The 288358-nt window shown below is 35.3% G+C and overlaps 21 protein-coding genes, 1 long non-coding RNA gene, 1 other non-coding gene and 3 pseudogenes across 31 annotated transcripts; 14 read left to right on the top strand and 12 right to left on the bottom strand.

Annotated features, from left to right (window-relative positions):
- The first annotated feature begins 23048 nt into the window (after positions 1-23048).
- LOC145575927 (uncharacterized) lies at positions 23049-28682 on the top strand. Of its 2 annotated transcripts, none has more exons than XM_081633718.1 (8): positions 23049-23368; positions 24671-24778; positions 24885-25520; positions 25996-26075; positions 26835-27257; positions 27363-27446; positions 27538-27635; positions 28173-28682. In XM_081633718.1, exons 1-8 carry the CDS (start codon positions 23362-23364, stop codon positions 28237-28239), a joined length of 1503 nt encoding a protein of 500 aa, XP_081489844.1. In that variant the 5' UTR covers positions 23049-23361; the 3' UTR covers positions 28240-28682. The 2 variants fall into 2 exon arrangements, with proteins under 2 accessions (XP_081489844.1, XP_081489843.1); XM_081633717.1 differs by having other exon boundaries at positions 27354-27446.
- A 2812-nt stretch (positions 28683-31494) lies between these two features.
- Positions 31495-38577, top strand: LOC145574214 (PH, RCC1 and FYVE domains-containing protein 1-like). Its single transcript, XM_081631955.1, has 9 exons — positions 31495-32139; positions 33341-33427; positions 33553-33642; positions 34209-34289; positions 34399-34593; positions 34696-36810; positions 37159-37305; positions 37543-37919; positions 38092-38577. The coding sequence occupies exons 1-9, from the start codon at positions 32080-32082 to the stop codon at positions 38234-38236; spliced, it is 3297 nt and encodes a 1098-aa protein (XP_081488081.1). The 5' UTR covers positions 31495-32079; the 3' UTR covers positions 38237-38577.
- Positions 38578-40862: 2285 nt separating this feature from the next.
- On the bottom strand, positions 40863-47373 carry LOC145577062 (origin of replication complex subunit 1B-like; annotated as a pseudogene).
- A 324-nt stretch (positions 47374-47697) lies between these two features.
- On the top strand, positions 47698-49973 carry LOC145574216 (uncharacterized). Of its 2 annotated transcripts, XM_081631960.1 has the most exons (5): positions 47698-48491; positions 48620-48748; positions 48845-49055; positions 49339-49407; positions 49558-49973. In XM_081631960.1, exons 1-5 carry the CDS (start codon positions 48105-48107, stop codon positions 49629-49631), a joined length of 870 nt encoding a protein of 289 aa, XP_081488086.1. In that variant the 5' UTR covers positions 47698-48104; the 3' UTR covers positions 49632-49973. The 2 variants fall into 2 exon arrangements, with proteins under 2 accessions (XP_081488086.1, XP_081488085.1); XM_081631959.1 differs by having other exon boundaries at positions 49339-49973.
- Positions 49974-83360: 33387 nt separating this feature from the next.
- LOC145577289 (small nucleolar RNA snoR28) lies at positions 83361-83438 on the bottom strand. Its single transcript, XR_014098738.1, has one exon. It is a non-coding gene; the product is annotated as a small nucleolar RNA snoR28 (small nucleolar RNA).
- Positions 83439-91412: 7974 nt separating this feature from the next.
- Positions 91413-96467, top strand: LOC145574215 (uncharacterized). 3 transcript variants are annotated; one of them, XM_081631958.1, is made up of 4 exons: positions 91413-94694; positions 94779-94911; positions 95469-95874; positions 96055-96467. In XM_081631958.1, the coding sequence occupies exon 1, from the start codon at positions 91693-91695 to the stop codon at positions 94675-94677; it is 2985 nt and encodes a 994-aa protein (XP_081488084.1). In that variant the 5' UTR covers positions 91413-91692; the 3' UTR covers positions 94678-94694; positions 94779-94911; positions 95469-95874; positions 96055-96467. The 3 variants fall into 3 exon arrangements, with proteins under 3 accessions (XP_081488084.1, XP_081488083.1, XP_081488082.1); XM_081631957.1 differs by having other exon boundaries at positions 95473-95844; positions 96055-96466; XM_081631956.1 differs by having other exon boundaries at positions 95473-95874; positions 96055-96466.
- Positions 96468-96861: 394 nt separating this feature from the next.
- Positions 96862-106637, top strand: LOC145574213 (citrate synthase, mitochondrial-like). The gene is made up of 20 exons (XM_081631954.1): positions 96862-96955; positions 97143-97200; positions 97376-97438; positions 99000-99041; positions 99341-99406; positions 99764-99829; positions 99930-100043; positions 100661-100724; positions 101082-101164; positions 101450-101499; positions 101585-101662; positions 102068-102196; positions 102283-102325; positions 102486-102572; positions 103202-103303; positions 103979-104086; positions 104194-104244; positions 105992-106065; positions 106145-106196; positions 106301-106637. Exons 2-20 carry the CDS (start codon positions 97150-97152, stop codon positions 106391-106393), a joined length of 1416 nt encoding a protein of 471 aa, XP_081488080.1. The 5' UTR covers positions 96862-96955; positions 97143-97149; the 3' UTR covers positions 106394-106637.
- A 790-nt stretch (positions 106638-107427) lies between these two features.
- Positions 107428-109458, top strand: LOC145575926 (annexin D8-like). Its single transcript, XM_081633716.1, has 6 exons — positions 107428-107500; positions 107995-108140; positions 108408-108626; positions 108725-108937; positions 109055-109144; positions 109252-109458. Exons 1-6 carry the CDS (start codon positions 107428-107430, stop codon positions 109456-109458), a joined length of 948 nt encoding a protein of 315 aa, XP_081489842.1.
- Positions 109459-109806: 348 nt separating this feature from the next.
- LOC145575925 (putative magnesium transporter NIPA6) lies at positions 109807-114002 on the bottom strand. Its single transcript, XM_081633715.1, has 9 exons — positions 113802-114002; positions 113622-113678; positions 113103-113193; positions 112819-112979; positions 112594-112721; positions 112043-112180; positions 111380-111472; positions 110565-110688; positions 109807-110337 (listed from the first exon to the last, which is right to left on the bottom strand). The coding sequence occupies exons 1-9, from the start codon at positions 113926-113928 to the stop codon at positions 110198-110200; spliced, it is 1059 nt and encodes a 352-aa protein (XP_081489841.1). The 5' UTR covers positions 113929-114002; the 3' UTR covers positions 109807-110197.
- Positions 114003-114880: 878 nt separating this feature from the next.
- Positions 114881-127237, top strand: LOC145575924 (uncharacterized). The gene is made up of 9 exons (XM_081633714.1): positions 114881-115059; positions 115395-115481; positions 123522-123642; positions 124055-124183; positions 124331-124378; positions 124732-124778; positions 124978-125094; positions 126762-126816; positions 126923-127237. Exons 2-9 carry the CDS (start codon positions 115395-115397, stop codon positions 126937-126939), a joined length of 621 nt encoding a protein of 206 aa, XP_081489840.1. The 5' UTR covers positions 114881-115059; the 3' UTR covers positions 126940-127237.
- Positions 127238-127969: 732 nt separating this feature from the next.
- Positions 127970-129367, bottom strand: LOC145574212 (F-box protein At1g30200-like). Its single transcript, XM_081631953.1, has one exon. It carries the CDS (start codon positions 129277-129279, stop codon positions 128092-128094), a length of 1188 nt encoding a protein of 395 aa, XP_081488079.1. The 5' UTR covers positions 129280-129367; the 3' UTR covers positions 127970-128091.
- A 17435-nt stretch (positions 129368-146802) lies between these two features.
- Positions 146803-150537, top strand: LOC145574210 (DNA ligase 4 pseudogene; annotated as a pseudogene).
- Positions 150538-150656: 119 nt separating this feature from the next.
- Positions 150657-154308, bottom strand: LOC145574211 (serine--glyoxylate aminotransferase-like). 3 transcript variants are annotated; one of them, XM_081631952.1, is made up of 6 exons: positions 154127-154308; positions 153244-153502; positions 152656-152940; positions 151727-152093; positions 151071-151281; positions 150657-150977 (listed from the first exon to the last, which is right to left on the bottom strand). In XM_081631952.1, the coding sequence occupies exons 2-6, from the start codon at positions 153446-153448 to the stop codon at positions 150840-150842; spliced, it is 1206 nt and encodes a 401-aa protein (XP_081488078.1). In that variant the 5' UTR covers positions 153449-153502; positions 154127-154308; the 3' UTR covers positions 150657-150839. The 3 variants fall into 3 exon arrangements, with proteins under 3 accessions (XP_081488078.1, XP_081488077.1, XP_081488076.1); XM_081631951.1 differs by having other exon boundaries at positions 153244-153477; XM_081631950.1 differs by having other exon boundaries at positions 153244-153464; positions 154127-154307.
- Positions 154309-156801: 2493 nt separating this feature from the next.
- LOC145574208 (protein CHROMATIN REMODELING 5-like) lies at positions 156802-176809 on the bottom strand. Its single transcript, XM_081631948.1, has 31 exons — positions 176379-176809; positions 174881-175644; positions 174628-174692; positions 174112-174513; positions 173379-173603; positions 173135-173218; positions 171140-171199; positions 170902-171005; positions 170513-170564; positions 168797-168860; positions 168220-168313; positions 167397-167484; positions 167179-167313; positions 165753-165944; positions 165610-165677; positions 163496-163589; positions 163279-163403; positions 163095-163158; positions 162740-162946; positions 161273-161515; positions 160867-160977; positions 160659-160745; positions 160304-160486; positions 160135-160215; positions 159812-160045; positions 159436-159591; positions 159157-159334; positions 158852-159033; positions 158251-158595; positions 158065-158158; positions 156802-157840 (listed from the first exon to the last, which is right to left on the bottom strand). The coding sequence occupies exons 2-31, from the start codon at positions 175560-175562 to the stop codon at positions 157377-157379; spliced, it is 5163 nt and encodes a 1720-aa protein (XP_081488074.1). The 5' UTR covers positions 175563-175644; positions 176379-176809; the 3' UTR covers positions 156802-157376.
- Positions 176810-178488: 1679 nt separating this feature from the next.
- Positions 178489-182711, bottom strand: LOC145575923 (uncharacterized protein At5g02240-like). Its single transcript, XM_081633713.1, has 9 exons — positions 182382-182711; positions 181045-181157; positions 180860-180913; positions 180668-180752; positions 180169-180274; positions 179973-180059; positions 179648-179745; positions 179457-179566; positions 178489-179209 (listed from the first exon to the last, which is right to left on the bottom strand). The coding sequence occupies exons 1-9, from the start codon at positions 182671-182673 to the stop codon at positions 179144-179146; spliced, it is 1011 nt and encodes a 336-aa protein (XP_081489839.1). The 5' UTR covers positions 182674-182711; the 3' UTR covers positions 178489-179143.
- A 7142-nt stretch (positions 182712-189853) lies between these two features.
- LOC145575922 (pseudouridine-5'-phosphate glycosidase-like) lies at positions 189854-196399 on the top strand. Of its 3 annotated transcripts, XM_081633711.1 has the most exons (14): positions 189854-190074; positions 190199-190289; positions 190899-191009; positions 191264-191346; positions 192742-192801; positions 192898-192958; positions 193774-193880; positions 193973-194050; positions 194602-194647; positions 194738-194858; positions 194957-195042; positions 195238-195385; positions 195856-196068; positions 196161-196396. In XM_081633711.1, the coding sequence occupies exons 1-12, from the start codon at positions 189982-189984 to the stop codon at positions 195330-195332; spliced, it is 1032 nt and encodes a 343-aa protein (XP_081489837.1). In that variant the 5' UTR covers positions 189854-189981; the 3' UTR covers positions 195333-195385; positions 195856-196068; positions 196161-196396. The 3 variants fall into 3 exon arrangements, with proteins under 3 accessions (XP_081489837.1, XP_081489838.1, XP_081489836.1); XM_081633712.1 differs by having other exon boundaries at positions 195860-196399; XM_081633710.1 differs by having other exon boundaries at positions 195856-196396.
- Positions 196400-208136: 11737 nt separating this feature from the next.
- On the top strand, positions 208137-210230 carry LOC145574207 (scarecrow-like protein 3 pseudogene; annotated as a pseudogene).
- A 1351-nt stretch (positions 210231-211581) lies between these two features.
- LOC145575921 (protein GAST1-like) lies at positions 211582-213342 on the bottom strand. Its single transcript, XM_081633709.1, has 4 exons — positions 213188-213342; positions 212874-212921; positions 212389-212422; positions 211582-212120 (listed from the first exon to the last, which is right to left on the bottom strand). Exons 1-4 carry the CDS (start codon positions 213257-213259, stop codon positions 211939-211941), a joined length of 336 nt encoding a protein of 111 aa, XP_081489835.1. The 5' UTR covers positions 213260-213342; the 3' UTR covers positions 211582-211938.
- Positions 213343-217028: 3686 nt separating this feature from the next.
- LOC145575919 (DET1- and DDB1-associated protein 1-like) lies at positions 217029-223060 on the bottom strand. Its single transcript, XM_081633708.1, has 4 exons — positions 222809-223060; positions 219632-219692; positions 217716-217777; positions 217029-217619 (listed from the first exon to the last, which is right to left on the bottom strand). The coding sequence occupies exons 1-4, from the start codon at positions 222890-222892 to the stop codon at positions 217530-217532; spliced, it is 297 nt and encodes a 98-aa protein (XP_081489834.1). The 5' UTR covers positions 222893-223060; the 3' UTR covers positions 217029-217529.
- LOC145575920 (uncharacterized) lies at positions 217538-219612 on the top strand. Its single transcript, XR_014098293.1, has 3 exons — positions 217538-217660; positions 217774-217850; positions 218417-219612. It is a non-coding gene; the product is annotated as an uncharacterized LOC145575920 (long non-coding RNA).
- A 3031-nt stretch (positions 223061-226091) lies between the features above and the next one.
- LOC145574206 (DDT domain-containing protein PTM-like) lies at positions 226092-239278 on the top strand. Its single transcript, XM_081631947.1, has 9 exons — positions 226092-227597; positions 227690-228298; positions 230322-231294; positions 232315-232597; positions 232692-232816; positions 233846-234306; positions 235632-235660; positions 236372-237079; positions 237295-239278. The coding sequence occupies exons 1-9, from the start codon at positions 226321-226323 to the stop codon at positions 238911-238913; spliced, it is 6084 nt and encodes a 2027-aa protein (XP_081488073.1). The 5' UTR covers positions 226092-226320; the 3' UTR covers positions 238914-239278.
- A 9090-nt stretch (positions 239279-248368) lies between these two features.
- Positions 248369-255764, top strand: LOC145574204 (magnesium-chelatase subunit ChlD, chloroplastic-like). The gene is made up of 15 exons (XM_081631946.1): positions 248369-248693; positions 249978-250156; positions 250410-250494; positions 250581-250897; positions 251070-251193; positions 252021-252113; positions 252199-252294; positions 252572-252712; positions 252804-253010; positions 253311-253466; positions 253692-253799; positions 254734-254868; positions 254989-255150; positions 255293-255413; positions 255494-255764. The coding sequence occupies exons 1-15, from the start codon at positions 248433-248435 to the stop codon at positions 255577-255579; spliced, it is 2271 nt and encodes a 756-aa protein (XP_081488072.1). The 5' UTR covers positions 248369-248432; the 3' UTR covers positions 255580-255764.
- Positions 255765-256428: 664 nt separating this feature from the next.
- Positions 256429-261146, bottom strand: LOC145575918 (uncharacterized). The gene is made up of 9 exons (XM_081633707.1): positions 261026-261146; positions 260820-260867; positions 260568-260637; positions 260263-260353; positions 260114-260175; positions 257853-258148; positions 257745-257778; positions 257526-257636; positions 256429-256880 (listed from the first exon to the last, which is right to left on the bottom strand). The coding sequence occupies exons 2-9, from the start codon at positions 260865-260867 to the stop codon at positions 256696-256698; spliced, it is 897 nt and encodes a 298-aa protein (XP_081489833.1). The 5' UTR covers positions 261026-261146; the 3' UTR covers positions 256429-256695.
- A 754-nt stretch (positions 261147-261900) lies between these two features.
- LOC145575917 (uncharacterized) lies at positions 261901-266199 on the top strand. The gene is made up of 7 exons (XM_081633706.1): positions 261901-262025; positions 262149-262268; positions 264147-264578; positions 264740-264879; positions 264978-265098; positions 265465-265605; positions 265744-266199. The coding sequence occupies exons 1-7, from the start codon at positions 261948-261950 to the stop codon at positions 265816-265818; spliced, it is 1107 nt and encodes a 368-aa protein (XP_081489832.1). The 5' UTR covers positions 261901-261947; the 3' UTR covers positions 265819-266199.
- A 546-nt stretch (positions 266200-266745) lies between these two features.
- On the bottom strand, positions 266746-268483 carry LOC145575916 (ubiquitin-conjugating enzyme E2 20-like). The gene is made up of 6 exons (XM_081633705.1): positions 268176-268483; positions 267781-267808; positions 267456-267683; positions 267304-267367; positions 267145-267204; positions 266746-266953 (listed from the first exon to the last, which is right to left on the bottom strand). Exons 1-6 carry the CDS (start codon positions 268292-268294, stop codon positions 266907-266909), a joined length of 546 nt encoding a protein of 181 aa, XP_081489831.1. The 5' UTR covers positions 268295-268483; the 3' UTR covers positions 266746-266906.
- A 2470-nt stretch (positions 268484-270953) lies between these two features.
- Positions 270954-275644, bottom strand: LOC145575915 (hexokinase-3-like). Its single transcript, XM_081633704.1, has 9 exons — positions 275117-275644; positions 273600-273750; positions 273325-273510; positions 272897-272971; positions 272417-272572; positions 272227-272325; positions 271987-272114; positions 271525-271606; positions 270954-271426 (listed from the first exon to the last, which is right to left on the bottom strand). Exons 1-9 carry the CDS (start codon positions 275386-275388, stop codon positions 271046-271048), a joined length of 1530 nt encoding a protein of 509 aa, XP_081489830.1. The 5' UTR covers positions 275389-275644; the 3' UTR covers positions 270954-271045.
- Between the last annotated feature and the right edge of the window lie 12714 nt (positions 275645-288358).

The following is a 288358-nucleotide window of genomic DNA, read 5'->3' as shown; positions in this document are numbered from 1 at the left end:
AAAAATCAAGTACTCCCTTCATTATATATTACTCGCAACAAAGGGGTATTATTTGTGAGATATAAAATATTCCTTTGTTGCAAGTAATATGTAACGGAGGGAGTATATAAAATCTTTGTACCAAACCAATTTGCAAAACTGCTAGAATCCGTGTAATTTTACACATTTTTGAGTTTTGACTTTTGAGTTTTCAGTGCTGAAATAATGCTCTATACAAAAAATTCTAGTATAGCTATAGTTTCTCTCAAAATTGACAACAATATCTCAATAAACTATTACACAACTTTGACAGTAAGTTTCATAGAGTTTAATTCCTCAAAATCTCAAAAGATGAGATGATAGATCCAGTGGAAGGTCTAAGGGATGGATCAATATGAGTCAACCAGCATATAAATCTCATCTTCTCCTCCTTGTCACCATGGCAGGGAGAAAGCAGCTCACAATGATCCTTGAAATGCTTAATGCTTAATTTCTTGAGCCTTTTCCATGTCAGTTTTAAAGCCTTTAAACATCTCTAACAGTATGATTCCCAAGCTATATATATCAGATGCAAGACTATAATTGCCTTCCTTATCTCGGGTGCACAGTAGGTACTCATAGCCCTTGGGCTATTTTGTCTAAAAATGCCTGACTCAACCAAAGAAGCTGTAAAATTCAAAAATAAACATATTAAGACCAAAGCATCTATGTTAATTATGATCTAACTCTTCTAAAATGATAAAACTCTCACCTAGACCAAAATCTCCAATTTTATGCTATTTGGACTTATCATTTCACCTTTAAGTACCCATTTTGAATATTCGACACAAGACATATTTGGACTCCTCAACGGCAAATTAAGCATTTTTTTTTTTGTAAAAATGGATTCAAAGCTAATCAAGCCCGGTTCTCCGGGCACTACGGTATGACGTGGATCGATCATACGAGAATGGACTTTTCGTTAATGCAAATAATATAAACAAATTATAAAGAAATTATTTATAAACTAACAAATTACATGAAACTATATATATTGCAAATATTCAAGTACTAACGGAGGAATTACTAATGGAGATTAGTTGTGTATGAACTAATACATAACAATAATAAGAAAAAGTTATAGGTACTTAACCAAAAAAAAAAAAAAAGTGTTGCATTTATTATAAAATGAATATAAAAAAAAGATTGGGATTATTAGGAAATAGAGGGAGTGAAATTTTACGTAAGCTTGTGCTTGTGTATTCTTGGCTAGTTTGGATTTTATGCTCGTGTTGCTTTGCGTTTCTTGACCAATACTCAAGATTCCAAACCTTTCAACCTGAAGGTTATATCCATCTAAATCTATATCAAGGTGGTGTGGCTGCTATTTGACTAAGGGCGAATTTGACAAATCTTGTCAAAAAATTTAGTTTCGAAGGCTCCTTTGTTTCTATAGCTTTTAAGGCGATTCTTTTTTCTAATTTGGTAAATTTATTGTCTTATTTTCACCTGTAAAATATGAGAATTATCACATATTTATAATAAAACATACTTCCTCCGATTTTTTTATACTTGCAACACTATGGAAATATTACAATAGTTGCAACACACTATAATAGAAAGGTTTTTATGGTGGAAATTGTACTTTTATCTTTATTTAAAGCACATGCCCACTTGATTATACTCATAATAACCACTAAACCCCATTTAAAGTATATTATATCATGTGAGGTTCAATTTTCTTAAATACCGTGATAAAATGTGTGTTGCAGCTATTAAGAAACGGATAAGGTAAAATATTAAAAAAGGTAAAAATCGAATCGGATCAGATATCTAATTTTTCAAGACTCATGATCCGAATCCGATTATATTGTAATCCCCCATAATTATGTGAAATATAAAAATTTATTTTAAAATATTTATGTGAATATTTAACTATGATTATTTATTTATATGATTTATTTTACTATGGTATAAACAAATAAAATTTAATGTTTATAAAGTTAATAAAACTATTTCATAAAAAGTATTTCACCACCTATATTTTAATTATTATACAAGTCCAACCCGTTATTCATTAAGCCTACTCTTTTTCTAAAACCCACTTACTTTAAGCCCAAGTAACAATCCTCGTTTTATTAGAACTAGGAAGCTAAGCCACTATACTAATAAAACCCTCAAGCTTTCCCCTACTCAAGATTTATTCTATTCTACTACCCTCCTCCCTCAATTCTCACGACAAAAAAAAAAAAAAAAAAGAAAAACTTGAAGCTGCTGCCAGCACCACCGACGCCCAGCCGCAGCACCACCGCCCCCTGCCGCCTGCAATCACCGCCGACCACCAGCCGACCCCCCTTGCTGCTGCCCGTTCGCCCCTCTTCTTCCTCTCTTCCCTTATTTCTTTTTATTGCTTTATTATCTTAATTAAATTGTTTAAAGTTTCAACCTTTAATTAAAATTTTGTTCTAAATTATATTATTATGGTTTGATAATATGTTTGGATTATAAAAGATTATAAATTTATGAGTTTTGACATGTTTAATTTATTATACAAAATTTCAGATTATATATGTTGTATAATTTAGGGTTTAAACATTGATTTTTCATGTTTTAGGGTTTGAAAATGTGTTAAGCAAGTTAATTATCAATACTATGATTTCATAATGATAAAACCCACAATTTTATACTTAAAATTAATTTTCAGATTATATATTTTGTGAGATTGGGGTTTTATGATGTTTATTTGAAGGGTTTTAAAGGGTTAATGTGTAATACACTATTCTAACTATTGAATTATGAATGGAGATCTTCAAAAGTTTGAAATTTATAATTTAAATTATTTTTCAGATTTTATATAATCTGATTTTTATTAGTTTGGAGCCAAAATAAAAGTTTTAGAATGCTTTTATATGTTTTAAACAACTAATTATGCAATATGATAAGTATAGATTATTTGAATTGCAAAAACTAATAATAAAACAAATTTTCAGCATATGTTAGTAAGTTAAACTTGCTGTAATTTTATATTATACGCTATATTTTCATGATTTTAACATATAAACTAATAGTTGGGATGTTATATTATTATTATTGACTAAGGGGAACAATTTAAAAGCTTTATTTTAATGATTTAAGAGGTTTTAAAGTAGTCTAGTATTGCTGTAAATTTATGTGCTTGAGTATTGATTTATTTCTCATTGTTTAGTTTAGGAGAGGACTTTGTAGAAGACGACTTCTAGTTTTAAAGTGGCCAATCGAATTGTTTACACAAGGTACGTACAAGTTACGAAACCTTGCTTTTAGGTGCATGTTTAAGGACGGATCGAGAGCTTAGTATCATGTATAGGGATGACTGGGTTAAATTGTTTGGTTATACATTGTGATTTCCATATGTTGTGCACTATTCTATATTTCAAGTGTTGTTTATGCTCTAATTATGCAAGGTGCACTTAGAGACAAAGGTATGTGTTTGGTGAAATGATTCATTTATTACTCGTTTTGATCATGGAGATAAAATGAGTGAAGGAGGAAATTTAAGTCTTATATGACGAGGTTAAGTTTGTGGGGTGCCTTATGCACTCAAGGTGTTTATACATCGAGGTAGTTAAAGGATTAAATAATAAATGTTGTTTGTCACTAATAAATCAAGAATTGAAATTGGAAACTTGCCTTGCTTGATTGAATTGATATTGGAATGTTTGTATTATTATGCATATGAGTCATCACCAAGTCTAAACTTATAAATCACGTAAAGTGCAAGATGGATGAGCAATAAAACTCTGGATTTGTGCACATCCGGAGTAATGACAATCAGGGGTTGGGGTACACGGGGTATTAGCCGTGCACTTTTCTTGAGGCCGTCTGATCTACGAGTCTCTTATTTCAAATAATTTTCAAAAAAACTAAGAGTTAGGTGAGATCTCATACTAACTACGGTCACGGAGTCGCGCCCGTGGTCGTTGGATGTTTATTGATGTTTCCGAAAGGAGGCATGGGGTTTTTATTTTATTGATGTTTCGGGGTTTTTTGTGAACTCCTCGGATACTGGTCGCGTTCTTCTGACAATGAGACTTGGACACTTGCAAAACAACGAATATTCCGTTTATCGGAATATTCGCCTCCGACGATCAAGTTAGAGATCGAAAATCGGAAAAGCTAGAGAGAGAAAGTAGAGAGAAGTTGGAGCTTTTTAATGCTCTATATTTATGTTATGTCGTAATCCACCCCTCCCGTCATAAATGATTGGGGTATTTATAGGGGTGGGAACATGTGCCCCTCTAGGGTTTATACCCTAGAATTTCGTGACGTGATTGGCTGCGCAATCAGGGATCGCCACGTGTCATGGGGGACGCCGTTTTACGGCATTCAAGGTTTTTCTCGAGATTTGGGCCTGATGTAATCAAGGCCTTTTTCTCTTTCTGATGTTGTATTGTGTATTTAAAGGTAGCTGACATGTGTCACCCTGTCAGGAGGACACGTGTCACCCTCTCATAATGCCACGTGTCGCCTTCTTATTGGGCCACGTGTCACTATGAGATTGGGCCACGTACTTGGGGTATTTTTACCCTAAACATTTGCCCCTCAGAGGGGGTGGCTCGTACACGTACTGGCCGCCTCCTCTGATCTTCCATTCTGGACGTCCATGTACTCTGGGTTGGGTTTACCTCCCATCTGCCCTTGACGTCCATATACTTTGGACTCAAAGCTCTTTTTGCTACCTGGACGTCCGTATATTTTGTTCTGGACGTCCTCGTAGTCTGGAGTGAGCTTGTCTTCTTGCTCATTTGGGCGTCCATATTGTCTACTGGACGTTCTCGTACTCTGAGAGAGGCTTAACCCCTGGTTCATTTGGACGTCCACATACTTTGGACTGGACGTCTTCATGTTCTGGGAGGAGCTTATCTCCTAGCTCATCGGGACGTCCGCATATTTTGGACTGGACGTCCTCATACTCTGGGAGGAGCTTATCTCCTAACTACCCAGAGCGGCCTCAGCAGTGGGACTAGACGTCCTCCTATTTTGGTCTGGACGTTCTGATACTCTGGGAAGAGCTTATCTCCTAACTACCCAGAGCGTCCACATATTTTTGAAATGGATTGGGCTTCCTTGATTTCAGGCGTACTCTATGGTTCTTTCATCATGCTGCGTACGTCTGAACTTTCCCCTTTGGACTAAACGTCTGGGAACTGGGCGGACGCATTTTCCTCTTAGATATTTTTAAGTTCTGGAGACTAAGTGTTGAAGGTGTAAATCTCTTGAATTTGGGACTTAACTCACTTCAACTCACTTTGACGTGCCGTCAATTGTCCGTCTGATTTTTTCACAAGTTAACAGAACCCTAACGTCATTCTGTCCCTTTCTTCAAGTAATTTCTCAAAAAATTACCGTTTGAATGTTTAGGCGGGAAAGGTGGTTTTACCATTTTCCCCCCATGAGTTCATTCTATAAATATGGGAAGTGAATTCTCATTTTCTCACTTTACCCAATTGTGAATTCTAGAGAGAAGTCAGAGCAGTCTAGTGAGAGAAAGTGATTTTCCTTTTAATCTTCAAGAGCGCCGCCGTGAGTTTGAGTTGTCCGGGCATTTTTGAGTTTTCCGGTCAATCTTCAACAACACCAAGAACACTTTCGAAGTTTTCAGAACGTACAAAGGTAGGCCGTCTACACTTCTTTATTTTCTTTACTTGTATTTTTTCTTTTATTTCAATTCTGGATCCATACTCGGCTTCGTCCGACTCTCCTCATGAGGCCGACCGTTCGCCTGGGACTGAGGAGTCTAGAGTGGACGGAGAAGAGTTGTCTCCTCCTTGGATTGAGTCTATGTCTGGTGCGTACATACTCACCCCCACTTATTCTTCTCTGTCCCCACAGGCAATGGCAAGAATAATACGTACGCGCGAGCTTCATGCGGCCAGGAACCTAGACGGTAGTCTGGTTCACCCTAGGGTCCCTTATGACCTTAATAACCCAAGTACCATGGAGGTGGAGACTACCTCCACCACCCAAACAACGACCGCCTCCACTGGCTCTCATCATTTGGCCGTAGAGGTCACTTCTTCTTTCGAGGAACGCCAACAAGCTCAAGGCGCCTCGTCCACCCCTGCTCCGGAAGTTAGGTTCCCTCAATTTGCCAGCTCAGTCATGGATGAGGCCGAGCTGGTAGCCTGCAAAGACCATCCTACCAATTTTGAGGCGGACGCTGCTGGTTCGTCTGTCCCCTCTTCCTCTCAACCTCTGCTCCAACTGGGCGGGGCGGACAGACCTATGACGGGAATCTCAATCAGGGAACCGTCCGATCTGCCTATTCGCAACGCCCCTTCTTCGGGGAACGAGGCGGACGTTGCCAAAGACAAAGGCAAGGGTCCATTAGTTGAGGAGGGCGTTCCTTCTTCCACGGGCGTACTCAGCTCAAGAGGCCGAAGCTCGGCCGAGGCAGCAGACCTGGATAGGGTGCTGTCTTCAGAATTCGGGAGTGCCCCCTCTCACCAAATGGAAGAAGAAGAAGTTGAGAAAGAGGCCGTGGGTGAGACGGCCGAAGGTGAGGCGGCGGCCGAAGAAAACGTCGCCAACATTGATAACTTTAGGGACCCGTACGCCTGTACAGCTGGAGAGACAACCCTGAAGTTCTTGAAGAAAGAATTTGAGGAGTACAAGGAGTCCCTCCATTTGGGGGAGGGATTTGAGATACAAGTCCCTAGGAAAGCCATTGCTGTGGCTACCTGGGATGATGAGAAGCCGCGCAAAAGGGCTTTTTGCCTTTATAGGGCCGCCTTGGATGTAGGCCTTCGCTTCCCTCTTCATCCATTCGTCCGGACACAGTATGACATTGGCCTTTTCCAACTGACGCCAAACAGTTGGTTAAACATATTTGGGTACTTGGTGACGTGCATCTGCAAGGGTTTCACGCCAGACTTTGCGGTCTTCTATGAGATGCACTCACTTACACGGCTGGAAAAAGATACGGATGGTTGGCTCGTCTTGAGTGCAACCAGGGATTACATGGTTGTGGTCGATCGTGTCAGCAAATGGAGGGACTGGAAGCACCGTTTCTACCGAATCAAAACCAAAGATGCGGAGTTCAACCTCCGCATGAATAAGTGCCGTCCAGATCCCATTCAGCTCGGACGTGGGGATCACAAACCTGACAAGCCGCCCATCCATCCAAGCCAAGAGCACCAACTTGAATATTTCAAGGTCAACCGGGTCAAGCGGGGTAACAAAACTGAACGTGTCCCTCGCCATTGGGTTCCTCTAACCAATTGGCTTAGAGACACTACCTTTATGTCTGCGTACGGCCTGTACCAGAACATGCCCCAAGGTGGACACTTAGATATATAAACCTTTTGTACGCACGTAGAGTTTTTTAGAAAAATATTCTAACACTTTGTTTTTTTCTCTTTGCAGCGGAGGCGTACGCTATGCTTGACCCAGCACAAAAGGGAGAAGTGGCTATGTCCGAGGTGGACATTGCCCGCTACAAGGCTCGTTTCAAGATGTACGAGCAAATCAAGGAGGTAAACACTTAGTTTATTTTTGAGTCTTTCTTTTTTATTGTACGTTCTGCTGTATTGGGAGGAACCTGCTTCCTAAGTTTGCACGGACGCATTTCGTCCGTTCATACATGTTGGAAGGGAGCTCCTTCCCCAATTCACACGGACACTGACATGCTTTCTGCCTTGTGTAATTTTTCTAACTTGCTTGTATGTTTACAGTCTTCCTCTACCCCAAAGGCAAGAAGAAAGCAGCCGGCTTCTTCCACTCCTGATGCGAACGCATCCAAAAGGAGGAAGACGGTCGCCACGAAGACGCCCTCCAAATCCGCGGCCAAGACTAAGTCGCAGACTGCTCAAACGCAGTCTAAAGGAGATCAACCTCTGCTGGTACAAAGCGAGGCCTCCAAGTCCGTGGATCCTGTTGCTGATCAGGTCCACGACGCGTTCGTCCCTATGGACGACGGGGGTAAGTCAACCCCGGAAAAAATGACCGGCCTCACCTCGACTCCGCATGTCGAGGTAGTTAAAAAATCTGATTGGCTAAATGCCAGTCAGTCGGCCAGTGACACTGTTGGCCGTTTAGACAACGAGGGGGACGCCTCTTTGCCGCCCCCTCCCATCAATCTCTCTCCTCCAAGCTTCTCCACTGGTTAGCCTTTCTTCCTTATTCTTGTACCATTTGATTTACTTGTACTTGTAAATTTTAGCTAACTCTTCTCGTCCGGTCGTCCGCAGACATCTCAGAGGAGTTGCAAATGAGGCTGCCCGACCAGTCACTGACTGGCGCGGACAGGAAGGCCATGCGCGAGGCCATGGTTCGCGCGGTTCCCCAAGCGCAGCGTGATAAGCTGCGGGGAATCAATGAGGGCTTCCTCGGCCCTATGCTCAACTGTAGTGCTGAGGTACGTCTCCTTTTCTCTATACCTTTTCTTTCCAACACTTAGCAAATTTTTCTATATTTGACTAAGTTTCCTTCTTCTGTCCGCAACTCTTCCTCCGCCTGAACGCCTTCCTTGAATGGAAGGATAAAGAGAACGGGCGGTTCAAGCAAGCTTGGCTTGAGATTAGAAAGGCCGAGGACGCTGTGACTGGGACGACCGCCGTCCAAAGGGTGCATTTTGAGACCCAGATAACCGCGCTGTCCGACAAGGCGGCGCGGAAAACAGAGGACCTGGTCAAACTGGGCAAGGCACTCGAACAAGAGTCCTTGGCCAGGGAGGCCTTGAGGGTTGAAAGGGACGAGGCCGTCATAGAGAAGGAAAAGTGGAGGCTGGGCTTCGAGGCATCTGAGGCCTTGAGGAGTGAGCTGAAGTTGGCCCAAGCCAACCTTAAGTCTGCTTTGGACGAAGCGGTCGCGCTGAAGGCCGAGGTTGAGGCCTTGAAGAAGTCCGTTTCGGACTATGCTGAGCAGCTAAAAGCTCCTCGGCCGCCCAGCGCGGAGGAAATCGTCCGCATTGAGCAGAATGCCGAAGACAGGCTTAGGGCATACTTCTTCGATGCCTTCGAGCTGATGGTGGATGACGGAGAGGCCGCGTACTATGAAGAACGCTTCAAGAAGCGGCTGAACTATGTCTGCCTCAGAGAAGAGGCGAAGAAGGCCGGCCAGCCTCCTCCAGAGCTGGTAGTTACCTCTCATGAGTCCGGAGAGGACGAGGAAGAGGGAGATGAGGAGGAGGAGGCGGACGGTGATGCCGCTCCAGCCGAAGACGCCAAGGTTGCGGAGGAGCCTGCCAAGGATGATACGGCTAAGTAGAGCTCAGGTCCTCCAGCACCCGTCTGCTCAGCTACACAGCTTTTTCTTCTTTTTTCAGCTTTACTTTACTTAGCTTATTCTGTACTCTTTTTTGTTCTTATTTTGAGGCCGCCTATTTGAGCGGATTTGTAAACATTTCGGCCGCCTTTTGCGCGGTCAGTTTAATGAAGATTTCGTCCGCCCGTTGAGCGGTTCTTTAATTCTGTTTCATACTTAGTACTTTTTTGCAATGTTGTGCTTTTTGAATGTTTTTCGTACGTCTCAATATTATGCTTTTTCGTACGCTCCTAGGGGTATGCCCCTTTATTCGATGTTCGCGTAGTCCATACTCTAAGATGTTTGATTAACTTGGTAGTCTTTATGCCTTAAAGGGTATGATGACTAGCAAGTTAATCAAATCATAGTAATGATTGCCCTTGGAATAGGTGAAGCATCGAATCAATTTAATTGGCCGTTCAGCTATCTTTGTACGAGTACTCCGTTGAAATTATCGCTCGGGCGTACTCTTGAAATCCCAAGTATTATCTCAACATTGAGATTCCTGGCTCGGTCGGGCTAAACGCCTAGGTATGCCCTTGCCCTATTTGTAAAGGACACTTGCTTTTTTAAACAAGTTCAGAATACCTTGCCTCAACCGTCCGCCTTGAATTGGTGCGGACGCATTGTTCTCTGAATTGAATCAGTTTTTTTTTTTTTTCTTTTTTCTTTCGTGGCCGAATTTCTTCCTTGTTGCTTCGGCCACTCAGTAAGACTGATAAGCCGTGTTGCTATATTGGAAGCAACTTAGTAAGTCATTTCACTCGGCCTTTAATTACAAATCATAATATGCAAATAAAGATAAGTAAAATAGCAAAATAGTTCAACAATGCTTGACTTTTCATTAATTTTGTCAAAAGTACATTGTTGTGGCCGTATGGCTTTGATTACATGGCTCGGTCAATAGACCTAGTTGTATACACAGCTTTTTGGCTAAGTACTTAGAGAAACTTAAACATGATATTTCTTCAGATTGTCAGTGTTCCATGTCCGTGGGATCTGACGGCCATCAATTGCTTCAAGGCGATATGTGCCGTCTCGGACTTCTTCCTTGATTCGGTACGGCCCCTCCCAGTTTGGGTCAAATTTCCGTCCTCATTGGCACGGCCAACAGCTTCCATTTTCCTCAACACTAGATCCCCCATTTTGAGTGGCCGCTTAGACACTCGGCGGTTATATGCCCTTGTCATCCTTAAGCGATAAATTTCATGTCTAAGCGCCGCATTGCCCCTAGCTTCTGGAAGAAAGTCTAGAGCGGTCTTCATGGCCTCCTAATTGGCCGATTCATCATAGAGCATTACCCGCAAAGTGGGCTCGTACATTTCAATTGGGAGTACAGCCTCAGCTTCATAGACCAAAAAGAATGGAGTCTCCCCTGTTGAGCTCTTTGCTGTTGTCCGTATGAACTATAGCACATTAACCAACTCATCTGCCCATAGGCCGCCCGCCTTTTCAAGCTCGTGCTTGATCCCATTTGAAATCAGCTTGTTATAGGCCTCAACTTGGCCATTGGCTTGTGGTCGGCCAACTGAGGCAAAACAATGAGTTATGCCCTGGTCCCCCAACCATTCCTTGAGTTGGCGCGTCTCAAACTGAGGTCCATTGTCGAACACCATTGACTGAGGTACCCCATACCGAGTGATTATGCTCTTCCAAATGAAGGCTGACACATCCGTCCATTTGATGCCCCGGACGGCCTCAGCTTCAACCCATTTAGTAAAGTAGTCTACTGCCACTAGTACATATCGTCTCTGGTCGGATGCAGGAGTATACGGCCCCAAAATGTCCATGCCCCATTTAGCAAATGGAAGCGGACTACTGATGGCTGATAGACTATTTGCTGGACGATGAACAAGGGTTGAAAACCTCTGGCACTTGTCACATTTTTTCACCATTTGCATGGCGTCCGTATTCAAGCTCGGCCAGTAATATCCCAAATGTGTCGCTTTTTCAGCTAAGGCTCGTCCTCCAATATGTGAGCCGCAATGCCCCTGATGGAGGTCATCCAACACATCATGCCCTCTTTCAGGAGTTATACATTTAAGATAAGGCTTCACAAAAGCTTTTTTGAATAGCTCCCCATCCTTCATCTCGAACCAGGCCGCCCTCCTCTTCATTAGCCAACTCTCTTTTGGGTCGTCCGGAAGCATTCCATCCCTTAGATAGGAAATAATTCTGTCCATCCAGGTTGAACTTCTATCTATTATCTGAACGAGCTCGGCATCAATACTCCTTTTCTCCTTTACTTCCCAAAACACTGATCTTGGAGTATCACATGATGCCGAGGAAGCCAATTTGGAGAGCGCGTCCGCTTGATGATTTTCTGATCGAGGAACTTGTCTGAGAGAGAAATGTTCTAGGCACTCGGCCTCATCCTTCACTAGCTGCATGTACTTCATCATGGCCGGCTCCCTAGCTTCGAAGCCACCATTGACTTGGTGGACTATTAGCCGGGAGTCCGAGCACACTTCAACTTTGGTTGCCCCGGCCGCTTTACACATCCTTAGGCCGGCCAACAATGCTTCGTACTCAGCTTCATTGTTTGACGCTTGGAACTGAAATCTCAACGCATACTCATATTTGTCTCCTTCAGGAGATTCACATATAACACCAGCACCACACCTGGTCGCTGTTGCACTACCATCCACAAACACTTTCCAGACTTGGTCCCCGGCCGGCTGAAGATCAGGCCGTGCCATTTCAGCCAAGAAATTCGCAAAAGCTTGCCCCTTGATTGCCATTCTTGGTTCAAACACAAGGTCAAAGCCCCTGAGTTCCAAAGCCCACTTAAGCATGCGGCCACTTGCTTCTAACGTTGAGAACGACTTCTTCAAAGGTTGGTCTGTGTAGACCACAATTGAATGTGCCAAAAAGTACGGCCGCAGCTTCTTTGATGCCATGTACAAGGCCAGGCCAAATTTTTCAATTTGGGGGGTACTTAAGCTCAGCATTGTGGAGTACATGGCTGATAAAATACACTGGGACCTGGTGGCCGTCCCTCTCAGCAAGGAGGACGGCACTTAGAGAATGTTCAGAGATGGCAAGATAGATAAATAACTTCTCATTCCTGAGCGGACTGACGAGGCGAGGCAATGTATGCAAGTGACTTTTCAACTGTACGAATGCTTCCTCGGCCTCCTCTGTCCACTCGAACATGGCTTTCTTCTTAATGGTTTGAAAAAAGTAACGGCACTTATCCCCTGACCTTGACAAAAATCTTCCAAGGGCTGCTAAACAGCCGGTCAGTCTTTGCACCTCCTTAATTGTTCTTGGGGACTTCATGTCAAGGACGGCTTGAATTTTTTCAGGGTTGGCCTCAATTCCACGTTGATCAACCAAAATCCGAGAAACTTGCCGGACTCAACACCAAATACACACTTCTTTGGATTTAACATCATCTTATGCCGCCTGAGTTCGGCGAACGTTTCTCGTAGATCCTTGAGATGGTCGGCCGGCTCTTTTGACTTGACAATCATGTCATCAATGTACGCCTCCATGTTCCGGCCGATCTGGTCTCTAAAGACTGTGTTAACAAGCCTCTGAAAGGTAGCAGGGGCGTTCTTGAGCCCGAATGGCATAACTTTATAACATTACAACCCCTCCTCGGTCACAAACGCTGTCTTTTCTTGATCTTCTTCCCACAAGGGAATTTGATGGAATCCGGAGTATGCGTCCATGAAACTCATTAGGGCGTGTCCAGCCGTAGAATCAACCAAACGGTCAATCTTAGGCAAAGGGAAGCTATCCTTAGGACACGCCTTGTTCAAGTCCGTGTAGTCCACGCACATTCTCCAAGTCCCATTCGGCTTTTTTACAAGAACTACATTGGCCACCCAATCTGGGTAGAAGCATTGCCGAATAAAACCGGCGTCCAGCAGCTTTTTCACCTCTGCTGCGGCCGCCTGATTCCTCTCTTCTCCGTGATTCCTCTTTTTCTGGCGGACAGGCTTTATCAAAGGATTCACGGCCAACTTGTGCACGGCCAGATCAGGACTTATCCCTGGCATTTCACCAACTTCAAATGCAAACACATCTTTGAATTCTCTTAACAGCTGAACTAACTCATCCCCAAGCAATCCCAAAGCTATAGTGCCAACACTAACTGTCCGTTCTGGGTGGTTGGAGTCAAGCACTATATCCTGGTGGCTGCCGGCCGGCTGGGGCCTCAACTCATCTGGCCGACCGACAGTCATTAATTGCTAGGCTTCTTCTGCCCTGGCCGCCTTACGCTTCTGGCCGACCTGGTATGCTGGGAGTGAGGTTCCTTCTTCCTTTGGCTCGGACAGTTTTGGGCCGCGCGCTGTTGGCTTCACGGCCAGCTGATTACATTCCTTAGCCATTTTCTGACTTCCTTGAATTGTTCCAATTTTTCCGTCCGACCTTTCAAACTTCAACAACATTAAGTGAGGCACTATGACCGCCTTGGCTGCATTCAGAGTGGGGCGGCCAAGGATGACGTTGTACCCAGTCAGCTCTTTAACAACAAGGAAACGAACGACCATGTCTCTCCCTTCTCCCTTCTGCCCAAAACGGATTGGAAGATCGATCCGTCCGACGGGATGAATGACATTCCCCCCAAATCCTACCAAGGGGTGAGTGATGTCCTGGAAAGCATCTTCTGGGAAGCTTAAATTTCTTAGGGCGGACAGGCTGATAATGTCGGCCGAACTGCCCGTATCAATCAATATTCGTCCCACCTTCAAATTTGCTATCTTCATGACAAAGACCATGGGATCATTGTGCAAAGCCTTGATCTCTCCACGGTCAGCCTCACTTATGATCACTTCAGGAAATGGCTCGGCCTTAACGGCGTCCGTTTGCATCACATTTGACAAATTTCGAGCATCCTACTTGATTCCTTTCATGGTAGGGCCGCCTGAAGCAAAGCCTCCTGATATCACGGCCACAAAACTTGAATCAGTGTTATTCCCATCATCTTCCTTGTCATTTTTCTTATCACTTTGCTGCTTTTTCTCGGACGCGTTGTCTGTCCGTTTGTAGGTGAATTTGGACTTGGTCACATAGGGTTTCAGCAGACCCTTATCGGCCAACTTATCCAACAGCCTCTTCAGATTGATACAATCGTTCGTGTCATGACCTACATCCTTGTGGTAATGACAATACTTGTTCTTGTTTCTGTACTGGGCCGAGCCTCTCAAAGGCTGAGGCTTCTCAAACTCAAACTTGTCTTTTATCTCCATCAAAATGGAGTAGCCATCCTTGTTGAACTCATACTGAGGCTCGTACGTCTTGCTTTTCTTTGACTTGGGTTGCTTGTCATCAACTACCCAAATTTCTTTTCTTTTGCTTCCTTCTTTCTTTCGGCCGGCCGAGTCTTGCTGAGAAGATTGCTTCTTTTCAGCCCCCTTGGCCGGCTGTTCTGATTTGGTGAGCGAACAAAAGTCCGCGGCCTCAATATAGGCTTCGGCTTCCCGCAATACACCTGCGTATGACCGAATCTTTTTCCTTACCAAATCAAACTTAAAACCATTATGCCTTAATCCCCGGAGAAATTCTGAGTATTCCATTTCGTCCGGAAGATTATGAATTTGGGCTTTTTCCTGGTTAAATCTTTGGACGTATGAGCGTAGTCCTTCATTCTTCCCTTGAACAGTTGTTGCCAAGTTGAGACTTGTCTTTCTTGGTGGGATGTTGTATGAGAAATTTCCCACAAATAACAAACTGAGGGTAGTAAAGCAATTTATGCATCCGGCCGGAAGGCTGTTAAACCAATCCTGGGCCACCCCCTTAAGAGTGGCCGGGAAGCATCTGCACCATGTAGCATCATCTACACTTTGCAAGTACATCAAATTCCTGTACGAGGTAATATGTTCCTCTGGGTTGCCCGTACCATCATAGGCACCCACTAATACACTCTTCACTTTTGCTGGTTGAGGGGACGTTAGTATGTCTTGCGAAAACGGAGGCGGCTTATCTCCCAAATTCAACAAACGCATCTTCCAATCGATGGGCTGAGGCTGTGCTGATGTACCAGCCAGGTAGGGAGCCTGACCGAACACCTGGCCATACAGCCCATATTGCCCAAAGACTTGGGGAGTTGGCTGTATCAACCCATTGAGTACTTGAGGGGGCTGATATTGTGATGGCTGAACTGGTCTGGGAGTAATGGTATGAGCGGCTTGACTTTCGCTGGAGACGGCCGTGTTGGTGTATTGAGAGAAAGATTGGTTGGAGGCTTCATCCGGCATGGTTGGGGTAGAGGCCGTGTCAGAATATGCGGCCCTCTCCCTTTGCTTGTGCCGAATGTAATCCCTTGCGTCTTTGAAACGCTGTGACGGCTCAGTCTCAACTCTTTTCGATTGTCTGCCCCTCCCCCAAGCCGACTGTGTTTTCGCCAGCAGACTAGAGAGATTGGTCCGTGGGACTCGGGGAGACCTTCCATGCGGACGACGGAATGGGGTATTACCAGCATCAGTTGCATTGGTCTTGTTGTGTGTTTTCTTGGAAGCACCTCCTCCCCCTTTTTGTTAGTTGGAGGCCAACTCTTGGCGAAGCTTAGTCAGCTTGGCCATTAGGGTAGCTGGGGTAACAGGAGGTTGTTCGGCCTCTTGAAATGAGGCAGTCAAAGGATTGCTAGAATGTATGGTTGTATGTAGGTCTTCTACATATCCGTCCTCGCCTGGACGAGGACCAGTATTAGGTGTCTGACCATCTATTGCCATAATGGACGAGTATCCCCACAGACGGCGCCAAATGTTTCGGGGTTTTTTGAGAACTCCTCAGATACTGGTCGCGTTCTTCTGACAATGAGACTTGGACACCTGCAAAACAACGAATATTCCGTTTATCGGAATATTCGCCTCCGACGATCAAGTTAGAGATCGGAAATCGGAAAAGCTAGAGAGAGAAAGTAGAGAGAAGTTGGAGCTTTTTAATGCTCTATATTTATGTTATGTCGTAATCCACCCCTCCCATCATAAATGATTGGGGTATTTATAGGGGTGGGAACATGTGCCCCTCTAGGGTTTATACCCTAGAATTTCGTGACGTGATTGGCTGCGCAATCAGGGATCGCCACGTGTCATGGGGGACGCCGTTTTACGGCATTCAAGGTTTTTCTCGGGATTTGGGCCTGATGTAATCAAGGCCTTTTTCTCTTTCTGATGTTGTATTGTGTATTTAAAGGTAGCTGACATGTGTCACCCTGTCAGGAGGACACGTGTCACCCTCTCATAATGCCACGTGTCGCCTTCTTATTGGGCCACGTGTCACTATGAGATTGGGCCACGTACTTGGGGTATTTTTACCCTAAACAATTGATGTTCCAAATGGAGCATGGGTTGGACAACCTTGTCTATTGCTTAATCCAACGAATAAAAATAATGATTTACCTATTATTAATTAATGGAGTTTTAGTAATATAAATAGTTGAGTCATGTGTCGAGTCTATAAACTAATGATGCGTGACGATTGATTATTAGTAGCATGTTAGGGATTCCTTTTATGTTTTGCAGCTTGTATGTACTCAGCTTTGCTGATTGCGTGCTTTGTGTGTCTTTCTCTAGTCATGGCCTTCGCCTTTCAATGACCCTGTGACAATCCAATTTTTACACTTATAATATTGGGGAGCAGATTAACCACAGGTTCTTACACATGCAGCATCTGTATCTAGGTGGTGGGATCTTGAGTGGAGTGTTGGTTGCTTTTCTTACTTTTATTGTTATTTACTTTTAAAGTCATTTAAACTCAACTTTACTTTTGTATTATTTCTATTGGTTTGAGTTTTGAATAAGGGCCTTATTGGTTCCAAATTGTAAGATTTAGTTTGGTTTTGATTATTGGTTTTGAAACTTATATATAATTGATTTAGTTTTCCGCTGCTATTTTCTGAAAAAGCCTTAACGTTTGAGCACGTGACGGTAGCACGCCAGTAATTCTCTTGAATATTGTTCAGGGTCCTCAGAGGTTTAAAGAGAGAATTATTGGGGTGTTACATAAATTTTCGAATGTCCAATCTGAAATTTGAAAAATCGGATTAGGTATCCTACTTTTTGGGTTGAATTAGTCGGGTCGCGGATCGGATTTTTGGCACACCCCTTGTGGGGTCAAGTCAAATCGACTCGGGGCAAGAGTAGGACTCAAGTCTGCAATGTTTTATTTTTTGGTGCAACTCCAAGTCTCCAATGTGTAAAAAAAAATGAAAATGAATAACAAGAGTAGGACTCCAAGTCTCCAATGCTTTCGAGGAAATTGTGTATCTCACAAAATAAAGGCGAGCTGTAGGGCATCAAACTAGCAAGGGAGCTCCTTCTATTAATCACTTGTTTTTTTGCCGGTGATGTCTTGTTGTGTTTTAAGGCCACACTAAACTCATGCAAACTTGTTAAGAGCTTAATAAATGAGTTCTACCTAATCTCGAGTGAAGTGATAAATAACAACAAGTCTTTAATCCTGTTTAGTCCTAACACACCACCAAGGTTTGTTAGGATTCTACGGAAGCCTACTGGGGTGAAAAATAGCAAGGAACTTTGTACCTATCTTGGTTGCCCGATGGATGTGGATGGAAGATCAAGCTCGAAGTTTGCATCCATATTAGAAAAAAAATTATCTACAACATCTCTTCTTGGAAGTTTTCTAATCTTCCTCATTCGGGAAAGCAAGTTCTTATCAATAGAGTTTTGGTGGTTGTAATACCCCGTATTTTCATACGTATTTTCTAATTAATTAATTAGAAATTATTTTATAAAAGGGTATTTTAATAAATTTATTATTTAGAGCCAAAATGATATTTGAAATGTAATTATTATTTTGGATAAGATTTATTATCCATTTATCTTATTTTAAAAACCGGATTATTTATATATTTCGGATATTTTAATTAAAGAAAAATTATATTTTATTAATTATATTAAATAGCCGAAAATTCCCATTTATTTAGCTAGGAAATTCGGATTTTCTATGTATAGAAAATATGATTTTCTTAGTTATTTATTGGTGAATAATTGGTATTTAATTAATTAATTATTTAATTAATTATTCTATATTATTTACACAATTATTTTTATTCCTTAAAATCGAGCAAAATCTTCCTAAATACTACTAGAGAAATCCGAAAATTTGAGCTATGGAAAGCTCATGATTTTTGGCCCTCTTGTATTATTTTAGGGGAAATTATTTTGGTAAATTGTATTTTTAATTATCTCCTAAAAATCTATTATTTTCCTTAATTCTATTTTTTCATCTTCTTAGTATTTGATCATCATATTTTCTTACCTTTATTCCTCTTGATTATTCCCCAAGTAATCTTCCTTGCCATATTATTTTTCATGACAAACATACCTTCCATATTTAATTATACACAATCATCTTAATATCAAAACTTTCCATATTTCTTTCATTCACTTCTCCAAGTAATTCCATAAACCCTACTTGTCAGAATTCTTCCCACATTCTCTTGCCATAATTCTTGCATGAGCTAGCCTATAAATACCCCTCCATACCTCTCACATTCTTCACACCAATTCTCTTCTTTTCTTCTCCTCTTCATCCCGTTTATCTTTGAAGCCAATTTTCGGGCACTTGTGGTCAGTTTTTTGGGGTATTAACGTTTCACAAAAGATTGTTTCTCTCGAAAAAATCCTTGAGGTTAGGCTCAAGAATCACGCAATTCGGAGTTATATCGAAGGAGTTACAGCCTCTGCAAGTTCTGCCTATTCTTTCCAACACAAATCCAATTCTTTTGTTTTCCTTGGTTTCTTATCTTTTCTTCTTCTCTTCTCTTATTCAATTATTATTATTATTATTATTATTATTATTATGGGAGATTTATAAAAATTATTATGAGTAGTTTTAATTATATAAAATCAGATTTTTAATGATGTTTATGAAAATTAATTTAAAAGGTTCATGTACATATAGTTGGGGGTTTTTAATTTAATTATTGTGATTATTTGTTAACCTTATATTGATTAAGGTTATATTTATTTGTAGGGTGTGTTCGATCAAGATTCTTGAGGTTCCTTTTGTGTGTTTTTGCTAAGCAAGAATCAAGGTACGTTAGGTGGCTAGATACCTTGAAAGTGATCGGTATGAATAAGCATGTTTGAATGCTTTTTGATGATTGAATTAAATTGAATTATGATTTATGAAATAAAAGCATGTTTAAATAAATTGGTTTTGATAAATAAATTGGAGTATTGATTTTATATCATGTTTTGAATAATTAAAATTATTGTTCGTGTTTAAAAGGTTTGATTTTGAAAGCATGTGGAATTAAATAAAAAAGAGTTTAGATTATTATTATTATTAAAAGTTGGAATTATTGGATTTAAAGAGGATTTATTGAATTATTATTATTAATGCTTTACAAGCATGTTGGTAATCCCACTATGCGAATTTGGTTTATTGATAAGGCCTTGGACTTTGTATGACCAGGTCTTTCCTCAAGAATAGCCTTGTAATATAAGGGTACTAGCTTGGGGGGTGTGCACTCTTGGGTGAGGAATTGGATTAAAAGGAATTGGTTTTAAAAGGAATTGGTTTTAAAGGAATTGGATTTTAAAGAGGAATTGGTTTATTGAATTGACTATTGATATTGATTATTGAAATTGGTTTTGAAATTTTTGAGTTGGAATTATTGGTTAAATTATTGGAAAGGATGGAATTGATTTCAAAAGCATGTTTGCTAATAAATTGAGTTTAATTATCTTACACTTATCGTACTTAGCATATTTTGTTAATCCGTATTTGTTGTTTTGTTTTGGTTCGCCCTGTTTACCTTAATGGTAAGCAGTGTTGACTAATTTCAGGTGGAGTCAATAATTGAGCATATGGAGTCCCGGAAATGGTTTCACCTAGATTAGGAAATGTTGGTTTTTATGTTTATTTTTGAGTACTCATGACAATGGTTACTATTCATAGTCTATTATTTATAAAAGAAGAGTATTGAAGTTTTCCGCTGCAAAGTATTGGTTTTGTTTAGTAAGTTTGAGTAGCCTTGCGTAATTACGCGGCGGTGATACGCCTAAGTCTATCTCTACAGTATAATCATACTAGTATTTCCGTAGAGGGAGATTTGGGGGTGTTACAGTGGCCCTAGCTCATCACATTCTCTCCCTATATTGGTGCCCCCAACTAACCTCATCTAAGATCAACTCCACAATAGACAAATTCTAGTAGGGTGCTGGGGAAAACTATAATAAACCATGTTACAAAAAAAAAAAAGAATTTTTCTATCTTCCCAAAGATGAAGGAGAATTGGAAATCAAGGAGATACGAGCAGTTAACAACAGCCTGCTAATGAAGCAATGCTGGAGAATGTATAAAAACTCTAATCTCCTAGCAAGCAAAATTTTTGAGGCAAGATATGGTTCTGACCCAGTCTCCTTAGACATGTCAGGGGGAAAATCCATAGAGGATCTTGGGCAGCTAAAAGTATGATAAGAGCAATATCAGTGCATAAAGAAGGTATAGGGAAGAGAATTGGGAATGACACGTCAACATCCATAGAGCAAGACATTTGGGCTAATAAAAGAAGAATTCAAGTTAAAGGTTTGCAGACAACCAACATATTTCCAAGGTAGCTGATTTCATGATAAACTCAAGACAATGGAAAGCAAGCATAATATGGAAGAGTTTCGATACAGAGGTAGCTAATTAAGGATATTCTGGCTATCCATCTTCCACAGCAAGATCAATAGGATGAATACACATGTCTTATGGATAAAAAAAGGAGAATACTCGTTCAAAACAAGATATTTGTTTCAAATAAGTAAGGACAAAGCTACAACACGGTAACTGAAGGATTCTAACTTCTGGATCTATTTTGGAAGCTAGATCTCATGCCGAAGTGGAAGATGTTTATGTGGAGGATAGCTTAGAACATTATCCCCACTGGTGATAATCTTATTAAAAGAGGCATTGGAGTTAATGGCATCTTCCCCTTTTGCAACTCAGAGAACAAGAACATGAATCACATTTTCAGACGTTGAGCTATCACTAGGAGGATTTGGCTGCTTCCCCTCTTGGTATTATATCTACTAACCCTTGTTTTTTGTCTTGCAGAGAGTGTAACAAACTTCATTAGCTACTTCATGCAAAAGGAGAATAATGATAGCCAACCCCTTACTCACATGGTTTATTACAACTTTGTGGTTAATTTCGCTTCATAGAAATGAAATCATTTCCAGAGGCGTGAATGTTAATCCAAGTGGAATATTGGACATGGCATAGTCACACGTCCAAGAGTGGCAGATTGCAAAATTGATTAAGGACCCCCCTCACAAAGATTAAGTGCAACATCATCAATCCATAAAGGATGCCTGTAATATGGAAGATATGGCAAGCTTCGAGGAAGCCTATCCTATCAGTATGTGTTGATGCAACCTACAAGATGGATAGTAAGGGTAATAGCAATTATTGGAAAGCATCAACGTCATGGACAACAGAGGAACATGGCAATCACCTTCTAAGGGGAACTTCGAGGGTGTATGCTTCTACCCCAAGCCAGGCAAAGGGTCTAGCAATCCTCAGTGCTCTTAGGGAAGTTCCAAAAATCTACACCAATCTTGTGATTAAATTAGATGCTGCAACAGTGATTAGAGCTCTTAATCGTTTATCAACGTCAGAGGAAGAACTCAAGAATGTTATTAACGATATTGCTGCAGCAGCACATAAAAGAGACTTTGTAGTTTGTATTAAGGTAGATAGAAGCAGAATGAATGTGGCCCATAATCTTGCTACTAATTAAATGTAGGAAATATGGGTCCCCCTTATGATTTATGTATAGAAAATTTTGAGTTTTTCTACCACCAAAACATCCTATTTTGACTTTTGCTACCGATTGAAAATTTTATTTTATTTTGCTACCTTCAAGAGTTGTAAAATATAGCTTTTGCTACCACTTAACAGAATCCATTAAGGTTCTATTAAGTAGGTCCCAATATTTAACTAAATAATAATTTAATTTATTAAAAAAAAACTTAAAAAAAAATAAAAAAATCTCCAGCCACTGCCTCACTGTCAGCCACCCTCCCCTTTCCCTGTGATGGTTGTCGGTGCCCGAACGATTTCCCGACGCCAGCGACCCCTTCCCCCACCCACATCGCTCATGGCCTCGACGAAATTCTAGTCTATTTTAATGAAGAATTCTTCCTTCGCCTTGATTCCGTCATTACTCCACTGCCGATTTTCTCTCCCACTTTTGCTCCAATTACTAGAAACAATGGCGTCAAATCAGTGTTTGTTCCTATATAAGATCTGAATTTGGAAAGTAAAAGTAATTGGGAGGAGGATGCATTATTTTTGGTGGATAAATTAAGTGATGATTATAAAATTTATGTAATGGGTGTTGAAAATAGAAACTAGGTAGTGCTGTAGTTGTGGTAGAGGTGGTGCAAAGGTAGGAAGATGAAGAAATACAGGTAATTTAGTTGGAGTTGGAATTTTGGAAAGAAAGGAGGGTTTGATAATGATAAAAAGAGTCAATAACGGGTAACATGAAAGTGGGAAAGGGTGAGTAATTGGGAGAAGGGTACAATTGACGCTTTCTTGCCGGCGGATTTAAGGTATTCCTGCGTTCTCCCTGAGCAAGTTCTAGCGCCGAGAGTAGGAAAAAGGAGGGAGGTTGGTAGCGTGGGATGAGGGAAAGGAGAGAGAGTGGGGTTGCCGGCGCCAAGGGATTTTTTAGACCCACTTATTTTTAGATGATACTGAAATATTATAAAAATTTAAATGGGTAACAAAAGTCAAAATGGTGTAACTTAGTAATTGCAAAAGTCAAATTTTCCTTATATATAACCACTGTTTAAAAAAAAAAAAAAGAAAAAAAAAAAAAAGAATAACACAAACACGAATAGTGAAAGGTCGCACCATAATTTGGATTAAAACAACAAAATCCGAGAACAGAAATCAAAATTCTGGAAAATAAAAAATACTACTAATTGCATAAATTGATGGGAAACTCAGAAGATGCTATTTTATCTCTGCCTTGTTCTCAAAGACCCCTCTTCTCTCTTTCTCTCTCCTTTTTTTTTTCTCTTGATTTAGGATTCCAGATTCGAAGACCCCATTAAAACCACAAAAAACTTTTGAACAAAAAGAAGATTGGAAATTTTTATTGACCCAGAAAGTTTGATTGGATTTTGGAGTTGTATACACAACATGGGAGGTAATGGGAATTTTATATATCCACCCTAGATCGTTAAATTTTGGATTTTTTGATTTTTATTACAGCATTTTATCCTGTTTAGTCAATTTGGGGGAAATTTTTAATGAATTTTCATACAATTTTATGAGTTTAATTTGTGTAAAATCATTGTTTTTGATCTGGGTTTGCATGTTTTTCATGTAATATTGATGTATTTTTGTTGAATTTTGTTGGGAATTGGGGGTTTCTTATGTTTATTGAAGCCAGTTTATATTGCTTATTTTTATGCTGATAATTTGTATGAACTGCTAAATTTTTGTTGTTCAAACTGCTAAATTAATCGTATTATTATGTGTATGTTGATGGCATGTTTACTGATTATTTTGTTTGTCAATTGGAAATCTATGAAATTTCAATTGGTATCACCTTTTTGGTGTTGGATGAAAAAAAAACCATTTTTTGTGTAATAAATTGCTTGTTGTTCAAGGATTGATACCTTTAACGGAAGGGCAAATTATGTGAAAGGTTGTGGATGATTATCGTCGTGTTTGTCGGATTTCGATCTACACATTGGAGTGAACCTACATTGTGTTTTATTTGTTCTTTTTATACATTAGTTTGATTGTCATTGAAATGTGAAAGTAGGACCTCATTGAAAGTCAGATAATCTGTGAGGCACCTTCTGGGTTTGTTGTTGAAACTAGTGTTTATAAGATAAGAGAGAACAAGTGTTGGAGATCAATGTGATGTGCTGTATCTCAACTGGATGATTCTTGAGATATTATCGCATGATAAAGGCGCTTTTATGAGTATATACTGCTGTTCTCGTCTCTACTGTCGTCTCACAGATAGGATCTGAAACTGCGGAGTTTGCTGATAAAATGTGCCATAATCAGTTTAATAGTTAGCGTTTGGATGATGTTGTTACACCCACCTTGTTACTGAATTTCCAATTAAGGATTTAGTCATATTACTGCGATGTCTTGGTTGTTGTCTTTTGGATGTATAGTATAGACTAAAGAATCAACGCTTTTGCAAGTTATGATTGTCTTAATGAGCAATATCATCTTTAATACTTGTGTCAATGTAAAACCGAAACCTGGCTATGCCACCGAAATCATCATTAGGTACTCTCCTTGAAATCTTGCTTATTTGTCTTAATGCTTTTAGTTGGGTGTCATTTTGGTTAAAGATGTATTAAGCACTATTTAGATCCGAATGGGAGTGCTGTTGGTCTATACTGAAAACACACTTTCCCATGGTTTCCATCTCGTGAAAAAGGATTATTGTCTAGCTTGTTAATAATTATGTTCAATGTTTCAGATTCTAGCGAAGTACAATGTGAAGAAAGTAAAGCACTTCCTGAGAAGAACAAGAGAAGGCGGTTCAAGACACCATACCAACTACAAGCTTTGGAGGATTTTTATAATGGTTTAAAATCTTCTTGTCTTTTGACCTTCCCAAAATTAAAACACTCTATCATTGTGGTCAAATGATTGATGTCTTTTTCTTTTGCCTTTTGTGATTCTTTATCCAGAACATAAGTACCCAACTGAGTCCATGAAGGCAGAGCTTGCAGAGAATATAGGTCTGACCGAGAAGCAGATTTCTGGATGGTTTTGCCACCGCAGATTGAAGGATAAGAGAATCATAAATGGTGAGCTAAACCCACCTGGCAGACAGGAACTTTCAAGTGGTGTTATACAAGATCGTGGTAGTGGGCTAAAACAGGATTCATGCAGTAGTACCAAACAAGGTGATTATAGGCTTGCTGATTTGAGGGAGGTCGAGAGTCGGAGGTTTGGTAACAGTGATTTTCCCGCTGCCGAGATAAACTATGAGCAAAGGGTGCTTGATGATGGAGTTGAGATGGATGATACATCTTCAGAAAGTAATTCAGCTTTGCAGGGAAGCTTTTACCCCCATAAAAGGAGTTCTTTGGAGGTCGAAACAACAGAATATCAGGCACCAAATGGATTTATAGCTCAAAACAAGAGGCGTGTGGGACCCTCAGGATACTTGAAAATCAAGGGTCAGACGGAAAATGCTGCTGTAACTGCAGTCAAGAGACAACTAGGAAGGCAATATCAAGAGGATGGTCCTCCCCTTGGGATTGAATTTGATCCACTTCCTCCAGGTGCATTTGAATCACCAAGCAAGAATACTAATTCTGGTAAGTTTGTTCTCCTCATCATATGGTCTTTTATCATGTCTTTGGTGAACTTAAATGTTACAATGCAAATGAATTTGGAATTTTGATCTTGTTTTTTTACTTAAAACTTAAGAGAGTGAAGTCCTGACTTTGACTTCCTGTCAAGTGTCAAACTTGAGGTGATTTTATCCTTGATGATTGTATGAGTAATTCATGGCATGTGGTATAAAAAAAAGTTGTTCCGCTTTATTATGTAGTGCTTTGATGGGATTTTTCTGTTGAGGGTCCAAACCCTTATGTTCATTGTAGTTGCAGTACCCTGGGACACTTTTTCCGGACAAATTTTCTTGAGTGTTGTATTTTGCTTTGTTTAACTTGGCCAAGATTTGTTTCTGGTCTTATGTGATTTTTCATCATTACATGTATCCCGATGAATGATCACATTGCATTTCATCACCAACTCTTAAGTTCTTGGCTCTTTTGCTTCGTTCTACAGATGCTTATGGAGTTTCAGTACCTGTTGGCTCTAGCTCTCTTGACATTGGTGCCTTTCACAAGCGACCCAGCCTTAGCACAGTAAGTGGAATTTTGATATTATTTTTATTTTTATAATCATGTTTAGGTTCAGGTTTTTACTTTATTCTGCTTAGAGGATCTGGCATAGCAACAGATTTAAGAATTATACTAGGAAAGGCTGTTAATGGACACAAGAAAACAATCACCTGTAATGAACTGGGTATTTGAGATATGGTAAAAGCAGGAAGAAGAAGTTGATTGATCACCAGGCAAACTGCTGTACTATGTTTTAGTTAAGTCTGATATAAAGAAATGCTAGAGTATATAATTGATATGTTCTTTCACATCTCTCATGCAAAGTTTTTGCTGTTATTTACATTCTAGTTAAGTTGAAATTCAAAGCATCTATCGAGGGGAAGGAAGAAAAGCTCAGTGCTTTTGTTCCCCTTCTGTCCCTGCCCCCCTTATTCTCCCTTTGTTGGTGCTCAAGGAAGTACTTTAATTACATTATAGCCCCCTTATTTTAATTAATTATTATTCTGCCCCTAGAAAATAATTCCAGTGATATTGAATATCTCATCTAACTGAATATCCATGATGTGGTAGTGTGGTACTCGTAACGAATGCCTAGAAATTAATACTAGTGATATTTAATGTCCCATCATATATGTATTATGAATGCTTAACCTCTCCTTTGCTTCATATATGCCTGTGGGTGGGTACTGCCTTACTGGGAAGTTTTTGTGTGTATTGAAATATAGTTACTTCTTTGCTCTTATACTATCTGCAAAGTGCAAACTGACTTGTCTATTGTTGCAGATACGAAATCAGGACAAGTTTGTTGCTCCTGCTGATTACAGATCCTTGCATAAGACAGACTCAGAAAGTTTCTCTTACCGCCAACCTAAACAGAAGTCAACTTATCCTAATCAAGGACGTGTACTTCCAGCACATAAATCATCTTGTGTGGCTTCCTACTCTGCTAGAGAAAGCTCAGATTATGATGGCAGTATGAACAACAGTATCCTGCGTAAGCGTGGACCATCGGGTATGGGATCTGATTCCTATGGTGGAAAATTTACTAGTGAACCAGAGGAGCCCTGGCGGAATGATTATGACAACGTGAATTCTGTGGCTGTCCGTACAAGGGAACGATTAGATTCCAGGTCTGCTGCTGCACCAGTTAGGAATAAGGACCCCATAGGTAAAGAAGACAGAGTACCACCTAGCAGGATAATGAAGGTGTGTTTAGATCCGCATCTTTTCATTTTATTATTTTTTAGCCTTTTAAATCTGTGAGTGGGATGAGCTATATATTGAATTTTAGAATAATTTAAGGGATGGCAGGATGAAGAATTTTATGCGGAGAGAAGACCAATAGTCGATCATCATGATTCAATCAGATTGAAAATGAGTCCAAATGAGCTTAGAGTGAGATTCTGCCTTCAACAAAATTTTATGTTAATTTCTTACAAAGTATTATCTTGCATATGGTTGTGATGTTTTTTGTATGCATTTTAAGGCTGTCAAAAGAGGGAGAGAAGAGTTGCTGCAGGAAGGTTATGTTGCTATCAGACCATCATCTCAAGAGCCACCGCAGTGGTCAAGACAGATCAGAGGGTGAGTTAAAATAATTGTGTATTTGTCTAAATATAGCCTTTGTTTTTTTGATCTTTTGTTTTGTTATAGTACCAATGTCAAGTTAAAATTTTGTACCTTGAGATGTATGATAATATATACGTAAGGTCTACATGAAATTTATGATTTATGATTGGATTTTTCAATATTAACCTGCTTAGAACAAGTAATGGAGTCGTGGAGGGTGTGGGGACAATATCGAATCATGTCTTGTTCTTGATATGTTTGAACAGAGGGGGTATGTAATGATTGTTTTATTATTATGTCTCTTAAGTCATTTGTAAAGAGCTGATATGGTATCTACTAGACCCTATTCTCAACTGAACTTTTCACTCATCACACTGCTGCTTGCCTGCTTTCTATGTTAGCAAATTTACTGTTTATGTAAGATTTGTAAAGGGTTACTTACTACTTAGTTGACCTTATAAACTAGCAGACAGTATGGAAGCAACTAACGTAGATATAACGTTTTTCTTTTCTTCCTTTGCTTTACCAAAACTGGAATTTTGTTCCTTGCAGACCAATAGAAATGCCATCGAGTTTCAGTGAAGATGAAACTGCAGAGACTAGCTCCTCTATGGACTGAGAATATGCATTGTCAACATGGTAAAATTTCAGATCAGGCCTGGCCGAAAAGAATTTAAATGCAAGTGAGCTCCAGTTAGGGTTTGATGAAAGTGTTTGCACCCTCAGAAAGTACATTGGTGGGTTGTACAGCTTGTTAGATGGAACAGCATTGCTCTATGCCCCCATCAAAGTCCAAACCATGTCACTCTCCCCCCCGCCCCCCCTCCTGCTCCGTTAGCGATGTCCCTTTTTGGCAAGATTGCTTGATCAACTTTTGTCGTTGAGATTGATCACTCAATCAATCCTGGCCCTGTCATATATTGTGTAAATCATCTGATTTGTTCTTGTTTAGAAACTAATTTTGTTATGCACCTGCAAGTTACGTTGCACGTGCTGTTTTGCCTATGTCTCGGCTTAGGTTTCTTTTGTTAGTGTTGATCAATCTATCTGTTTTCCAGTGTATCTCATGTGTGCTTTTAATTTGTTCATCTAACTGATAGTCTGATACCAGTCATACCACCTTACATACCGCGAAACATTTACCTACACTATGTTTTTGAGTAGCTATACTACATAATATGTACCCCATCTTACCCATGTAACAAACTAGATTTTATCACTCAGGAAAAATGATAGCTGTAAAAATAATTGACTTTGAATGTAAAAACAGATTATGACTTTGAATGTATTCTAACACAATACATAAAAAGACTAAAGATAATCAATTAAATTTCTCTACCCATGTTTTTTCGAGGACTTGCTTTCACTTTAGCTCAAAAGTTAGTGTATGGTATGAATGTATCTGTGTCTGCATGTTATCTGTATTAAACAGAGTTGCGAATAGTAGCTAACAAAGTGTTACATTGATACTTCATCCGTTATTTATCTACAGCAACAATTGAATTTTCACGTGTTCAATGTACTCCGTATTATTTTAACTATTAACATCGTTATTATATGTACTCGTATTTCCTAAAGTATTATACTAATGGTATACCTTGAGATGAAGTAAATAATTAAAGAGAATAGAAAAAAGAGAGTAGTTAAATAATTAAAGAACAAAGAAGGGATCTCCCTAGTGTATTTCTTAAAACAGACAAAATCTAATAACTAGGTGGTCTAAGACCTTAACCAAAGCTTCACTTTGATACTTATATTTGGTGCTTCTTATAAATACCCCCTTCTATGATTATCTTTATATATCTCATTTTGTGAGATATGTCGATAACAATGTAGATGAAGTTTGATCTTAGATAACACCATAGTCTTTGATCAACTAAGTTATCGGCATCCACACATTGCGTTGAGCTTACAATGTCGTTTATTTGCAGTGAAACCATGACTCATGATTGTACTTAGTAGAAGTACTTCGAGACTGAGCTAGGAACCGATTGTATGAAGAAGAAAATCTAACATTCTTGTACTGTAAAGCAAACAAACCAACAGTACTATCCAACTAAATGATTATGATCTTTAGGACACTATTTTCTTCATTCTAGACCTGACCCAATAAACTATATTATGTGGGGATTTTGCTACTAGGATCTAGCTACTTAACAAGTTGCCACCCCACGTTTGCTAAGTTTCTAAATGTAGATTGGATGCATGAAAAAGTTGGGTCCAACTATTTCATAAATTATTGGATAGTACCATTATGCAAACCTATGGGGTTTTTAATCAAAAAAAGGTTTCTCCACTTTTTATTACTACAAATCTAACTAGTATAGTCAATTTTAGTTAGAGTAGGGTTGGTCTAGATAGGACCACTTTTTTGCACATACAATACATCCTTTTGGGATTGAATATTGCTTATCGTATTTAAAATGGGTTATTGTTAACGTTAGCTGTATATTTAAAAGAGAACTGTATTAGTTTTTGTGTTGTTTTCTAATAACAAAAAATCACTTTTAAATTGAAAATAATGTGGTGGATTATGTACGCAAACTCTAATGATTTCTTTTCAATTCCTCCTTGTATAGGTGCTTTAGCTTCATCTTTAAAGAATGTGTACAGTTGTTCATAAAATAAAATTAAACCAGGTCTTTAATATCTTAGACAGTGCCTTTTTGTTGAGTCTATGAACAAACTCACATGTGAGTGAAAGTGTTGTCCCACATTGAAAGAGTATAAAAGTGAATGGAAGAATTGAGATATGCATCCCACATCAAAGAAAAAATAAAGTGATGTCCACTCTATAAGGCTAAGAAGCTATTCCCCTCATTACAATATGATTTTGAGGTGAAACCTTTTTAGACTTATACAGTTGACACCCATAACGAATGCGGTAAAATTCGATTTTTTAGTGTTTTCCTTACGCAATTATAAAATTAAAGTTCAGAAGCTATACACCCAAACTACCCAATTCAATTATGACATAATTCATGCAAAACGCAACATAAAGGGTAGGACCATTTGATCAGTTTGATGTTACAAAAAGTTTGTAGAAATTTTGAGACTTGTCCCCATATTTCTTGATAAAATTTACTATCTAAAGTTTGTATGGCATTAAAGTGGACCTTAACAAGGGCATTTTGTAAGACCTTAAAGTCCATCTATTCTTTGCACATGGACATTATTCTTGTTGATAGGGACTAGGGAGCCTTGAGATTACATCCATGATATTGAATATTTACTTGCTCAATAATGTCATGAAAAACTATAGCACATGACATAGATTGTAGTAAGCAAATGTTGGATGCCATAATTTTTCTAACCTAACTTCATAAATTAATTATAAGTGATAGTGTGATACCTAATTTGGTCGAGCAACTAAACTTATGTTGTTAGATTGATTTTAAGTTACCTTTCGATTTAGTGTAAGTGATTTTGATGTAAATTATTCAATAATTTTATAGATGATACAAATTTCATAAAATGAGTAGATGATTGATGTACAATATAATTTTTTTTTTTAAAAATGATTTTTCTAGTACAGTGTTTCAAAATTAAAATTAGTAATTCATAACTTATTATTCATGCACTAATCACGTATCCACGTATTTTTGTTTTAATTTGCTCGTTTAAAATCCTCCAAATGTGCCTAAACACCCTTTAAGACCTTCTAAATATACCCGGTAATAAGATAGATATATGTAATTACATATCAGGTTTATAATTACTTATGCATTTAGATGAATAGATATAGATGAAGCAATTTTCAACTTTAATTTTTTTTTTCCCTTTTCCCTTTTTCTTTGTCACTTTATAATTATTGTTTTCATTTATAATACGAAGTAATAATTATACCAAATTCTAAATTTTAAGAAGAGTAATTAGTAAATGATTCAAGTTTCTCTCTCCTAAAAAAAACTCATCTCTCCCTCTTTCTATCACTTTCTCTCTCTTTCCTCTGAACTCTGCAACTAGTTTTCAGATCATTTACTCTCCCAGATTCTCTCTCCTACCTTTTCGCTGATTCATTTCTGACCATTTTCCTCTTTCTCTCTCCTCTTTTTTCCGGCGCTAGTCAATCCACCTTTGACTTTCTTTACACCCTCAAAAAAAAAAAAAAAAAAAAAAAAAAACTCTACTATTTTCTCGCAATTTGTGATTTCGAATTTGTTCGTATTTGAGTGTAATTTTTGTTAGTTCTTAGTGTAATTCAGCTGAAATTAAGCTGATTGATAATGCCGGTTTTCCGAAGTTTCTGGAATACTTGATGATGAAGTGAAATTTGATTTGAGGAAATTGTTGTAATTGAAGTTTTTAATTGAGAATTTGATGTATGGAAGGGTTTCATTACTTTGAGAATGGATGAGTTGAAGTTGAAGTTGAGTTTGAGTTTGAGTTGAATTTCTTTGGATTTTATGTGTTTGATTTTTGGGGGAAAAATCTGGTTTGAGCTTCAATTTTTGAGGAGATGGATAAAATGACTACAGATCTTACTCGCAATGGTCCTGTTGAAAGAGATATTGAGCAGGTAAATTCTTAATTTCTTACTATTTTTTTTTTCGAATTTTTATGCTTAATTATTTTGCAATTTTGATTGTTAGCGTTGTAATTGCTATTTTTAGGCGAAATTGAAATGATTTGAACTTATTATGAGCATTTGGTGTAATTGAATGTATGAATAATTTTATCATTCATGAATAATATGATTGCTTGGAGTTGAGATGTATGGAAATAGCTGAAGCCGAATTCGGTTTAATTTGTTAGGTGTTTAGGCTAATTAGAGATTTTCGAATGTTCTTTTGTGGTCAAGTGTAACATTAGATGACATTGTTTTTGCGAAGAGGACTATGAGTAACTAGGAGTTAGTTAGTAGTGAATCCGAGGAAAAATTAGCTATGAATTTGGTAACTGATGGGAATTGTTTGAGACCAATTCAAATTAGGCTAATTTGTTATGTGTATCATCCAATTAGGAGTCTGGTCTGTAATCTGTATGTAGTTTCGTTATCACGTGGTTTAATTAGACAACATTGCTCTGGTGATGGAGAATACGAGTAACATTGATGTTCATAGACGATATAACCATGCGTTTGGTATCTTATTCAGTCGGCCTATATGAAGGGTTTGCGATCTAAACTCAACTTCACTTTGATACATACTTAGAAATTATGCTACTTCATGGTTTTGTTTCTGATAGTAATGGACTTTAAGAGTACACTGAGCGCAAATGCAAGATCCACTGTTGTAATAATGCCTAATATTAGCTTTAAAAAATTGAGAACTGCTAATGTTTATTAGAAAAAGAGGGAAGTTTAGGTGTCATTAGAAAGGCTACATTGCGGAAAGGGAGTTAGATATAGTTACATTACCGACAATTTTGAGACACCAGTTGGTTTGGAATCATATCTTTCAAATGACTGATCTTCAATTTCAACTATGTTGGGCTTAGTCTCATACCATAGTTCCCTAGATGCGGTTCTGTCTTAGTGTTTGATTACTCCTGTCAGTAACTCTGTATGTAGTTCTTGTCTGCTGCCCCTCTATAACAAAACAGAGGCCACTTGGATATCATAGTTATGAGAATAGATGGTTAACATGTATAGTTTGTCCTCTCACCTGGAAAAGACTTTTTGCAAGGAGTCAAACACAAAGTGTCAGTATAATAATATCCTTTGAGCATTTCAACGATCATTTTGATCATTTATAGGCTATTCGCTGGATTCATTTCAGGCGATTACTGCCCTTAAAAAAGGTGCATATCTGCTTAAGTATGGAAGAAGAGGAAAACCAAAGTTCTGTCCGTTCCGGCTATCCAATGTAAGTTTCTCTTTTTTTATGAACTTGTTTGTTTATGTTGTTCTTTCCTGCTTCAGATATTTGACTGGGTAATAGTACCCTGAATGCTTTCATTAGTATCTTTATGACTGAAATATTGATTACAGGATGAATCTGTTTTGATATGGTTCTCGGGGAAAGAGGAGAAGCACCTGAAGCTGAGCCATGTTTCCAGAATTATTTCTGGCCAGCGCACAGTAAGTCACACAATTTGTTTAAGATCTTTTTGAGTAACATGATATTTTCTGTCACTTAAAAGGAAAAGTAAAACCAAAAATCTAGGGTTCGTTTGGCATTGTTGTGGTTTTCAGTTTTTTGGTTTTTTGTATTTTAAAAGTGTATAATATATGTAATATAATGAATCCAAAATTAGTCAAATTTATTAAAATCATGCTAATTTTGAAAACTGACAATTAAAAGTGAAAACACCTTTTTCTTGTTTCCTGTTTTTGGTTTTTTGTTTTCAAAAAAACTGAAAACAAAAAACAATGCCAAACAAGCCCCTAGTTATTTTTGAATGTGTAAATTTTTTGTTTTTGTGAATTACCAAATATCCTGTGTGTTTTGTGTGATTCACGTGGTATATTGTTTGCCTTTTTTGTTTTTAATAAAGTTTAGTTGGGGATGGTGGTAGGAAAAGAATGAGGGATTGTAAGCTGCTGTTTGATGGTAATTTGGAATTTTCCTAATGGTGTTAAAAGATTTTGACTGAACTCATTTGGATGTATGTGGATCCATACTAATCAATTCCTTCTCCATACAGCCAATTTTTCAAAGATATCCTCGGCCGGAGAAGGAATACCAGTCATTTTCTCTCATATATAATGATAGATCATTGGACTTGGTATGAATTTTCTATACTCTGTACCTTATTATATGGAATTCTCCTTCTTCGGGCCCTTTTGTTTCTTTATTTTTCTTCAAGCAATTTTCAAGTTACTTTTTATCATCAGATTTGCAAGGATAAGGATGAAGCTGAAGTATGGTTTAGTGGTCTCAAAGCTTTGATTTCAAGGACTCAGCAACGGAAGTGGAGAACAGAATCAAGGAGTGATAGCATTCCATCTGAAGCAAATAGTCCTAGGACCTATACACGAAGAAGCTCTCCTTTACACTCTCCCTTTGCTAGTGGAGATAGCTTGCAGAAGGTACTACATAATAAAAAAGGAACAGAAGTAATAAAAAAGTATCATTTCCTTGTTGAAATTTTATCTTCCATGCTTGATTGAGTTTTATTTAAATGAAATCAGGATAGCAGTGAACACCTTCGTCTTCATAGTCCATACGACAGCCCCCCTAAAAATGCTTTGGACAAAGCAGTCTCAGATGTGATGCTCACTGCGCCCCCTAAGGGTTTTTTCCCTTCAGATTCTGCTGCTATGTCTGTCCATTCCATTTCTTCAGGCTCAGATAGTGTATATAGTCAAATGAAAGGAATGGGTGCAGATACTTTTAGGGTCAGTCTATCAAGTGCTGTTAGCTCATCAAGTCAAGGTTCTGGTCTTGATGAGGGGGATGCCCTGGGTGATGTTTTTATCTGGGGAGAAGGTACAGGAGATGGTGTGTTGGGTGGTGGAGTGCGTAGAACAGGTAGTTGTTTTGGCAACAAGATGGATTCTTTGTTGCCTAAGGCATTAGAGTCGGCTGTAGTGTTGGATGTCCAGAACATAGCTTGTGGCGGACGGCATGCAGCTCTAGTTACCAAGCAAGGGGAGATTTTTTCTTGGGGTGAGGAAACAGGTGGCAGACTGGGGCATGGGGTGGATGCTGATGTATCACATCCAAAGCTCATTGATGCCCTCAGCACCACCAACATTGAGCTTGTAGCATGTGGGGAGCATCATACTTGTGCTGTCACCCTTTCTGGTGAATTGTACACCTGGGGTGATGGTGCTTTCAATTTTGGCCTTCTTGGGCATGGGAATGATGTAAGCCACTGGGTCCCGAAAAGAGTGAATGGTCCGCTAGAGGGCATACATGTCTCATACATCTCCTGTGGACCCTGGCACACAGCTGTTGTGACTTCTGCTGGCCAATTATTTACTTTTGGAGATGGCACTTTTGGTGTTTTGGGCCATGGAGACCGTAAAAGTGTTTCCATACCCAGAGAAGTGGAGTCCCTAAAGGGTCTTCGCACAGTTCGAGCTGCTTGTGGTGTTTGGCATACTGCTGCAGTTGTAGAAGTTATGGTGGGCAGCTCAGGGTCTAGCAACTGCTCTTCAGGTAAGCTATTTACTTGGGGTGATGGAGATAAAGGCCGACTTGGGCATGGTGATAAGGAGGCAAAACTTGTGCCCACATGTGTTGCTGATCTTGTAGAGCCTAATTTCTGTCAGGTTACCTGTGGACATAGCATAACAGTTGCACTTACAACGTCTGGTCATGTTTATACGATGGGTAGCCCTGTTTATGGCCAACTAGGTAATCCTCATAGTGATGGGAAGCTCCCGACACGTGTGGAAGGAAAGCTTTCAAAGTGTTTTGTGGAGGAGATAGCTTGTGGTGCTTATCATGTTGCTGCCTTGACCTCAAGAACTGAAGTTTACACTTGGGGGAAGGGTGCCAATGGACGATTAGGTCATGGGGATACAGAAGATCGAAATGGCCCTACATTAGTAGAAGCTCTAAAAGATAAACAAGTGAGAAGTATTGCTTGTGGTACAAACTTCACTGCCGCTGTATGTCTACATAAGTGGGTTTCAGGTGTTGATCAGTCAATGTGTTCTGGCTGTCGCTTGCCATTTAACTTCAAAAGAAAACGGCATAACTGTTACAATTGCGGGCTTTTATTTTGTCATTCATGTAGTAGTAAGAAGTCTTTCAAGGCTTCCATGGCACCTAATCCAAACAAACCTTATCGGGTCTGTGATAATTGCCTTACTAAACTTAGGAAAGCAGTTGAAACTGGGGCTTCAACCCGTTCCTCTGCTAGTAGAAGAGGAATCGTGAATCAAGGGACTGAGCTTAATGAGAGAGAGGAAAAGCTTGATTCTGGATCCCGTGGTCAGCTTGCAAGATACTCTTCAATGGACTCCTCAGAAGGTCGATCTAAGAAAAACAAGAAGTTTGAATATGATAGCAGTCGTGTATCACCTATACCAAATGGAGGGTCACAATGGGGAGCTAATATATCCAAATCTTTCAATCCTATGTTTGGGTCATCAAAGAAATTTTTCTCCGCTTCAGTTCCTGGATCCAGAATAGTTTCTCGAGCAACTTCACCAATCTCTAGACGGCCAAGTCCACCTCGTTCAACAACACCTACCCCAACCCTCTCAGGACTTATGTCCCCAAAAGTGACTGTTGATGGTGCCAAGGGGACCAATGATAGCCTTAGCCAGGAGGTTATCCGATTAAGAGCACAGGTATGGAACTTATTTTCTACTTGTAATGTTACATCTGTGACTATTGATTTATCCCTTTACATTGAACAATTTAGCATTTCTATAAAGTATCATAAACATTAGTGGCTTTGCTAGAATGATAAGACACCTTTTTGAAAGTTTACTGTGTATTTGTAACCATTACATTTCATAGCGGAGATCTGTTAATTAAGTTTGTTATGGAAATGAGGATGATTATCTGTGAGTTCAAATTTATGGTCACTTGGTATTTCTAGATTCAATTGTGAGTGAACCGTTATTTTTAGTCTAATTACTTTTGAAGTATGCTGTTGCCAACATGGTCATAATTATCCTGTTCTTTTCTTGTAGGTTGAAAGTCTCACTCGCAAAGCTCAGGTTCAAGAGGTTGAATTGGAAAGAGCAAACAAGCAATTAAAGGAAGCGATATCAATAGCAGGTGAAGAGACTGCAAAATGCAAAGCGGCCAAGGAAGTGATCAAATCACTAACTGCCCAGGTATCTTTTAGATTTTCTTCACTTTCTCTATATTTCTATATTTTTCTCGACTCTTGTAACTTATCACGTTATTTTGAATTCATTACAAAGTATAAAGTCTTCTCTTATAATTTGGTGCACCTGTTATGAGTTTGATTTTGATTCACCGGAATTAATGATAGTTATCTTGTTGCAACTGTCTACTGATCATTGATGTGATTTTGCGTTGATGAGTAATATATATCTTTCTTCATACAGCTCAAAGAGATGGCTGAAAGGCTACCTGTTGGAGCTACGCGAAATAGCAAGTCTCCTGTATTTCCATCGTTGTCCTCCACTCCTACTTTTGCTGACATCTCAAATCCCTCAATCGACCAATGTAATGACCAGATACCTAGCCTTGACTCATATGGTTTCAATGGTCTTGTGTTTTCAAATGGGTCAGCCACCCCTAGTAGCCGTAGTTCTGTTCAAAGTAGAGTAGCTAGTACAGAGGCGACAAGAAATGGTAATAGAACTCGAGAAGGTGAGCCTCGTCCAGAGAATGAATGGGTTGAGCAGGATGAGCCGGGTGTATATATTACATTTGTCTCCTTACCTGGAGGTATCAAGGATCTAAAGAGAGTTCGTTTTAGGTGAGTTCTTTCTTCTGTAGTCCTATTTTAGATTGTGTTTTAAGTTGTAGATTTGTTAATTTCATACTCTTAAGTAGTCTATAGGCCACTTTTCTTTGCTCGTCAGATACAGCCATACAGGGGCATTTGGACTGTCAAAGTTTATATAATTGTTTTTCCCTGTTTATTGCAGCCGGAAAAGGTTTAGTGAAAAGCAAGCAGAACAGTGGTGGGCAGCAAACCGAGAAAGAGTATACGAGCGCTACAATGTTCGTACATCTGATAAGTCGAGTGTTGGTGTTGAAAGTGACCTAGGCTCATTCATCACCGATAAATGAAATTTGTAGACTTGGAGATTTATTTTTCAAGTTTCGCTCCTACAGCTTATGCATTATGTTGTTCCACACGATTTTGTGCTAATCTTTATGAAGCTGTGAATCTTGGACTAATATTAACAGTCCAGATGCAGAGGTTCGATTGTTTTCTTTGATTCTTTCTCTAGTCCCTAAAATTTGATTGTAGCTTCCCTTTTTTTTTTTTCCTTATCTTTTTTAATCGTAAGATGTGTGAGGATTGAGGGTGAGAAATGTATATACATTGTACGTTGCTGGCTATTGTTAAAAGCAGCTGCCTTGTAAATTCTGATTAAATGAAAGCAATTTTCAGGTTTTCTAACCTCCTTTGGTAGGGCTTTCCAGTCTCCATGTATAACTTGGCTGAACATTGACCATACCGCGATGATTGTTCAGTATTTTTGATAATTTTCATCTTAATAATATAAATTGATTGTAGCTTTCTTGTTTAAGCTGAATTTGTTCATATATACAGATCAAAGGGACAAATACATTCGTGACTCTGTCAATAGTTTATGTAAAGGTCAATGTATAGTCATTTCCGAGGCAAACAACTAAACACAAATTGAATTTGTTTAATAATGCTGTAAAGATTGTTTTGTACTTAGTATGATTCATTTACATAACTACATCATAAAAACTCATTAGTGTATTACAAGTAGTATATATTTCATCTTGATGTACTAAAAAAATTATGATATTCAAGTAAATCAATAGGCAGAATCAATAATTCAGTATGCAAATGGGAAGGAGAGCAATAAACTGGATACCTAGGTACATCGATATGACCAATTCTTTACTAGAATTCTTGCTACTAGTTGGGGATAACTATATATAATAGCAATTTGGTCTGTTTTAAGTTGGTGCATTTCACCATTTAATTTCGTTGAATGTGGACAATTGGCTTGGTCTGTTTGTCCCGACGTTTGAAGAATGTTTTCAACAGAAAGTAGTTACTATGTTGGCTTGGGCTGTAGTCATCTCTTCTGGTTCGTCTATATCATCCATTTTAGCGACTTTGTCAGGTTTGCTTTCCTCCATTGGAGCTTTTCTTTTGGCGATCATCTTCCTCTTCTCCGCCATTTTAGCAGCATTTTCGGGAGAAAGTGTCTTCTCCTCTGCTTTTTCAGAGTTTACCTCTGTTTTCTGATCATCAGTATTTTCGTCAGCAATCATCTTCATCTCCTCCATTTCATAGATTTCTTGAGAGGATTTCTTCTGATTCTTCTCTGTTTCTTGAGAAATTGCCACATTCTCCTCTGTTTCTTGAGAAATTGTCGTCTTCTCCTCCGTTTCAGCGAATTTAGCTGGTATTTTCTCCATTGTTGATCAGCTGAATTTAGAAAGAGAGGTTGAGTGTATTTGAATTGCTGATTTTAGGGATACAAATTGAGTGGATTTTAGAGAGAGAAGTAGAAGTTGAGTGGATTTTAGAGAGAGAAAATGAGTTGGCAAATTGTAACAACCTCTGTTGTTAGTTATTATACCAAGTTTTAATTCGTTTTTGAATAAAAATAAGAGAGAGTTAACGCGCGTCTTTTGAATTGTGGCATGGGTTCTTACTTCTTAGATAGATAATTATGGAGTATTCTACTACTAAGGCCTAAGGGGCTTAGGGAGTGCTTAGTTGCTTATGATGCTCGACTTCGTGTTAGGGTAGCCCGACTTGACACATTATCATTTTTAGTCTATTTTTCTACCGTGTTCAATTGAGCTAATCTCGAGTAGTTGTACTTTGTTTCGCATTACACCTTTATTTTCTTTTTTTTTTTTTTTTTTTGGAAACACATTACACTTCTTTTTTTATTTATAATTTCTTTGTCCTATGAGATGCTCGTATACTTAATTCATATTATAAAAAATAAAAAAAAAAACTCATACACGTAGGAAAAAATCTGTTAGTATTGCTTTATAAATTTCTTTTCCTCCTCAAATTCGCTCTCTAGAAACTTTCTCTCTTAAAAAACTCTAAATTTCTCTCTAAATTTAATTAAAATTAGTAAATTGTAAACATGGAGATATTTAATTTTGAAAAGCTATGAAAGTATGAAATGAATTGAGATGAATTGTCCGACTTTTTTTTATAAAGATACCTCTCTGTTTTCACATCGGATGCATAATGACTAATGAGCATAGAGCACCCTAGTGTCCCATGTAAATTTCATATTACTAATACTACTCGTACTAATTATAATAATATTGCGCTGAAAATCTTCATTTGCATCAATAGCTTAGAAATTTATGGGATGTTATCATGAAGGGATTTGAAATAAACAAATGAGCGTTTTACTATATTTTGATAACAATCCTTTATTTAAGCATATATCTACAAAGGCAAGGAGCAAATTTTATACTTCACTATAACACCTCAAATGATACATTTGTGTTCCCTGAAACTCGTAAGTTTTCCCTATTTAACTTAGAAAGCTAACAAAATTTTGTATTTCTTGTTTACTGATCAATGCATAAACTAGATACAAGTACATGCTGAAGTTCAGAAGAGCTCAACACTCCATCGATTAAATAAGATGAATACTAGAAGCAACACAGCTGAATACCAACGAGGAAAATGGATTTCGAACATTTTTTTTGTTGATACATCACCATTCTTCTATCGTAAGTATTTTGCTAGCCATGGAATCTCCTGACAGTCCTCTAGAGCAAATGTCACATCATCGCTGATAAATAGAAGCAGAAAAAAAACGAGTTAAAAAGCTTACAGGCTATGTATAGTAACTTGCACTTGGCTTAAAACTACAGTGGTATAAAAAACATTTGATGACTTGTGTTGAGTTGCTTCTAGTATTCAGCTTATAAATCGAAAGCAGAGAGAGTATTATGGAGCTAAGAAAACCAATGTAACAGTCTGAGTTTGAATTGCAATTCAAACGCGGATACTATAGTTCTTAAGAAAATCAGAAAGTACCTAATACAAAGCCTTGCAAACAAGTATTGATATTATTGGACAATGTGTACTGAAACTTACCTAGGGAAATTCAACTGCAACTTCTGCAACCGATGCCTGGAACCTGGCTCACAAAGGATGATTCTGCATTCACCGAGTTTACAGCTGTGTGAAACCAGATAGAGTTAGTCGAGGTATTAGAAGCCTCAGTATACTAAAAGAAGGAACGAGTAGAAGTTTCGCTGCAGTCCCTCTTCAAGTAAGATACTCCCTCCATCCCTAACTAACAGGTTACAATTGATGGATTGTTCAGTCTCTACAAAAATTGAGTTAATATCCTATAATTATCCTTCACTATTTTACATTTTTTGGATTACAAAGCAGGAAAAATTCTTCAATATTCACAACTATGTTTCCACTTTACTAATAGTCTTTCTTTGGAATCCTTGGTGAAAGGTATCTTTAAGGATAATTCAGTAATGTCTAAATTTTAGTTTACTAAATCGGGTGCCAATTATTTTGGGAAAGGCCAAAAATATATGTTTGGTAACCTTGTAATGGATAGTTTGGCTAGTTCTTTCCCAAGGTAGTTCAAGATTGTTTAAGAATTCATCATTCAGCAGTGATTGACTGACTGCATAAGTTCAAGGACAACTAACAAAAGGCAAAGAATATCATGGACTAAAATCCTCAGAACACCAAAGCACCTAATTGGAAAAAGGGGATATAATAAAATGAGCAACAGATATTAGTACTTACCCAACTCTTAAGAGAACATCACATCTAGGAAATTGCTCACCATTTCTTGTACAAAAGCAAGACACCGTGAAAGCCAGCTGCATAAATAATGAAGAAAAACTAATCATTTCAGAAAGGTTATATTGTGTCTTGCCTACAGTTTTATCATTTCTCGCAAATAGTCATTATAAAGTCATGGAGAAGAAAAAAATGATTGAGAATTTGTGGGTGATCCAGAGTTTGTTTGTACGGAGGCTTTTCATCGGCTCAATTTCAAAGATATTATGATAGAACAACAGTTACTATAATGAGCAGATGTACAACACATTTTTTTAGAGCTAATAAAACAATGTTTAGGAAATGATGATAAGCAGCATAACAAAAGATGTCAAAGGTCTGAAGAATCCAACCTTTTCAAAGGTGGTCTCGGCCATTCCTGTCTTGTAAAGCTCTTGCACCATAGCCGCCAAAAATATCTTTCCCAATCTGCAGGAGCTCCTGATCACCTACTAAACCAAAACAAAATTATTGTTAAGAAATGTCATCAGAAGAATATTCACATGCTTTAGGGTGCAGCAAGAGGGTTCCTCTGACAACTCAGCGAGCAGAAGGGGATAGGGGGTCATCAAATCCAGGAAGTGCAATCAGAGAAAGATGAAAATGACCCATATATGATGTGTTTAAGCTGGTACGGTAATAACAATAAGTTGCAATGAAATAACTAGTCCAACAATTGTGCATTAAATTTCACTCACTTGAATGTGAGGTGCCTGAAACATTTCCTGTATGGCTGCTTCAACTTCTGCCATCCCAACACTTGCTTCCTCTGAGGATTGATCAACATAATGAAGTCAATCAAAAGTGGTACAATGAGGATCATATGAAAAGAAATGGAACTGGTAAACAAAAATCACATATTCTGCACATAGCTTTCTATCAAAAGTGGTTCAATGAGGATCAGGACATGATTCAAGGGTAGGGCATCAAGTTAAACAAAAATCACAGAGAACATAGCTTTCTATATTTCATAATCTGAATTTTGAACACATATTCTTGACTTTAGAATATTATGTACCAGCAGAAGCCGTATCAGCTGGAGTGACCTGATTCTTGATAAGGTAATCTGTAATTTCTGCTGCACGGCGGCATATTTCCAGAGCCCTACGTGCATCTCCAGAAATAGCAGCTACCTGATTACAAAGATTGACTTGAATATCATCACAGTATACGGTAAAGAAGATACAATGATGGAGAAAAAAGTACATCTAGATGCGATAACTTTCAACAAGGCAATTATAATGACCTTTCTAGAAGCGAATTCCACAGTTTGCTTATCAAAAGCCACATTCCTTTAAGCCGGCTCATAATTATTTCTTGAAGTTGCTGGAAGGTATAGGGGGCCAAAACAGAGTCTGTTTATTCCCATACGACTTGAGATACGAGGAAGCAATTTCTCAGGAAGGTCCATCGTATTAGCTATTCCTGCAAGTAGGGTATGGATTATGGAGTGAGTATTGATTGTCACTACTCTCCTTCGAGACATTATACTACAGCAGGAAAGGAATGAATTTTCGGACACCTAAGCCCTGAGGAGTGAGAATTACAAGCAAAATTCTACCTATCACAATGAGCTTGGAATTTGGTCTAGTTGGCCAATCAAGAATGTTATAAAGAACCTGACACAAATGGGAGGTCCACAAAAAGTAGTTTCCTAATGACAAAGTAGAGCTACTAAAATATAAAGGAGTTACCGATTGGTTTCTGGTTACAAGAAGATCAACCCAAATCATCAAACTTTATCTTTATCCCCCATATAATTATTGATCAAATTCAGAAACCAAATCATTAAACTACTACCTTTATCCCACATATACTTATTGATCAAATTCAAGAAATAAAAAACATTAAACAAACAATGCTATAACAAAATCAAAAGAAAATATACCTCTCAATCCTAGCAGCCCACAAATCACTTGTAAGAAGCTTTTCTTTCAAAGTCCAAACTCTCTTCTTTCCCTTTGGTGGCTTAGGAAGCTCAACCTCCTTCCCCAATTTCTTAGCCTCACAAAACACACACATCCAATCACCTTCAGGAACCTCTTTCAATGGAGGCTTTAAGCACTTCAAATGAAACCCACCAAGGCAATCGTGACACTCGACCATCACCGCCTTTCCGCCTCGAAAACACATCTTACATTCCTCCACCTCAGGGTGCTCCTCATCGGAGCTCGCATTCTCTCTCCTCTTCACATAAATATCATCCCCCACTGCAAATTCACTCTCGTTATACTTTATTTTCTTATAATAGACCCTTTTCTTAGGCACATTTTGAGCTCGAGCTTGAGCTTTTGCAACATTTTCCATTTTTCCGATTCAACCCCTCCATTTCTCTTCCTTTTTTCAGACAAGGCAGGAGACTTTGATTGAATTGGTTCAAGGGTCGATACCTTCTCAATCTGGGTACTACTATTTGGATTTTTTAACAGATTTGGGGGTTTTGGGAGATTTTTCTAGGGTTTTGGGGGGGAATTGATTAATGGGTTTTTTTGGGGTCGGGAAAAAATCATCGGAATTAAGCGATAATCGACGAGAAGATCGACGAGGTTGAGTTGATTCAATTGGTGATGAAACGAGGCGAGATGGAGCTTGAGTATTAGGGGTTTGAAGAGAGAGAAAAGAAGGTGAAATTGGGGGTTTTAATTTTCTTTTTAGATCTGAGGATTTATTGATTTTGATCAGAGTTTACGCCATTGAAGCTCTGCAGGTGAAGGTATTGAAAAAGTGTCAATTTAGGAGAGACAAAATGGAGGAAGAAGGTGAGATAGAGCTGAGGAGAAAGATACTGAGTGACTGAAATTTGGCGGGAAAATTGCCTTCCTTTTATAGGGGTTACCTTTGGAACATTGAACCGTTGGGCTTTGACTAAAGTCCAAATATAGTGGAATTTTTATTTTATTTTTATACATGTTTTTATAACTCAAGCAAAACTATCCGAAATCCAAAAATTCAATTCGTATCCATTTCGAAAATTAGGGTATCTGGTTCAATAATCATAATAGTTTAGGTATCTGTTTCAATAATTTTTTATCGGGTATGGTTATTGGGTATTATTTTAAAATTAACGGTTACCCAATCCGATCGGATAAGAAACTTTTTTTTTTCCTATCGAGCGCCTGTTCTCTTCAAATTATTTTCAGTTCAGTTTAGTTCAGCTCTAATGAGTTCAATTCAGTTCTTTCTCTCATAAAATATTCAGTTCAGTTTAGTTCAGCTCCAATAAGTTCAGTTTAGTTCAGTCAATCAGAACAGGCCCTTAATTCTGTTTTTCTAAAATCTAAACTCTTAATTTACTTCATATTTACTTTATAATACCAATTATTAATAATTCAGCCAAAATAATGTGATATTGTTGTTAATTAGTGTTAAATGATATCATAATAACTACATTATTAAATTTAATTATCATTATTGGATATCATATTGGATACCCGATAACCGATTCAATATTCGGGTACCCAAAGTCTGGATACCCAAACTTATCAATTCGGTTTATGAATATCACGTTTAGTGATATTGGTTATCGGTTACCCGAACCGATAATACTAACAGTACGGATACCCATCCCATGCTCACCCCTACCCTTTCTACTCTTTTGTCTTCGTTTTACTAAAATGGTTATATCAGATTGGTATTATTATGATTTTCACTACACATGGTTGACCTGTAAATTAGGAGTATACTAAAATTATGGTATTCTCAAAATACGGATTGAAATGAATTAAGCAATAACTTCCATAATATTTCGTACTCTATAATATTTTGATGTTTTTGTGAAAGGCATAAGAAGTATATGATATATTCGATCGGACATTTGATCAATATTTATCCTTGATAGGTATAATGTAACCATTTAATTATTTAAATGAAATAAGTAAAATTTAGTATATGTTGCACCTTGATCTGATAATGGTGCTTGTCAATCAATCATCAACCAAACACTAACTATATACTAAAATAGAGATCAGGAGTGACACATGTCATCTCCTGGTTAAATTTTTTCTCTCTCAAATTTTATTTTATTTATTTATTTATTTTTGTTAAATCTTCTTTAAAACTATTGTATAGTATAAAATATCTTTTCCATATTTAGCTAACGTATTTCCTTCATATGATTTTATACCTTTATATTAGGTATCTATAAATCATGATGAACTTAAATAAGGTAATAATAATATTATTAACTAAGATTTTTGGTCAATTTTAATTTTATTTTAATTTATATATAGTCAAATTTTTTTGCTAACAAATATGTGGTTTTATGGCCCTTTTGGTTTTATGGCCTTCGACAATCTTGGCAATGGAGGTTCCTGATACGACTCGGGATGATTTTCATTATTGGGCGAGTACCCCTTATGGAAAGTACTTGGTTAAAACTGGTTATGCATGTTGGAGTTTATAGGTACTACGCAGCGGATAAAACATGAATCACATTCATAAAAATACCTAATCCCAAGAACACATGCATATTACACTAGACACATAATCATACCTTTGAAGCGTGAATTCCACGTAGCAAATGATTGACAAATCGGGGAGAGAATAGAGCCCCAAGCGTTGCTCCTCTACTTAGTCCACGAGCTTCGAACGAGCCGTCCACCAATACTAGATTGGTCGAGTGATTGAGGAAAACCGCGATCACCACCTTAATTGGACTAACCCACCACCACGATCTACCACCACCACGAACCACCAGACTGGCGCCAAGGGAGGAGGAGAGAGCCGTGAGATAGAGAGGAGTACGAGAGGGGTTGGTCTCGTGTTTGCTAATTAGGGTTTGATCACACTGATCAGATAATTGCATCCATGATAGCAAACCCTAGGCACCTAGTCTATTTATAATCCCATTATAATTAGACTAGGGTTAGGAAGCCCAAAACCCTTCAATCCACTCCATGTGGTCGGCCATACTAGAGGATGAGGCCCATCATGGGCCTTATCCTCTTGTGCCCGATCCAGACCCTTTGTGTGACCTTATACGATCCGTCCAATTGGGCTTTGGGCTATTTTACTAGCCCAAAGATCGTTAGTACCTCTAGCTATGATAAAACGACGACCCAAATGTCCGAACTTAATTATCTCCATAATTTGATCAATTTATACATCTAGTAATTGCACACGACGAATACATAAAATCCTTCAATGCAGTGCTTCAGCAACAACTTTCTCCTGCTTCCACACATTCCGCTGATGACTCCTTCTGGAAGGTTCTTTGGTCTCTCCAGTTTCAGCCTAAATGGAAGTTATTTTTACGGAAACTGCTACACCGCGCTCTTGTAGTCAAGGTGGAACTCAATCATACAGGAGTTCCGATTCAAGACGTGTTATGTGACCTCTGTCGTTCGGAACCAGAGGATTTACAGCACCTCTTCATAATGTGCTTTAGTGCACGATCAGTTTGGAGGGGTTGATGCCTCGACATTCGCTCAGAATTTAATGGAGACCTTTCTCTCTCAGATTGGATTCAAGATTATATCCGATTTTTTATTAGTCAGGAAAGTCCTTCGAGTACTCGCTTAGGTACCTTCGTGGGTACGCTTTTGGAGTTTGTGGTTATGCCGTAATTCCATAATCTTTAGGGATTTTTCTGCGTCCCGGCCTTTTGATTCACTGTTTGCGGAGGTTATGGATAATCATTCAATTAGGAGGAATAAAAATTTAAGGGGACTAAGACTAGATAAAGTTAACCCAAAAAAAGTAATGAACTAAAAAAAATGAAGGGAGAAAAAATATGCCCAAAGTGGGAGTCAAACTTGAGACCTCTATTATCATGTAAAGCTCATCTTACCACCTGAGCTACATTGACAAAATAGTAATTAAGGTATTTTTTTTTAATTATTATTATTATTATTATTTTGAGGGAAAAGGGTTGAGAAATTGAGATTTTTTTTTGAAGATCTAGTATTCCACCTGAGTCTTACTCCGTAATTTTGTAAAAAAAAAATAAAAAAAATAAAATCATATTTTCATCTAGAGCTGTAATCCTTGTAGAATTGTATATCCTTATAACCGACCTATTTTCATCTACTATAATAATAGGAAAGTGAATAAAATTTGGTTTAGACGTTTTCAAAAACACAACAAATTAGGTTTAGACTCGATACAATTTTCATTCGAGAAAAACAATTAGGGTTTCGTGGAAATTCTGAATCAATGGAGGTTGAGCGTACAACATACGATGCTGATCTTCAAGAATTTGAAAGATCTCAAGGTAAAGAAGACGGATTCGATGAATTTCTGAGGAAATACGCGTGTGATAATGATGAATACTCTGATACGAGAGAGATTTTTGATGACAATGAGTTGAAGATCTTGAAGAATTTGTTCCAGAATTTGAATGTTTCTACCAAGAATCGTGAATGGCATGCCATGAATTACGTTGAAATTGTGAACAAGTTTAAAGATGTTGTAATTGATGTTTCTGACGCCTGCTCTATTGAAGTTGATGGCCTTGAATTGATTTCACAATCGAAACATCACTTGACTTACTCTGAGGTGATCGATTTCTTAGTTGTTTGTCATTTTAAACACAACCTTCAGGTAATTAATCACTTTTCTTTTTCCTTCAAAATTGCTATTAATTTAAATTTGTTGCAATTCCTGTTATACACTACATTAAATTATTAATGATATACAATAAAGTATTTATTTAATTGATGAATTTTCAGTATTTCGATGATCAAGAGTACGATGATGATGAAGATGATGATGTTGATGGCTGTATAGGGCCACTTGATGATGCGGAATTTGAAGCTGAATTAGCCCTTAAAGTAATTGATCAGTTTAACAAGCACAAGGTTTGGTTAATCTTTTTGAATCGTATCATATCATATTATATCGACTTATTGGACCCTTTTATATCATTATTGATTCGATCATTTGTTAATTTGTAGGGAGCAAAACTCAAATTAGTACGGATGATAAGGGCCAATTTTATTTTTGACTATCTTTTTCTTTATTACATTACATTTGCTGCCGTTGATGAAGATACTGGGTGTATTGGTACATACCAAGCTGCACTGGCAGAGCGAGGGTCACTCTGCATTATCGGGTTGTTTAGAGATGTTGATGCTGATAAAACCCTGTCTATTCTTTCAATCAAAGGTATAAATTCTTGTTTCGTATTAACTCTTGGTGATGGTATTGCCGTGTTAGAAACAATTAATTGATTCTACAAGGGTTCCACCTAACTACACCAAATCATGTAATTGTAATCACAAGGGTTCCCCTCAAAAAAATTGTAATCACAAGCAAGGGCTGGGTCATTGGCTTATGTTGTTTCTGTCTGCTAATGTGCATGTTGTTATTGAATGGCCACCTTTTTATTTCTGTATGTTTAGTTTGCTGCGTAACGACTACTCACGTAATTAAGCTGATGTAAATGCAGGGGCAGAAGAAGAAGTGAATTATAAGTTGAATTTTCGGGCATCCCTCCTAGCTGAACATCAAGTGAAAGGTGAATCAAGCAGCTTTAACAGTGTTGGCTCTGATGATATACATGCAGGGGCAGTAGAAGCAATGAATAATAACTTGTTTAGTGAAAGATGTCTAGTGAAAGATGAATCAAGCAGATGTAACAGTGTCAGCTTTGATGATATACATGCAGGGCCAGTAGAAGAAATGAAGTATAACTTGATTGATGGGGCACCCTCCTTGCCCAATAATCTAATACGTGTCTAGTGAAAGATGAATCAAGCAGCTGTAGCAGTTTTAGGTCTGATAGTGGTGCATCAGAGATGTCATGGGTGGCTAATGAACCGCGTGGGTATAAGTTGAAGCCTGAATAAAGACTCTAAACTGAGTAGCAGAGGATTTTATCGACCGTGAATTGCTGAGAATGGGGCTAGTTGAAAGAGCTTGCTGCAATCAACCTCTACTTCTTTACCTTAATTGCTCATTATCATTATGTTGTGCCAAATGCCTCTTGCTACAACTATCTCAAACTCTTATTTGCTATTATGTTCAACAAGGGATTCTGTTACTTTGCCTTATAATACTTTGTTGCAGCACACAATTGTGATATTTTTTATGCCTGAGAATTTTTTTGGGTTTTTATGATAATTTTTATCTATTTTCTTCTTTGGTGTAATTGAAAGAGTTAGCATGTTGGTCCCTGATTATATTGGTATAAATGATAGGAAAATAAGTGTAGAATTCATATTGAGACAAAGATAAACCAAAAGTGTGACAATTATAATGAGCTGGGGTAGTACTAGTACATTATATACTTCGTTTTTAGCAATATAGCCATATAGGTGTTTTATAACGAGATGAATTGAGAGTATCACAAAATAAAAGGATTAACCGAAGTTCAGTTGGCCATATTATTGTGGCTGTTGGTCAGGATAAAAAGCCCAAATGTTGCTTAGTTTCATCCCCTTGAATCTGATTTTCATCAAACATTCATCGCAGACTTGTTTGCAGTCAAGTATGCTTTGATTGCTTGCCCAAGCTTTAATGGTATCCCCTTATTCACATTTTTGATCAATTTCCTACAATACATCCTTATCAGCTGTAACAGTCTCTTTGCCACCTGATGGGCTGATGGCCACCCGGTTTCAGTCTCTTAGCGGCTCTTTCTAAGAGAAGGTTCGGCATCTACTCCAAACGAGAGAATAAAAGATAGAAAAAACAAGGGGTCACTCACTTACCTACTCTTAACGGTCAAAGCGAGCAGTGATTAAACTTAAAGCCACATATATACTCCTATGCATACACGATTCATGCACGTATACATAGGATACATACCTCATGAAGTTAACTTATGCAAACACCTATATACATAGTTACCTTCATGTGTTCCTTAGCCACCATCAAGCTTATCAGTCATAACTTATCATTGTTTCTTGTTCCTTCTATTGCTTACCATATATTGCTCAAGTTCCTTATATATATACTTGTCATTGTTTGGGTTCCTTGTATCCAATGACAGATCTAGGATTTCAAAACAAGGGTAGCACCAGATCCCCAAAAAAAAAAAAAAGGAACAACCAGTCGAACAAATTAGGTTAATTTTTATATAATGCGTTTTGCTGTCACAAGTATATTCCTTAAATTTAATGGTATGATGCGTTTTGAATTCTATATTTCATTGGGTATGATTGACACATATGCCAACATAAAATTTAATGGCATGACCGTATGATTGGCACACATACATCAATCATACGAGTAGGAGTAATTATTAACCATTAAATTTTAAATAATTATTTTAATGGAATTTAATTTCTTACAAATAAAGAGTAATTTTTATTCTATACATCAAAATATTACAATCAAATTTTGTGTTGTACATAAGAAAAAAGGTTATTAATTATGTGCCAAACAATAACTCTTCTACTGTACTTTGTTGGAGCTATTTTAACAACAACGGTTTTTTTGCAGGGTTAGCACATGCCACCCCTTGTGCCTCTGTAGATGTAACACCCCCAAATCGATCTCCCTCTACGGAAATACTAGTATAATACGTATAATTATACCGTAGAGATAGACTTAGGCGTATTACCGCCGCGTGATTACGCAAGGCTACTCAAACTCACTAAATAAACCAATACTTTGCTGCGGAAACTTCAAAACTCTTCTTTATTAATAATAACTACAAATAGAAACCAATGTCATGAGTACTCAAAAATAGATACAAAGACCAAGATTCCTAACTTAGTGAAACCAATCCCGGGACTCCAATGCATCAATTATTGACTTTAACCTGAAATAACACTGCTTACCATTACGGTAAACAGGGCGAACCAAAACAAATAGGAAATACGGGTTAGCAAAATATGCTAAGTACGGTAAGTGTAAGATAATTAAACTCAATTTATTTGCAAACATGCTTTTGAAATCAATTCCAATAGTTAATCCAAGAATTCCAAACTCATGATTCAAAACCGATTCTCAATACTCCAATATCAATAATCAATAAAACCAATACCAATTATTTTAAAACCAATTCCTCATATTAAAACCAATTCCTCCATAATAAACCAATGAAACCAATTAAACCAATTCCTCTCCCAAGCGTGCATACCCCCCAAGCTAGTCTCCTTATGTAACAAGGCTATTCTTTAGGAAAGACCCGGTCATACAAAGTCCAAGGCCTTATCAATATACCAAATCCGCATAGTGGGATTACTAACATGCTTATAAAGCATAAATAATAAATTTAATTCAATGATTAAATAAATCCTCTTTAAATCCAATAATTCCAACCTTTAATAATAATAATTCAAATCCTTTTTTTTTATAAATCCAACATGCTTTCAAAACCAATCCTTTTTAAACATGAATAATAAATTAATTAATCAAAACATGTTATAAAAATCAATACTCCAATTTAATTATTAAAACCAATCTTTTAAACATACTTTTATTTCATAAACCATAATTCAAGTCAATTTAATTCAAGCACCATAAAATCATTCAAACATGCTCATTCAAATCAATCTTTTTTTTTCAAGGTATTTAACCACCTAACGCACCTTAATCCTTGCTTAGCAAACACACACAAAAGGAACCTCAAGAATCTTGATCGAACACACCCTACAAATAAATATAACCTTAATCAATATAAGGTTAACAAATAATCACAAATATTTAAATTAAAACCTCCCAACTATATGTACATGAACCTTTTAAATTAATTTTTCATAAACATCATTAAAAATATAATTTTATATAAACTACTCATAATAATTTTTATAAATCACCCATAATAATAATAATAATAATAATAATAATAATAATAATAATAATAATAATAATAATAATAATAATAATAATAATAATAATTGAATAAGAGAAGAGAAGAAGAAAAGATAAGAAACCAAGAAAAAGAGAAGAATTGGATTTTCGTTGGAAAGAATAGGCAGAACTTGCAGAGGCTATAACTCCTTCGATATAACTCTTTGAGAGGAACAATTTTCTTTGAAACAGCAATACCCCAAAAACTGACCAGAAGTGCCTGAAAATTGGCTTCAAAGATAAACAAAATGATTTGTATAAAAAGAGGAGAAGAAAAGAAGAGAATTGGTGTGAAGAATGTGAGAGGTATGGAGGGGTATTTATAGGCTAGCATGTGTATGAATTATGGTAGGAAAATGTAGGAAGAATTATGGTAAGTAGGGTTTAAGGGATTACTTGGAGAAGTGAGTAAAGATTTAAGGAAAGTTTTGATATTAAAGAGATTGTGTATAATTGAATATGGAAGGTATGTATGTCATGAAAAATATTAAGGAAATTGGAATTACTTGGGGAATAATTAAGAAGAATGAATGGCAAGAAAATATGATGATTGGATATTAAAAAGATGGAGAATTAGAATTAAGGGAAATAGGAGATTTTGGGAGATAATTAAAAATATAATTTTACCAATTAAATTCCCCCAAAATATTTCATGAGGGCCAAAAATATGGAGCTTACCATAGCTCTAATTTTCGGATTCCTCTAGATATATTTAGGAAGATTTTGCTCGGTTTTTAAGGAATAAAATAATTGTATAAATAATATAGAATAATAATTAAATAATTAATTAATTAAATACCAATTATTTACCAATAAATAACCAAGAAAAATCAGATTTTCCATACATGGAAAATTCGAAAATCCTAGCTAGTTATTAGGTAATTTCGGCCATAATAATTAATTAATTAAAAAAATTATTTTGCTTTAAGTAAAATATCTGAAATATGTAAATAATCTGATTTTTAAAATAGGATAAATGGATAATAAATCTTATCCAAAATAATAATTTGTTTTTAAAACACTTTTGGCGCCAAAATTCAAATATCATTTTGGCTCCAAGATTTAAATAGTAAGTTGAATTACTAAAATATCCCTTTTTAGAAAATAATAATTAATTAATTAATTAGGAAAATACGTATAAAAATACGGGGTATTACAGTAGATTGCCAGTGCTTGTATCTTAATCTGAGCATAACTTGTTCTTTGTATGCACAACTTAACAAACACGTTAGATAAATAATCATCAAAACCTACTTACTCAACAACTACATTTGTAAAGCTACCTCTTTAAAATTTTGGGAAATTCTACATGGTGGCCTTAAGGATTCAATCATTCTATTTGGAAGACAACTTTTTATGAGTTTTGTGTAGTGGCACTCTAGATTCGTGAAACTTCCTAAAGTGGCCTAATTGTCATTAAATTGACTAACTAACACATAAATTGTTCATCAATTTATATCTAACCTAATGTAGTTTAAAGACTAACCTACCCTCAAATAAAATAATAAAAAAAATCACCACCACCCCCACCGCATGGGACTAGCCATCTCCTCCCTTCCCTTTGTCCACAGCCCCAACTCTTTTCGGATATTCGATCCAATCCGAAAATTCGGATATTTGAAATTTTCAGATCGGAGAAATAGCGATTCGAAATTTTCGAATATTCGAATTTTCGGATCGGATAGTTGGGTTTTTGGATCGAGTAGTTAAAATTTTCGGACAAAATTCAATCCGTATCCAATCCGAAAATTCGAATTTTTTTCGGATATCTGATACGAAATATCCGAAACCTTAAAAACTGGATCGGATATCTGAAATTTCGGATCGGATCATCGGATTTTCGGATCGAATATTTTTTAACACCCCTACTGCCAGCCCCGACCCAGCTTTACCCTACTGCCAAAATCCAGCCACCATTCAAATCCCTAGTCACTTGCGTTCGAAACCTAAAACCCTGGCCACCACCCTCAAAACCCTAAGCCAGTCACCGTATGAAACTCGAAACCATAACCACTACCCTCAAAACCCATCTTCACACTTTAAAACCCATCTACCACCCTTGAAACCCATATTCACCGTTCAAAACCCATCCACCACCCTTAATACCTAACCTAGACACTATACGGAACCTTAGATCAAAACCCAAAGCTAGGTTGTTTCTTGGTGGGATGTCGGACTAGGAGTATCATGGGTGGGGGTAGGGTCGTCGACGTGGGGTAGGGAGGCTAGGCATTGGTCGCTGGCCGCAGAGAGCGAGGTAGTGGCTATGAAGGGGTGGTGGTTGGATGGTGGAACTGAGGTGGTGGTTTAGTTATAGTGGAGGGGTTAGTTTGTATAACTAAATTAAGGTTAACCATAAATCAATAAAAGTTAGCCATAAAAAAAAAAAAGGACACTATCCTTAATAATCTAAAAGTAGGGTGCCACTTACAAGAATGAAAAAAAACATTGTCTTCCATGTAGAATTGTTAATTCTTGGAGGGCACCATGTAGAATTTCTTTAATTTTTTTTTCTAGTTTTATTTCAATGTATGTCAATGTATTGTAAAACTTGAAGGAGTTATGTCTTCGATAAGTGCAATTACTAGATATATCATAGGATCACAGTTATGGAGATAATAAGTTTATACTATAAGGTTTCCAATGTCTGTTGCTAGATTTGACAATTGGACTTTGGGCTTGTCAAATGGTCCAAAGCCTTATAGGATGGATCCTACAAGGTCACACACTAGAGTATTGGGTTAAACAAGTTGAAGGCCCATTATTGGGCCTCATGAGTATATGACACATCTTATGTTTTGGGCTTGGAATGTAAGAAGAGTTCAATTAGGATTTGGACATGGTTTTATTTCTAGATATGATCTATAAATATAAACCATACCTAGGGTTGCATAACATAACAATTTTGACACACTGTGAAATTGTCAGACAAGCAACCAAGAGATCCAAACCCTAATTCCCTCTCTCACTTTCGGCCCTCCTCTTCTCCTCCCTAGATCCGTGCGTCTCCCCTCCATTGGTGGTGCGCGTGGTGGTGCGTGGGTGGTGTTGCGGTGTGCTCGTGACTCTAATCTCCGTTGAAGGTTGATTGAAGCGTTCGGTCACAACTAACTAGCATTAGTGGAGGTTTAATCCGTGCTCGTGGACTAAGTAGAGGAATCACACGTGGGGTTCTTTATCTCCCTATTGTTCTTGCTCGATCATCGTGGAATCACGCTTCAAAGGTATAATTCTTACTTCTTTATGTGTTATGCATGAGATCTTTGGTTTGGTGCTATATGAATATGATTCATGTTAATTCCGCATTTAGTACCTATAATCTCCTACAGTGGTATCAGTTAGCCTCTTGCATCTACATATATTGAGTAATAATTCTTTGATAATCCACAATTTTAATTCAATTAGGAGGGAGAATAATTTAATTATGAGTCAATTGTTATATTAAATGTGATTTAACAATATAGAATCATTAAAGGTGTTTAATTTGCTCCATATTAGCCATAATTTGATCCGATTTTGCCCCAAATTAATCAAAAATTCGAACCCCTAAACCCTAATTTTCGAAAATTTCGAAATATTGAACCCTAATTTGTGAAATTTGTGTTTAATTTTGATTTATTTCGATGGTAATATGTTTAAGGAATTTAATCTATTTGATTACATGTTAAAATTATGAATTTTTTCATGATCAAATTATTTAATTTAAATGTTAAATTAAATTGGGGATTAATTTCATCAAGAACCCTAATTTCAAAATTGAATATGATTTAATTTTGGGATTAAATGGACCACATTAAGTTTTAATTAATTTTTACAAGAGTTGTTTTGATTAATTAAAATATTTTTTTAAAAAAAAAAAAATCAAAAAAAAAAAAAAAAAAGGGGAAACAGCAGCAGCACCGCGGCTGGGTGGCGCTGCCACGGTGGTGCCGCTGCTGGTGGTCCAGGAGGGAGGGGGCGGGGCTGGGTCAGGCAGCAAGGAGCAGCACAGCAGTGCCGCAGCCTTGCGTGTGCTGCTGCTGCTGCTGTTCCTGCGTTACTGCAGGGGCAGCAGCCACCGTGGCCGGCTCCGGCTGGCCACACCACGGTGGCTGACGGTTTTTCAAAAAAAAAAAAAAAAAATTTTTTAATTTTATTTTAGATAAAATCAGATTTCAAAAATTTTAAAAGATAAGTTTAAATTTTGAAAAGATAATTAACAAAATTAAAGTTGTTATTTTTGTTAAGTTTGGATAATTATGGAGCAAAAGATTCTATAAGGATAATAATTGATTAAATAATGTGATTATCTCATAATTATTTATGGATAATAATTGATTTAAAATATGTGATTGGCAAGTAATTAGGATAGAATTCCTAAATTAGTTAGGATAATCATGGAAAATAAATATGATTTATATTCCATAATTTCAAATAAGATTTGATTCTATCTCATACCTAAATTAAAATATATGATATTTTATAATTGGTTATGATTAATATATAATATTATCTAATTACAGTAATTAATTAAAATATGAGATATTTATAGCCATGTTTCCTTTAATATAGACATTCGATGTTGTAGTTTAGGAAAGCATGATGAGTGATTTATTATATGGCACTTTATAATACATGATATTGTTTATTGCTATATATAGACTAGTATGGCCCATAGATTCTAAAATACGATCTGCGCATCGTGAAGTATTTTTGTAATCTAAATACGGTCTGCGTACCGTTGAGTATTTTTGTAATTTATTTTATTTTATTTAAGTAGTAGATAGAATAGAATAAATTTACAGGTTGCAGTTGATCCAAAAGCCAATGAAGTGAAGGCCCAATGGAGCAAGATGGATGAGATCCATGAAGATCCAAGTGGGAGCATTCTACTTTATTAGTTTTCTAAGGATTAAGGGGCCATACTATGTCATCTTTTATTGCATTAGTAGATCATGCATGTTTAGGTTTATTTATGTTGCTTGATGATGCGTTAGAGTTCACTATAAAATCACAACATAATAAATCTAGATCCCAGAAATATTGATGCAGCTTTTCCAATTAAAAACCCGATGAAAACCTTGATCGTTTGTGGTGGGTCAGCACTCAGCAGAGCATCATAATATATCTTGGGGAAGTGGGGGTAGAACTGCATAACTACACTTTTAATTGGTTGTATTCAACAAGGTTACCTAAATCGTTTAGAACCTTGAAGCTAAGAGTAATAATTAAACATGTGATGGATTAATTATTCAACCAAGAATTACAAAGAGTTGTAATCAGTAAAGAGTTTACTCACCTTGAAAATGTAATGGTTGATGCGGAGCTTCACTCTGGTTAATTATTGCACAAATAAAGGATCTTGGAATCATTTTATTCAATAGGGGTCAATTTAAAATTGAATAAAATGCTTTAAAGTTACCAATAAATTCTAAATTACTTATGGTACTTTAAATTTATTAAACATAATTATTGAATTTTGCCTCGTTTTGTTTTTGTTTGTAGATGAATAACTTATATGACAACACAGATTTACCAATGAAACTCAATTTAAGGCTTAATCTCAGAAACTACAGGCAATGGGAGGGCGAATTGAGAAATGTTCTCACAAGCTTCAAGCTTGATGCTCGCCTATATGTACCCGTTGAGAACAAGTGTGCTCCTGGTCAGGACCCTGAAATGCATGCAAAATTAGTTTTGGATGCAATAAAGGTCAAGAACCTAATACTGGAATCTATTCCAAACTGTTGGTACAATAGGTTCAGACGGTATGAGGTGACCAACTTATATCAATGTCTTCGTGCTATCTGTAGGGGTGGCATGGGGGCATTGGGTAGTGGAGGTGTCAACGATCCAAATGTAAGAGAGATCGTTAACTCGATCCCTCAGATTTACTATTCCTGGGCTGACAGTTTAAGGTATGAGACTTACCGGATTCATGGTAAGATAATGGCAAAGAAACTCTTGCCTGGTCAGTCTGTGAGGAACCATGTTAATGAATTGGTTGATATGATCAACCAAATGGATGTCCTCGGGAAACCGATCGATGATGATTATGCACGTGACATTATTTTGTTCTCGCTCCATGCTGGTTTTGACATTGTGAGACTTTCTCATAATGATGAGGGATCATCAGCGAATTTGATCAACATCTTACTTAACCATGCTGAGGAGTACCTGATAAGGAGAGATTGCCAGTGCTTCTATTGTGGTGGATGGCAAGACCATACACCAGGGTGTCCCCATTATACACCAGTGAAAACAGAAGGTAAGGAGTTACTTGATGTTTTTGTTGTAGAAATTAATCTTACTTCATCTTCCACTTGGGTATTCGATACCAGTTGTGGTGCTCATATCGTCAATGACGTGCAGGGCTTGAAAGGAAGTAGGAAGCTGGATCCAGGAGAAGTGACACTTCGAGTAGGAAATGGAGCAAAAGTTGCTGCACTTGCTATTGGGAGTTATCATTTGAGACTACCTTCTGGATTAATTTTAGTACTTAATAACTGTTATTTCGTTCCCAGCATTACTAAAAACATTATTTCAGTTCCAGTTTTAGATACTGAAGGTTTTTCATTTGAAATAAGAGACAAACGTTGTTTTATTTCAAAAGAAAACATGTTATATGCTAATGCTAAGTTAATTAATGGTTTGTATGTTTTAGAATATACAACTCATGTCTACAACATTGATCATAAAAAGCAGAAAACAGATGGTTCAAACCCAACTTACCTATGGCATTGTAGGCTTGGACATATTAACCAAAAGCGCATCCAGAAATTACATAAGGATGGACTCCTTTCTTCTTTTGATTATGAATCATTTGAAAACTGTGAGTCATGCTTGCTTGGGAAAATGACTAAGTCACCCTTTACGGGTATAGGTGAAAGAGCTAGTGACCTCTTGGGGCTCATACATACAGATGTGTGTGGACCAATGAGTTCAAAAGCTAGGGGTGGATTTAGCTCCTTCATTACTTTTACTGATGATTTAAGTAGATATGGTTACATTTACTTAATGAAGCACAAGTCGGAAGCCTTTGAAAAGTTCAAAGAATTCCAGAATGAAGTACAAAACCAGCTTGGGAAGACAATTAAGGCACTACGATCTGACCGTGGTGGCGAATACTTAACCCAAGAATTTGATGAACATCTGATTAACTGTGGAATACTTTCACAATTAACTCCTCCAGGGACACCTCAATTAAATGGAGTGTCAGAAAGGAGAAATAGGACTCTACTAGATATGGTTAGGTCCATGATGAGCTTTACTGATCTTCCCATATCTTTTTGGGGATATGCATTAGGAGCAGCTTCCAGAGTACTAAACAGAAGCCCATCCAAAGCAGTTGAGAAGACACCATATGAGTTATGGAAAGGAAAAGTTCCAAATTTGTCTTATCTCAAGATTTGGGGTTGTGAAGCCTATGTAAACGTTTACAAAGCGATAAACTACACCCTAAATCAGACAAGTGTTTCTTTGTGGGCTATCCTAAAGAAACACAAGGGTATTACTTCTACAATAGCGAAGACAACAAAGTGTTTGTTGCTCGCAATGGTGTCTTTCTAGAAAAGGAATTTCTATCTAGAAAGCCAAGTGGGAGTAAAGTGGTTCTCGAAGAAATTCGAGACGAGCAACAAATGGATGTGGATAACACCACATCAGAGGCGAGGGCGCGTGAAACGATTAATCATGCGTCGGAGCAAGCTAATTCCACCAGCGAGACTCCTATCGCCCCACTTGAATCTAATTCATGCGAAAATCTTCAAGGAGTTGGAGAGAAAATTTCTACTGTTGCTCCTACCCCACGTAGGTCTGACAGAATCAGAAACAAACAGTTTGTCGATGTTCTGTTAACTGAGGATTCTGAAATCTTCTTATTGGAGAATGAGGAACCCACAACCTACAAGCAAGCTTTGGTGAGCCCCAACTCAGATAAATGGCTTGAAGCCATGAAATCCGAAATGGAATCAATGTCTGAAAATAAAGTGTGGACCCTAGTTGACTTGCCTAATGGGGTAAAACCCATTGGTTGCAAATGGGTCTACAAGATTAAAACAGACAAGGATGGAAATGCCTACATCCATAAAGCAAGACTAGTTGCAAAAGGGTTCAGACAGATTCATGGTATTGACTATGATGAAACTTTTTCCCCAGTAGCAATGCTTAAGTCCATTCGGATTCTTCTAGCGATTGCCGCATTCTTCGATTACGAGATATGGAAAATGGATGTCAAAACCGCCTTCTTGAATGGGTTCTTGAAGGAGGAAGTGTATATGACACAACCTGAGGGTTTTGAAGATCCAGAAAATCCTAGTAAGGTATGCAAGCTTGAGAAATCCATTTATGGATTGAAGCAGGCATCCAGGAGTTGGAATCTTCGTTTTGATGAAGCGATCAAAAGGTTTGATTTTGTCAAAAGTGAAGAGGAACCTTGTGTATACAAGAAGTTTAGTGGGAGCAGCATAGTTTTCTTAGTCTTGTATGTAGATGACATACTTCTCATGGGAAATGACATACCAATGCTTGAGTCAGTCAAGGAATGGTTGAAGAGTTGTTTTTCCATGAAAGACTTAGGAGAAGCCGAATACATATTGGGGATCAAAATCCATCGAGACAGGTCTCGAAGGATGATTGGATTAAGTCAAGAGACTTATATTGATAAGGTTCTTGATAGATTTTCCATGAAAGACTCTAAGAGAGGATTTCTCCCCATGTCTCATGGCATCACTCTCAGTAAATCTCAGTGCCCTAAAACGGCGGAGGAGATGAGACGAGTAAGTGATAAACCTTATGCTTCGGCAATAGGATCAATCATGTATGCCATGATATGTACAAGGCCGGATGTTGCATATGCTCTAAGCATGTGTAGCAGGTTTCAGGCAAATCCAGGAGAAGCACATTGGACAGCTGCCAAGAACATCCTTAAGTACTTGAGAAGGACTAAAGAGATGTTTCTAGTGTATGGTGGCGAAAAGGAATTGGTTGTCACAGGTTATACGGATGCGAGTTTCCAAACAGACAGAGATGACTTTAGATCTCAATCTGGATACATTTTCTGTCTGAATGGAGGAGCAGTGAGCTGGAAGAGTTCGAAGCAAAGCACTGTCGCAGACTCTACAACAGAATCAGAGTATTTGGCTGCTGTTGAAGCAGCTAAAGAAGCAGTTTGGATAAAGAAGTTCCTGATTGAGCTGGACATTGTACCAAATGCTCAAAAGGGAATCGAGTTGTTTTGTGACAATAATGGTGCTATTGCTCAATCGAAAGAAGCTAGGTCACATTTCAAATCCAAGCATGTAGAGAGGAAGTATTACCTCATTCGAGAGATCGTTGACAGAGGAGATGTCAAGATGTGCAAAATTCACACGGATGAGAATATCGCTGATCCACTTACTAAACCCCTTCCAACTCCAAAGCATGAGAAACATGCTAATGAAGCTGGATTGAGGCGAATGATGTAATTAAAAGTTGTATTTTGTTTTGAGAAAATAAATTACATATGTAATACATTCATTTGCAGAATTATGTTTAATCAGAAATTCTATTATTTCTCTTATTTAATTATGGTTTTAATATTAAATAAAATGTCCAAAATAATTATGGATTGATGGGCTCATCAGGTTATCTATCAGATAGAGACCTGGTGTATGAAACCCCACAGGTGAACAAAATCCACATATTATTTGAGTTCCTAGTTCGAAATCATTAAAGCGGACATAAATGATTTCAATGAATGGACTAGCATGTAAGATTGATTGGATAGCTCGGTTTCATGGGCTATGGGAGCATAGTGATTAGGCTCGGTCAATCACATGGATATGCATGAATGATGCAGGATCGAACTATAGACCTACTTTGAAGTTCAAGTATAGAACTTCCGGATATATTAGTGGATTCCTTTGACATGAGTGGAACACTGATTCTATTCAATGATTGTTTTGACTGTGGTACATTCAAACGTCTTACCTTAACCGGAGATTATAAAGGATGTTTCCCGGTCACTTCATGAATTGAGTGGGAGCTTTTGTTGCCACAAGATTGGATTGAGTCTACCTATTTAATTGGGAATGTGTCTTGGCCCCTTGAAGAGGGAGAATTCAGAAAATGCATGGCCGTGCTCAAATGGATTACATTGTAACCATTTGTTTTGTAATTCTAACTCAGTTTTCAAGAAAGATTTGTAGACTAATATGATCATGACATGAGATGCAATCATATTATCAAATCGACACACATTGACTTAAGGAATTTGAATATTGTACACTTGTCTCAGACAAGTGGGAGATTGAAGGAGTTATGTCTTCGATAAGTGCAATTACTAGATATATCATAGGATCACAGTTATGGAGATAATAAGTTCATACTATAAGGTTGCCAATGTCTGTTGCTAGATTTGACAATTGGACTTTGGGCTTGTCAAATGGTCCAAAGCCTTATAGGATGGATCCTACAAGGTCACACACTAGAGTATTGGGTTAAACAAGTTGAAGGCCCATTATTGGGCCTCATGAGTATATGACACATCTTATGTTTTGGGCTTGGAATGTAAGAAGAGTTCAATTAGGATTTGGACATGGTTTTATTTCTAGATATGATCTATAAATATAAACCATACCTAGGGTTGCATAACATAACAATTTTGACACACTGTGAAATTGTCAGACAAGCAACCAAGAGATCCAAACCCTAATTCCCTCTCTCACTTTCGGCCCTCCTCTTCTCCTCCCTAGATCCGTGCGTCTCCCCTCCATTGGTGGTGCGCGTGGTGGTGCGTGGGTGGTGTTGCGGTGTGCTCGTGACTCTAATCTCCGTTGAAGGTTGATTGAAGCGTTCGGTCACAACTAACTAGCATTAGTGGAGGTTTAATCCGTGCTCGTGGACTAAGTAGAGGAATCACACGTGGGGTTCTTTATCTCCCTATTGTTCTTGCTCGATCATCGTGGAATCACGCTTCAAAGGTATAATTCTTACTTCTTTATGTGTTATGCATGAGATCTTTGGTTTGGTGCTATATGAATATGATTCATGTTAATTCCGCATTTAGTACCTATAATCTCCTACAAAACTATAAGTGTTAAAGACGTTATACGAGTATTATAGTTATCAGAATCGGGATTCTACCTTGAATCGGTAAGTGAGGTAGAATCGCTAAAATCGAATCCTAGAATCGTACGATTCTATAAAATTGTAAAATTGGGCTTCAAAATTTAACAAATGACTACATACATAATGTTATAGCAATGAGAATGATAATAATATATATTTTTGATAACATAATATCGACAATACAAACATAAAATAGTTTTAGAAGTAATTTCGCAGGCGCATAACTCAAACAATACACTATAAACTATAAAGTCGGATTATTGGTATACATTCTTAACCACGAGCGTACACGACAATTGTTGTTAAATTATGAAAAAATAACGTTGCTGACTCATAAAGTTGTTTCCCCTAGACCCCTTATAAAAAATCCAATGATAATAGAAAACTAAGTGTCAAGTTAGTTCATTTAGCGAGATAGTTAAAGAATGACAACTACAACAAACTCATGTGTTATAAAAGTGTTTTTTATATGCCCAAAGTTGAGTGCATAAGACTCATGAATACCAGCCCCACCTCAAAACCACCATCTCACCCAACCAACACAACGGCCCATACCATCAACCTACCTACCAACATTCCCAGGCCACCAGCCTCTACCCTACCCGTGAAACACAACCACACTCCACCACCATCTAAAAATTATTGCCAAAAACCAAAATTAACCCAATAAAACAAAAACCAACCCCAAAAAGCCGAAAATTAACTTAAGAAATGAAAATAAGCCCGTAAATAAGAAAATTAACACAAAAAAAACGAAAAAAACCAGACAAAAAAAATCAAAACCATTAGATCTACAAAAAAAATAAAAGCGATAATTAACCAACAAAAATTAAAGAAAATATATAAATATACGATTATCTAATAATATTAATAAACTAACATCACAATTATTACATAAAGAATTAACTAGATCTACAATCTAACCTAAATTAAAACAAGATTTACAAGAGAGAGTAAGTTGTTGGCTTGCGACGGTGGTTGTTGGCTTTGTTGTTGTTGGTGTTGCGCCGTTGTTGTTGTTGCGGTTGATGTTGTTGGTGGTTGGTTGATGTTGTTGGTGTTGCGCCGTTGTTGTTGTTTACGGTCGTTAATGTTGGTGGTGGAAAGAGAGAGAAGAGGAGGGATAAAGAGAAGATAGATGAGAAAGAGGAAGGAGGACAAGAGAAAGAGAAGAAGAGGAAAGAGAAGATAGAGGGGAGAAATTAAAAGCCAGAATGCCCTGAAAATTCGAGAAAAAAAAAGAAAGGGGGTCACGTGCCCTGGGTCAACGCCGAAATTTGAAGTCAATGCCGGAAAGTTGATCTAGGCGGTCTTAAACAACAAAAAAAATTATTTGGGTGGTTTTAGGCAACATATTTTTAAGTGGGTGGTTTTTTTTGACAAAAAACAGTATTTGGTGAGTGATTTTAGACATAATTTCCTTTTATATATAAAATAGTATGCCCCAATAATTTAAAATTATAAAAAAAAAGGTATTTTCAAAATAAGTAAATAAATAAAACACCACAAATAATTCATTTAGAATTATTTAAATACTTTAAGAAATACTTATTTAGATTAAAATACGTATAAGAAAACGGGGTATTACATCCTACCCCTAGATGCAAATTTTTCACCCTTTTGCTTTTTGGTTATGAGCAAAGCAAAGACACCAAAAACATGCAATTCATCAAAATTAGGTTATTTGCCAAAAAGAAGTTCATGTGGAGTTTTATGGGCTAGTAAACTAAAGGGAGTGCGAACCCTAAAACCCTAACTCTTTCTCTAGCCGCAAGGGGCTGCCATCATCTCTTTGATGATGGTAAGCCCCAAAATTTCCTTTGATTGTTTAGTTATTAATAATCCTCCTTTCTCTCTCTTTATGAGAGTTTTGTTCCCAATTTTCAGGTTTGTTCTCTCCGTTTGTGGGAGTTAGGAGTATGCTTTTCTTTTCTTCTCTTATGGAAGATTATAATTGGGTGATTGCAGTTTGATTGTTCATCCGGCAAAGAATGAAGATTTAGGGTTTCATAATTTCTCTAAGTATCTAGAGTACCACACATGTATTTTCATCCATACGACTATGCATTAGTGGTTCTTAATAAACCGAATTAGTGTTAACTCACAGATTGTATTGCTTCGAAAGATGTTTTCTATTAAGGCTATTGTTGATCGAATCTACAATGTATTTTGTTTTATGGTGTTATATTTTTGTGTTGGCTGTTTAGATTTCTTAAGAATTATTTGCATTGTAAAGTGTCGTTTGGCTATATTTTATCAATGAAATCCTATTGTCAAAAAAAAAAAAAAACACACTAGAGGGAGTGCGATTAATTAAATAAACCGCTCCAAGAACACATTTACCCGGATAATCAATCGGCAAATTGCCTTGAAACATTAATGCTCGACTCACATTCAAAATATGTTGATGCTTACGCTCTACTCGTCCATTTTGTTGAGGTATGCCAACACAAGAGGTTTGGAAAAGATGTAGGGTTTTATAGGTACTACGCAGCGGAAATAACATGAATCATATTCATACAGTACCTAATCCAAGGGTCTAATGCATAACACATAAAGCACAAATAATCGTACCTTTGAAGCGTGATTCCACGTGCGATCGAGCAAGAACAAAGGGAGATAAAGAACCTCAAGCGTGATTCCTCTACTTGGTCCACGGGCACAGATTAAGACCTCCACTAATGCTAGTTAGTCGCGAAAGAACACTTCTATCGACCTTCTACGGAGATGAACGAACGATCAACTAGCCAAGAACCACCGCGCAACACCACGTGGGCCACTAGGGGTGGCCGGCCGTGGGTGAGAGGGGAGGAGAGAGGCGTGCGTGTGAGAGAGGGAGGATGAGGGCCTTTGGATGGTGGTTGCTTGATTCACAATTCACTGTATTGTCAATTGTGACTTGTATATGCAACCCTAGGCAAGGCTATTATTTATAGATCGCATCTCTAAATAATAGTCCAAGTCCAAATCCAAGCCCACTTCCTAATCCCACTCAAACTATACTTAGCTCACTCATGCTTATGACTAATTGATTGCTCATGAGGCCCATTAATGGGCCTCTAACTTGCTTAACCCAATACCCTTGTGTGTGACCAATATAGGATCCATTCTAAAGGGCTTTGGGCCATTTGACTAGCCCAAAGATCATCTCTCATAGTCTAGCAACAGAGGATGACGCCCCAATAGAATGAACTTATTATCTCCATAATAGTGATCCTTGATATATCTAGTAATTGCACTTATCGAAGACACAATTCCTTCAATCTCCCACTTGTCTGAGACAAGTGCGCAATATTCAAATTCCTTAAGTCAATGTGTGTCGATTTGATAATATGATTGCATCTTATGTCGTGATCATATTAATCTACAAATCTTTTCTTGAAATCTGAGTTAGAATTACAAAACAAATGATTACTATGTAATCCATTTGAGCACGGCCATGCATTTTCTGAATTCAACCTCTTCAAGAGGCCAAAACATGACACATTCCTAATTTAATAGGTAGACTCTATCCAATCTTGTGGCAACCAAAGCTCCCACTCAACTTCTGAAATAACCAGGAAACACCCTTTATAATCTCCAGTTACGGGAAGACGTTTGAATGTACCACAGTTATATCATCCATTGAATGAAATCAATGTTCCACTCATGTCAAAGGAATCCACTAATATATCCGGAAGTTCTATACTTGAACTTCAAAGTAGGTCTATGGTTCGATCCTGCATCATTCATGCATATCCATGTGATTGACCGAGCCTTATCACTATGCTCCTATAGCCCATGAAACCGAGCTATCCAATCAATCTTACATGCTAGTCCATTCATTGAAATCATTTATGTCCACTTTAATGATTTCGAACTAGGAACTTAAATAATATGTGGATTTTGTTCACCTGTGGGGTTTCATACACCAGGTCTCTATCTAATAGATAACCTGATGAGCCCATCAATCCATAATTATTTTTGGACATTTTATTTAATCTCGAAACCACGATTAAATAAGATTGAAACTTTGTTTCAATTGATAAACATAATTCTGCAAGCTAATGTATTTACTTTTGTAATATGCTTTCTCAAAACATACACAACTAAAATTACATAACTTGCTTCAATCCAAAAACCTTAGTATGACTCTCATACCTTGGTCATGGAAGGGGTTTAGTAAGTAGAGTTCATGAGACATTCTCATAAACATGAATTTTGCAATTTCTAAATTTTATAATCATTTTATCTCCATACACTAAGAATTTTCCTTCGCCCTTTTGCAAAGAACTTAGGAATTTTTAATTTGTATTCCAACGTTACATTGGATTTCGATTGAAATCTATCATCACTTGTTAAAAACACGTGAATCAAATAGACGAGTATGGTCCATGGCATGCATGATGCATCCTTTGCGAATTGCATAAGCATCATCACTCAAAGTCTTAATTTCATCAATCCTTTCTCAAGGTATTGAATCATTAAGCAACGTGCCACGTCACATGGGATTGAAACTTTTTTCAATATAATGTTGAACCTTATAAGAATCTTATCAATATAAGCTTCTTAACCAAAACTCTAACATCCTTCGAGACCTATCTATATAGATCTTGAATCCCAAATGTACTCATCATCCTCTTCAAGGTTTTTTCATACAAAATGCATTACCCACCACTTGACTCTTCAAGCAATGAATAATTGCTCTTTATACTAGACCAAGAAGACTTCATAGCTCCCACTAAACATCTTGTACATACAAGACCTTTTCTTCATTTTACGAGAACATCAAACGATTTGATTAACTCACAAAATTAAGAACATTAACTCCCTGATGCTAACTTCAATCCATTATTGATATTATATGCATCCCTAGGATTATTGGATCTCTAAACTTTTGATTGTATCATATACAAATCTTATTTCATGAACAATTTCAAGAAAGTGTTTTGAAATCCATCTACCAAATCTCATAAGGTAGAAATCACTAAAGTATCTTTAATAGATCTTTGCAACATGACTAATGTAAAGGTTTCATTGTAATCATAGTCATACTATAAATTAATTGAATCCTTTAAGAAGTCTTTGCTTTAGTTAGAAAACATTTTTCTTTCTTGTCTGCTTTGCTTACAATGGGTTTCACCCAATTTAGGCAAATTATTCAAGTGTCATACACTTGCTTACAGACTTAGAATCTATTTCAGATTTCCTGGTTTTAAACCACTTGGAGTTATAACTTGTCAAATCATCTTTATTACTTGCATAATCATAATGTTCCAAAATAAATATTTTAAAACTCTTAGTCATTATGAAATCATATTTCTTTGGCTAAGTTCTACATATGCTAGTCATCATTGTGGGTTTGATGCAACAATTGAAACTCATACAACAACTTTGTTTAGTTTTCAATGAGAAACGACAATAGAGGATGTGCACTTGAAATGTACTACCTTCGACACATGGTTATTAATCCCATTACACTTAATGAGACCACGCGTTGTCATTTGTATCATGAGGTGAATCATGCTCATATTGTTGCTGTTATTCGATTGCTTCTCAAATTTCTTCGAGATTTTCGAAATCACTTTTCTTGAACTCTTTCAAGGCTCTCGAACTTTTCGCCAACCATGGTTTTGAACCATGTTTGTTTGTTGCTTTTCTCGAACTCTTTTGAGATTTGCACTACTCCCACTTGACCTTTTGGAACAATTTCCATAAGGGCACCTACTTGAGCAACAAACATTTTGTGCTAAGTATGGTTGTGTAGTAGTACCCCATGCTCTATATAGGAATCGAACGTGCATCAATCGGTTTAATACATGTTTTATTCCTTGCTTTGTAGAAAAATATGTATCACATATGAAGCGTTTGCTACATTCTGATTTGACCTATGTAATTTGTTGTTTAGTTTTGTAGCTTATCTTAAAAGTATATCCCTTGAACAATGGTTGGAAGATAGGTAACTTACATCCATTATCAAAATATATCTCATATAGATTGATAGCTTCCTTCATAAACACTTCACAAGGTTTTCTTTCGAAGTTTGTTGTAAAACGATTTCACAACTCTTGGATGTTTATCAAGGTCTTGGCTTAAATTCTCATTATTACGATCATATTGCAATATTTTGAATGTGTTGCCAAGTACATGTCTTGACTTAAATTTTCACAATTACAATCATATTGTAGTGTAATCATTATCTTGTCAAGTTGATACTGAACTTCATACTGAACATTTTGAACATTTCAAAATTTTCACCCTTATGTTTCAACTAAGCACAAGTAGTGATCATATCACAAATGAAGTTTCATTGTCCGTCTCTAGACTTGAACCTTTGGTTTTCTTACATCGATATGTATTCGACCTCAAGTTCACATCATCATTTCTCTAAATGGTGACTTAGTCAAAATTTCAAATTAGAATGATAATTACATATATCAATGGATTCATAATCCAATGATATTGAAAGTCCATCCATTTGGATCTTCCGCATGCAATTTTCATTTTCATTCGAATTAATTGACATGTTAGAGACAACTTATATACATAGAAATGGTTTAAGAACTTTAAACCTATTTAGCAATTCAAAACACATTATGACTCAAAAAGCATAGAATAACATTTATTCCACGTTTTTGAATCTTCGATGCTTAGTCATTACTGACATTGAATGGTGTTTTGATAATGGCAAGAGTAGATAACATTTATTTAACTCTAGCCATTATTGGTGAAATACTGGTTCTACTTGTAAAGTTGCAACTTTTGCTTCCAGACTTGTAGATTCTACTTGTGAAGTTGCAACATTTGCTTCTAAACTTGTAGATTTATTTCTCCTTTAGCAATGAATTCTTCCTTTAGTTCAATCACATTGTGCAATGAATGATCTAAACAAGACATCATATGTCCAAGAAGTAGCAAAATGCTAAATCAATTTCTATAATATAATTCTTAAATTGGAACATTTCCATTCTTTTACCTTCCAACTATATGAGGTAGTATCTAATCAATTGGAATAGATCCATTTAATTAGAAACATTTGTTGTTCATAACAACTTTTAGCATGTAAGTAGTTCTAGGTTTGAGAAGTAGCAACTTGTTTGCAATTCTTGGCCTATAACTTCTTAATGCAATCCTCATATATTCCTAAACCCTTCCATTTGAGCCACTTAGAACATTTCTCTTAGGTTCAAAATGATACCTTGCTCAACTACTTTAAGCATTTTTCATGATCTTGCTAAGTTTATTCTATCATTATTTATATTTGAGTTTAATCAAGTATTAAACTCTATATAAGTAGATGAAGAATACCGTTATTTGATCAACTTTTGATCACAGAGATTTCCAATCACTTTCTTATATTCAATCATATTGAAGATAAGAGATTTTATTGGATTTGTACACTTGTCTTTTGAGGGATTGTACCTCTCATCTCATTATGTCCCTTGAAACATTTTTCAAAATGAAGATGTGTTGGTATTTTACTCAAACATTTTGAATAAAACCAACCTTAGACATGTGACATGAATTTCTAAAACTTGCCTTTTAGAACAATCTTGGCAAAATTGGAATATAGGTTTATGGATTATCTTTTAAACTTTTGAGAACGTTTCTCAACTTTATTTTCAATCGAGGAGATTATATATAATAATAAAATTAGAACGACATGTTACTTATAAGTAAACGCAAAATTCAATTATGTTTATTAAATTTAAAGTACCATAAGTAATTTTAGAATTTATTGGTAACTTTAAAGCATTTTATTCAATTTTAAATTGACCCCTATTGAATAAAATGATTCCAAGATCCTTTATTTGTGTAATAATTAACCAGAGTGAAGCCCCGCATCAACCATTACATTTTCAAGGTGAGTAAATTCTTTACTGATTACAACTCTTGTAATTCTTGGTTGAATAATTAACCATCGCATGTTTAATTATTACTCTTAGCTTCAAGGTTCTAAACGGTTTAGGTAACCTTGTTGAATATAACCAATTAAAAGTGTAGATATGCGGTTCTACCCCCACTTCCCCAAGATATATTATGATGCTCTGCTGAGTGCTGACCCATCACAAACGATCAAGGTTTTCATCGGGTTTCTAATTGGAAAAGCTGCATCAATATTACTGGGATCTAGATTTATTATGTTGTGATTGTATAGTGAACTCTAGCGCATCATCAAGCAACATAAATAAACCTAAACATGCATAATCTACTAATGCAATAAAACATGACATAGTATGGCCCCTTAATCCTAAGAAAACTAATAAAGTAAAATGCTCCCACTTGGATCTTCATGGATCTCATCCATCTTGCTCCATTGGGCCTTCACTTCATTGGCTTTTGGATCAACTGCAACCTGTAAATTTATTCTATTCTATCTACTACTTAAATAAAATAAAATAAATTACAAAAATACTCAACGGTACGCAGACCGTATTTAGATTACAAAAATACATCACGATGCGCAGATCGTATTTTAGAATCTATGGGCCATACTAGTCTATATATAGCAATAAACAATATCATATATTATAAAGTGTCATATAGTAAATCACTCATCATGCTTTCCTAAACTATAACATCTGATGATCATAATGAAGGAAACATGGCTATAAATATCTCATATTTTAATTAATGTAATTAGATAATATCATATATTAATCATAACCAATTATAAAATATCATATATTTTAATTTAGGTATGAGATAGAATCAAATCTTATTTGAAATTATGGAATATAAATCATATTTATTTTCCATGATTATCCTAAATAATTTAGGAATTCTATCCTAATTACTTGCCAATCACATATTTTAAATCAATTATATCCAAAAATAATTATGGGATAATCACATTATTTAAATCAATCTTTATCTTTTTGGAATATGCTCGGAATATTCTAACAAATCCTATCCAAAATTAACAATCTTAATTAAGGATAATTATCAAAAACCAACTTTTGAGATTTTATCTCAAAATAAAATCTGATTTTATTTTGAAATTATCTTTAAAATAAAATAATTTTAATAAAAACAATTTTTTTTTTTTTTTTTGAAATCTGCTGCCATGTCAGCTAGGGGTGAACCCCAACCAACGCAGCAACAGGAAGCCGCAATGTGCGTCAGTCAGGGAGAGCCCAACCAACGCACAGCCGCAGCAAGGGGCAGAGCCCAGCCACGGCTCAAACAACCTAACCGAGATCGGAAGCCTGAGGAAACCACCTGACCAGAGTCAGTTCCTCTCTCAGTCGCCTTCCCGAAATCACCCTCCGCACGTCACGGCTAGGCAGGAGCCCAGCCACCAGCAGACGCAGGCTGCAACACGCGGCAGTGCAACGGTTGCACTTCGCTGCTGCCGCCTGTCCTCCGCCTTCTTCGCGCACCCTATCCGACCTACTGGTAGCCGCCGTGGCCCACCTGACGGTGGTTCGACCACCCAGCCACGGCTGCCCCTCCCAAGTTTAACTCTTTTCCTTTTTTTTTCTTTTTTTTTTTTTTTGAGAAATTTAATCTAATTAAACAACATTTGTTGAATTAAATTAATTTAGGGTCTATTGAATTAAAACACAACATTTATGCCTAATTCAATTTTGAAATTAAATTCACAATTCAATTTCAATTTTAGGGTTCTTCACAAAATTAATTAAAATTTAATTTAACTTTTAAATTAAAACATTGATTATACAAAATCATATTTTATGTATAAAATCAATTCAATTAAATCTATGAAGCATAAAATTTTCAAAATTCATCAAAATTAAGCACAAAAATCAAAATTTTAGGGCTTTATTTCAATTAAAATTTTTGAAAATACTAGGGCTTTATTCGGATTTTGCTAGAACAATTGAGCAATTAAATCATATTTAATCATATTCCAAAAATTAAATCTCCATTTAATATAAAGATTGAACCATAATTAAATATTCTCCCTCCTAATTGAATTAAAATTGTGGATTATCAAAGAATTATTGGCAATATGCGTAAATGCAATAGGCTAACTGATACCACTATAGGGTTTTATAGGTACTACGCAGCGGAAATAACATGAATCATATTCATACAGTACCTAATCCAAGGATCTAATGCATAACACATAAAGCACAAATAATCGTACCTTTGAAGCGTGATTCCACGTGCGATCGAGCAAGAACAAAGGGAGATAAAGAACCTCAAGCGTGATTCCTCTACTTGGTCCACGGGCACAGATTAAGACCTCCACTAATGCTAGTTAGTCGCGAAAGAACATTTCTATCGACCTTCTACGAAGATGAACGAACGATCAACTAGCCAAGAACCACCGCGCAACACCACGTGGGCCACTAGGGGTGGCCGGCCGTAGGTGAGAGGGGAGGAGAGAGGCGTGCGTGTGAGAGAGGGAGGATGAGGGCCTTTGGATGGTGGTTGCTTGATTCACAATTCACTGTATTGTCAATTGTGACTTGTATATGCAACCCTAGGCAAGGCTATTATTTATAGATCGCATCTCTAAATAATAGTCCAAGTCCAAATCCAAGCCCACTTCCTAATCCCACTCAAACTATACTTAGCTCACTCATGCTTATGACTAATTGATTGCTCATGAGGCCCATTAATGGGCCTCTAACTTGCTTAACCCAATACCCTTGTGTGTGACCAATATAGGATCCATTCTAAAGGGCTTTGGGCCATTTGACTAGCCCAAAGATCATCTCTCATAGTCTAGCAACAGAGGATGACGCCCCAATAGAATGAACTTATTATCTCCATAATAGTGATCCTTGATATATCTAGTAATTGCACTTATCGAAGACACAATTCCTTCAAAAGAATGTCATTGTTATTAAAATACGGGAGCATGCGTTTGAATTTTGTACCGTTATCACTCTGTATACATTATAGTAACATCAAATTGACATTTAACCATAGCAAAGAAAGAACAAAAGGAAGAATAAACCTCAGTTTTGTCATTCAATTAATAAATCCAAACACCTCTCGAAAAATCATCAACAATAGTAAAAAAAATAGTGAGCACCAGAAGTAGAGGGCGTCTTATATGACCCCCCAAAAATCACAATGTATCATTTAAAAAATACAACTAGCCTTATTATCACTATTAGGAAAGCTATCTCTAGATTGTTTAGCTTGAGGACAAACTTACATGCTTTATTCAAAGATTTGCTACTAGAACTAGTACTAATAGCAGGCAGCCAGGCACTAACATGCAAAATTTTATCCGACGGATGCCTCATATATGCCGATGCCACAACTCGAATGTAGAAACCCCCGAATTTGTCGCCGCACATACTTTAGGAAGTCGTGGAAATAATAGAGTCCATCTATGCGTTCACCGCCTCCAATCAGGCTCCTTGAGAGTTAGCCCTGTATAGCACATAAAGAGTCTGTGAATTGTACATAATATTTAGAATCATCAATCATTTTAGTGACGGAAATTAAATTGCAATTTAATTTGGGAACGAATAAAATGTTCGCAAGAGTTATTCCGTTATCTAAATAAACTGGCCCTCCTTCGTGGCCATTGCTTGGGCAGCATCTGGAAGATCAATAGGGCAAGGAGATATGGAATGTACATCCATTAGACATGATTTGTCACCAGTAACATGGTGAGACACGACGATGTCGATGATCCATGACAAAGAAAATACTCACCCGTCATGTTATCTTGTTGTTGTTTATTAGCCATAGTTAAGAGAAGACGAACATGCTTGGGTTGCAGCTCCGCCAAGGCCGAGAAAGTGTCTTGCGAGCCGTGGGCTTGTTGTGATCAGCCACAACCGCAAAGGAAGAAGTAGTAGCAGGAGCAGTAGCCCTGCTAGGCACAAGGGACCCCTATTGTCCCGAAGATGTTTCCCCCCTTTCTTTCCATATTTCTCGAGCCACCAAGGGGGTAGCCATGGAGTATGAAACACCCGTATTATCATGTCCCACGTGTTTACAATGAGTATAGAAAATCTTTGATTTATCGACACGAGTAGGAGCTTGGAAAGACCTTCGGTCAGAGGACAAAGCAAAAAGATGTGCCTCGGCTTTGTCTAAGGTAGCGTGCCCTTGAACAATGCCACGAGAGCGTTCCTCCTAAAGAAACGCTTGGTATGCATAATCAAGGGTAGTAGGGGGCTGCTGAGAAAGAAGGTTTGTGCGCACCACATCATATTTGTCATCATCAATACCGATCAAGAAATGATGTAATTTCTCCTCCTCTCGATCTAACTCATACTTTGCAGCAACATTGCACGTGCAATTCCCGCATTCACATCCATGTGGGGGTTTGAGATGAAGAAGATAATCAAATTACCCCATCAAAGTAGTATAATAATCCTCAAAAATCATGGTTTTCGATTGTCGGCAATTGGTAATAACAGTCCGCAATTATAGGAGACGAGGGCCACTAGCCTCACAAAATCGCTTCTCCAAATAATCCCAAAGCTTCTTTGCTTCCTCAAAATAGGGTATGGATGCCACAACCTTAGGGTTAATAGAGCGTAAAATCCATGAAACTGACATGGAATTAACGGTATCCCCATCAAGCAGCTTCTTCTTTTCAGAGGGTTTAGAGATAGTTCCATCAATGAAACCATATTTGCGCCTAGATTTTAAGGACATGGTGATTTCCCTAGACCAAGTAAGATAGTTATCGCCTTTCAAAACCATGTGAGTAATTAATAGAATTCCTCGGTTGATCACCGGCGCCAAGATAAAAGGGAGAAGAGGGATCGATTTTTCCATCATCACCCGTCTCAATCAATCGAACAATAGCGTAGAGAATAGAAATTTTTTTAGAGTTTTTAGAGGTTTAGGGTTTAACAGTATAGTGGCTCCGATACCATGTCAAGAATAAAAGAATAGAGTTGTGTATTTCATATTAGAGTATGCACAAATATATATACAACCTAAAGAGATTAGGGCTCATAAAATCGGCCCATAAGCTATACACTAAGGGCCTGTTCTGATTAACTGAACTGAACTGAACTTATTGGAGCTGAATAGAAATGAACTGAACTGAACTGAATATTTTATGAGAGAAGGAAATTAAGATAAGAAATGAACTAAACTGAAGTGAACTGAACTTATTGAAATTGAACTGAACTGAACTTAAGCTCAAGAGAACATGCCCTAAATAGGCTTAACATGTATGCTCTTGCTACATGCAATTTTTTGTATTTTTTTGGACGGCATGCTACTGCTACATGCATGTTAATTACATAAGGTAGTATATTTGATCTATGAGGTAGTATATTTGATCTATATACATAGTGATGCATATTCGATAATAGCATCAATATAATTTATTTAGTTAAGTTGATTTATTTTTGTCGAGTCTTCTATTAATTGCGAGATTGAGTAACGTCAATCCGAAAGTTACGCGTGATTAGTAGGATTAGGAGTTTATCCTGATGAATTATCTTATTTTAAGGTTGTTAGGATTTTATTTCCTAATATAAGATCAAGATATTTATTTAAGACAGGATTAGTTTTTAGGATTTTTATCTTTTATTTTCCTATTTGGCAAAGGATTGTTGCCTATAAATATTCTCTTTATCAAAAAAGTTGGACAAAAAAGGTGGTTTATACCAATTTTGCCTAAAATCTACTAACAATTTAAACCAAATATTCCAACACAACCTTACAGATAATGATTGTATTACAAGAAAAATTGTAACATAAATTTTTTTTACATTCAAATGGTCGATCACTGCACAAAAATCTACTTCACATTCTCTATGAAAACATTATTAACACAGCAGCAGTAGTTCATTGGATTTATTTCCCCTCTTCCAAAAGTACCTCTCTTGACCTTCGTGAGTCGTTTCTTAGGATCTCTAATTAGATAACTAGCGCTTGGCTTGTTAGACCAGCCACTTAAAACAATTGCATGACTACGTTGAAGTCTATATTCACATAAAGCATACGGTTTACCCGTTTGGACGCTTCGCTTCACATCTGTTGGGTTGACTTTGATGGAGCATATAACAGGATGTTTCTCTAACCTCTCCAAAATTATTTGTTCATCGTTTGGAAGCTTTTGTACACCGCTTACTCTCAAAATTGGTTTCTCGAGCCTTTGAAATGGAACCCCCTTTACGCCTTTATAAGGAGGGCAGTTGCCCTCTAGGCTTAAACCATATTTCTCGATCCATTTCAATGCTTGGTACGCGTTGAATGAGTATGTAGTATCTACACTCGCGTAGGGTTTAACTTTGTCGATGAGCTCTTGCTTTGAACACTTTATTTTGCCATACCAAAGCTGATAATAAATTGCCTCTAAATAATCACATATGGAGAAGCACCAGCACAATAAATAATCTTGTTTTTCTAGCTTCCCAAATATACCCAAAAACTCCCAATTAAAAGCACCTCCATTAATCACTGCAGTACACCAACTTTTTTATTAATTAAAAAGAAATCACAAAATTAAATGAAAATTAAATGAAACCTAGTAAATGCAAATAAAGTTACAAAATTTAAATAAAGTTATAATTTCATCCATTTTTAGATTGTCAAGTCGGACACTCAAATTCTATTTGATATTTTTTTTGAGTCCATGTAACATGTAATTTTTTTCTACACATCAATTGATAAATAATAACATGGTCATGTCAATCATTAATTAATCTCTCTTTTAAGTATAACATGTAATGTAGTACTTTTAATTGCTAAAGTGAGAAAATTGACTAGTACACATTATAAGAATAAATAAATTAATCATACAACACGGAATATAGCATACATACCAATGTAGCATATACAAAAATACAAAATGTGTTTATTTCGATTGTCAAAAGGGTATATAACCCTATGTTTATTCCATTAGATTATACGTGTTTTAATCATTAAAACTGTAATTAAAATAAACACAGATTAGTGTTGATAATCTTACTAGTTGTGCTGATTTCGTCACGTTGATGCCCTTGAGGGAAGTCACCATCACTACAATCCGCATTAGCCTCTATAAGCAGGAGTTTTGGAGCCTTTATCTTAGTCAGGCCTTCAATGATCTTGTGGTAATGCACACCGAATATCATCAGAATCCCTGCGAAAGGTCGATGTGGTTCGAGCTCATCATGACTGAGAGCTTCAATGTTTCCGGAGTCCAGAGCTTTTCTAAAATTCCAGTAAACAGTCGATGCTCCAATTTTCTGAAAAAAGTCTTCAGCAAGGCTCCAACCTAGGGCATCAACACAGGCTGTTACGCGCATCACGACTTCTTCTTCGAGTTTAGCTGTGTCCATCTTGTGCACGACTTCAACGAATTTGTTTTGGTGGATGACCTTGGACAATTCAGGACTGTTTCTATCTTTGCAAAACAATGCCAAGGAAGTCACTAAGACCAATCCAACCACCACTAAAGTCTTGTATGGAGACCTCAAAAAACGGTATATAGTACCGAAAACTTCATCACCCCAAATCCCTGTATCATAAGCATCTAACATAGCCTCAGCAACCAGTTTTGCAGGTTCATTAACCTTACCCGCCTCCTCAAAAATGCACATCACTAAAAACATAGCGCGTTGCAGGGCTGCCTCATGAGTCTCTCCTATATCATACTTGTTAACGAAACCAATTACATCACACTTCCTCAATCCATCACCTATCATGAATTCCCTTAGAATTGTCAGCACCACTTCTTTCCCCTTTTCCTTCTTGTGGTAATGCACACCGAATATCATCAGAATCCCCACGAAAGGTCGATGTGGTTCGAGTTCATCACGACTGACAACTTCAATGTTTCCGGATTCAAGAGCTTTTCTGAAATACCAGTAAACAGTCGATGCTCCAATTTTCTGAAAAAAAATTTCAGCAAGGCTCCAACTAACTGAAAAAACCAAGTATAAACACGAACTAAATATTAAGTTCCATATTTCTTACTGTAAAATGCTGTAATACTACTAAGATATGTATATAATTATATGATTGCTTGTTGTTTTCGCGTACCAATGTATCCAAATCTCGAAATTAAAAGTGTTTTCGCGTGATTAATTTCTAAATTTTCAAGCCGGACACTAGAATTCTATTTGACACTTTTTTTCGAGTCCGTGTAACATGTGATGTAGCACAACATGTAATTTCTATATAGACATCAATCAATTGATGAATAATAACATCAACCATCAATTAATCTCTCTCTCGATTTTTTAATTTCCTCAAGAAAACTAGTTAACATTTAATCGTTAAAGCTTGAAATTAATAAATTCTTTAACGCATTAGATAATTGGCTATTACACATTATAGGAAATAAATTCATTTGGCACATTATATCAAAAACAAATTTATTGCATGCTTACATCAAAAATACACTGCAAGTTTTTCAATTTAACCAATAATAATCTTTGATCAAACACTTTCATACGAACCCTAGGTTGTTAATTAAATCATACATTGATCATGAAAAGGTTATTTTCCTCAATTACTAACCCTAGGTTTATTCGATTAGATTAAACTTGATAATAGTAATCATCAAAACTGTAAAATAAATCCAGAAAACTTACTAGCAGTATTCAATTCGTCACTATCAGATTCTGAATTTAGATCCGCGAGAAATTCGTCGTATAAATCTTCAAAATCGTCAAAATCATCATCACAATATTCAACATTAACCTCTGTAAGCTGCTCTTCTTCCTCCGCCATTTGAGATTTTCCTTTAGCAATTATCTTCCTCTTCGCAATTTTAGCGGCTTCTTCTGGAGATAATTCCATCTCCTCTGCTTCTTCACAGATAACCTCCATTTCAGCGGTCTGGTTCTTCTCTGTTTCTTGATTATCCTCCATTTTAGCGACTTTATCAAGTCTGGTCTCCTCCATTGGAGATTTTCCTTTAGCAATCATCTTCCTCTTCTCGGCCAATTTAGCAGCATCTTCTGGAGAAATTGTCTTCTCCTCTGTTTTTTCAGAGTTCACCTCCTTTTTCTCTGTTTTTTTATCATCCGCTATTTCAGCTTTTTCGTCAGCGATTATCTTCATCTCCTCTGTTTCAGCAATTTCTTGAGAGATTGTCTGAGTCTTCTCTGGTTCTTGAGAAATTGCCGTCTTCTTCTCTGTTTCTTGAGAAATTGCCGCCTTCTTCTCTGTTTCTTGAGAAACTGCCGTCTTCTCCTCTGTTTCAGTGATTTTAGCTGGTACTTTTTCCTCCATTGTCGATTAGCTGGTTTTAGAGAGAGAAGTTGAGTGTGTTTGAGTTGCTGATTGTAGAGAGAGAAGTTGAGTGGATTTGATTAGCTGATTGTAGAGAGAGAGGTTGAAGAGTTTAGAGAGAGAAAATGAGGTAACAAATTGTAACAACTTCTGTTGTTAGTTATTATACCAAGTTTTAATTCGTTTTTGAATTTAGCGCGCGTCTTTGAAATTGGGATTGGCAATTAGGCATGGCTTCTTATATACATAATTACTAATTAAGGAGTGTTCTACTACTTAGGGCCTTAGGGGGTGCTTTATTTCTTATGATTCTCGAGTTTGTGTTAGGGTAGCTCGATTTGACATGTTATTGTATTATTTTGACTCGATTTTTTTTTTACTGTGTTTGATTGAGCTAATCTTGAGTAGCTTTACTTTGTATCACATTACACCTTTTTTTTTTTTTTTTTTTTTTTTTTTTTTTATAATTTCTTTCTCCTATAAAAAGTTCATATACTTTATCCATATAATAAAATAAAAAAAAATAAAAAAAAACTCATAAACTTAAGATAAGATCCGTTATTATTGCTTTATGAATTTCTCTTGCTCCTCAAATTCGCTTTCTAGAAACTTCTCTCTCTGACAAACACTCTGTAAATTTCTCTCTAAAATAAATCAAATTTAGTAAAGTGCAAACATGGAGATATTTAATTTTGAAAGCTATGAAATGCCCTTCAATTGAGATGAATTGTTTGATTTCTTGTTGTTTTTCAAAAGCTACGTCTCTGTTTTCACACCGAGTGCATAATGATTAATGACCGATGAGCATGGTTCACCCTAGTATACCATGTAAATTTCATATTACTAATGCTACTCGTACTAATTATAAAAATATTACGCTGAAAATGTTCATCAACAACAATAGCTTAGAAATTTCTGGTTATGTATAAGAGAATTTGAACTAAACAAATGCGCGTTTTACTATATTTTGATAAAAAAAAAATCCTTTATTTAAGCAAATCTACAAAGGCAAGGGAGCAATTTTTATACTTCACTAGTTCACTATCCCTTGTTTCACGTACATTAACACCTCAAATGAATACATTTGTGTTCCCTGAAACTCGTAAGTCCTCCCTATTTAACTTAGAAAGCTAAGAAAATTTTGTATTTCTTGTTTACCGATCAATGCATAAACTAGATACAAGTACATGCTGAAGTTCAGAAGAACTCGATAATCCATCGATTAATTAAGATGATTACTAGAAGCAACACAGCTGAATACCACCGAGGAAAATGGATTTCGATCATCTTTTTTGTTGATACATCACCATTCTTCAATCATAAGTATTTTGCTAGCCATGGAATCTCCTGACAGTCCTTTAGAGCAAATGTCACATCATCGCTGATAAATAGAAGCAGAAAAAAAACGAGTTAGAAAGCTTACAGGCTATGTAACTTGCACTTGACTTAAACTACAGTGGTATAAAAAAACATTTGATGACTCATGCTGTGTTGCTTATAGTATTCAGCTTATATATCGAAAGCAGAGGGAGTACTATGGAGCTAAGAAAACCAATTTAACAGTCTGAGTTTGAATTGCAATTCAAACACGGATACTATAGTTTGTAAAAAAATCAGAAAGTACCTAATACAAAGCCTTGCAAACAAGTAACAGTAGATTGATATTATTGGACAATGTGTACTGAAACTTACCTAGGGAAATTCAACTGCAACTTCTAAGCTGGTACGGTAATAACAATACGTTGCAATGAAAGTTGAGCAGATGTGATAATATTTGGTGCATCAAAGATCTTAGAGAAGGGAAAAGGAGCCGATGCAATTACTTTACCTTTCCAGTCCCAGGAACACCATGAATGTACAGGCAACGTCCAAGACATTGATCATCACATGTAGCCCCTTTTATAAATGCAGAGATCTCTTCCATTTCTCTGAGTAAAAACATATATCAGTAAGAAGTGAAAAAATAGACAGAGTGGAGCAAAACATTATGCTTATGCATACTTGTTGCGGCAGGGAAGTGACTTTGGTAAAGTTGCTGACAGCAGTGTCTGTTTGGCCCTTTCAAGTTCTGTTTGTTTATGACAAGCTGTGAAGTACTCTTTTTACCTATTTTCTGAAGTCCAAAAATGCGTCCCTTCCTTGAATTCTGTAATAAAGTAGGATTATATGGTTTAAATTTAGTCAAGTAGGAAGTAGAGCAAATTTAGTTAAGAGAATCTTGAACATACAGCAGCTAACTCTTGAGACGATGGGGTCCAGAAGATTTTCTCCTTTCAATCTCCTCCTCAAAGTCCATATCCTCCTCTGACTCATACTCTAAGTCCTTTGTAGATTTCCAATCTTCATCACTAGCACTATCATCATCATCATCATTATCTTCATCCTGTAAATGAAAAATAAGAAACTGTCAAGCTTCGACCAGCCTCTGGCCACTGGGCACAAAACTTATTGAAGGCTTACCTCTTCTAAATCATTTATCTCTGCAAGCCGCTTGAAAGAATGCCAACGTATGTCATATTCATACTCACAAAAGAAGACATCATCCCCTTCATTTTGGGCCTTAGCGTACTCTTTTGGACTGAAATCACTTAATACATATTAGTGCCTAAATACAGACTCCATCTGCAGCAGCAGTTAAGCAGAAAGTTAAGACTCAAATACATAACACAAATCCGAGTAGTCTGCACTTTTTACTTATACGAATGAAAGTCAATATACACACTAGCTGAGAGGCTGCATTGCAGCAATGCAAACTAATATGCAAAAAGTCCTAGATACTAATTAGAGGGATGGATCAAAATAGGATGCAACACTGGCTAGAATATCAGAATCACTCTCATAGAAACAACCTTACTATCTTTTCTATAAGCAATTTGTTCAAATGTTGGACTTGGGGACACAATACAAACATGTATTTATTGATTTTAGATCTGAGGATTTATTGATTTTGATCAGAGTTTACGCCATTGAAGCTCTGCAGGTGAAGGTATTGAAAAAGTGTTAATTTAGGAGAGACAAAATGGAGGAAGAAGGTGAGATAGAGCTGAGGAGAAAGAGACTGAGTGACTGAAATTTGGCGGGAAAATTGCCTTCCTTTTATAAGGGTTACCTTAAGAACATTGAGCCGTTGGGCTTTGACTAAAGTCCAAATATAGTGGAATTTTTTTTTTTTTTTTTTTTTTTTTGAAACCAAAGAAAAGCGCCATATATTAATCAATCAATGGAAAGCTTGTCCATGAGTACATACGAGAAGATGGACGGGGGACAATAATTTTCCCAAACCAGTTCATCACCAAAAGGCAGCCCCGGCCCTGAGGGTAGGCGGGGAGTGCCATGGCCTAGGGCCCATGGCCAATGGGGGCCCAAAAAAATATATTACCTCAGCTTTCATAAAATTGTACTAATAAATAAAAAAAATAAAAAAAAAAGACAACACTCTTTAATCCTTCGCCGTTCGTTTCACTTTAAAATTGTTGCAATTCCCACTATCCAATTCTCTCAGCATTAAATACAAGTAAAAAACTTCATTTCCCATCAAGTAAATTAATGAGTCTTGTCTTTCACTCTTATCAATTCCCCAAATATTTTGATAGTGTAAATGAAATTATGAGAATGTTATAAGCAAGTAAAATATTGTTAAAACTATTACTCGTAAGAGACTACACCAGTCATTAGCTTCAACTATACTCGTACATTTTAATTATCCTACTATGAATGAAAATAACAAAATCATTTATTTAATCATCTCATTAAGTTGTTTGCCAGTATTTGTGTCCACTAATTGTGTTTATTCTCTTTGACATTTAGACAAAGTTTCTCTCTCCTTTCTTTGTTTTAATCCATGGATAATTATTGGGAATTAGTGTTTAATTTAGATATTGTAGTTTTAACTTTTAAATTAACAAACTTATGATCAAGTATTCAACTTTATTTTAAATCTATGTAATTGAAAAATATTTCAAATGTTGATACCCTTAAAATATACTACGTAGTATAGCAGTAGATCATAGTTACAATGAAACATTGTTCTTATTTACTTCGTAGTACACAGAACTATGTCTAGATTTATAGCGAAGTGTAATATAACGGAGTAATATGGAGTATGTAGTATATTGTATATATTGTACTAGAGACAAATTGTTACATTATTTTAGAATTCATTTTTTTTTTTTTTCCTAAGGGCCCTTATTTATGATTTTGCCTAGGGCCCATAAAATGTCAGGAATGGTCCTGCCAAAAGGCACTAATCTAGCTAAATTATGAGCAACGGAATTATCATCCCTTAGCATGTGAGACCATGAAACAAACTCAAGGTCTTTACAAACAAACAACACATCTTCCAAAACAGTATCTAAGTCATCAGTGAAGAAAATCGCTTCCTTCGCCAAACGGGAGACCACACCTTGACAATGAGCTTCAACTATAATTCTCTTGAGGCCATATCTACGAGCCAATCTAACCCCATATAAGATAGCTTTGCACTCTGCAACGTCAGGGGGCAGACGGCCACGACTTGTTCTAATACCTGCAAAAATCACCTCACCCTTCTCGTCTCTTTAAACCATGCTTCTTTAGGGTCTGCCATAGGGTCCTTCCACACAAGCTCCTCGCAACTACAATCACTCCAAAGATCCCTCACTGCTGGACACTCAAAGAAGGCATGGAAGGTGGTCTCAACAGCAGCATTACACCGAGTTGTCCACCATGTGCCTGTAATACAGCAGGTCCTTTGTTCGCAAGGAGTTTGTACACATTCTCCACAAAAAATGTTTCACCTTCGGTATAGTTTCAAGGCCCCAAATGTCAACCCACACCTTGTCAAAGGCATCTAAGTCGAACGACTTACCAAGAGCATAGGCAGTCTTGACTAAATATTGCCCATCCTTTGAGAAAGCCCACGTTAAGCAATCTTCTGGTTCTCTACAGCTCAAATGGATAGCCATGATGCAGGCAAATTATCCCACGTTAATTTGAACTCTGTTTCCCCTTTTAACATTTTGATAAGAGCATTAACAAATATATACATAAACACATGTAACAAAAATTATTAGTTACCCATAAATATACATTTCAAGTATTATAATTTTAAAATTATTATATACCATTTATCTTCTATTTTGATAGAATCATCAACTTCATTCACAACCCACTACATCTAATATAAAAAAGTGGATAAATAAAACACTAAAATGTTAGCAAAAATAAAAATTGATATAAAATAAATCTTTACATTTATATAAAATATATCAATATATTTACCAGGAGATGAAAAATTATTGCGAAAATAAACTTAAAATTGTAATTGTATAAAATCATATGTATGCATTGGAATTTTTTCATTGTCCCTAATTGCTAGAAAAACAATATTGTGGAAAAATTGAAATATTAGTTTGTTGTCGGTGCAATATTGCTTCTTATTTGGAACGACTAAAAAGTATCTTACGGAGTAAACTTGTCCTTCAATCAATATTGGATGAAAGTATTGAACAAAGTTGACTTTAATTGAGGAATAATGAACGTAATCACCTTGTAATAAAAAAATAAGGAAATAAGTTAATTTAATAACTTCATTAACCCACCTAAATCACAAATTTTGTTTTTGTTCATAATAATAATAATAATAATAATACTAATACTAATAATAATAATAATAATAAAAATAATAATAGTAATAGTAATAATAATAAAAACTAAAGAGGTCTATGAATTTTTTTTATAAAAATACCTTCTGGTTCAAATAGGCTAGATACTCTTACGTTGATTTTCCAATTATATTTGGTCGATTTTAATTCTCAAATTAAATTAGATAATTGGATCAGTAAACAAAATACAAACATACAATCATTGCGTATCCCAAAGAAGCACAATGTAAGTAATAATCACAAATATATATTTAAATATCGATTTTAAAAAGGAAAAATTCATTTTATAAATCCCAACTTTGGGTGGTTTACTTTTAAAAATCCCAACTACGCATTATTCCTGATAAATCCCAACTTTTAGGGGTATTTTCTTTCATAAGACCCAAATGACCGGTTACCTGAAAAAAAAAAAGTTAACTTTTTAATTTTTTTTTTAAATTGCCACGTGTCACACAGTTAGTGGCTCAAAAAATAAAAAATAATTGTTTTTAAAAAATCTGATTTATTTAAAATAAAAAAATTAAAAAAAAAAACCCAACTACCCAACCCATCCCCTCCCCCCACCCCAAACCAGCGGCCCCCATCCCGGAAAACACCCCACCCCCCCTGGTAAATCGCCCCCAACCCCCGTAAACACCTCCCGCCGTGCCGGAATATGGCGCCCAGCCCTCCCCCTCCCTCGAAACCCACCCCTTTATCTTCCCCCACCCTTGAAACCCTCCCCCCTCCCCGTAAAACCACCCCTCCCCAAACCCCCACCCTCGAAAACACCCCCCCTTCCTTCCCCCACCCCTAAAATCGACCCACCGGATGGGGGAAAGGAGGGGGGTCGTTTTCAAGTGTGGGGGATTAGGGGAGGGTGGTTTTACGGGATAGATCTAAGGAGGGGGGAGGGTTTCGCGACGGTGGGGGTTGTTTTCCGGCAATTAAAGGAGGGGGGTCGGGGAAGGTAGTTCCGGGAGAGGGGAATTCCAGCAGGGGAGGGGTTTTTTCCGGGGGAGGGCGGTAAGGGTGGGGCTCCTGGTTGTTTTTTTTTTTAAAAAAAAAATATTTTTTAGATCTTTTTTCTGGTTGTTTTTTTAATTTTTTGATTTTTTTTTTTAATTTTCTGATATTTAATTTATTTTTTGAACCAATTAGAGTGTGACACGTAGCCTAGAAACCTGGGGTAGCAGGTTTGGTGACCTGCTAGGTCCTCTAAAAGAAAATGGGTATTAAAGTTGAGATTTTTCCAGGATAACGCATAGTTGGGATTTTTTAAAGTCAACCACCCAAAGTTGGGATTTATAAAATGAATTTTCCCTTTTAAAAATTAAGCTAAGAATTACCTATCCATTGATAATGTAAAACTGACAGATATTACTAACATGTGGAATTGTATTGATACGAAATTTTGTTTGTGTCGTATGACGCGTCAATTTATAATGGTAGGTATTATAAATTTTAATTTTATCATTTTTTTAATTTATTTTAATTTTAGTTTTAATTTTAATGGAACAATTTTTTTTATCGTCAACGCTATCAAATTTTATCTTAAAAATTTGAGCACTTATCTTTAATTAAGATAATTTTATTTGTGGTTTTTAATCTATTTAGCGTTTAGATATCAAATATAATTTGTTATTTACTTAGGTGGCGATATAATTTTTTATCATTCGTCTTTTTTTCTTAGGTGGCGATTGAATTTTTTAATTCAAAAATAAAAAGCAAATCTAATTTTTAATTGGTCGAAATACTTTTACTTATGTGGCGCGCCGAATACTCTCCAAAAATGCCTACTTTATTTATATACTAGTTCTTTGCCCAAGCGACGCTTGGATATTCACATGAAAAAAATAATTTTTATAAATTACTATAAGTTTGTATGAAGTAACTATTTATGTTATCAAATTATTATAGATTAGATACGGTAATGTAGAGTACTTATCGCTAATTGTAGTTTGCTGACCTCTTATAAATTTAAAATTGAGTTAAAATCTTTTTTTTTTTAAAGTGAAAAACGAAGAATACATTTTATATATTAACGATTAAAGATTCAAGAATACAACAATATACATTTTATAGATTAACGATTAAAATAATATTTTATTTATTTAAGTTGTTATTATTATTATTCTATTTTTTATTGCATATTCTCTTTCTTTTTTTTATTTAACAATATTTTTTTTTAATTTTTTTTATTATCAGAAAAAGGTTTTTGGCGGGAAAAGTTTTATTGTGAACGCGACATGTGTACTTTGGGAATAAGGGTGGGGATTACTTTAGTATAGTATAGTACTAGTTTAGTCCCGTGCGTTGCATGGATTAAGTAGTCATTATTTGTTTAAATAGTTGTCAATTTAATATTTGAAAAAAAATATAATCTCATTAATTAATTTTGAAAGAAGCACGGTATTTATTTAGTTTTGGGATATAGTTGGAAAATAAAATGATGATGTCAAAAATAGTTTAGGCGGGAAAATTTTTAATAAGAAATTGACATGTATCCCTTAATGATATCAGCATGTTTTGTTTTAGTACTCCCTATATCCCTGAAAGAACGACTCATTTAGCCTAATTTTAGTCCCAAAAAGAATGACCCATTTGTTTTTCCCAACATCTTTTAAAATCACAAAATTACCAATATATTCTCAAATATTTTTGTCATATAGCTCTTCTCCCTAGGCCTGTACAAAACTATCCGAGAATCCGAAAATCCGAAAATCCGATCCGCAACCGATCCGAATTTTAGGATATCCGATCCGAAAAATCGGATATCGGATACGGATTCGGATATCGGATATCCGAACTAATATCCGAAATTAAAACTTAGGTGGTCTTTTGATAATTTAATTTGCAAAAAAAGACTACAATGCTCATATATATTGTACAGGAACGTCAGGAAGGCTTAATGTTATAAAATTGATATAATTAATGAGATTTATTAGATAAGCATAATCAACTTTTAATATTATCGGATAATGGATATCCGAAATATCCGATCCGAATGATTTCGGATATCGGATATCGAATATCCGAAATTTTCGGATCGGATTCGGATATCAATTTTAGATATCCGAAATTAGCCACCATTGTAATTCTGTATGTTTAGTTTGTTGCGTAACGACTACTCACGTAATTAAGCTAATGTAAATGCAGGGGCAGAAGAAGAAGTGAATTATAAGTTGAATTTTCGGGCATCAATCCTAGCTAAACATCAACTCAATGCTGAATCAAGCAGCTGTAACAGTGTCAGCTCTGCATCTCATGATATACATGCAGGGCCAGTAGAAGAAATGAAGTATAACTTGATTGATGGGGCACCCTCCTTGCCTAATAATCTAATACGTGTCTAGTGAAAGATGAATCAAGCAGCTGTAGCAGTTTTAGGTCTGATAGTGGTGCATCAGAGATGTCATGGGTGGCTAATGAACCTCGTGGGTATAAGTTGAAGCCTGAATAAAGACTCCAAACTGAGTAGCAGAGGATTTTATCGACCTATGAATGTATGGGAATTGCTGTGAATGAGGACTAGTTGAAACAGCTTGCTCATTAGCATTATGTTGATTATAGACACATAGATGAATCGATAATTGACACCTTAACCAGAAGATTGTGAATTGATTAATACGTAGTATAAAATAAGTTATAAGGAAATAGACAAAAAAAACATATATTCATATATTCATATGAGAAAAAACATATATTGAAACAATTCAAAATTAAAATGTACATGAAACATTTGAAATAGATAACAAAAAATATAAACAATTATAAAAATTCTTATAATCGTATGTTAATATGTGAAATTGTGAATGACCATGTACTATTATGTGATTGAACATTTACCAAAATAAAAATGAACATTCATCAAAATAATTCTCTACTTCAAACTATGAAAAAAATGAACATTATTACACGAATAACTATAAGTTATAAAATACATGTGAATGAGCATTTGTATTAATTATCTTATTATATGTAAATGAGAGTTGTTTCAAAAAAAAAAATTAAAAAAAAAAATAACATGTGAACTATAGTATACTAATGTATAAATGAGCATTTATCAAAATGGAAATGAACATTCGTCAAAAGAAAAAATTCATTACGAATCAATTTTATTAATACTTACATTTTTCCAGAATCTTTGTTTTCCTTCTCTGGAACTGTTTTCTTCACTGTACAAAAAAAATAAATAAATAAAAAAAATTGAAGAATGTACTGATTTGATTTACTAGTTTTTGAACAAAAATTACTAAAACTATAGTAAATATTTACATTGATGCATTTTCCGTAGTTGATGTTTCAATTATTGTTCTGAAATACGATCACAACAAAAAAATTAGTAAAACTTAAGTTTCATACTCTCTTTTGAACCAAATACGAACAAAACCACTTATTCTTTCGAATGTCAACCTTGTTTTGTTGAATTTTGTATGATTAAACAATTTTTATTGATAATTTGTCTCAAATTCGTAGAAATTTTGGGTTTAGAAAAGTAGTTTAATGAGTTTAGAGAGAGAAAATGCAAAAATTGGGTGTAGAGAGAGAAAATGGGTAAAGAGAGAGAAAATGAAATAAAATGGTGGTTTGAATTATTTTTATTTTTTTTAATTATTATCTATAGGTGAGTAAAAAAGGTTGTTAATATCTTGTAAAAAAGAAAAAAATGTTGTTAATATGTAGTTACTATACAATTACAAAAAGTGGAGTTGTTGGGTTTGTTTATGCGTTGTTTAGGGGTGGGGGTATAGGAACAGATAGCTACATTAGAGTTTAGGAGTATATAATTAAATTTAGTCAATCAGAACAAGCCCTATGTAGTCCAAAAAAAAAAGTCAACAATCCATGACGAATAGCGAGTAGGTGGTGACTTTGAAATCATATCGTCCCATATCCACCAGTTCGCCCCATTCCCACTCAGCGGGCCCGATAACCGAACCACACCACAGATGTTCTACGGCTCCAACCCTTTCTCTCTCCTCTTTGGTGAATGGTGAACCCCTTGCGGCCCCGCATGCCCACACAACCACCACTTCACCGCCAATTAGTCATTCGCAAATTAAAATTAACAGAATGAAAGCGCTACCACAACAAGGTACTCCTCCTAATCTCTTCAACTTTTTCAACATTTCCCAATTTATTTATTCTTCTTAGTTCTTTCTTGCTCCATTGAAATCACAAATATGGCTTCAAAATTGATTCTTGTAGCACCTCATGAATCCCCAGATCAATTAGAAATCTCTCTAAGAGAAGCTTATAATCTTCTTTTACCTAAATTAACACCCCCATTAAAGCTAACTATCCCTTCCCCTGAAGAGTACTTAAACCTTAATAAAGCAATTGTTTATGGGGTTTTATGTGAACCCAATTCGGCCAAAATTCATATTAAATACTTACATGCTATTGTTAATGATGGGTATTGCTTGTTTATTAATTTACTTTCACAAATTGTTGATGGGTTGTATTCAAAGATGTTGGAGTTTCCTAAAGTTCAGTTGATTTGGGTTGCTTCTGTTATGATTGATGTTTCTGGGATAGGTTTTGATTGTTTGTTGGTGTCTCTTTTGAGGCAAATTGTTGGTGGGGATTTTAGTGATGGGAATTTATGGCTGAGCTTTGAGATGGTTAATCTGTTTTCTTTGAAATGGGATTTGATATTGAATGAGGAACCCCTAATGTTGTCTTGTGCTTTGTATACATATCTTAGGTTATTGGCTGATCATTACCGTCTAGCGTGTAGTCCGAAATTGAATGAGTTAAAGAGGAAGGAGATTGAGTTTTGTGTTAGAATGTTGAGGGAGCAGTTTCATTTGTGCTTGAGGATTGGGAGGGATTTAGTTCGTCTTTTACAGGACTTGGTTCATATCCCCGAGTTTCGAGCTATATGGAAGGATTTGTTGTTGAATCCGAGTTCGTTTGGGACCACCGGGTTTTCAGACATTTCTTGTATTTATGGCATGAGGACATCTAGTAGGTATTTCTTGCTTAGAATAACTCCTGAAATGGAGACTCAGTTGCGGTTTTTGCTTACCCATGTAAAGCTGGGGTCTCAGAGAAGGCACCAGGCATGGTTCACTAGGAAATTCCTATTTGTGCCAGAAAGAGAGACACTTGTCTCCGACATTGTTCGTTTCATTTGCTGTGCACACCATCCCTCCAATGAGATACTTCAATCAGATGTGATTCCAAGGTGGGCTGTTATTGGTTGGTTGTTGAAATTATGTTCAAAGAAATACTTTGAAGCTAATGTGAAGCTGACCTTGTTTTATGATTGGCTTTTTTTTGATGAAAAGGTGGACAATGTTATGAATATTGAGCCTGCAATGTTGTTGATGGTGAACTCTATACCTAGGTACATCGATATGACCAATTCTCTACTAGAATTCTTGTTACTAGTTGTGGATAACTATGATATGGACAGGAAAAATGTCATTTACAAAGGTGTGTCATCTGCTATCAGCATGCTAGTCACTAAAGGAGTGATTGGTTCTCTTGACATTTTTAATTCTTGCAATGTTCTGTCTCCTTTGGTCAAAGAGATGCTTCAAAAATTTATATTCGAGGTCGAATCTGGAACCTGCAAAGAGCCTAAGGGCCCTCAGCCACCTGGAATTCTTTCGTCTGATATGTCATCCCAGACTTTGCCTAATCCACCTGATCTGGCAATACAGGAACATTTATCTGAAGGACTTCCTGCATGTCATAGAAATGATGAATTGAATGCTCAGCACAGCTCTGTATTAAAACCAACTGATTCAGCTGCTCCGTTCGATGAGAGCCAAGTTGGTAATTTGGCAAATTTGATCGGCAAAATAGGAGAGTTCATGAAAAGCTCAAGCAGGAAAGGCCAGCAACTTGTGGAAAATATTCTGCTTTTGTACATAAATCCTGCCAATGAAGATAAATTTGGTGGTATTGGCTCTGACTATTTAGCATGTGAATTAAAGAAGGAGCTTGAGTTGGCTGGCTACAATCTTTTTTCACCTGCTGGAAGTCTTCCAAACAGTGATGATGAAGTTCAATCTATTACAGCTGTGATCATTCGTACATTCATTATTTCTCAACACCAACGGATCAAAGAGATGCTATTCTGGTGGTCAAGGAATGGGTATTTAGTTGGAGCCCGCTTGTTATCATATGCATTGAGACTTGCACACGAAGCACACGGAGCTGGCTATGGAGTTGATTATACCAGTGAGATCACATACAAAAATATGCCCTTGCTAAAGTGTCACATTGAAGAGTATTTGGCACTTTCATACCAAAATGAGGATTGTGTAAATGGAGCAACTACTCGTACCCCCGAGGTTGATAGAAAATTGATCTCCAACATGATTGATAGTGCTTTCACCTCATATAGGACTATTCTTACACTTGCTAAGGATGTTTCAAGTAAAGAAGTGTCGGATTCTGGTAAGCTCCCCTTAATGGATGTGGTGTCTAGTTCACTATGGAAGGGAAAAAGTTTGAAGTTTCTCTTCTCCAGTATCTTTTTGTATCTTCCTGATCTATCTCTTAGTGATGAAAGTGTAATACTGTTACTTGTCAGTCAGTTGGAAGATACTGATCTTTTGTACATGAAAATGGACTTGGGATTGAAAAGGCTCACTATATTTGGTGAAGATGTTCGAAAAGTTCTTCAACTAATTAAAAGGTCTATTTACTGGAAGCACGAAGATCAGCACAAAATTTGGGGGTTGATCAGATCAGAGCTTACTGTTAACAGGTTTCCTGTGGAGAAGTTGCTTTTGGGCTGCTTCTTTTCAACTGATTTTGATTCAAAGGCTAGTGGTATTGCTGTTGGTGGACTTCTAGCGCTATGTAGTTCTTGTGCTCCCACACCAGAAATTGTTGGTGCTGTCATGTTATTGCCTAGTGATAAGTTCCCTGATTTTGCTGCTGCCATTCTCTCCCATTGGACCATAACTAATGCATCAATGCTCTCCAATAGTGTGGCTGATTTTTTGAATAAACTTGGAAATACGAATGGGAATGCTCCTCTTGACCTGGGTGGTGTCTTAGTCAACCAATCGGCTCTCTTGTTTTTGTTAGAATATTTCAAAGGACAAGGTGAGCCAGGAGATAACATGCTGGAAAATCTGGCATTACATTTACCAGATGTAGAAACAAGACCCAAGAACTGTATAGTTCCAATGGATACAGGATAACTCTGTTGTGCGTAAGGGTGAGTTACTAATTAGCCCTTGTGTTTGATCGTTTGTTTCAATTATAAGGAGGATGTTAAGATGATGCTTTCTTACTGTTGCAGGAATATCTGTGGTTTTCATGAGCACTGAAATATAACTAAGTGATGAATTGATCATGTAACAAGATGCTTTCCCCATGATACAGATATTGGGGCGTTAGTCATCTCTGGTTTTTTGAATGCCATCTTGCGGTAGGTACACCATCTTATACAACTTGGTTAAAATTAATTAATCAAATATGCAACACAGGTAAATTGCCCTGTTATTGACCTTATTGTACTCCTTATCAAGAACTCTGTAGTTTACTTCTCTGCTTGTCCCATTTTCCCATTATTTCAAGAAAATTTGGGAGGCTACCTAGAGTTGTTGCCTCGCAGTAATAATCTCAAATTCTCAACTAGTCAACTCAACTTATTGATTTATGGTTTCATGTGCATGAAAAATTAGAAAACAAAAAATGAGGGGCTGTTTGGTATCACTGTACTTGTAAAAATCACAATTGTTAAGAAAACTGACAACAAAAAAAAAGTGAAAACTAGCTAGTACTTTTTTCTTGTTTCTTATTTTTGGTTATTTGTTTTTTAAAAAACTGAAAACTGGAAACAAAAAGCGATAACGAACTAGCTTTTGTTGTGTTTTCTATCCTCGGGCTTGTTAATACATCAAAATTATACTTGTGCCTAAACATGTAAACAATGCTTCAAGCTGCTATACATGTAATTTGATGTTTGATTTATCAATTGATGGATCAGGTAGCATTACATGTATTGTCTGATGACTGGTGCATGGAAAAGGGCACTGGCTAAAGCTTCATCTCCCAAATACCAAAGAATATACCCCTTGCCTTTAGGGAAATTCAGATTTCTCTGGATTGATCTGCAATAATACTTGGCATCAATGTTGATATTGTAGAGTGAGCTTGCACAATGTGCCGACCTCAAAGTTGTGGCAATGTGGCATCTGGCTGCTGATACTGCAACACACAAGCTTTTTGCATTTTTCATAAGGAGACTGAAACTGTGGTTACCAACAAATTGGCTGCTGTCTGATGAGTGTTACTCTTAGAGACACTCAAGGTTTATTGGCTTACCCCAAAGTCACATCAGATAAGAAAATTTCGACTGATTGGTGAGCATCTCCACAAGTTTCTGATAAATGGTCAGTGTTGTTCCAGATAACTTTTCTGCTATTTTAATTGGTTAAAGATGTACAAAATTCATCCATTACTGTGACAACATGGGAGCATGTGGAAATTTTCATTCACATTCTAATATCTTGATTATTTAATGCTTTCTTTAAGACGATTCTGATGTTTGTGTTCTGCATGTCTTCTTGTAGATGGATCTCATCGATGTGTGACCTCTTTCTGATAAATGAGAGTAGATGTTGCTTTGAGCAATTCTCAGAACTTCAGAAGGCTCTCGAGAGTGATATTGTTGTTCTTGCCAGCCTCAAAGCTCTGGATGCAACCAAAACAGCCAAAGTCTGAGCATCCTATGGCTGGAATAGTGTAATCACTAGATGCTTCTATTATGGACTTCTGCTATGTTCCTCAGAAACACTCGCATTTGCACGAGTCTTTAAATAAGTTGCATATATATATATATGTGAGATAAGAATGAGCTTCATGTTCTCAAATACAGCTCATGAAGCTTGCTAATGTCCACTGTTCCGAGAAAACACAATATTGGCATATCAATCTATATGTTTATATATAATGAGTATTGTTGTCTCCCTATCTGAGAGTTTTGTGTATTTGTGGGATTAAAGATTTTTAAAATCAGGTGTATTTTTCTTACACCATTATCCCAATTCTATAGATATATGTTTGTGAATATGTTCTATCACCAACGATAAATCATGAAACAATATTGTACAATAAGTACAATGGAAGCCTCATTAAATACGAAACATTAGCACATAGTTTGTTGATTTAGGTGTCTATTTTCCTTTCTAATCTAAATATTCAGAATCGGCATTGAAGTTCTAGTCATACTCGTACAAAACACAAATCCTTGAAAAAAAACATCACGCAGATGTAAATAATCACGTTAATAGTATAATTTAAACTACGCCGACCAACTTCTGAAAGGGAAAGGTATAGTATTATAATGAACCTGCCCTTCAACTCCAAACATTAGTCATTGAGTCATCATCGTAGACTCGTTCGAAGTTCCTCCTTTTTCTCTCTCCGAATTACTCGCTAACTCGTCTTTTTCACACTTTCTTCTTCTAAAAGGTATCTCTTTCTCTCTCTCTCTCTCTCTCTCTCTTCATTCTGCCATTGATTGATTAATGCTTCATTTTCCAGATTTCATATTTCGATTTCAATTTTCCTGTAATTGCATCATTTTCTCATTGTTCTATTTAATTTTTGCTCTTAAATATGATTCTCATTTGCTTATATTAATTCTATTTCTTTTTAGGTTGATCATGTCTTTTTTCAGAGGTCTTTCAACTCTCTCAAAGCTTCGTTCTCATTCTGTAAGATTTTTGCTCGTCATTTTGTTTCATTTTTTTTGTTGAATTATTGATTAATTCTTCAATTGAATTATTAATTTTGAATTAATGCAGTGTATTAATTTAGAAATTGTTGTAATTTTCCTTCTGAGTTATACTGGTAATTATTTGATTTATGTCACTGAATTTTGACTTGCAGGGACAGCAATCATGTCTAAGCAATTCCGTGAGATGGATTCAGATGCAAAGTTCTTCTAGTCTGGTATGTTATCTCTCTTTGTTTCTTTCAGTCAATATATATTTATCGCTTCGCGAAATCGATGACAATTTAGCATGTTTACTTGAATTATAGCAGTAGTGAAACACTATGGAAAGAACTTTGTATTATATTGCAGTGTTGATTAGGCTTTTAGCGTAATGTTATCTTGCATAAGCTCAACACTGATAATAAGTGTCACTGGTTAAATTTGAGGAGTCGAAGGAAAAATAAGAGTGGTTTAGGTCTTAGTTAAAATGTGGTAGTTGGTTTTGAAATCTGCATTGTCAAAGTGAAGAAAGATAAGGCAGACATGAATAGTTATGCAGTACTCCATTCGTATTTAAGTAAATGAAGCGTTTCCCTTGTGCATGTATGTCAATGTAAAACTTTGATTGATAATATGTTTAATTATCAAAAAGTAAACATTATAACAATTGAATGTTAATAAACCATTAAGAAAATTTGTAAATATTAAGTCAACCTTTTGGCTGCTTTTATTATGTCAACCTTTTGATTATTTCTAAACACGTCAACCTTGTATTAACATTAATTTTCATTATGTTTTTTTACCGGTAACCAGATAACCAGGTAAATCCTTTGTAATTTCTGATTTTGAGATGAAAAATTGATTTTCCGGTCTCCTTGTCTCCATTCTTCCTTTCATCTTCATACTCTTAACTCCATTAAACATATTGATTTCTTCCTCTTACTCTGAAACCCACGGCCCACCCTCCACCATTGCTTACTCGTTACCACGGATGCTCACACTTCACACTAGCAGACCCAAAACCACATGTCGCACCGTCACCACACAACCGCCTACCACAACCAATTCACCTCTTTTCTCATCATCTTCTTCTTCGAATCACATGCACTTCAATATTCTAAATTGAATTAATAGGTTTTTTTTTTTTTTTTTTTTTTTTTTTTTTTTTTTTTTTTAAGGGAGTAGGGTAGAATATTAAACAACAAATTGTGGCTTCATTTTAGCCTAAAATTGAAATAAGAAAAATAAGGAAGAAGAAGATCGAATGGAGAAGAAAAAGTAAGAATGAGGATTAAGTTCAACTTATCAAGTTATCATTGTAAATAGTTGTGGAATAAATATTGGAAAAAAAAAAAAAGTCAATTTTTTGTTACCTTTATCTAATAGTCTACATAAGCATTTAACCTGTTTTTATAGGTCATTTTTAATTTTAACGTAATAAAAATTAATGCGTTTAGAAGGTTGACGTGTTCAAAGTTAATCAAAAGGTTGACATAATAAAAGCGGACGGCCAAAAGGTTGACTTAATATTTACAAATTTTCCAAACTATTAATTGAGACGATTCCAGCAAGTACCCACAAGACTATATTTATTCTTATGTATAAATCATAAACATTAGTCAAAGTGAATTAGATGAATAGTGCAAATAGTCAAAGCATTTCACTTATTGAATCACGAAGGGAGTACATTTCAATGACGTCAAAATGTTGCACCTCCCCCCCCCCCCCCTCTGGTTCTCCTTTTGGTTTTGTTGAGCTTATTGTGACATATTTGAATGATTTTCATATGTTGTGCAGGACCTACGTTCAGAGTTACAAGAATTGATTCCTGAACAACAGGTTTGTTTGCTTAATTTGTATCTTCAACTGGTAGCTATCTTTGTCTAATAATGTTTTCTTTCCTCAAATGAGTACAAATTTAAATATTTATTTACAAATTACAATGCAATTATCCCTACGTCTAAAGATTTTGTAAAAATGTATTGTTTCCATTGGTGATCAGAGCTAGGGTTTTAGTAACTGGTAAATGAGTGGTTTATACTTTGTTAAACATTGATTTTCAAATTATGCAACAATGTAGTTCACAATCTTGAATATCTTATTGAGAAATGTTCTTGATCTTGTTTTCTTTTCTGTAGGAACGTCTGAAGAAGATAAAGAAAGAATATGGAAGCGTCCAGCTGGGAAAGATTAATTTGGACATGGTAAAATATTATCATGAATCTATATTCTTATCTATCTATGATACTTGGACATTCAGTAATGTCAGATCTGTTTGAATATATAAGTTATACAAAATATAAAAATAATTATGTCAAGCTTTTCGTGTCTCTTGTAAGTTTTCAAGGACCATGCCTATGTATTCATATCCGTAAAGGTATCAAAATACTTGTTTGGCATGAAAATGGTTGGCCATTCTCAACTGTGGAATTTGGAATAATATTGATAATCATGTTATAATAAGTCAAATATATTGCAGTATTACACCTGCAATCATTTCTCTTCAAGGCCACTTTATGATGTAAAAGTTTCCCCTATCTCATTAAGAATTAATGTAATAGGTATTGGGCGGAATGAGAGGGATGCCTGGTTTACTTTGGGAAACCTCCTTACTTGACCCAGATGAGGTATAGTACTTATCTCTTGTGTTCAATTGTAAGTTCCCTCCAGTTCATTTAAACAAGGTTTTATGTAACTTCGTTTCATTGATGGTGGTACTTTTTGTAGGGCATTCGATTTAGGGGTTTGTCTATACCCGAGTGTCAGAAACTTTTACCAGCTGCAAGTCCTGGTGGAGAGCCATTGCCTGAAGGCCTTCTTTGGCTTCTTTTAACTGGAAAGGTTGTTATATATTCTTAGCCTTAGTTTCATCGGTAATACATTTTTTATTTAAATCTTGCTTTTCTTTGGGTCTTAGTTCTGTTCTTTTCTCCAAATTCATCTATAATTGAACCTTAATGAGATTTAGTCTTCTGCTTTGCTGAAAAGTCTTCATCTCACTGACACTTTATTATGGAGAAGGGTGACTTTGTGTTTCGTATATCATTTTCGACATACGTGACTTAGATAAATATTTATTGATATGTTCTAAGTGGTTAATTATAAATGATATCCTAAAAATGTAGAAAAGGGACGAAGGGATCTCTCTACCTTGCTCTTCTCATTTAAGGTGGAAATTACTTCAAGAGAAGAATGTAAAATTATAGAAATATATGGTAAAAAGTTTGAGAGATGCTTCTCATTTTCTTTGTAATTACTTGTTGTAGTCCATGCGCATACTTTGATCTATGAAACTAGCAGATTATTAGGGCCTTAGGGCTGGGATGAGTTCATTACACTGCTATTCTTCGATGTAGCTATACCTTGATGTCTGTCAAAATCTTGTTTTCTTTTGTTGTATGCTTTTTTCTAGCTTCTTTTTGATCAATTTTATTCTAATTTTCTTTTTATTTATTTAGGTTCCGAGCAAAGAGCAAGTAGATGCTTTATCAGCAGAACTGCGAACACGTGCTTCAGTCCCAGGTTCACTATTTTAGCAACAATAAAGTATTTGGACAACGTGTACTTGCTATGTTTGTGCCAATTTTATCTGTTTTGTAGATATGTTATATCTGTATGAATATTCATTTTTTTTGCCTTTATGAATATTCATTTTTTTTTTTTGCCTTTATGTTTGTGCCAAGTATTTGTATTTTTCTTGAAATCAACTGACTAATATGGTAGGTAATGAACTTTTTCAAAAGTATCGGTGATCGATTATATTTACAGTGTCTATTGTCTTCCCTTTTCTTTAGTAGTTCTTGTTAACGGAAGATTTTTGGATAAGAAATGAACCTTTTCACTTAGGTGTTGATTATGCTATATATATTGTAATTGCAGACCATGTGTTCAAAACAATTGATGCCCTACCAATTACTGCTCATCCTATGACTCAGTTCACTACTGGTATTATGGCCCTTCAGGTACTGATTTCTTGCTGTACAGTTTCCCTCTTATTTGACTATATGCATATTTGCTGTATTTTCTAATAAATTCCTGCTGCTATTTCCGGTAGCAATGCTGTTCATTATTGTTATTATGTAAAATTTACTTCTAAATGATAGCCCCTCCTTTTCTTTCTTCTTCTCTGACTCTTACTTGGAATTGGTTGCTGTAGTCCTCCTGAATATGATATTACTGCATTACATTGATTAAAACCTCCAACTAATGACCTCTGGCTTTTATTCTCTTGTCTTTCTTTTCTTCAGGTTCAAAGCGAATTTCAGAAGGCATATGAGAAAGGGATCCACAAAACAAAGTAAGCCATTTCTTATGATGGTTTTATCTTACCTGTCTTGCAGTGTCTTCATCTAGTCAAATGTTAAGGTTGATTTTGATTCCAGGTTTTGGGAGCCAACATATGAGGACTGCCTTAGTTTGATAGCTCAAGTTCCTGTTGTTGCAGCCTATGTTTACCGTAGGTAAGTAAACCTTCCACAAGCCATTTATGGGTGGAAAATGGTTACATATTGTTAGTGTTTCTGTATATAATACATTAATAAGCAGAAAAAATTGAAAGAAATGAGCTCTCGGCCTCTCGGGTATTAGAGAGAAAAAAGAAAGAGCTTTTAAGTATTAGTGTTTAATGTGATTCAGGTGATTTATTACTTTGAAATTGATTGCCTAGTGCATATTCTTATGCGTTATAATGGTCCTCTATAATTTAGCAAAAGATATAAAAAAAATTAAATAGATAAATACTAATATGTAGATTGGAACTGTATGAATTGGGCTGTTTTTCTGCACTGGCAATTAATGGTTTGGTTTGTTCATCAGCTGATTCAGCTGGCTTAATCTCTTTTATATCTTTTATTTTCTTGCTGAAGGATGTATAAGAATGGACAAAAAATACCACTGGATGACTCTCTTGATTATGGAGGGAATTTCTCACAGATGTTGGGATTTGACAGCCCTGAAATGCTTGAGCTGATGCGGCTATACATCACAATTCACAGGTTAACATTGGCCAGATTGCTCAGAAACCACATGTAATAAAAGAATTTACTTCAATTTTAATAAACTTCAATCTTCTATCATGCAGTGATCATGAGGGTGGAAATGTTAGTGCACACACTGGCCATCTGGTAATGCTTCTGGAAATAACTTACTGTTAATTTGCTTCTGCATTTATGGACTTCTTCTCATGCTGAAGAAATATACATATTTGAAAATCGGGAAGCATTTTATGCAACAAATATTAATCTTGAGCGCTGGAAGTCTGACCAGTTTCTTAACTCTATTTAGGTGGGAAGTGCACTCTCAGATCCTTATCTGTCATTTGCAGCTGCTTTAAATGGATTGGCTGGCCCACTTCATGGATTAGCCAACCAGGTATAATATCTTACTTCACCTTTTTTTCATTTCTCTGGTTAATTGGTTCTTCCTGCATGATTATCAGCGCAAGTTCATACTGCTAACTGCCTGATTATACACTTTTGGTGGAATGAGATCCTTGGGACAATTCTTTTCTTCTTCCTGATTCTGATGTTCATGCCCTCAATAAGCTGCAGACTTATGGGCATGGTCTTCAGCTCCAATCAAATTCTGTAATTACACCGTTAAACATGTTTAATTCCAAGATCATTCTCATTTATGCTCTTTCTTGGTAATGGTAGTTGTATTTAATTGAGTATCAGTGTTTTATATGTTACTCGGTCTCTGGTATCCATATCCAACATGTATATGTGTCCAAGTTGGCTACTCTGTGAAATTTGTCCATGATTTTGGTCTGAATTAAAGTGTCCAACCCATGTCCAATTGTACATGGGTTCTTGATGTGAGATGAAGAGTCCAAGTAACATAGTTTTCTATTGTAGTTCAAATAAGTAAACCACATGCAAATCCTGAATAGTTTACTGTGCATATTTATTATACCCTCCCTCATTGTATTTTGCTTGGTCCCATTAGTGGCCTAAATTTGCTAATGGTCTAAGTTTCATGTTTGACTTGTTCTGTTTCAGGAAGTCCTGCTATGGATCAAAAAAGTAGTAGATGAATGTGGAGAGAACATCTCGACTGAGCAGTTGAAAGATTATGTTTGGAAGACATTAAACAGCGGCAAGGTAAATGAATGAATTCTTGATTGCCAGCGTATAGTCTATTCAGTTTTTCAAACTGCTAGAACCTCCTTCAGTTCTTAAAACATGGCCCCAGAAGTCTTGTACAAGACTGACAACTACGATGAAGTACAAGCTTCAGTGGATGATAATTGTAGCAAATAGGTGGGAACTAACAACTAAGTCATGTTTGCCCTGGAAAATCTTGTTGCAACAAAGATGTGATCATCATTTGCAGGGCTGGTGCATTTATTGGTATAAAAATAGGGTGAAACAGTTCTAGTAGAATTAGGAACTTAAGAGAGAGAACAGGAGACTTGAGCCCTTTGGTAGAGGGTCTATGGAAATATTATTTTACAACTTGCAGGCTAGTGTCATACATATTAGGAAAATCAACTTTGAGCCTTTTGCATGAGGGTTATAGTAGATTTTTCATGACAAAAAAACGAATGAATGTCTTAATGAGAGTTTCTTAAACATCATATTTTGATAATAGGTGATGAAATTGACCATCGAATGAATAATCATATTTGGTCGATAACTTTATTAAATTTTATGCAGGACATCTATATCCTTATTTAATGTTATTTATATAATGGTATACTGGAGGGTAGATAAAAATTTTATTACACTGTACAATGTTTCTGTGTCAGCTCACTTCATACATTTTCAAATTTATAGGTTGTTCCTGGATTTGGTCATGGAGTTCTCCGAAAGACAGACCCAAGATACACATGCCAGAGAGAATTTGCGTTGAAGCACCTACCTAAAGATCCACTTTTCCAATTGGTATTTTTAAATTTTTTAAATAGATAAAGGGTTCTATAATTTCTAATGCCATCTCTTGACTGTTAAAATTTTGAGATAAAACTTTTTTATTTTTTTTATAAATATAGGTGTCAAAGCTCTATGATGTGGTGCCTCCTATTCTTACAGAGCTTGGAAAGGTAGCTGGTTAATTATGCATATTTTCTGCTGTTAATTGATCTTGTTAATCCCACTTATGGGGTTAAGGCTTTGATTTATTGATTGATTTAATTGTTCTTGTTAAATTTTCTGATGTTCTAATCAACTGAAAATTTGCTAGCTTTTTACTAGATGTTTTAATTAACTACACTACTAGAAAACAGGTTGATTGCGACGGAAATTTTTCGTCGGAAACACCTTGTTTTCCGTCGCAAAACCCATTTGCGACGGAATCCCGTCGTAACCGGTTGTCGGAAAAGTTGTTGTCGTAAAAACACCCTTTTCCGACGGAATTTCCGTCGTAAATGGGTTTTCCGACGGAATTTCCGTCGTAAATGGGTTTTCCGACGGATTTCAGTCCGCCGAGAACATTTTCAAGCACGGCAAAGTCCCTCGTAAAATTCCGACGGAATTGAATTCCGTCGTAAATGCTTTAAAAAAAACAAAAAAAAAAAAGCCACCGCCACGCTGTACCAGCCAACGCCACCGCAAGCCGTCACCCCTCACCACCTACCCCCACCTCACACAGCCAGCAACTCACCAAGTCACCTAACCCACACCCAACCCCACCAACCGTATCACCACCCACACCAGAACCCTACCCACCAGCCACCTACACCAGATCCACCACCCCACTACCCACCTACAACCACCACCGCCACCTAACCATATTTACCACCCCACCACCCACCTAAAATCACCACAGCCACCACCAAAAATCACCACAGCCACCACCAAAAATCATCACAATCCAGAATTTAACAAAAAAATAAAAAAAAATTAAAATCAAAATTGAAAAAAACGAAATAAAACAACAAAATAAAACCCACAAATACGGTCTCCATCCAACAGCCACCACCCACCACCACCATAAATTGTAAAAAAAAATTCCAATAAAACAACAAAATAAAATCAAAATTGAAAAAAACGAAATACATACCTTAATTAGACCACACAACCTCGAAATTGGGTTTAAGAGGCCAAATTCGACCATAAAAACTCTAGATCTAGAGTTTTCATGGTCGAATTTGACCCAAAAACCTTTGTTTTAAGCATGAAGAGAGAGAGTAAGGGCGAAATAGATGAATATTATTGTTGATGTTGATGCTGGCGATGGTGTTGTTGATGTTGGTGTTGTTCGTTGTTCGTTGTTGATGGCGGCTATGGTGGGAGATTTGAGGGGAAAGTAGAGTAGAGGAGAGATAGAGAAGGAGAACGAGTGAGATTCAGAGAACGAAAGAAGGAGAACGAGTGAGAACGAATTGAAAGAGAATCAGATATAGGAGTGAGAACGAATTGAAAGAGAAGGGGAGTGAGATTCAGAGAAAGAGAAGGGGAGGAGAGAGAAGAGGAAAGATAAGGAGGAGAAGAGGCGGAAAAGAGAGGAGTGTTATTCTAGGGTTGATTTTTTTTTTTTTTAAAAAAAAAAAAAATCCGACGGAAATTTCCGTCGGAAAAAGTAATTTCCTACGGAAATATCCGTCGGAAAGCCCATATATTACGACGGATTTTAATTCCGTCGGAAATTATACCATTTACGACGGAAAATTCCGTCGTAAATGGTATAATTTCCGACGGATTAAAAATCCGTCGTAAATTTACGACGGAATTTAATTCCGTCGGAAATTTCGTACTTTACGACGGATTTTCTTGTCCGTCGGAACGGTTCTGTCGGAATTAAGCTGTTTTCTAGTAGTGCTAAACTTACTGAATATTTGTATCTTATAGGTTAAAAATCCGTGGCCAAATGTTGACGCTCATAGTGGAGTTTTGTTGAACTACTATGGCTTGACAGAAGCAAGGTACTCCTTGATTTTCCTTGGTGATTTGGTTTTCAATCTATTTTTCCTTACATTGCAATTAAATATACTCTTTTAACAGGTATTACACAGTCCTATTTGGGGTATCAAGGAGTATCGGAATTTGCTCACAGGTTCATTCATTTATTTTTTCAGGAAATTGTTTGTAAATTTCCTTTGTAAACTATAATTAAGTATGGGACCAGTTGTTCATTAATTTTGCTTTTTCTTCTCGCAGCTAATATGGGATCGAGCTCTTGGTTTGCCACTAGAAAGGCCAAAGAGTGTGACAATGGAATGGCTTGAAAATTTTTGTAAGAAAGGAGCATAATTCTACTGATGTGCGTCGTATTAACTTGTTATAACAAGTTTACAATAACATAGAATAGTGGATAAAATTATCCTTTTGGAAATGAAAGGATAGAGAGGAGAATTTAGAATCCTTTATATCTTGCAACCTAGTGTTGCGTTTTGTAATTTTCACATGTACACGGTGATGGATCTCAAAAACACAATTCTAAAGAGTTATATGCTAGATTTTTTTTTTTTTAATCAAGGAAATAAACATTTGCAGATATTAGTGTTATGGTATTTGTTAGTATAAAAACATGTTTGGCTGAATTGACTCTGCTCAAACATTTGAATGGTTAATCTTGAGTGTGACTATTTGCTTGCTGCTCAACCCAATTCTCATGTAATCACGTAGGATCTTATTTACGTTAGATTAGAGTATTAGACCGAAGGTCCTTCAATACTTTTGGTTTGTATGCTAGAGACTAGAGAGTAATTACGACTCGCTATAATCAGCTCAGCCGGCCTTTGTTCAACTAGGATATGTCACATATTGACTCGAGTGTTAAACACTACAGGATAATACGAGTAGAGGTTAGAGTAATTGACGAATTGATCTAATGTGTTAATCTTACACATTATGTTAAACACTACAGAGGTTGGAGTAAGAAAAACGAGATTTAGTCATATTACATATTTTACCAACTCAAACAACATTATCTAATCATTAAGATGATATCGCCCGTTAATATGTTATATTTTGTTGCTATATCCTCGTAAAGTAACATTCTCAGTCAGAATAATAAGTGTTTAAGAACGATAACTGTTAGCCTGTTACATTAAAATGTCATTATATTACTCACGTTACCAAAAATCCATGCTTTGTATTACCGCATAACTGAATGATTAATTGTGTAATTTACTGTCCAAGAATAGAATTAAAAGATATGTTTTGAATATTTATGGACTTTAGAACAACTATAAAATAAAGATTAACTTTTTTGCTTTATACAATTTTATTTATATTCATTCTTATTATTAAGGAAATCAGAGAGAGAAAAATAACTTAAAACAATGGCTACGATTGTTGCTCCTGAGAAGACATCTCCTATTGATGATGCCTATGTTATCAAAAAGTCATGCAAAGGTTTTTCTCTACTTTTATTCCACTTTCTTTTTCGTTTCTCGAAATTGTTTATTTCTAAGATGTACGGAGTATTAACCATACAATGCTACGGAGTAGTTTTTTCTCATTAAATTTTGCATTTTGGACGATCCTGAGAACTCGTGCGGTCGTGCGGAATATAATTAAAGAGTTCATATGTGTTGCAAATCATCAACTAGTATCGAATTGTGCCATTGGTGGATATTTGGATATTGAATAAAATTTTCATTTTCAAGTCTAATTTCGATGTTAATACGCATGGCGCATGATGTATGTGCATGTACTGCACTTGTTGCCTAGTGTACCAAACTATAGGTTTAAATACTATCTCTGTTTTGACATAACGTTGCAAATAATTTGAAACGAAGGTAGTATACTTATGTCCAATTTTAAAATTTGTGAGATTCGAAAAGTAAAAATTGATTGTTTATATTATGTTTGATTAAATTATCTTCTAATTGTTTCTTGTGCCTTAGGATTAGGAACCGATGAGAAAGCAATAATTTTATTGTTGGGTCACCGAAATGCAAGTCAAATTAAGCTAATTAAACAAGCTTATCAAGAAGTATATCAGGAAGATCTCATCAAGCAGCTTAAATGTGAAATTTCAGGGGATTTTGAGGTTTGCCTTTGAAGCTGCATTTTCTTTATTCATTCTCTAATATTAATAAATTTTTGTTGTTACTATTACTTATGGTTGATGGGTACAGAGATGAAATTATTTATTAATCTTGGTTTCATGTAGCCGACCCTATAATTAGAATTAAGGCTTTAATTGTTATTGTTTGTTATTTTTTACTATGTTATTTATTAAATTAATTATCTTAAATTAATTATCTATTGAGTACTTATTTTCTTCGTCTCTAAAAAACATAAAAAAATGAAAAAGAAAGCAATATGCCAATGGGTTATAGATCCTGTTGAACGTGAGGCATTTCTAATCCATGAGGCACTGGAGAAAGCAATACCTGATTACAATTTAGTAGCGGAGATTGTGAGTATCAAATCACCTGAAGAACTCCTCACAGTTAAGCATGCTTATCACAAAATCTACAAGCACGCGCTTGAAGAAGATGTTGCAACTCACACCACTGGAAAAATTAGAAAAGTACGTTACTTAAAATCTTAAGAATGGTACCCAAAACTCGAGGTCAAATGTCATCTAGATTATTGAGTACTTGACTTTTTTTTTTTTTTTTCGCGCAGTTTTTGGTGGGAATAGTTAGCACATACAAGTACCATGGTGATGAAATTGATGAGATAGTAGCATTCTCAGATGCAAACACTCTTGTCGATGAAATTCAGGATGAACAATCTTTCCACGACGAGGTCACAAGAATTATCAGCACAAGGAGCAAGCAACAACTCTTGGCTACCTTCAATCAGTTCAAGGACATTCATGGAACCTCCATTTCAAGGGTATATACCCTTAATAATCTGTCACTCTAAATAATTAAGTTAAATTATTTTCACTGTAAACTTACATTAATAAAATTTAATTAGTCTGCTAATCATAACCTTTATGTGATGAACTAGGCTCTAAGAGGTGCACCAGAACAAGAATTTTTTCAGACTGTAAGAGTGGCTGTTAAATGCATCAAAAATCCTCAAAAGTACTTTGCTAAGGTATGAAATTCAGTCATTCAGATGCTATGATTACATTTTTTTTTCAAGTACGACTTACTCTTTTTTTTCAATTAGAATACTGATTGGAGTTAGTTTTCTTTCAAAAGATCTTGCGCAATGCAATTGTTGGACTTGGAACGGATGAAGATGTTCTTACTCGTGTGATTGTTACACGAGCAGAAATCGACTTGAAAGATATAAAGGAATTATACTTGGAGAGGAACAACATTTCCCTTGATCAAGCTGTAGCTGGAGATACTTCAGGAGATTACAGAGCATTTTTACTAACTTTGTTGGGAAGTGATGGATATTGAGACCTTAAATTAGAGCATTTCTAATAAATAAGAACATTAATAAGTTATAGGCATTAATCTTTTTAGTTGCAACAATTCTAATAATTCAATGTTACATATATCGAATGCACTCGTTTCCTTTCAACTCTTAAAATCCCCCTATCATGAATTTTACAGATATGTTCTTGGTTAATAAGATTATCTTTCCCTTTAACACACTCTACCAGAAGCAAGTAAGAGAGAAAAGAATAGAAAGAACACTGCAAAGTATTACATCAATGATAAATCCTGTACGAACAAAACTTTAAACACAATATATGGGAAATAATGAAGATACTATGTGACTTCAGACCTTGAACACTTTCAAAATTCAGTAGTAAAACTGTTTCCACAATGTGGGAAAAATAATGATGGATTTGATCTTAATTACATTATATAATACATACATACACATATTTGCAGGCTACAATGTACTACATTACTACTCTAATATACAGGTATAATTTTCTTTCAAACAGGCATCACTTTCCATTCTTAAAAACGACAGACTGCACTCGAATCAGTCTCATGTTCTCTTGCTTTAATGACTCTCTTGCTCTTTCTAACATTTTCGACAATAAACCTGTAAGTGAAAAAATGTACTCACTACCTCAACCAATAATGGGAGCACCAAGATGTCACAGGAATAATGAATACATTCATGTTCAGAGCTCATAAGTATCATTGATTCATTGGGTCAGAAATATTGAAGGCTTGCATATTAGGTGTATGAGTATTGTCTACTCAACAAAACTTCCTCTGGATTTTCCACATCATCCCAATCGCATTTTAGAAAATCCGCATTCCCAGCACAAAGCCCGGCTGTGAGAGTGGGGGACATAGGAGGCGCGTAAGAATTACCTGTTGCAAGTATTTAGTGTATTAATAATAAGAAAACTCTAGTATTTACATGTAGGTACCCAACACACATAATTGAGTGTTACGTAGCTAAAATCTTATGAAACAGGCAAAGTAGCAACAGAGCCGTACTCTAATGATAACAAGTAGGTGGTACCATGAAAAACTATAGGTTATAAAGCTTTATTCATGATCATAAAGGAGTCAATGGAAAGGTTACCAATGCCTACCTTTGAAAGATGGCAGTTTCTCCATAACCTCTTTGGTCATCTGCAGCAAAATCGTTCCTAAGACGACAACAATAAAGCCGCATATTTCTGATATAATGGCAGCTCCATCTTGACCATCCCAATCCTGATTCCACAACACAAGTTAACAACAAAGATTTTTAGACATTGGTGAAATAACCCCAGCTACACCATAAACACAAAAAATCCAGAAACCTTAACAGCAAATTTGTAAAGCTATGCTATTGTTGACTCAGAGGCGTGCAACAGTGCAAGTTCCTCAATCCTCTCATAAAAGTTAGAGGAGCCACATCAAAGAACAATGGAACACACAGTCCGATACTGAATTTAAAATTTGCATGCATTCAAATATTCAATCATATGAATCAGGTCAGAACAAGGCCTCCTTTATTCCAACAAATCTGGTTTTACTTCAAACACAACATGATACCAAGAATAATAACAAATGAACCAGTTTAATGCTTTGACAGAATTGATACTAGTATATATCTTTAAAATAAAAGTTCTGATTAAAAGTGGATTTCCAAATAACAATTCAATTAACAAATGTCATCTAGTTTGTTTGTTAACTCTTAACTCCTCTCCACTGTTTTACAGCTACTATGTCAAGATTGACGGTCTACTTCATTTTTTTCTTAAAAGATCAATGACACTGCATGATTGACAGTTCAGAGACTGTTTATTTGTTAAGGAGTACATCTTAATTCTAACCAGATAGCTGACGCACTTTACCTCTAAAAGAACACCATGTAAGGGATAAAAAAGGTTTTTTATGAGGCAAGGTGAGTTGAAAGTACCTTGAACATAATCACACTGGCAAGAATTGTAAGTGTTGTGAACATTACATAGTATATTGGGGACACAACCACAGTGTTAAAAGTATCCAGAGCCTGAAAAAAAGAAAATTAAAAACCATTTGTTACACCATTTTGCTAACAGATAATGAAATTGGCTGACATTGTTTTAAAGACAGTAACACTACCAGAAAGGAAGGTATATGAGAAACATTAGCAAACAAAAATTCAAATATTTAAACACTGGTTAAGCAAACCAAGAAAATGTTAATGAGATCATTGTGTCACAAACGAATTAATATAAGAGAGCCTGCTCAAGAATTTAAAACATCAATCAGAGCCTGTAACAGTCTTAATTTAATATCCTATTCTCATAGTGCCCTAGCAGGACGAGAGACATGATTTTATCAAGATCCATGAACAAAAAAAAAAAAGATGATTATAAAGCATTCCTCAACAAAGGTTTATTTTTCTCATTGTGTGTATTCATTTAAATAATTAAGTAAATATTATTACGAAGTGTGCACACATTCAGATCATGCTTTTCCTGGCTAATCGATTGCATATATAAGCTTTATTCATGTAAAATAAAGCAAGAATTCTCATCTATACAGAAACATAAAAGCTAGCTTTTCACACCAGAAAAATCAACTCCAGACTACAAACCTTATTCAGATAATTCATTTGAGTGATGACGCATGTTAGAAGAACTACAGTGAAGAACCATGTTTCTGGGTAGAGTAACTGGTTATTTCCCTCAAATGTCAATTTCAATGAAATTCCAAGGGCTTTGACACTCATAACCTGCATAATCATTTAAGCATTAATGACATTGAGATCTCTGAATCATATCATACACTCCAAGAGAAACCAAACAATGGAAAACATCACTAGAATCATATGTACAAAAGTACTTGTATTATTTAGGTTAGTTACTCTTCATTTTAGACAATAATTTGAGCAAACCACAAGCGTGAGGAGTACAGGAGTTCCAGCTTATGGTCTGAGGCACTGAGCCTGAGCTATTTTGTTTTGTTTTGATGAATTAAGTTAAACATGATTTAGACTGCCAGGAAAAAACTATTGAACCTGATAGCTGTTGTAAAGCAATTCAAAGCCATACAAATGTGTATGGAGCATTTTGGTGTTTTGCATTACTCTAATTCCACAATCAACAAATGACTTTAAACAAAAGGATGTATGATAGAGGTTTATACCGAGAGAGAGCCCATCAAGGAACAAATTCCAGTGAAAACCAACACGTTTGAGTGTCCACACAATGGTGCAAAGTAAAGTACCAGAATGGAGACTAACACGAGAACTGAGCCAACATAGAGAAGAAACGCTGGAATAGAAACACATTAGAGTAATAAGGTTACTTGCTTTAATCTCATCAATGATATGTAGTGTGTCCTGCTTACTAAATATGCAAAAGAAATTACCCATTTGAGTGACCATGTTCCAAATCTCTTGTACAGATGTGACAGAATGCTCTTTGGGTGCATGAACCACTATGATCACAGAACCTACAATGCACATTACACAACCCAAGAAGCCCAACTTGTTCAATTTCTCCTTCAACATAAAATGAGCCAGCACAGCACTGCATATCATCCATCATATCAATCCATTGCATAAATCATATGGTATGAGAGCCAATTCAAAGGATTCACTCGAACCCAGGAAGAATTTGAAAGAAGAAATACTGAAAGGTTACAAGAAGTACCTGACAATAATGCTTAAGGCTCCTAGTGGGGTAACAAGAATAGCTGGAGCAAATGCATAAGCCACAAAATTTGCAACCTCACCAACAATCACTGTACACAAAATCACACTCTTTAAGTATGTTTCAATCCAAACAAGTATGAAAAAAAACTAAAACAAAATCACACTCTAGCCGTGCTTTGACCTAATTAGTCCTCCTCGATAATACTTCATAAGAAGACAACAAATATCAATTACACGTCCTACATTAGCTATCCAATATTCATAAATAAGACGTACATGTATCAATTACACGTCCTACATTAGCTATCCAATAAGGTCGCCCTATTAGTGTCCATAATACAAATTGTCCAAAACGGCAAAACCCCATATATGTTGCAACCAAACAAATTGCCCATAACCCGGATTGAGAAATAACCAACAGATACAAAATTACAAGCATATAATTATATTATATTAACATCAAAATTCAAAATGACCCACAAACAATTTAAGCTCTAAAAGACAATCAAAGACTTACTCATGAACAAACCAAGCCACCATAAAGGCTCAAACAGATATGTATATCCTCCATGGCCTGAAAAATAAAACCCATCTTAATTCTTTTTGAAAAAAAAAAAAAAAAAAAAAAACCTGATTAATTCATAATAATTAATAAACAAAATAAATAAAATTGATGAAAAAGGATGAAAATTTATACCAGCTCGAACCCCAGAAGTTCCAGCTTTCCATAATCCTTTCTTTTTGATGATGAAACTAGCTCCAATGAAACCACTAGATGAAAGAGCTAATCCAAACCCAATTAGATTATCTTTGGAAAAAGACATTATCAAAAAAATTGAATCAAAATCTCTCCTTTAATTTTTCTCTCTCCAAACAAAGTCTTACTCCTCTAATCATGGGATCGTCTAATTATATTAAGGAATCTAATATTATAAGACACCCACCAACTTGTTAATTTAATTTGTTTGGTATATTGCTTTGTCTTTAAAATGGAACCAAAAAAAACGCGGGTATTTGCCCAAATTTTGTATTCAAGTAGGTCAGTCAATGATGAATGATTATGATGATGATGGCTATGATGGGTATAATAGATTAGTAAATCACTTCAAATTAGAAAAATTCTTAATGTATAATAAATAAAGAGGATAATAATTTTTTAGTGTCTCAAAAATAGAGGGTCACTAATTGAGAGTTACCCTTAATGTTAGTATTTTATTTTTCAAAAAAAAAAAACATTACACGATAAAGAGCAATATAATTAATTAATTACTCCGTATACTTTTACATTTTTTTGTACAAAATTTGGCTCAGGTACATTGTGCATAGGTTAGTCACATGAGATCTCGAGCACAATCGATGTTAAAACCACTACTTGTAAATGTAAGCTCCCAGCTTCGTGAGTCTAGCACAAAACATACTTTGTAATAGACTATACACAATAACATTTGTATAAATTCGTTCATAAGAAACGATAATGTCTCCAAAACTCTTAACTTAACATGGATTAGAGAGGTAATGCGCAACACAAAAATAACCCAACACAACACCAAATGCAAGTTGGTGGCATACGAGTCATCCATAAACAACATTTTTCAAAATTTAGGCATTTAGCATAATCTTTACTCAAGCACTACACGACAACTAACATGTTAATCCGTTTATTATTTACCTAACAACTTACACAAGTCATGTATTGTATAATTATGTATATGAAATTACACTATACTAAAAGTGTAGCACGAGCTTGACACAACATGGCTTTTTTTTTAAGCCGACCTAAACTCCTAAGCACATCTCCCCTGAGCAGCCAAACCCGTGCCCAATCTTTGTCTGATCTCCAACAGAAAACATCAGTTGATGCCCCGCAGTAATTGGTTTTACCCAAATCGTGGTTTCTTTCCACTCGAAACCCTAACCACTGCGATTGTGTATTCTTCGACCTCCGACATTCCCTGGTAAGCGATTGAATTACATAATAAATGTAGTTTGTTGATTTTCCTCAAAAATCAAATAAAAAAATGTAGTTTGTTGATGTAAATTTATAAATTGGTGTTTGAATTTGACTAGTATACTTTTATTTTATGAAAAATTGCTCAATCCTGGTATTAAATTACATACTTTTATTTTATTCTTATAATTGAGAAGAGTTCAATTTGATAATTGTGTCAAATTTGGTTTGCTAATGTGGTGCAAAACCCTTGAATTATGAGAGAATTAGTGGAATTTGTTAGATTAAAGCTCGTATTTTTAAACTAACTTAGCAGTATTTTTTTTTGTTGATGTTATATAGATGGCATTTAGAGGTAGAGGACGTGGGAGAGGATTTGGCGGAAGTGACTTCAAGTTTGCCAAGCAAACATCTTTTGTACTTTTTCCGGTGAGTATAAAATTTCACCAAATTTTATAATTTTTCTTTGTTTTCATCTTGGATGCCAAAATTTGCACTTAACAGCTGTTGTGATGCAACTTTGCCAGCTTTTTTCTTTGTAGAAGGAACCTGATTATTTGGTTTATGTTAGCGAACCCGATTCATTTCAGGACTACGGCTTTGTTGTTGTCGTTGTTGTTGTTGTTGTAGGAGAAAACAAATTATTCTATGAATTTGATCACTTGAAACCTTCATAATTGCCCTGTTCCAGTCTAGTCTCACTAGAGGTAAGACTCACATACGTGGCTGTTGCCTGGATCAATACTGGAAAATACGCAGACCATAATTTTGTTTTCCTTTTTAGAAGAGAGGGTAGAGTAAATGTCTTTCAAGTTGGACTTGTTGAAGATGTTATTGACTTGTAGTTGGTCGTATATATTTTGTAAGGATATTATCAACATACAGGAATATATGCTAAGTTGAACCTTGGAAGTTGTAATCTCTTGTGTTGGACAATCTGTTGGTAAACATCAGGCCGTTTGTCTTGTATTGTCTTCAATCGGATCTATTATTTGTGGAAATGGTAAAGTGCACTTGCTCAAGCTCATCAAATTTAGGCTGAGATAATATCTTTTAACTGGTGGTAGTGTAGTGATTTTGGTTAAGTTTATTATGTGTACCACTACATTCTTAATTAGGGGAACTTTCACTCTTAATTATTGTTTGACACTAACATTATTTAGACATTGCTCATCTTTGTGTTCCTGCACCCAGAAGATTAAAGAGCTAATAAAATCTGATATAAAAATTTCACAAAACCTCAGCTAGAGATGTAGTTGAAGAAGTAATCCTGCAATTTCTCGTTATATTATTATTTGTGAGGAAACATACTTTAAACATTACCTGCTCGAATTCTCCTCCTTTGTTGTAAACGTGTTCCAAGGAGCTTGTTTCTGATTGATGATAGCTTTTTAGCTACGTCACTTATGTCCAACCTTTCTCTTGGGACCTCAGCTGAGCAAGAAATTGCTATTCCAAGTATAGAAGTTAGGGCCTCCAACATCAAGGTGCTGTCTCGCCTGTCTGTTTCCTCATGGTCTATTTCATCAACAAGGACATGATTTAAAATTTCGATATCATTTTCAGATAGAGCTTCTTTGACGAAGCAATGCAAGCTTAGGCCCCCTTTGAACATGTCGTTTGTAGGCCTCTTTCCTGTAAATATTTCAAGTAATAGGATTCCAAAACTATAGACATCACCTCTGGTAGACACCTCATTTCCCACACCATATTCTGCATGTAGTGCCTCTTATGTTATAATTGAACTAACATTTAATTATATGTTAAATGTTTGCTACATATAGCTAAAATAGGATCACTACAGTACAGGTAGATTATATGTTTTTAGAGATAGGTATAAGAACACTAGTTAATTACCTGGAGGAGTGTAACCAATGGTACCTCTTACTCCAATAGAGGTAGATTGATTGGCTTGAGAATCAGTGATGCCTTTCAAGAGGAACTTGGCAAGGCCAAAGTCTCCTACATGTGCATCCATATTTTCATCAAAGATAATATTGCTCGGGTTGAGGTCGCAGTGAACTATGGAGGTGCCACAATGGTGGTGAAGATAATCCAAAGCAAATGCAACCTCAATTGCAATATCAAGTCTTTGGCTAAAGTTCAAATTCCTTGAGGTATCATTTGTGCCATCAGCTCTAGTGATTGCCTCAGTTGGATGGAACCAATTGTCTAAACTCCCATTCACAATATACTCAAAAACCAAAGCCTTGAAATCTTTGCCTTGATAATCAACACTTGAACAAACTGTTATTACCTTCACAAGATTCCGATGTCTTATGCTTCGGAGGACGCTACATTCAGCCAAAAAACTCTTGGAAGCACCACGATTTTCAAGGTTAAATATCTTGATGGCCACTGTTGATCCATCCTCTTCAAGAATTCCTTTGTATACGATCCCAAATGAACCAGTGCCGATTAAATTTTCAGAGAAGAATCCATTAGTTGCTTTAAGAAGGATTTGATATGACAAATTCTGGAAATTATCTGAATCACTAGAAGATGTGGGTTCCTTAGGCTTCCTTTTAAACCAGCAAATATATGATACCACAAGTAAAGCAACTAGTAAAACCACTCCCAAAATTGCTGAAAGAATTGCAACTGTCAACTTCTTTTTGTTCATCAATCTTCTCTTCTTGTTGGTGTTGCTAAATTTGCAGTGTGGCAACTTTAAGACTGATTTGCCTCCACAAATTCTATTGTTTCCAATGATGGAAAGATTTTTTGCGTTGCTGAAGACTCCACCGATTGGTACTTTACCTTCAAGGTTGTTGTATGATAGGTTTAGCCTCCTCAAATTGAGGCTTGCTAAAAATTTTGGAATTTTGTCAGATAAATTGTTGTATGACAAATCTATCACTAGGAGACCAGTTAATTTCTGCAGTTCATTAGGAATAGTGCCTTGGAATCTGTTTTCATCCGTGCCTAGGAGCTCTAATGATAGGCAACTTCCAAGAGAGTGTGGTATCTCACCTGATAGCCTGTCACCGGATACATCAAGGGCTGCAAGGTTTTTCGATTGTCCAACTTCCTCAGAGAGAGATCCAGTTAGAGCATCAACACTCGTGGTATAATTTTATACCACAGTGTAAATATTCATCCAAAATATGATAATTTTTACTACGATGGTGGTGTAAAAGTATACCATGGAATGGTATATACCATCCCATGGTAAACATTTGCTTTGGTCCCCGTGTAACATAAACCAAATAGGATATTTTTTTTTTCAATTGCATTTTAAGAAAAAATTATAAAGTAAATAATTATGAAAAATAACCATTGTTTATAATTTTTCAAGACCTACACATCAATCAATCAATCAATCAAAGCCTTAATCCCAAAAGTGGGGTCGGCTAACATGAACCAAATTTGATTATTCCGTGTAGTCATCAACATAAATCTTTCTCCTCCATCCCTTACGATCCAAAACTTCATCCTCACGTAAATCCATGCACTTCATATCCTTCCTCACTCCTTCCAACCAAGTCATCTTTGGTCTCCCTCTTCCTCGTTTAATCCCTCCATGGTCCCACTCTTCCACTCTTCGCACCGGTGCACCCTCGGGTCTCCGTCTTACATGTCCAAACCAACGCAGACGATTTTCCCTTAATTTATCTACAATGCCCGCCACACCTACTTTCTTGCGAATAACCTCATTTCTGATTCTATCTCTTAAAGTGTTTCCACACATCCACCTTAACATGCGCATTTCCGTAACCTCCATCTTTTTAATATGCTCTTTCTTAGAAGCCCAACATTCTGTACCATAGAGCAACACTGGTCTTATGGCAGTCCTGTAGAATTTTCCCTTCAACTTTAAGGGAATGCTGCGGTCGCATAGCACTCCCGTGGCCGCTCTCCATTTAAGCCACCCTGACTTAATCCTGTGGGTCACGTCTTGATCAATGTCACCATTCTTCTGGATGATCGACCCTAGGTACTTAAAACATTCACTCATGGTCAAATCCTTTCCATCCAAACTCACCACTTCATTGCTTGTCCCCCTCTGAGTGCCAAAACGACATACCAAATATTCAGTCTTACTCCGACTTAGCTTAAACCCTCTAGATTCCAACCTTTGCCTCCATTGCTCCAACTTGACATTAACCCCATCCTTAGTCTCATCCACCAAAACGATATCATCTGCGAACAGCATACACCATGGAACCTCATCTTGAATTGGTCTAGTTAATTCGTCTAGAACCGTTGCAAAAAGAAAAGGGCTTAATGCAGACCCTTGATGCAATCCGATTGTAATAGGGAAATCTTTTGTCAACCCTCCGCATGTCCTCACATTTGTTGACACATCCCGATACATATCCTTAACTAGGTCTACATACCTTCGTGGGGTACCTTTCTTCAACATTGCCCACCAAAGTATCTCTCTTGGCACCTTGTCATATGCCTTCTCTAAATCAATAAAGACCATATGAAGATCTTTCTTCTTTACCCTATAAAACTCCATCATTTGTCTTATCAAATGGATTGCCTCCATAGTAGATCTCCCAGGCATAAAACCAAATTGGTTATCTGAAATGCTTGTGCATGCCCTCAACCTTTGTTCAATCACCCTTTCCCACAACTTCATAGTATGGCTCATAAGCTTAATTCCTCGATAGTTAGAACAATCTTGAGCGTCTCCTTTGTTTTTATAAACCGGGACCAAGGTGCTCTTCCTCCAATCTTGTGGGATCCTTGTAGCCGTCCATATCTTGTTGAAAAGGTTTGTTAACCAATCAATACCAATCTTACCCAAACACCTCCACACCTCTATCGGTACCCCATCAGGGCCAACCGCCTTCTTAGGTTTCATCTTCCTCAGTGCAATCTCCACCTCTACTCTCCTAATCCTTCGCACATACTCCATGTTGATTTCTTCATCACTCATAGAGGTATCTCCTATCACAACTCCATTACTTCCATTAAATAATTCATCGAAGTACCCCTTCCACCTGTCCTTGATGCCCTCCTCTTGCACTAGGACCATTTGGTTCTTATCTTTGACACACTTCACCATGCCAATATCCTTCCTTGCCTCTTGTCTTCTCTTTGCCATCTTATAAATGATCCTTTCTCCCTCCTTGGAATCAAGCTTTTCATAAACCTCCTGATATGCCTTTTCTTTTGCTTGGCGAACAGCTGCCTTTGCCTTACTCTTAGCCTCCTTATACGCTGCAAAGGTTTCATCACTCCTACATTTTCCTAAGGCTTGATAGCATTCCCTTTTTTGCTTAATTACTGCTTTCACCTCTTCATTCCACCACGAAGTATCTCTCTGTACCGAAGTTCTTCCCCTTACTTCCCCTAAGACCTCTTTGGCCACTCTTAGGAAACAGTTCTTCATTCGTAACCAGGTCATGTCCGGATCCACCTCTCCATCCCAATCCGCTTCTTCAATTACCTTTTCTGTAAAAACCTTAGCTTTTGCATCCCTTAGGGTCCACCATCTTATCCTTGGTTCTTCTTGTCTAACTTTTTTCTTCGCCTTCTCTTTCAGACGAATAGTCATTACCAATAGCCGGTGTTGGGTGACCACACTCTCCCCTGGGATAACCTTACAGTTTATGCAACTTTGTCTATCTATGCTCCTTGTGAGCAGGAAGTCTATTTGAGTTGCATTTGCTCCATTCCGAAAAGTTATCAAGTGTGAATCCCTCTTCTTAAACCAAGTATTAGCCAAAATTAAATCATATGATTGGGCAAAATCCATAATAGCTTCACCACCGGCGTCCCTCTGCCCATACCCAAAGCCTCCATGGACACATAGACACCCATATTGATATAGTTTTATATATTTTTTCGAATTCGCTTTTTACTACCTAAATTGCTTATTTTATTTAATAAACTTTACAAACATTAATTAGTTATTTCCAATAATAAAATAAAATACTCCCTCCGTCCCCTTTTGATAGTCCCTTATGGACAAATTTTAGTCCCAAAATGTTCACCCCATTTGCCTTTTCCAACATCCATTAATATTAATTTTTTACCAAAATTCCCTCCAATTTGCAACAATATTTGTGCAAGTGTAATTTTTCCGTGTAAATTTTGTTTTCCCATGTACTTTTATTACTTTCTCTCTCTACTTTTTTGCATACCCAATGTCAATTTACTTTTTCGATGTACTTTTAACTATTCTTATTTGTATTTATTAATTCCCTTGAAAAATGCCCATAAGGGACTATCAAAAGGGGACGGAGGGAGTATACTTATAATTAAATTAATTGTATAATTAATACATATAGGAGAGAGAAAGTGTGGTGGTAAACTTTTTTTATACCATGGATGGGGTGATTTTTGGAGAAAGTATATTGTATTGTGGTATAAATGATGTGGAGGAGTGAGAAAGTGGTAGAAAGAGAGGGATGGTATAAATTTTTATATCATGAGTGATGATGGTCTTAAGTGGTTTCCATGTAGAGAGAGTGCAATAGTTCAGGAGAGAATGTTGTAGAGTTGTGAGGGTTTACTACCGGTAAGATTGTTATCACACAGCAATAATCCTATTTGTGACCTACAATTTTCAAGAGTTGGAGGTATTTGGCCTTCAAGGCTATTATTATACAAGGAGAGCATTAACAACTTGGTTAAGTTTCCAATTGAGGGTGGAATGACCCCGGATAATAAGTTATCATTTAGATTTAGCAGCTGGAGATTTTGGAGCTTTACCCCTTGAGGCATGACCGAAGATAGTGCATTTTTGCTAGCATCAAAATATTGCAATTCTGCTAAATTTTCTATGCAAACTGGAATTTCTCCCGCTAAGTTGTTGTCACTTAATACCAAATACGCTATTGACGTGAAATTGCATATAATTTTAGGAAAATTTCCTTTGAACTTATTTTGATCTATCTCAAGCCATTGCAAATTAGTGGAGTTAGCCAAGGAAGAAACAAAGTCCAAATCTTGAGCTTGGCCATACCCAAGGGAGTTACTGTAAAGGACAAGGTGAATAAGGTTTACTAATTTGTGCAGAGAAGGAACTTGTCCTCGGAGATTATTTTGTGACAGATCAAGAACTTCTAGATTTGAGGCATTAGATATTGAAGTTGGAATATGTCCAGTAAATTGATTATTGTATATAGAGAACCACTGAAGATTTGGGGTAGTATTACCAATATCTGGCAGAAGATTTCCTTCAAATTCATTTTGGTATAAACACAAGTATGTCAACCAACCGTTTGTGGGATTTTCCCAACAAACTTGTTTAGGGAAAGGTGTATACCAGTAAGGCTGTAGCAATTTGATATATTAGATGGAATTTCCCCTCCAAAGGAATTATTAGACAGCCGGAGTGTTTGCAACTTATGCAAACAGCCAATCTCAGGTGGGAGTACGCTGCTGAAACTGTTATTTTGAAGGTTGAGTATCCTGAGGAAGCTTAAATTACCAAGATGAGGGGATAGGGTACCTGTGAGTTTTGAGGAATGCAAGTCAAGTACCGTTACTCTACAGTGCTTTCCACCGCAAGTAACTCCAAGTGGAGAGTGTCATTCCATGAGCTCATGAGTCTGAGAGGGTCATCACTTATTTTGGCTTTGATTTCAAGCAGTGCTATTCTGTCTGTGCTAGTGTTGCTGGCTATCGCGAATTCAAGACAGCAAAACACAGACAGAGGGAAACTGATCCAGTATAATAAAGGGTTTGAGCATGACATGTTTATCTTTTTTGGGGATTTATGGGTTTGATATAATTATCCTCATTGAAGGGTGTCATTTATCTTTATATACAGATGCAGTAGTCAATGGTCGTAGAATAAATCGCAGAAAATAAAATGACAAACATATCACTAAAAATGGTAGGGATGCATATTGTGAGCCTTAGTCTGTTTACAAAACTTTGGACTTCCAAATCTGAACACTTTCCATTTTTGGTGTTTTTATTTGACAAGTTGAATAATACTACAAGAAAACTTGGATTATGCTGTGATTGATTGTATACATTATTTTCTTTCTTTTGACTTGCAAATTGAGGTATGCTGAGTGGACTCTAAAATATCTTCACTGTCTGCTGAGTGGTAGTTAAAAGATTTGGATTGGAAATGAGTGGAGGCAAAATGCATGAAATTTTTTTGACAGCTAGCTTTCTGAAAGCCTAGGCCTTAACATAAATGGTTAACAGACTAATACTTCTTATTACTTGAACAATTACTCATTACCGAAATTTATTCCTTTCCTGAACAAGGCTGGATCTATCAGTAACTTTGCCCGCGGTTTTACCAGTGTGTATCTCTTTACTGATTTATACTTTCTGGTTCTTTGATTCAATCCGATGTTGTGGTATACACTATACAAGATAAATTTTGTTCTGCATATTTCTGTCATTATTATTGAAATTTATTTCTAACATTTATATCACTCCTTAAAAAGTTAAAATCCTTGATATCTGTCCTCAGTCCTCACCTTCATATTTGATCACTGCTGGATTAATTTGTTTAATGCAATACATTTTTTTAAAAATTTGCTACAGGATATTGAGTTGCCTGACAGAAACAATGTTCCTGAAGAGAAGGATTTAGCATTACGAAATTATAAGTTTCGGAACTACTTTCAAAACTCACCTTACCACCTTGAGGAAACATTATCCGGTGGTAAGCAATCTGGCTGCATTTATTTTTAATGGCGTGCTTGTGTTTTATATTCAGAAAGTCAACTGTCAAGGAGAATGAAGTTTGTGATAGTGTGTATCTATACAGTTTGGTTTTGTTATTTTATATGTAAACTTATTGAAGATCACTAAGCACAATAGTAACGTGGATGTACTTGAGCTATGTTTGTTCAGGATGCCTCTTGCACTACCTGTGTTGTCGGTTATATGCTCTTGTCTCTTTACTCTGTTTGACAGAGTCCCTCCCAACTTCCCGAGTGTTCCAACACAAAGTAGATATCTCTTTTCTAACAATAATATTAAACATAAATACTCTTTGCAGCTAAACATAATTATTGAGATTTACATGCTACTATTGTAACTACCCTTATTTTTGTTGTTTGTCATCTTGGCAGAAGGAGCTGTAGACATTGAGAGATATTCTGATAAGGTCAAGAAAAAAAGTAGATTTGGTCGGTGCTCACTTTCTGATTCTGGTTATTTGAAACTTGAACCTGGATATTTTCCGCTAGAGCTTGTTCGAGGTTAGTTTAAACTTGTGAGAAGCTTTTGTTGAAGAGACAAATAATTTATGGTGCCCATGCTGATTAAAATAAAATATTATTGCTCTTTTCTTAATTTCTTGTTATTGACCCCCCTAAAGGTGGTTTGACAATAGAGTATCATTTCAGGCACAAAATTCAAGACTAGGAGGAAGGTTCATTGGAATCCAAAACGAGGTATATTTATTCAAGATAGTTCTGCAGATTCTGCTAGCTTACTCTTTACTTGTTCATGTTGTAACTGGTGTGTGATTAGATTTTAAGACATTTTTGGTCTTTTAGGCTAATTTACTGCTCATAAGCCACTTGGCTAGCCCTGAGCTTCATGCCCTATGTTGTTTTAAGGACTATCGTGCTTTGTGATGTTATGTTCCATGAAATGACAGAGATAAACAACAAAGCAATTTTTTTTGAATGTCTTGCCAGTTAATTTGACAGAACATTTTGCATATGGACCTGAATTTATCTCTTTCACAAATCCCTTATCATTAGATGTATAATCATTTCTAACTCTGATCTTTCTATGGTAGACCTTCAGAAGCTGGATGTCCTGGAGGAACTTGAGAAGAAATTTGAAGTAAGTTGCTCTAAAGACCTGCTACTTTGTCCACATGTCCTTTGAAAAGCTGAATATGGGTCATCCTTCAGATTTTTTATTGAGGATGTAAAGTTGCAGAAGATAAAATATGTTCACTGTTTTTTATGTTCTGTTTGAATCCCTTCTTCTGTTGTAATACTTGATGACTATATGATTCCTTTCGATTTGATGACTATAGAATGAAGACTCAAAAGGCAAGAAAGAGAAAGAGAAAGAAAGTGACGAGGACGAGGAAGAAGAGGAGAATTTAGAGGAAGAAGAAGATGATGTTGAGTCTGATGATGATTACGGAAAGGTTCAATTCTCTATCTATACCTTGTTTATTCACTAATTCATGTTTTGATTTAAAGAAAAAAGATTTAAAAAAAAAAAAGGGAATAACGTATCTTTCTTGCTATTTGAGAGCAAATTATGTGTAAAGATCTCCAGAAAACTTAAGATGACTGTTTTTCCCCCTTCTGCCATGAGTTCATGACCATTACTTGGATGGAGATGGATGCAAGAGTCAAAATAACATGGCCTGCAGTTACGAGTTTAAAAAGTTTACACTGGTTTCTTAGATCTCTGATCCTTCTGTTAAGTTTTTTTTTATCTTAATATAGTATTTGCAACAGTTGCAAGTGATGAGTATGATTGTCCAATTGCCTATCCATCTGTTCGATATGAGTAAGCCTTGTTTATGCTTTCATCTGCTTGGACATTCGAACTATTTGGTTGAGTTGTAAGCTAATAAATTCATAACACAACAAATTTTAGAGTTTGTTGTCTTTGTTTTACCCTTGTATGACTTCTTCTGAACGGTTTATTTTCTGTTGTTTTGGCCCTTTTTGGGAATAAATTTACTTCTATAGTCACCTTTGGAAATCTGTCACTCTAAGATTTTAATCTGTAGTATTATAGTGATAGTTTCATGATGCATGTCATTTATGGTAGTGACATCTCCTCAATAATAGGGTGCTAGCTTATTATAGAAAACAAACATATTGTGTGTCTATGTGCTTCATCTACCACTATTAGTATTTAGATACAAATAACATTCACATTGCAATATCAGAACCATCCGTTGCTGTCCTCCACTCCCATCCTATCTCAAGACACTCCAAAAACAAAAACAAAAACAAAAAAATCTCACGTTCTATCTAAAACTAGCTGAATGTATATGAAACTGCCGCCCATTATCCCAAAACAATTGGTGTAATATGATCAACTGGTTGAGTGCAGGTGTTTTTTTATCCTGAAAACCCCTTGGCTATTGCAACCCATATTTAGAATATTGCAAAACTGGTTAAGAGGTTTTGTCATTGTCAAATCTCATGCTGAGAATTTTTTAGTTTTATATCCACCAGTTTAGCTCCATAAATCATTTGTGAAACCTAATAGGGCAATGTGGGGTTAACTGCATTGTTCTTGCTCTGGATTGGGACAGGGGGGCAATGTTTGAGTTGATTTTTAATTTGATTTTCTTGAATTCAATTTGAATCAACCAATAATATATTTTTACATTATAACTCAATGCTTATCGGAATATTCCCCAGTTATGTGATCAGGGGTCAAATGTAGACAACATTTGTACTTTATTACTGATAATTTATTGTTTTGTATTTGGCTCTGATGGATATGTAATTGTACAGTATGTTAACTAGAATTAATTGTGTACCTGAAATGTTACTGACATAAGTAACTTTTTTCTTTTTGGCATATCTATGAAATACTTCTCTATTTTAGAATTTAGAGTTCAAAGAGTGAGAGAGGGAGAGTGTAACTGGCTATTAGGCTAAATCTGATGGCTCGCCTCATATATGAGTTATTATGGCATTGTAGGCTTAATGCTTTTTTTTTTTTTTTCCCCTGATTTCTATTAAATAACTACTGCTTTGTGCAAAAGCATGTTAACTGAGCTGATTCACAATCTTGGGTGAACATCCTGGTTAGTTTTATTTCTGACTAAGATAAAACTTGCAGGGTGAAAATTTTGATGATGATGAAGACGATTACAACATGAGTGATGGTGGTGATGGTAGGGAAATTACTGTGCTTAATATTTGTAAAGTAATGTACTGATATAAACTCTATTAGAATCTTTGAAGGTGCTAATCAGTATTGACCATGTATTTATATTGCAGATGAAGCTGCCATGTAGTAATTTGCTGGTGCATGCGGAGTGATCTCTCTGAATATTGGAGGCACTACTTATTACTGTTGCATCAAGCAGACAGGTTCAGATTTAATCTTTCAGATACATCTTGCAGAGAGTAATTTTTCCATAGTGTTTCTTAAGTTTACTTTGTAAATGGAAATTTTGCCTGGTATGACTATTTACTGTATAGGTTTTGAAGAGATACTTCTAGGTTAGGTTAGGTTAAATTAGTCTTGGTAAACAAATTTGTAGGCCTTTTTTGATGATGAAGATTAATAAAATGATCAATGTTTCAGCACAATTGCACAAAGTAACGTCTTAATAGAGCTCTCCTCCCTGTCTCCCCCCCTCTTTCTCTGACTCTCTTTTGAGATGATCACATTTGAATGTCATCGTACCATTTTCTGCTTTAATAATTTATGCTGGCAAGGATATATAGTCACTTCTGACCAAGCAATTTGTAAGCTGTAAGCAAATGGTGTCAGTTTTGGCGACAGCAGTTGTTATCATGTTATGGAAATACCATCAGCAAAGTGGAGGAGATTTTGTGCCCTCCATTCCTAAATTTACTTGTTATAGTATACCTTGTCAACTTCTTCATACTATTCTTTTCAACATCGTCTATGTCAGATGTCACATTAAGCATTATGCGTGTGGCGCAGATAACTGCAAGGTTTTATTCTTCCTAGACCGGCATTCATCACCCTTTGGAGTTCACTAGCCAACTTCTAGAACATCTCTACAAATAGGTAAAAGTGGCTGGTTGATAGGCATTCATTTCTACTAGTCATTCATTTAGTCCGATGATCAAGTCGCTGAATTCCTAGCTAAGGCTTATGTAAAGCCATAGCTATAGCCGTCGTGCTCAAATCTGGCAAAACAATTCTCTAGAGTGTTTAGGTACAGGCTTACGACTCTTATATCACTCTCTTAACCTCTTTGTTTGATACTTCGGTGTCCTTTAGAGTTCAGATAAAGTAGTCACATTGTCTGAACTCCTAAAATTAAAAACTCAAAACAATTTCCAAAGTCATATTGAATTAGTACTAAGTTCGAATTAATCTCATATATGTATCATGTATACACAAACTACAAAATTAAAAACAAAATATTAGCAACAAAATGGAAATCAAACCAAAAAAAAAAAAAGAAAACTCAAAAGGAATTCATTTCTAATCTATACATTCTCCTTTCTTTCCCCTTCAACAATTTTTTTGCAGCTTCTTCAAAAACATCTTCACCTTGAAAAGCTTTCAACATATTCACTCCATCACTTTTCTTTTCCTTTTCTTTTTCTTTTTCTTCACCATTATTTCCTTTCTTTTCAGGCTTAATCACAACTAATGTTGCTCCTTTCATCACTTTCCCTGAATTGGGCAATTCCAATTCCTTGACATACCACATTTTCATCACCAAATTCCCTGCATAAGCCATTGCTGTTGTTGATTCACCTGAGGTTTCGGGTTCCGATTCCGAATCTGATCCCGGGTTTTCACCTTTGCTTGCATTGACTGTTGCAATCTGGATTGAGTCCTTGAGATCTTGAATCTGCTTTGCATTCATACAGAGCTTCCCCTGTTTCCCAGCATCCGAAACTACCGCGTTACTTAACTTTGGACATTGATTCACCATTTTCTTCACCAAATTATGCCTAGCTGATGATGCAATCAAACAAGAAATGATCCAAATAATCCTCAATTTCAGCTCTTCATCTGAAAAAACCTGCACCTCATTTTCACCCTCAATTTCTGACCCCTTTTTCTCTCTCCTCTCAACAATCGAAGTTGCCCCTAAAATTGCGCACATCTCCATCTCTTTCCCAAACTCAGCTTCCCATTTCAACAATGGAATGTTCTTGTTGATCCCGATTTCGCCGCCATGGCAGGGGAGCTCGAGCTTAATCGACTCAATATCCTGGAAATTCTTCAAAGTATTTCCAACCCATTTCATAATATCAACCCCACCTCCATTTTTAGCCATCTTCTTGCTTGAAATCGCCTGTTGAAGAAGATTAATCGGCTTACAGATGAACTTAAAGATAGAATTCTTGAAAAAATTCTTGGACCCAGTTGATAATTTCGCAGATTCTTCACTGGGTTTCTTCGATTTCGGCTGATTATTACTCCCATTACTATGATTATTACTCATTTGGATTGAGATTGAATCAACCTCAGAAACAATCGTCGCAAATCTCTTAGAAACAAGAAGACAACGACATAATGATTTCGCATCAAAAATCTTATTGAAGATCAAATTAAGAATTGGGTCTGGAATCAGATCAAAATAATCAACTCCCTCCATAATAATTTGATCTTCTGCTCGATTGTTTAACAAATCTGCCATTGAATTGCAATTGAAATTGAAGATTAAATAAACTTTTTTTGGTTTTGTGAAATTTGTTATAATGTAGGAGAGAGAAAATTATGATTGAAGGGGAATACAAATGGCGGTTTTATGGTGGGTATGAAGCGTGGTTTTTGTAGGAGAGTTTTTTGTCGTGATTATTAGCTACGCGGTTTGACGCATATTTAGCCACGTTGAAAATATTTGCGTTGGTCCACTTTTATATCATCTTCATCTATATGCTTTAATTCTTCATTAATTGAGTACACACTTGCATATCATCAATATAATATCCGTATTATATCGTATATGATACACTCGAGTGAATGGTGACGGGTATATGTATGTTTAAGGCAGCACATGCCGTATACCGATATGCATCAGTGTTTGTGTGACATGTGTTACATGCGCGACGTGTTTGTATCTTGTTTGCCGCTCAATTATAATGCTTGGGCCTTATGGTGTTAAGGATTATGTTTTTTTTTAGTTCACCTAGGTGTATGATCGAAATTGCGAAATTTATGTAACTATGTGGACGTTGTAGGAAAGAATTTTTAATAATTGTTTTTAAATGAAAATGACATTAACCGTGTGTGACTAGTGAGTAGATTTTGCTGATCAGAGCTCAACTCGTACGGTTATAATGTGGTCACGGAAATAGAGATACATACTTTTTAGTGATTAGTGAGTACGTATATGAGTACGTAAATGAGTAATTTGACAATATCAAAGTATTTTACTAGGCTTATGGTGGATAAAAGACGTGGCGGCTGGTCCTATTGATAAAGAATCTAATTCTTTGGACATTGGATAAGGACACTCTAAATCAAGGACACTCTAAATCAATGCATTCACATTATAATTAATATGAAAAGTTAGGAATATTACTTTTTGTTTAATGGGTGCTAACTACTTTTTTTTTTTTTTCTTTTTCTTTTTGATAAAGAAAGAATATAGATAACCCATATTGAACGGGTTAGGTTACATATTCACAAGAATGTTATTATTCTTTCAACTTTATGAAAGATTATTACGCACAATAATCCAATATTTTCACTATTTTAAAAAAAATAATCCATATATCCACTTATCGTTATCTTTATTAATATTATAATAATAAAATTAAAAAAAAACATTAAAAAATTGGTAGTGCTTCTAACCTTTTGTGAAGAAAGAATTATTTTGGCAATAATAACAAAAAGAAATGTTAGGCCCCATCAAAATAAATATCTAAATAAATGTTGAGTGTATCAATTTTTATTTTATTTATTTATTTTTTTGTAATATTAGGGGAAATTTTATCAATTATTTTGTTTTTCTTTTTGTGCATTATCGTCTTAAACATTAAAGTATTGGATTATTCTTAGAACCTTGGATGGAATTATCATTATTGGATTGTAAAAAGGTTGGTAATTGGGTATGCGATCCTTACTTTATTCGCTAATAAGTCAGATTTAGATAGTGATAGTGTGTGGTTTTAGATATTTTTTTATAGGTTGTGTGATCCGGGAGATTAAGGTCTTGTTTAGTTCAATTTTTTCTATAGGTCGTATTGGTGGGATATAAAAACTTTATTCAGTCCAAACAAGTTCATGTAAAATAAAGTCAAGAACAATAAGTTCGGATAATGATTAGTGACACTGTAGAGTATTAAGTATATGAAACTATTTTTTATCAAGAAAATTTTAAATATATGAAACTATTTATGATAGAGTATAAAATATATTTGTAGGTCTCAACCATAAGCTTAAGCTTTTGGTTGAGATGGTCCTCTAACAATTTATTTTTCGTTTTTTTTTTTTCTTCTTCTGTGTGGCTGGGGTTACTTATTTAAGGGTTAGTTAGTTGGTTAGCGTGTTTTAATTTCTGTGTGAGAGTAACTCATGACCGACTAAGTAACCTCTGACCGACCAAGTAACCCCTAAATAAATAACCCTAAAATAAGTAATTCCTGGAAAAGTAACCCCGATCACATAGTATGACTAACCACATATGAAAATTTGTGTTCTTTTTTTTTTTAATAACTCTCCAATGATTCAATGAATAATCTGTATTATACTACAAAACATGAAATTAAGGCCACAAATAGATAATCAATAAATCCTTCAAGCTCGTATAATAAAAATAAATAAACAAATTAGGCATTTTTAAAAAAAAATGATTTTTTATATACATGTAAATGGTCAGCCCAAAACTTGCTATTTCCTCTCTATTGTCATGAGCTTACTTAGACTTGAACCAATCTCATTATATTAATCAAATACGAGTAATTGAAAAACAAATTGAAGTAGTACGGAGTATTAATCTTGAAAAATTTAGAAGTTTCTTGTGGCTTGCACTACCCGCAAGTAAATATATTAGCTGTTGATGTTGACAAATTACTACCAACTTGTTAGGAACTGTCTAATTTGACTTTTAATTAATCATTGACTTTTAACTAATAATTAATTAGTGTTTTGAAGAATAATAATGTAGGGGAAGCTACGTTTCATGCATCCAATTGTCTTAATTAATTACACTCTTTCTTATTAAGCAACCGTCCTAGTTTTTCCAGCATTTAAGACAACTACTTTTATATACATTATTATTATGGCAAAGCTAACGAACGCCTCGGGGGCGTTGGATAACCTAGCTAAAAGTAGAAAGATTAAATTAAAATGAACATTAATTACACCGATCAACGCGTGATTTTGTCATGCTTTCCCAAATTAATACCATTTTAGGCAATATTTTAAATGTTTATCCAACGCCCCGGGGCGTTCGTTAGCAAGATCCTATTATTAATACGAGTAGTAATAATTTAGTATTAGTTGATCTATATAATGTACATGCATAATTATTGTACTAAGGTTATGGAATTTTTTATTTTAATATCTTTTTATCCATCATTTTTATATTAAATGATGAGATTTGAGTATGGAGTATATGTAATTTAATGTAATATTCACTTATTAGTGGAAATATAAAAGTCAAATTTAGTACCACATAGAATGAAATACTATGGATTTGTTTCTCTTTGAAAAAGTTGACTTTAACATTAGCAAGCCAATTGTTTGTGTGATCATTTTGATTCTTTTTTTAATTATTGGGGGTGAGAGAGTTGGGTAATGCAAGTGGGCAGTGTCAAGTAGATCATTTCCCTCATGTGGTTATGTTATCTTCTCGCAACCCCAGAAAAATAAGGTGATTTAGAAATGTAATTAAATATGTAAAAGATTTTTAAATTGTTTGATCGGTTAATAGGTGATTATTTGTAGTTTTGTACGTATGTAGATATGCAATGATTGCATAGGATATTTTGATCAGGGTCAAAGATAGCCTGTTATTAACGTGCTCCTTGATAATTTGACAATGGGTAAACACGGTTGTAAAATACTTATGAAAGTTGATTTGATGATTTGAAGATTATAAGTAATAAATTTTAGAAGTAGATATCAAATCAAGCTTGTCTTAATACCAAAATTTCCAATTAAACTTTAGATACTACTCCGTACTTTCTACTTTTCGATTTTGATTCATTTTGATGCCATGATATGTCAATATGCAAGATTGCAAGTAAGTAACAAGTTTTATCATTCATCAACAATTAATAAAGATCAATTACACGTGTTTAAAAGATAAGATAATTTAAAATAGGGATGGAAGAGGTTGTGGTCTTGTGGACTTATGATGGCACAAAGTTGTGGGCTTATAGACCAATGATGATGGCACAAATGTATTGTGGGCTTGTTAATTTTATTGCCCATTTTCAAAATTTATTTATTTTAATTAAAAAAACCTAACCATTTAAATATCAATACGTGTCTCACTTAATGTGTTAACCAGGTTACCAACGGCCACAACATATTTAAAGTTGATACTCTATCCGTTTCTATATTACGTGTTTGTTTTTCAATTAGGTGACTTAAAATTAGAGCTGTCAAGTCGGGTAAACGGGTTGAGTAAGAGTGAGTCGGATCAACTCGGGTCGAGTCAATTCGGATTAATTCCATAACCTATGCAGGTCGGGTTTGGGTCGGGTCATGCTTGAGTCGGGTCACGTCGGGTCATACTTCTTATCGAGTTTGGGTCAGGTTTAGGTCGGGTTAATAACAAGTCGGGCTACATTCGGGTCGGGTGAACAATAGGTCGGGTTTAATTCGGGTTTTCACGGGTTAAAACGGAGTTAGGGTAATTCTCGGGTTCAATTCGGGTTCGGTTCAAGTCAATAATTTGCGGGTTAGAATCAGGTCGGGTCATTCTGGGGTTTGAGTCGGGTTTGGTTCAAGTCAATAATTTGCGGGTTATAATCAGGTCGGATCATTATCAAATCGGGTCATTCTCGGGTTCAAGTTGGGTTCGGTTCAAGTCAATAATTTGCGGGTTATAATCAGGTTGGGTCATTTCCAAGTCGGGTCATTCTCGGATTCAAGTCGGGGTATGTTCAAGTCAATAATTTGCAAATTACAATCAAGTCGGGTCATTTCCAAGTCAGGTCATATTCGGGTTCAACTAAATATAAATAGATAATTATTATTTTTATCAAGCTAATTATTTTCTTTGACTATAATATATATGGCAATATACTAGGGAACTATAGTCTATAATTTAGGAAGATAATTATCTCCTTTGACCATACAACAAATATATACTATATTTAACTCTTAAATTTGAGGATCATGCTCCTTTCTTTTGCTGGCCTGGACCGACTTGGTCTCCCTAGACAAAATGTTTTGATCAACAATAATAAAGTGGTCTAAATTGCATTTAAGGTGATTTGAAATTGAGTCAGGAATAATTTGGGTTGAATTTAGGTCGGGTCAACAACAAGTCTTGTTAATTTCAAGTCAAGTTAGTAACAGATCGGGTTGAATTTTTGGGTCGGGTAAGTAATAGGTCTGGTAAAATTCGGGTCGGGTCAATAACAAGTCGGGTTTAATTTGGGTCAGGTCAATAACAAGTCGGATTGATTTCAGGTCGGGTTTGTAACAGGTTGGGTTAATTTCGGGTCAGGTTAGGAACGGGTCGGGTTGAATTTAGGTCATGTTAGTAACAAGTCGGGTTAAATTCGGGTTTTGATGGTTAAAACATGTTTGGGTCAATTTCGGTTCAAGTCGGGTTCGGTGCAAGTTAATTAAATTGGCCGTTGTAAACCGGTAAATCAGTGCAAGTTGTAAACAGGTAAATTGGCTGTTTAAAGGCAAATTGGATGGTTCCACCCACCCAAGTGGACTCCCGGACGGTATTAGGGACCATGATAAACATTTTGGCAATTTTTATTCCAAGCGAAAAAAAGACAAAAATTTCCAAAATTGAAGGCTAATGTCCACGCTGTTTGAAAAATTTTGGAGGTTTCGAAGCCCGGTGTCGCAAAGTCTTGAAATTTTAGGTAATACATCTGGGGGTCATATAATGCCGTTTGGAACCATATATGATCATTATATGTTGTCATAGATGTTCGTGGTAGGCTTAAGTTAATGAAATCGGTGCAAGTTAGTTGTAGACCGGTAAATTGGCCGTTTAAAGGGAAATTGGATGGTTCAACCCACCCAATTGGACTCCCGGAGGGTATTAGGGACCATGGTAAACATCGGCAATTTTTATTTCCGAGCGAAAAAAGTTAAAAAATTCCTAAATTGAAGTCTAATATCCACGGTTTTTGAGAAATTTTGGAGGTTTCGGGGCCCGGTGTCGAAAAGTTTAGAAATTCTAGGGAATACATTTCGGGGTCATATAATGTCTTTTGGAACCACATATGATCATTATTTGTTGTCACAAATGTTCGTTATAGGCTTAAGTTAATGAAATCGGTGCAAGTTGTAAATCGGTAACTCGGCTATTTAAAGGCAAATTGGATGGTTGTACCTAGCCAGGTGGAAACCCAAAGGGTATTAGGGACCATTGTAAACATTACAGCCAATTTTATTTCCGGGCAAAAAAAAGTCAAAAAATTCCAAAATTGAAGTCTAATTATCCACGCATTTTGCGAAATTTTGTAGGTTTCGGGGCCTGGTGTCGAAAAGTCTTGAAATTTCAGGGGATAAATCTCGAGGTCATATAATGCCGTTTGGAACCATATATGATCATTATATGCTGTCATAAATGTCTGTGGTAGGCTTGAGTTAATAAAATCAGTGCAAGTTATAAACCGGTAAATTGGTCGTTTATAGGCAAATTGGATGGTTCCACCCACATAATTGGACTCCCGGAAGGTATTAGGGACCATGGTAAACATTTCAACAATTTTTATTTCCGGGTGAAAATAAGTCTAAAAATTCCAAAATTGAAGGCTATTATCCACGCTTTTTGAGAAATTTTGGAGGTTTTGAGGTCCGGTGTCGAAAAGCCTTGAGATTTTAGTAGATACATCTCGGGGTCATATAATTCCATTTCGAATCATATGTAATCATTATATTTTGTCATAAATGTTCGTGGTAGGCTTGAGTTAATGAAATCAGTACAAGTTGTAAACCGGTAAATTGTCGTTTAAAGGCAAATTGGATGGTTCCACCACCCTATTGGACTCCTGGAGGGTATTATAGAACATTGTAAACATTTCGGAAATTTTTATTTGCAGACGAACAAAAGTAAAAAAATTGCAAAATTGAAGGCTATATCCACGCTTTTTGAGAAATTTCGAAAGTTTCAGGGCCCGGTGTCGAAAAGAAATGAGATTTTAGGAGATACATCTCGGGGTCATGTAATGCCGTTTGAAACCATAAATAACCATTATATGTTGTCATAAATGTTCGTGGTAGGCTTGATTTAATGAAATTAGTGCAAGTTGTAAACCGGTAAATTGGTCGTTTAAAGGCAAATTGGATTGTTCCACCCAACCAATTGTACTCCGGGCGGGTATTAAGGTGCATGGTAAACATTTCGGCAATTTTTATTTAAGGGCGAAAAAAAGTCAAAAAATTCCAAAATTGAAGGCTAATATCCACGTTTTTAAAGAAATTTTGGAGGTTTTGGGACCCGGTGTCGAAAAGAGTTGAGATTTTAAGGAATACAACTCGGGGTTATATAGCGTCGTTTGGAACCATATATGATAATTATTTTTTGTCATAAATGTTTGTGGTAGGCTTGAGTAATTAAATTGGTGCAAGTTGTAAACTGATAAATTGGCCGTTTAAAGGTAAATTAGACGGTTTCACCCACCCAATTGGTCTACCGGAGGGTATTAGGGACCATGGTAAACATTTTGGAAATTTTTATTTTCAGGTGAAAAAAAGTCAAAAAATTCCAAAATTAAAGGCTATTTATCCACGCTTTTTGAGAAATTTTGGAGGTTTTGGGGTCCGGTGTCGAAAAGCCTTGAGATTTTAGTAGATACATCTCGGAGTCATATAATGCTGTTTCGAATCATATGTAATCATTATATGATGTCATAAATGTTCGTGGTAGGTAGGGATGGCAATGGGTCCTAGACCCGATCCAGACCCGATTGGACCCGACCCATAGTTTAGGGTCTGGGTCCTTAAATTTTAGACCCGATGGATCTGGGACGGGTCTGGGTCTAAGTTTAATGGGTCGGGTCTGGGTCTGGGTCTTCACTTTTTGGACCCAGACCCGTTCCAGATCCGACCCATGGACCCATTTTAATATCTATTTTTTTATTTTTTTGAAAAATAAAAAAATGTATATTAGACATACTATTATTAAAATAAACAACTTAATTAGATATATTAGATTAGTAATATACTACGTAATTAGAGGTTGAGAAGATAGATTTTTAGAGAAAGTACGTCACCAAAACACCAAGCAACCAAGAATCTTAGGGTTCGTTTGGCATTGCTGTGGTTTTCTGTTTTTTGGTTTTTTGTTTTTTAAAAGTATATTATATATGTCACATAATGAATAAAAAATTATTTAGACTTATTAAAATTATGATAATTTTGAAAACTGACAACAAAAAAGTGGAAACACCTTTTTCTTGTTTCCTGTTTTTGGTTTTTAGTTTTTAAAAAAACAGAAAACTGAAAACCAAAAATGATGCCAAACAGACCCTTAGTTTTTAAGTTTTTTTTCTTCATGTATTGTCTTTACTTTTTAATGAACAAATCATTTGTGTATAAAAAATATGAACAATTTTTTTAATATGCATCTTTTATTATATCAAGTATTAGTATAGTTATAAATTTATAATATATATAAAAGATTATGAAAAATTATAAAAAATTATAGTTGGACCCGTTTTAGACCCGAGACGTGCTAGACCCGATGGATCTGGGTCTGGGTCTCATTTTTTTAGACTCGGTGGGTCTGGGTCAGATATGGATCCAGCTCTAAAATTCCGGGTCTGGGTCTGGGTCTCAGTGGACCCGACCTAGACCCGACCTAGACCCGACCTATTGACATCCCTAATGGTAGGCTTGAGTTGATGAAATCGGTGTAAGTTATAAATCGGTAAATTTACCGTTTAAAGGCAAATTGGATGGTTCCACCCACCCAATGGGACTCCCGGAGGGTATTAGGGACCATAGTAAATATTTCAGCAATTTTTATTTTCGGGAGAAAAAAAGTCAGAAAATTCAAAAATTGAAGTCTAATATCCACGCTTTTTGAGAAATTTAGAAGGTTTCGAAGCCCGTTGTCGAAAAGCCTTGAGATGATAGGAGATACATCTCAGGGTCTTATAATGTCGTTTGGAACCATATATGATTATTATATGTTGTCATAAATGTTCGTGGTAGGCTTGATTTAATGAAATTAGTGCAAGTTGTAAACCGGTGAATTGGTCGTTTAAAGGCAAATTGGATTGATCCACCCAACCAATTGGACTCCCGGAGGGTATTACAGAGCATGGTAAAAATTTCGGCAATTTTTATTTCAGGGCGAAAAAAAGTCAAAAAATTTCAAAATTGAAGACTAATATCCACGTTTTTTAAGAAATTTTGGAGGTTTTGGGACCCGGTGCCGAAAAGACTTGAGATTTTAAGGAATACAACTCGAGGTTATATAATATCGTTTGGAACCATATATGATAATTATTTGTTGTCATAAATGTTCGTGGTAGGCTTGAATTAATGAAATCGGTGCAAGTTGTAAACCGATAAATTGGCCGTTTAAAGGAAAATTAGACGGTTCCACCCACCCAATTGTACTACCGGAGGGTATTAGGGACCATGGTAAACATTTCGACAATTTTTATTTTCAGGCGAAAAAAAGTCAAAAAATTCCAAAATTGAAGGCTAATATCCATGTTTTTTAAGAAATTTTTGTGTTTCGGGGCCTAGTGTCGAAAAGCTTTGAGATTTTAGGGGATATATCTCGGGGTCATATAATACTGTTTTAAACCATAAATGATTATTATATGTTGTCATAAATGTCCGTGGTAGGCTTGAGTTAATGAAATCAATGCAAGTTGTAAACCGGTAAATTCGCCATTTAAAGGCAAATTGGATGATTCCACCCACCTAATTAGACTCCTAGAGGGTATTAGGTACCATGGTAAACATTTCGGCAATTAACAAGCGAAAAAAAGTCAAAAAATTTAAAAATTTAAGGCCAATATCCACGCTTTTTAAGAAATTTTGGAGGGTTGAGGTCCGATGTCGAAAATCCTTGAGATTTTAGGGAATACATCTCGGGGTCATATAATGTCGTTTGGAACCATATATGATCATTATATGTTGTCATAAATGTTCGTGGTAGGCTTGAGTTAATGAAATCGGTGCAAGTTGTAAATCGGTAAATTGGTCGTTTAAAGGCAAATTGGATGGTTCCACCCAGCCAATTGAACTCCCAGAGGCCATTAGGGACCATGGTAAACATTTTGACAATTTTTATTGTCGAACGAGAAAAAGTCAAAAAATTCCAAAATTGAAGACTAATATCCACGCATTTTGCGAAATTTTGAAGCTTTCGTGGCTCGGTGTCGAAAAGTCTTGAAATTTTAGGAAATACATCTCGGGGTCATATAATTCCGTTTTGAACCATATATGATCATTATATGTTGACGTAAATGTTCGTGGTAGGCTTGAGTTAATGAAATCGGTGCAAGTTGGAAATCGGTAAATTTGCTGTTTAAAGGCAAATTGGATGGTTCCACTCACCCAATGGGACTCTCGGAGGGTATTAGGGACCATGGTAAACATTTCGACAATTTTTATTTACGGGCGAAAAAAAAGTCAAAATATTCCAAAATTAAAGGCTAAGATCCATGCTTTTTGAGAAATTTTGGAGATTTCGAGGCTTGGTGTCGAAAAGCCTTGAAAATTTGAGGGATTTATCTCGGGGTCATATAATCCCGTTTGGAATCATATATAATCATTATATGTTGTCATAAATGTTCGTGGTAGGCTTGAGTTAATGAAATCGGTGCAAGTTGTAAACCGGTAAATTGGCCGTTTAAAGGCAAATTGGATGGTTCCACCCACCCAATCGGACTCCCGGAGAGTATTAGGGACCATGTTAAACATTTCGGCAATTTTTATTCTGGGCCAAAAAAAGTCAAAAAATTCAAAAATTGAAAGCTAATATCCACGTTTTGTGAGAAATTTTGTAGGTTTCGGGGCCCGTTGTCGAAAAGTTTTGAGATTTTAGGGGATACATCTCAGGGTCATATAATGCCGTTTGGAACCATAAATGATCATTATATGTTGTCATAAATGTTCGTGGTAGGCTTGAATTAATGAAATAGGTGAGAGTTGTAAATCGGTAAATTGGTCGTTTAAAGGCAAATTGGATGGTTCCAGCCACCAAATTGGACTTTTGAAGGGTATTAGGGACCATGGTAAACATTTCGACAATTTTTATTTCTAGGCGAAAAAAGTCAAAAAATTCAAAAATTGAAGGCTAATATCCACGGTTTTTGAGAAATTTTGGAGTCTTCAGGGTCTGGTGTCTAAAAGTCTTGAAATTCTAGGGAATACTGTAACACCCCCTCCTCTACGTAAATACTGCATTTATACGTATACAAATACCGTAGAGATAGACTTGGGCGTATTACCGCCACGTGAAAACGTAAGGCTTAGTTAATTACTCAAATTGCAGTGGAAAAATTACTAACTTTTATTAATAATAATAAGAATGACCATAATGATTGTTTCAAAATAATCTTATAAAAACTCCACACATAAATAAAATTAACTACTAACTATGTGATCCCAATCCCGACTCTAGTATGCGCACGAACAACTCCACATCTGAAATCAAGACTGCTTACCAAAAATGGTAAGCAGGGCGAACCAAAACAAAAAGGAAAACAGATTAGCACAAACGCTAAGTACGTATAAGTGCAAGGCATGTAAATATTTTTATTAGGCAAACATGCTTTCGAAATAACCATTTAACTTGTCACAAGTCACTTTCAAAATTACACTTTATAAAATTAAACCTTCCAAGGGTAGTAATGTTCATTAATAAAAGCTTTCCAAACCAATAGATTTCCAATTTATAAACTTCCAATTTTAAAATATAATTCCAAACCAATTTTCCTCACCTAAGTGTGCACACCCCCCAAGCAAGTTAAACTATACTCGAGGAAAGACCAGATCATACAAAGCTCATGGTCTTACTTAACCAGTCCCGGATAGAGGGACAATTAAAATATCAAATACTCAAACTCATAATGAGCTGCAAATTAATTAAATCAAGTGATTTATAAATTAAACAACTTTTATTAAATCAATTAACACTTTTAGAGATCAAACCTTTAAATCATAAAATTATATATTTTAACACATCATGAAAATCATTAACTTAAATATTCATACGTAACATTTATTCAAACAATCATTAAAACAAACAGTTTCCAAAACACGCATTCAAAATTGTATCAAGTACCTAGCCACCTATACGTACCTTGATCACAAGAACAATAAGGTACGAGTACTAAACTTGACCACGATTGAGGGACTCCTACTACACAAATAAAATAACCTTAATCAATATAAGGTTAACAAAATAAACACAAAACTATAAATAATACTCTATTTGTGCATGAACTACCAAAATATCAACCTTACAACAAATTACGTAAGTATTACTTTAGTACCAAAGTTAGGTAGCATAATAATATTCCTAGTATCAAAACTTAATAATAGTAATCATAATATTAATAGTAGTATCATAAGGAGTAAAAGAGTAAGAAATTTGTTGTTATGTTTTTAACAGAAGCTCACGCAAAATAGGAAGTGAAATGATCAGGATGGTGCGTAGCACCTTGCGGCGGCAGAAAGTGGCAGTTAAAGGGGGCAATAAGGCAGCAGCGTCAAGGTGTCGTTAGTACAACAATACGGTGGCAATGGTGGCTATGAAAACAACAACTTGGTGGCGATTACGGTGTAAGTTTTAGGCAAGGGAAATAGGAAGAAGGAGAGAGCCGTGAGTTTAAGAAATAGGGAAGAGTGTTTTCTGATTTTTGTGTGAGGCATTTGTGAAAGATTGAAGGTCTATTTATAGTGTTTAGAGGGGAGGAAAGATAGAGTTGAAGGTATGACATGTTTACTAGAAAATATGATAAGTTTTGGGGTTTGTTAAAGTACTTGAACCAAATTAAGACTGGATTAGTAGTTGGGTATAAAAGATAAGTAAAAAAATTTAAATAAAAGTTCATTTTTTTGGAGGATTGGAAGAAAGAAGATAGGAATAAGATGATGAAGAGGGTTTAATGGCTAAGTAAAGAAAAAGATAGAAACTAAATCACATAATAATAATAATTATTATTATTATTATTATTATTATTTTATTTTATTTTATTATTTTTTTTCCAAGTTCTTTGACCAGCTACGGATTTTTATAAAAACTGATTTTTTTTTAAATACGAAATTCATAAATAATAAATAAAATAATTGAATTTGATAATTAAATCAAGTTATTTATCATATATAGATGATATCAAAACTAAGATTAGTTTTAAATCATAAGATAATAATTAAGCTAAGGTTGTTAAGTATTATTAAAGTAAAATCCGGAAAAATAATTAATTTAAAAAAAACGGCGTGCAATGTTAATTAATAATGTATGGACCGACCAAGATCATAATTTATTTAATTATTTCAAATAATTAGAGATATTACTAAAATAATTAAGAAAATATTTCCAAAAATTAGGGGTATCACAAATATATCTCAGGGTCATATAATGTCGTTTGGAACTATATATGATCATTATTTGTTGTCATAAATGTTCGTGGTAGACTCGAGTTAATGAAATCGATGCAAGTTGTAAACCGGTAAATTGGTCGTTTAAAGGCATATTGGATGGTTCCACCCACCCAATTGGACTCCCGTGGGGTATTAGGGATCATGGTAAACATTTCGGCAATTATTCCGTGCGAAAAAAGTCAAAAACTTCCAAATTTGAAGGCTAATATCCATGCTTTTTAAGAAATTTCGAAAGTTTCGGGGCCCGGTATCGAAAAGAAATGAGATTTTAGTGGATACGTCTCGGGCTCATATAATGCCGTTTGGAACCATAAATGATCATTATATGTTGCCATAAATGTTCGTGGTAGGCTTGAGTTAATGAAATTGGTGCAAGTTGTAAATCGGTAAATTCGTCATTTAAAGGCAAATTGGATGGTTCCACCCACCTAATTAGACTCCCGGAGGGTATTAGGGACCATGGTAAATATTTCGGAAATTTTTATTAACAATCGTAAAAAAGTCAAAAAATTCCAAAATTTAAGGCTAATATCCATGGTTTTTGAGAAATTTTGGAGGTTTCGAGGCTCGGTGTCGAAAATCCTTGAGATTTTAGGGAATACATTTCGGGGTTATATAATGTCGTTTGGAACCATATATGATCACGATATGTTGTCATAAATGTTTGTGGTAGGGTTGAGTTAATGAAATCGGTGCAAGTTCTAAACCGGTAAATTAGCAGTTTAAAGGCAAATTGGATGATTCCACCCAACCAATTGAAATCTCAGAGGGTATTAGGGACCATGGTAAACATTTTGGAAATGTTTATTTATGGGCGAAAAAAAGTCAAAAAATTCCAAAATTGAAGGCTAATATCCACTCTTTTTGAGAAATTTTGGAGGTTTCGAGGCCCTGTGTCGAAAAGGCTTGAAATTTTAGGGGATTAATCTCGGGGTCATATAATGCCGTTTGGAAGCATATATAATCTTATATGTTGTCATAAATGTTCATGGTAGGCTTGAGTTAATGAAATCGGAGCAAGTTGTAAACCGGTAATTGACCGTTTAAAGGCAAATAGGATGGTTCCACCCACCCAATTGGACTCTCGAAGGGTATTAAGGACCATGGTAAACATTTCGAAAATTTTTATTTTCAGGTGAAAAAGTAAAAAAAAAATTCCAAAATTGAAGGCTAATATCCATGCTTTTTGAGAAATTTTGGAGGTTTCGGAGCTCGGTGTCGAAAAGCCTTTAGATTTTAGGGGATACATCTTGGGTTCATATAATGCCATTTGGAACCATATATAATCATTATATGTTGTCATAAATGTTTTTGGTAGGCTTGAGTTAATGAAATTAGCGCAAGTTGTAAACCGGTAAATTGGCCGTTTAAAGGCAAATTGGATGGTTCCATCCACCCAATTGGAATCTCGGAGGGTATTAGAGACCATGGTAAAAATTTCGGAAATTTTTATTTACGGGCGTAAAAAAGTAAAAAAAAATTCAAAAATTGAAGGCTATATCCACGCTTTTTGAGAATTTTTGGAGTGTTCGGGACCTGGTGTCGAAAAGTCTTGAAATTCTATGGAATACATCTCGGGGTCATATAATGTCGTTTGGAACCATATATGATCACTATTTTTGTCATAAATGTTCGTGGTAGGATTGAATTACTTAAATCGGTGCAAGTTGTAAACCGGTAAATTGGTCGTTTAAAGGCAAATTGGATGGTTCCACCACCCAATTAGACTCCCGGAGGGTATTAGGGACCATGGTAACATTTCGGCAATTTTTATATTCGGGCGAAACAAAGTCATCAAAAAATTCCAAAATTGAAGGCATCCACGCTTTTTGAGAAATTTCAATTGTTTCGGGCCCCAATGTCGAAAAGCATTGAGATTTTAGGGGATACATCTTGGGGTCATATAATGCCGGTTGGAACCATATATGATCATTATATGTTGTAATAAATATTCGTGGTAGGCTTGAGTTAATGAAATCGGTGCAAGTTGTAAACTGGTAAATTGGTCGTTTAAAGGCAAATTGGATGGTTCCATCCAGCCAATTGGACTCCCGGAGGGTATTAGGGACCATGGTAAATATTTCGGCAGTTTTTATTTTCAGGTGAAAATAAATCAAAAAATTCCAAAATTGAAGGCTAAATATCCACGGTTTTTGAGAAATTTTGGACGTTTCGGCTAAATTCCAAAACGGGTCGGGTTTAGGTCGGTAAGAGTGGGTCGGGTCAACTTGGGTCGGGTCAATTCGGATTAATTCCATAACCTATGCGGGTCGGGTTTGGGTCGGGTCATGCTTGAGTCGGGTCACGTCGGGTCATACTTCTTATCGGGTTTGGGTCGGGTTAATAACAAGTCGGGTTACATTCGGGTCGGGTGAACGATAGGTCGGGTTTAATTCAGGTTTTCACGGGTTAAAACGGGTTAGGGTAATTCTCGGGTCCAAGTCGGGTTCGATTCAAGTCAATAATTTGCGGGTTAGAATCAGGTCGGGTCATTCTCGGGTTTGAGTCGGGTTCAGTTTAAGTCAATAATTTGCGGGTTATAATCAGGTCAAGTCATTTTCAAGTCGGGTCATTCTCGGGTTCAAGTCGGGTTTGGTTCAAGTCAATAATTTGCGGGTTGTAATCAAGTTGGGTCATTTCAAAGTTGGGTCATTCTTGGATTCAAGTCGGGTTATGTTCAAGTCAATAATTTGTAGGTTACAATCAAGTCGGGTCATTTCCAAGTCAGGTCATATTCGGGTTCAACTAATTATAAATATATAATTATCATTTTTATCAAACTAATTATTTTCTTGACTATAATATATATGGCAATATACTAGGGAACTATAGTCTATAATTTAGGAAGATAATTATCTCCTTTAACCATACAACAAATATATACTATATTTAATTCTTAAATTTGAGGATGATGCTCCTTTCTTTTGCTGGCCTGGACTGACTTGGTCTCCCTAGACAAAATGCTTTTATCAACAACAATAAGGTGGTCTAAATTGCATTTAAGGTGATTTGAAATCGGGTCAGGAACAATTTGGGTTGAATTTAGGTCGGGTCAATAACAAGTCGTGTTGATTTCAAGTCGGGTTAGTAACAAATCGGATTGAATTTTTTGGTCGGGTTAGTAATAGGTCTGGTAAAATTCGGGTCAGGTCAATAACAAGTCGGGTTGAATTTGGGTCAGGTTAATAACAAGTTGGGTTGATTTCGGGTCGGGTTTGTAACAGGTTGGGTTAAATTCGGGTCGGGTTAGGAACGGGTCGGGTTGAATTCAGGTCAGGTTAGTAACAAGTCGGGTTAAATTCGGGTTTTGACGGGTTAAAACGGGTTTGGGTCAATTTCGGTTCTAGTCGGGTTCGGTTTAGGTCAATAATTTACGGGTTACATTCGGGTTGGGTCATCTCCTGGTCTGTTCATGTTTGGGTTCGGGTCTCACATACTCGGGTCAACTCGGGTCTAGGGTTGGTTTCAGGTCGGGTTTGGTTCACCATTTTTTCTGGTTCGGATGGTTCAGTTAATAATCGGGTTTGAGTCGGTATTTCGGGTTGGGTCAACTTTTGACAGCTGTACTTAAAATGTTGTGTTAGTTTTTAAAAATATCAACAACTTATTTAATGTATCTCATATTTTCATATACTCTCTCCATTTTTTTAGTTGACACCATTTGATTTTTACATTATTCACAAACTACATTTTGACTAACTTTTGTGATTTATAATTATGATAAAACTTGTCAACTAAATAAAAAAGGAGGTAGTAAAATTTACTTACACAGTCATAATAGGTCATCAACAAAGGTCAATAAAGTACTGGATGTCAATTAGGTTGGTTAAAGTTTTGGAGTGATAGTATAGGTGGTCCAAAAATTAGGCCAAACCTTAACATCATATCTAGTGTCCAAACCCGCAAAAAGTAGCGAGTTTGTCTGGCCAAAGCATACTACGGGCTTTTATTGGGCTAGGTTTGGGTATTTAACTATAAATGTGTTTTTAGGCCAGACCAAACACGCCCTATTCAGATTAGAACTTGTCATATACACCGGTATACCATACACCCAACTAACCTAAGGTTAGTTTTTGCTTTTCATTTGATGATAAAATGAAAAACAATCATCAAAATGAGAACAAATACTCATGAGTGTACGATACAGTAATACACTTGAGTGTATATAACAATCTCTCTATTCAGGCCGGATTAGCACGCTAGGATGAAGTTGATCACCTCATCAATGAAGTTGTTTCAAAAACAAAAAAAAAAATTTGAAAGATGTTTATGCATTGAAACGACGTCGTATATTAAGAAAAACAAGCCCAAAACTCATTTCCAAATTTAAATCGTCTCAAACAAGCTTCCACCTTCCTTAAACCCTCTAATGGCGGTTTCTCTCTCCTAAACCCTCACCATTTTCAGCATCTTCCTCCTTCTCTCTCCTCCAACAATGGGGGACGAAATCAAATTCTCCGCTTTGGTAAGACTCTTCCACTATATTTCAAAATCAAGAACACCCCAAATCAAACGCACTAAATTCCGCAAATTCCTCGACAATTTCTGCGTCAAACCCACTGATTATTTCCCTTCAATCCGCTTGATTCTTCCTTCATTAGACCGCGAAAGAGGCTCTTATGGTCTCAAAGAAGCTACTCTCGCTCTCCTCCTTCTCGACGCTCTCGCTGTTTCTCGCGATTCCGAAGACGCCCAGAAGCTCATCAATTGGCGAAAAGGAGGTTCCAGAATCGCCGGAAAGTACGCCGGAAACTTCTCTATGGTCGCCGCCGATTTCCTCCAACGCCGGCAGTCTTCCGTCTCCGGCGAGTTGACTATCAAGGAAGTGAATGATCTCCTTGACCGGCTTGCGAATGCCGAAACCCGCAATGCCAAAGTGGATGTGATGGGGGAGATGATAAGGAAGACGAATCCGTCTGAGATGAAGTGGATAATTGTGATTATCATGAAGGAGTTGAAGATTGGGATGAGTGAGAAGAGTATATTTGATGTGTTTCATCCTGATGCTGAGGAATTGTTCAATGTAACCTGTGATTTACGGCTAGTTTGTGAGAAATTGACTGATCCCAAAGTCCGGCATAAAAGGCAGGACATCGAGGTTGGGAAAGCTGTGTTGCCGCAGATGGCTGATAGAGCTGCGACCTGTGGAGAGGCTATGAAGAGGCTTCATGGGAAGGAAGTCGTCGCCGAGGTTAAGTTCGATGGAGAGAGGTTCCAAGTTCATAAGAATGGTGGGAAGGTAAATTTTTATTCAAAAAATTATATAGATCATACTGAATATGAACCTGCCATGTCGAATGTTATAATTGAGAATGTGTTGGTTGATAAGTGTATACTTGATGGGGAGTTGTTGGGTTGGGATAGTTCGAAGAATAAATTTACTAAGTTCGGGTTGAACCAGGAGATGGCTAAGGCTGCTAGGGAAGGTATAGAGAGTGATAGGAAATTGTGTTATGTTGCTTTTGATGTGTTGTATGTTGGGGATACTAGTGTGATTCATCAAACATTGAAAGAGAGGCACGAACATCTTAGGAAGGTTGTGAGAACTGTAAAGGGTCGTTTAGAGACCTCCGTCCCAAATGCCAATCGAGGTGATGGTGAGCCGTGTTGGTCGATTGTGGCTAACCATGTGGATGATGTTGAGAGGTTTTTTAAGGAGAAGGTTGGGAATGAGGGGGAAGAAGGGCTTGTTATAAAAGACCTTGGTTCAAAGTGGGAACCGGGTGATAGGAATAGGAAGAAGTGGATTAAAGTGAAGCCTGATTATGTTAATGCTGGGTCTGATTTGGATGTTCTGATCATTGGAGGGTATTATGGTACAGGTCGTCGAGGAGGGGAGGTGGGTCAGTTTCTGGTTGGCCTTGCGGAGAATCCTACTCCAGGTACTTACCCTAGGAAGTTTGTTTCCTTTGCTAAGGTGGGTACAGGGCTTAATGATGAAGAGCTTGATGAATTGGTGACCAAGTTGAAGCCGTATTTTAGGAAGTCTGAGTATCCGAAGAAGTCTGCCCCGAGTTTTTATGAAGTTACTAATAGGGAAAAGCCCGATGTTTGGGTTGAAAGCCCTGAGAAGTCAGTGATTATGTCAATTTCTAGTGACATTCGTCCCATACTTTCTGACGCGTATGCTGCACCTTACACCTTGAGGTTTCCACGGTTTGACCGGGTAAGATATGACAAGCCTTGGCATGAATGTCTTGATGTTCAGTCTTTCTTGGAGATAATACAATCGAGTGGGACAACACGAAGAGGAGGTGCAGAAAGGTTTTCAGATGGTAAATCAAAACGTGGAAGGGCTGCAAAAAAGGGAGGAAGGCTCAATGTCACAGTCCCTTCTCATTTCACTCGGACTGATGTATCTAGTGTGAAGGGGGAATCACAAATATTTTCTGATAAGGTGTTGCACTTTGTGAATGTGCCTTCTGATCATTCCTTGGATTCTATGCACAAGTTGGTTGTCGAGAATGGTGGAACTTTCTCCATGAATTTGAATGATACCGTTACTCATTGCATTGGTGCAGAGAGTCGAGGGATCAAGTATGAGGCAGCAAAGAGGCGTGGACGTGACATTATCCACTACTCTTGGGTTCTCGATTGTTGCTCACAGAAGCAGCTTCTTCCCTTGAGGCCCAAACAATTTGTCTTCCTTTCGGATTCTTCAAGAAAGAAGTTACAGGAGGAGATTGATGAGTTCTCAGACTCTTACTTTTGGGATGTTCATGTTGCTGAGTTGAAACAGACCTTTGGCAATGTAAATAGATCAGAAGATGCAAAAATGGTTGACCATTACAAGAAAAAGTACTGTCCACGTGACAAATGGGGTCGTTTCCATGATTGCTGCATATATTTCTATTTATGTGCTAAGTCCCACTGTGCTAATTGGGACATCTTTTTGAAAATAGCCACAAGGAGGATGAAAGTAGAAGTTTCTGTAGGTGGTGGGAAAGTTAGTGACAACCCTTCTCAAGCAACTCATATAGTAGTCATGTCAATTCCCGGACATGAGCTGAAGTTTGAAACCTTGTTGCAGAGTTTTCCAGGAGACCAAAAGTACATCTTACGTAGAAAAAGACTACATGTTATTGGATCACAGTGGTTGGAGGATTGTCTCAAGGAGGGGCAGAAATTGCCAGAAGTAGCATACAACCTGAAGCCAACTACATATGAAGAATCTGCCTCTGAAGAAGAGAAAGGTGAAGATGAAAATGTTTACGGGAAGCACCCAACTTCCTCTGCTCATGAAGAAAAGTTGAGTGAATCTGTTTTAGTAACCATTCCTCATATTAGGGAACCCAGAAGAAAACGAGGAAGGCCTGTTGGAACTAGCACTAAGAAAAGCAAAACCATAGTCAGCAAACCTCCAATAACAAAAAGGGCCAGAATTGGAAGCAAGCCTGCTAAATTACAGGACATTGCGTTTGATGATGAGAGTCCAAAGACTAGTGAGCAAGAAGCTGATGCACCAGTTACAGCGATCCCTGAACATAAATTGCATGATCATGTTTTTCAGGGGATTGCTTTTGATCATAAGCCTGCCAAGCAAGATACTGATACACTGGGAAAATCTGGTCTTGAAACTGAGAATATTGGATTAGGTTCAAGACCTGGTTTATCAGACAATAATGAGGGGAGTAAGGAAGAAAACAAGACTGATGAACTGATGAAAGCAAGCCCTGAACATGAACGGGATGATAAGCCTAGTCACCGGAAGACTAATACAACAGGAAAGTTTGGTATTGAAAAGAATGAAGAGAATACAGGTGAGCACAAGCCTGATTTAAATGCGACAGGGACACACTGCCTGGACAATGCTGGCTCTGTTACTTGCAGTAAACCTGATAAAGACAGTGATTACTCTACTTCAGGGATGTTGCTAGATTTGATCCCAAGTCTCAAAAGGTTGTCTGAAGATGCGAATGTTAAATTACCATCAACACTAACACAAGAGGGTTCTTCCATAGAATCACCCACTGGAGAACCAGTGAAGAAGAAGAGAGTTAGCTATAGGGAACTTGCAAAGCAGCTACTTAAAGATTGATGGTCTGATCACTCTAATTTGATTTAATTGAATATTTTCTGTTTTTGTGATCAGTTGTAATATGTTGTACAGTGACAATTGAATGTATCTTGCATAATCTACTCTCTATGCCCCGTTCTCTTCTCCTCGAAGAAATAATACTCCGTATTTAGATAAAATAATTTTAAGTTTTAGTAAATTTGATTCAAGTACAATAATATAATTTCAGTTACTAAAAAAATACTGGGTTTCATGATATGAGAAGCTAGTAATTTGTTCAACACAAAGATTTTGATTAAAAAGTTTCACAGATAAAAAAACGCGAATGGCTGTCAATGTCCAAAAGAAGCCTTAAAAGAGTACAGGCAGGAAGAAGGCAAATATTACACATTATTTTTTACAGGAGTATACCAATAAACAAGGGTAATTACAAGGAAATGAAACAAGATTTTGCTTCAGATCCTAGAAGGGATCATTGGTGTGCTGTTCTGCAGGTATGCAGCGGCTGCTGCAACTCCGCTACCCAACTTTACAGGGTAACCCACGTCGTTAAGTATCATCTCCACCCCAGCCAAACAACCAAGTAGTTGCAACTGCAACACAACACAACATGAAGGGTTAGACAGAAATTAGAACTGAAGTTGCTTAATATTCTTACATGATTGAACAAGCAAAACTGCGCGTACCTCATTCAAGTGACCTAGATGCCCTATTCTGAAAACCTTTCCAGCTACTTTGTTAAGACCAAGGCCCAAGCTCATATTATATCTCTCCCATGCTCTCTTCACAATTTGATTGCTGTTAATGTGGGGAGGAACGACCACAGCAGTCACGGTGTCACTGAACCATTCTTCCTTTTGTGTACAGTTCTTTAAACCCCAAGCCTCTACTGCAAGTCTGCATCTCAAGATCATAAGCATCTACAATATACACTCCTATCAATCTTTCTTTTGATGTAGAGGCAATGTATTTGTGTCAAACCCCACACCCATCTAGACTCTGTACTTAACCGGACAAGCTATGTAACATCCACATCTAGAGTATGAAATGATCATCCCTAATCACATATATGAACTGAATTCACAGGATGTGTGCAATTGCGGGTGTTTCAGAAGAGCATGGTAGTGAATTTGAGAAAGAATCCTCTAACTGCATTCACTATAGTTCTTTTCACCTTTAAAAAAAATTTCAGGAAAATTTAAGCTTGAATAAGTTCAGGAGTTCAGGCTAGAGTTAATCAAGTTTTTCGCGCAGACAAAATATGACAAGATGGTGATTTCCACATGAGAAGAACAAAGGCGTTATCACAGTACAGTTATTAGATGGATTTAAATAGGCATACCTTGTTGCTTTTCCCAAGCGGCTATGCCTTGCAATGACATTGTCAAGGCCTTCCTCAAAAATCAGTTCCAAAGCAGCTTTAAGACCATAGAGGAGTTGGATGGATGGAGTGTAAGGCCAGTAACTTCCTGCCTTGTAAAACTTCAAGTAATCATTCCAGTCAAAGAAAACTCTGACAGATTTGGCTGTCTTGCTTGCCTCTAGAGCTTTGGGGCTTGCACAAACAATACCCATCCCAGTCGGAAGAGAAAGAGCCTTTTGAGAGCCAGTCAAGGCAACATCTACTCCCCACTCATCCATGCGGAAATCTAGTGCACAGATTGAGGACACTCCATCAACCAAAAGGAGTGCAGGGTGGTTGTAGTGGTCTGAAAACAGTCAGAACAATCTTCAAGTTAGCTTTCATATATTCAAGAAATAAGAACAATGGACAAAAATTATCCAAGCAGTCCCTAGAAAAATAGTGTCTATGTAATATAATCATGCACGGCTTGAAGGCTACATTTTATTTTAACTAGCCCAAATTTTTTTCTTAGAACAAAGTATGCAATATCTCTAACAGCTCTGAGGCCTCTGACCAGTTTTTGCAGGCTGAGATAACTATTAATCAATTAAGGGCCTGTTCACATTGACTGAATTGAGCTGAACTAAAACTGAACTGAACTGAACTTATTAGAGCTGAACTGAACTGAACTTATTAGAGCTGAACTGAACTGAACTGAATATTTTATGAGAGAAGGAAATTAGGAGCTGAACTGAACTGAACTGAATATTTTATGAGAGAAGGAAATTAGTAACTGAAGTGAACTGAAAATAATCTGATGAGAACAGGGCCTAAATGTATGTTGTATTCAACGATTTTCAAGTAATCGATACTGAAAATTTCATATAAGCTACAACATGTATCTGATCTGAGGTAAAAAAAGTTACCCAAAATCCTCCTGACAGTGGCCAGATTGTTGGTAACACCAGTTGCAGTCTCATTATGGACAATGCAGATAGCCTTGATTTTGTGTGCAGTATCAGCTGCCAATTTTGATGCCATAGCTTCAAGGTCGGCCCCATACCCCCACTCACTCTCTATGACATCAACATCGAAGCCAAGGCGTTTCTGCTGATCAATCCATAGCAAACTGAATTGCCCGATCAGGAAGGATATAGTTCGGTCTCCAGGAGATAAAGTGTTTGTCAGTGCACTTTCCCATGCACCAGTACCTGTAAATCCATTGAAAATTTCAATATTATTGTTCAAGCGTCAATAATACAAAGATTTAACAGGTTCAAGCACTTTTTTTTTTCCCTGTTGGATCCATTAGTACCTGTGGCTTTTGCATAGTTAAAGCAAGGAGACGTGTCCCGTTAAAAGAGTAGATTCATACAATTATCTATGCTACAAACCTTATGGTACAAACATAGTATACAAGCACTAAATCTAGGTACCTAATGAACCATGCAGTAACAAAAAAATTTCAAAAAAAAGATGCCTGCAGTTTACAGTAAAAAAAATGACAGTAGTACCTGTAGTGGGGATCATAAATGGGGTTCCTGTGGTAGTTTTGAAAATTTTCTTGACATCTTCAAGAAGTGATTTTGTCAGTGCTGGAATTGCAGGTGCACGGTAATCTTCGTTGTTTCGATTCATGGCTCTAATAACAGGTTCCGGGATATTGACAGGTCCCGGAACAAAGAGATGATGTCTTCCTGGCCCATTCATGTAGTCCATCTTCTCCTCCTCTTAACTAAAATGTCAAACTATAGTTAAACTAAGTCACTGAAACTGCAAAACCAATTGCTATAGAAGTTTTTATTTACTTGCAATTTGTATATATATACAAACCCTCCTAGGATTTAAGAACTAAAGTAGCATCCACTCATCAACTTCATATCATCAAAAAGTCGACTTTAGAATATAAAGGGTACTTATTTGGTCGATTCATAACTATACATGAGAACAAGTCTCAAAGTAAAGCACTTTGAATAGAATTTTATACACAAACACAAAGGATACTATTTCATTGATAACATACACATCCTACAAATGGTTTACATAGTTTACAAACCTTATGAATGAAAGTTCCTTAAACATGTAATCTTATCAACAAGTATAAAATTCTCCGTTCATCTTAGAACTTAAACTCGTAATCTTATCAACAAGTATAACAAGTATAAAATTCTCCGTTCAACTTAGAACTTAAACTCGTAATCTTATCAACAAGTATAAAATTCTCGGTTCAGCCTGACTACCACTAAACTATTCCGAGATTTTCCAAGTAGAAAAATTATCAAAACATCTAGTAGAAAGTAGGATATTTACAAATTGATATTAAAACATAGAGAGGACTATATGTAAGATTACTAAAAATAGCAAAAAGGCAAAAAGAGAAGTCAAAGGCATGATTACCAGAAAATCTTGCTTCAAATTCCCAAATGATGTAGCAGGATGCAGAGAAAACTGACTGATATAAGTACTAAACAACCCAAGAAAGTTGGGGCATGCCAATTAAAAACACAAAAACTAGAATAATATAAAAGAAAAAACACAAAATTTAGAATATTATATAAACCACCATTTTAATGAATTTTTTTTTATAGGAAGGAGGGATATGATATTAATCAATAATCAACGTACACTGAGGTGGATCCCACGCCATATCCTTAAAACGTGGCAGATAAGGATTCTCCTTCTTCCAACCTTTGCGGCCGAAAATTGCTTACATCAGCTCTTAAAATAGAGCACGACAATATTATCAAGAAATAAAAAAAATAACACTTCCAAGTCAAAAAATTGAAATAAATTGTTCTGGTCTAGATTTTTTATATTTTAGACTGGTTTTTATTACTCGCACCAAAGAAATATTTTATTGCTCAAAAATAATATTCCTTTATTGCGAGTAATAAGAACCGGAGGTATTATATGGTATCATATCTTTTAATTTGAGTAACCTTTGATTATATTTGTGCACTAATATTTGGAAAAAAAAACAGTATAGATGGAATGCGAATAATTTCGTCAATGTATGTGTATCAAGTATCAACAATTTATTTTAGTACTAAAATTATTACAATATTATCCTAGATTTCTGGCAATATTTGAATGTAGATAAGAAAATATATATTGCCCAAATTATTCAAGTTTAATTTAATTCGGTATGATTCTTATACGTAAAATTAATAAATTCACGAAATAAGTTGGAACAGACGATTAGACATAATCTAAGTTGGCAAAATATTAGAGATAAGATCTCTCACTGCTTATTGCACATTGGAGATTTGGTGTGTAGTTACTCAATTAATGTTGTAGCTGTTCATTTTAAATGTATGATAACGATTTTTTTTATTTTTAATTTTCATGCACACTCCTATCGTTTTCCCATTTTTTTTTTTTTTAATCAAATTTCAATTATTAATAAATTAATGCATTTTTTAAATGCTTCTTCTATCCTCATTGAACTAAATTGAACTTTCAAAGTACCCAACACGAATTGAGTCATTAAACATTAATATATTAGACTAAATATACTGTATAACTAATAATTGAAAAATGTGTATCAATGATTCCAACAAACATACTTCCTAGTTCAACAAAAAAACCACTTAATCCATGGCAAGTTTTTATTTTTATTTTTAAAAACAATAATAATTAAAATGCTTAATCACTTAACTCAACAATAAGGTTAATAACCTTACACATCAATAAAGTTGAAGCATAAAACTCCCAAAATTGTAAAAAGTGCAAAATTAAATTTTACATAATGTAGAATCCTTTATTTATTTAATTTGATTTTATTTTGGGGCTGAGAAAGCTAAGTAATAGATAACAAGATAACGAAGTATCAACCACAATCTTCTCAGGAAGGCAACTACCACACAAGCTCCGATGTGTTTTCCTATGATGTGGATTCTTCTCAAATTCTTGTTCCTTCTTCTTCTCTAGATTTGTACTTATATTATAGAGGAACAACAAACCAAACACCGGGGACGTGTGATCATTTGGCTCATTCCTCCAGAGCCTCATCTTAGCAATGTCAAAAACATTAGGCTATCAAACATACATCCAAAGTCCGCGCTTTCGCCAGCAGTACATGAGTGACCAAATTACGAATACTTACAAAAAAAATTGAAAATCATTTTAATTGCATAGAAAAGGATATCATCAAAAAATAAAGATCTTAATTGGAACCAATTATTAATTCTATTTAGTTCCCTGGGTCTGAAACATGTTTTTGAAGTTCTATCATTCTCACTTGACTAATAAACACTGAAGTTCATGAATTAATGCTAGTAGTAAACTTAGCTTAAACTTGCCCATGTAACAAAGATTCCCAAATACATGATTTTGGCCTATGATTCTCGTTCTCTTAATTTCACTTGCAGAAGCTCATTTCTTCTAACCCAGACAGATGACACTCTAAACTATAGGCCAACACACGGATATTTTTCATAAAATAGCCCAGTACGACGCTTGGACACATACCCGTGTCTCACATGAGCATCACCTGAGTCCAAGCGACAGCTCTATTGTCAAACACAGCTTAGGATTCTAGATAACCTGGGTGTCATTATAAGGTAGACTCCAACAAGAATCATACTTAAGCTGTTTAACATGAACTGACCTTAAAGTGAAGTCCAGATCAACAAATGGCAAGAGAATCATCACGCACGAATATTCAGACCTTGATTCACTTTGAACATCAGTGCAGTCAGGTCCTCAGCAATTAGAAGCATCAGCATAAATTCAATCAAAATAATATACAGGAGATTCAAGAATCTGGCAATAAACCAGCTGCATTCAATAAAATAAAGCTGTAAAAGATTTCCTATCCTCAATACCAAACATGTGACAAGAATGGAATGTGCACTGTTACCTCACATTGGCGATGCACCTTGAGCGATCAAATTTCACCATCTTAAGAAAAAGGTCTTCATCTGACTCAAGATACAGATGGTGAAGGAAAAACAACAGAGAAGCACAGTTAGCAGTAATGGTGTATAAAAAAAAATATTACAGCAGATATTCATTGATTTGGGTGAATGGGTTAGAAAAAGAGAGCAACAGAACAATTGCAAAACAAAAAATAAAGCAATCAATCTCAATGTTGTATAAATGGGAATGTAAACTTTTATCATCAATCAAAAAGTATCTACAAGCTGCTTGCAGTGACCAAAATTGATTTTGATAACAAAACTGAATAATGTACATTTCTGAAGGCGCGCTAACTTCGGTAAGTACTAAATACAGTATCCACCCAGTATGGGTAGATTACAAAGAAACTAGGTTAAAGACCTCTCTACATTTCTTTCTCTACTTTAAGCTATACTTGTAAGCAAATTGCTGGTCCCTATCTAAAAGAAAAAACAAAACACAGCTTTTGCCAGGACTTGAATACATCTTCATTTTTCTGTGTTACTTGTCACTGCTTATGTCAAAAGTTTAGATGATTGCACTTTCAAACCATTAAACCAGGACGCTGCTATCTGGCATGCCAAGGCTTAGCTTTGGCCATTTTGACAACAGATAGAATATTATTATCCCCACAGCCCAATAAAATTTTGAGGGGCTAGTCGCTACAAGGGCAAGACCCCATCAGGTGGCAAAAGAGCCATCTGAAATATTTCCTGTAACAGGATTCAGTCCACCTCCATTTAGACAGCTACCTAATACCTGATGAGAAACCCTGCCTCTGTTGAAAACCGCCTGGACGTATCTTGTACGGCCTCTCATTATTATAAGGCCTGCTGTCAGCTGGTGCAGCACCCAATATTCCCAAAGAATTTGATGCTGGCAATCTCTGACCATTACTCGAAGGTTTCTGGAAAGGGTCTTCTGCCTCTAAGAAAGCATCTGTCTCAGCTCTCTTCTTCCGTTTCCATGCCTCAAACTTTGCTGGATCATGGAGTTTGAGACCCGGTTCACCTGTTTGATAAGAGTTATTGTTCTGTAGTCCCTTCAGTCTAGCTGACTGACGCTGAAAGGCGTTATTTCCATTGATGTGGGACGGCCCCAACCCAGCTTCATCTTCCTGTTCCTGCTTCAATTTGGAATAAATTTGACACAATCTGTCCCCGGTCAAATTAGAATAGGTTGAAACGTATTTCCATAAACGCATCATCATTCCTAACAAACGGAAAAAGTTTGGATCAGATCATCAGATTTAAAATATCATTCGAAAAAAACTAAATCCAGATGCAACTGAAGAGCAGTGATGAAAAGCAGCACACACTTCATAGAGCTCCCAAACTAGCCCTTGCCCCAGAATACTCTCTTAATTTCAAAGGATGCCAGATTGGCACAAATGAAAATAAGATAAAACAAAATTATCAGAAAGCAATTGAACTTACGATCTTGTTTATGTGGTTCACGCTCGTGTTCAAAAACTACTTGGTCAATTCTCCTGCCAATAAGTTGCAAATACTTGCGGATCTTTGAGAGTACCTGTACCAAGAAGGGAACAGGGTTACAAAAAAGACAGAAGTTAGCTTCAAAGACATCAAATTTGTTGACATTGCAAAAGTTGACAGACCAACCTTCTCCTTCGGAAGGGCAGCGCTAGTAGTCTGCAACTTCTGAAGACGTTTCAAAGTCCTTTCCTCTTCCATCATGACATCTTCACACCATTCCATCCATTTCACTTCCTTGAATTGCTCATAAACTTCTTCATTATCAGACATTTCTCCTTCTTCTTTAACCAAAGGTTCTACTTTCTGGGATCTTTGGGACCTGTTTTTATCCATTTGGTTAAGCTTGGGTGAGCTCGGCCTCCCCCGCCCTCGGCCACGAGGTTTTGCTACATTATGAAGATTCTCCATGTTTTTTGAAAATTTGTTGCGCCCCTTAGGATTAGAATTTTTCCCGGAAACAGCAGAAATTTCCTAGACAACGCATAAACGAACTTTATACATAAGTTCCTAAGACTTTAATGAATAACACCAGCATTACATTCATTCACACACAACGGGAAACGCAAAGAATGAACCAATAATAGAGATAAAATATATATATATATATATATATATATATATATATATATATATATATATATATATATATATATATATATATATATATATATGTATAAAAAAAATCACATCCAGACCAGTACAGCTTTCTTAATCCAAGTTCAAATACCATTTCAAGTAGTGCCAAAGCACGATCCTTCAGATTGGGAGCCCGCGGAAGAAAAGTTTCATGTGTTTGAAGCTCAACTGGGGCAATCTTTTTTGTTAAACCAAGCCTTTCATCTAACCGAATTTTTTCCCAATTGCCAAAACCATGATAATGCACGCCCAAAAGCAATCTTGCATCATCAACTAACAAGTAGTGCACATCAGGTTAGACAAATCACATATTTCACGAAAACATGAACAAAAAGTAAAAATAATAAATAAAAAATAAAAAAAACCTTAACAGGATAGATCATACTATTTGCTTACTTTGATTCCACCCACACCCTTTTGACCAATTTGCAGGTTTCAGGTACTTCAGCACTCGGAACTGCGAAATGGGATCTTCATAACGACCTATCCGCTTGGCTAAGTGTTGAAGCTGCTCTACACGATTTACCATATCACTAGCCTTCACAGGAACACCAAAGAAATCCAAAAGAGGACCCTGCAGATGAACATGAAAACATAAGCAAGCCCCACACAGCCAAGAGACAGCCATAACAAAATTGAATAGGCTTTGCCTTTATAATTCACATTAATATATACCTTTGGATCGATCTTTTCTTCTTTAGCGGCCTCTTGACACCCATCAATCAAAGCATCAAAAAGCTCAATCTGAGAATCAACTGGAGCTGCTTCAACAGCACCTCCAACATCAGCTGCAATCAAGTCAATTTGGCTTGCATTACCAAACTTCATAACCTAATCCATCAGACCAATAAGATTAAATATTAGCAAAATCTCATCAAAGGAACACAAATGTAATGGGATGCCCACAAAAACTCAGCCCCTTTTTCCACCACCCCTCCTCCAAAACAAAATTATACTGAATATAGGGAATAATCGAATTCCCTCTAACAAATAAATCTACAATCCATAAGACCATAACTCAAACTAGGGAGGCAAGATATATGAATCTTACAGCCTTTGCAAAACGTGTTGCATCTCTCTTTGGCAAATTTCCGGAAGACCAATCTCTTACTTGAGCTGAAGCACCATCAATCATTGGGACCATATGAGATGATTCACCTCTACGACGCTTTGTATTTGCCCTCACTGATGGAGCTTCCTTCTTTTTCCTTTTGTTGCTACCATCGGTTTGGACAGGCTCCACATAGCTCTTAGTATATCTTGCTCCTCGAGGAGCTAATGCCTCCTGCATATATCAATTTTATGAGGAAACCTATAAAGGATTTGTAGTAAAATGCCACCAAATAATAAAGTACACAATGCAATAAATTGAACCTCTGCTTGCCCAACAGCATCTGGCTTTATCCAACGGCTCCAGAAACTAGTATCATCTTCAGCATTGCAAAAATTTGCAACCTACATATGTTTTCCCCCAATATTATTTAAAATTCATTGCCTAAAGATGCACAGGAGCTTCATCAGAAAATGAAACATCAGATCATACCTTAAACTGACTGAGAAGCTCATTGGCTTGTTCCCCTTCAGTTCCCTTGTCCTCAACCTTCTCTGCTCTCTCGAGAATTTCATCTATATCCATGCTCAAAAGTCTACTTTTGCTTTCCTCCTCATTTTTCTCTTCCTTAAATAGCTCCTCAGCTCCAAACCTCAGTATTGCTGAAAGTTCATTCTACAGTGACAGAAGATGTCAAATCAGACAGTCTCAAAGATGAGCAGCAAATTAAACACGAACAATAAAATACAGAAACTAAAAAGTCAAAACTTAAATACCAAGGAAACATAAAGAAGGAGACAAAGATAAGGCTAAAGTAATCAATAAGATAAGAAGTTACTCATCTTACTTTGTCGAAGGTAACTGCCTTTTTCGCCTCTTTCTTCTCTAGTCTACCCTCTGCATTTAGCTTCTGGATCACCAAATGATCAAGGACCTATAACAAGGAGACGACACAATTAAAATTTAAAACTGTAAATACGAAAATATACCATCATCAAGGGCCAAATAAGAGTCATCATTTTTCCCGTCAAAAAAAAAAAAAGTCATCATTTTACCATCTTTTTCTTTGCCCTTTCAAGGATATCTTCTTCAACACTTTTACTTGTTACAAAACGGTATATGTTAACAACTTCCTGCTGCCCAATCCTGTGAGCTCTACTCATTGCCTACCAGAATCAAGTAAAAGAGGAAGTTGAGAAAAAAAGAGGAGATTACAGTAGCAATGATAGAAACAGTCCAAAATATAGTTACCAAGACAAGTAAGTTCTACAGATCTTAAGACAAGGTTGCTTTTGTTTGAAATTTGAATAAAAAAAAATATCTTCTTATGTTCTCACCTTTGCCTGGAGATTTTGTACAGGATTTAAGTTCTCTAAATTGCTAATAAATGGATGAATTCTTACAAAAAAAAGTTCTTGTTTCTACAAATAGGTAAAGAGTTCACGTATTCTAGTTATAAACCTGCAAATCATTCTGAGGGTTCCAATCTGAATCAAATATAATAACTGTGTCAGCAGTTGCCAAGTTTATGCCCAGTCCACCAGCCCGAGTGGACAGAAGAAAACAAAAATCATCACTTCCTGGGGCATTAAAATGCTCCATAGCTTGGTGCCGTGACTCAGCCTTACTACTACCATCAAGCCTTTGAAACTGGAATCCTCTCAGAGACAAATACTCTGCCAATATGTCCAACATTCTTACCATCTGCATATAAAACAAGCGTTTTAAGATAAGAATTAAGAGTGACACAAACATACAAATAACCAAAAAAACTCCTCTTTACTAGCCAAAGTATAGTCAACTAACAAGAGTAAACATAAATGATAATTTTCTGCCATCAACTGATTTTAGTGGACAGGGGCATTTTAGACAGCATCATTATAATTAGTTATGAGAAGCCTGGGAAAAAGTTAAAGAGTTTGTTAGGGAAGAAATGCTATGAGAAGAGAAAATTAGGAAGATATCACTATGTTGAATATTGCTTAATGCTTAGGGTTAGCTTTAGAAAGCAAAATTCAGATAAATCCACCTCCCTAATTATCATACAAAAGTGCTGTAATTCAGTTAATCAAAAACCATATTCTTCCTATTCTGCCATTAATGATGCTTAAGCTGTGTTAATTCATAGCATGTCCATAAACTTATTTTTCAAACATTAATACCTAAAACTACATGATACTCCCTCCGTCCCACAATATAGTGCCCGTTTCTCATTTTTCCCGGGGATTAAGGGTAGTAGAGGGAGTGAATAATAATCTTAAAAGGGGTCATTTATACGAGAAAAGTTAAAGCAACATAGGTGTTTTTCACTTTTATCTTAGGAAATGTTTAAAAAAAAAAGTGTAAATAGTAGAAAAAAATTGTGGATATGTTCATACGTAAGCAAAAAAGGAAAAAAAGCTGGGGTACTAATGTACCAAAGCAAATTTATGTATTAGAAAAAAGATACCACATTTTCAGGACACCAAAAGAAGAATACAAGCAAATATTATGGGATGGACAGAGTAATAAACAATACAAAAGAATAAGAGTTGGGGGGTGGGGGGGGGGGGGGGGGGGGGACATTTCATGCAAAATAACACAACATACTTCGATGCCAGGTGGTACACAGCTTCACTCATTCTGTGAGACCCCCTGACAACAGCTTAGATCACACAAGATATAATGTAGCCAAACATCCAACTTAATAGGTCTGTATGAAGATGCAGTGATACACAAAGTTCATACTAGTCATAAGAGATGCAAACCACAGATAATCAAGCATTTAACACATTGCAAACAATCAGCAGTACTGCAAAGTAATGATAAAACAGCTACATAAAGTTAATAAGCAACTTCAAAACAGATGATGAAAAAAAATGTCACCCAAAAAAAAAAAAAAAAAAAACAACAATAATTTCAAAACTACAAAAAGATTCCAGAAGAAACCTGTGAGAATATAAGAACTCGATGTTTTGTTTCATGCAATTTTACAAGCAGCTTATCAAGAATCACTAGTTTGCCACTACTAAGGATCATTCGCTCAAGTTTGCTTCCATCATTAGACTCCCCACCATAGCCATGATCAGCACTTTCAAATAAGAATGGATGATTGCAACACTTTTTCAACTCCACCACAATATTCAGCAGTGAAACCTGCACAATCAATATAAATTCCTATCAGAAATTACTAAGAGGCTAAAAGTTAATTAATTCAACATGTAGCAATAAGAAATGTGCTATGGTAAAAGACATAACATCTTTGACATCTGCTATACGAAAAACATCAATGAAGACAACTTACCTGATTCCCCTTAACTCCTTTGTTCAAGTCATGGAAGTTGCGTTCTAAAATCCATTTATAATACCTATATGCAAGGCATAAGAGCATTAAAATGGACAAAAATAATAAAAGAACAGCAGATGACTGAAAAAAAAAATAAAAGAAAAGAAGAATAAGAAAAAAGAACACTGGGTTAAGTACTCACTGTTTCTGCAATGGGGACATTTCAACCCTAAGAATTCGTTCAATTTTAGGTGGCAAAGATTTCTCCACGTCCTTAATAACTCTCCTGAGAATGTGAGGCCTCAACTCCATGTGAAGATTTGCAAGCTAGCAAAATTCCAGCAAAACTTTTTAGAATCAAAATACAGTTTTATATCACTATAACTGAAACAAAAAGAATTTACCAAAAGTAATCTAACCTCAATCTCATTGAATGAGCTAAGATTTTTGTAGTTCTGGACAAAAACATCTTTATTCCTGAACTTATCAGGATCCAGGAAATGAAGCAGAGCCCTGTGATCAAAACAAGGCAACAGTTAATTCAACCAGGAAATAATCAATTAATTAAACCAGCGCTAATTTCACTAAGGCAAGGCATTGGGTATCCATTTCCAAAAGACTTGCAAGGAGACATTTATTATTAAATTAAAAAAAAATAATGGCATATTTTATGCAACTATAAAAGTGAGCAGATTCTTCTTCTCAGAAAAATGTCTTTCCAGGAAGTATTTAGCATTCATCAGAGAATCTGTTCATAAACCTAATAATCGGTCTAACAACAGCCACTGATTCCAGAACCCCAAATGGATATCATCACTCAGGAAACCATGGTAGAACAATAAACAAGATCCTATTCTCCCCTTTGTAGGTCTCTCAAAACTTTACCAAACCTAAAACTCCCTCCTTTGGAAGTGACAGCTTACCACAAAGAACCAACAACAGGCCTCCTAGTAAACTTCTCACCTACCCAGGCACACTTTGAAGAGCTTCCCAAGACTACTCACCCAAGTTGACTGCCAGCCACCAGTTTTCATATATTCCATCTCTTGGATAAGATAGGTAGAGAGGAAGGGCAGGATTTTTGGATTTTTCATGTCGTCAAAGAGACCGATGGTTTTTTCGTGTTGTCAAAGAATTAACAATGAAAATGGATTGGATGGCGAGTGCCTGATCGAATTGATCGGGCCATGTAGGAACAAGGTTCATGCCTGTGGGTCAGTTAGGATGCCTCAGCTGCATACATCACTGCACTCTACTTATAGCATGACAACTGACTCCAGAGAACCAACAGTCCTCCTAGTAAACTTCTCTTTTACCCACGCGAACTTTGAAGAGCTTCCCAAGGCTACTCACCTAATTTGACCAGAAACCACCAGTTTTGATTGACTCAGTACCTCAGGGATTAATTAAATTAAGGCTTCTAATCTAGAGCCAAGTTAAAGCAATAGCAATAAAATGGCGAATTTGGGTCATATTGCGGTATGAAAGCCTCACACAAAATAAAATTAACCTATATTGATCATATTCTTGTATTATCTGAAATCTGCTACCATTGCTTCTTCCCTGAAGCTTACAAGACAGCGCTAGAGACAGCTGGGGGTGAGTGCATACTGGCATGTGTTGTAGATCACAGTGCTCAAGTTATTTGAGACAATTTATCACGCACATCTGCACTCCACGCACACAGATGCCTTTAAGCTAAGGCATAAGAAAAACATTAGCTATGACTGTAATGTAGTCAGCTGTTAGAGCTTATTCAAAAAGTAACCCATCTGTTTCCTCATAAAGCTTACTGCAGATGGAAGAAAGAACCCCCACGTTTAGGTTGAGACATATCTTAATTCAGCTATTGGAGCTTTAAAGGAAGTTAGAATAAGTGACTGGATTGTTCAATAATCAATGTCAATTAGCTGTAAAAAAATTAATTAGATCTAGAAAGAGAACTAATCCAACTCTCACAAAGATTAATTTATTAGGGTTTTGACTCCCTAAGATTACTCCTAATCTAAACAATCAAGCAATAATTCTTATTAACCTTTTAATAAAAAGACAAAAAAAAGGGTTTGAATGTTAGTCCAAACAATAGAATGATTCCACAAAGATAAAATTCAAATTCTCATTTTCATCTCTAAAAACAATTTATCACAAAAGTCATTCAGGAGCTGAGATCAAAGTCATACAAAGGGTAACATGGCCTCAAAGAAACAAAACCTTTTAAGCCATATGTTATCACCTACACCCAGAGAATAAGAGCTCCTGTAGTGATCCACAGTCCACGTTGTATCAGGCCACTTGATTCAATCCAATATCAGATTTAAAGAAAATAGATGAATTTCCCATATATATGACTGGTATGAACAAGTATATCTAATAAGCTTTAATAAATGCCTTCACCACTCTTCTCTCCCCCTCTACCACAACATAATTTATTTGCATTCTCCATGTAATTCTATTTGGTGCTATACTAATTTGCAGACAAGAATACAGTAAGCATCCACAAAGGCAGAAATATCTTCAATAATTATATAATTACCATAGCTCCTCTACACTATTCTGTAATGGAGTTCCAGTAATGAGCAGCTTGTTCTTCGTGCTAAATTCCTGCCAAAAATTAAGGAACAGACAATAAGTTTATATAAAAGTAACCCAATACAATATTTGGCAAACGGGGCATACCAAGAGAGAAGTGTATAGCGATGCTTCACTATTTTTTAGCCGGTGAGCCTCATCAACCATTAGATAGCTCCACTTGATCTTTGACAGCACTGCCTTATCCTTCAGAATAACTTCATATGTTGTCAACAAGGCGTCAAATTTAATTGTTCTGCCTGTATTCTTTTCATTGTAAAACTCATGCTGCTGACAAACCTGCAAATCAGAGAATGGAACAGTCCACCATTTCATTACATGCAAAACAGCCAGAACTTCCAGCTATACATTAAACAAAATAATCATAATGGTACTAAAATCTTCCAAACATTACAATACGAAGAACTAAGGTCTTTTTAACATCAAAGAAAAGGAGGAACTATGGGGAAAACAGACTAGAATTTTCCAAACCGATTAGAGATGGATACACAAAACATGGAACAACCCAGAAACAGTAGACTCATACAAAGTATTAACCATGGAAAGAAAACAAAATAACCCATATATTCAAAAATATATAAGATCAAGGCATTATCCAATAATGAAAAAAAATTATTGGGCTTATTTCATCTAAGGAAGCATGCATTTTTTCCCCCTAATCATCCTTTGATGTTAACAAGGTGTCTGAAAAGAGAGATAAGGAAAGTATACAACTGCATGAAAAAAGATCAATTTTTGCAGTGAAAGGGCCAGGAGAACAAGGAAGTGGCATGCAAAAACAATGTGGTCCAAGAGGTAAGTAGATAAGGTTTAAATTCAAGTTTCATATCTTTTAAAAAAACAGGTCTTTCAAAAAAAAACAGGTCATCTACACTTGGCTCTGCCGTATCGGGCAGATGGTACTACATTGTCCTTACTTTATTTTGGTTCCAACACTTCTACATATCTTGAAAGCCGACCCCACTTATGAGATTAAGGCTTTAATGGATTGATTTCTATATATCTTGAAGGCTAATCTTTTACAACATACATCCTTTCCTTTAATATCTCTTCCACAACAAATAAAGAGAGAAAAAATTAAGCAATTTACTCTAATAAAGTAGGGACAGGGACATTGTTAATAAATTTACATCACATAAGCACATAATACAGACTACTGCAAGTGAAAGAAAAACTAGCCCCCACTGTGTAACCATATAAAACATAATACATAAACCATAGAAACCCTTCCCTTGCTAAAAAGTACTGGCAACCAAGGTTTGCAAATAGGCTATAACAATAAATTGCGTCTGGAACTTCCTTTAAATATAAAGATATGATTCACAATGTGAAACATCCCAAAACGCGACAATTAACAATGGATCAATGCCTTCTTCATAAAGTAGAATCAGATACATAACAAAAGGGGGAAGAACAACAACAAAAAAAAAAAAAAAAAAAAAAAAACAAACAAACAAACAAACAAACACTGCCAAGGGAAAAAAAGAATAAATAAAAATCATGCTATAATCACCTCTCTGCTAGCACGGGTTCCAACATAAACTATAACATTCATACTTGGAAGCCATTTCCTGAATTCTTTTGCCCAATTGGATAAGGTAGACAATGGTACAACCACAAGAAATGGACCATTAATTTGTTGGGAATTCTGCAAAAAGGCAAAACACCAGTTACAGATTTGATTGGAAAAAGGGAAGCAAATTTATTGAACATATACAAACAAAATTCTACCTGTAAGAAACCAAGCATAGAAACTGATTGAACAGTTTTGCCAAGACCCATTTCATCAGCTAGAATGACATTAGTATCATTCCTCCAGCTGTAACAAGAAAGTGGCAACAATCATTGCAAGTAAAAAAGCTACAAAGCAGTTTTAAATGACAATTTCATTCCCCATACACACAAGGGGAAAAAGTTAAATAAATAAAATAAAATAAAATAAACAATATCAAAGCATCCCAAAACAAATATAAACCTAGTTGGCCAGTTGACTGCAAAATAATTTGTAATAGGATCATAACTTATATAGTTTATTCACAAACTGGAACAGAAAGGCAACTCAAGCTCAATTACGTGTTAAAAGCCCTCTGAAGTCCTTGCCTGTTCAGAGGATTTGCACATTACGCTAGCAGTATATATTCACCGTATGCTCAACCAGACATGAGCTAAACTAACACTTCATGCCCCAGTACAGCAAAACATTTACAGATGTTCAACCAAATCATCTACATAAAATTAACCTATTACAGTGAACTAAAAAAACACTGTCATATTCCCCAGTTCCCCCATCAGGCTAAGATAATACGCTCCCCCCCCCCCCCCCCCAACCAAGTTGATGACATGAAGGCAAAAGCCACAGATTGACATTTAAGGTCCAATAACAAGTTCAAAGAGCCTTCAATTATTCAAATATGCGGGGAAAGAAGAGGAAAAGCTAATTCACGTTGAAGCCAATCAAGGATCATAAAAAAAAAAAAGAAAAAAGTTGCTTATCCAAAAAATAATTAAAAAATTTTAGGAGTCACACTGAAAACTACATAAGATCACTCTGTACCTGTTAACAAGAAAATTCAGGCCCTCAAGCTGATAATCACGTAGTTTTCCTCCTTTCAGCCATTCAGGCTGCTCATCCAGCTTCCGCAAACTTCCTACACAGCAAAAAAATATCGATGTAGAAGGGAATGTTTGTGCTAACACCATAATCCAAAGTAACTACATAAAAAGGAATAGTGTAACAGCATACTTCCTCTGATTTATTCCATCGCAACATTGGGGATTTCACGCTTGCCAATGCACATTTTATAACTTAAATATCTTAAGTTGTATTTTAGTAAAAAAAAATATATATAAAAAGTTTATATTAAGAAAGTATATTTCAAGACAAATCTAACAAAAACCCACACAACTATATTTTTTCCAACATATAAATCTTAAAAGACGATCAAATGAGTGAATAGTGTAAAAATTTCACACGTTGCGATTAAAACAAACGGAGGAAGTACTTGACAGCATCAACCAGAACACAACCACTTATTACAATATAAAACTAAAAATCATGCACCTACAAAAAATTTGTAGCAAGAATTAGCTTCATTTATGAAAACAAGAAGCACTTATTGAAGATGACATACCTCTAATCTTTCTACGCTGTGCATCCACTGTTTTTCCTGGCACCGCTATAGTGGCCTCACGAGCCTGATCAAATAATAAAGAACAATCAAATTATGCACATATAAAAATAACAAAGTAAGACAGTGAATTCACAAATAAATAGTTTAAAAAATAAAATAAAAAAACAGTGCCACATGCAGAACAAATATTACCACCAAGCATTACAAATTCCTAACCCAACAAACCAACGGGAGATAATCATATGATCAATTCAATATGGTACCAAAATTTCTTGAAATTTATCTGGCACCATATCAATTGCAACCAATTTTACACCGGAATATTCAGTCCAATTTCCGTGAACTATTTATTTATGTACTCATGTCACATACTCACATAGCTGAAATAACTAGATATACCACTCACCTCACAAAAAGGAAAAGGAGAACAAAACCATCCTTCCCCTCCTTTTCTCCCACCAAGCCACCAATTCAACAACACCCAACCCACCTCAGCATTCCCTCACCAGCATCGCTACCGCCACTATTCACCACAAAACCACCAACAACTGCTTATAAACAATCATTCACACCCATCCCATTCCAAAGATAACCATCCCTAACACCACACCCCCAAACCCCCATGGTAGCCACTCAACGCTTCCCTTTCATAGCCATAATCATCCCCATCAATAGTCTGCACTTTACACCAGCAACCACACCACAGCCATCAACTTCTTCACCACCTCTCAACAAGAACACAAATCTGGGGAAGGAGGGAAAGAGAGGGAAACCTTTCTTAGTGGTGATGATAGGCTATATTTGGCCCTAGCTAGTCAGACTGGCTGCCTAGATCTAGAACTGCTGGCAATTTCACTCTATTCAGTGACCAAAAAGTCCAAAACCATGGTCATAATCACAGCAGCAATAATTATTTTATTGAAGCTGGTACTGTGGACAAAGATGAGAGAGAGAAAAAGAATTGGTGAAATTGGCACGGGATGATAGGGGATATGTAAATTTTTGGTTTTGGTGGTTGGCGAATGAGAAAAAAAGAGGGGGGTGGGAGAGTGGTAAGAGGGAAGCCCAGTGGAATTGTTGAGTAGCTTCTATGGAGGATTTTTTGGAAAGAGAGCGCACAGCGTAGAGCCATTGAATTGTCAGAAAATGGAAATAGTTCAAAGAAAAGGGTAACATATGAATTTTGGAGTTTTCGGATTTAACAAAGGGGTACCATGCAGAAGTTTACATATGTACATTTTTGCAAGATACCAGTTATACCACAATCAAGTCGTTCATATCTATAGAGGATGAAAACATATCATGACTAGCCGTGAAGAAGCTAGTTGATCATCCATGAAATAAGCATAGTAACGGTTTTTATCTTCCAGCATCAAAAGCAATTCTACAATTCAAATTCACAATTATAGACCCAAAACTCCAGTGATATAAAACATAACACTTATGTTGACCAAAAAACACACAATCCACAATGTTATCTACTTTAACATAATTATGAGGCAACCAAAATAATACTATGAGGGTTCAATACACAAATCAGCTTGTGACTTCTTTATTGACCCATATATAACCATTGTACATCCATCTGGCACAAAGATAAAGCAATATAGTCCAAGAATTACAAGCACACAAACCCGTACTAACCAAGAAGAGAAATGATGCGAAAGAAAAAAAAATACATAGAGGAAATGAAACACAGTGCCCTGAATACTTTACCTTGTATTCATCAATAGCTTCCTGAGCAAATGCAATATCTACATCTTTTTCCCTGCAATAACATGTAACTCATAATTACAAAAAGATACAATGTGTAAATTTTAGTTCAATCAGTAAAAACCATAGGCATCCAGCGGAACAGCAGGACATTACAACCCAGCAAAACAATCTGTAAAGCAGCCTGACCAGATATCATATGCATGTGAAGGAAAAAAAAAACAGCAACAAAGAAAACACCATGTTAGAAAGCTTTGTTATTGGAAGATCAAAATACACTTTTATGCACACTACCTCAACTATGATAGAAGTTGTTTTCAAAACATTTGTACAGCAAACGCGCGCGCACACATACACACACACACCCCAATAAACAGAGCTCAAAAACATACCAGGTGGCTTCTGCGTAAGATAATCCTTGCCACTTCACCAGATACTCAGGAGTCACCTCACCTGAGCTATCTCGGTTGATCCTATCAGCAATAATTCTCTCCACCTACATATGTAACACACAACTATAAATCTTCACAATTGCAAACGAACTTACACTAGAGGTAAATGTGGAAATATATTGAGTCATATATTAAAGCACCAATAGGAAAGCAAAATTCAAGGTCTATGAGACAATACCTGACAATTTTGTTTGAAAAGATCCAAATCCATTTCCTTGCTCACGTCATGGACTTCAATCTAACAAATCATGCAGCAAAATTACATTACAAAGAGTAGGTGAACCATATTAAGGCCTATTTCCTAGTTCCTATTCAAGAGTTGTCAAATTTATAAAAGTGTATTAATTAAGAATGCCAATAAAGTAACTAAAAAGCCATGTGAGCAGGGATGGCAATCCAGTCCGGATCCGGCCCTACTCCGCGCTGATCCGAGGAAAAAAATCTGCTTTGAGTCCGAGAAAAAAGTAGTCCGAGTCTGACTACGTTAAATTAATCTGACTCTGAGTCGGAGGAGGGTCGAAGTCGGATCCTATAAAAAATCCGACTCTGACAAATGTCCGACTCTGACTGATTATCTGACTTCGACTTCGATAGATTATGGATTTGGGTGTGGGTTGTGCTGAGAGTGGATGTGGATTGCAAAAGGCCCAAACAGCCCAAATTCTCAAAGTATATTGAATAACCGGAAAAACTCAAAGTCCAGTTGAATCAGAGTCAGAGTCGAAGGTCGAATATTGAAGTCAGATCGGAGTCGGAGTAGGAGTAGGATTTAGCCTCCGACTTCTTGTAGGGTCGAATTCGGTTTTAGCATAATCCGCTCCAATTCCGACCCGTTGCCATCCCTACATGTGAGTAATATTGGAGGGATCGATGCAAATTAGACAGTCATTTTATTTTATTTTTTACATTGGGACTTGGGAGGCTATTTTGAAGCAGCTTTTGAACCCCAATGACACAGAAGGGAGAAGACGCATAAGCAAAAGGTACATTAAGCAATTAATGTTAATTTTACAATAATCATAAGCAATTACTTGTACAATGGTCCACACTCCGAAAGGCATAGATCTGACAGTTGTGGGCATGATATTAGTCATATTACTACATCAAATGATTGCTACTTCCTCCGATTTTTTTAGATGTATCATTTTATAAAATACGGACTCCTAGGCAGATTTTGGAGATGAGAGAGATAGAGAGAAAGTAAAAGGAGGTTCCATGTGATGTGAGAGAAATAGAGAGAATTTATTAACTAAAGAGGAAAGTGATGCATCTAATTTGAATTTCTTTATTTAGAAAGTGATGCGTCTAAAAAACAGAGGAAGTATTTCTGTCCTTGTCTTTTGATATTATTACTCTGTAACTATTATGTCATGCTGAACTATGAAATCAATTTGCAAAAACAAAGGCAGTTAAAATTTCTTATCAAAGCCTTGCACTTAACAGCTAAGAACGCAGCTTATTATATGAAAACAAATTACGGAGATAACATAAGTTGATAGCCAAAGATTTCATCATAAAGCTGCACATTCAGGCAGAATTACTGACACTATATATGCAAGTATACATAGTACCTGTGTTTTGCAAAAACAATTTTCAATTCCTGTTTATTTTTCATATGATCAAGGGCTGTTAGGGTTACAGATCATGCATGGTTTATGCTATACCAATTGTAGTAAGAGTAATCAAGTAAGGGTCATAGCGGCCTTTTTACTAAGTTAATACATAAATCCTAAAGTCAAACTTTGGGCGCCAAAGCATGTCAGCATATCCAAAAAAAGCAAAAGTAATGACACTTAAAGTCTATGGAAAAGGCTGGAGCAAGAAAAAAATCAAAACCATGCACATATGCAAGTATTCTAACACTGTTTGACACATTACACATTGTGGAATACTAGGTGTGATAAATTGTTCCGGCAATGGCTTCCACCAACAAAACAGAGGCAAATTCCAACTACAGCCCATAGCTCCACCACATACACGATAAACACAAAGGCAAGGGGAAAGTGACAGTAATTTACAATAAATCACATAATAAAAGGAGTACAAATCAAACAGAAACTAAATAGTACTCAATATTCCTGCAACCCCAGACCTCCAACCAGCAAATTCTCCGGGAAGACCTAAATCTGAACTTTCCTATTTTTAAAGAAGTAGGATATATAAAGATACTCACTTCTTCACGGGATACAGACATCCGAAATCTTACATCCTCTGCAACCTTTTTCATGTAGTTCAAAACCTTCTTGAAACCACTGAGCTGAAGACAATAAAGAGAAGAAAAAGAGAATAAAATCAAAAGAACAGACAGGAGAAAAGGACCACAATGAATTTAAGGATAGCATTCAGTATGACTAGAAATAATTCCTCTTCAGGACAGCACAGAAATGACCAGGCAAATCAGATGAATGCAGACTTACATTTTGCAGCTCAGCTAATGGTTTCCACAGACAGTGTAGATGAGATTGCCCTTTCCATTTAATTAAAAATTCCATTTCATTCCAATCTAATTCAGTATCATAAAAGTGGCCTAGCAATACAGGCTGAGTAGATTTGTTGGCTCTCATAGCTTCCTCAGCCATTCCCTTTGGCTGATGAAATAAAACCCTTTCAATTGCATCAGCATCCTCTTCGTCATTATCCTCCTATAAGGAAGAATGTATTAATAAAGGAACGTGAAAAAATACAAGTCCAATACACCCTTAAAAAATACAAGTCCGATACACCCTTCAAGTAAAAATAAACGGAGGGTTGAAGTAGCAATTAAAAAAAAGAAAAACATTCTGTTCAAAACTTTCAGAGAAGCAAGTCATCAATTCAGAGATAAGTCAACCAATTGAATAGCACCATCAAAATGGAGTCCATTACACTTAACATAGATTCTAGACCTAGGTACCGACAAAGCTTGACGTGATAGGTTTAGGCACATAATAAACTGATACATAGTATAGCGAATATAATTATTGGAATCACAAGGACAATCAACATTCAATTGGATTATGAAAGGTTTAAGTTCAAAAGGCAAATAGTGTCCATGTCATTTTTTAGTTAGAAAAGAGAAAAGACAAAAGGTACCTTAGCCCATCTTACTACAATGAAGAGGCCAATGCACAATTATGCAGCAATATAAGACTGAGTATGAGGATCACAAACCTTTTGAGACTTTTTATTTTTCCCTTCATCAACTTCTTCACTTTCCTCACTTTCAGCATATGAAACCTTGCGAGTTGACCTGCTGGAAGTGCGAGCCTCATTTTTTCGTCCCAAGTTGCTATTTTTGCAGAGATGAGCACCTCTCCTTGTCCTAAAATTCTCATCACTAACATCCTCAGAATCCTCAGCAGATAATTCATCGTCCGATACCCTACCTTTTCTTCTTCGACTAGGGGCAGAGAACGATCTCTGCCCCTTGCTAGCCTTTGTATTTCCTCCACTTTTTACTCGCTGACCACCCCTAGGCTTTTTCTTATAGTATGAATCATCATCAGAAGAAACATCAACCTCCCCTTCACTTTCAACCTCTACTTCTGAATCTTCAATTTCCCAATCATCGTCCTGAAGGTATTCACACGGGAATACTTAACAAGGTTGCTAATAAAGCTGAAGTATAAAACACAATAAATAAAAACACATAAAAAATCTTCAACATTAAAATTTATATAAGACAACCTTCGTCCTTGTCTGGTCGTCAGCAACTCCATCAGGCTCAAAATCAATATCATCAGGGTCATCCTCTGCAAGAATTGTGAAAAGAAACTTTCAATGCCAAAGAAGTGCAAATTCTAAAGCACGATGATCCAAATTCTGGCACCTCTATTAACAGCTAGAAGAAAAGTAATAGGAGTGATTTCCTAACATATATTTGTAGTATGACCAATGCTTTTCACAAGGAAAACCCATAGAAGAAAAATATTTGACTAACCATCTGCTTCATCATCATCTTCATCATCTTCCACCTCTGCATATTCATCATTATCATAAGCTCTCCTCCGATTTCGTGGATTTGCATTAGCTGGCATAATAGTCCTTGATTGAGGTCTTGAATTGGACGTAGCAGCATTATAACCTCTATATTGCAATGAATCATTCTGATCATCCCCATCCTGCTCGTAATACTCATCGGACAACATCTCGTCTGCAGGAACCTTTTCAGTTTCCTTCTGCCCTCCATATTCCTCTAATTCTAATCTGTCTTCCCCACCAAACGAATTACCTTCAGAACCTTCATCATTTTTATACTCAGAGCCACTTCTAGATTCATGACCAGAGTCCGAAATATCATGAGTAACAATTGGCTGACTGCCTTTCCAGAAAGTAGAACCCCATTTCTCAGCTGAACCTCTACCTCTTCTCTCATATGTATGCGAAGTTGATGGTTCCATATCAGCACCACCATTGACAGCCACCTCATTAGGTAGTCTGCTAGCATCCGGTTCAACATCACTTTGATAGTGTCCATCAATCTTCATTTCAAAGTCATTTTCACTTGAATTCAAATCTATGTCTATCGAGTTGTGTACTCTATTCACAGTGCGACTAGCATTCTTGTCCTCCATGGCTCTGTGGGTGACTGCCTCACTCGAATAATCCCTAAAAAATGCCATCCTCTATCATGGAATTGTAATCTTATAATCTACAGATTAGCTACCAGCTTAATTCCAAAAGCTCGGCTAACCTAATGAATTCCTAGGAGCACACAATAACAAAAAAAAAAACAATCAGATGAAGCAAAAAAATCCTCATATTGCATGTGCCAAACTAAAGCAAGCAGCTAGTAAGAGCTCCAAAGAACAGAAGTACAAAGTCAGTAAAGCTAATGTAAGACGAGTGAACGAAGAACACGGGATATGAGCTGAATTTTAAGAGAAACCTTTGCAAAATGGTGGCATTTGAATCGATATGTGGCGACTTTGACTATCATAAAAACCCGTTTTTTCCTTTAATTTTGAGTGATCAATCATAATCACTGTCCGAGAAACCAAGCAGAGCAAGCTCAACGACGACTCAAACAGACAATAATGCAACAAAAAAAACAAATTTTTTGATGACTAAATCAAACTTCCAGACATGTTTAAAGCAAATGCAATGATTAGACAAAGACCCAAAAATACAGTTGATATCTAGCACACTGCACAAATAACTGAAATTCAACGTCCAATTGATCACAAACTAAACCTAAATCAAACCCCAAATACCAAAACAATCAATCAAATCCAAATTCAATCAAACACACAAATTAAAATAGGCAAACAATGGATCGGCCACTGAACACTCCAAACAAAACGAGCTAAACACTTAACAAACTCCCTAAACAAACAAACCCTAAAAATCGAATCTAGACCCATAATCCAACCCCAAAAACCCTAAATCAATCCCTAATTCAAAAACAATTCACTACCCACTAATCAAATCCACCATACCTGCAAAAATCGAAGCCCAATTGAAGTATTAATGAAAATCAGAGAGAAAATAATGCGCCGGTTAAATAATCGCGCGCACAAATTCTCGGGAAACCCGTCGGAAAATTGGCCGGAAAATCAAAACAAGGAGGGACTACTATTTCAAAAAAAAACAAAATTATATAAATTTGTCCTTAATTTTTGTTGGGTTTTTTGGAAAATCGGAAAAATATTATATACTTGTTTAATACGGAAAAAAATACTGTGAAATCGGAGAGTATAATCGGAGAAACGATCGCCGCCGTAAAAGAGGAGAGAGAAAGGCGGTATTCCGGTGGAAAGGGTAAAAAGAGAGGAGGATGATAGGGTTGATTTGGGTTTTTGTGAGGAGAGAGAAAGAGAGAAAGGTGTTTTTGAGGAGAGAGAAAGAGAGATATAATTAGGGAAATTTTATTTGGTAGTGGTGAAAATTGAAATAAATCAGGGCATTTTTTTTATTGTAAAAAAAGTGAAATAATAAGAATTAGGCTTTGAGTGTTTTGTTGGGGTTTTTTTAAATTTTTATTATTTTTTAAATTTTATTTTGATTGTAAAAAAGTGAAATAATAAAACTTTTTAGGCTTTGAGGTTTTTGTTGGGTTATTTTTTTAATATAATATTTAATTAATATTTTGATTATATAAAAGTAAAATAATAAAAATTAGGCTTTGAGTGCTTAGTTGGTGTTTTTATTTGGAGTATTTATTTTGTTTGTAAAAAAGGTGAAATAATAAAAATTAGGCTTTGTTTTTTTTGTTGGGGTTATTTTATAAAAAAATTAGAAAAGTGAACATAATAAAAATTAGTCTTTGGGTTTGAGTGTTTGTTGGGTTTTTATTTTTTTATTAGGAGGGTTAATGAATTTAGTGGGTTTTTTATGGTAGTTAATTAAGTATGAGGTAGGGGTCAAAGGGGAGAGAATTATTAGTGTTAAATGGATTATCACACGTGGTGGTCATCTAATGAAGTGTTTTGAAGTCCTTTGTGGTTTGGGGAGGGTTGAGATTGAAAGTTTGGTTGACTTGTTAATTAGGTTTTTGAATGTAGTACAACACACTAGAGTAACTACACTTGTTTTTATCTTTGTGATGAGGTGGCTACTTAAGAGAGTAAGAGATGTATAAGTAGAATGTCTATGTTATTAATGGATTATTTTACACATGAAAATAAGTAAAATGTATTTGGATTCTCTCAATATAAAAATATATATGCTTTAAGCCTGTTATCTTCAGCTTAATTTCACTTAAGTTCAGTTCAGTTTAGCTCTAATCAGTTCAGTTCAGTTCTTAATTTCCCTCTCTTATAAACAATTCATTTCAGCCCTATTTAGTTCAGTTCAGTAAATCAAAACATGTCCATATATTTATGTACATGATACAAATAATAAAATAATTGAAATTATCGCTACATAAGTTATAGTTTAAGTCCAAGTAGTATTGTAGATTTGTAGTAATCAAGTAGGTATATAATTGTGATAGTGGATGCGAATAGGCTACTTATCATTTAGATAATGGGTGGATATTCGATCGATCGAATTTTTTCAATCTAAGACCCTGTTCTCATCAGATTATTTTCAGTTCAGACCAGCTCTAATAAGTTCAGTTCAGTTCAACTCCTAATTTCCTTCTCTCATAAAACATTCAGTTCAGTGCAGTTCAACTCTAATAAGTTCAGTTCAATTCAGCTCATTTCAGTCAATGAGAATAGATCCTAAGTTGGTTCAAATCACAATTCATCTTGATAGTTAATTTTAATTTATTTGACTATTTGGGTCGAGTTATGTAATACCCTTTGTGTTGATGTCAAATTTCAAATTCAATGAAAATAAGGTAATCATCTTTCCAAGAATTCCAACCAATCATTTTTTCAAGTTACCTCAAAATTCACACTAGTAGTATGCATAGTCAAATTTAGCACGCTATAACTCAAATTCACCAATTATTATTACCATTCTCCGTTTTTTTTTTTTTTCTTCCAATTATAGAAATAAGGATAGTACACGGATGTAATTTTCAAACTTTGCCAAGCCTTGGCCTCAAACCTTAGTTGGAGCCGGTATGTGTATGACTTTGGTACTTCGGTAGGCTGTGGATGCAGCAAGCCATATTGCCATTAAAGGATTTTTACATAGTAACATACACACATTCCGCAATAACAAGGTCAGTATGTGTTCGAGACAATTGTCGAAGTTTGGTCTTCCACAATAGTAACATATCTTAATCAAACTTTACTTCAAAATAACCAAATGTCCCACATAGACAAAATAAAAGACCTTTACATACTCTATACATGTCACGCCCCTTGCAAGCCTTGATTAAAACTAGAGGTATTCCTCTAGTACGTACGCGGTACGCGTGCACATGGTCGGGCTGTGCCCGCTCGAGGTTGTTCTGGATTGTATATAAACTCCCGCTTATCTTCTCCGGAATCCACAAAATGTGTTCGTAATTCAAGTTTTGAAAGCTTTTACTTGGTAGTTGGTAGCGATAAATGGATGGAATCATTAGAAAGGAATTGAATAACTTTCTTATGTTTGCTTTATAATGGAAGCAGAGGAAAGGAAAGGTAAAGAAGTGATAGGAAAGAATCATTCCTCACTTTTCATCCTCCCAAATTTGCATTTTCTCACTATAAAAATGCATGAATGTGATCTAGTAACTATACAGCACAACAGTATAGGGAAACAGAAGGTAATTCAGCACAGGAATTGAATCTGAATATCAGCCTTGCAAGTTAAGCAGGCCTTGTTATTTGGTTCGAGCAGCATCAAACAGCTCTTTCCACTTCTGTGGATCACTCCCTGGTCCATCTCCCTACAGAATACAACATCCACAACCGAAAATATGAAACAATCTTGAGCTCCAGGTGGAAAAAGAGTCAAGACAGGTGAAAAAAAATATACTGATTAGTTGTATAACTAACACCATATGAAATAATGAAAAGATTGTCGCACCCTTGCTAATGCCTAACTTGTTAGTATATACATAATCGTGTGAAAAAATGCACGACAATATGAATCATCTATGAAAAATGATAATGAAGGTTAAATAATTTTAGTACCTGAACAGAATTAATTTCGAAAATCTCCCCTTCTGTGAAATCAATATCCAGTGATTGTATACAAGCCTCGGCAACTACAAGTCTGCTTGCTTCTCCAACAAGCATATCCCCTAGTCACAATCCCAGAAATCACTAACAGATTAACCCTTGTAACAGTTACTTAAGGCCTCAAAGTTGGCACCTTAGCATACCTTGGTCTATGAGGACAGCGCGGCGCTCACCCGCTGTAGATTTGAGTAGAGTATTGAGATCATATGAGGTATACGGGCCATCAGTTAATCTCCCGGGTCTGATACCAAAAAAAAAAAAAACTTCAGTGAGAAATGTATAAACTACAAGTTACACACCATATTAGAATGTTAAGATTAATATTATGTTTATGATGATCTGATAATGTTCATACAAATTGTGCTGTGTGTACATGTATTCTCTATTATCTTTGATTATCCTCCGTGAAATACCATATACCAATACTATCAAATCCTAACAAATTAATCAAAGATTCACAGTTCAAACCTGATTATAGTATACGGAATGCCAGAATCACGAAGAAAATCCTCTCCCATCTTTTTGTATTTCAGAACACCAAAAAGATTCATGATGCTGCAGGATGAACATTAGAAAAGCAGTTCAACATACTCCATACTACTTAAAAAGTTTGATCAAATCAGTCATCAATTCTCAAATTATGTACACCGTGAAGAAGTCATACCTCCATGGTAGTTCATTGGACTTGGTCACTCCAACTGATGAAACAAGAACAAATCTTTTTAGAGTCGAGGGCAGTATTGATATGAGGTTTCTTACTCCATCCCAATCTTCAGAAATAGCACACAAAAGTTATCAGTCATCACTCATCAACACAAAGATCAGACATTTGTACCCAGAAACATGCACATTATATAAGTTGCCACATTATCCATGTTGTAATCCCTCTGTCCGGAAAAATTGTCATATTGTCCCAATCTCTCAAGATAGCCTTATCATCCTCCCACCACTTAAATTTAAGGCATATTAAGGAAATCCACCCATACACCATACTTCTTTCTAGGGAGGGTGGCAATCTTTTTCTTTCTTTTTTAACATCCATTAGATTCCGGACAGAGGGAGTACATACTGGGGCTGAAATCTAGCTGCAGCAACCTTCCAGTTTTACATTTTACGACTTTCTAGCAAGTAGTCAGCATGACAGTATTAAAGAAGCAACATACCTACTCTTTCAGGTGTATTATCTCCATCCCATCTCCGTGAAGGAAAAGCTGTTGTCCCTGTGCAGCATATAACATGTGTGACACCCTAAATGGAAAATTTTGTCCAGAATTTAGCAACATTATCAGTCTACTGGTTTAATCAGCATTGTAAACTAGATTGAATTCAGTCACTGTGTTTTCATTAGGACAGACCTCGAGAATTGATGGATCAAGATCCTCTTGGTTCCTTGTGTCCCCCTTACACACCTGCCAGAGTTCTAAAAGCTCCTTCAATATAAACTTTAATTCCCACAGGAAAACAAATAAACTTGGACACTATGAAAAAGTAAAATCTATTACACAACAAAAAAATCATGTTAGCATATTAAAATTATTACCTGTAATTTCTCTTCATCTTGTTCACCAAACAATTTGGTTGCCTTTTCAGGATCTCGTAATAAGAGACGTACTTTGATATCGCGATTGAGCAGTGATGCCACTACAATCTGCCCTGAAAAGAAACAACAAAATGTATGGTTTAGTCTCATAGATGAAATTTTATGACTTATGACCACAACCATAATCACAAGGACCTATAATGTATCAATACTACATATATAATAATCTCTACATATTCAACAAAAATTCAGCAAGGACCTTCACTTGTATAACCACATGAAATCTACATTTCTCTGGGGAAGGTAAGGTAACACATTGTCCAAGTGTAGCAAAAATAAAATTATTACCCTCATTTCCAAAGGCAAATTAGCAACTATTCCAATAAATTTTCCATTCTCTGCTTCCAAGTGTGAGCCTTAACCTGAATCTAAGCTTCTAACCACCCAATATGTAAATTAGCTACGAGAAGAAGATAAGGTCAGGTTCAATGTGAAAGCCTCGGGTTTCTTAGTGAAGCCACACAAAATTTGCAGTTGCTACTCGCAAGTGAGTACAGAGAGAACATCATAGTTGTATGTCCTTCAAATTCACACCTAACATTTCTTTGCTGTAGAGATAGCGGGTAAATGATGTAGACAAAGTTATATTCCTAGTCTTAGGCGCCACCCCTAGACTATAACCAACCAGGCAAGTTAACGAGATAGCTACAAAGGGTAAATGATTTGACGGAATTGAATTGCTAGTCTTATGTACCACCCCACGAGTACAACCAACTAAGCTAATTAGCATAGAATTGACTTACTAGTCTTAGGTACCAGTAGCATACCACCCCTAGAGTACAACCAACTAAGGTAGTTAGCATCAATTCACCCCGTCAATCATTACACTTCATTACAAGACCAAAACTTTCTATTTCATGTCATTCCAAGATATAAACATATCTAAGTTAATGAATACAGGAAAAATGATGTAATCACTTTGAATCCTAAGGGTTCCAGTCATCGTATAAAGTTAGAAAGTGTAGTATACACTCAGGTGTACCTATCTGTCATATTTCAATTACAAGTGTAGTTAGAAAGTCTAGTATACACGGATACACACGAGCGTCTCCATAGGTCTAGTTAGAGAGTCTAGTATACACTTGGGTGTACCTATCTCTCACTCGGGTAAAATCTAATATCCACTCGTTTATTTATTAGAAAATTTTCGTCCAACAAATACTTGATAAAATATACAGTAAAACCAACAATCTAATCATGGCTAAATCAACCTTAAACCCCTCAAAAAAAATCATTCATAAACTTTGTAAATGCAAAGATTAAGCAAAAAAAATTACCAACACCGCCAGTGCCACCAACAACAAGAACCAACTTAGAAGATGAAGCTGAAGGGTAATTGGATGTCTCTGAATCGGATGATTGAATAACATCTTGTTTCACAGCGCTAACGATTGGAGATGATTTTAAGGAGCAAAATTTCTCGAAATTATGCTTTGAATAATACCCATTGCAATAATAATTTGTGTGTATCAAAGAAATAGGAGTAATTGATTGAAAAAATGTTGGGTTTCTTTGATATTTTATGGTGTAAGCTGGAATTGGAGGGCTTGACAGTTTTGTTGCTGCCATGAAATCCTACTCACTGGATGAGGACCTTATCCGGTTTATTTTCGATTTGGGGTTTTAACATTTTTATTTTCTTATTATCTCTAACTAGGTCAAGGGTCTGTTCATATTTACTTATTTTCAGTTCAGCTCAATTTAGTTCAGTTCAGTTCAGCTCTAATCAGTTCAGTTCAGTTCAGTTTGGTTCAGCTCAATTCTTAATTTTTTTGTTTTAGATGTTTTAGCATATTACAACAACAACGACAATAATAATAATAATAATAATAATAATAATATGATAATAATATAATAAAAATAAAAATAAAAATAATAATTATTATTATTATTATTATTTTAAATTATATTCGTCGTTCAAAATGGTCACATTTTTTTTTATAGTTGAACTCATTGACAAAATGAGAGTACTACACAACAGTTACTAGCTTTCATAATCGGTTAGTTCTTCGTCTTCTTCCTCTCCATTAAGTTGCTCCATTACCTCGGCATTCCTCTGAATTGACTCCCATATCTGATCAGTTATTTGGTTTCGTACAATATCCATAGCTGCTTTTCTGTTATCATCGTACATAGTATGATCTTCTGTTGGTCCCATGAGTTCAACTTGGTGCGTGAATGGAATCCCTAGTTCATGTAAACGAACAAAATTGTGTAGAGTACAACAAGCAACGATTATTTGCAACTGATAGCAAAAGTCCATTTGCGGCATCGAATTAGGTTGTAGAACCTTCCACCTATTTTTCAGAACCGCAAAAATTCTCTCAATTACATTTCAACAAGAAAAGTGTAAGTAATTGAATTGCTCAATCTTTCCTCGTGGAGGACCTGTTCTCTTGAAATCGGGCAAATAATACCTCACATTAGGTCCTTCATGTGGACTCGGGTACCCGAGTGTATTAGGATACGCTGAATCGACCACATAGTATTTTCCTGTACAATAATCATAATGTTAGTTAACCAAAGTAATGGATTTTTCTATCTTATTCATTGCAATGTAACTTAGTTTGTACCAGACGGTGGATGAGGGAATCCCATTATTGCATCTTCTAAACTTCGCCTCCAAACAGTTGTATCATGTGCACTGCTTTCATAACCTACATTGATGTGAGTAAACAACATGTTATGTGAACACACAGCCATCACATTCCATAATTTGCCCCCTTTTCGATCTCTGAAGGCCTTGCCTACAACATCTGCAACAACTGCATGTATAAGGGTACCGTCTATGGCACCAACACAATCCTACGAACAAAAGTACATGGTCATTACATGGACATTATACATGTAGGTAAATTTAATGTGAATAAGTACCTTAAAGAAAGGCCAGTATTTGTTGTTATTTTGAATTTCAGGAGGTGTTTCATTCAAACTTTGATATGGTCGAATTATTTGAGTTGACAATGTCTGCAATGCCTCTAATACCTCGTGGAAATACTTCGAAATAGTAGCTATACTGTGTTGAAATCTTTCAGCAGCATCACGAACGGAATCAGGTTTGGCAAGCATGTACAAACGTATCCCAAGTTTCTCCTCAATGCCTACATGTTTACCATTACCATCTCTCAACAATTGTTGTTCTCTAAGAGTATTAGCAAGACTTATAAAAATTTCTCTACTTAACCAAAGTTATTCTTTGCACAAATTATGATGGCCTGTCAGCATCCTGTGTATCCGTTGACTTCCCGTTTCCCCACCAACATGCAAAGGTATCCGTTCAACTTGGGACGTTAATCTCCTTAGCTCATGCAATGCTATACGTGTCAAACTTTCTTCCACCAAATCATCATCCATTCTACATAACCAGCAAAACATTTATTGCAAATTGCTTTAGACAAGTTTAAAAAAACGAGGAATTCAAAAGAAATAACTTGGACTCATAATGGTAACAAAAGTTAATACAAACACACATAATAGAAATAATTTAGACGAAATCATCCGATCATAGTACACAAACATAAGTTGTAACTGAAATCCATAATGAAAATCTGATCATAAACATAAAACTAGCCATAAAGTCACACAATTATTTCAACTTAAAATACTAGTTTTCATATAATCCTTCCTCAAGCAATGAAGTAAATGAAGTGTCTGACTTATACACATCATCTTCAAGTTTACAATGCTTCCTTAAGAAATGAAGTCTCCCTCCATCAGAACGCAAAGAGGTGAAAAGATCGATAGCACCGGGAGTACTATGAAAGCTATCAAGAATATCCACAGCAAAGGCTTCCCCATACTTTTCAACAATCCCCATGGACTCCAAGATATTGAGAACTTCATCAAAAGGGTTTTTGGGTTTAGAAGATTGACTTAGAGAGGATCGCTTCAATTGATCAAGACATGCATCAATATCCTCTTCCCTAGACCTTTTACTAGATATCCTAGAGGGATGGTTGTCAAGGTCTTTACGCCTTTTTGTTTCACTAGGAACGATACAAGCCTGGATGTCATTGTTGCGGGTTTCAATTTCATGAGCATTATCAGAGTCACAAGATGCTTCAGCTTCAACACTCAATACTTCCTTCTGTTTCAGTTTTATCCCAAATGATGCTGGTGTAAAAGATCTATCACCCTTTGCATAACCATTAATCAAAATCTTATCCTATTCCGCCTCATTCTCTAATGGAGTCTTAAGAAAAGCTTTTGCTATGTATCTATATCGCTGAAAAAGGATAACGTTTTAAAGAAATATATTAGTCGAAGGAAAAAATATATGTCTGTAATATACAAATTAAATAATAAGAATAGTTAACAAAGGCTTGCCATTTTTCAGAATCAACATCAACTTCAAGGCAATCATTATTGCTCCATCCAATACTAGTCCAGTTCTTTAATTCATTCCAAGCTTTGTGTTTATTTTTCATATCCGTGAACCAATTCATAATAGAAAGGGGTGTAAAGTTCTTTCCAGTTCAAGTGTTTAAAGTTCTAGGAACAACATCCCAATCAGTTTTCCCACCAGCTGGGGAGACATGGTCCGGCAGAATTCCCAAAATTATGGTCACAACATCCGAAGTGAAAGATGCCCGTTGGGTACTCATTGCAAACAAGATGTGGCTAAACAACATCCAAAGTGAAAGAATAGATATTAAAGCACAAACTGCATGACAACTCCAACGCTTCTAAAATAACTAACTAGCAATAAAATTAAGGGTATACTAATGTTTTATTAGAACACATGTCATAAATACAAGTTTAAGTACTTACAATTAATATTACTATACTACAATTATAAGTAGAGAAACACATGAAATTAATATTACTATACTACATTATTACCTTTTTATACATATTAATGCATTGTGGGTACTATCATTCACTCACTCACTCTTATTACTCTCTTTCACAATTCCTTTTCGTACGCTGCTCTCTGCTCACTCACTCACTCACTCTTATTACTCTCTTTCAGTTAGTCCACAAAGTATCTATCAGACAAATAGCGATTTAGAAAATAACATAAAACACTGTATATTTCTTCTAGACACGTAATTTAACACGAATATATCATATTAACGTTCCAACAGACCAACAGTAACGTACAACTACATGATAAACTAATCATCAGATTGTACAACTTTTAACCCATAACCAAAAAAAATAAATCGTTCAGCATATAATTTTGCATAATGAAACACAAAATTCAATTTTCAGATTTCCATTTCTCTTTCTCTCTCCTATAGTAATACTCTGTTTTTCTAATTCTAATTTATGGTGGGTCTTTCTTTAATTATTAAATTTTACTTTGTTGGCTAATGGTTTAATTAAATATTGGATTAAATGCTTATTATTTGCTGAATTTAATCAGGTGGGTCTTCGTTCAATTCCGACATGGTTGGATGCTCTGCTTCATGAGAAATTCTTTGAGCCATGTTAAAATATGAAAGTAGCATTTTAAATTAAGCTTGAGTAGCATATTGAATTTTTAGGTGGAACAACGATGGCAATACAACACCAAATGCAAATAGTAATGGATCTATACTTATTTCGAGGCTACTGTCAGACACCGGTAAAACATTCATAATTTTTTCATGGCTTCCATTAATATTCAAGAACAAAAAAACGAAATTGGGTATGGGTTTAGCAAAATTCGACAATTAAAGTTAATTCAACAATTAAAATTCACGCACACAACAAAATTGGGGAAACGTATCAAATCGCAACAAATTCAGACCACAAAAACATAATTCGGCAAGGAAATTAAAGGGATTAGATCAAACCTTGTTTAGCAGAACAATTTAGTAATTCGCTCGAGAAATTTGAAAGAAACCTTGCTGCTTGATATTTGAGAGGAGGGAGATGACCAAAAAATTTAGGTTACTCAAGCATAAAATATTTTTGAGAAAATTTAGGGGAACGATTTTTTTTAGGGGAACGATTTTTTAATAATTAAAGAAAGTAGGGTTTTTTTTGTTTTTTTGTTTTTTGTTTTTTTTTTTTTAGAAACTGCAGCATATGCGATTGACTACAGTAAAATATTGAAGAATACTTTTTATTTATATATATATTTAAAATATAATATTACAAAATTTAATAATTTAAAATACAGAGTTATTTTTATAACACTTTTATATTTTCCACAATCCACTATATATATTATCATTAATTTTCATAAACGTTTTCATATATTTTTATGCATTTTAATTTTTTCGTTCAGTTCAGTTCAGTTCAGCTCCAATCAGTTCAGTAAATATGAACAGGCCCTAAGTCCCGTGCCATGCACGATCATAATTAAACTTTACAATAAAAATTATAAAGGATGGTGTTAATTATTCAACAATAATTTATCCCAAAAAAAAAAATTGTAACAAAATAACTTGAATTTTAATTTATACCAATTAATAACAAATTCTTAAAATTCATAAAGGTTATTGAATTGAATTTTATTAAAAAAATAAATAATATAGTTATAGAAATTTAGAAGCTATAAGGTTTTACATAAGAAAATGAAAATATTAGCATATAATTTGTTCACACACTTTGACCCATATATGAACTCATGTACATTTATCCTTATAATTTGTTGGCACACTTTGACCGGCATAATATAAAAATTTAGTTGATTTTATATTACTTTAGGATAATTAGTATTATGTAATCAACTTTTGTAAAATATATATTTTTAGTGAGTAGTAGGGGTTTTACATTGCATAAATGCGTAGATCAGAGTAATTAGATTGTAGAAAGTGTTTGGTAAATAGCTAATTGTTTAAAGCTAATTGATTATGTGAAATGACCAATAAACTAATTGTAGGGTAGGTAGTTCATATTAGAAATTTTAATTAAATGGGGGTATAAGTGTCAATTTACCATAAGAATTGAATAGGCTAATTGAAAAGGCTTATCATTTTTTTTTTTTATAATTTTAATAATATCTAATTAAAAATATAGATGGTTAAAGTTGTGTTTCGACAATTCTAGCTTATAAAAAATGGAGAGAGTATAATATAATAGAATGATTTTATGATTTTGTTCAGTTGTTCTTATAAACGTTAGATATAATTTTAAGATTTAGTCAAAGTATGCTACCAAAATTATTTTTCCATTTTTAATTTAAATAAATTAGACTGTCAAATGATAAAGTTGGAAAAAAAATTGATAATATTATAATAATAATCTTAGATAATGATGTATTTCAATACCTTATTTTTAATCTATAGTATATTTCAATATTTGTAATTAATAGATATCTCGTATATAGAAAGAATATATGTTAAAAAAATTAATTGAGTATGATTGGATTAAATGTGCTATTAAAATGGAAATAAGAATTATTGTATGTTATAAAATGGAAGTCATTAAATTTCAACAACGAACACAAAAAAAAAAAAAAAAAAAAAAAAGGAAAGAAAAAAAGGCGGGAAATTTTGTAATGACATCGTGACAAGTGTCACTTTAGGTTTGTTTTTAGTATAGGTTAATTGATTAAATGGCTAGCTTCAATAAGTTTTGTATAAAACACTTACGTTGATTTTATTACTTTGTACAAACGCCTATTCTCTTTACCTTAATTTTAGTTCAGTTCAGTTCAGCTCAAATCTAATTAGTTTAGTCCAGTTCAATTCCTAATTTTCTTCTCTTATAAACAATTCAGTTCAGTTGAGTTCAGCTCCAATCAGTTTAGTTCAATTCAGCTCAATTCAATAAATCAGAATAGGCCCTAAGACAGTCGTTTTAAATGTAACTTTAACTCTTTCAAAAAAAAAATGTAAATTTAACAATTTTTTGTGGAAACTTTAATCTCTTAAATGATAACTTTTATTTTGTGATGAGTTGATTATATTTTAATGTGTAGTTTCAAATGGATATATGTTATGAAGGCTAATGTGATTAATCTAATACTCGGTACATTATATGTGTATTATAAGATCAAAATTTATGTTAGGAAAATAGCAACTTTTGTAGTACATAAGGGTAACTTTAGATATTTTTACATTAACTTTAACCCATTTAACATAACCTGATGAAAGTATATCTTAATAAAAATCGAGATTTTCCAAATAATACCAACACCACAATGTTCATATCTGTATTCTATCCTTTATTCGACACTGACATAATCACCAATATCACCATGTCCGACCGTCAAATTAAATGAAATCCTCGAGAGGAAACGAAAAATTAAAGGGCATGGTTAACCCCAAATGATAGGTGAGCTTTCCCTCTTGATTTCTCCATTGAAGTTTATAGGCTTTTCTCCATGGATGCTTCTAAACTTTCAAGTTGAATAATGTGACCAAACGACGTTAATAATTCTGAATCAATGTTGTTTCCTAACAAATTATAAACCTGATCAAGTTAAGCTTGGCCCGATTTTAGGTAGTTTTTTCCGGCCCGACCTGATTTTTAAATTTTTTTGGCCGAGTATGGGTTATCAATCTTATCCAATGTTAGTTAATTTTTTTTACCCTGGCCCAAAATTGACATGAAAAACCCACACAACCTGACTAGTTTGGGTACATATATTCTGGCCTGTCCCAACCCAACTCGAATAATAGGCTTATATTTTTACCCTGGTCCGATCCGCTCATTGATCGCCTCTAACAAATTATTACCAACCGTACAAATGTACATGAAAGTTTTATTTAATGGTAAAAGCTCAAAACTCGAAGCAATTTAATTACATATTTGCCGCTTATAATTTAAGGTGATAAACTTGTATTTTCTCTAAAAGCATTTTGCCGCCGAATTAACCCTAAAACCCCCCTCATGCTAATCATCAGTTCATCTCCTGCTAAATTTCTCTCTCTTCGCTGTCATCACCGCCGCCGACCACCAATCAATCACCGTATCGCAATCATTTGAAGTTGCACAACAATGGATTCAGCAGCAATTTCCAGACTCTCTAATATTACAAGACACCTTTATCCTCAACCTGCTTCTTCTTCTCCAACCTCTCATCTTCCCAAGGTTTTTCCCGCCATTTCTTTCTATATTGATTTTTATGGGTTTTTCATTTATTTTATGTTCTTATTATCAATTGAATGAATGAAGGAAATTTCGATTGCATTTATAAGTTAATCAAAATTTGTAGGGTGGATTGATCAAAATTAGCCCAGAAGTTTCTGATGCTCTATCTCGTGGAGCAGCTGTTGTTGCATTGGAATCAACTATTATTTGTCATGGTATGTCATGTATCATTGGTTTTCGGCCCGTCTCCTCGGGATTAAGGCTTTGATATTGTTGTTGTACATTGTATGATCAACTGAAAATCCCTTTTATTCAATTGTTAATTTGTATGGTTGTTATAAATTGAAAGTGAAATTATTGTTACTAGCTAGGAAGATATTGAATTGCTGTTGAAACTATGGCTTGTTTAATTGAAAGGCAATTTGGGTAATTGAAAGTAAAATTGATCATTGTTTTCCAATTGTTCTTTGAATTTTAGACATCTGGATTTAGCTTGTTAATTGGCTGAACTAAGGTTTTTATGGGTTATTGTGCAGCTGGTGGCTAATGTAGCTAAGTAATTTGGGTATTGAACAAGAACTATGGGTGGGGTGTGAGTTTAGGGTCGGGCCTGGTTAATTTATAGTTTTTTCTCAGTGTTTGTGTACTTGGATGTGCAAATTTCCTTCTGTGCTCGTCCGTAAGCTACACTCCAATGAAGTGAACGAGTTAATTTATGAATGGATAGAATGAAATAAAGGCAATTTTGTATTGTTCAGTTCTATTTGCCAATGTATGAATATATGATACCATTTCTGATTGTGGTTTGTTCATGATGATATTAGGAATGCCCTACCCTCAAAATTTTAAAACTGCAAAGGAAATTGAAGCAATTGTGAGAGACAATGGAGCGATTCCTGCAACCATTGCTATATTGGACGGAATTCCGCGTATAGGTGCTTATTTTCCAATCATTTGAATATATGTTTTACTCTTACTCTTGTCTATAATGACTTTGCATTTAAATATAGTCCGTTTATAATTTTTTAGATATCCTTTTTATGTCTTTTCATGCTCATAATTGAACTGAATGTTTCATCATATTCAACCTGACATCAATGCTGTCATGGAATATTTAATCATTGTTAAGCAAGCTGGAAAATATTGAAATGTTGTCTTTAGTCTCTAAGGTGACTTAGATCAATATTAGGTCTCCAGATTGAAGAGTTGGAGAGGCTTGCTAAAACAGGAGCGCAAGTTCGAAAGACTGCTCGTCGTGACATTGCTGCTGTTGTAAGTGTCCATTGTATATTTTGCATTATCTATGTAACTTCCTTCACCCTTTGCCATCTACGACTGATTCTTAATGTACATTATTGTTTCTAAACACAGTACCTTTTGTCACTTTTGTTCTGTTAGAATCAGTGCTTTACTTTAATCATTGACACTGGAATTTGTGCATGGTGATCTCTTACGTAATCAATACTTCAGTCCCCATTTTTTTTAACTTCTCTGTTAGGACGTTAAAGTTGTTAAGTTCAAATGGAGCAAAACCTCAGGCAGTGAGGGAAATAAATTTTTCTTATAATACTTCGGAAGTTTTTAATTTTTAATTTTTTTTTTTTTTTTTTTTTTTTGTACCGAGGCTGAAAGAAACTCTATTCCCGATGGAGTTAAAATGATTTACTATTAAGCTGCATATGATTGTAGCGTTCCAGCATGGGGGGGAGGGGGGCTAGCTAGGTATAGAGTGATATCTATACTAGTTTTTAATCTGAACATGCTTTGTGAAGTGCACCATGCTTGTTCTGCCATCTTGGTTATTTCTTAGCACTGGTCCGACATCATTTGTTGGGAAGAAATGGATGTGGAATATGATAATAAGAGCTAATCAACCCATGTAATATGGTTTTTGATTCAAAGACATTTAGAGATGACCAGAAGACAAGCTTTTGCTCCAATTTTGTTGCCTAGCACCGTCGTATGTCAGGTACAGTCATGGGTTGTGTTCTCTGGAGAGTCTGGACCCAGAATACAATTTAGCCACCTACAAATTTTCCATCTTTTTGTCTGGCTGTCTGAAAGTTAGATGAGTTGAATATAAGTATTTATTGTTATTAGTCTTATTACTAAAGCAATAATATAATTGTAGCTTCTTATTGTCCATGTTTAGTTTTTATAGAAACAGCTGCTGGGAAAATCTTATTCGATAAAAGTGATTTATAGGTGAAACATTTGCAGTTATCACTTGAATGGGTAATGCTGTATATGTTAGACTCCCTTGGCTGCTACTAAAGGCATTAGGATAATGATTGTCACGGTAGCATTGTCTCATAAATCCTACTAATTTTGATCTCTCTGTAGAGCATATGCGAGCTGCTATTACATATTTGATATTTGTCTGCTTCATATATATTTCCCATGTTAAGGAATCTAGACATGTCCTTATTACAGTATTTTCCTGTGTACTGTGCTCACTTTAGCCTCTTTGCTCTGCCTGCAAATCTCTGCACAAGTGTCAAGTTGCTTGAATTGCTGTGGTTGTTCTCTCAAGGATCATAATTCCGCGCAACTCTTATCTCGCTTGGCCTAATGTTTCTTCAACAAACAATTGTGTCTTGTACATGCATGCACAGCAGTAAGTTTTAGTGTCATTTAATGTCAATAACTGATCTCATGCCTGCTTAGGTTGCTGCTGGAGTAGATGGTGCTACAACTGTTTCAGCAACAATGTTTTTTGCCTCAATGGTCAGCCTTCTCCCCAGCAGCAGATTGCACAACATAGTTCTCTGTGTCCTTTTTTTATCTTCATATATTGGCTTACTGTCATGATTGCAATTGCAGGTTGGCATTTCCGTCTTCGTGACTGGAGGAATTGGGGGAGTACACAGGCATGGAGAGCAAAGTAATTTTACCATTTCTAATGCTGTGATAATTATACAAAAGTTAGTATACTTGGCCTACCCTAATTAGGTTTGAAAGCCATAGGGAAATAGCACTCCAGCCTCATACTTCTTATTGACATTGTCGGAAAACTGAGGTCTTCTCACTTTCCATTTTTCTTGTTTTTTGCATTTATAAAAAAAAAAATTTGACATTTTCATTCAGTGTATCTATTTTCAGGACTAACTTATGATGGCTAAATAAATTCCCGTACATCTTACATGCTTCTTTAACCTAGAGTTTAATGGAAGCAATCTTTCTGCTATCACACTGCAGACAGCACACCCTCTTTAACCCAATTTGACTGAGACTCTTTAAAGCTGTTGAAGTAATGTTATTGCTGTTGACCTGTTGTTGTTACATCAGATATTGATTTCCAATCTTGATTGTGGTAAATCACATTGGCTGATTTTCTAGTTTGACAATGCATAAAATTGTTTTTAGCGCATCTGAAGCACCAGGCGTATTTATTAGCTCGATGGATAAAACATTGTTTTCAGCATGCTGTAGTGCACATAGAAGTTTATAGCAGCGGGATTTGCTTTAATAGTTCTATGTGAGATAGTCAAAAACATTCCTTGCTGTGCAACAAATGGTACTTTCTGTTAATGGCTTGTATTTTTCTGTCTTAGCATGTGCAGAGGTTTGTCCATAACCTTCCCCTTCATAATTTGTTGACTTGTAATCATGGAATAATTTCAATATGTGTAAAGGAGTTTTATCTGTCAGCTTTCAGTAACCAATATTTTATTCTTGATTTTGATATATCCTTTGCAGCCATGGATATATCTTCTGATCTTACTGAGTTGGGGAAGACGCCAGTAGCAGTGGTCTCTGCTGGTGCTAAATCAATACTTGACATACCTAGAACCCTCGAGTATTTGGTGTGATACCTTTGAAAGATTCAGACTTTGTATCACTTTCGCCGCTGTTATCAATACTCAAGGTCTATTTTTATCCCATGTGTTTGATGCAGGAAACTCAGGGAGTGTGTGTTGCTGGATACAGGACCAATGAATTTCCTGCCTTTTTTACTGAAAAGAGTGGCTGTAAGGTACTTTTGGCATTTCTATATTTCCACTAATTTTTTGCAAGTGGTAAAATTGGAATCAGATATTTGTTTTACTGCATATAATATTGCCATCAACTCTTGTTTGTCATCTATGTTTCTTAGAGTTCTATTCTGAATACTTTAGCTCATACCCAACACATATGTAGAGTGCACCTCAAGTACCTTTAATACGAAGATAGTGGCAGTAATGAAGCTATCAAATTTCCAACAAATACTGTTTGATACCTTTTTTTCTTATTACTCCAGTCAAAATAATTCACATCACGTATGTAGTATAGTTCACATACCTTTATGATGAAAATAGTAGCACAGACATAGCAGCTTATTTGGCTTCCAAGCTGTGGTTTAGAGATCGTTTTCAAGTGATTACATTTCAATAGCTATGGGAGTTTGTATGCATTTATCTGGTTTCCGTTAATTTTCTGTCATATATTTTTCACTTGCAATGCACTTGAGTCTCCTGTAATATGCTGTACCTGTACATAGCATAAACCTTAGTGAAATCTATGTCACCTAATATTTTGCGTTTTTAGGTTTCTTGCCGTGTGGATTCCCCAGAAGATGCTGCCCGGTTAATAGGTGCATGACAAATTTTTTACAATATCCTTGATTTCTAATGCTGTATGGTCCTTGATATTCATATTATTGATGGCAATCATTTGGTTGCAGAAGCCAACACAAAACTCAATCTCGGAACTGGTGTGCTAATTGCAGTTCCTATTCCCAAAGAACATTCTGCTTCTGGTAGCTTTATTGAATCTGCAATACAGAAGGCTTTGATGGAAGCAAAGTTAGATTTCTTCTCAGAAAAATGCTCTACTATTGATATAGTTGCTTGTAGTGTCCCTGTTTATGCCTTACAAGAATTCCTTTGGAATATATTTTCAGGGAGCAAAATATAAAGGGCAGTGCTGAAACTCCTTTCTTGCTTTCAAGAGTGAATGAGTTAACTGGAGGAGCTTCTTTGGCTTCTAGTATCCTTTGAAACCCTTACAATATGACGAGTTCACTCATTCACCCCCCCCCCCCCCTCCCTCTCTCAGACAAGTGTTTTTAAAGTTCAAAGTTGTAAAATAGTTATGTTTTGCCTCACAGTGTCTGACACGAGTCCAATGCCTAACTGACCTGAGTTTTACATGAGTTGATACATTTCCTTGACTTGCATCTAGATATCGCTCTTGTAAAGAATAATGCCACCACTGGTTCTAGGATTGCTGTTTGTCTTGCCCAAATGAGAGGATATGGTGATCAAGTTAAATCTTAATGGTTGTCTATGCAACAGGAGTTATTTGTGACCTGGCTACGGTATCTGACAAGGTATTTATATCTCTAACTCCATCATTCTGATATGTAATCACAGTTTCTCATGAATATATCATATATTCTGTGCTTATAAGTTTGTCACTTCTGATCATTATTTGGGGCCATGGATGCATGTTTCTCCCCTGAATTCCCCCCATTTTGGACTTTTGGTGGGGCTACAAAGTTATATTCCATAACGTGCATCTTTAGATCGATCTTAGCCCTATAAATTCATAATGAAGAAGAGTAATGCAGGACATTGCTTATTCCAAGAATGCTTTAACTATAGATGATATGATTATATGAGAATTCTTTAGGATGTCTGGAAATAGCTCGCCTTTTTAATATAGTATCAATTGTATGTCATAATTGGGATAATGTGACTTCTAATTCTTGATGGATGGAATACATTATTGTGGATAGAAATAATCTTTATCTAGCTGATGAATCATTCAGCGTTACTAATATAGTTCCTTCTCCTGCAGCTAGGCTACGTCTATTTCATAAGACTCATGACTGTAGTTGATGGCTTTGACGATGCAGTGTTCATCAGGGTGCATCATTTTCAATTCATCGCGTCATATGGCTAGAGTGTGGCTGCATATGGCTTCATATGAGGCGGTTGCTGTCTTATGCTGGATTGGAAACGATGAATCTTTCAGGGAAAGCCTTACTCATATAAATCCACTGTACAAACTGTACGAATTTTAGCTGAGAATAAATGTTACTCCTATGATTTAGTGTAAGTTAGAGTTTAATAATAACATTGGGGGTTGCATTTTTCAAACAGGTGAACGTGGGTTTCAACAAAACTTCCACTAATTTCATGTGATTCCAAAGACAATTGGTCATCCAAATTAAGTTGTTTGTCTGCAAGTTTCTGTATTCAAGCTGCATTTGCAGTCCCACTATAACTACATTGTTTAGTCAGTCGGTTTTACAGCTGAACAGTCAACCTAATCATAAATATTTATGTATTTCTAGCATTCCTAATCTTTATAGATTCCGTGTATTTTTTTTTTTAAATATAAAAAAGTACTCTGTATAAACACGGTTTGTTCAAATTTTAGACGGTCAAGATAAATAAAATCCAAATGCGAAATGTAGATTAATATGATAATAATTCCAAGGATTTCCAACTCTTGACTTTATGATTGTTATTGAGCTTTTTATCATGGTCTTGGGATAGAAATCACTTGATTTTAAATAAGTTTGGAAAATTATATTATGTAGCGCTCTATTGTGACATTGATGATGTTTTTTTTTTTTTTTTTTTTTTTTGGTGATAATGAGGGGCAAGCCCCAAAAAGGATTACAAACTACGAAGCTAGAAGAGAAAACAAAACATGCGAAAATAAAGCAGCAAAACAAAGCAACAAGAAAAAGAAAAAGAAGAAAAAAAACTAGAACTAATGAGCTTCACAACTCTTATTCCACTTAGGCCCTATTAATTCGACTCCATAGGCACCATCCGATGCCTCGTTAAGCCACGCAAATCCTCCAATAAAACGGCACGAATATCCTCCGAGACTGCCTCAAAGATGACTAGTTTTTGTGTGGACGTTGTTCCAAAATTAGCTAACTAATCTGCCGCCCGATTAGCTTCTCTGTAACAATGACCAATAGAGAGTTCCCAATTCCTGTTAGAAATTAGGGACTTACATTTGCGAATGATGTGTAAGAGAGGAGAGTTAGTCGGAATAGGATCCACTAACATACGGACAATTGCCTCTGAATCAACAGTGATCTGAATTTTCCTGTGCCCTGCATTCCACGCTAATGCCATACCCCTCATAACTGCTAGTAACTCAACCTTGGTACTCAAACAAAATCCACAGTTCATCGTAAACATTTTGTGCAGTTCTCCCTTGTGTCCTTTGATCAATCCGCCTGCCTCGGCTGGCCCTGGATTCCCTTTCGAAGCACTGTCAGTGTTTAAGCGAACCCAGCCTACACGCGGGAAATTCCATCTAATTAGCAACATGTTATTCTCGTACGCCCTAGTAATGTCACCCACTCTAGCATAGATGAAACTTAATTGATCCAGGGGAATTGCAGCGTCTCTCTCGAAGCATCTCTCATTCCTCCATCTCCATAACCACCAGCAAGTGGTTGCAAACATAAGCGGCCATCCATCTAAATTTGCCCCATTTCTTTCCTTCAAATTTTTCATTAACCACGTGCTGATTTGATCAGTTTGCCAACGCAAGTCAGACCCTCTTCCCAGCTTCCTCCAAATTACTTTGGCTGCGGGACGGTCTCGAAGGATATGGCTGGTGTTTTCCTCAACATAACCGCAAACATAGCACCTAGGATCAAGAGTAAGGTGTCTTAAGAAGCGATTCGAATTGGTCATTAGACGATCATGACCTGCTAACCACATGAAGAATCTGATTCGTTGAGGGGCTTGGAGTTTCCAAATCCTCTCCCACTTGATGTCATGAATGTCTGCTTGATTATTATCAATCTTGATAATTTGTAAAGCAAACTTAACAATAAATCCCCCCGAAGATGTTCCATTCCAGTATATACTGTCGATGGCATCTTCGTCCTCAACTAACTCGTGAGAATTAATTTTCATCAAAGCCTCTGCTAGGAGATAATCTGCAAAGTTCTCAGTGATTCAGCCTCTGTTCACATCCCACATGTCTCTCACAGTGTACTCTAGGGAATAGCTTGGAGGTGGATTAATTGTTAAATCAATCAAGGGAGTGTCTGTTGCCCATTTTTATTTCCAAAATAAGGTTGATCTTCCATTACCCACTGCTATATCAATCCCTCGTTTTAACACATTGATGTTTTCAACAATGCCTCTCCACGCATTTGAGGAATCCTTCTTGTGAGTAAACATCTCTACAGCACAACGTCCTCTACAGTATTTCTGTCTAAGCACACGAGACCACAATGATTGTGGTTTTTCCAGGACTCTCCATCCTAATTTCTCAAGAAAAGCAGCATTCACTTGGCGCATACTCTGAATTCCTAACCCACCATCTTCTTTCTGCTTGTTGATGGTCTGCCAAGAAACAAGATGCATTCTTTTTTTCTCTTCCGTACTTCCCCACAAGAAAGCTAGAGATTTAGCATCAATTTTGTCACAGATACCTTTTGGAATCCTGGTAGTCTGCATGGTATAATAGGGAATGGATGAAAGGGAAGATTGCACCAAAGTAGCCCTGCCCACAAGAGACAGAGTTTTGTTTTTCCAGCCCGTTAATTTCGAGTTGATTTTATCAATTAGAAATTGATAATTATCCTTAGTGACTCGGACATTGATCGTAGGCACTCCTAAATAATTGCCGAAATCTTCAATAGCCTCCATCCCCAGCTCATTGCAAATTTCATCTCTAATATTAAAGTTAGTGTTGTGAGAAAAATATACTCGACTCTTCTCCACACTAACCTTACTGCCAGACGCTCCACCAAAATCATTTAGACATTTCTTCATAAGAGTAGCTTGATCCAAACTAGCCTCACAACAGGGGATTAGATCGCCAGCAAAGGCTAACTTCGATATGGCATACCCACCAATTTTAGCCCGAACCGGTTTCCAAGAACCCAGCCTACATTCTCTATCAATAAGATGGGCTAATCTCTCCATGCATATCACGTGTATATAGGCGATAACGGATCTCCTTGGAGAATACCTCGAGATGGCATAAATGACTGTGTTGGTTCTCCATTCCATAAAATACTCAGTTTGGTAAAGCTAATGCACATCATTACTAACTCAACCATATTTTGAGGAAGTCTAAGCTCCATCAAGGATTCTCGAATGAAAGTCCACCTAAGCCTGTTATAAGCTTTTTCGAAGTCGGTTTTCACCGCCATGTATCCCATTTTCCCTTGCTTCCTTCTCATAGTATGCAACATCTCTTGGACAATGATGATGTAATCTGTAATCTGCCTTCACGGCACAAAACTGCATTGCGTCGGAGATATAAGATTGGGGAGGACCGACTTCAATCGGTTAACTAATACCTTGGTTACCACTTTATAAGTTATATTGCAAGCCTATGGGCCGAAACTGATTGGGCTTTTGAGGCACTTCAATTTTCGGGATCAACACTAGGAAAGCTTCGGTCAAACTCTCAAGGAAAGTCCGGCCCATCAAGATATCCATAGTTGCTTGGATCATAATTGGGCTAACCTAGGCCCATATTTTTGGTGGAATATGGGCTGAAACTCGTCTGGGCCTGGGGCCTTATACGGGTCCATCCCATCAAGAGCAGCCTGAATTTCGCATGGGGCAAAAGGCCTGGTCATTAAATCCCATTCTTCTTGACCCATTTGAGGAAAATAATCCTTGAGCAATTGAATTTGGGCCTAGCCGCTATGTTCCTCGGAGAAAAGGTTATGCCAGTATTCAACAACTAAGTTTTTTACTTGAGTTGTGTCCGTAACCCAGTCACCATTGTAATCCTGGAGGGTCTCAATCCTATTTCGTCTATGCCGAATAATCGTAGAAAGATGAAAGTATCTCGTGTTACGATCACCATCGCAAATAGCTTCAGCACGCGATTTTTGGAACCACAGTAATTCCTCTTGTTCCAGGATTTCGAGCATTTGCTTTTTCAACTTCTCTTCAAGCTTCAAAATATGAATTGGAACACCATTTTTTAAAGCTTTTTGGATCCCTTCCAACCTAGTCCATAGCTCAGATTTTTTCCTAAAAATGTTATGAAAGTGTTCCCTATTCCAATGGTTAAGTTTTTGTGCAAACTCCTTTAAAAAAGGAATCAAAGGCGCATTGTTATCCCATGTGGCTGACACAAAATCTTCAAACTTCTCATGTTTAATCCAAGCAGCTTGAAACCAGAAAGGATTAAGAGCTGTTGGAATTGGAGCAAACCCATTGGTGTTGATAAGCAATGGGCAGTGATCGGAAGTTAATTTGGCCAAGTTACGAACTGCTCCTTCAGGGAATCGAAGCCTCCATTCATTATTAGCCAATCCTCTATCAAGTCTAGCAGCTTTAAACGTTGATTGAGATAACCCTCGACACCAAGTAAACTCAGGGCTAGAGCAACCAAGATCTATAAGCTGATTATTATTTACCCAATCCGAAAAATCCCTACATCTTCTCTCCATCTCTGATCCTCCCTTTCCAAGTCTTTCGTCCATGCTCATTGTATCATTAAATTCCCCCGCAAGCATCCACGGGCCATTGTACGCTCGACCAATATTTTCAAGTTGCCTCCATAACTCATGTCTGGTGGTTGAATCCGGACTTGCATAGATGGTAGAAAACATCCATGGTTCTTCATCTTTCTTTTTAATTTCTATTGTGATATGTTGAGTTTGATTATCTAATACCGTAACCTTTATCAACTCTTGTCTCCAAAATAGCTATATGCCTCCACTAAAACCCTGAGCATCTACACGGAATTGGCCAGAGAAGCCAATCCTATCACAAATATTCTGCGCCTGCTCTCCACTAATATGAGTTTCAACCAGGGCTAGAATAGAGGGGTCATTAATTCTAATTAGCTCTCTTAAAACAACTAATTTATTCCCAATTCCTTGAACATTCCATATCATTAATTTTATCGACATATTAAACATCGGAAAATTGGGGTATCTATCATAGACGTTCAAAGGAACGTTAGGCATTGTGCTCACGAAAGCTTTGCTCAACGCTCTCATTGGGCCTTCTATTTCCATTAGAATCGCTATTGTAGCTAATATATCTGGGGGATTGTGGGCTGGTGGCATGAACGTGCTCAATTGGAGAAGAGTTTTGTTCGCTATTGGATGGACTATGGTAAGAGTTGGTCCAACCATTGGATAATCCACCAGGGCTGAATATGCCGGGGGGATTCTGGTAACCAAGGTGATCGGGGGATGCAGTGGATTCATATTCACTTAGGCTCTCAAATTGATTTCTCAAAGCAGATGGAGTTTAAGAGGCTATACTGAAAGCTTGCACTAGATCAAGGGGTTAAATATTCGGAGCATGCCCAGGGGGTGCAAGATTGCCTTTTCCTAGGTCTTTCGGGATACTAGGATCAATATTTTCCTTATTGACTCTAGAATTAATCTTCTGAAAATCTTTCTGGGAAACAATCTTTTTCAAAATTTGATCCTTCCCTAAATTATTCTCTTCACTTTGAACCGGTACTTTTCTTCGAGGATTATTTCCTATGTCTCCCACTGGACTTCCCAAATTCACTGTTGATTCAATTTCCTCATCTACCTCCATCTCATTATGGAAAGTGTTTCCCAAAGGATTCTCCTTCATACCAAAACTGCTTATATCACTCAAATTAATTCCCCCCTTTAGCAAATTGCTATCTTCTGAAGTCAAAGAATTGATTTCTTTTTCTTTAGGATCCCTCGTATAGTTTCTTACCATAATATCATTAGTGATACCCACCGTGCCCTGGTCATGTTCTATCTCATGTTCCTATTCCATGTCTTGGTCCTGATTTAATATGTCAAATCCTAATCCTGAATTTCTAGCCTGACTAGCAGGTGTCTTTGACCCTTGATTGGTCTCTGTATTGATCTTAGCTCCCAACTTAGTTTGACTTGGCCCTGGTTTTGATTTCGAGCCATCTCTTGCTCCCCCTGTTCCATCTTTGTTCCTGACTTCAATTGGGTCTTCTTTGAGTTATCCACTTTGGTTTTTGGGATATATTTGCGGTTAGTCTGCTGTACCAACATCCACGATCCATATTGATCACTTTCCTCAGGCCTCACCCTAGTAGCATGGTTAGTTGGGACATCATCGACCCTGACCACTTTCTCCCCATGGTCATCCATAGTTACATGAACAACGCACTCATTATCCTTATGGCCAACTTTTCCACATTTGAAGCAAATGAGCTTCAATCCTTCATATTGAATTTTCCACACCCGACCATTAAGTTTGAACTTCGATAACAAGGGCTTTGAGAGATCAACCTCTATGCTGAATCTGACAAATTGACCCCGACTCATAGCTTCAGTGTTCTTATCAATATTGATAACTTTTCCTATTTTCGATCCAATTCGATGGAGGAACGTCTTATCGAAATACTCCACTGACAGTTGAGGAATTCTCACCCACGCCGTTAGGAACTTTATCGGAGCTTCATCCGCAATGAAGTTTGGAACCTATTTGCGAATTTTAAGATAGCTATCTCCTATAATCCATGGTCCCTGAGTTAGGACAAAATTATAGTCCTCAGTACTAGTGAAACGCACTACATAGTAGGCAAATCCGACATTAGTGAGGGAGATATCCCCCTTCAGACACCATTTAAGCCTTAGTCTCTTGATAAAGACTTCATAACTCATATGCTTGTCAAAAAGTTTGATAATCAAAGCATTTTGCCAAGGTTTCCTCAGTCTATGTTTCTCCTCCTTCGTTAGAAGGAAATTGGGGCAAGATTCATCATCAGATTCACACTCAAGCGAAATGTCATCCTCCGATTCCCAATCTTCTTCAGTATTTTGGAAATTCTGGTATGATACATCCATACCATTATTACCCCTAGCCATGTGGCTGTATGAAACCCTTGGTTGAGGCGGCGCCATCGCCACTTCATTTTCCTCTCCCATTTGATCCATCTCAGTGTCAATTGGATCTTTCTATTGACCAGATTTCCTAAGGGGGAAGATTCCGGAGTCCGTTTGAATTTTTTATTTGATCTATTCATTTGGTCGGCTTCTTCCGGCGAGAAGTTTTTCGCTCTTCTTTCGCTCTCGCTCTCCATTCTATACGAGCTAAAATTATAGTGGGATGATAATGAAATTGTTTAGGGTTTAATAATGTTTAGTGTTTAATTATGATATTGACATTGATGATGGTGAAACACTATTTCTATATTTTTAAACAAAGTCATAAACTCTCACTATGGTCAAAATTAAGACTATTAAGTAGATTTAAAATGAATCAATTTGTCAAATTATATATTTCACTATTTGGTGAAAATCTTAATCTTTTACTTTAGTTTCAAAAGCACTAATACAAGATTCATGATCAAAATAAGCAGGATTTTAGATTTCACTACTAGAATCTAATGACTTTTCTGATTAAAGGAAAACTTTTCTAAAAAAGCCAAAAGCATAAATTTTTTTTTGGGTACAAAGCCAAAAGTATAATTTGACTGGTCATATTTTGACCATAATTTGTTTTAAACTCATATTAAGCTCAAAATGCTGAATAGATGATTGCTTTCAAAGCTTTAGAATATAAATTTAAGTTACAATAATTTTTATAATTAATTTATTTTTCTATGATCTCATGTGCATGACTCAAAGGAAAGCACTGGTGGATTCTTATTTATTTTCTTTTTTTTTTTTTTTTTTTTTTTTTTTTTGAGAAAATTCTTATTCAAACTTTTGACAACTGTTTAAAACAGTTTAAGGATTTTTTGCAAAGAAAAAAAAAAAGAAATTAAGAAACTTTCTGATTACTCTTTTTTCTTAGAAAAATTCTAGTAGATGGAGCGTTAGATTTGCTGTCACTTTATCATGATGACTGACCCCAAAAAATAGAGTTATAGCTGGATCTTTTCTGTAAAATATTGGACTTTCATGAACTAGGTTACCCACATGGTTTTAGTGCTATGGCCCTCCCTCTCCCTCTCCCTCTCCCTCTCATTCAAAGAAATTAGGCATGAATAATACTTGCATTCGGATAACACGTGTAGCCTTATGCGACAAACAAGTCATTTGATTAGTATGAAACATAAGGTTACTTTTAATCAGTATAGTTGGACGCTAAGCTAAATAATTCGATTACCTGTTTGCAGTGACAATTTAAACAAATACAACATTAAATTTTTTATATGACATAGAGTAAAAATCGAGCCAAGCAATTTTAGCAATGCACTAACACATACTACCTCCGTTAATTATTATGTACAACTTTGGGGTATTATTTGTGAGATAAAATATTCCAAAGTTGCACATAATAATTAACAGAGGTAATACAAGTAAATCATAACCAAGATTACAAGTTATAGATAGTGGTAATGTTAGTTGTAATGGTTTAAGTAGTGGAATAAACATAAACATTAACCACTTCCAAACTAAAGTAGTTACCAAACAACAATATTGATCACTAGTACAAAACAAAACCATCCAATAAAGGAGAAATTCATGTTGTGTTGTACTAATAAAATTTATGAAAGCACACCTAATCAATTAGATGTCATTATAATCAGCTACTATTACTACTACTACTGGTCTTAAGTCTTGTTCTACCTACAAAAAACACATTGTACTAATTCTCTTCAAATTAGTCGGTGGCCTAAAAAGACAAAATTAATCCCCCTATATATACTTATTATTATCGAGTCTACGAATTGCTTATTTGGACTTTTGCTTCAAAGTCGCAGTAAATGTTTTTGTCTTATTACACGAAATTTTGTCCAAGTACGGTTACTATGGTATTACAACATCAATCAATACATTATCGAAACTTTTTTTGACTCCTTATTTATACGAGAAGAGTCTCCTAATGTTTTTTTTTTCTTTATCTTTAATTTAATAAATTAAAATTTATTTCGGATAGTGTTTTCTCTCAATGCAAAAATAATGTTACTTTGTATTTCTACTTTAAGAAATTTTGAGGAGAAATTGTAAGGAGTAAAAATTTTAAATACTATTTATAAATATAATAATTATTTTAAGTAAGCTATTCCGGGTTTATAAAGTAAACAATTTAGGTAACAAAGTACACCCTATAATGAATTGAAAGATGAATTAGACAGAGCGGACATAATAATCTATTTTTGTTGGATAATAAAGAGTTGTACATACACTACGTATAATTTACTAAAAAACATTACATGTGAAGAAACTTTTTTTTTTTTTTTTTTTTTTTACATACTACATATGAAGTACTTCGTATAATTTACTAAATGATATTACTCCATAAAAAAAAATTTTAAAAAAAAAAAACCTTGTATGCAAGTAGTTTTTCTAAGGGCATGTTTTCATTGATTGAAATGAGCTGAACTGAACTTATTAGAGCTGAAGTAAACTGAATATTTTATGAGAGAAGGAAATTAAGAGCTGAACTGAATTGAAGTGAAAATAATCTGATGAGAACAGGGCCTAAGAGGGTGAATTGAAGGAACCTACAATATAATAAATAGATGCACTCATAATGAAAATTAAGGGCCTGTTCTCTTCAGTTTAATTTCAGTTCAGTTCCTAATTTCCTTCTCTCATAAAATATTCACTTCAGTTCACTTCTAATTTCCTTTTCTCATAAAATATTCAGTTCAATTCAGTATATCAGAACAGGCCCTAAATTAGGATTGCTTTAAAAAAAAATTATGTGGTAGGTTATTTTCCATTTCACAAGTATTAGTAACTCAGTCAAATTTCTTTCATTACTTATGATTTTATAATTAATTTTTGTGTTTTTTTTTCCTTTACAAAACTTCTTGTTTTACATTGAAGACAAATTGAAAAAGACAAAAAGTTGAAATGTGCAAAATCAGCTAATAAAGCGCCCTTTCAGTGACCTATAGCTGCTTAGGTTATTTGTTTAACAAAACCACCCTTATTAAATTAGTTGCTTGTACTCTCAAGTTTGTGAAGTTGTATGGAAATTCATTTAATAAATTTTAGGCTTCTGCTTAAAAAATCAACAACTTTAACCTAATTTAATTAATTTTGTAAAAAAGTTTAGAGATAATAGTATTTTTACGTGTAGAACTACACATAATCCAACTTTGAACATAATAAAGTTTCAAATGAAGCTAATTTTTTAGGGATAAATTATGATGGAAAATGGAACTGTCTTTTAGTGACAAAAGAATACATCATTTGTAGGTTTATCAAGCATCAAACATACTTGTGAATTGGTTTTTTTTTTTTTTTTTTTGACAAATACTTGTGAATTGTTGAACAAAATTATAGTCAAGTTCTGAGCAAAATTTTTTTTAAACACAGTTTTTCAAGGGAAAATGACTTACATGTTTATATCACCTCTTTTCTTTTTATTCCAGTCAAAAATAAAATTAAAATAAAAAATTGTATCATGCTAAAATGTTTGTTGTAAATATACACATCAATTGTGAATTTAAAGACCTCTAAACAAACATTCGAAGTTAATATATATACTTGTAAATATGTAATTATGTAACTTAATTTTTTTTTTATTAAAACCTTAAAAATACGAAAAAAATACTGTAACATTCTATATACTATAAAACAGATCCAGGTCAGATACACATATAAAGCAAGTAAATGAACAATAAATCAACCAACATCCAACGCCTAATTGTGAAACGAGATCATAATTAATAATCCAAACGTTAAAGTTGATATTCACTTAATGTCACGTGGACTTGTGAAAACAAGCACTGTAATCCCTAATCAAAAGAAAAGATTTGAATCAAACTAATTCTCTGGTTGCATTAAATCACATATACATTGTACCCAAAATAAAATTGAATACAAAGAAAAAAGCTTGAAAAATAAAAAAGTAGTTGGGTAAAAGGACAAAAAAAGAGAGTCCACAAAAAAAGATAAAAGTGGTATCTACTTTTGGAAGTATCCTTAACCACCTTGTCCCGTTTGTCTTAAATAAGGAGAATGGGATAAATACCAATTTGTATGTGTCTTTGGTGTGTTGGCTTTCAAACAAAAAAACCAATTTAATTATTTATTTATTTTTAATTTTATTAATTGTGAGCTTCCATGTAAATTCCCTATTCCAAATACAAAACCCCACTAACAAACAAAATTAGGGGTTTAGAGAGAGAAAGTGTGAGTGTTTTGTTTGTCTTTGTTAAGGCATGTTTGGAGCCAAGTGTTGATTGGGAATAAATTTGGGGAGCCTTTTTCTTTGGCTCTTTTCCCTGATTCCCAAACTCACTTCAGGTTAAGACGAAACCATCCATTGAAATTTAAGCCACTACCATATCTTTTTCCCATTAGACAAAACTATATTCAGAGCTCACTTTGGATTACTATTTCTAATTTTTATAAAAAAAATCATTAGTAAATGTTAAGAAAGCATGTATTTAATAATAATGTAAGCAGTGAAATTTGTTTATTCAAATAACATATTTATGAATATAATAAGGCCCATTTTAAATAAAACGTATATATTTCTTTAGATTAGCGCATACATAAGGTCAAAATTAAATCAAATCACATAATCAAGTTATTTTAAATTAGAAAATAAATTCAGATTAGATCAAATAAACAGAATAAGGCAAACTAAATATAGCATTACAATTAAAAATTTCAACTAATTTCAATTTAAGTCCTATCATATCTTATAAGGCCCTATCTAGTTTAATTTTTATTATTCAATTTACCTAAGCTTATACTCCGTATGAAAATTATCTAAACCTATGTTATACGAACTTAAGGGCCTGTTCTCATTGACTGAACTGAACTGAATATTTTATGAGAGAAGGAAATTAGGAGCTGAACTGAACTGAACATATTAGAGCTGAAGTGAACTGAACTGAAAATAATCTGATGAGAACAGAGCCTTAATTTTTCTAAAATTATCTCACCTGTGTGACATTGTCTAAATAAATACAGAGTAAAAAAGTTAAAATAAGATTAAACAAACATAAAATGAGCAAGTAAAAATAACATTAGTAATTGTAAAATTTATGTACAGTATGTGTAAAGTTTTTAATTAATAAAACAAATAAAAAATTAACAAATACTCCAAACTATTTGTCAAAAAAGAAAAAGGTTAACAAAAAACAACAAAAAATGAGGCTCTCCTTCTCATAAATTCCATATTCCTCTGTTTTTTTCTTTTATTTTTTTCATAAAAGAGTAGAAAGAAAGAAAACAAATGAGTTGACGACAAAAACTACTACCACGCATTGTCTACTAACGTTACCCCCCATTTGTTGTGGAGTTCTTCAAAGCTTCACTTCCTTTTTTCATTCCTCTCTCTTCTTCCTCCCTTTTCCAACTTATTACAATCAAAAACCCATTTTTTAGAGAGAAAACAGAGGCTTAGATTGAGAAATTCGAGCTATTTGATCAAAAAGTTGTCAACTTTTTAGGGGGCTTTTTATGGGTTTTGATTGAATTGCAAAACCCAGAAATAGTTTGGTGTTATTTAATCAAATTTCATATCTTTCAAGCTTTTCATGGTAGTTTCCTCTGTTTTTTCTCTTTTCATGGTAATATCTGATCTATCTTGTTTCAGAAGTTTCTGTTTTTGCTTAGTTTAGTTCATGCTCTTTATTCTATCAAAAACCCTTGTTGAATTTCACCTGTTAAATCCCATTTCATATAGTTTGTTATTTGTTTGATTGATTTGGGTTATTGTGATTTTGATAGTTTAGCCCTAATTAAAAAATCCCTTTTTTTTTGGGATTGTTTGATTGAATTAGGATAAAAATATTGTGGGGTTTTGGGGGTGTAATTGTTAATGGGACCAATGCTTCAAGATGATGGATCATCAGTAACTTCATCTTCACCCCTTCAATTTTTCTCTAGAATGTCACCAAATATAGGTTCATCACATCCTTGGCTTAGAGAATTGAAACCTGAAGAAAGGGGTCTTTATTTGATACATTTGTTGTTAGCTTGTGCAAACCATGTCTCTAATGGTAGCCTAGACAATGCAAACTTAGCCCTAGAGCAAATCTCTCACCTCGCCGCGCCTGATGGCGATACAATGCAGCGAATTGCTGCTTATTTTGCTGAATCCCTTTCTGAAAAGGTGCTTAAATCATGGCCAGGCATATATAGAGCCCTTCAGTTTACTAGAATGCCTGTTGTTTCAGAGGAAATTCTTGCTAGGAAGCTGTATTTTGAGCTGTTTCCCTTCTTAAAGCTTGCTTTCGTGGTAACGAATCAATCGATTCTTGAAGCAATGGATGGTGAAAAGATGGTTCATATTATTGATCTTAATGCATCAGAACCTGCACAATGGATTGCACTTATTCAGGCCTTGAGTGCAAGGCCTGAAGGACCGCCTCATTTGAGAATAACTGGTGTTCATCAACAGAAAGAGGTGTTAGAACAAGTGGCTCATAGGTTAACTGATGAAGCTGAGAAGTTGGATTTGCCATTTCAATTTAATCCTGTTGTGTGCAAATTGGAGAATCTTGATGTCGAAAAGCTTCGTGTTAAGACCGGTGAGGCCTTAGCTATAAGCTCGGTCCTGCAGCTTCATACCCTTTTGGCCACTGATGATGAAACTCTGAGGAAAAGTTCTTCTTTAGGATTGTTTAATCGTGTAAATGGGGCTAATGGAGGAAATGCTAATAGGCGTAGTAGCCCAAGTAATGATTCTGCTTCATCATCACCTACCTCGGTCAATGCTTCAGCTAAGATGGATGGTTTTCTTGCTTCTTTGTGGGGGTTATCACCGAAGATTATGGTGATAACCGAGCAAGATTCAAATCATAATGGTTCAGGACTAATGGAAAGATTGTCCGAGGCATTGTACTTTTATGCTGCATTGTTTGACTGCTTAGAGAGTACCTTACCAAGAGCATCGCTTGAGAGAAGGAAAGTAGAGAAGATGCTTCTAGGGGAAGAGATCAAGAATATAATCGCGTGTGAAGGAGGGGAAAGAAGAGAAAGGCATGAGAAGCTCGATAGGTGGATGCAAAGGCTCGATGTGGCTGGATTTGGAAGTGTTCCTTTAAGCTATATGGGGATGTTGCAAGCACGGCGATTACTGCAAGGGTGTAGTTGTGATGGTTATAGGATTAAGGAAGAGAATGGATGTGTTGTTATCTGCTGGCAAGATCGCCCCCTTTTTTCAGTATCAGCATGGAGATGTAGGAGGTGAAATCGATACGATTTGATAGTGTGTTGTTGGTTTAGTTTGTTTTCGATCTTTGTATGAATAGTTTTGTTAGCTAGCAGATGTATACCAGTAAATCATATGAGGAAGCAACCTCTTTATGATCTTTTATTTTAGCATTGGGTTTGCCTTCTTTATTTCTTTTTTTTTTTTTTTTTTGGTTTCTTGTGTTTTTGGGTGTGTATATTGTATCAATTTGAGTAAGTTACTCCTATTAACATTTTCTATGGTTGCCATATACAATGTCAAATTTCTAACACCATATTCTGTGGGAAAAAAAACGCATTTCTGCAGACTCAACCATGACAAAATAACAAATAAACCACGCTTATATTAGACCTGAAAACTGCTATGTTAATCATCAATGGTGATGCTAGATATCGCGATTGTATATGATAATTAGCCACAAATCTCTGTTCTATTGCTCAGACATCCTGCAAGGTGTGACCAAATGCTAGATTTTGCGATTATATGTTCTAATGCCCAGACACCCTGCACTTAAGGTGTGCAGGTTACATAACCAAGGTTTGTTGGTTCTTAACTCTCTGCATGTATGTGGATACCCCTATAGGCCAATACTCCTAGTGGATCAACCTACACTCGACTAGATCCTTCTTCGTGGAATGTAGGCAACTCTCCTCACCTGGAACTTAGTCGAGACTGTCTGAACATCATCCAGCGAAAACTCGGCTTCCTTTTTATCTCAAACCTTGATCTTTGACAGTTCTCTTGCTGCTGATTTGGCCCTGAGCTGATTCAGGACTAAAGGAGTTCTTGCAATATTTCCCAAGTTGTGAATTACAGTACAAAGCTTGTGATTTGTGAAGGCCCAATATTCAACAATTCGAGTTTATTGTATAAGGCCCAGATTTATATTACTGTTAGCCCAGCCCAATTTGATGGAGGCCCGAACTATTAGTGTTGCATATTTTGTGATTTTGTTACTGAATTTATTCTATTTATACCCAAAGTATATTCCATGGGCCTAAAATGTCATATGTTCCTGAATTCGTTTGGGGGGTTGTTCACTTGTTCCTAGCCAATTTCACAATTCTCAAAATTTTGCCTCTAAATATTTTCAGGAGAATGCTTGAATCCTTGGAAATATCATTATACTCTTACATTGAACTCATGTTTAAGCTCTAACCATTTTAGATAGATAATAATCCGAGATTGATGAATATGGCATATTGTAATCCAAAGGGGGACCTTTTACCAGGGCCTGACCCCTGTAACTTCGTGTAATTAATTAGTTAATGTAAATAAATAATTTATTTTAATTTATAAATTATTGGAGTATAGTGATTAGTTTTACGCGAGAGGTAAAAGATTCAAATTCCGACCACTCTAATATTTTCGGCCAAGATCCGCCACTGTTGTAATCTACTAATCTCTATTGCATTCACTAATTATATAGACGATTATGGAACTCCAAGGTAAAGGCGAAAATGAGAACTCTTACATCGAAATGTAATACAGGTACTGAGCTTGGATAATTTCATTACATTATAGTAGTATATTGCATATAATTCGTAAAACATACATTACAATATAATCGAATTACATCATGTAGATCGATCGATGCATCAATAAAATAGAATGAACCACAACTTAGGTACATGGTTCCATCATTTGTTGGGTAATAATAGTAGTAGTAGATCCTAAAAACGACCTTATAATATGTAGTTAGATTTGAAGGAAGTACATACTATACCACTAATGCTACTACTACTACTAGCTACTACAACTAGTGAAGTAGAAGCAATAATAAATACTTAGTTATAAGAGTAGTTGAGAAGATAATAAGCAGTACTTAGAATAATTAAGGGCATTTAGGGCCGCCTCTTTTGGTCTTCCAGTTGTTGTAGCAAGGGCATAGTTGCTTGTTGCCGTACGTACCAGGTGGGACACACAGACACTTTGTACAACACTTGTTGCAGAAAAACAAGCACGGCTTCTTGTATGCTGTGGCTGAGCATCTCATTGTGCACCGAGGTCCACATTCTGTAATGCCATTAATAGAGTGTTCGTAAGTATATATGGTCACAAATATGGATACAGATACAGATACAGATACGAAAACATAAATATATACTTGTATGAGTGATAGTCGACTACACTAACACGTACCAAGTATAAGATTTGTTGCAGGATATGCGTGCTAGTGTAGTCGACATGTGTTATCAATAGGTACGAGACTTGTTACATACTAATATGATGTCTAACACTTTTAAATCTAGCTAGTGTCACAAAGATTTGATGGCAAACCTACCTTGAGGATGGAGGCTTCCTTGTGACGCACCGTACTGCATATAAATTACAAAAAAAATTAAAATGAGTAATTTAATTTTGTCTATTTTCAGGATATGGTTAGATGGATATTTTAGCCAAGTTTTCAACCAACATATACATAATTGTGTAAAAACTAAAAAGGTCATTCTCTATTAAATGTCATAAAAGTTCACATACAAAATAATTTTGAAAAAAGAAAAAAAAAATTCTACATTTAATCAGCAAAAGAAACGTCCTTCTAAGAAATTTACCATTTTTTTGCATTGAAATCAATAGTGTTAAATTAGTGGTTACAAATACTACTACCCCTTAAATATTAGCAGTAACTTTGGAATATTTTATATCTCACAAATGATGCTCTAAAGTTGCAACTAAAATTTAACGGCGGTAGTATAAAGTTGTACTCATCATTTCTCTCAACTTTAATATGAAATTATATGGATTGTTAGTGTTGTTAGCACTTACCAGTGAGTGGCCACTTTGGGTTTGTGGTTGAGAAACTTGACAATAAGCCTGTAAAACGTAAAAAAACACACATTAAACTTTAATATAATTCAGTATATTAGTGTACAAGAGGAGTATAAGTACATAATGAAAGAACATTCTGTATTGTATATCACTACAAGAAACTACGAGATTAGTGACAGTTTTTAGCGGTCACTAATTTAGTTGAATTTGTAACGAGAGAATAGAAAATTAAAAAAATTTCATGTGCACGACTAAAAAGGAAAGTAGGGATTGTTGCATTAAGTTATGTGATAGCTAGTAATGTAACGTACCTGGTTTGCTGTCAATACAATAAGCATCAAAGTGACATAAAGCAAAAGACTAAGGTTCCTTGACATTGCCATTTCTTAAGGAAACAAAGGAGATTTTTTGGGTGATTCTAAGCAAATTTTCAAAGAAAAATGTGTATGAGAGTGTGTTGGATGTAAGTTTTTGTGAAATGAGATGGTATTTATAGGCAATATATGATCCATGTATTTACAAACTTTATAAATTGTGAAAGTGACGTTTGACCAAATTGTCCTTCATTTTAGCAATTTATTATGGTCTTTTAGCAAGAAGTATCTTTTTGGTTTGTTCAAATTTAAATATGAACACCATATTAGCATCATATGTTTATTTTAATAGTTTTTAAAAATTTTATAACCCAAGTAATTTTACAAAAAACATGGGCAATGGCGCAATGCCTTCAATTCAACAAAAAAGATATACGAAGTACTTCATTCTTTATGACAAAGTTTTGATTATTCTCGTTTTTAATCGGAGAAAGATACATTTTTTTCCCATTTTTTCCTAAAAAATATGCTACATAGTAAAAAACACATACTACAAAGTAGTTAACATTAAATTTAACATTCAAGATATCTGTAACAAATAGATCAAATACAATTTCGATACAATTTCGAGTGTGACTTTGTACTCAACTTCAAGACATTCTTTGTCAACACTCAATAAGCAGTCCGTATTGACTATAGTATAGGTCTCCTCATATTAAAACTTCACCTTGTATGAATTAAAAATAGTCAAATAGATGCTATATATTTTTGTTGTAAATAGACAAAATATTCTTCTGTCTATACTCTGTAATTTAAAGTTCATCCTAGCTAGGGCATATAAATATTGGATATGTAACTCTGCTTAATTAAGTGCACTCTTAAAGGTGAGACAACCTTCATTAACAAAACCTAAAAAACAAACACATACACTTTAGTGATAATAATTAATATACTTAAGGAGGATTTTCTTATATGTTTATGAAAATAAACATATCATTTTGTCTAACACAAAGTAATAAATTTGTTTTATGTGTTACTTATAAATTGATGATACTACCTCTTTCTATTTCTTGTATGTTGATAGAGAATATAAATAATCCCGGCCTAGGCTTTAACCATAAACTTAAACTTTTTGTTCAATTGATCATTTAATATATACAACAAAGGGTATTATTTATGAGATATAAAATATTGTTTATACACATAATAAGAAAATTCGATCATCAGTCATATTTTTCCATATAATAATAATAATAATAATTATAATAATAATTGCATATATAATCCAAAGGATTGTGTTGTGAGTTGAGGCTTTCGGAAAGTAGGGAAGTAGGCTCCCACTTGGAACATGTAAGTTAACCCCCAACCATATCTCAATTTGAAAGACCACAATTGGCAATTTCAAAGGTATCATGTGCACACACCATCACTTCATACCTTGATCAATCCTCAACAACTATCCTCAAGGGACACTTTCTTTAACCCACACAAATATAATTTCATTTAATATCTTAATTGTCTTTTTCCTCTTAATAAAATTATTTTGACAAACTATTACAAACGTTAATTAAGCTTTTACTTGTAAGTCTATGCACGCAATGCGTGCACAACTATAACCTTAAAAGATGACAGGTTTAAAGATATTTTCTAGCTATATTATGTTTGTATATGACGATGATTAGACATGATATAAATAATTAAGATTTGTGTTTTGCTATGTAAGGGATCAAAACAAACTAAAATTGACAAATAGATAGTAAGGTTTAAAAAAAATTGAGCCAAAACCTCAAGAATTGCCTTATATAACACTCGTATAGGTTTAGAGCTCCTCGACTTTTATATCCCTTTGGAAAGAAGCAAGGGTTAAGAAAGAGATCTCTATCAAATTATGGAATTGAAATTGTGCTTCACATATCAGTTATTACCTAAATTAAAGCATTACTCACTTTGTCCTATAATAATACGACTCATTTTACATTATAGTCTCATATATAGAGAAGCTAACAATAAAAACCACTAAACATAATCAAATATCAATAACAGCAACCAATGCAGAAAAATTTCATACATTAATAAACCAATATCAATTAAGAAAACGTATTAAACTTTTATAGGTAACCGAAACCGAAACCGAAAAACGAAATTACAAGTAGATTCAAAGACAAATGTCAATTTAGAAGAATGTGATAAAATCTTGTAACCAATCTTGTAAAATAGTGACAATAAATAAGAAGGAAGCACCGTTACATAATAAGTGGTATACAAAAAAAGTAGGGACTTGTGTCTTGGTGGGAAGTTGGATATTGTATCATCCATGTGCAACTATAAAATCCAATTTAAAGTTAGATAGCATGAAATAGGCCCATTTCCATGTGCTATCACATGCTCAACTATTTCGAGTTTTTGCCTTAAACTTCTCTCAATATTTCACATATACACAAAAAAGGTATGACTTATCAAAGACCTATAGTAAACACACCATGTGAATTTATAACAAGTACATCATTCATTCATATTACTACCTCCGTTACAGGTTATGTGCAACGATTTGACATAAAGCAAAGAGGAAATATGTCTAATCGTTGCACATAACCTGTAACAGAGGTAGTATTAGGTTTTGATTTTTCATTATAAACTGTTTTTTTTAACAAAACTATTAAAATGCACACTCTTTTTTTTTTTTTAATAGATTACTCATCGTCTTTATATAAATATGGTATATTTTCTCTACTCTTTTATTAATTGTATGAATTTATGATATTGATGTATATATGAAAAACATAATCATGCAAGATATTGGCTGATTTGTATCAATATCTATTTTTTAGCAATCTGTCGGCTTTTTATAATGGTTACTCACTTGTTAAATTACTAATTATCAAGTTTATGCATTGACAAATGTGAAAAATGGATAAAATCAAAGATAGTTTATTTAATTGACTAAAAATCTTGTTGGAATTTTTAATATTGTATGAATTTCTAACAAAAAAAAATAAAAAATAAAAAAATAATATTAGGTTGGTATGTCTGTTTGTTGCCCCCATTAATATTGCAAAGGTCCTTTTTGCCTATAGGGAGGGAAAATTGGTTCTTCTTTTATGTCATAATTTGCTATATTTCTTTTCAGCCACTGGTTCTATTTTTTTGTGTCAGTATTTATTATCTGATCTTTCATTTAATTTGAAGAAGATGATACTATCCATTTTGGTAGAGTGTCGGTCCTTTTCTATTTCTTCAGAATGTTAATATTAAGTTGGCCTTCATAATTTTGGGTTCATAATTTTCAATTGCAATTTATAGAAAGTTACAATATTTAGGTACAAAAATCATGACCTGTTTGTGTGAAGGAGGCATTTTCAGAATAAATCTGAGGGTCATATTGATTTCAAGGATCCAATACCTACGTGTTTTTGTTTTTCTCATAATAATGTAGAAAATAGCTCGACATGAAATAAAAAAATTTATACGTATGTACATACTATATTTTTTAAAGGTGAGAAAAAAAAAATAACATTAAGAGACCCTCTTCATAAGAGAATCCTATGTACAATGTACTATATTGGTGATCAATCATATAGCTAATTGATCATAAGATTAAGTTTAATTAGTAAAGGTATAAACATAGAATGAAAACCTAGGATTATTTGACACTTGATTGATTCCATATCTATCATCAAAGCTCAAAAGAAAGTATTTTTCTCCCATTTATTTATTTCTTTTCAAAAAGCATAAATTACAGTAGGGTTAAGTCACATGCATCAAAACAATCATAGTAAGCTTTTAATATTTTGTGGTAAGAAAAGTGATAGACAAAGCCCAAAGGCAAACACCAGCAAAGTGAAAAATGCTGTTAAAATTGTAAATGAAATCAATACATTATTCTGTACCCGAAATTTGCAACTATTGCTAGCAGCTATTAACACAAGCTTCTCAAAGAGCTAACACAGGCGCCAAGTAGCAACTGTTGGAAAGTACAAATCATACAATGTGTACGCTTAAAGAGCGCATAAACGACATAGATCAGTTACATTATTTGATTATGCACACTGAATGTACACGCCATAAGCATTACAAGTTTTGCTTCTCAGTGACCCGGTTAAGGAAACTGGAAGAAAACAGCGATTTTGTAGCTCATCTTCCTGAACCCTAGAATGGGGATCAATTCTTCATCACCCTACATTGAGGGAACACCTGTACCCTCTCAAGGACCTTACCCTATTAATTACCAACAAATCAAAACAGTCTGGAATATAACTATCACATCTACAACATCGTTGTTTTATAAAAATTATGTACATGACTTTATTAACATGATCAAAATGCTTCATCTGGCAATAGCTTATAGAGGAGTTCCTGAGGAAGATGCTCTCAGATGCTTGGCTCCATTCTCAGGCGCAAGGTGTTCTGAAGCAGCTCTCTTGGGTCTCAGCTGCATCCACCCGAGAAAAAAGAAGGCCAAAATCATTTTTGGTATACATGCATAAAAGCACGCAAATCAGCCAAATAATACTAATCAAACTGGTACCTTCTCCTCTGCATGCTTATAGAAGTGTCTGATTAGAATATTTTTGCTCTCTGTACAGATAACTGCAAGGAAGGTTTCCAACAGGTCAGTGTATGTTTCTGTTCCTCGGAACAGAAAGTAAGGATGAGTTCTCAGGTAGTTAATATTCTCCAGAAACAGCTAGCCAGGCAATCATAAGTTTCATAACATATTTAATTATTTACATTTAAACTAGCAAAAATTCTCCCCCCGAGATTTAATTAAACTTTTTCATTTAAAAAAAAATGAAGATGAGAAATCTTTCATAAGGTTAAAACCAGATATTACAGAGAGATAAGACCTTATTGAGCTTTAGAGCTATATCTGACACTAGCAAAGATATTTCTTCACAATTAATATTACCAACTGATAGGTCAAATCTCTGGGGATTTATTTCTATGGATGGTTAAGGTAAATCAGATATCCAATGACCATTGATCACTCATATACTCTCTCTGTTTTTAAAAAAGATATCTAAGCATCATTATCACTCATATACTCGCTCTGTTTTTAAAAACTTGCACCACTTGACTTTATACACTATTCACATACCCTATATTAACCAAATTATTTTTAACCAGCATATGAAAGTTGTGCATTGGCATACGTTTCTGGTCAAAGCGGAACAGCTAATAAAAAACAGAGGAAGTATAAAATAATTATTCATTTAACAATCATTGCAGATATCAAGTATTGATTTGTAAAGGCCAAGGTGTAACTGTGTAACCTCCTATCCATAGCCAGTCAAGATATGCAAAGAGAATAGAAGCAGCCTTGGTGAAAATAGAGCAGATAAAATTTATCATTGTTTAGAATATTCAATATTGCATATTTTCATACCTAGAATTTAAAGTTACTTATAATTGTAGCTTGCAGATGAATCAGCAGCTCAAAAAAGCCTAGACTCAATATTATTCCATTATAGCTTTCGTAAAAGGTAATTCTTCTGCATAGAATGATTGTTCCATTGCTTATAGATGATGCTATTACTTTTTTTCAGCAGTAAATTCTTCTCTTATTCTTCTGTGTCCTTATCTGTCTACTGGAAACACTTGCTTCCAAAAAATAAATTACTTTCACTTATTTTAAGATGCTACAAAATATCAAGTACAGTACTAAGCTACTAACAACAGGTTGGTGCTTCTCAACAGCGCCCCCACCCTTTTTTTTTTTTTTCTTGTTTCGTGGTATACCTTTATGTTGATTTGTACTTTTCTAGTATCTTAGTTGGTTTTTATGGGGAAAATTTGTGTAACGCAGTTATATGATTATGCCAGACTTCCTTTCCGACCCATCACTTTAGTTGATGATTTTCCATCTACTGCCTGTAAATTTGATCATCCTGTTCTCACTCTTTTTCCTGTGAGCAACAGCCTCTCAAGCAATAATCAGTGATCTTAGATACCTTTCTCCATGATTATCAGGAAGAATGTTTTAAAACAAAAACCAATCCTTAAGAAACAGCTTCTACATAAAAAAGAATATGTTAACTCATGTTCATTTTACATTTGGAGTGCTTCTAGATACACCAGGGTAAAAAATTACACATTATGAACATGTGAAGTTGTGAAAGCACTTGCAGCTGCAAATGCGTAGTTTATCTAACTACCTCCTTGAAAATTAAACTGTTGTCATGTCAATTTTGATATCATCATTGTCTAAATGGAACAGGATGCAGAATTTCTAAAAAGATCAGAAAAAGGGTAGACAAAAACAAGCAATAACATAGATACCTTAGTGTATATATTAGATTAGTAAACATTGTCACAGATCCTACTATGTAGCATCCAAATTTCAAGTTATACTACGCAACTTATGGAAAATTATTACTGTGTATTGTGCATTTACTGTATGAATGCAACATGCTTACATGATTAGGAATATATAATTAGCAATACCTTGATCAGGAGGTGGAAGAGTACGACTGTGAGTGGGATGGTAGGTGGCAGGCGTCAATCTCTGTACATAAACAGGAATTAGTAGCCTATTAGAATGCTACGTAAAGGCATGTGATGAAGGACTTCCTAATTTAAACATAATCCTTTCATAAATCAAATCAACAAGGCTTTGAGGCCTTTGACCTACTCAACGCTGGACCCAGCATAAATTGTATCATAGGAAAATTATCCAGCACAGATATACATTTGTTTGCTGGCTACCTTACTACGGAGTACATCACAGACTTATGTAACTAGTTGTAAATTTGACACTTGACAAGAGGTCTGTCAGGAGAAAACACTAAGGACTCTGGTGTAGGCAATAGGGTCACAAGTAGGATTAGGAATTTGGGGGGTTCAATCACATGAAGATATTACTTCTGAGTTCTAAGAAAACAACAGAAAATTAAGAGAAAACTGTAATTAGGTGCAGCATGAGGTGGCAAATCATTATGTAAGGTACATTGAAAATTTGAGGAAAAGAGAAGAATAACATGCACAAAGGAACTGATAGCCACTAAACACTCAGTCAACTTCAACATTTAGACTCTCCCCTATTCTGCAGGTAAAGTTTTTTTTACCTCTAATGATATGAATAAACTGTTCAAGTAAGGTACTCCCTTTGCCTGGTATGAGGGCCTTCATTCTTTCTACTTTATCTAATTCTTGAAGTTCTACTCTAATTCAAATTGAACTTGAAATTGACAGCTAGTGGGGAAAAAGAATAAAAGAAAAGAAAAAAAGAGAGCAACCACATAACTGAAAAGGTCAAAAGGAAGTGAACCAATATCCTAAATCAACAAGGATATGTGAGACTCGTGTCAGAGCTTTTTCCTCTTCCTGTTACTCATGTCATTCACATAGATATCCTTCTCAAAATCAGTCTAGTATACTCTTATGCCACAACCTAGGGATCCCAATATTATAATGTGCTCTCACTTTGTACTGCATGAAGTAACAAAATTACAATATTTTCAAAAGACTAGGACATACCATAATAGGAGCAACTCGCATACCGGAAGTACTACTTCTTTCTCTACGTTTTAAGACAGATAGTGATTTTTGCAGTTTTACTCTGCTCCACAGTCCACACAAAAAGATTCCCACACTTAAACTGAAGGTTTTTGTTTTGTGGGAAACTTACATGTCGAGAAAGAGTGATAATTGGCCAACATGTATCAGAGTATGCTTGATTAGCTAGTCGGTAAAGAACAATACCTTTTATTGGGGGGGGGGGGGGGGGGTAGTGTGAGTGAGGGCAAGGAAAGATTATAAATGCATGGTTATACTAACTTCAGGAAAGAACACACACACAGCAGACGCTAACAGAATCTTGAAATCAAGAAGTCCTAATAGCATATGTATTATTACTAGGTGCCTGTACAAAAGGTGGGTTTTAACATGCAAAGCTTCACAACTTCTAGTGCAGAGAGTCTGTTCTTCAATTTTCATTAACTATGTTATGGAGATGTAGGAGAGGAGTACAGTAACCTTAAACAACAGTGTACTAGTTAAGGCAATTTCATTAAATGAATGACAATCATCAGTGAAGTATCGGTCAGAAACATGATGCAACAAATCAATCGTGATTGTCGTTATTTCATTTCCTCTTTACTTACTAATATACCTTGTCGAGTTGTCACCGTACTAGATAAGTCTTCTCCATACCTCTCAATTTTCCTCCCCAGCCATCAAATATCAAAAGAGCCTAGTTTCTCACGTGTGCCAGAAGCTTATATATATTGAAAAACCATATATCCCACCCAATAAAAACAAGGTGTCAAGGTGTGAGACTGTGAGTCATTAGTCAACAATCACTCAGCATGTATACCACTACAATTGATTCTCTTGATAAGTGCGGTACGTAGCTATGTACACTACAGGTCACAAAATGTGTTTCCATTAATCAATCTGGCATGTAGATATTAAATAAGCCATACATTACATAGAACAATAAAATCAAAATCCTAACTCCTTGTGATTGAAATCTTCTTCGGTTGTACAACAAGATTGAAACTTGTGACTTGTGAGTTCTTTAAAGAAGATTGGATGTAGCCTGAATCTAGACTCCAATCCCAGCAGAAGTGAGAAGGCTGGTGCAATGTGGAAACATAGAACTAATGGACCCAAAGACTAGTTTACGGCTTTACGCTCTCTGGAAGGAGACGGGTCACTCACCCACTCCTTTTATGAAGTTATGCCCATATTGGTCAAATTGAGTTATGATTTATGAAGACCAAATTCTACACTATAAGTTGAATATTTGAAGGTTGTGAAGATTGAAGAGTCCATTCAATCGAATGCCTTTACTTCACCCTAGTTAATAAAGAAATGCTGCTCATCAAACTTCGTAAATAGAAAAATGAATTTGAGGTTCAAGCTAAGACTATCAATAAGCAAGCAACCTTAGACTAATTGAGAGCCCTAGAAAACAAAATTATCCAGTCTAATTAACCCATAGAGTTCATCAACATCAGATGCAACTGCATATAATACTTACATTGGCATATAAAGAACAAATTTAACTTCTTATTCTTTTTGGTGATTATAAACAATGTCTATAATGAGATTAATGACATTATTGAGTTTAATGACCTTCATAAAATTGAACTGCGTCAACTGTGAAGATCAAATTTTCAGAAGAAGCATCAAATATTTTCTCAACCATTAGAACACAGCCAAGTTTCGATTTTTAAACCCAGATGAATTTCTCCGCCATGCTATCACAGCAAAACACATACAAAGACAGCCAACTTTCAACCCTAAATAAACAAACTCATAGTTTATGCCATAAAATCCCTACATTTGTCTAGATTGCAAAGTTGAGTCACCCATTGTACAAAAGCTTAACTAAAAAGCTAAAATTTTTAAATAATTCTGATAAAATTATGATGATGCTTGCTAAATACAATTCAATAATAACAATAACAATAATTTCACATTTCACATAACAAATCATAAGCCAAGCATTTAGCATACAAAATTTGCTCATAATTCGAAATACCCAGATGAAACACAAATCCCCATCATTCAACAAAATAAATACAGCAAACCCAGATCAAATTAACATCATTTCTAACGAAATTAAGAACAATAATTCGAACATCAATAAGATTCAGAGATGAAATTGCATCTTACAGAGGGATTTGAAGGATCAGAAGGGCGGAGTTGGCTGAAGTTGTGAGGATCGTGTGAAGGCCAGTCGCCAAACATGGACCCCATTAACTATGAAATCGACAAGAATCGATGAACTCAGAGGAACACTAGCAAATTGTAAGAATTTGGTATGCAAAAGATAGGTTTTTTAGGGGAGAGAATGAAAATTGGCTGATTACATGTTTAATCTCAGGTAAGAATTAGCACTTGAATACTAAATGTCTAAATTCTAGTATATTTGTTAAAAGTCGTTATAAACTTGTGATGTTAAAAGCTAAATTTATTTAACTAAGTTGATCGTAATTTTGCCAAGTTTTCTTTATGTGTCACGTTGTCTGCACTTGTTCTCTAATTAAGCAAATTACGATAACAAAATTAATCATACAGAGGATATAGTACATTTAAACAGTTATTCGATTTAATCAAATTAAAGTATGATACTACGTAACAAATTTGAGTTGATATTTTAACCCATTTCATAGGATAAGTTTAAACAAAAAGAAAATAAAACACACGTTTGATTAACACATGCTATGAATTATTATTGATAATGTTCTTTTAAAATATTGCACTTTGGCCTATTGAGTTTTTCTGTATTTATATTACGGCTCGTGATGGAATACAAACGAATATGATAAGATTGATAACATCAATAAATAACTAATTACACCAACAAATCTAAATTAATGATGAAACATAACTATTTGGGCCTAGTCCATGTCATAAGCCCATTATAGTTGAAATGAAGAAAATACACTTCTATAATCCAGGTTATCCAGCTCATCATCCATTAATCATCATAAACTACAAATTTACCCTTAATTTGTCTAATAAAGTACAGTTTTGTCACCTGAAATTACATCTATAAATAGCAGCCAATGATTAATGACATCTGTCATTCATTCTCTACTTCATCTCACTACGTTCTCTCAATATAAAGTACATTCGTTTACTTTAGTGGGGCGATCCCGGGTCAACCCCCGGGCAGCATACTTTCTCTGTCTTTGCAGGTTTAGCACTCGAACACCCTTGCAAGGCAAACCTCAGATACATTTGGACATTGGACATCTTGTTACCCAAAATACCTTTACATATCGAGGAGAATTATTTTTCAAAAATAAAATAACTTTATAGAGCATCAAGCTAGACATAAATTTTAGGCGAAATTGGCCTCAACATCATGAACTTTTAACAAGGTGCAAGTAGCAGCATGAACAATGACTAGTAGTTATAACAACACAAACTTCTTTATTAGGTGCACAAAATCACAAATGAAGCTTGATACCAAAAATTTGCCGAAGACATGGCACCTAATATTTTATTATCATAAAAAATCGTCTGGTATTGCGTGCCTCGAATTTTATGCAGGAAAAAAATTATCAAACGAGGTTTTAAAATTTAGTCAAATATGAGATCAAATTTAGCAAAAACATTACAAAAAACATTGATTTGCGTACTATAAAAATGTATCGATTAATGTATTGGGTCAATTTGGACCTTGATGACTAAATATGATATCAAAATTTTCAAAAATTTATAAAATATTATTATTCGATAAAATTTCCGATCCTACGTTTCATTTATGATATTTTGTGCATCTGATGAAGAAGTTGGTGTTGTTACGGTTACTAGTCAAAGTTCATGTTGTTATATGCACCTTGTTAAAAGTTTGTGTTGTTGAGGCCAATTTTGCCTAAATTTTATAGCTAAAATATTATATCGCCAAGAGGGCAAATTCAAGTGCAAAATGGAGAAGCACTATATTTTATTCATATGTTTGGTGACTATCGAGATGGTTGAAGGTATTTTAAGTTGTATAATATGCACATGATCGATGTGGAACATGTTGAAATGGGAGGGAATTGATGTGAGTGAGATATTGCAATAAAATGGGGTGAATTATAGTATGAAACTTGTTAGTCACTTTTATGCACAGATTTAAAGAAAACTTACAATGATGAAGCAAAAATATAATGCAAGATAGATTTCAAAACCTACAAATACACAATGATGAAAATGCGTCTTCTAGTAATGAGAGAGCAAGGGTGAAGGGGGGGGGGGGGGCTGGTGGAGGCCCGACCTCCCCGGCCCAGATTTGCAGGCCATGAATCATATCTTTTGGCCCCCCTTAAAATTATTATATATATTAGAAAGACACACATGATATACGTAGTAGTGAATAAAGTTTGTCATGTTGGTTGGGTAATGAAGCTTTTTCCCAAGGATGTTGGGTTCGAATCCCATCACTCACGCATTTTTTAAAGCAAATCAACTAAAACAGGAATTTTTTGAAATTCAAATTTTAGGATTATATGCTACTTAATTAGATAATTGTATTGATATAGGTTAAATCATGAAATCAAAAACACTGGATTTTTTTTTACAAAAAAGTTAATAATCAATAAGAAGAGGGTTCCACTTCAAAGACAAATTTGAATCCCGAAAGTAATTTGAGTGATGATAATGAGCAAAACACAAGTTTTGAGGGGAAAAAATGGAGGATGATTTTCTTAGAGATGTTTTGGTAGTACACATAAAAAGAGATTGTTGTAGATTTTAGTATTGAATTTTTGATTGATGATTTTGCTACTATGAAAAATCGTAGAGTATGATTCAACTATTTTTTTTTTATAACAATAAAATATTAGTACATTTTAATTTTTTCCATCAATTTGTTGTTTAACAAGTCCAGCCCACAGGACTTGTAAATCTTGGCTTCGCCCCGTGAGAGAGTATGGTAAGATAGTAGATACCATGCATACGAACCAACTACAACCATTTTCGTTAAACACTAATACACCATACAAATATGATACAATGCTTGTGGGCTCGTGGAGATATTTAACATATTATGTCGTGTCGTGTCATATCATCACTAATCTGATCAATTTATTATACACTAAATTTCTTAAACATCATACATTGCACGTGGAGCTATCAAGCATATTATGTCGTGTCATGTCATCTCAGTACTCACCTAACCCAATTATGATACAGTAAATTTAATAAACGCCATGTCTTGCACGTGACCCTATAAAAAAAAGACGTGACATATTGTCGTGTCATTCTCAGCACTCACCTGACCCATTTACGATACACTATTCTTTGGTTTTATAGACCCACGGTTTTATAGACCCACATATTGTGTTCGATTCACATTGCATAGTCAGATTGGGTTAACTTTTGACCGCGTCACTACATTTTAATATCCACACGAGACCTAAAAAGTACCAACTCTCCACACTATTGGGGGGTTGAGGGATGAGAGAGAGTGTGCAACAAACTCGCTGCTCGCAAGAGTTGTCCAACATCTCCAACCTCTTTCCTTCTTTCCCCACTAACATTTGATTTTCCCCCTTTCTTTTTCTTTTTTCCATTTTTTTTTTCTGTCAAAAATTTTGGGCGTTTTTCTGGGTTGATTTGCTGCACTTGCAGCAGATCCTTTCTATTTCCCCCATTTCAAAACCCTAATTTTACTCCCAATTATATAATTGATGGAATTTTTGGGGAAAACTGTGTCGAAGGAGTTCAAAGGGTTTGGGGTTTTTGAAGGAGTTGTTGAATCATACGATTCGTTAACTGGGTTTTTCAAAATCTTGTACGAAGACGGCGATTCCGAGGAAGCTGATTTGTCCGAGGTTACTCGTTTGATCTCTTCTTCATCTTCTGTTGCTGCTGTTAACTCAATTGCTGGGAATCAGAAAATTGCGACAAGAAAAGTTGGGAGGAAGCCCAAGAAACGGCGTCGTAATGATCCAGGTAAATCTTCTGACAATTTGGAAGTTGATAATTCGCAACAGAATTTAGTGATTGAGCCTGAATTAGGTCGAACTGCAGTGAATGATTGTTATGTTTCTGTTAATGTTAATGGGAATTTGGATGGTATTGATGGAAATGATGGTTTAGATTTGAACCGCGGGTTAAATGTCGATGATGGGGTTCAAAATGGGGAAGTTAGGGGTGGTATTGACTTGAATTTGAGTGTAGACGATGATGGGTTTGATGAGGATGATACTAGGATTGAAAAGGTTGGTTTAGTTGAGAGGATAGAACACGGGTTCGATTTGAATTTAGGGATTGATGACGAGGGCGTTAACGGGGAGAATGGGACAATAAATATCAATTCTTGTGTAGGTTTAGGTGAAGAAGTGAAAGATGGGGATGTCAGTGCTGTTGATGCTAATCTTGTAAATAGTAGGGTTTGTGATTATCAATTAGATGGAGGTGTGGAGGCTGTGTCACCGAATCAATGCCAGGATGGAAATTCTGGTCGTAGGAAGAGGAGAAAGATGCAGAAGAATTTAAGTACTCCAACAGAAACTGTGTTGAGAAGAAGTGCACGACGAACAAAGGCTGCTGCTGTAAATGAGAATGATGCTTCTAGTGCCGTGGTAGAAGATGAAGTGAATGATATGTCTGTGGTGTCGGGGGTTATTGATGAAGCTGAAGAAAAGCCTGCTCCTCAGGTGCTGGAAAGAATCATAGAACCTCAAACTCCTCCTCCTAAGATTGAACTGCCACCGTCTTCAGCTAATTTAAATTTAGAGGGAATTCCTGTGTTAGATATTTTCTCTGTATATGCTTGCCTTAGGTCGTTTAGTACCAAATTATACTTGAGTCCTTTTGAATTGGAGGATCTTGTAGCAGCATTGAAGAGCAGGGTATCTAATCAATTAATTGACTTAATTCATGTCGCCATCTTGCAAACATTGAGAGCACATCTAGAATTGCTTGCAAGTGAGGGATGTGAATCTGCATCGATTTGTTTGAGGTAAAGTTTACACTTTGAATATTTAAAATTGTTGGCAAATAAAAAATCAACCTTGTGATTGATTACCGTTACTCTTTGTTATATAATGATAGGAATTTGAACTGGGATTTTCTGGATGCAATTACATGGCCTGTGTTTATGGTTGAATATCTACTTATTCACGGTTCAGGTCTAAAGTCTGGTTTTTCTCTCAATCACTTGAAGCTATTTGAGGGCGAATACTACAAAAACCCAGCAGAGGTGAAGATTGAATTGCTTCGTTGTCTTTGTGATGATGTTGTTGAAGTTGAGGCCATTAGATCAGAGCTTAGTAAAAGGACAGGTATTGCAGAGGCAAATATGGATACTGGTCGAACGGTGTGCAATGATAGGAAAAGGAGAACCTCTTTAGACGTTCCCGTGGACTCTTGCCCAAGTGAGGGCATGAAAGAAGAGGTAGCTGATGGAAACAGTGATGAGTGTTGCCTTTGTAAGATGGATGGGAACTTGATATGCTGTGATGGTTGTCCTGCTGCATATCATTCAAAATGTGTTGGAATTGTCAGCAGTCTTTTGCCAGAGGGTAATTGGTACTGTCCAGAATGTGTGATTGGCAAACTGAAATTTGCCAACAAACCTCAGAAATACATTCGCGGTGCAGAGTTACTTGGAACTGATACTTGTGGACGCCTTTTTTTCAGCTGCTTTGACTACCTTTTGGTGTAAGCTCCTTGGAATTTCATATAGCTAAATTACCATATTTATTACACTGAGCTTTTTTGAATATATATATTATATATCTACATGGTCTGGCTTTAGAGTTGCTGTGTCTGAGTTTCTGAATAACTTTTTCGCTACAAATGTTACCAATGTGGTTAGAAGCTGATAGTATATAACTTGGCTTTATTTTACTATTACTTTTACCAGGATGAAACAGAATGAATGTAGATATGCTATCTTACTTAAGAAATGGACCCCTTTAATGATTTTTTTTTTCCAAGTACTTTGGATCAATGTAGAGCATGACAAAGTGCCATCAACAAAAGCAAGGTTTGTTACTTTCTGTTATTCATCAGAAAGATGCATAGTAAATGTGTTTTTTAGGGTATAAGTACTCCTTAGGTAGCTCATAACTTGTGGTTTTTAAATCAAGGGGGAAACTTGAGAAGCAAATTTCATTTTCTATAAGATACATTGTATGTAACAGCTCTTTGAATAGCATAACTGGAAAAAAAATGATTGAACACAAAATTGGTAGCATAAGAAGTCAAAACTGTTGTATTCCTTTTTCTTAGAAGAAGATAGATTGAAAAGCATGAGTGCCTTTTCTTTCTGAAGTTTTCTTCCTTCTGGTTGTATAGAGCTCCATTTTTTTTTTGAAGAAGTGTTGTACTATTAATGCTTCATAACCTTTAGGTATGGGTAGATGTTGGAAAAATGTTAAGTGTTTGGTGTTCCTTGGTGGCTTTTACTCCTAGAAACTTTTGAAAGCGTTTCTTATTTTTCTTCCTTGAATATAGAGCATGTGTCACTGTTAGACACTGGACTTGAATACTGCACATTGACAGGCTAAGTGGCTTTTACATGTCTCTGAATTATGGTGTAGATATAATTGCTAAATTGCTGGTTGATTACACCCTTTAAAGGATGTGGGTGGATCTAATGCTTATATACATTTTTTTTATTCAGGGTTTAGAATCGTTTGAAAGAGGTAGGGTTCTGAGATAAATTGCAATAATCTTAATCATGGTTCTAATCCTTTCATCATGGTTGTCTTTCTTGGTGGTCAATGGAAGGAAGCTGGGGCTCCTTTTGAAAAAATAAGAATATATCTTTGTGTATCTCCACAATTCTGCGTGTCTTCTTTTCCTCTCAATTTTCTGTAGAATTGGAGGTCTCCACAATGTTTTTGGTTTAACTCTGATGATCCAAGAATTGACAAACTGTTATCTCTTCCTCGTGCCCACCTTAGGATTTATGACCAACCATATAGCAAGGCATGAAGTATTAGGCTGACAGTCTCAGTGAGACTGAGGGAGTATTTACTACTTGGAGATATTACCATTTCTCACTGGTTTTTTCACTTTCTTCTGTAAGCACTTGTTCTGTCAGGATGGCATATAGGATATTTATTGGGATTCGAGTCTTCATTGAGGATAGATATTTTTCTCATTATATCCACTATCCAGCAAGTTCAGTATCTGTTTTTCTCTGAAATTCTTTATATCTCACTCATGAGAGCTGCCACCTACAGGCTTATGTGCACTTGTAATTTAAGGGAAAAACTATAAGATTTTAAATGACATCTTATCTGTTGACTAGAAAGAACTTCAAAAGTGTACTCATGATTTCTGAACAAAGAAGACTCCAATACCTGTTCTGATGTTTGGAATTTGATCAACAGTAATATCTGGGCAACTGTGTAGTGTACCGATGACAATACATATTCTGATGGGTAAGATATTTACATTTTAAACATCTGTTGGGAAAAGCTTTTAAATAAAATGTAACTTTTAAAAAAGTTTAGGTTCACAGGCTCATGTTTAATGATTCTATTGTGTCTCTGTTACTCCAGTGGTTACATTTATGTTCATATTCCCTATTTTATGCAAAATTTCAACATTTAATAGTACATCATCTTGTTTTCCTTCATTTTGTTCTGCCATTCTACTGATAGAGATGGAAGGAGAAGAGAATTATTTGCCTAAAACATATATTTGTATTGATATGTTATTAAATTCACAGGTCAGATTCCAATGATGCTGAGACTGTATGTAGTTATTACCACAAAGATGACCTCAGTGATGTTATTCAACTTCTGCAATCATCTACTATTTTATACAGCTCAATCCTAAGTGCAATTTCTCAACATTGGGCCTTCCCAACTGAATATGATGGAAGGAAATCAAAAAAATTTATCAATACAAGATATTCTGGTCATTCGGGTTCTGAAGTTTCTGAACCTGCAGACTTTCTTGGTTCAGATACTGCAAAAACTTGCAGAGAAACAAACAATCTACTTATAAGTTCTGAAGGATCTGGTGAAGTTTTACAGGAGAATGAGTTGATTCAAAAATCTTGTAGACCTGTGCCCAATATGGCTGCCAGAGGTACATCTGGAAAGAAGCTTTCATCTTCTAAACTGAAGAAGAAAAAAGGTCCTGCGAGAAAAGGTAGATCGTTTTTGAAGGCTAAAGAGGAGGATGTGTTACAAGAGCAACCTGGAGATAATTATCTGAATAGCTATAGCTTTGCTCGGACAGCATCTTCAGTTGTTGAAGAATTATTGAGAAAACCCACTGGTAAAGATGCTCCTAAGACTGAGGAGGAGATCATTTCAATTCAGTTGAAGTTTATTCTGAAGAAGTCAGTAAAGTCTTGTTGGACTACTATTCAAGACCTAAATAGGAAGAGACAGATAGAAAAATGTGGATGGTGCTACTGTTGCAGATTTCCCGTTGAAGGAAGAGGTTGTTTATTCAGTAACCCGAATGGAATATCTGTTTCAGATGCTCTTGAAGAAGAAATTGATGGTATCCTGTCAAAAAGGAATAAGAAGGGGCATCTTGTAGATGTCATTTGCTACATTCTTTTTATGGAAGAGCGCCTGCGGGGACTTCTCTCTGGTCCTTGGCTGCGACCTCAATACAGTGAGCTTTGGCGTCAACGTGTCCTCAAAGCATGTGATGTTTCTTCACTGAAACTCCCTCTGCTTACGGTAATGTTTTCTCTCTAACATCCTGATTTAAAAACATCTTCTGTCTTAAAATGTGAATTATAGGTTATTTGTGCAACTAATTGTAGAATAGGTTATTTTTTCGAAATTCTTAATAATAAATGCTGATCTTTAGGAAGAAGTTTTGAGATGTATATGGTATTTTTATACGAAGTATTACAAATGCTAACTTATCTAATTTTCACTGACTAGTTAGTCAATGAGTTGAAGTTTAAAACTTCGCAAAGTGTTTTTGTATACAACAATCTTAGTCACCTCAAATTTAATAATTATCAGTTTACCAATTACCACCTCGAATTACATAAATGTCAATCCAATTCGCATGAAAGCCAAGTTTTCAAAAGGGGTGGCTTTTATTTGATGTAGGCTGTACATTTATTAAATTTGGGGTGACTAAGCCCTTTTTATAAAAGTATACTTATCATATACAAGACTGTTGGAAAAGCTATTTAACTAATTTGAATGTGACAGAGAATATGAGTCAGTGTTTGCTATTTACAGAGTTATCGCTTTAAGTTCCAGAGAGTCATATTTACTCTATCTTATTGACTTATTGTAACTGGAATTTTTTTTCCTTTGGGTGACGTGGGGGGGGGGGGGGGGGCAAAGATTTTATTACAAAGGGGACCTTTCAAGACTTCAGGTGCATTTATTATATTTTGGCAGGTTATCCAGTTTGAATACTATGAGCATTAGTGAATACTACTTTATGTAACTGAACATTTTGTTAGTTTGCATTTTTTTTTTTTGGTTGCCAAGGATGCTTTGTATCTGATTGGTCATTGTGCTCCAGTCCTTTTGAATTTGTTGACCTACATGGAGTAGCACAATGAAATGATGAACTATTAGTATTATACTGCTTCCTTTTGTAGATTAATCTAGTAATTATTAGTTTTATCTGTGAATTTCCTTCTTCATACTTCCAGAGATTTAATTGGTTTGGAATTTTGCCTTCATTATTTTCTGAATTTCTGGTATTTATTTTTGTTGCTGTACATGCAGCTGGAGGCCAATATACGTCCTTTGGCTATTTCTGCTGATTGGTGGAAACATGTTGACTTGGTTACTACTATGGGTTCAGCTTCTCACTTTGTGGCCAGTTCACGTGCAACTTCAAAGAACGGTCTCAGCAGAAAGAAGGTTAGATATGCTGACTCAGAAAATAAATCATCAACTGCTGGTCGTGGTTTAGTTTTCTTTTGGTGGAGAGGGGGTAAGACTTCTCGTAGTCTATTCAATTGGAAAGGCATACCTCGCTCATTGGCTTTGAAAGTGGCCCGAAAAGGTATGCTTATGTTTTGGCTCTTTGAGGTCAGTATTACATACTCTTTTAGCAATCACATGTTCTTTCAACTCAGTTGAAGCCTGACTTTTTGCAGCTGGCTGCATGAAGTTACCGGATATACAATATCCCGATGCTTCTGAAATTGCTAGGCGAACTAAATGTGTTGCTTGGAGAGCTGCTGTAGAAACATCCACAAGTCTTGAGCAGCTGGCTTTGCAGGTAATTTTGCTCATCAGTTGTTATTTAGTGGCCACTAATAGAGTAGCCTTTCATATCCTCCAGGTTTATAGTCTATCCTGATTTTATTATTCTGTTGTGTGAAATGAGACTTCAAGAATATACTTGGTGGTTTCAGGCTTTCAGATGCTTCAAAAACTCTGTTTTTAAATATCGACATGATGTTCCAAGCCCTCTGATCTTCCAAATTAACTGAGTGCATCCTTTTAAATACTAATGTTTGTTAAATCGTTATAAGCCTATGTTGCATAGAAACAAGAAATGGAGAAACATGTGGAAATAGTTTAATGTAAGAGAATGAAATATTGATGACGACCCACCACTCTTTGTCCTTTATCACAATTCACGATGGCAATAATGTCATTTTAAGGGGGAGTCTTACCAAAAAGGGTATGTAGTACACAAACGAAAGAAAGACAGATGGAGTTTAAAATCTTTATGTAGTCTTGTTGACTAGTGCAGTAGTCTACTAACTACTACTCTCATTTAACTCTCACTCTTAATGTTTACACCATAAAACAGATACATGCTTCTTTGCTCTTGCTCTGCCTTTTCCACTGCAAGTAGATCTGAGTATCTGATGTTATCAACATAAGCTTTTGTATGTCGTTTGATATGCAAATCCTCTCATTTCTCTCTAATTGTTCATAGAAATTGCAGTTTCGCATAGGTTACGGGTTACGTAAACATGTGAAAAATCTTATGCATTTTTTTTGGTAATCTCTTCCTGTACATTTCAACCCCCCCCCCCCCCCCCCCCCCCAAAAAAAAAAAAAATAAATAAATAAAAATGTGCTAGTATCAGCCCTACCACTGTTTTTGATGTTGATGCACTGATTATGTAATTTAACTTTCGAGTTTCACATGTGATTATGACTATGATGCAACCTACTTTCCAGCGCATTATTATATGTTGAGGCTGTGGAATTTATAGAGCAAACTACTTTATGCTTCAGCTCTACTTATGCTTATGCCTGTAAAGCCAGTTCTTGTTATATTTTGTTGGCTCAGGTGAGAGAGTTTGACCTGGTTATTCGCTGGGATGATATTGAGAATACTCACTCTCATTCTCTATTGGACAAGAACTCCATAAAGTCGATCAGGCTGTTTAAGAAAGTCATAATCAGGCGTAAGTGTTCAGAAGGTACAGTTGCAAGATATCTTTTGGATTTTGGTAAGAGAAGAAGTGTTCCAGATGTTGTTCTCAAACATGGGCAAAAGTTTGAAAAATCTGACTGTGAGAGGAAAAAATATTGGTTGGATGAGGTGTATGTTCCTTTATATCTCTTGAAGAGTTTTGAGGAGAAAAGAATAACCCGCAAGGCTGGTAAGAAAAATTACAATAAATTCCGAAGAGGTTTTAAAGTGTGCAAGAAGCCTTTGAGGGAAAAAGGTTTTGACTATCTTTTCTCAAGAGCAGAAAGGGTTGACAGTTACCAATGTGGACACTGTAACAAGAATGTGCTGATTAGGTATATTATTTCAAGTCTTGTAAAATTTCATATATTTTTTCTCTTATGATCTGTTGTGAATTGGCAATGCTATAATAATTTGTTTAGGACTACTGTATTAGGTGGTGTTAAATTGACAACAGAACAGGATATGGGGAAATAAATAAATTATATTTGATGATATTGCCTGTTTGTGTGGTCAACACTCAACAAGGAACATTATAATTCAGGTCTTTGGCTGTTTGTATTTCTTCTAGATAACTGTTTCCTGCTTGAGTTTGGTTTTCTGGATGTAAGTTTGTGTAGCTTTGGTAAAGAATCAAAGTTGACATCATATTTGGGTTTTCTATACTGAGTATACTCTATATGCTGTTGTTTTGGGTTTTTATCTTGGTTACATGTCTATTTTGATGCGATGGTAGTTGGGTTGGAAAGGACTTTTGACTCACAAGGAAGCTAAGGCTTAATTCTAATCTAGTTAGGATAAGTCATATCTTTTAAATGTTTACTTAAGAGTCCTACATGGTTTTCCTAGTCCCTTTAGGATTGATTTTACATGTATGGTAAACATGTATTATCATTATTGTTAGAACTTAGAAGTCCTAGTCTTATTAGGTATGCATTTTCTATGTAATTTAGGATTCATTGTTAGATTGTTCTAGAATTGTTTTTGCCTATATGTAAAAGAAAAATGCCGAATTTGATTCTTTAACGGAGCTACTCAAATTCACATCATTTATCTTCCATTTTGGCCTGGAATTTATAGATTGATAGGTTTAGAGTCTTTGCTAAACTGAACTTTTGTTTTGGGGACATGCTCTTTGTGTGGGATTTGAGTTTTTGATCTTTCATTTCTTATTCTGGACTTTAGGTTTGAACACTGTGTTCTGCACATTTGGTTGGTATACTGTACAGTTATAACTTTTCCTTTTTTTTTTTGGTGGAGCCACTGCCACATGAATAAAAGTATGATTATTCATTTTCTGCATATAGTTTGCATTGATGCCTGAATCTGTAATGGCATTGGTTTTTGAAAAACACCAAAGGTTTATGGGGTCTGGGGTTATCTCTCACACACCTTTGATGTTGTGTGAGTATGATATGGAGTAAAGATGATTTGTGATTTTGAAGTGTTCTTGTATATTTTGAGACAGTATCGCTAAATTGTGGTTTGTTGTTTGTTTATTGGAATAACTTGAAAGAATATCTGATGTCATGCGAGTTTGGTACTTTGTTACAAGATGAGAACTTGCTTGCTTTTGCTTGGTGGGATCATACTTCTGTGAATGGTTTCTGTATTATCATGATTTCTTGTATAACTGATGCAAATTTCTTTGCATTTTCAGTGAAGCTGTGAGCTGTCAACTTTGCAACGGTACGTAAATTTTTTTGATAATGGTTTGTGAATGATGGTTGATGTGGTTACTTATGGCGTTATGTCTTTGCTACTACTCCTTCGAAGAAATCAATATCATGATTCATATCACGTCCTTGTATTTTATTACTGATGGTAGAAGACAACTTCGAGTCTGAAGTATAGACTAACTTGTGTTGTTCCTCGCTGCATGTAACAAAACTTTGATATATAAACTATAAAGCAATCATTGTTTACTAAGAATACACTTTATGTAAAGGAAATGGACTTTTGTTACTTTTGGAGGCATTGCTGAGTTCTGCACTTTGAGTGATGGTTACAATAGTAATCTTTTGATATTTGTTTGAACATGCTTATATCTCTATGTATTCTTTCTTGTATTGGGGTTGTAGGATTGTTTTCTATTCCCCCTTCTCTTGAAGTTCTCTTTCTACTTCTGGATGATAGTGATTTCTTTATGCTAAATCTTCCTAGGGAAATTACAGTATCTATCTTGTAGATGAAGCTTAAATTTTTTCGATCATGTATGATTTTGTTGTTGATTTGGTACTTGTAGTCTTGTACACAACTGTTATGGATGTTGTTGTTGGTGTCCTTGGCTCTTACATGGGTGCATGGCATTTTTGGTTGATTTTATTGGTGTACTTGCATGAAATTTAAATTTTGCTTCATATATCTGGATGAATCTGACTAATCAGCATTCATTTTTAGGGTATTTTCATAAAAGACATGTCATGAAGTCTTCAGAGGGAATTACTTCTGAATGCTCATATACATGCCACAAATGCCGGGCAGGGAAGCATGTAAAGAAAGAAAGCAATCTGGGGAAACGGAAAATTGGTAAACTTCGGGCCACGAAAAATGTAAAGGTTGTCAGTGAAGGGCACTCTGCATCATTGAGGGCTAAGCCTCGGAAGAAGGGAAGACCCTTAGGCAGTCGTAGAAAAGTGCTTCTGCGAAATGCTAAAAAGATGCTGTCCCATGAGCAGTCTCCATCACAGAAAATTACAAATGTCTCTACTGGTGTTACTCTGCGCCGTTCTGCTAGAAAAGCAAATTGTACAACTCTGCATTCTAATAGTTCTGCTAGGAAAGCAATATGTACAACTCTGCATACTAATAGTTCTGCTGGAGGAAAAAAGAGGAAAAGGAATAAGCGTAGGAATTTGGCATCAAAGAAAACCCCGAAGGGCATCTCCTGGCAGAAGAAAAGAACACAAATTCTCCATTCATTCTGGATAAACGGCCTTATGCTATCTAGGAAGCCAAATGATGAGCGGGTAATACAGTTTAAAAGAAGAAAACTCCTTGTGCCATCTGAAATCTCTGCTGAGATTGATGATCAACCAAAATGCTCTCTCTGCTCTCAGCAAGGATCTACATCAGGGTCGATGTATATTTCTTGTGAAATATGTGGAGGTGATGTTCTTAGAATCCTCTAAACCTTGATTACATTTTAAATTTGAATAGCTTTAAAAAATATACATCAGCTTTGATGTATATTTCTTGTGAAATATGTGGAAGTGATGTACTTAGACTTTACTGAACCTTGATTACGTTTTTAATTTGAATGGCTTTAAGTTAATTTTCTATGATATGTATTGTGGTTTTTGAAAGAGAGTTCTTGTTTGCAGATTGGTTCCATGGTGATGCATTTGGACTTAACAAAGGAAATATTGATAGTCTTATAGGGTTCAAATGCCACGTATGCCGTGATAGGAGCTCTCCTGCTTGTCCTTTTGTTGACAAATCAAGGGATGTAAGTATGCTTTTTATGGAAGCTACTTGTGATGCTCAAGAATCATCTGAAGTTGTTGCTGTTAGAAAGGATACAGATAATGTGCTAGAGCTTCAGTGCAATGAAAATTCTTCTGGTCTCTTAAAGGCTCATTTAGCACAGAATTGTGATAGAAATCTTAATCAGGTTAAGACTCTGATGCTAGATTCTGAGTTGAGAGTAGTAAATGGGTCACCTACCAGCAAGGAGGCTGTATCCTGTTCAGAGGACAACAGTACCCTTTTTACTGAAGCTTCTATTGAGGCTCCGGATGCCCAGGGATTACGTGAAGCTGTTGCAATTCAAAAGGCAACAGATTGTGTGTTAGAGCTTCAACAAAAATGTGATGGAACTTGTGACCAATATGACACACCAATGCTAGATTCTGAGACCAGAGTTGAAAACGGGTCACTTGGCAAGGAGGCTGTATCCTGTTCAGAGGATAACAGTACCCTTTTTACTGAAGCTTCTATTGAGGCTCCGGATGCCCAGGGATTATGTGCAGTTGTTGCAATTCAAAAGGCAACAGATTGTGTGTTAGAGCTTCAACAAAAATGTGATGTAACTCATGACCAATATGACACTCCAATGCTAGATTCTGAAACCAGAGTTGAAAACAGGTCACTTGGTAATGATATTGCATCTAGTTCGGGGGATGTTAGTACCCTTTTTATTCAATCTTCAAGTGAGGCTCCGGACGAGGTTGTTGCAGTTCGAAAGGAAACCGATTGTGTGTTAGATTTTCACTGTAATGGAGGTTCTTCTGGTGTCGTAGAAGTCCATGCTGCACAAAATTGTGATGGAAATCAGGATCAGGGTGAGACTCTGATGCTAGATTCTGAGTTGAAAAAAGTAAATGAGTCTCCTATCAGCAATGAGGTTGTATGCTGTTCAAAGGATAATAATTCTCTTTTTATTGAAAGTGTGAGTGAGACTCTGTATCCTCAGGGATTACCTAAAGTTGTGGCAGTTCGAAAGGAAACAGACGTGATAGGGATTCAGTTTAATGAAGGTTCATCCGGTGGTGTAGAGATTGATTCAGCTCATAATTGTGATGGAAATCTTGACCAGAATGATACTCTGATGTTAGGTTCTGAATTGAGAGTAGAAAATGGGTCACCTACCAGCAAGGAGGTTGCATCCTATTCAGGAGAAGTTAAACCTCTTTTCAATGAATCTTCAAGTGAGGCTCTGGATGCTCCGGGGTTACCTGGAGTTGTAATTCAAAAGAAAACAGATTGTGCACAACAGCTTCAGTGCACCGAAGGATCCTCTGAAGTTCATTCAGCACCGAGTTGTGATGGAAATCTTCACCAGGATGAGACTCTGATTGTAGATCCTGAGGTAGGAGTTGTGAACGAGATACTTACCAGCAAGGAAGTTGTATCCTGTTCAATTGAAAGTCACGATCTTGACTTGGAGTCTAAATTGCTTAGGGAGTCTGATGAGAATTGCATCTTGGAAAGAAAGCAATAAGCTAAATGATCACAGTTAACACTACTAACTGGACGACAGTTCTGCACATCAGTTCAGTATGGGAAGGAGCCAACGGACACAGAAAGTCTAAAAATAGCTGAAAGGATAGATGATACCCGTTGTTCATTATTCTTGTACCTTGGTATTTGTTTATGGCCTCTAATCACGTAAAAGAAGAGGCTGCAGTTTCTTGTCGACACTAATTGTAGCAGTGGGGGTTGTGATACCTCCATGATTTTGTCACCCAATTTCTGATTCATGTGACCAGATACAAAGACCTTAGAGGTAGGATAGCTTTTACAGCAGAATCAAATGATAAATACTTTGTTGATTCTTCGTAATTTAATGAAAATTTATAATTTAAACCTTTGTTTTTGCAATTATGACTAATCTAACATGTCGTAATGATTTTTTTTCCCAAGGAGGCTGTTTTCTCAAATGAATTTTTAACAGGTCGTTTTTTAGTTCTACAGCTATGGACATGACAAGCATGTGGCAAGCTGATTTGTGCTCTCTTCTATCGCATTCATCTCTAATATGCAGTATCATCATATTAATTTAGCTTGATGAAAAAAGCTGCTTCACTGTTAAAGTTACTTGCCAAATATATTTTTTTAAAAAAGCTCTGCTAAAGTCTGCTGTGGAAATTATTGATCTTGTTGCTGGTCAAGGGCCATTATTAGCTTTGATCTTGGTTTTATGAATACAAAATCTGGTCATTGAACTTTCGCCTTTTATTTAAATGTATAATAACTTGCAATTTTTTTCCTTTGCATCTATATTGAAGCTTTTTGGTTGATGATATGTTTTGATAGCAATCCTGGCCCCACACCTCCACCTTAAAGAGCCAATTTGTAATTATTTCTTAGTTTGCCATAACTGCATCTTTCCTTTGTTTGTATGTTTCTCTTTATCTGATTTGAATACTTGACACAGAGCGTTCATTTGGCTGCTTTAGTTTGGGTTTGATAAGCAGGATGCATGGGCAACCATCTATGAAACTCATCTCTCATGTTTCAGGTTCGAAAGGATTTGGTGTCAGACAGTCACTTTTGTTTCTTGGATGTAATCTGTTGGTTATGAACAGGTTCATTGTGGGTTAAAGTTGATTTATATTGATGTTTATAGCATCTTTGTTTATCGACTACTGAAAATGTCCATAACCTTTTCACTTCCTCTTTTTCTTGCTGTTTCCACCCCCAAGACATTAACCAGCTAATCTAGTTGGCATCCACTACGCCTGCCATCCTGCTCGTAGTGTTTAACAGTGGTGCATGTTATCAATCATTTTACATTAGTGTTTTTGGAAACAGTTGCCTGCTAGTATGACAGGCGAGAATAAGGATCTTTGCATTGTCAATACTTAGACATGCTTGACATGTCTGACATTTCCAGCAGCAGGAATCATCAACTCACACTGCTCATTGGTTTGGTTATTAGAATGCTTTCAACTTGTTTTCCATAATATTTGTTTTGGCTTTTGTTTTTGTTTGTGTAGATGTGGCATACTCATAGCCATATTACAACTTACAAGGCCGAAGAAAACTGATCTGATTCAGCTTTGTGGAGGAATTAAAAACAGTGAACTTTTCAGTTCTCTGGCGAACTTTGCTGATCTTAAAGATGTTAAGAGGAAGCTTTAGACTAGCTTGATTGGTTTTTTTCAGGTGAATTTTGAATTGACAGTTTGGAAGCATGAGGAAATGTAACACAGCATTTGAACATTTTATCCTGTGGACGTGCATTGTAAGTTAGAAGCAGAGGCAAAATCCTATGTGCTTTCAAGGTGGAATATTCTGAGCAGGTTAGGCAATTTGTTTGCTTTGCAAACTTCTCTGTGTGTCTGTGCTTTGATATTTCTCCAATAGTATATGCTTGTATTAATTTTTCCAATAGTATATGCTTGTATTAATTTAGCTTGATACGAGATTGTTCTCTTTGGTTTCTGTATGTTCTTGTACCAAACAAATATTCCACCCCATTAATTTGCTAACACAAGGAAATGGCACAGAGGTTAAAGGGAAAAAACATGTTAAAAAGGGTGTGGTATGGGCATGTAAACTTGAATATGGGGTTAATGAGTATATTATGTTTTCCTTGCAACTTTACAAAGTCTACCTTTATTTTAAGAAATTGTTTTGTCTCTATACTTTACCTTTAAGTTTTTATGTGCTGCAATTGAGTATCGGTGTTACTGATCTGCTAGGAGAATCTCTTAGATCTTTATGATGTGTGAGACATGTATAAGAGCCGGATTGTATTCCTGAAGAGCTAAGATGTTTGAAGATGATGAGTCACTTTCCCAACTCTTCACCTTGTGGTGGTTTTACATTTGCAAGGGAAGAAGATGAAACTAGGATAATGTTTGATTTTTAGACTCATTTGGGGTGACTGAATGCTTGCGGCCCTTGGAATACAGAATAAATGTGGAGTTGTGGCTGAATTAAGGAGCCTACTGGTATAACGCAATATTTTTCTTTCATGCTGTAGTTGCTGCAGTGTATCTCCTAATAGTCCTTACTCCTTAATGAATCATCCATTTGGCTTTCTAGCCCGTTTTTGAAATATACTATAAAGATACACTATTCTAACCCTTATAAATGGAATGGGAGAAGACTACTTTGTACGTGGTATTTACAGTGTAATGTTTTGTTCTCTTTAGCTCCACATCAATTGGATGATTATTTTACAAAGCCAAGCTTGATCTAGTGGAAAGGAGTAAACCTTCCAACCACGAGGTTGGGGTTCAATTCCCACTAGTGACAATTTGGGGGAGTGGGATTCCCTTGTCTTCCCCCCACTCTTACAAATTGTTTAGCCCACTAACCCGAGAAGGGGGGACCTGTGAGAAGTTCCGGCCCGGTAGGGCTCTTCTCCTTACCAAAAAAAAAAATAAACAAATTAAATGGTTATTTTACCAAACAAAGCTTGGGCCCTGTTCTTTTGAGCTTCTGAGCAGGGCAGAGCAGGGGTTAGCATAGTAGAGCAGCAGAGATAGTCGAGCCGAGCAGAGCAGATTTCAACATTATTATTAATACTATTATTAATGTTATTAGTATTAATGTTGTTATTATTATTACTATTATTATTACTATTATTATTATTATTGCTATTATTATTATTAATGTTATTATTATTAATGTTGTTATTATTATTACTATTATTATTAATACTATTATTATTATTATTATCTCAAAAACAAAAGTCATACAATCTACAATAAATTGGTGGGAAGCCGAGATACAATCTGGGCCCCCACTCCTCTATCTACAATAAAATCATACTATTATTAATGTTATTTGTAATACTCCGTATTTTTATGTACTTTTTATAAAGTATTTAAGTATTAATAAAATGTATTGTTAAGGGCTCAAGTATTTTAATTAAATATTTTAAAGGGTTAAAGTATTTTAAATATAAGGTTTTATAAAAGTAAAATATATTTTGGACTAAACGTTTATTAATTATTGGGCAATGTAAATTATTCCTACATACTCTTATTGGAATAACCCATTCCAAAACCCATAACTTAGCTCTATCCCATAACTTAAGCCCACATTTTTATAAGCCTAAATTTAACCCTACACTCCCTACTCTATAAATACACCATGAATCCCCAAAAATTTCCCACATAAAAAGGTTAGTCTTATTTTCTTTCTCCTTAATTTTATTAATTTGTTGTTTTTATTTTATTGTTTGAAATTAATTTAATTAGTATCAAATTGTATTTTGATAATTAAACTTTATAATTTCAGATTTTATAAATGTCATAATTTTCTGATTTTGTAAATTTTATAACCTAGGGTTTTTAATTATTGAAAATCATGATTTTAGGGTTTTTATGAATAATTGATTTAGGGCTTTTATAATAATGATGTTTTGAAATTTTGGTTATTATAACTAATGATTAGATTAACTTAATTCCAGATTATTTTGAACACGTAAATTCGTGTTTTAATTTTTAGATTTCCGTTCGTTAATATTAATCCCGTTTTAATCCCGATTAGGTTCTGAACTCATCCGATTTTGATAAAAAAAAAAAAAGTAGTGTTTTCCATGTGGAAACAACGTTTTAAGAAAGACTCACTACCTTTGGTAGTGAGCACCACCCTCTCGTGGCCAAATTCAGCCTCTAAATATGATTTTCGGGCAGTTTTTGATTTTTAACGAAGTTTTTTTATGCTTAAAATTTTATCTTGAGTTTGATTAATAAAATTAATTATGTTTAAAGTTAATTAAGTATAAATATGTTTTTATTGAAGTTTTAAGAGGTTTTTCATCATATTATAATATTAATTGTTGGTTGTTTTTTTTTTAGGAAGTGATTATTTCCTAGGAGATTTTTAATTGAGTATAAAAGTGATGTATTGATAAAGTTTTGAAGGGTTTTTAATTAATTTAAAGTGCTGAAAATAGTTTCTAAGTACTACTTTTGATGTTTTATAAAGAGGGTTTAATCACCCATTAAAAAGGGAGATTATTAGAGGTTTTTAAATAATTTTCAGATTTTTATAAAACTTTAAACTTGCTGTAATTTCATGTATAAGAGTATATTTTAAGGTTTTTATGAAGAAAATTTAAAGAACTATATGTAAGCCTTCAATTTTAACTAAAGGAAAGGTTTTAAAGTGTTGTTTAATTGGATTTTGAAGGTTTTTACGTAAGTTAGTATTGCTGTAAATTTATTTGCTTGGGTATTACTTTAATTCTCGTTGTTTGGTTTAGGAGAGGAGTTTATAGAATGTGATTTCTAGTGAGTAAAGTGGCATATCAATTCGTTTACTCAAGGTACGTACGAGTTACGAAACCTTGCCTTTAGATGCATGTTTAGGGATGTATCAAGAACTTAGTATCATGTATAGAGAAGACTGGGAATAATTGTTTGGTTATACATTGTGATTTCCGTATGATGTGCACTATTTTACTTTGCAAATATTATTTATGCATTAACTTTTCAAGATGCGCTTAGAGGCAAAGGTATGTGAATATGTGGAATGATTTATTTATTACTCATTCATGATTATTGAAATATAATGAGTAAAGGAAGAATTCAAGTCTTATGAGATGAGGTTAAGTTTGTGGGGTGCCTTATGCACTCAAGGTGTTTATACACCGAGGTAGTTAAAGGATTAAATAATAAATGTTTGTTTGTCACTTATAAATCAAGAATTGAAATTGGAAACTTGCCTTGCTTGATTGAATTGATATTGGAATGTTTGTATTGTTATGCATATGAGTCATCACCAAGTCTAAACTTGTAAATCACGTAAAGTGCAAGATGGATGAGCAATAAAACTCTGGATTTGTGCACATCTAGAGTAATGACAAACAGGGGTTGGGGTACACGGGGTATTAGCCGTGCACTTTTCTCGAGGCCGTTTGATCTACGAGTCTCTTATTTCAAATAATTTTCAAAAAACTAGGAGTTAGGTGAGATCTCATACTAACTGCGGTCACGGAGTCGCGCCCGTGGTCGTTGGATGTTTGTTGATGTTTCCGAAAGGAGGCATGGGGTTTTTCTTTTATTGATGTTCCAAATGGAGCATGGGTTGGACAACCTTGTCTATTGCTTAATCCAATGAATAAATAAATGAGTTAGCTACTACCAACTAGTGAAGTCTTAATAAAATTGTTAGATGAGTCGTGTGTTGAGTCTATAATTTAATGATGTATGATGTTTGATTATTAGTAGCATGTTAGAGATTTCTTATTTTATTTCGCAGCTTGTATGTACTCAGCTTTGCTGATTGTGTGCTTTTGTGTGTCTTTCTTTGGTCACGGCCCTCGCCTTTCAATGACCCTATGACGATCCAATTTTTACACTTGTAATACTGGGGAGCAGATTAACCACAGGTTCTTACACATGCAGCATCCGTAGCTAAGTGGTGGGATCTTGAGTGGAGTGTTGGTTGCTTTTCTTATTTTTATTGCTGTTTATTTTTGGAAGTTATTTAAACTTAGTTTCACTTTTATACTACTTCTATTGGTTTGAGTTTGAATAAGGGCCTTAATGGTTCCAAGTTGTAAAACTTAACTTGGTTTTGGTTATCGGTTTTGAAACTTATTTATAACTGATTTAGTTTTCCGCTGCTAATTTCTGATATAGGCTTAATGTTTGAACACGTGGCGGTAGCACGCCAGTAATTCTCTTGAATATTGTTCAGGTTACTCCCGGGTTTAAAGAGAGAATTATTGGGGTGTTACATTATTATTATTAATGTTGTTGTTATTATTATTATTAGTAGTAGTATTATTATTATTATTATTATTGTTATTATTATTAATGTTATTATTATTAATGTTGTTATCATTATTATTATTACTATTATTATTAATACTATTATTATTACTATTATTATTATTATTATTATCTCAAAAACAAAAGTCATACAATCTACAATAAATTAGTGGGAAGCTGAGATACAATCTGGGCCCCCACTCCTCTATCTACAATAAAGTCATACTATTATTAATGTTATTATTATTAATGTTGTTGTTGTTATTATTATTATTATTATTATTACTATTACTATTACTATTACTATTACTAAGTGCATATACCATTGATTTAGGTGAGTGAAAAACATAAATATATGTATACCATATTTAACATATGTTAATAGTAGAAAGATAAAAGACAACGGTTTACTTATTTTCATTTCACAAAAATTTTAAAATAAAATGATTTAATGAGTAATAATGATTTTACTTATAAATTTGTCTTAATCATATATTTTATACCCTAAATATAATAATGATATACAAAGTACTACTTGAAAACAACCTCTTTTTTTAATTCTTAAATTGTATGGAAAGATTTGAAAAATAATTCAACTCAATGAACTAATAATCAATACCTACATACATATAATGTTTCTACACATTGTGATTCTAATATCAAATGTTTATAAAAGAAATTGTTATTAATTGTTATTATTATTATTTATTTATTTGAAAGAATTATTATAATTATTAGAAATTATTAATTAATAATATTATTTAATATTAATTCTTAATAGTTTGAATTATTAAATATTAATAATGATAACTATTATTATTAATTATTATTATGATTAATAAATATTAATTATCATTAATATTAATAATTATTAAAATTATTTTATTAATAATTATTATAATTATTCAAAATAATAAATTATTGTCATCAATACAATATTAATTATTATTATTATTGAATATTAATTATCATTATTGTTATTATTAATTATTATTTGAAAATAGAGCAGAGCAGAGCAGAGCAGATTTTTTTTGAGCAGAGCAGATTGATTTGAGTAGGGCAGAGCAGAGCAGGGCTCAGCAGAGCAAAGCAAAGTAGAGCAGAGCAGAGCAGCTATAAAGAACGAGGCCTTGGTGGAGTTGGTGGGTAACTCATCTTGTGACTTTGAGGTAATGAGTTCGAGTCCCACCAACTACAAAATGCTTGGTAGTATGAGGATTCCCTTACCGCTCCCCTCTCCTCTCAATCGATGACATGTGGAGCTGGGCTAGCTAAACCTGTGAAAGGTGACGGTTTAGTAGGGTCCTTCATCTTATCTTAAAATATTAAATGGTTATTTTTTCTTTTTATTTGGTTTTGGAGTAGAGAAAGTTACAAGTAATGGTGTAGTCGTGTAGATAGGATTCGATCAAGGACTCATGTAGACTTTAAATAACTATTTAAGTTGATGTTCACTCAACTAAATGATTATATGTGTTAATTTTTTATTTATTTATTTTTAATAAAAATTGATTCATAAATAAAAAGTCATACGATATCTACAAAGAGATTTATATCAAACAAATACATGCCAATTGAATTAAATAAAAACATTCTTTTTCTTTGTTATGGATTGTACATTTCTAATATTTTGAAAATTAGGCATGAGCACGATGGGTTTGCCTGCCCATATGTTCACTTTGGATGTAATCAATAAATTTTAGGAATTATAAGCAACACATTGTTGGCTGTGTATAAACTTTATTTTCTAAAATTCAACATGACTTAATCTTTGACCATTTCAAGCACGACTTGCAAGGATAAAAGTCACGTGGGCTTGGCACATGAGCCATCGCGACATAGCCCATACATATCCATATCTGGTCATGCAGTGTAGAAATAAGTTTAACGGTTCATATATACCTTATCTATTCCAATAAGTCTTTTATTTCTTATAGATATTCTTGATAATATTATATACTTAGAGTCTGTTCATATTTACTGAACTGAATTGAAATGAACTATTAGAGCTGAACTGAACTGAACTGAATTAATTGGAGCTGAACTGAACTGAGTTGAAATGAATATCTTATGAGAGAAGGAAATTAGAAGCTGAACTGAATTGATTGGAGCTGAACTGAACTGAAATTAAGTTGAAGTGAACAGGCTCTTAGTACTAGTATATTTTATAGGAAAAATTGTGAGAAACTACCCGCCTAATAGATCATACTGTCAACAATTACTCGCTTAAAAATTTTATCAAAAAAACTACCCCTAAATTTAAAATGTTTGACTGGCACTATCCATTTTGGTTTTCCGGTAACAAAATCCGGCGAGTGGGGATCGCTTTTGTTTTTCATACCTCTTAATTAAAATATTAATTATTTTCCCCTTTTTTAATTGGCAAAATTTAGAAAATCTTGTGTTTGTAGGTTGAGTCATTGTAAAGGGGATGAAATTGGTTGTTATATAGGAGGTTTAAGCTAAAGTTTTGGAAGGAAAAATAAAATTCGGCCAGTCGCTGGATTTTATTGCCGGAAAATCAAAATGGGTAGTGTTATTCAAACTTTTTGAATTTAGAGGGTAGTTTTTTTGATAAAAATTTTAAGCGAGTAGTTTTTGACAAAATGACCTGTTAGATTGGTAGTTCATAACAATTTTTCCTATTTTATATCTTAAAAGTTACTTATTACAATAAACTTAAATAATAGACTTAAATTGAAGTACCTGGTTGAGAACTTGACATGAAGTTATTGGTCAGTCATGGGCTATTTGGTCAAGAGTTACTCAGTTAGTCTGTCAGGGGTTATTCATGTGTTAGCTGGCCACACGGTGTGACCAACCACATACAAAACATATTGTGCATTTAAATAACAAATGACAAATCCTCATATCCAACATAACAAATGGTTATGCCAACAAAAATAACTAGATTAGAATAAATAAACAACTATTTGTGCTCGGACAATGCCTAGTCTTTGTATGCATGGGTTGACATTACAATACATTTTAATTTATGACTTAATTTTTTTTTAAAATAAATTGTTATTCTTGTTGTAATTTACTATGTACTCCATATTAAGCTTGGTGGTAAGATTATTAGTTTTACGACTATTAGAGGTTGTAGGTTCAAATCTCATTAATTGAGAGAGAATACAAGTGTCCTCTTTAGATTGGTCATTATTAGAAAAATAAACAAACAAAATACTCCAATTGGTGGGCTGATATATAGAACCAGATAAGTGAAGACTCAACCCTTTTCTCTATCCTCTTCTTCAAGCTCAAGCTTGAGCTCAACAACAATGGCGTTATCATCTTCACCAAGCTTCTCTCTCCTCAATTCACACTCTTTTTCTAATAAACCATTCTCTCTCTTTTACACCACCTTTACTTCTACTAAGCTCACGCGCCGCCGCAACTTCCGCCGTTCATCGCCGCCGTTTAAAATTCTCGCCGCTACAACTCTTAATTCCGACAATGGCACCGTTGTTTCCGACTCCGAAAACCCTAAAGACGCCAATTACGGTCGCCAATTCTTCCCTCTTGCTGCTGTTGTTGGACAAGTATGGCTTCTCTCATTATCTCTCCTTTTCTGTCGATTTCTGTGTTTTATTATTTTTGCTAATTGCCTAATTTGTTAAATTTTGGCTCTTGGTTTAAATTTTTGAAACTTATGGTTGGAATGATCCTGGAAATGCTTATAATTGTTCAAATTAGAGTGTAATTTCGAAGTTTATTCATAATGATCATCTAGTTATGGAGGAGATTAGGTTCTCTGAGAGTTGAACTGATTAAATTTATTGTTGTATATCGAGTCGGGTTATATAGGTGGCAATCAACAGGGGTTGTTTGTGAGTTTAACATGATCATTTAGCTGACTAGCTATGGAGGAGATTAGGTTCTTTGGGCATACTGAGGATGATGTATATCGAGTCGGGTTTTGGGCAGATTGATACAGAATTACCACATTTTGCTTATTGTAGAGGATCTTGTTTACTGAAATACACATCTAGCCGAAGATGATTGTAGATCGAGTTGGGCTGTGGGCAGCTTAGTGTAGTTCATTTTTGCATTATGTCATCGTCTTCTTGTGAGAGATAAGGATGAGAGGGGGCCTTGAATCTGTTGGAGGCAGAAGGTCCTTTGCTATATCGAGGTGATTATACTATCATCTTCAAGACTGACAATAAAACTAATCCAGCTATTATTGGGAGCCAATTATATATCCTATGGATTGATTAGACTCTATGGGACAACTGGTTTATTTCTCTACTGGCTTGATCAAGTTACTATGGTGATGCAGGTGACCTTATTGAGTTATTTCATCTAGTTACTTCCTGGTTTAAGAATTTAATGATTGATGAACCAGGAAGCTCACCTTGGTTGCACTCTTTTTGCAATGGAGGGAGGGAGCAACATTCTTGGAATTATATCATATGTTTGATTGCAAGTAATAAAATACCTAGAAATCGGTCTTAATTTTGTCGATATACCTTATCCTAGTACAATATCTTTCACCGATATTCAAAGAACCTGGTGAATCAATTGCTTCACAATCTTTTTGGGGTTTTAGGAACAGAAGACCTGCAGTTAAAACTAAAGAGTGGATGTCATTGTTTAAGAACTTCTAGTTGATCAGTAAATAGATGTGGTATTTGGATTTTTATATGAATGAATGATTGGACATTTGATTTGAAATGTGAGCTAAGATATTTTGTTGATGTACTACAGAGCGTACCACTAAAACTGCAAGCATATCGTGACTAGTCTTGTGGAACATTATATGTATGACCAGTTCTTACTGGTAGCCTCTTGATTTTTCTTTTAAGTTGTTCATCTAATCGCAGGATGCTATTAAAACTGCACTTTTGCTTGGAGCTATCGATCGTGAAATAGGAGGGATAGGCATATCAGGAAAGCGAGGGACAGCCAAAACAATTATGGCACGTGGTTTACATGCCATTCTCCCACCTATTGATGTAGTTGTGGGTTCCATTTCAAATGCTGATCCATCCAATCCAGAAGAGTAAGGTTACTCCATATATTTTGAGTGTTTTTTTTTTTTTTTTTTTTTTTTTTTTTTTTTTTTTTTTTTTTTGGCTCATCTGAAATTGCATTATATGAAGTATAAACCCTTAATTTTCAATTCTGTTAGTTTATTAATGAGCAAAAGCAAGTAACATATGGGTGTAGCGCTGTCCTTCATTTATCAGTCATACTTTGTTTGGTGCGCATTTAGTTTGCTTGCTTAATCATTTAATTTAGTGCATATGGTGAAGGTGGGAAGATGGATTGGCTGATCGTCTTGAATATGATTCATCTGGCAACATAAAGACCAAAGTTGTAAAATCTCCATTTGTACAGGTACTGTACATAAAACATTTAACATCCTTATATATTTACCTTTGTGTTCTTTACCTTCATCCATTTACTGGCTCTACACTTTGCAGATTCCTCTTGGTGTTACAGAGGATAGACTTATTGGGTCTGTTGATGTTGAGGAATCTGTGAAAACTGGAACTACTGTTTTCCAGCCTGGACTTCTGGCTGAAGCTCATAGAGGTGTCCTATATATTGATGAGATAAACCTTCTGGACGAAGGGATCAGTAACTTGCTCCTGAATGTTTTAACCGAGGGTGTTAATATTGTTGAAAGAGAAGGAATCAGTTTTCGTCACCCATGCAAGCCCTTGTTGATTGCCACCTATAACCCAGAAGAGGGTGCTGTACGTCAGCATTTGTTGGATCGTGTAGCTATTAATTTGAGGTATTGTATTCTAGGTTCCTTGAATATGCATTATTGGGTTTTATGAGTTGGTATTGCTTCAATCTGCCCATCCCCTTTCTTGTAAGATACAGGCTCCTCAACAGCACATCATGTAGGCTTGTTCTTTCTTTGTTTTTTTGCATCCTACATTGATGTCCTATTCCTTCTGCAGTGCAGATCTTCCAATGAGTTTTGATGACCGTGTTGCAGCTGTTGGAATTGCAACACAGTTTCAGGAACAAATAAATGAAGTATTTAAAATGGTTGAAGAGGAAACAGAATTAGCTAAAACACAGGTAATAAAGTAACAATCAAGTTGGATTTTACCTACTATCTTGTAAGCATGCCCACTTATAGCTGCCACCTCTTCTAGCGGGTTTGTTGAGCCTTTTCTGATATTCACTTCTCTGTAACCTTGAAAAGAAGTCCCTTCTTCACGGAAGGGAATTTTTTTTTTTATGTACCTAGTGAGGAAGCCTTGTGATAATATACATATGTATGAACTCATTCCAGACTAGCGCGGTATCTTGTAATGGACTTGTTATAGTAACTCATTTGCAAAAGTGACAACAATAACCGAGAATAAGGTGTCCTATAAAGTAGTAAACGAGAAAATTTAGCATGCCAGTCATGCTTTTCCCTAGCAACCCTGGAAATTCCCATAGAGTAGCAGTAAAGTAAAGAAAGGTACACTTTTCTATATAAAAGAATGGAAGAACAGTCAGCCTAAACCGATAGAAGTGTCCTCTCCATATTCCAAAACTTGTACAAAAGGCTTGTAGACACTGGAGAACAAGAGACAAATAACCCAATTTATCACCATCATATCCAATTTATTCCAAAGATATGCAGCCACCTCACAATGCCCCACTACCCAATCAAAATACTTCTGCTGTTACATTTCCTGAGGCTATGCATCATCCCATAATCCCCCCATCCCAAACAAAAGACTTCCTCAGGCACTGTTAAAATGCACATATCAAGCCATCAAAGGCTTCAAAGCTGCATATTATTAATAGTGTTGAGACTCTCCAAACAGCTGTCTGTGAAAGGCTTTGTCCTTGTTTGGGATCTGGATTCCCGAATATATGTTTAATTCTTTGTCTATTGGAATATATCGCAGATCATTTTGGCACGTGAGTACTTGAAAGATGTTACTATTAGCAGGGAGCAACTAAAATACTTGGTCATGGAAGCAATGCGAGGTGGTTGCCAGGTTCTAAAAATTGGACTCTCATTTGATCATCTTGGCATAATTTCAAATTAATATGAGCTTCTACAAGCGTAACATTTATTTGCAGGGCCACAGAGCTGAGTTGTATGCTATGCGTGTTGCTAAATGCCTGGCTGCTTTTGAAGGACGTGAAAAAGTTGGCGTGGATGATTTGAAGAAAGCTGTTAAGTATCGTTCAAGTAAACCTTAATGCTTTCTGGATTTTCTTAGTGCTTTTGTGAAATTGTGAAGTCAAACTTTCCTGGGACCATCACAAATTATGATAACATTATGCTTAAAAATCATACGTAGCTTGGGAGTTTCTCTTAGATTTGAACATTTTATCAAGTGTAGTTGTGGACATCTTCAATGTCATTTGGAATATGGATTGGTAAATGATATGATGACCTCTTGAAGCACACAACTAGTTTTTAAAACTCTATTATATTGTTTCATTTCAGGTTGAACTAGTAATTCTTCCTCGTTCAATCATTCAGGAAAGGCCTCCAGAAGATCAAAATCAGCAGCAGCCACCGCCACCACCACCACCTCAACAGAATGAGGATTCATCTGAGGAGCAGAATGAGGAAGAAGACCAAGAGGTTCCTTTTTCCCCCTTTCTAAGTTCTAGTTCCTGCTTGTTTATTGACTAGTGGCTTGTTTCTAGATTGACATTTACTTGATGTGTTGCAGGATGAGAATGATGAAAATGATGAGGACAATGAACAACAAGATCAGCTACCCGAAGAATTTATCTTTGATGCAGAGGGAGGTTTGGTGGATGAGAAACTTCTTTTCTTTGCTCAACAAGCTCAGAGACGTAAAGGGAAGGCTGGGAGAGCAAAGAATGTCATATTTTCAGAGGACCGAGGCCGCTACATTAAGCCAATGCTTCCAAAGGTTTCTAGTGCATCTTAAGCTTGTCTACTTTTCTAAAGCTTTATTATATCCTAAATGTCTACAATAAACCAATGATTCCAATGATTTTAACCTACCCACCCAGAAAAGACTGATTAAAAGAAGAAACAGGATTCCTAATTATTCTTTCATTGCATAAGGCAGGATAGGTGTATTGCGTCAGAAGACTTTGAACCAGAATGACACTTTTTTAATTGCTTTGATTATCCTGTTAGCTGCCTCTGATATACTGTAAGCCCCACCATCCTTCTATTTCCACTAAACAAGACTTATTCTGAACAGGGTCCTGTCAGGAGATTAGCCGTGGATGCAACCCTTAGAGCTGCTGCTCCGTATCAAAAACTGAGGAAGGAGAAGGATTTGCTCAAGGATAGGAAAGTTTTTGTGGAAAAAACAGACATGAGAGCAAAAAGAATGGCTAGAAAAGCAGGAGCTCTGGTATTCACTGCCGGCTTTAATACTTCTCTATATTTGTCGTTCATATTTTTTACTCTTTTGATTGCATTACTTCCCCGAGCCTTCAAAACACTAGAACACATACTTTTCAGAGCTTAACCCTGATACCATAGCAAAATAATGATTTTACGATCTTGAGAAATAAATAGAGAAATGGCATTACTTTTACTACTGTATTTCATTGGCTTGATAATTGTTTGATGACAGGTTATATTTGTGGTCGATGCTAGTGGGAGCATGGCATTAAACCGTATGCAGAATGCAAAAGGTGCAGCACTCAAGTTGTTGGCTGAGAGCTATACTAGTAGAGATCAGGTGAATCTAACTTAACTAATAAAACCAACATGATGTTATTCTGGATGAAATTTGCAAAGGTTTGCATACATCCTACCAAACATAGCGCATGGATAACTTCCTATGCTACTCCACTGCATGCTATAGGTTTGCATATTTCCTACCAAACATAGCGCATGGATAACTTCCTCTGCTAATCCACTGCATGCTATGTTATGGCTAGGCATGCCACTTCTATATGATGTAATCTGTCGTGTTTCCATATATTTGCAAGGGATGATTTATAGCAGCTTTGTGGGCTTATGTGTGCACTTATACATGTCCCATGCCGGTTGGCACTAGTCAGTCATCAATGTTGAGAACTTGCGAATGAATCTTTAACCCCCCCCCCCCCCCCCCCCCCCCCCCCCCCCCCCCCCTCTTTCTCTTCCTTTTCCAATATCCAGTTTTACCTTCCTATTTTTGATGATTCCAACATTTAGAATTGTTTTGAATGCAAGGTTTCAAATTTTTACATCTTAAATCAATCATTCAGAAAATTGCTGACTACTTGTCCAGTGGGATGATGCTCAGAAGGGGCTCAATCTTGTCACGTCATTAGCGATGTTCGAACTTGATGTTGGGGCGTGATTATGGTTCGAAATTTCGAATGTTGATATTGCCTTTTCGTCTTGTTAATAATTTGCCTTTGAATTTGATATAATGTAGTCAGTTCAGCAAAAAGGCCAACAACCTCCTAAGATTCCATTGACTGCCACTCTGCCAGATACTTGTGTAGTTGTGCATTTCCTTTACAGTCTACACAATATCTATTCTATCTGACATGGGGACAGACTAAGAAACTTTCTATTTATATATTTCAACTAGTCAAACAAAGGCACTATATTTTCTTCTAGAACTCTGTTTTTAATGTTAAGGAGGTTCCCTATGTTGATGTTTTCACATTGTTACTTAGGTTTCTATCATTCCATTTCGCGGGGACTCTGCAGAAGTTCTCCTGCCTCCTTCCAGATCAATTTCAATGGCAAGAAAACGTCTCGAGAAACTTCCGTGTGGTGGAGGTTCCCCTCTGGCTCATGGTCTTACAATGGTCAGTACTTTTGCACTACCTATGCTGTGCCTTAATGTGTCTCATCATTTGAATTCAAATTGCTGTACTCAAGCTACAATGCTGCGAATCCTTTCTGATTCCTCCTCTGCATATGCTTAGGCTGTGAGGGTCGGAATGAATGCAGAAAAAAGTGGAGATGTTGGACGCATCATGATTGTTGCTATAACTGATGGTAGAGCAAACATATCACTGAAAAGATCTACAGACCCAGAAGCAGCAGCATCTGCAGATACCCCTCGGCCTTCTTCAAAAGAGTTAAAGGTAATTTATACTCTACAGTTTACACCAAATGATTGCTAAACTGTAGATCATTAAACTTAGTATATTACCTTGACTATCAGCCTTTCTGCAATTTATTTTTTAAGTCTTGAAAATTATTTACTCTGGTTGTGCTCCTTATTAGGAAGAGATTCTGGAAGTGGCTGGTAAAATTTACAAATCAGGAATGTCACTGCTTGTCATTGACACAGAGAACAAATTTGTATCCACCGGCTTTGCCAAAGAGATAGCCAGAGTAGCTCAGGGTATGGTTTACACGAACAGTTTTCTTTCTAAATTTCTTATGCTTTCTCTGATATGATTCAAATTTCAAATCTATATGCAGGAAAATACTATTATCTGCCTAATGCTTCTGATGCTGTAATCTCAGCAACAACCAAGGACGCCTTGTCAGATTTGAAAAGCTCGTGATTACATAGATAGGTCAAGTTGTCAATATGGAAAGCAAATGTATTTTCAACATGACTCAAATATTTTGTAGATCTTGATAAAATCATGTTAATAGATCTTGACTCGATGTCGGAAGTGAGGTTGTATTGTAAAGGCATTCTTATTTCCAAGTGACACCAATAATTAGAGCTCAAGGTTGATCATCAGTCCAAAATGTAGCAAACTGAAGTTCAAACAAAAATTGGACCTGTAATTTGAACTACAGAAATAACCAGAAGTCTGTCTGAACAAAAAATCATCCCGGGGATGCAACTTAAATTACATATCTTCTTGCAATTCAAAGGCAAAGTGTTGGAAGCATAAAAAAAATATGCTAAGTGATGGAAATTGCACATTCTGATTGCAGACTCAAATCCTGATCATCTGTGATTACTCTTACTGTGACATGATTTGAGCAATTTAAATTCCTCTCACTTGGACAATATTGCATCTATGCATGCAGAGGTATTCAGAACTTGCCATTCGTCCCCTAATATACAAAACAACCTTTTACTGTAGCAAATTCATCCTGTATCACACAAGGGATGAGTTATAGCCTCTGTTAGAAATTCATGGAAGTTAATATGGCTCCAAAATCATCTCAGGTTAAACTTAAAGTTCACTTAGCAGTCAGTACAACACCACTGAAATCAAACTGCTGTCAATCACTGTCTGCAGCAGCCTCTAGGTACCCCGAAAGCGCAAAAAGATGTGTATTCAATTCTGAACAAAAGGCTCTCAGGTTTTGTTTTTTGGACTAGATCGTTCATGCTAATCTATGTTGAGGTATTAAAGCAATGACATAAATAAACTAGAACACACAGGTACACAACGCTGTAGAAGGAATTAGATTAAAAACTATTAACTTGCAAATGTAGCTTTTCTAGGCGAGAAAGTGAGAAACTACCTGAAAATTCACAGGGTTTACTACATACATCACATATTAATGAAGAATTAAGGATGCTACCAGAACTATTAGATAATGAGGGATAAGTGGTAGTATATCCGTCACTAATGCACATATAAAGTCTCGAATTTCAGTGATTGGATCAAAGGCGCTGTACCAAAACGAGCCTGTGGCAGCACAAGAAGCCAAAGCTAGCAGTGTTTGATAACACGAGATATCCTCTCAAAGAAAATTGGGCACATGTTCGTGCTGAAGATGATAACTTCTTGCATCCACTCCGGAGCCACATTAGCAAATGTCCCTAGGGAGGAAACATGATACAATAACTCTCCAGTTGAGGCAGCCTTATTCACCCATGTCAAAGTAAATGAATAACCTGCAATGAGCCAAAATAGACAAATTTAAGATTAAAATTTGCCAAATTAAGTGCAAAGGTAAATTTTATCATATAACATACATGCACTTATGCGGCAAACAGCAACAGTCCATGGGCTAGCTTGTGTCCATAGAAATAAAAGATGCTCCAAGCAATGAGAAATCAGTAACACCTAACATCATTTCCACTAAAGAATGTCCATGAATATAAGCATGTGTGTTGGTGTTTCCATAAAATCACTCATACTAAAAAAAAATAATAAAAAATAAAAATAAAAAAAAAACAGGGGCATGGTTCAATACAGAACAAAAGGCTCATATGAAATCTATGTGAAAGTCATAGGCTAAAAATCTCCATAACTATGTACTCATGTAAGGTAGTATAGGTATTTTTTTTTTTGGGACAACGTAAGGTAGTATAGGTTATTGTATGAGAAATGGGACAATAAATTATACTTCAGAAAGAGAGCGAAGACAGAAAATTTAAGGTAAAAATGTAGTGTACAGGTGAAAGAGATAGTGACACTTCAAACTTAACACAGAACTCCAAACATTAAGCGTATATGTCATGAGGATGGGAGCTGCTAGTCACTTTGTCAGCAACAATCTCTCCATCCATGCTAACAGATGATCAACAATGAATTACCACTGGACTGATGAACCGCATGTAAACACCTTCCCTCAGGCTGATTTGCAACAGAAACTTTCATGCCAGTCAGGCACTCGACAAAATTTTGAAACAGGCATTTACAAGGACCTGTTACGGAAATAGTAGAGAGTATTGAAAAGTAAACTTGTTAGTTAACAAAGAATTTAGCAGGCATATATTCTCAAGTTGATTGGTGGGATAACTCCATAGACATACCTTCATTGTCAATGTTGCTCTGACAACATTCTGGCTGCATGTTCACACACAGAACAATCAGTAAATAATATCAATAATCCTAGGCTCAAGAATAGCCCCAAAAAGTACCTGCGCATATGCATTCGAAACATCTTTAGATTGATCTGATAACTTTTTTTTCTTGGTTGGAGGCTCGTGAAGACCAGCTGATGCACTATTTATGGCAGAATCAGTTTCCATTAGAAGTCTAGCACGTGTCCTTGTCATTCTCATTGGCGATTCATTCACCTGCCCTCGAGATACAGATGGGCTACATTGAATACTGTTTACATTCTGCCCCTCATGTTGGTTATTTTGGTTGCTAGAGTTGGGAATCTCCTGCTGTAACTGGTGTAGTTGCTCAACCTCTGCAGAAAGCTCGTGATCTGCATACACTTGACAAAGAGTCAGTCTTGAGTCAAAACTAACAATGCAGCAAAAGCACCACACCTAGAGAGAACCCTCCACACCCTTAAGTCCTTAACCATGAGATAAAATTCAAAAACAGAGGTGATATTGCAAACTAGACAAAAGCATTGGCAAGGTGCTACCCATGGACCCCACGACACCCCAAAAGCCCATTTGGGTGGTTAGGACCATCTACCTTGTCAAAATGTCATTAAGACATTTACGTAAACGCCTCACTTAAATAACTCAAGGCCACCATGGGCCTTTATGCGACCAAGTATTGATCATACATGGTTCCAAACAACATTATATGACCTTGAGATGCATCCCCTATCATCCCAAAAGTTTTCGTAATCAGGTCCCAAAACCTCCAAAATTGGTCCAAAAGCGTGGATTATAGCCTTCAGTTTTGGACAAATTTTGACTTTTTCGGGCCTGGGGATAAAAACTTGTCGAGAGCTTCTCAAGGCCCCATGATACCCCGGGAGTCCATCTGGGTGGTTGGAACCGTCCACTTTGCCTTTGAACCGTTAATTTAACCGTTTACAACTTATGCCTCTTTTCGTCGACTCAAGGCCGCCACGAACCTTTATATGACCGAATACTAGTCGTATATGGTTCCGGACAGTATTATGTGACCCTGAGATGAATCACCTACGATCTCAAGATTTTTTGACTTCGGGTCCCAAAACCTCTAAAATAGGTCTGATTTCATGTATTATAGCCTTCAGTTTTAGCTTTAAGAGAACAAATTCTAACCTGACAAGATTATGCATCGAGGTGTTTTCGAAGGATCCCAAAGAAACACGAGAGGCATACTTGGTGCCCGAAACTGTCTCATTCAAGCCTTAATCCACTCTTTGCCATCATGTCCTAAAATGCTTAGCTTAGCCTTGCGTTGTCTTAGCTTGTATTGCCTTGCCTTCCTAGGCCTTGCAATACCTTGATTTGGCACTAAGGCAAGCCAAGCTGCTACCCTCAATTGCCAAAAAATAGATTTTTTTTTTTTAAGTATAAGGTGTTTTATGCATTGTCCTTGTGCACATTCCCCATGCCTAACAAATGTATCCTTGTGCACCCTTTAATGTCAAATTCCAATGTTTAATACCATATTCAGAAATTCCCAATGGAATGAACAACAGTGCCGGGGCTAAAATTGCAAATTATTTATGGGGCCCTGTTCAACCTTTCGAAATGGGGCCTTCTACTCGATAAATTCATTACCCAATTTTTGTTCGATAAATTATTTTGGAATTAAGACTATCTCAAAGATTTCTTTTTTATCTGTAAAATTGAAAGAGTGAGTAAAATACATATATAGGAAAATTTGGGAGATTAACAACTGTTTAATAATTAATTTCATCTTAAAATTAAAGATTTAACCGTTGAAATTATGAATTAATATGGAAAAAATAATTTTGGGAGATGAAAAAAGTTGAAAATTAATTCAATAATTGAATATAATAATAGAAAGTAAATAAGAAATGTTGAAAACAATACGTTTTAACAGCTAAATGTGAAATTAATTTTGGAAGATAATAGAGTTTTTTGGGAATTAGAATGATTGATTGAAAAATTTATGGAAGCAAAAATATTTGGAAAGAGGAAAGATCTGATTTTGGGTTTGGGCGGAGCATTTTAGAGCAATTTCATTCAATGCATTTGGACATTAAAGCATACTTGCTCTAACCACTTCTCCAACTGCAATTTAATGATATTTAACCAAACTAAATTACATATATGTACATTTTGGGGCCCCTCAAATTTGGGGGCCCTGTTACGTTGACCACCCCGCTCTGGCCAGAACCGCCACTTATGAACAGCAACTAGCCATGAACCTCTACAGTCTACACTATATGGCATGATTATCATCCGATATGCTTATAGCATAATCCAAGAACATAAAGCAACTATCAGAAAAATTGGCAGTAGATTACACTTACTCTTTTGTTTCTCCTCCATTAAACGTTGCTGGAAATCATCATACTGTTGGTCTTTAGCAGTTCTGCAACCCGAAAAAGAAAAAAAAAAAAAAGATGGTCATGATTAGGCTTAACAAATTAGACGCATCAAATATTGCAACGATAGATACCTCAGCGACACAACTTCACTCCGTAATTCATCAATAGTTTCTAACAATCTCTTGTTCTCAGTGGTCAAATGATTTACCAGAGATTCCGACGCTGCAATGACAATTAAAATGGAGGTAACATGAACGAGTAATCACCATCATCCAAAAAATGCAATGCCCATTTACCACAATGTAGACTTTATAGTTAAATATCTATCACTGAACTCCACAAGCAATAAAAATCAAACTTTAACGAGAACGAAATTCGAGCAAAATTACACAAATCGTTAATAGAGTGGTGAAATTTAAGAGTAAAGAATGAATACCAGACATAAACTCAATAAATTTCACTTCTTGTTCTTGATTAGCTTGATCCAACTCACGATCCTTTTCCACCTAAATTCCAAATAGACAATCATTTAACGCCAGAAACCCTATAAATTCATCAAAGAATTCACTAGAGAGAGAAAAAAATCATCGAAAAAACCCGCAGAAACTCATAATTCTGTAAAATTTCCCAATTTGGGGAAAAATCCCTAAAAATGAAAAAGCTGAAGGATAAAAATTGAGAGGAAAACCTTGAGTTTTGAGTACTTTTCGTAGAGTTTAGTGTAAAGCGCCTCCATCTGCAGAAACAACAACATGCAAATTCGGTTATTAATTGTAAAATTACTACCAGAAAAATTGAAAATTTGATTAAGGGAAGCATAAACCCTAATTGTAACAATTGAAGAAATTGGAAGCTGGAACTAATTAAAGGAGAAAAAAACTGCAAATGCGAAACCTTGAATTCGAAGATGAAGCTTGATTGAAGAAAATTTGGGCGGAAAAAATGGAGTGTAGGAGAGAGAAAACAATGGTTAATTAGCGCGAAATCAAACGACTGAAATTCAAATGTGAGGAGAGGAGAGGAGAGCACTTGAGACTTGACTAAATGAGGGTTTGAGCCTTGAGCCCTAAGTGAAGTGAACCATGTTGAAGTTGGCTAGTGGCACAACAAGTCAATAAGTGAGGATTGGTTTGTTCTGGAGCCTCGGAGGTAGTCCCGGATAATTGTTTATTTGTTTATTAGCCTTTTCAACTTGTATTTTCGATTTGCTCGGTTAATAAAGATTTGTTGACTTAAATTCTTTTTAGGCATGTCAGTACGTGTAATCCCTCTTTTGGGATTCCTTTGAAATACAAAGGTAATGCGTAATTGCGTAGTTTGTTAAGAATTACTAGAACAAATGCTTTTCTAAGATGAGGCCAATTACTCGTATGAATAGTTTTTATTGGAATCAATACGAGTAGTGTTATTTCTTAGTATCCACTTAATGCGGACAAATTAGCTAATCAATATCAATAAGAATTGCTTTATTCATAACTTAAACCAAATGCTCAACAACTTGCCCCATATTGGCTATAGTGCTCCAAGATTCGAATTTATTGATTCCAACAATATAACAAGGTTGTCACTGAGGATAATATGATACCCAAACGAAAAGTTAACTTGTACGAGTACTTTATATCTTCTTACTCCACATTTTAGGTAAATTCATGCAAGTAATTAAAAACAAATCTAAACGACGAGTTTTGTTCTAGCATCTCAACAAACCGATGCGTTTAGATTGTAAAAACCAATTGAAGTAAATTCTCTCAAACAAAAGTCCCAAAACAAAACCCTCTTTCAGTTGTTCGGCTTCACTAACCTCTTCTCTCTTTCAATGGCTTCTGAGAACCAACCAAAAACTACAAACACCAACGACCCCAAAAAACGCAAACGTTGTTACTTACCTCACAACGTAAATCCCCCTTTTCCCATTTTCATTTCTTCAGTTTTTATCTATTTATTATATTATTTATTCAATTAACTTGTTTTTTATTTTTATGGATTTTTTTTTAATTTAATTTAATTTGTATACCAGAAAGCAGTGAAGAAGAAGGGGCCAAGTCCATTAAGACCAGGAATACAAGGCTTCTTCATAACCTGTGATGGTGGAAGGGAACACCAAGCTTCTCATGAAGCTATCAATGTCATTGATACTGTATGTGTATTTATTCTTTTTGATTTATATATTTATTTAATTTAATAGATTCAGAAAATGTTATTTGATTGATAAAAAAGTTAGCTTTAGCACCCTAATTATTCAAGTTTAAATTTTTATGTTCATTTTGTTAATTAACTCAACAATTAATTTGTTAGGCTTAATTCATGTGATTAATTGATGGGGTTTGATAATCTTGGTGGGGTGGGTGATTTGAAGTGAATTGTGATTTGTGTTTAAATATATAGATTGATTGATTTATTAACATTGAACGTTGCTTGATTGTTTAAGGTGGACCTTGTAATTGTCGAAAGTTGGGCTTTTTTTCGCTGATCTTTGTTGTTGGTTTGAACTTCAAGTATTTAAGCTAGAATATATGAGTAGTGTCCAAGAGCTAATAGTTATTTTAGGCTTAAGGAAAGATGAGAGGAATTATGTTTTGGAATTTCAAATTTATAAGAACTTTGGAGGAAAGGAAAGTGATGAAATGAGTAAAGACATAGAAGGAAAGTGATGAATATCCGTTAACCAAGTGGTTCGACGGATATTGAGTGAATATGGGCTCTGTACATGCTTAATGTAGACTATGCTACTTAAGCATGGGTATTAGTTTAAAGTTGTATGATTGCAACAAGAGATTAAAGTGGACCTTTTCCCTTATCATTAGCATTGGTTTGAACTCTTTGTAGGGTTCAAACTAAGGTATTTACATTTTGTTATATAAAAAGGTTTCGGCATGCATTTTCCTTGACAATACAGCTTCCTGTTCCTAGTAGTGTTTCTTAGGTTGCACAAATGATCAAGAGGAAAAACGTAGAAGAAAGATTGTAAACTACTGACAAATAGATTATTCGTTGGATATCCATGAACAAAGTAATTCAAGTGATATTTGGTAGGTATCATCATTCGTAACATGGACTTCATAGCTATGCAACCTACTGCCTAGGCAATTAGGCATGGATATTGGCTCGAAGTTGTATCATTGCATCAAGAGATTATAGTGTACCTTTTCTTTTATCTTTATTATTGGTCAAGACTTGAACTTTGAAGGGTCCAAACTCAGCTATTTTCTAGTACTAAAATTTTCCAGCATGAGTTTGTCCTAGTAGTGCAGCTTCCAAAAACCATTGTTTCTTGTGCTGCAAAAATGGTCCAGATTTGTTTGGTTTTTTTTTTTTTTTTTTTTTTTTTTTTTTCACAAGGCGGATGATGGGAAGAGGAAAACAATTTAAAAGAGCTTGTCATTTGCCAAAAGTGTTATGGTCTTACTATTAAACAGGCAACAGCTCATGAATTGTGCCGGATCAATATTACTGTAGTATCCTTGCAAGCAGCTGCTTCATACAGACCTAATTGGCACATACATAAACACTCATATACTGTACAATACTTGAGCATTATTAAGTCTTACTTCCTTGTTGTTCTCTGTGCTTGAACTTTTGCATAAAATTACACATATCAAAGTAAATGGAGAGTCTTATACACTCAAGTCTTAAATGTTACTACCTCCGTTTTTTTTTAGTTGACACATTTTGACTTTAGCACTATTCACACACTCCCCTTTGACCGTGTTTTGTGGTTTATACATAATGAAAAATATAGTCATGTAGGATGTTGTGAGATTTCATGATATATATTTTCAAAATATCAAATTTTCATAATTTTTGCTTATTGGTAATTAAAGATATAAAAGGTTGAAGTTGTGCGTTGGCAAACGTAACTAAAGAAACGTGTCAACTAAAAAGAAACGGAGGAAGTATATGATTTGGCTGTGAAGGCCCTTATGTTGTCATGAAATTGGACCTGTTGTTCTGGTTTATTTCCTCCTGTTTGTCTGTGTGATAATCCTATAAAGTATCAATTTTTTTTTTTTTTTAGATTTTAGAAGAGCTGATCGATGGCAAGGATTCAAGGGCTAATATAACAGTGATACCAGAGAAACCTGCAAACAAAAAAATAAAGTTTTCATACTCTGACTCTTCTGATAATGAAGAAGATGATGACAATGTTGACGAGAATGGAGCCGAGAGCCAGTCTGAAAAAGTTGCAGAAGAGGTTACTAATAATGGAAGTACCCTGGAAGAAAATACTGATCCTGTTAAGAAGGATGAGGTTGGATCAGGACAAGTTGATGATGGTTGTGAGGAAGTTGATAAACAAGCTGATGACAAAAGCAAGGAGAATGAGAAACCAATCGAAAAGAAACAGTGCAGTGATTCCAAAAAATTAGAAAGCATAAATTATACTGCAGAGCTATCTGTTGATAAGTTGATAGAAGCTGAACTTAAGGAATTAGGAGATAAGAGCAAGGTGAGTTAATATTACAATCCGTAAAACACCGCCCCCCACCCTCCAATTAAAAGGCCAGAAAAAGATGAGTGGAAGTCTAACATGTTTAAGGTACATTATACATCGTAATGAGTGTTTCTGTTATACTAGTATTTGAAGTAAATATTGTTTTGTTGAACCAGAGGCGTTTCTCCAAGATTGATACTGGCTGTAATGGTGTTGTCTTTGTAATTATGCGGAGAAGGAATGGAGACCCTAGCCCTGGAGAACTTGTACAGCATATGATGGAATCTGCTTCAGCTACAAAGAAGCATATATCAAGGTTCAAGCTGCCTTTCTTTATATAGCTTCTTATTTGACAGCTTCTCAAACGAGTACTACCTTTGTTGTGGACTTCACTAAGATGTTTCATATCTGTAGGTTTCTTCTGAGAGTGCTACCAGTAGAACTTTCATGTTATGCATCTGAAGAGGAAATATCAAGAGCTATTAAGCCAGTTATTGAACAATACTTCCCTGTCACCGCTGAAGCACCAATTAAGGTACTTGCCCATACATGGTTGACAAACACTCTATGGTACTGGCAGATCTAAGTTATTCTTTCACCATAGTTATGCATGTTGAATTTTCATAAACAGTGCCATTTTTTTTGCTTGATGATAGTGTTACTTGGGTTTTAACTATTCATTCAATCAATATTCTGGTGAATTCTATGAAAACAAATTGTGGTATTTTTATTTTTTTTACTATGGAGTGAATAGTGATTGACATTTAATGTACAAAACAAACTATGACATGGGAAGAAACCTCCTGCATATCTGTTTGAGATAGAAAGTTGGAAGCTGGTGGTGCTTATGGCAGTGTTCTTGTGGATCTGATAATTGATTTGTTTTGGATGTACTCCTCAGTTTGCTGTTCAATATGATGCCCGTGCCAATTCTGGCATCGAGAGGATGAAGATAATAGATGCAGTTGCCAAAGCTGTTCCTGAACCGCATAAAGTAGATCTCAAAAATCCACAGAAGACTATAATTGTCCAAATTGTTAAGGTACTGAAAGTTGTTGTCTTGAGTTCTTGACTGGCTGGCATATATAATTTGCTTTAGTTTTCTCCATAGTCGTCTCTAGATTTTTGTTTGTTAAGACTAAATCCATTTGAATCTTATATTCGACCTTGTTTTTTCTAGACTGTGTGCTTGATTGGTGTTGTGGAGAAGTACAAAGAGTTGGCGAAGTTTAATTTGAGGCAGCTCACATCATGATAGCTAGGTTTAAGTAAGGCTTGCTCGAGATTCAACTTGGACAATAAGAACAAGAACGTCAATAGTGACAACAAGAATATAGCCTCAGATCAAGACACTCCTTTTGGGCATCTTGATGATAGTACACAGTTACACACTCATAATGTTGTATACTAGTGGCTCATTCTTTTTCTCTAAACCCCGTTTTTGCCTCATATTGTGTGATTGTTGAGCTAGTGAATTCAAGTCTTCAATTAAATAAACAAATCTGTTTCGGCTTAAATTTTGAACTCTAGTCTGTTGAATTTTAGTGATTGTTACATGAGTCTTTGTTGAAGCTTGGATTTAGGCAAAATATTCAGGAGATTGTTTTGAGATTTATAGTATTTACCCTTTTAACTATATTCTTCTTCTCATATGAAAGTCCGTAGTTTGAATATTTTCGTCAAAATCTGAATTTACAAGCTTTGGGAAGCAGAAGCAAATAGTACTAACTCATTGTCACTAGGGAGATTTATAAATTCCTCTCCTAACATTGAAGTTATTATAGCTTCATACATTATTTTAGTCTTGTTACACTTACACTTGCGTTTTTCCGACCATATTTTGATTATTGATGATATGTTACAATGATACAGAATTGTTTAAGACTTGTGACTTGTTTGTAACATTAATCTTTCTACACTTTACTCGGTATTTGTTAAAAACTTGTTCTTCTAAGCCGAATAAAACTCACCCTTGTTACATACGAGTACGGAGTGTAATTTTATTTAGATGGTGAGGGCGTAACGTTTTTCTAACATATTACGATTGTTGACAATATGATTCACAATGTTAATCCTTCAATACAGAATTGTACAAGACTTTGTGTCTTGTTTGTTTATATAAGCATTGATGTTGGATACCAAAAGGAGATAAACACATATTAATTAATAAATTATTAGGCAAAAAAAAATGTAAAAATTCCATTAAAATAAAAAGGTTCTGTGTAACAACAAATGATTGGCACAAATGATTGAAACACAAAGAATTTTGTCTTTTCAACCTAACAAATCATCATAAACTATGCTCCCAAACCACCCAACCTTTTCATCATCTAACACCCCTCTCTATGCTGCTGGCTTGTTGTAAAGCTTTTCCACCATTTTTCTATACTCTGCATCATACCCAACATAAATTCAGTCAAAATCTCCACTATTTTTATTATGATATATTATACTCTCTCCGTCTTTAAAAGTTGTTCCGCAAAACCATTTAGAGACGGAGGGAATACTAATATTAATATGATAATTATTAATAGTATTTAATTTGTATTAAAATAATCAACAACCCAAAATCACCACCAACCTTCTTGATTGCTCCAAAGAGCTGCTGCTTGTGTGTTTAATGGTGAGCTGGTATTAGGCTCTGAAATTACAACCCCAAAAACAAAAAAATTTAATAATCACTACTACAATTAGAAAAACAAAATAAAATTCCCAAATTAAGTGAATTTAATTTAATTACCTCCAAGCAAACTTTGGATAGATAGCAATATAGTTCTCACATCATAAGCAGATGACCATTTATCCTACACAATTCATAAATTTACCGTTAGTGTGGCGGTTCGAGGTGGCCGAGGACTCGAAATCGAAACAATAATAACAATCAGAATGTACCTGAAGAATATCCAAGCAAATGTTACCAAAAACATCGACATTTGGGTGGAAACAACCAGTCTCAAACTTGACTTTAGGGGGTTTAAATGGGTAATCAGCAGGAAAACTTAGGGAAAGTTTATATTCTGTGCCTTCAAATACAGTTTCTTTGCTTCCATGAATTGTTCCTTTCCAGTTGAATATGTTGTCTTCTTCAGGAAACGCTGAGATTCCAGGATCACCACTCATCTAATTCAAACAAACAAAATAAAGATTTTTAGAATTATGTTTTAGTTGATTAAAACTAATTAGCAAAATGTATTCTTGTAATATTATGATTACTTACCATAAGAGACATTAATTCAGACTGCAACCTGTTCAAAAATCGCAAGAAAAAAAAAAAATAAGGAAAGAAATCGTCAGAAAATCACTAATATTAAAATTAAAACCCCCAAATTAAAATGATTTTTAAAAAAAAAAAACCCCTAATTTTTATGTCTAGATCAACAAGATGGAGCTTATTCAATTAAAAACCCTAAATTGAAACCCTAATAATCATTTTTCTAAATCGATAAAATTAATCTAATTCAATCAAAACCCGGATGAATAAACTAATTTCAAGTAGTGGGTACTAATCGAATCATTGAAATTCTTCATACAAACCACGTAATTGAAACTACAGATTCCAAGGACCCAGAATTAATTAATTTATTATATTGACACAAGAGTTAATCAATTGACCTTTTAAGAACGGATTGAGTATCAACAGTCTTAGCCGGAGCAACGTTCTGCTTCGCCGGAAGACCCGCCGGAGTAGCCGCCGGAGTATTGTCGGAGTAACTGCCGTTCATCGCCGCCATTTAAAGAGATAAAGAAAGAAGAAAGAGAAAGAAACTTGAGAAAATCGAAATTTGAAATTCCTTTCTTCTTCTTCTTTCGTAGAGAGAGAAAGGAGGAGAGAGAAAATAGGGAGAAAAAGAAAAGTGATGAGTTTGAGAAGAAGAGATTGATTGATTTGGGGTTATAAACACTGTGATGTTGAAATTAAAATATGAAGAAAAAGTTTGAGAAATAAATAAACTTTTTTTTTTAATTATATTGATGTGTTTTTGGAACGTTAGAGTTGAGCGGCGTGATTATACGCGTCCTTTTCCAACGGCTAGTTTTTAGTTAGCGAAAGAGGAGTTGTTTTGTTGTTTTCTTTAAATTTTTTTGGAAACCAACCCTTTATTCACAAATCACAACAGTTGATGGAAAATAAAAATTATCCAGGTTTAATGCAGACGTTCTTGATCTAAAATAAAAATATAACTTTGATGCAAAGTTGTTCATTATATTGCATAAGTTCAATAAGTAAGGTTTAAATGTTATTGTTTTCAAAAATCATGTTCAGAATAAAATTCTTTATCTTAAAGCTCTCATTTGTTACACCTAAATATACTGATATATTTTGTATGATCGTAAGTATTATTTAATATTGTACTTTCATGTACAATTATATTGCATGTATGTAAATCTTTGTGCCTAATAAATTGATTAAGGATTAGATCTTACAAATCAATTACAGTATTATAACAAGGGAAATTGTTCCATGTACCCTCGAGGTTTTAAAAAATGCACCGTATACCCTGAAAACTTTTAAATGCACCGTGTGCCCTTGAGGTTTGTATAAAATTGCATCAAATACCCTTAGACTCACAATAAATGTTAATTTTGTTAAATTGAGACTCTCTAAGCATCAAATCATTACAGTTTAATGTTACTTTAATGCTAAATCATTTAAGTATAAATAAACTTAATTAATAAAGCAAATTCTAACACCCAAAAATTTAGGATTTAGAATGATCAACGGAGTTTAAATTTTGATTTAATTTATGCTTTTAGGCGGTTTTACTACATAAATATAAAGTACTAAAAGTGAGTCGGTGTGTGGGCATGATTTTAGTTTGATAAGTCAATGATATGTGCATTTGTTAGAGGATTAGGGTTATTTGGTGCATTTATTTACAAACGTCAGGGGTACATGGTGCATTTGAAAGTTTTCAAGGGTATATGGTGCATTTTTTTAAACCTTAGGGGTATACGGAACAATTTCCCTTATAACAATTGTCAATTGCTTTACTTTTTTTTTGGGGGGGGGGGGGGGGGAAGGGACTTTCAATTGTTATACTATTCTTAGGGATTAATAATTCTTTAATAATCCCGTCAAAAAAGAAAAAGAATTCTTTAATAATGACTTATACTATTCTTAGGGATTAATAATTCTTTAATAATCTCGTCAAAAAAGAAAAAGAATTCTTTAATAATGACAACAATTAGAGTTGCACGTTATCTATTATACAATTTTAATCATCAATATGTTTGTTAATCTCCATTAATAAAATGATAATACATTCTTTCAAAAACTAAAAATCATATTACTCTGTAATAGTTTGAAAACATAGATGAAGACTTGAGACTAACTAACAAATGCTTTTTAATTTTTACTACTAAGATGAAAAAAATTGTAGTCAAAGTTGTTAGAAAATTGAAACGAGGTATATATATTCAGTCCAACTAATACTAAAATTTCTAACAGCCCAAGCCCATCAAAATGCCCCCATCACCCTCAGCCTTTAGGCTTAGTATTTAAATTTATAAGTACGATGAAGGGGTTTGACTTATGAGTTTCAAGTGAGAAACATAATTCAATGAATAACTTTCGTATACATTCGGTGCACAGCAATTTACTGTATATTGGGGGTCATTTTTTATCAAATTTAGAATCACTTTTACAATTTTTTGACTAACTATTATCAATAAAGCATAAATATTTCGTAATATTTATTTATGTCAGAGTAACTTTTATCCATATTAGGGTAACTTCTGCTCATTTTAGGAGTAACTTTATAACGAATTTATTGTATATCCAATTAATTTAAAAGTTTGTCTAATTCAATTTTGCAATTTTTTGTTGTTTAAGTTCGCATTTTAAAAGTTTGTCTAATTCAATTTTGCAATTTTTTGTTGTTAAAAAGACTCCGTAGTCAATTACTTCAAATCACCCTTTTCAAAATGGTTACTTAAACATACGTAGTATAAGTCATTAACACCTCCCTTAAACTCAATTTATTATACATTTAAGTAAGAAATGTTAAAAGTTTACCAAAAGATGGTATTATTGAATAAAGTGGTCAAAAGTTATTAATTGAATTGAAAAGCCTGAATCATAGAAAATCAACAATGAAGAAAGCAAACCAACATTATACAGAAAGTGACGAAGAGGAATTTACACAGATGATCATAGAATATTGAGCTTGAGAAAGAGAGGCCATGAGATTGATAACCTGTCCTATATTTACACAATACAAACCCAGAACAAATTCACTATCCTTACCAAAATATTACACTTGTGCTATACTAATAAGAATTGGATGGAAAGAACACCTTATCAACTGCTGCACAAGACCCTGAAAGCCGCCCTTATACTACCATATATATACTGAATACATATGGACCGAACCCAATGAATTCTACATCTTTGTACAAAAGGCCTATACTTATATTATGTAAATATATATAATATGCACACATTATATGTATAAGGCAAAGCAACCTTTCTTTTTTTTTTGTTACGTATCAACAGTCTCAGGTGACGAGTATGTGGCTGCAAGAAGAGCAGCTCCGATGCCTGACCCATCTTCAGTTACCTTCAGAATTACGTAAGGGGCGAGTTCCTCACCCAAAATCTCAGCCACGGCATCATTCAAGTACTCTCTGAACATTCTGTAATTTGAATATAGGCCGCCTTCAACTGCAACCACTGTTCTCCTTAATCTATTGCTGCTGCTTGGACCTTTGGCTCTGCTGCTAGCAACCCCACCACTCCCATCTCGACCAATTTTCTTTAGTATCCCAACAATACCAGCAGCTGCAAGGCGGGCTGCCCGGCGGGTTACCACGTCACATATGTTCACAACGAGTTTCCGGACTTTTAAAGGCACATCTCGAATCTGAGGAGAGGGAAAATTAGATAGACAAGTGATGTAAGAATTAAATTTACAAAATTCAGTTGGGAAATTAGCTGTAGTATACAGTCAGAAGGACATACCCCAAGAACCTCATCCAAAATTCTTGCTACTTCTTCCAGGCCAGGAGACTCATCTTCATGCATTGTCGACATCAAAGGCGTCCTGAGATGATTTTCTTTGTGAGATAATGTTACAAGTACTAATACATGGACAAATATGCATCAATGCAGCAGCTTACAGAGTGGTTTAAATCAAATATAAAATTGACATCATTGTTTTGTAGGGGCTATTTTGCCTTAAAAAATTGTTTCCAACATTGTGATCAAGGAAGCTAGCCAAATTTAGAGAGCGAAAATCTACGCGGATTTATGAAATCTGGATCTTGGCACTTGCCAGTAAGCAGATGCCGTAAATATTTTTTGGCACTTCTTTAACACAAAATCAAAGTTGAAACGAATATTATGCCAATAAGAGAAGAGCGGGGAGGGGGTATAACAAAAGGCAGCATAAAAGCCATTCAAAAGTCACCAGTAGGATAATACCTCAAGATGAAAGCTTTGCATAAGTTTGAAGAAATAGGTCCAAATACATCAGACTCCTTTGACATCCTCAATATAACTCTTCTCACAATCTCACCCAGATACATTCCAGATATCATTTTCTCAAAACCCTGCAGCAAGAAAACACTTTTGTTCAATTATTCCTTCATGATCTGTTCTTATGCTGGAAGAGAGTGTAAAAAACTCCTTGAGAGTCAATTTCATGATGGTGATCAAGCCAACCTGATCATTGGGATTAGGGCTCTCTGCATCTAACTCGATGTCGTAAGAAGTTCTTGGTAAATGGGACGACCAAAAGTTACCCCACTCCATATTAACAACCTGATCAATACAAGACGTATACCATAAGTACATAATAATTTACAACGTTTATCAGAATAGGTGCTAGCCAAAAATGGTTGAAGAAAGATACCATGCCTCCTGAAGATGTTGGAAAACCTTGAGACTTTATGATAGCATCTGCCCGCTCAAAATAACAGGCATTTGTTCCAGTCCCGATGATCACTGCAGCAACAGTGTCCTCATCATTATAATGTCCAAGTGCCAAAGTTCCCACAGTATCATTTACCTGCTTAACAACAAATTAAAATTATACTCTTCAATCAGAGACTACAATGCATGGCAGTCCATGTCCATCAACACTTAACAGACTGCACAGGCAAGGAAAGAACTACAACTATCTCCTATTTTGAGGAATGTGCTAGACAGTATATCAAGCATGTAATTGTTTACTTTTGGATTGTAAATTTAAAACATCATCACTGAAGCATATGGTGTGAAAGTTGAAGACCTATATTCTAAATGATAAGTAGCTTTGATAATTAAAGACTGACCACAAAGAACTCCAACAAACACCACAGACAAATACATTAGCCATAAAAGATAAGCTTACCAAGGCTGCAATATGCATATCTAAGCCCTGTCTAGACATTGCTTGATGCAAGAATTCACAGACATCATTCCCAACCTGAGATGAAACAAACAATTACAAACAGTAAGAAAAATCAGAGAAAATCTTCATTAACCATAAAAAAAAATAAAAAAAAAAGGTACAAAAAGGGAAAGATATCCATTTTTTACGACCAAACTTTAAGCTTTTACATTTACATTATAGTTACCAAGGTGGCAAAATATGGTAAGATTTGATACATAAAAACGGGGGGGGGGGGGGGGGGGGGGGGGGGGGGGGGGGGGGGGGCTCCTTATATTAAAATGTTTACATGATTCCACTAAGTAAAGCATCTATCAATCCATCTATAAAAAAAATCTGGCTGTAACAAAATCAAACAATGAGCGATCGATCACACACTGAGCACTGACCATGTCTTGAATGGAAAATCCTTTCGTCCATTTCATCAAAATTCCAGAGGAGACTGATGTTTGCTTCACAGGAAAAGAAAAGGTAAAACCAAGTTCCCTTCTTGGGGCTGGAGAAATGTCTGAATCCTTGTCATTCTCTTGGTCGAAAAATTCCTTTAGAGATGTCGCTATGAAATCAAACAGGTCCTGCAATGAAAACAATCCAATTTTCTAAATACGGCTGAACATTAAAAAACAAATCACATAAGACAATACAAAGAAAGAAAGTGAGCAACCTCACTAGAGCTAGTCATTAAATGCTCAGGGATTGGCTTCCTTTCAACATCTTGTCTAACGATACCGGATCTTCGTCCTCCTAGCTGAACCCGCAAGACCCTAAAATTAGTACCTCCAAGATCTAGTGCATAATATATTCCCTTCTCACTCCTAAGGAAAAAATTGCTAGTAATCAATTGAGTGTATAAGACAGAAACAAAAAGACAATTACAGGTATACACTTTTTGTCCAAGTAGTATGCAGCCACTCAGCCAGTAATCGGGCATTGTAAACAAAATAAAAATCTACAAGGTCCACAACCATTTACCTTCATGAAGGTATCACATCTAAATATCTAATTAACAAAACATTACAGTAAGAAAAAACTTGAGTGTGAAAAACAGCACAACTATTCACTGTATTCAGGACAATATGACTCCAAGAATGCCAATATTGCCCTTTTACAATGGTGAGGTCCACATTCAATGGCAACAGGCTGTCAACTGTGCCAGCTGCATAGATAAAAACCCACACATTCAACAGAAATATGACTGCTACCGTCCCCCACAACTGCGCACTGAAACTAAAAACCAAAAAGTATACCAATAAAAAATGGCTATCAAGCTCATTAACAATGCTCTAAAGTCTAAACATATGATGATGATTCAATGCTCTAAACACAACGGCCAACACATTGCTATTTGCATAGCTCATTCCACAAAGAACCAAACGATATAATTATTTAAAAATACTCATTAAGCACGCTTATGAACAAACTTGGCCATAGCCTATGCCGCCAGCTCAGAGCAAGCAGCAATTAAAATATGAAACTTTACTTCAATGGTTCAACAAAAGCATTTGGTTTGATAAATCCAACTACAAACACGGCTTTAAAATCGGGTTTTGGAAAATATAATATGACACATTGCCACATTACATGTTCACACATTGTAACAATCAACATTAGCTAGAACAAGCTAGAAATCTGCCAAAGTATCGTCCCAATAGTATCAACCATGAGGAAATACGAATAGTAAAAAGGGCCACAGATAGTACATTATAACTCAGAGAACAAACAGAATACATCACATTTTGGAAATTTCTTTTCACCCATTTTTATAACAATTATAGTTGGACTTCACCAACCCCATATACATCATAAAGTAACTACATTGCCCAGGTGCTAAAATCTAACTAATTTAGATCAAACACCCACATTACCAATATTCAATGTTCATAACAAGTCAAAACTTGTTACCTAAAAAAAAATGAAAAAGTTTGGCAATGTGAACAACAAATTAAAGCATAAACATCCAAAAATTCATAATGCCATCAACCAACCCAATTAATCATCAAATTACCTTGAAAAAAAACTTTTATAACCCCCAACAAAATTCAATCTCTTTCCCACATTCCCAATCAAGAATCCAAACAAACAATCAAATTTATCGACAACCCTTTTAAAATAGATAAAATTAACAACACATTTCATCAAACAAAAAAACAAAGATTGAAATCAAAAATGTATGATTGATACCCAATGGGAAGTTTATCAACAAAAGTGAGCAACATTTTGAGCTTAGAGCCACCTTCAGAGGCTAAACCAGCATGCATCTCAACAGCCATAGCATCAACAACTTGCTTCAATCTACTAACAGGGGTCCCACAAGCTTCTTCTAATTCTTTCAAAACACCAACAACTCTCTTCCATTTTCTCCGACTTCTTACCCTTTGTCCGACCACCGCCGCCGCCACCGCACACGTCACCACCGCTATTCCCACCGCTATACTAAACCCCACTTTTCCCATCCCTCTCTTTCTCTCTCCTCTTTATTTATATACTTGTATTTTCCTTTTTTTATTTACTTAAACCCCGATAACAAGAACAACCCCTTCTTCCGCATTTTGCCACCTCCCAGAAGGCTCAAACGACGTCGTTCTTGAAGTGGGTCGATCTGAAACTCGCCGTTTTGAAGTGGATGTGAGTAAGTTTGGTCAGGTTATGCCGTTAAAAGGCGGTTTTCCGGCGATGTACACCACCTGCTCGACGAAATGTTCAAGAGAGAGAAAATGAAAATAAAATTAGAGAGAGAAAGAGAAGGGGAAAAAAGGAGAGCGAAGGGGGGACTGGGGTTTCTCTAAGTAGTGTTGGAAAGCGAACCGATAGTTACTTATACTCGTTGTGAAATGACGATTTTGCCCTTTTTTAATCTTGCTAAATACAAGTAATTTTTATTTGTTCTTTTTATTTTTTGGCGGGGGTCAAACTACGAGTGATTGAAGAATGTATAATTGTACTCTGTATAGTACTAGTAGTCCTCGTTTACTTTTTTTTTTTGAAACACTCGTTTACTTATATTTAAATTAGTACTGTACGTTGTACAAAGTAGGTAATAATTAAGGGGCGTTTGGTTTGGGCATTCTTATAAGGGTTCTTGACCGTTCAACTTATACTTCGTATTAACTAATTTTATGTAATGTAAATAAAATAAGACTATACAATATAAATTCATGTAAAGTCAAATAGAATAGGTTTCTTAAAAAATTAAAAAAAAGTAATATGAATTAAATTTTTTTTAAAATTAAAAACAAACTGAATATTTTTTTTAGGGCAAAATAAATTGAATATTCACCGTAGTTTATTGATATTTTCTTTTTTTACACATAGTTTATTGTTAGATAATTAATTTGCTAGCATGAATTAATACATACTATATATGTAGTACTCCGTATAATATATTTTTCTTAATATCTTTAATTGAATTACATATTATATTTCCCTTTGGATTTACTACTCCGTAGGAAACATACACTCCAATCAGTCCAAGGTTGAAGTAATACTTTTACAATATAAGAGTAATAAGATACAATCAATTGAATTGTAAATTCAAGTTTCACGCGTACAAGTGTACAACAATTCGGAGTATAATATTTATGTATGATTTAAATGTATTTTAAATCTAAAATAAAATGGAAAGCTAAGATCTATTCTTTCAAATTCTTGTAAAATAAATCTGGTGGAGATATTGTGATGTATAATTTGGTGCATAATATTATTATAAGTTCGATTTGACTTACCTTTTTCTCTAGTGTTTTTCCATTCAAACTCTAATTAGCTATGTGCTTTAATAAGGACCTAAAAAGGGAGAAGTGGGTTTTTACAGATTTTGCCCTTGGCCATTGGAGAAGTTGGTGGGTTTTGGCTGTTGAACGAAGTATATGGGGACTTAATTTATTTTGACTCAATGATGTAGACTTTTTCTCATATGAGCAAAATTACAAACTTAAACGTGCTTTTTTTAATGGATTCGTTGCTACTATTTGTGGACTAATGGTCCTATTTTATTCTATTTAAAATGTCAAAAATGACCCTATTACGAGTCATACTAAGCTTAATTGCTTATTCTTTGTTGGAGTTGTTTAAATAGGGAGAACTTGGGTATGAAACTATGAATTAGTCAAACGTTTAAAGATGCTAATTTGTAGGAAAAGGGGGGGAATATGTTGAAGCACTTTGAAATAATTAGCAATTATAAGTCTTGTAAACATGTTAGAATGTTCAAAATAAAGATGGTTACATTCTCCAATTGGCATTTGATTCTATGTTGACAATTAGATTCTATGAGTACCACTTTATAGAATATATGTCTTAGATACTTATTAATAAACTGGTGTGCACATTTAACTACTATCCCATATCTTTATTCGTTAAGAATTTCCATGATTTTAAATTTGGGTTGTTGCTTTCACCGATCATTAATAAATCAGTTTCTTTAATAGGATATTGATGCTTTTCAAAGAGTTTCTTCTCGATGCATACATATTAGTGACGTGGAGTACGAGCTTGTGCTACTCACTAATTCCGGAAAAATAAGCTTAGATAAGTTGTATTAAGACTTAATTAGTTTAGATGTGTGAAAATCAGGTGAATGCCTCAATTTAGCAACACAATAAATAATATTTAAAATGCACATACTTCATATTTTAAAATTATACATCAAAACAAATTTAGCAAGAGAGTACACATTAGTGTATGATTTCGTTAAAATTCGGTGAATAATCATGGTCAATTAGCTTCATTTTAAATAGAGTATTGCAATCTAGACAAACACAATGTAAATTGAAACAAAAAATATTGATACTTATACGGCCTAAAATAGTTTCAATCATTCAATGTGAATATGTGATAGTATATTTTAAGGAAAGTATAGGAAGGAAAAAAAAAAGGGCATTATTGTCCAAGCCATGAAAAACCAAATAAGCACCTGGCTTGACCAAAGAAAGGCACTGATTTCAAATAATTAAGCATAAATATTATTCTTCCAATGTATTTCGTACTATTTCTTCTTTTTTCCAGAATTTGTTGAGAGGATCCAACTGGCATTGGCCCAATTTACAAGGACAAACCAGGTATTTCAAATTATTTATATATTTTTGTTAAAAAAAAGAAAAAAAAAAAGAGAGAAGAAATATTAAGACCATGTTTGGGTTGGGTAAATGCAAAGGGGAAAAAAGAGAGTGAGACAAAGGCGCGTCTACAGTTTTAGACAGTTGGAACGGCGACGTTTAGTAGCGTATTGGACTTTCAGCTGCCGTACTACCGCCAGCTGTCTCCCGCTATTTCCAGCTCAGCCCCACCTCTACAAATTTATTTATTTATTTTTTTTGGGAAAAAAAGCATAAAGCACCCCTACCAAAAAATAAAATTGATCCCTCTTCGAGTTCGATTCTCCATCATACGTTCTAAACATAGAAATATACACGTAGAATACTAAGGATTTATACGACTATATTAGTGTATTGTGTATATATACAATCGATGCTAGTTGTTGTACTCGTATTAATTATAAATCTCTTTATTTTCATTTATTCTTTATTTTCATTTACTCGACACACTTTAATCAGTATAATATTTAAGTATATTTAACTTCTTATTTTAGTGACTGCTTTGAGTTAACTAATATAGTATTATCAACTTTTTTTCTCATTTATTACTATGTATTGGCTAGGCCCCGTTCACTTTACCTTATTATTGTTGAACTTAAATTATTTTTACTGAACTTAAATTATTTTTGCTGAACTTAAATTAATTTTACTGAACTTAAATTATTTTTGCTAATAAGGCCCCGTTCGCTTCACCTTATTATTGCTGAACTAAAATTATTTTTACTAAAACAAAATTATATTTGCTGAACTTAAATTAATTTTACTGAACTTAAATTAATTTTGCTGAACTGAAATTATTTTTACTGATTTTCTATTATAATTCTTTTTTAAGATAACTGAATTTTACTGAAATGAACTTATTTTTACTGAACTGAAATTATTTTTACTAAACTGAAATTATTTTTAATTAATATTTTTTTTAAGGTGAAGTAAACAGGCCTAATTCTTCTTTAAAGTTATTAAATTTTACTGAGCTAAACTTATTTTTATCGAATTGAAATTATTTTTACTTAATATTATTTTTTTAATGAACAGGCTTGCACTCAAAAATTCTATTTAAAGGTGATGACATGAATGATTCTTAATGTCTAGATTCTCTAGAAGATGCATGATGTTACATTTACATATATTTTAGTTAATATTAGGACCACGTCTAGCATGCAATCGACCACAAAAGTACTTAATTAATAATAATACCTTTTTATCAAGGAAAAAATAATAATACTCTTAATACGAGTACTACTGTACTAGTATACAACTTTATAGTATACTAATGTTGTTCCTATGATTAACAAGCTGGCAATTTCTGTTGCACCCTCTACTTGTTAATTATGTATTCGTGTACGAAGTATTAATTAATTGAGAGCTAATAACGATATGATGTATACACTATACAGTTAATATAGCTTTTGACTAATTTTTTAATCATCTGATAGCAGTTGAACATCAGGAATATTCTGCTTAAATACCCTATAAACCGCCCATAATCACGTACTTATCAATTATTAATTTATTAATTACTCGTATTAATGTTATATTACTATAAGTATGTTATGGACTGTAACGGAATAATTAATTTATAATGTTTTAAAAAAATTTAATAATAATTAATTTATAATGCAACTACCAATCTTTTGTTTGACTTGAATTGACCAAGCCATAAGGCCTCACATAACAATACATCACACCTCATCACTTAGCTTGTGCAATTGTATTTTTGTATAGTCTTGCCTTTACTAATACATGTGCTCATATTTGATTTTGATAATCCTTAATTAAAAGTTTTAATCACGAAGCATGAATGTCTTACCTGATTAAAGTACAATACAGTCCTTGAAGTGTAATGCCTAAGGTGTTGCATCAAATCTCATCTACATTTTTTATATGTCATTTATAACTTTTCCAAAAGAAAGAAGTTGTTTAACCTACCTTTTTATAAGAGTTATCCGAGCCATTCTTACAATAAGCTAGTAATTCAATGTTTGGTAAATTAAAATTAACAATTTTAAAACATCTGGTGCGATCATATGGTCAAACCAGCAATCAGTAAAAACCAGTTAAATCAACCAATTTAAAACTAATTACCAAACAGTGTCATAGTATAATGCAAAATATTACATACTTTATAATACTATAATTAATTTCAAACGCAGAGAGTTATTATAGAATAATACAAAGTACTCCGTAAAAGGCAGAAGATCGAGGCGGCAAAGGGATTATTATACGTGCAAAGCATGAAACAACACATAGTATATATGTATGTAAACCTGTGCGGTTGTGCACTTGTGCATGTTTCATGTTTGCATGTACTTGCTGCTTCGTTGACTGATCAATTCTATAATTAAGGAAGCTTCTGAATTTTGGACACCAGGAAGTTACAAAATTTTAAAAATACTTTATCCTTGTAACAAAAAAAGAAAACAAATAAAATAAAATTGAGCATAGTCTTAGACTCATAGGTTTTACATATTTATTAAATTACGTAAATTAGAAAAATATAGGTGATTATTTAATTATTACTCTGTTGGTGAAAGAAAAGGGACAAAGAGGCAGAGAATGTGATTATGTGAATATGGACGACTATGTCAATTTGTCAATGCACCGACGACCATTCTTATTGAAGTTATTACTCTGGTCTCCCCTCATGCTATGACTAAGTGAAACTAACAATTTTTCTAAACTACTTCTACCAGTTCCGGACCAACGATTTTGATTATTTCTAATTAACTTTATGTTGGATTGTAAATGATACGAGTATTTTTTGAATTTGGTGAGTTAAACTTTTATTTGACTTTTCTCATGTTACTTTTTATGGTACTACCTTATAACAAATAAATAATCCGTATTAAGAAATGATGTATTAGTGGGTTGGAGTTGTGGAAATATTAGATTAGGAAGGATAGTCGTAGGGATTTGATTCGGAGACTTAAAATAACGGTGATTTAATATTAACTGATAATAATCTGATATGATAATCACTTTTAACTAAACAGGCGTGGTGTATATATGTTTCAATTCATATATGCAACATGCAGGCAACCTAATAAACTAACTACAAAAGTAACTTTTGTATATTGTATATTTGTATATATGAGTACTTTGAAAACATGTATTAAAAAAAGAAAAAAAAGAAAAGATGTAAATTAATGTATATAGAACTAATAGAAGCATGCAATGAGAGAGCGCCGTTATTTCAAATTATCCTTAATTATTATGGAGGATTGGAGCACCTACTAAATATGATTACTATGCAAAGTAATATTTGTAAATTTCACAGCAAACACACATAATCATATGAACCTTTCGTTTGAAGATGTCTGCTAAATTGGATTGAAAATAACTCTAAGACTTACTTTGTTTCTTATACATCATACATATTATGTGTAGGGTAATTTTTTGTCCTCATTTCACCATGCCAAATTATTACTAGTAGAAATAAATACTTATATTACAAGTACATTTTTATATATTGCGCCTTCATCCATGTACATAGGGATATAGTTCATATATAAAATATGGCCTGCTTAAAGTCCAAACAATATGCTGTACATATAATCATCACTGCACAACAATTGTAATTAAATTGATGTTGGAATAGTAATCAAAATCATAAAACTGTAAAGTAATTGAAATAATTGGTTTTATAATGATGGAATTAGAAAATAAAAGTAATTAAATGAAAAAACATTGAATAATATTAGATTGGAGTCATTGTTAGACTTTGACTCCAAATTTAAAAAGCATGATGAAAAGGAAATAGAAAATTCATGTCATCTCTAAACTTATAAATTATTTATTATAAAAACAATATAGCTCATAAAATATATGGAGTATTTCATATATTGTATAGTAAATTCGATCAACAGACGTCTAGCTTATTGATTGCCCTCGTATAATAATCAAATCTTCAACTACACTCCATGAATTCACATTTATACTAGCCTGCCAAAAAAAAAAAAAAAAAAAATTGAGAAACCATCCAAGGCATTCACTATACTTAGGTTAGGTGCATGTACTGATCATGTACGAAATGTACATGTCTAAAAAAATAAAATAAAACAGAGCTAGAATTGAAGCATGTAATAAAATTATTCTTGAATATTAATACGTCGAATTGAAGCATGGAACTTTGTTTTTCATTACATGGTCAATTAAATAAAAAAGGCCATATATTATTGCAGTACGAAATTTTAATTGACCTTTTGGAATTCATATGAGAAGGAGAGGGACATACCATGTAATTGTCCCATCAAAGTTCATGTCCCTTGTCCATCGTTTTCTCAATGGTGGGGAACCAAAAGGGGAGGAACAAAAGCGACACTATACCTACAGACTAATAAAATAAATGAGTTATAATTCAATTTCAAGTTCAACGAGATTTTTTATATGGAGTATATACTAAAATTTAGTGATCATATTTGAAATAACTTCTATACCTTATAAAATGCGGAGTAATAATTTTTCATGCATAAGTGCTTGAGTGAATGTTCAACATGAATATTTTTAAATTGATCGAAATTAAAGATAGTGTTTTAATAAAACCTTTTTGACGTATTATAGAGATATTAGATAGGAAGGTTTTTAAAAGAAAAAAATTTAGGACAAAAATCCAAATTAAACCTTCTTGATCTTATGTAATAGCATTAGTAGTAAAGCAATAGTAGTCAAATGATGTTGTGCCTCTTGGAACTTTTCAATGACCCAAGGGACAGCAATACGACAATGCGGCTCTTATGTTTGTGTTTAGACTAACTACAAACACACTTAACACAATTCTCTTTTCTATCCTAATGAAAAGAGAAAATTGAGGTTGCATAATATATAATTGATTTATATATGCATCAATTAGAGTTCTGGATCTATCAACTACTTGTATGTTTTTTCGGTTCATAACTTTTTTTTAATTATATTTTTTTAATGGTGTTTGGATCAGGAGGACAGGGAAGCTATAATCACATGAACTATTATGTAGAATTACAAAGTTAATCAAGTATATATTTAAATTAGTTATTACTAATCTTCTACATGCTATCAACCAAATTTTCAAAAATTATGTACAAATTCAAATGTAGTGAGTATATAAAAACAGATGAAGTGAGTCATAAATTATACTGTAGTCTGTAGAGTATAAAAAATCAGATTGGTTTGCTATAAATTTATATTGATCGGAATACCTTAAATTATGGAGTAGTATGGTTTTGACTTTTTTGAAACTTTTTAACAAATTTATTTAATTGATATTGAAAATAAAAAAACTTTATCTTAAATTCTTAACCATATAATATTAAAATATTTTGACTTGGCAAAAGCATGAACATTAAGGAAAATGATAGGATAGAAAGTAAACTAAAAAGAATCTCCATTAAATTTGGTAATAATGCCTTTAAATTACAAGTTGACTATTCACCTTGTCAACTTTATTGTATTACGTATTTCTTTATAATATTTTCTCCCTCCATTTAACTAAAAGGTGACGATGACAGCTAATTTGCATGACATGCGCAAAGTACACGTAGTGCGTAACTAAATTGAGTGATGTCTAAATAGCGTTTTCAATCAAACCTCTCATTTAGACTTTTTGGCATGTAAAGTACGTTTTAGTTATTGATCAATTTAGAGTTAAATTCATTTTAGTTTTAATTTGTGATCAAAAGTTTAATGAGTAGTTGAAGTCAATTCAAAATTTCCAACGTTCGTTTAATAAGTACTCTTTGTTTTTGGGGTGCAATCATATTATAGCTTTTGGATTATATACTCATATTACTGTGATCATTGGTCTTAGCTTGCTAATCAATTTTAATGGTGGTTGTATATTTGCTGGTTTGATTAATTCAATTGTCATTGTTATATTAGTGCGATCACTCTATCGTACTCGTATCAAATTAAATTTTTAAGTTATGACTGTAATTGTATTTATGTGTTTAAGTGTATGTCAGGACGTTAGATAAATCCGATTATTAATATATTATACTTTATTTAAAGCTTCGGGACACTCTTGCCATCTTGACACTAGCTTAAAATATAAGTAGTCATCAACTCGTCATTTTATTAGCTAAAGTTTTATTTGATTGAACGATTTAATTTATTTCGTCAGAAATGAAATTACTTTGTATTATTTAAAGTATGAAAACATTTCATGGAGTAGTGACTATCTTATACATACGGAACATATTATTATATGAATATGCATGTGTAAAAAAATATCATTTCTGTAGCAAAACTTATTCAATTTAAAACTTATATTGATATCTTTTGTCCAAAATTAGTTAATGTATGAAAACAAATGAGCAAATTACTCGGTTAAAGGTCACCTCAATATCCCATATTCTGCAAGATTGTCATTAAACCTCACACAAAATTTACTACACTTGAATGAAATACTTAGTGGAAAGTGAATTAAATTTATGAAGTTACTCCCTCCGTTCTACAATGATTTTCTTGTTTGGAATTTTTGACTTTTTTAAGAAAGAGAGAATCTTCTAAATTTCTCTTAATTTATAAAAACAAATATAGTCATGTGGGATCTATATTGATTCGTCTTGGTGAGTAAATTATTAATGTCTAACTTTTATATAATTTTTTTTAGTGTGAGATTAAAGATATTTGCGGTCAAAGTTGAGTAAAAATTTACATCGATTTATGAAACAGGAACATCATTCTGAAACGAAGGGAGTAATGAGGTGAAAAGATGGATGTTGCCGTTTTTTGGTTGCTTGTACAAGCAGTGAGGTGCGCTGTAACAAGCTTTACATTGGGTTATAGTCAAAGAAAGAGAACCACAGCTTTTAATTTTCTCCCCATAGTACAAGTCACTTTCATAAAATTCATGTTTCTATTTTATTATAATTAGCTTTTTGACCCGTTTAATATACGGGTTATTACTTGGATTGATTATTTCATATGCAGGTATGCTTTTATACGAAGTAATTGTTTTATTTCGTTCTAAAACTTAAAGAAAAAAAAAAGAGTGAGGTAGAACTGTGAAAGAAGATGAAGGAATTTAGTTAGATATACATACATAAAGATTGTGGGATATGAAATGACAAATTAGTTTAAATTATATTTAAAATCTATGAGATGAAAAGACATTTTTTGTTATAATTCATATGTTTATGTAATATGTACTGATTAATTGAACTTTATTTTATCATGGTGGAAATGAAACACTTCATTTTCTTACTTAAATTTGCAAGTTGTAGAATTAATGCATAAAGATTGAAACATAAATATTAAGGGAGGTGACATGTGGCATATGGGGGTAATGAGTGACTTGTGATACCATGTGTCATATGAAAACATTGTGGTTTGTGTTTTTAAATACTAAGTATAGATGATGATAAGTATAGAGTATATATAAATTGTATTATACACTCTTAACTATTACGATTTACGAGTACCTCATTCCTAAACGCTTTTGTCATTCACTAATTGCACAAATCATATAAACCCTAATGCAACCTTTAGCCATTAATACATCCAATTTCTCAGATGATAGAAAATTATTTACAGTAAAAAAGAAAAAAAACAATCTTTAATTTGAAAATTATACATAGAGAAATCTAATAATGTAAAAATTCACATGTATATAAGAACAATTGTGAGAATCTATGGTTAATGTTTTTTCACTTTTAAAAACATATTTCTGATAATGGGTTTCAACTATCAACTTAATTAACCTTTTAATTAAATTGATCTTTTAAGCATTCTAAAGTGTCAAAAACTTTACGAACGAGCGAAGACAGATGACTAGAATGTGATTGATAAATAATGTTCTACCTACATATATACACCAAAAAATAATGTACAAGTATAATTTTGAAAAGGTATTTAGGCCGGTCTTCTAATCAACCTACCAAAGCAACCGACCAACCAAAAGTGTCTAAAAAATTGCCATAATAATTAGATTTGGCATGGTCTAGTCTCTATTTGAAAGATGTTAATGTCCCCCATTCTCCTCAATATCCAGTTGTTTCCATCACTTTCTAGTGATTTTTTATTTTTTTTTCTTTTTTTCTGTTAGGAAATTAAAAGTAACAATAAAGACCCAATTAAAATTCACAATAAATAAATGTCGGTTTTGTTCGATCGTTAGATCAATTATAAATTATGATCAACTTGCTTAGCATTATCAGTTTCGAAACAATAATATGGTTTATACTTTTATTAATATAGTACTTATATTACTTTAAGAAAATATAAGTACTGTATATATTAAGTTAAAATTATCAAAAAATTATATTTTGGAAATATACTTTAAGAAAAAATCCAATAATTTAATATTTCGGAGTACATTTTAACCTGAATTTTTATACACGCACTAGTCACTAGTTTTTGCTGGAAAATTCGATCAACGACAAAAAAATGTAAATTGTGCAAAAGTTAACATAAAACTAAAATTATACGGAGTCTTGTGAAGGTAGTCGAGTATAATTAATTTTGTAGTCTAGTATGTATGAAGTACAGATGTATTTATAATTTAACCACAAATAGTTCTCAATATATCTAGCATTGTTGTGCAATAAGGTAGTTAGGTAGTACATGTAAGTGTGTAATTAATTATTATACTAATAAAACCCTAAGCTAGCTTATTGTAGTAAAATCGAGTTAAATAATTGAAATTCAAATTAAAAGACAAAATGTTATGAGAATTTGATCAAATAAAAGGCAAAATTGGATACACCTAAGGAGTAATAATAACACATAATTGCTACTAATCGGACAAATCGATCATATGGATCGATGTGAAATTGAGTTGATATATAATACAAATTAATTTATGATGCATTAAGAAAATTGTATTATGTGCAACCCAAAAAATGGATGTAAAAGGAATTAAATAAACTAGGTAAATGATAAATTGGTATTTTACTTGCGTGTTATTGAGGCACATACAAGTTGACATATTTTTGTATTTTTGTATTTTTTTTTTTAACAAAACCAATTCATTATACAAGTTGACATCATTAAACACTTACACAAGTAATCTTGAATGGAATGCCATTCATATTTAACAGTGAAAGTACCTTCAACTTGTCGCAACATGCATCATATATTCATGTACTGAGCAACGTTTTGATTTATTTATTAGGGTTTCACTTGGAGATGGAGCCACCTACTATTAATTGGTACGTACTCTATCATTTTTGGACCCACGCAACGCACACATATTACCAATTTGAAGTCGTCGTATTAATTAAAATAATTATATGGCTGTATTATTGATCTCCATCTTCTAACATTGAATTGGGTTATGCAAGCTAAGAGGTCTTTTGCATACAATGGCTTGATTGTGCATGGAGACATACAACTAATTTTGCTCTTCGAGTGGATTTATCATGGTTAACTTCATTCCTTCGTTTATTTTTAGAAGCAACGGATATAATAAATAAAATGTAACTACCCTAAGTTTTTATGTTCAACTTCTAATCGAATATACATGGTCGACATGATATGACATTATTGATTTGTTAAATCAGTTTGACACTATAGTAATTCATGAAGACCACCATTATGCTCATATATAGCTAATGTTCTTTTAATTTCATTATGAATGCATGCATAATGTTTCTTCAATTTACCTTTGCTTCACAAATTTTATTTTAAAAATGTTGGTTTCTTTAATTTATCTTCACATGTTTTATGAACAAAATTTGTCACATGCAAAATGTAGAACATTTTCATTGATTGATATTATATGCATATGGGATATGGCTATTTTAAAAAAACACACACACACAAAAAGTTTGATAACAAATATACAAAGTACAATTTAAAGTTTAGTGATCCGATCCTCTTAGATGATTGGATTTTGTAGCACACCAATTTGCCCAAATTTACAAACTAAAGTGACCTAATGGGATTAAGTATATTCTTATGTACTCTCAAAAATCCATACAACATAATATGTATAACTTTAACACGCGTTTTTAGGCCAAAGTCACAATATTGTAATCCTAGTGTAGAACAAAACCATTTCAAAGGAATCAGTAGTACCACCCTACATATCTACCCGACCCATAATTATATTAACTACGGAGTACAATATACGAAGTACTAATTATCATTCATGCATGAATAAATTATGATGATGGGTTGGGGGGTATATAGATTAGTAACACTTGACAGATTGCAAGTCAGATAGTATAAGCAGAATACAGAGGACGATCAATACAATTGTGTGTTGTATATAAATGGGGCCCAACATATATCTAGTATATGGGTCAATAATAATAATAATAATAATAATAATAATAATAATAATAATAATATCATAGCAGCAGCAAAAGAGAAACTCCAGCTCATTCAAATGCTTTTTTTTTTTTTTTTTTTTTTT

Source organism: Chenopodium album, chromosome 13, assembly GCF_948465745.1.
Source record: "Chenopodium album chromosome 13, dcCheAlbu1.1, whole genome shotgun sequence".
NCBI classification, from domain to species: domain Eukaryota; kingdom Viridiplantae; phylum Streptophyta; class Magnoliopsida; order Caryophyllales; family Amaranthaceae; genus Chenopodium; species Chenopodium album.
The sequence above is the reverse complement of the archived record's forward strand: the minus strand, read 5'-3'. Positions and strand labels throughout refer to the sequence as shown.

What these genes read in the sequence shown, in the direction of transcription:
- LOC145575927 (XM_081633717.1), top strand. An exon ending in TTTGGAGGATTTTTATAATG is followed by an intron (nt 24,779 to 24,884) that starts GTTTAAAATCTT and finishes TTCTTTATCCAG; the next exon opens with AACATAAGTACCCAACTGAG. An exon ending in TGAGTCCAAATGAGCTTAGA is followed by an intron (nt 27,447 to 27,537) that starts GTGAGATTCTGC and finishes ATGCATTTTAAG; the next exon opens with GCTGTCAAAAGAGGGAGAGA.
- LOC145574214 (XM_081631955.1), top strand. Translation starts at nt 32,080, where the DNA reads ATGGATAAAATGACTACAGATCTTACTCGCAATGGTCCTGTTGAAAGA. An exon ending in GTCCGTTCCGGCTATCCAAT is followed by an intron (nt 33,428 to 33,552) that starts GTAAGTTTCTCT and finishes TATTGATTACAG; the next exon opens with GATGAATCTGTTTTGATATG. An exon ending in TTATTTCTGGCCAGCGCACA is followed by an intron (nt 33,643 to 34,208) that starts GTAAGTCACACA and finishes TTCTCCATACAG; the next exon opens with CCAATTTTTCAAAGATATCC.
- LOC145574216 (XM_081631959.1), top strand. Translation starts at nt 48,105, where the DNA reads ATGGAGGTTGAGCGTACAACATACGATGCTGATCTTCAAGAATTTGAA. An exon ending in ATCAGTTTAACAAGCACAAG is followed by an intron (nt 48,749 to 48,844) that starts GTTTGGTTAATC and finishes GTTAATTTGTAG; the next exon opens with GGAGCAAAACTCAAATTAGT. An exon ending in GTCTATTCTTTCAATCAAAG is followed by an intron (nt 49,056 to 49,338) that starts GTATAAATTCTT and finishes ATGTAAATGCAG; the next exon opens with GGGCAGAAGAAGAAGTGAAT.
- LOC145574215 (XM_081631958.1), top strand. Translation starts at nt 91,693, where the DNA reads ATGGCTTCAAAATTGATTCTTGTAGCACCTCATGAATCCCCAGATCAA.
- LOC145574213 (XM_081631954.1), top strand. Translation starts at nt 97,150, where the DNA reads ATGTCTTTTTTCAGAGGTCTTTCAACTCTCTCAAAGCTTCGTTCTCAT. An exon ending in GAAAGATTAATTTGGACATG is followed by an intron (nt 99,407 to 99,763) that starts GTAAAATATTAT and finishes TTAATGTAATAG; the next exon opens with GTATTGGGCGGAATGAGAGG. An exon ending in CTGGTATTATGGCCCTTCAG is followed by an intron (nt 101,165 to 101,449) that starts GTACTGATTTCT and finishes TCTTTTCTTCAG; the next exon opens with GTTCAAAGCGAATTTCAGAA.
- LOC145575926 (XM_081633716.1), top strand. Translation starts at nt 107,428, where the DNA reads ATGGCTACGATTGTTGCTCCTGAGAAGACATCTCCTATTGATGATGCC. An exon ending in CCACTGGAAAAATTAGAAAA is followed by an intron (nt 108,627 to 108,724) that starts GTACGTTACTTA and finishes TTTTTCGCGCAG; the next exon opens with TTTTTGGTGGGAATAGTTAG. An exon ending in ATGGAACCTCCATTTCAAGG is followed by an intron (nt 108,938 to 109,054) that starts GTATATACCCTT and finishes GTGATGAACTAG; the next exon opens with GCTCTAAGAGGTGCACCAGA.
- LOC145575925 (XM_081633715.1), bottom strand. Translation starts at nt 113,928, where the DNA reads ATGTCTTTTTCCAAAGATAATCTAATTGGGTTTGGATTAGCTCTTTCA. An exon ending in GCCTTAAGCATTATTGTCAG is followed by an intron (nt 112,980 to 113,102) that starts GTACTTCTTGTA and finishes GATGATATGCAG; the next exon opens with TGCTGTGCTGGCTCATTTTA. An exon ending in CCAGTGTGATTATGTTCAAG is followed by an intron (nt 110,689 to 111,379) that starts GTACTTTCAACT and finishes TTGTGGAATCAG; the next exon opens with GATTGGGATGGTCAAGATGG.
- LOC145575924 (XM_081633714.1), top strand. Translation starts at nt 115,395, where the DNA reads ATGGCATTTAGAGGTAGAGGACGTGGGAGAGGATTTGGCGGAAGTGAC. An exon ending in CATCTTTTGTACTTTTTCCG is followed by an intron (nt 115,482 to 123,521) that starts GTGAGTATAAAA and finishes AATTTGCTACAG; the next exon opens with GATATTGAGTTGCCTGACAG. An exon ending in AACTTGAGAAGAAATTTGAA is followed by an intron (nt 124,779 to 124,977) that starts GTAAGTTGCTCT and finishes TGATGACTATAG; the next exon opens with AATGAAGACTCAAAAGGCAA.
- LOC145574212 (XM_081631953.1), bottom strand. Translation starts at nt 129,279, where the DNA reads ATGGCAGATTTGTTAAACAATCGAGCAGAAGATCAAATTATTATGGAG.
- LOC145574211 (XM_081631952.1), bottom strand. Translation starts at nt 153,448, where the DNA reads ATGGACTACATGAATGGGCCAGGAAGACATCATCTCTTTGTTCCGGGA. An exon ending in CACTGTCAGGAGGATTTTGG is followed by an intron (nt 152,094 to 152,655) that starts GTAACTTTTTTT and finishes GACTGTTTTCAG; the next exon opens with ACCACTACAACCACCCTGCA. An exon ending in ATCTAGGTCACTTGAATGAG is followed by an intron (nt 150,978 to 151,070) that starts GTACGCGCAGTT and finishes GTTGTGTTGCAG; the next exon opens with TTGCAACTACTTGGTTGTTT.
- LOC145574208 (XM_081631948.1), bottom strand. Translation starts at nt 175,562, where the DNA reads ATGGCATTTTTTAGGGATTATTCGAGTGAGGCAGTCACCCACAGAGCC. An exon ending in AATAGTGTAGAGGAGCTATG is followed by an intron (nt 163,590 to 165,609) that starts GTAATTATATAA and finishes TTTTGATCACAG; the next exon opens with GGCTCTGCTTCATTTCCTGG. An exon ending in GCTCATTCAATGAGATTGAG is followed by an intron (nt 163,404 to 163,495) that starts GTTAGATTACTT and finishes GAATTTTGCTAG; the next exon opens with CTTGCAAATCTTCACATGGA.
- LOC145575923 (XM_081633713.1), bottom strand. Translation starts at nt 182,673, where the DNA reads ATGGCAGCAACAAAACTGTCAAGCCCTCCAATTCCAGCTTACACCATA. An exon ending in TTGATCCATCAATTCTCGAG is followed by an intron (nt 180,753 to 180,859) that starts GTCTGTCCTAAT and finishes TTTTCCATTTAG; the next exon opens with GGTGTCACACATGTTATATG. An exon ending in TCCAATGAACTACCATGGAG is followed by an intron (nt 180,060 to 180,168) that starts GTATGACTTCTT and finishes TTCATCCTGCAG; the next exon opens with CATCATGAATCTTTTTGGTG.
- LOC145575922 (XM_081633712.1), top strand. Translation starts at nt 189,982, where the DNA reads ATGGATTCAGCAGCAATTTCCAGACTCTCTAATATTACAAGACACCTT. An exon ending in GGACGGAATTCCGCGTATAG is followed by an intron (nt 191,010 to 191,263) that starts GTGCTTATTTTC and finishes GATCAATATTAG; the next exon opens with GTCTCCAGATTGAAGAGTTG. An exon ending in AAGGCTTTGATGGAAGCAAA is followed by an intron (nt 194,859 to 194,956) that starts GTTAGATTTCTT and finishes ATATATTTTCAG; the next exon opens with GGAGCAAAATATAAAGGGCA.
- LOC145575921 (XM_081633709.1), bottom strand. Translation starts at nt 213,259, where the DNA reads ATGGCAATGTCAAGGAACCTTAGTCTTTTGCTTTATGTCACTTTGATG. An exon ending in TTGTATTGACAGCAAACCAG is followed by an intron (nt 212,922 to 213,187) that starts GTACGTTACATT and finishes TACGTTTTACAG; the next exon opens with GCTTATTGTCAAGTTTCTCA. An exon ending in CCCAAAGTGGCCACTCACTG is followed by an intron (nt 212,423 to 212,873) that starts GTAAGTGCTAAC and finishes ATTTATATGCAG; the next exon opens with TACGGTGCGTCACAAGGAAG.
- LOC145575919 (XM_081633708.1), bottom strand. Translation starts at nt 222,892, where the DNA reads ATGGGGTCCATGTTTGGCGACTGGCCTTCACACGATCCTCACAACTTC. An exon ending in CTGATCCTTCAAATCCCTCT is followed by an intron (nt 219,693 to 222,808) that starts GTAAGATGCAAT and finishes GTTTATGTACAG; the next exon opens with AGATTGACGCCTGCCACCTA. An exon ending in TCTTCCACCTCCTGATCAAG is followed by an intron (nt 217,778 to 219,631) that starts GTATTGCTAATT and finishes CCTTCCTTGCAG; the next exon opens with TTATCTGTACAGAGAGCAAA.
- LOC145574206 (XM_081631947.1), top strand. Translation starts at nt 226,321, where the DNA reads ATGGAATTTTTGGGGAAAACTGTGTCGAAGGAGTTCAAAGGGTTTGGG. An exon ending in TTTGAAAGTGGCCCGAAAAG is followed by an intron (nt 232,598 to 232,691) that starts GTATGCTTATGT and finishes GACTTTTTGCAG; the next exon opens with CTGGCTGCATGAAGTTACCG. An exon ending in TTCTTGTGAAATATGTGGAG is followed by an intron (nt 237,080 to 237,294) that starts GTGATGTTCTTA and finishes TCTTGTTTGCAG; the next exon opens with ATTGGTTCCATGGTGATGCA.
- LOC145574204 (XM_081631946.1), top strand. Translation starts at nt 248,433, where the DNA reads ATGGCGTTATCATCTTCACCAAGCTTCTCTCTCCTCAATTCACACTCT. An exon ending in TAAAATCTCCATTTGTACAG is followed by an intron (nt 250,495 to 250,580) that starts GTACTGTACATA and finishes TACACTTTGCAG; the next exon opens with ATTCCTCTTGGTGTTACAGA. An exon ending in CAGAATTAGCTAAAACACAG is followed by an intron (nt 251,194 to 252,020) that starts GTAATAAAGTAA and finishes AATATATCGCAG; the next exon opens with ATCATTTTGGCACGTGAGTA.
- LOC145575918 (XM_081633707.1), bottom strand. Translation starts at nt 260,867, where the DNA reads ATGGAGGCGCTTTACACTAAACTCTACGAAAAGTACTCAAAACTCAAG. An exon ending in ATTTATTGAGTTTATGTCTG is followed by an intron (nt 260,354 to 260,567) that starts GTATTCATTCTT and finishes TTGTCATTGCAG; the next exon opens with CGTCGGAATCTCTGGTAAAT. An exon ending in TTTCGAATGCATATGCGCAG is followed by an intron (nt 257,779 to 257,852) that starts GTACTTTTTGGG and finishes GTGAACATGCAG; the next exon opens with CCAGAATGTTGTCAGAGCAA.
- LOC145575917 (XM_081633706.1), top strand. Translation starts at nt 261,948, where the DNA reads ATGGCTTCTGAGAACCAACCAAAAACTACAAACACCAACGACCCCAAA. An exon ending in CTATCAATGTCATTGATACT is followed by an intron (nt 262,269 to 264,146) that starts GTATGTGTATTT and finishes TTTTTTTTTTAG; the next exon opens with ATTTTAGAAGAGCTGATCGA. An exon ending in ACAAAGAAGCATATATCAAG is followed by an intron (nt 264,880 to 264,977) that starts GTTCAAGCTGCC and finishes TCATATCTGTAG; the next exon opens with GTTTCTTCTGAGAGTGCTAC.
- LOC145575916 (XM_081633705.1), bottom strand. Translation starts at nt 268,294, where the DNA reads ATGGCGGCGATGAACGGCAGTTACTCCGACAATACTCCGGCGGCTACT. An exon ending in ACTCAATCCGTTCTTAAAAG is followed by an intron (nt 267,809 to 268,175) that starts GTCAATTGATTA and finishes ATTTTTGAACAG; the next exon opens with GTTGCAGTCTGAATTAATGT. An exon ending in TCTTTGGAGCAATCAAGAAG is followed by an intron (nt 266,954 to 267,144) that starts GTTGGTGGTGAT and finishes GGTATGATGCAG; the next exon opens with AGTATAGAAAAATGGTGGAA.
- LOC145575915 (XM_081633704.1), bottom strand. Translation starts at nt 275,388, where the DNA reads ATGGGAAAAGTGGGGTTTAGTATAGCGGTGGGAATAGCGGTGGTGACG. An exon ending in CAACATCTTCAGGAGGCATG is followed by an intron (nt 272,326 to 272,416) that starts GTATCTTTCTTC and finishes TGTATTGATCAG; the next exon opens with GTTGTTAATATGGAGTGGGG. An exon ending in TGCAAAGCTTTCATCTTGAG is followed by an intron (nt 271,607 to 271,986) that starts GTATTATCCTAC and finishes AAATCATCTCAG; the next exon opens with GACGCCTTTGATGTCGACAA.